This window comes from Aythya ferina (genome assembly GCF_964211825.1).
Source record: "Aythya ferina genome assembly, chromosome: 1".
Classification (NCBI taxonomy): Eukaryota; Metazoa; Chordata; class Aves; order Anseriformes; family Anatidae; genus Aythya; species Aythya ferina.
In genome coordinates this window covers 137706128-137908483 of record NC_140296.1, presented here as the reverse complement: position 1 = coordinate 137908483, position 202356 = coordinate 137706128, and the positions used below count along the sequence as shown (strand labels likewise).

At 39.7% G+C, this 202356-nt stretch overlaps 1 protein-coding gene and 1 long non-coding RNA gene across 7 annotated transcripts; one reads left to right on the top strand and one right to left on the bottom strand.

Annotated features, from left to right (window-relative positions):
• Positions 1-1162: 1162 nt before the first annotated feature.
• Positions 1163-158493, bottom strand: FAR2 (fatty acyl-CoA reductase 2). 6 transcript variants are annotated; one of them, XM_084510652.1, is made up of 13 exons: positions 157954-158114; positions 157695-157834; positions 87038-87272; positions 39623-39798; positions 36723-36902; positions 30989-31166; positions 29563-29607; positions 25258-25376; positions 23342-23409; positions 16236-16407; positions 12190-12319; positions 8501-8628; positions 1163-6434 (listed from the first exon to the last, which is right to left on the bottom strand). In XM_084510652.1, exons 3-13 carry the CDS (start codon positions 87224-87226, stop codon positions 6272-6274), a joined length of 1548 nt encoding a protein of 515 aa, XP_084366778.1. In that variant the 5' UTR covers positions 87227-87272; positions 157695-157834; positions 157954-158114; the 3' UTR covers positions 1163-6271. The 6 variants fall into 6 exon arrangements, with proteins under 6 accessions (XP_084366778.1, XP_084366773.1, XP_084366775.1 ...); XM_084510647.1 differs by lacking the exons at positions 157695-157834; positions 157954-158114 and adding an exon at positions 158404-158493; XM_084510649.1 differs by lacking the exons at positions 157695-157834; positions 157954-158114 and adding an exon at positions 158400-158473.
• A 266-nt stretch (positions 158494-158759) lies between these two features.
• On the top strand, positions 158760-160404 carry LOC311429862. Its single transcript, XR_014688423.1, has 3 exons — positions 158760-158829; positions 159452-159505; positions 159647-160404. It is a non-coding gene; the product is annotated as an uncharacterized lncRNA (long non-coding RNA).
• Positions 160405-202356: the final 41952 nt, after the last annotated feature.

The following is a 202356-nucleotide window of genomic DNA, read 5'->3' as shown; positions in this document are numbered from 1 at the left end:
ATCCCATTGGCCTCTGCCCATTGATCCATTCTGTTCAGGTCCCTCTGCAGGGCCTTCCTACCCTCTGGCAGATCAACACTTCACCCAACTTGGTGTCATCTGAACACTTACTGAGGGTGCAGTCAATTTTCTCACCCAAATCATCAATAAAGATGTTAAAGAGAATTGTCTCCAGCAACCACCCCTGGGAAAACGCCACTCATGACCAGTGGCCAGCTGGATTTAACTTCATAAACTACCATTTCCTTTGGTAGCTGGAGAATTTTGACTATTGAAGTTGCCAACCATGAAGATTTTTTTCAGAAAGAAATACTTTTTTTTTTTTTTTTTTTTCCAGAACAGGAAAGAGTAAGAACTTTTTTCAAACAGTTCTGAACATACATGTACAGCTAAATAGCTCTAAACAGCTCTAAATAAACAAAACAACTTTCTAGCTACTCCTGCTAGAAATCACCTTGTCAAGGTGGTTTCCTTATCTATCTTACTGTGCCATTGCTTCTAAAACAGCCTTGAAGACATTTTGAAGTACACTCAAGTATTTGTCTGAGTGTATGAATGGTTTTGGCAATCCCAAGAACTGGTAGATTAAGAGTTTGCTCAACAGCCTGAAGTAGTATTATGTACACTTTTTGGAAATGCCTATAAAGTAATATTAAAGAAAAAGCATACTGTATTTCTATAGACTTTTAAACCTTACAAATGATGTTAACACCAAATGTAAAATAAAGCCCTTACCTTGTAAAGCTAAGAATTTGGGGAATATTCTCAGATGGAAATAGTAAATTGTTCCAGATATTGTTTGGGTTGTTACCAATTTTTCCTTGCTGAAGACCTGTCCCTACCACCTTCTGTAGGGCACGTAGCTGAGATGCTCCTGTCCTGGTTATGAGTGTCTGAATTAAAGTCTCACCATCATTACTTTTAAAAGCTGGGATTTTTCCTTTGCTTATTTCCTATCCTGGCCTGTGCAGGAGGTTCTCATGCTGGCAGCTTCTTGTAGGTGTAGGTGGCGATGTGATTCCACAGAGGATGGGACCCAGGCAGCAGCATGGTATAAATCTGGTACAGATCTGGCTCAGATGCAGCCTGTGCTTAACTGCGATGGCCAGCAAGTAACCAGCTCCTTTAGCAACTAACATAAACTGATGCAAAATAACCACAGTTTTAAAATATTTTGTTTTATTAAATGTTTAAAATAACATAAACATCATAGTAACAATTTTATGGCTGAGGTTCTCACAATTTTTGAATTTAACATTTTATCTGAGAGCTCAAAAGATTACACCTTTACATTAGAAACTGTAAGTAAGATTCATAACAGTAAGTTGTCTCATAGCTAACAAGAGAATAGAAATATTAGATAGAACCATATAAACTTTGGACAGAGTGAGAATATTTTACTATAAACTAGGGTTTGCCAAGATTATTTAAGAACAAGTAACCTTTTATAGGCAGTTTCATGTTAATCTGAACAAAACTCAATTCACAGTTGACTTTTTAGCAACAGAGAAGAGCCAGATAGCACTTAAAAATAGAAAGAAGTGTATTTGGGGAATAATTAAGTTGACTCAAGTAAGTCTATATCACCTTCATACCAATAGTTAGCACCATATAATGGGATATTCACCATTTTAACTTATGGGGAATGTACAGTATATTACTTACTCTGAACTAGAATAAAGGGTCCAATTGTAACAAAAATTCACCCTTGCTTTCTGCAGTAGAATATCAATGCTGGAAGAGCAACAGCATGCTTTCAACCATGAAGCTGTAGCTTATTTACAAACAAAAAGATTGCCCCCCCTCCCTCTTTTCCCAGTTGCTTATTCATGATAATGATTTGATTATTTAATAGTACTACAGGTTTGGTTTCCTTTACATTGGAAACTAGGATAGGTTTTATCACTTCATCTTAAACTGAATTAGAAAAGGGCATACCAAATGAGCACAGCCGGCATTTCAATATGAGCTCCACTATTTTACACTCTCTGTATGTTGAATGAGAAGAGTAGTGCAGGAAGATGTAAATACATGTACACCCACAGACAACTATGTTTTCTTGTAAAAAAATGTAAAATAAGGAATCTCTTGAGGAGGTGGGTAATGTGCCAAGAACCAGTATAATACTGGCATGTCTGTTACTCAAGAATTCTTTTTACCAAGAAAGAATTGTGTTTTTCTTAACAAAGTTACTGAAGTGTCGGGAGGGGGTGAGAAATTTTATTTTTTATAACAGACATGCTGGAAATAAGCAGCCTTGGTTGTCAGTCAAATAGCTGTTTAAACTCCGATTAATTTTAGGGATTTTTTTTTGTTGTTACAACGATTTAATAAAAAAAAAAAAAGCAACACTTCTTAATTGCAAGCTTATGCTCATTGCTCTTTGACAATGGAATGCTATTCAGTGTTTCATTGCTTTCACACAGCACTTCATAGCTATAGCCTACAGACTAGCATGTGTGTGCATGGTATTAACAAAACATTAATACACTGGATTCAGCAGTAGTCCTTGTTATTTTTGTAGCAGCACTGCAGGCTTCCAACACTATGAGCACGTAACTACAATGCAAGTTCATAGGGTACAAAAACGATAGACGATAATCTCATTATACAGTCTTGTGGCAGATATTTTCTTTTATGGCTCTGCAGAATGACTGTCAATACTGTTCTTTATGCTGCCTATTGCTTGTTGGGGGAAGGACAGGGGAGCCTTTTAATTCATCCATCTTAATAGAAGAAACCAAACTGATGACAAAATGCTGATGGAGCTCTTCCCCTGCCCCTTGGGAGGCAACCGTGGGCTATCTATAATATCTCTAGCCTTCAACCATGAATAGTATTCACTCCTGAATTTTTCATGTTAATTTGTCAGTACCTCTGATCTAACTTAATAAATCTATTTTGCTTTTCTATTGCAAAAAGGTTGTGAGTATAAATGAGAGAGATGGAATATGAGAAAAAAAAAAAAAAAAAGTATCTGCAACTCGGCATTTTCTTTTAGATATCTTCCCCAAGATTTGGATTTCTTCAGAGCACATACAAATACACTGAGAAACACAAATTAAAAATGTCAAAGGTAAGTTACAACTTGAGGTGAGAACCAGTTGTTATGCCAGGTCCAACTTTCCATTATTACTGTCAGAACTGGCAGCCAAATGCCATTGCCATGTGTCAGTTTCTGCATTGTCTTTTTTTCCTTTTTTTTTTTTTTTTGTGTCTGCTTTGCTTCAGACAATCACCTGAAAATATATCAAGCCACAAGAGAAAAGATTCAAACTTCACTGCATGTTATGTCTGTGTTGAAACAAGCTGAAAGCTTAATCTCCCCCATAGGCAAGGCTAGAGCTCTGCAGCCAGCTGCTGGCAATGGTGTGTGGCTACAAAAGATCTCCAGAACAGCATACACCATCTGCAGTATCTATGTTTCTGCAACATTCCAAGCAGTGCCTGCTGTTTTTCAGGGATGAGTAGTAGCTTTGCTGTGGCTGTTACCTTCAGCAAAATGCTGAACTGCTTTAGAACGTGATACCACTACTGTCTAAGTGAATCCCAAAGTGTCTTTCTGCACATACAGAAGACAGGTCCGGATATGTTCAGAATAAGATACTTCAGACTTGCTGGGACAATACAGCCTGTGCAAATAACTGTGAATGCCTGCAAGCATATTTGAGGGATGCATGGAGTGACTAGCATTGGTGAAGGGAAGGCAGAAAACTTCACTCATAGCCCAACAATAGTAGGTCTGCTCTACATCAGTCAAGTGTTGTAGGTAGGTGTAGCAGGCCTGCAGTATTTGACTTTTCTGTGACACTGAGCGGTTTTGTCTTATCATGTGGACAGCTTAAGACATATGATCCCCTTAGCTGTTGTTTCTCTTTGCACATAAGTCTGGCACTTAAAAGACTTCTTGGATATGAGATAGCTTTTTTTTTTTTTTTTTTTTTTAATGAAGCTTTTTCAAAATAGTCTGCAGCTTTCTTTTGTTTTTAAGCCTTTCACATAAGAAGTCTGGAAGCCGGCAGATGACCTGATTATTTATTTGAGGGAATGCAGTCTTTTTAGAGGCATCCCTATGATGACCTGCTTTGTGCTGTTAAGGTAGCCACAGTCTCTGCATAGCCCAGTTAGTCAAGGATAATGCAGCTGACCTTCACCATACGCACTGCTAAAGTCAGTGTAAAAGAAATATCTGAGCACCAGCACTGAAACCTGTACCTCCTAGTTTCCCAGGCAGTGACACCTCACATTAGTGCAATGCACAGCATGCACTGCTCACTTTCTGGCATTGGAAAGCATATAGCTAACAACCAGTACAGTTTAATTTTGAAAATATGTTTTCAAGTCAAGAGCTTACAAAAATTGCATCTTTATAAAATGGGTGCTTGACTTAATTGAACACAGATCGGAAGTAATGTGTGACATAGGGGCCTTTGCTAGGGATCCTGCCATTTTGGACACCGTGCTTCTGGTCAAGGTCTGCTACAGGCATCATTTAGTAATGGTTTAAAACTAGACCTCTGGGGCATACAAGGGAAGATTAATTCCTTGAAACTTTAGAAAGACTTCTGAATCAGCTTGGATGCACAAGTAAATATATACATTGTCATCACAACTTGCTCTTGCCTTCACTGCCAAAACCAAGTACAACTTTTAAAGAATGCCAGCTTTGTAGATGCTATTCTCAGTTCTCAAGACAGCACTGTCTTTTTTTTTTTTTTTTTTTGTGATAAAGCGTTCAGACAGCTAGTATGACACAAGACTAGACAAACTGGATGTTGCAATTGTTTCAAAAACTAGCTGTTTTAAAGTCTCATAATCTTAAAGTGCTTATTCAGTGTAATCTGAATAAAATATATTCCAGTATTACATTTTACTTTGAAAATCTGATAGCATGAAAAAAATTGTTGCACTAAGTGTAATTGCACCAGCTACTTTGAAGAAACTTCTTTCTCTTTCTCCCTCCTCTTCCAGAGGAATCTATATTTTACTAGGTAAAACAAGTATCTCCAATAGCCTTGAGCTTTAGGAAGATCCCTGGATTCCTTTCTAAAATGTAAAGTAGGACAAAATATTACCTTCATATTGCATAACTGTTTTTATTCAAAAGTCAATAAAACCTCTCTTAACTTCAAAAAAAAAACCAAAAACACAAGTTTTAGACTCTAGTTCCTCATGACAAGTGGTAGCAGAATTGGCCTGATAGGATTCCCTCAATACATACCTGTATACTTTCTTTTGCCTGTGCAAGTGCTCAACTGCAAAGTTATTTTGCTGTAATGAAATCTTGAAGGACAGTATCAGGCTGTTTTTGAACTACAAGCAGATAAATGGAAGGGGGAAAAGGACTCACTCAAAAATAGTAACAAGTTTATGATTTTTTTTTTCTTCAATCTCGTAGGAAGTCTTCTTTTCATCCTTTGAGTAAATAGAGCATTTTACAAGACAAAGAAATGTTCCAAGCAAAAGTGATAAATGCAAGATCAGGGCTGTTTGGTAGAAGATGATCTGTAATCTTAACCAAAGAGAGAAAAAAATGCCTTTCTGTAAGAAAACAGTTTGTGAGTGAGAACAGTTAACACAGGTATATGAATGCTATGTGTGTCTTCAGTTATGGCTTGAAAGTATCAGTCCTCAGTAGCAATATAATTCAAGATCTGAAAGCTGTTCATTGTGTTCACTGGCCTAATGTAACTGATTTTTCCCCCTTTATGTTTTGAAAAATTGAAAATGTAAAATCATGATTTTCAATAAAATACAATTTCACTGAATGAGAATGAAGAAATAAATAGCTTCTTTATGAAGACCTCTCACAGGTTAATTTCCTTTAGCCTCTTTATGAAGACCTCTCACAGGTTAATTTCCTTGACTGGTTCTTCTCTGATGGCATCCCTTTCTTCTAAGGTTCTAAGCTTTAAATTTGCTTCCTTTAAAAAGGAAGATTGAATTAAGATAGCCTAGATAGTACATGGGAAGACTGTAACTTTGGTTAATCCTTACTCTTGCACATTGGGCTCTGGATGAAAGGTTCCAGCTTGATCTGTTCCTAAAGCTTTATGGCTTTAAAAATTGGTAAGGTCCTATGGAAGAAAGACCACCATGTATTAAAGCATTAGTTAAAATTAAAAAGGTGAACACGTAACTGTGCACAATAAATGCAGGCTGCAATTAGAAGAAGTGGATTTTTCTGCTACTTTCAGACCCCGATGCCCATAGTTGCTGATTAGAAGGGATGGAGGTCCTTCTGGAAGAGGCTGGTTGCTGATGTATGGCTTCAGTGCCTGAGGGTGCTGGATGCCCTGAAGTAGGAAAGGAACTTGTAGCAGAGGCTCACCACAAAGTACCAGATGTTTCGAGCCATCTGTGACCTTGCAATGAAAATGCGCCAGATGATCACAAGGAGGGTGGTGTTGAATGCATATCGGATATTCCTCAGTCTGAGAAAAGAGAGAGACATATTACGGAGGAAGAGAAAAGCAACAAAAACTTTAACAGCTTACTTCATTTGCTACAGATAATTTTCTAAGAAATCTTGTTTATAAGTGGCTCTTGGGCTTTTTACCTCTACTATTTTAGTAAAAATACTGTGTCTAAGATGTCTCTACCAACCACCAAGACTGTGTTGAAGTTACGATGTAGTGCCTAGTTAATATAATAGATGGAATATCTGTACTGTTAAGACTCTCTTGCTCCATGAACTCTACTTTCAGACCAGAATAGATACTGAAGTCATGCTGAGAGTTTTTTTGTTTTGTTTTGTTTTTTCATGATAGTGTAGTCCAATACCTTCTGCTTTGATTTGGTGTATCAGTTATTTTTGACTATGTAGGATTGGTGACAAACTGGAGGAATTTTACAGCTGATAAATGAGATTCTCTTATTTGTATGAAACCTTGCATTTAATGCTGGGAAATTATTCAGTAATCATAAAGGTCTTCACTTTTGCAGTACTGCAGCACTGTTGATTAGTTGTATTTTTGTTTGTTTTCATGTGTTGTTTTTTTTTACACCATATATTTAAACTGAATTACTGGCTCTTTAAGATGCTAGTTATATTGTCCTCTGTGTCAGTCCAAAGGGACCTAGACAGACTTGTGAGAGGGCCTATGCAAACATCATGAATTTCAACAAGGCCTAGTGCAAGGTCCTACACCTAGGTCAGGGTAATTCCAACCACAAATGCAGGCTGGGTGGTGAATGGAGCCCTGAGGTGAAGGACTTAGGGATATTTGTTGATGAAAAACGCAACATGAGTTGGAAATGTATACTTGCAGCCCAAAAAGCCAACCATATCCTGGGCTGCATCAAAACAAGTGTAGCTAGCAGGTCAAGGGAGGTGATTCTCCCCTCGTACTCTGCTGTATCCTGTGAAGTCAGGGTGAGAGTTGGGTTTGTTTAGCCTGGAGAAGAAAAGGCTCCAGGGAGACCATATAGTGGTCTTCCAGTACACAAAGGGAGCCTACAAGAAAGGTGGAGAGAGACTGTTTATCAGGGTAGTGATAGGACAAAGGGGAAATTTTAAACCAAAGAAAAGTTTTGATTAGATATTAGGAGGAAATTTTTACTATGAGGGTGGTGAGGCACTGGCACAGGTTTCCCAGAGAAGCTGTGGATGCCCCATCCCTGGAATTATTCAAGGTTGGATGGGGCTTTGAGCAACCTGGTCTAGTAGGAGGTGTCCCTGTCCATGGTGGGGGGGGTGGAAATAGGTGGTCTTTAAGGTCCCTTCCAACCCAAGCCATTCTATGATTCCTTGCTCTGGCAACAAGACGTTTTCTACTTCTAGTATTTTCAGTGCACAAGAATGGTTTTCTCAAAGGAAAAAACAAAACTCCAAGAGAGCTGTGCTCATTTTGCCTACATTCCTCAGTAAAAGGACTGGAGAAGATAGGAAGAGCTTTAACTGAAAAGGAGGAGGACAATCTCATTTAGAAGCTCATAAAACTTTCACCAGGGCCTCAAATACATAAGTTCTGAATAAGTTTTGGAGTTTTTTCCATTTTGCATCTTCTCTCCTCCTAAGAAATCAGAAACTTCAACTTTAAATGAAATTCAAAATTGCACTAGCACTTAAAGTTTTTATGCAATCCCTCTCTGTTGGAAAAAAAACAAGAAACCAAAACAAAAAAACTATCTAGGAGTTTCATAAAATCTAAATTTGACCGTTAGTTTTCTATAATAATTGTGAATGACCAGGAACTTCTACATTCATAAATTCCTCTTATGTATTGCAACTTCAGTATTTGGTCACCTGCTGTGAAAGCATAATGTTTAGCCCCTGACTGTTAGTGTCATCAAGAGTCCTTTTTTCTCACAGGATGAAAACATGAAGTACCAACAATGGTCTATCATTAAAAAAAAAAAAAAAAAAAAAAAAAAGCTATGCTATATTTATCTCCATATTATTCGACAATAACATATTTCAATGCAAATAAGATAATTTTCCTCACAATACATTCAAGATAGCCAGGAGCTCTGGTCCTTGTCACTGGGTATGACTTACTTTCGTAAGTGCTGCTTTGCTGCTGGGATGCCAGACATGTCTTCATTTAGCAAATACTTCTTAGCACCTAGGCAGTAGCTTTCAATGTATTCTGACCAGTGCAGCTGACGAACATCAAAGTTGTATAACTGGGAGATAAAGACAAAGAGCAGCAGTTTTATGCCAGAGTTCAAAACAAGTTCACTTTAAGCCTCATTCTTCACTGACCTGCTCCTGACAAGGCCCTCTCTATTAAGTTCTTAAAGCCACTAAGTTTCAAAGAAGACATGGACACTTAAAAAACTATAGTTCACAGCTGTCAATCAGTGAGCTAAACAGCTGAGAATTTGGGCAAAGAAATTAGAAATTTAATGCTACCTGGCAGAAAACAAAGGTAAGTTTGTCTTTCAGGTCGCCACTTGTACATTAACACATGTATGGTACACGTATGGTACACGTATGGTACACATTTTTCTTGGAAGAAACATGGCATTCCACTCAAGCAAACATACAACTGAAAGCCTCCCTGCAGGTTTTTTGCATGTCACTAGAATTAGGTGTAAGTAAATGAACTGGACATTGAATCAACAGGAACCTCTGCAGTGGTTACTACTCTGTGCTGTGCTCCATTTTCTCTCATCATCTAGATTGATAGAAATCCAAGGAATGGGTTATTCTGTTGTTTGGCATCAAGAAATCTCATTGCAGAGCTAAGTACCCCAATTAATTTCAAAAGCTGATATTGGAAAAATTGATAGCAAGCCCTCAGGTTGTTGTCTGTCTACTAGAGCAAAGAAATGATTTGTAAAGAGGAAGTGGTTTTGCTGTGGAGTGTTTTTTTTTTGTTGTTGTTTGTTTTTTTTTTTTTTTCTTTCTTTTTTAATGAAGCAGTGAAGTGAACGGTGCTTCTTACTTACAAGGTCCTAAAAGGACGGATACTCAGAAAAATACCTTCTTTTCACTCTCAAGACAAGCCAGGCTGGTTGGTTTGGTATGAGAACTTTGGTATCAGGACAGCAACAACTTGAGCGAAGAGGGGTTACCTAACTATGTCAAATGCAAAACGTTAGCTACTGTCCAGATCACCATGGGCATTAGATATGTTTAGAGAACTGTGCTGCCCATACCATACCTAGCTTGTCTACTTACTTGCAATGTACCTGTGGCAACATAGGATGCAGTGCATACCAATAGTTTTCATAACCAGCTTGGTAAGCATGAAAAACTGTCTAGCTTGCACTGAAGTCCTTGCTGCTGTGACTTTTTGTTTATCTGCATCAGTACAAGCTCCTATATTACCACTTATGTTCCCTCTACATCTGCTATAGTCACAGCAGTACCAGTGCCCTTAACCATTCAAATTTGTTGCAAACAATACCAGTACAGACTAGGGAAGAAACCTCTAGACTTTTGTGCTGGGAATCTGTGTGAGAATTTTATGATGGGAGACCAATTTGATGTGAATGTCCAAGTATCTCTTTGCAAGGAGATACTGACCAAAAGTGCATTCAAGCTTTTCAGACCTTCTGCCTGTATTCCTTCAGTCTTTCAGTTACAACCCCATTCTTAAGGAGTTGTATTTCAAGCCTGTAAGGACTACAACAGAACTTGACACCGTGCAAATAAATTGCTGCCTGGGAATTTAAATCAAACATAATTCTTTTTCATATTGTTCAGGCTAAGACAGCATGTATTAACTAAACATGCCCATGCAGTACCCATTAAAACTAATGTGGAAGAAAATGCCAAAATCATTCAAGTGGTTTCCTTCCAGATCACCCAGCAAATTTCATACTGCCAGAGGAGATGAGGGAAAAGGTGACACAAAGGAGCCTTCTAGCTTTCTAAAAGTGAGACACTAAGAAAATTAGGATGAGAAGCTATTGAGAATGCTACACAGTTATCCAGTGATTAGTTAGTTGCAATGAAACTAACCTGAGCACATAACTTTATGTTACCATTGATATTGTCTTTCAGAAGTAACTGTACAGCACAATTAGTTTACATGGGCATATCTCCCCATGACAGGTGATGCCTGAAATTCTTGAGAACCAGAGCTGTAATATGAAAACTGGAACTGACCATTTATTCTAGAAATATAATGTCTGTACAAAAAGGAGTGCTGTTATCCGTCCTACTCCATTGGGTATTTCAGTCTATGTAGACAACCATATGGGAGGTAATAAACTTGCCACCATTACATATGATACCATTAACTCCTTCAACTCAACAGGCTGAGTACAGCTGGTTCACTGAGGATATAAATTTATGTTCCTATATTGGGTTGATGTGGCAAGGGTTTGGTAGCAGGGGAGCTGCAGGAGTGGCCTCTGTGAGGGGCTCTAGAAGCTGCTTCAAGTTAGATCAGAGCCAGTTACACACAACTCCGAAAGGAATCCACTACTGGCCAGAGCACAGCCAGTGAGCAATGTTGGTTGTGCCTCAGTGAGAGATTTAAGAAAGGAAAACAAAACAAAACAAACAACCTGCTGGGCAACAGCAGCTGGGAGAGAGGAGTGAGAACCAGCCCTGCAGACCCCAAGGTCAGTGCAGAAGGAGGGCAGGAGGTGCTCCAGGCAGGCAGCTAAAATTCCCCTGCGGCCTGTGGAGAGGCCCCTGGTGGAGCAGGCTCTCCCCCTGCAGCCCATGGGTCCCACATGGAGCAGATCTCCATGCTGCAGCCCATGGAGGAGCCTCCAGTGGAGCAGGTGGATGTGGCCTGGAGGAGGCTGCAGCACATGGAGAGCCCCCACAGGAGCAGGCCCCAGGCCGGAGCTGCAGCCCGTGGAGAGGAGCCCACGCAGGAGCAAGGGGTCTGGGGCAGCTGCCGCCCATGCGTGGGGGACCCATGCTGGAGCAGTTTGCTCCTGGAGGATGGACCCTGTGGTACGGAGCCGTGTGGGAACAGTTCCTGAAGAGCTGCTGCCTGTGGGCAGTCCCCGCAGGCGCAGTTTGGGAAGGACGGCATCCCGTGGGAGGGACCCCACGGGGAGCAGGGGCAGAGAGTGACCGTGAAGAAATGGCAGGGATAAAGCGTTAGGGACAGACCACAGTCCCCATTCCCCATTCCTCTGCACCACTTGGAGGGAGGAGGTAGAAGAGGGTGGCTGTAGGGAAGGTTTTTTTTGTTGTTGTTTTTGTTTTAGTTTCTTTTGTCTGCTAGTGATAGGAAATAAATTATATTAATCTCCCTGTACTGAGTCTGTTTTGCCTGTGACAGTGAGTGATCTCCCTGTTCTTATCTCAGCCCCTGAGTCTTTTTCATTGTATTTTCTCCCCCTTTTCCTTTGAGGAGGGAGAGTGAGAAAGCGGTTGTGGTAGGGTTTAGTTGTCCAGCCAGGTAAAACCACTATAGCTCCCTTTGTGCAGGCCATTTTGTCTGTGAAAGCAAATCTAGGTTATTTATATGCCAAACAGGAACTTGAAAACAAAAGGCAGAGAGCTGCCTTGTTAAATGGAAAGACTTCACTGACTGAACTCTCAGAGAAGAAAGAGTAATACATCTCAGGAGAAACCATCCTCCAAAATCTTCCAAATGGAAGGTTCCTGATAAGTTCTTTAATAAAACAAGGAGGAATATATCTTTTCAGATCAAAGTCAGTACCAGTCATCTAGGCAGATGCCATTCGAAGGCTGAACACAGCACAAAAAATAATTGCTGCAGATGAACAGAGGTGGAGTTCAACAATCCACACGCAGGGCATACTTACCTTTCTGTCCTCTGTGTTAAGCTGACACATTAACATATTCATATTATCTGAAGACCAATCCCAGGACTGGGTGGAGAAATACTGCAGGAGCATCATAGATTTGTGCAGTCGATTGATAATCTTCATCATTCTAAAATAGAGGAGGAGAGTCAGAGATGAACTTGAAGTTTGTCCTTACACAAAAACTGGATTTTTGATGTGTAGATGTTTTCACAGGTGAATAGGACTTGCAAAGCCTGATGAGCCCTCCACTGAAAACTAGCTCAGCAAGAGTCTAACAACTGCTCCAGCTGAGGTCCTGAGCCTACAGCTGCTCAGCCTTTATTTTTGTTCTGAACATGAGTGCAAACAAGCACTCTCCAGGGCAGGACTGAGGCTTAACTTACTGTCCTGAACTGCAAAAGGGTAAGAGGCTACACTACCCATGGTAGTGTGCGGTGAAGAGCCCATCTTAACCAGTACAAAGTCTGCACAGCAGATTACAAAACCACAAAGGTGTGTTGTTTGCCTCACAAGGCAGATAATTCTCTTTCTACCACACAAATGTTTGTCTGTTCTCAAGCTAGAGTTGACTCCTGAACTGAGGCTCTGATTTTGGAGTTAGCCCATACTGAGCCAGCTCTAATTCAGAGGTGACTGCCTCTGCAGCATGGACAAGATCTTAAGTCTATTGCTCAACTTCACTTTTCAGATAATGGCATCTTTTTCATGTTTCATGAAAAATCATGAGGTTTCTCTGATCTCTCCATTTGACTTAAAGGCCACCCTTCTCCCTGTGCAATATACAGTGGCAGTTGGGAGTGATTTTTATGTCCTTCCTTACACAGGAAGAGCCTAATAGCATTGCAGTCCTGGTGGATGACCTTGGAAATCATCGTACACATTATTTTGGTGTGGGAGGAATGGGAGGGCACAGTGAAACTATCTGAATATCTTCCTGAAGCATCCTCATAAAGATGAAAGCTGATTCAGGGCTGCTAAACAGGAACTTTGGAAATGTGGGTTGAGGTCTTTCATGTGTCTTGGCCTTTCTTTATGACTCATGTTTACATAAAAGGGGATGACAATAATGCTGTCCTACCTCAGGATTATTTTACAGATATTCCAATGGTCATGAGTATGAAAGGCCTGTGGGAGGCAATTGTTTTAAAGTGGGATGTGCAGTGCTCAGTCCATTTTGAGAGAATGCCATGTTCTCTCAGACTGGATAAGGACAAGGGAAAGGATTAAAAGGCTGATTTCTGGGGAAAACAGAGCTGTTTTCACTAGGAATTCTGAGCTGCCTAGAGGGTAACAAAGTCAGTGTGACAAATAAAAGGCGGCAGTCTGTGGAAGAATGGTGCCAGGCTGGCCTCTCTCTGTGCAGATGTGACTGCCACTTCGATAAGAACCAAGCACAGCAGAAAAAGACACAATGAGTACATCAGTTCAGAGGAGAGCTGTGCAGCTTACTAAAAGTGATTTTAAAGCACTCAGAAACCTTACATAGACACTCCTACTCAGAATTAAAGTGGCTCTCATTTTAGAAGCAATACAACAGATTTAGGAAACTTTCATTCTGAATAGTTACGTGCATATTGATTAAATACAGTTTATCAAAACTACTTTAAAATTGCTTCAAATTAATCTTCCTGGTTGTGCACGTGTAGGCAAGTATGACAGGAAGAACTTTGTGAGTATTTTAATACCTTTTAGAAACTTGGAAAACAACGTATTAGATTGCATTGCAAAGATCGAGTTGCCTCTTAAACTGGCTCTTAAAAAGCCATCAGTATCTTTAAAGTGCTTAGGGTTAATGGAATCTGTCAGAAAAAAAAATAAAGAAAAAGAAAGGAAGAAAAAACATAAAGGAATTAAAAGCGTATCCCTGCTTTTGTTTTGAAAATAGGCTGTCACACTTGAAAACGAATATCCTATTGACATGGCCTCCTGTCAACGTGGGCAGAATGAGCTCTGCCTGTAGATCTACCCAAAGCAACTTATCTCAGTAGCTGGAAGTATTCATCAAGGAGATAAATGAAGGCATCTAAACAGAAATGCACAAGAACTGCATTTTTCACTGTAACGGGTTCAGCTCAAATGTTGTTACCATATTTAAAATATTTACTAATTTAGATTAAGGATTGCCATGTTAAAAAATATCAACCAAGGAGATAAATGCATTTTTGCACTCTGTGCAGCTATAGGAAAAATTTTGTTTAGAATATCTGTTTTCTCCACTGTGGATGAATTGAGAGGCCAGGATTACCTGTCACCAATAGCCTTATTAGTTACACTTCAGAAAGCCATCTTGTCTTCTAGAAAGCTGTTTACAGAAATTATTTATTTATTTTCTCCCATACTGAGCCTAGCATAAGCAGATTCTCAGGTGTGACAGGTTGCCTCAAGAGACTAGTATATAAACCACATTATTTTTCTAAGACGTGGATGGATGTATAGCAATAAAGATAATCCATTTAGGGCAGTTTTGCTAGACACCTAGCAATTTATGTGAAGTGAACTAACAGTGAAAGTAAGATTCTCAGGAGTGGCAGAAATAAAAGTCTAAAGCTGATGGAGATGGATTTTGTCGCAGCCATGAAGATGGCTCATTCTTTGATAGGTGGGAGTGACAAGTGGGAAGAAAGTTAAGTCCAGGAGCTTTCTCAAAGCAGAGGAAAAAATATGAAGGGTAACATTAAAGCAGGTTCATTGACACATTTTATTTTTGTTTTTTAATAATATTTGAATATGGTTTACTGCTCTTAAGGCATAAAGACCTGATATTTAGGTAGGTGAAAAAAAGAAAGAATGAGCTGTTACCATTCTCTCTCTCACATTATTGCAGTACCTGGATAAGCTTAAGTAGCCCTGTAAAAAGAAATGTGAATTATAAAGAAAAAAAAAAAAAAACAAGACTTAGTGAGGTAACAAGTTCATTCCTGAGCCATGTTTGCTTAGGTCACAGATCTGAAAGTGCACAAGAAAAGATTCTTCTCTGCATGAGTTCATGCTGAACTCTACTTGAAATTCAAGTATGGTTTTATGGCCAATAACCACTGGCTACCTGCAATCAACTTTATCAAAAATGTCAGTTGTAATATCAATAGCAAGATCTTACTGCTGCCTGTTTTAACAGAGCACTGAGATTCCAGCCTGTTCTTCCTCATCCTCAGTTTACCTCTATTTTTATGGAAATTCTTGCCTACTAAATAAGTGGAAGTCATTTTATAGACCAGTTTCCTTCTGTAGCAGACAATCAGAGAAATCAGAGCAGTGCATCAGCCAGGGATTTCCCTGCAAACAGCCAAAGCCAGCTTTCTAACTAGCAGTTAGTGTACAGAGGCTGACATGGAGCAGAGCACCAGCACACTGCTCTGTTCTTTCACAATAAATTTTCCTCCATAATGGCAAGGAGTAAAGAAGGAAGCTGGCTGAGTTGTGTTATTTACATTAGGATTCCTTCCACACAGGACACAGATAGCTATGTTCCTCCTAGCCGTGACACTGCCAAGGCTCAAATACCAATTGCAATGGTAACCTGTCCTTGTAAATACAATTTGGAATTTATTCATACTCAGAAACAATTGTTATGCATCCTAGATTTCCAGTTGTTTGGCCAGTGCTGTTAACTGCTAATTATGAATCTGATTCATGAGAGAAAAAAAAAGTTACCTAGAACTGTTCTAAACCTTGCCAGTCTCAAGTCCTTACACAAGCTTGATTCCTTACTCATAGCAGCAATCACATCACAAAGCTGCAACAATGAGAATCTTGGAGGACAGAACAACTAACAGTCTTTCTTCTGCTGGCTTGGGAACCTCTGAAGTGTGCAAAGCTGAGTTTAAAACCTATGGTGTGCCCTGAGCACTGGAAATGTTGGGAATGCTAGGCTATCCTTAACTATGGCCATTCGGTTCCTCTTCTTTTTGAGTAATCTCAAGACAAGGCCTGGAGTTGGGAGGAAGACCAGGAACTCCATGCTGGGGCAGCCAGTTCTCAGGAGTTGCTAGACTCTCTATAACAGCAGCTGATGCGCAGATAATTGAGGGTATGCAGTTTCTTACCTGGGCTTTCTTCCTGTCAGCCTCATGTACAGGTCATAGAGTATGGCTGGAGCCTTGTGACTGACAGTTATCCAGTACTGGTTTATCAAGTAGTTTGATGTCAAGTGAGCATTGGGTGTTCGGAAGGCCTGCTCCAGTGGGTTTCTTTTGAATGTGGACATGACATACTGTTCTGTAAGAGAGCAGGAATTTAAAATCAAGCACTTGGCTGAGTTGGGAAGAGCCATACCAACATGGTATGATAAAATCTCCGCCTTCTTGGCATCTCCCGTTACCCTCCTCGTTCAGCAAGGACCCACATTATCCCTAGTCTTCCCTTTACTGCTTACATACTTAAAAAAACCCTTCTTATTATCTTTTATCTCTTTTGCAAGCCTCATCTCTAGGTGGGCTTTAGCCTTCCTTGTCACGTCCCTGCAGGCCCTGACAACACTTCTATACGCCTCCAAAGAGGACAGGCCCTTTTTCCACATTTCATAAACCTTCCTCTTCCTTTTGATCTCATCGATGAGCTCCTTGGTCATCCATGCGGGTTTCCTGCCCTCCTTCCCCGATTTCCTACTCTTTGGGATGCACTGATCCTGAGCTTGGAAGAAGTGCTGTTTAAATGTTGCCCAGCTCTCACATGCACCCTTGCTTTCTAGCAACCTAGGCCATGAGGCTCTGTGATTGCAATGAGATCGTGGCCCCGCAACCGAACACAGATCTTGAGCTCATCCTGTTTATTTCCCGTGCTCCGTGCATTGGTATACAGGCACTTTAGGGAAGCAGTAGGCATAGTTACCCCTGGAGGGATGCAAGAAGAAAATTCCGGATGGGTATCGGGATCATTACCTTCTCTGAGGAGCCCTCAGCCAAACCTAAGGGACAACTCAGAGGTTTTTCCCTATCTTCAACAGTGACAGCAGTGACAACTTCCCCCAGCCCTTCTCTGTCTCTTTTAGCTCCCCTCCCTTCCCCCATCAAACCTAGTTTAAAGCCCTGGTAGTAAGTTCGGAGAGCTTGCTCCCCAACACAGTTGTGCCCCCACTTGCTGATTTGAAGTCAGTCAGCAGCCCACATACCTGGCTTCTCAAAGGGCTGCCCAAGATCAAAATACCCAAATCCTTGGCCCAGACGCTACCCCCTCAGCCAGTCGTTCACCTGTCCCATTCTCCTCCTTCTTCCTGGGTCTCAGTCACCCAGAGGGAGGACAGAGGAGAACACTACCTGCACCCCTGATCCCTTCAACAACCTTCCCAGGGATGCAAAGTCCTTTTTAATATTCCTCATTTTTCTAGTTGCAGCTTCCCAGGATCCAACCTGAATGACAACATGAGGATAGTAATCCTCCAGTTTAATGAGCTGTGGCAGATCCTTCCTAACGTCTCTGACACATGCCCCAGGAAGACAGCACACCTCTCTGGGTAGGTTATCTGGGCGCCAAATGGGAGCCTCAGTGCCCCTCAGCAAGAACTCTCTGATCACTTAGACTCTCCATTCTTTTTTTGTGGCACTGGTTGTGATGCACTGCTCTGCTCAGCCCCGATCCCTATGCTCAGTATTTCCCCCAATCTTGACACGCTTCACAGGGTTGCTTCCCAGCTTCAGACTACTGCCCAGACCCTCAACCTCATCCTTTTCCTATCTGAGAAGGGAGTCACCTACAATTACCCTTCTGTCTTTCTTGGTGGAGGCAGTCTTGAGGCATGGAGTTGACTTCATCACCCTAGGCATCCTCCTGAGTGTACTTTCTACCTCAAGCTCACCCACCGGTCTCTCAAGCTCCAGGGCCTCAAATCTGCTGTGTAAGGGCACCTGGGAAGGTGGGGCCACGGGTGGGGGGGGGGGGGGGGGGGTGCCTGCAAGGTCAAGCAGGGACCTGTCTCCATTCCTCCTCAACTCCCAGGTCCCCTCCCTCAGCCCAACTGCAACAGGGCAGGGGGTCCACCCCCATCTGGGGTCTCTCACCCCAGTATCTCTCCTTCAGGCCCTGCAGGGAGTCACTCCACCAGTCTATCTCCCGCTCACACTCCCTGATGGCCCTCAACCTCTCCACCTCCTCCTTGAGCCCTGCCACCAGGCGGACCAGGTCATCCACCTGCTCACACCTCACACGCACGGTGTCTCTGCTTCCCTCAGAGGGCAGCAACAGGCTCAGGCACTCCCTGGATCCAGAGACCTGAACTGCCGCACTGTTGAGCGGGCAGTCAGTCTGGGTAGTTACAAACTTCCTATAGAGAAGCTCTCTGCCTAATGTAGACCATTGTGGCCTAGCTAGTGGTATACAGCCATTAGATGAGTTGTTCTTACGGTAGGGGGGGATCGCTCTGTCCCAGCTAAGCGCACCCTGATCGTGCAAACTGCCGACCCCGCCCTGTTTGCCCGTCCAGGTCGCCGCGCTCCCCAGGGGCGGCTTTTGAACGGCCGGGGAGGGGGCGCTGCCGGCTCCGCCTACGCCTCGTCAGCCTCCCTCGCGAGGGCTGCCGGGCCCTGGCGGCTCCCACGGCTGCCTCGAGTGGCCTCGGTGCCGGGAAAGAAGCCCTGCTTGTCCCGGTACCCCGCTCCGCTGCAGAACGCGTCTGCCCCGGAGCCGATCGCCTCAGTTCCCTTGCTGGGGACCGCTGATATTTTTGAATTGTGATAGTTCTGATATTGCCTGCATGGCTCAGTCTCAATTCAAATCTTGACGTTACTTTACCACAAATCTAGTTTTCAACTGTAAACTGGTTGTGGAGGTGACCTTTTGTAAGACGTTAAAGATATTGCTGTCTTTGTTTTCTCTTTGCATTTTTGGCAGAAAAAGCAGAAAGTACATCCCGTGTCATGTCAGACCATCAACCATGCACAGAATTCACTCAGATCAGCAACACCTTTCTCATTTTAGTTACTTAAGGCTTGTACTGAGAAATGCAGCTGTAGTACAGCAACAATATTATGCTCTTCTCTTGGTGTGAGAAGAACCTATATCAAGAACAGATGAGATACTGCTGAAAACTCAAGAAAAATTCTGGAAGTCAGGAATGAAAGCAATGTTGTTTTAGAAAGCAAATAAGACGGAAGTGAGACCAGTCTGAAAGACTTTCTGAAAGAGTTAGGAAAATGCTAGTTTTACGTAACTTGGAACAGTTAATCCTACAGATGTTTTCTCTACAAATCTTCCCTATACTGGCTTGCACCAACTCAGCGCAATGATGCTATCTCCTAGTTTTTGGAAAAGATTCAAACTTCACAAGACTAATAATAGCCTTTTATACTATGACAGTTTGTTTTTGGAGAGAGAGTCCAACAGACAGACCAGGCAAGCAAAGAATCCTGATCCAGAAACACACCACCTCTAGGAGCTACTGAAATGACAGTGGGTGGTCTTTCCTCTCCTACCACTGCATGAAAACGCAACAGAAAATTCTACAACTCAAGGGCATATTTAGCAGGGGGAGAATCAGACATGGGTCTCTCCTAGACAGACCACAAAAAATTGAATTATTTTTTTTCCACACACTGAACACTATTTTAAAGTATACTTTAAGAATTTGTCTTGAGCAGAAATAACAAAATGCGCTTTACACAGTCAGACTAGTAAGACTTACACTGCAGCAAAGTAGAATACACTTCTTCAGTTTAATACTCAGTTGTCTGACCACATTTTTGTAATAGTGGGGAGAATAACTTCAGTAACAGAAGACAAAAAAAAAACCTGAAGGCATAGCATTCTTTATAGAAGAAATAAACCAGCTAAAGATCCTTTTAGCAACAGAGGTTTGTTTTTATCTGGAGATCTACTGAATAAGCTGTTCTGCAATGTGTGTTTCAGCCTAAGTTCTTACTTAGACTTACATATTTTTCAAATAATTTTCTTTTAGATCTTTCTCTTCCTTCTTTCCAAGTGCATCACTCATGTTCTCATGCCAGTCTTTTCTGTTCCCTACCCAGGGCATCCTCAGCCCACTTCAGTCTCAATTTCTCTGTTTTGTCTTTCTCTCCTTTCCTCCTCACCAAAGAACCATAACTGTGTTGTGCTTCCTGTTATTCCTGCAGTTCGTCCTGGTGTAAGTCTCAGTAACCGGGTGCTCCAGCTCATTCCCTCTGCAAACTCCAATTTAGATTTGCACTAAAATGCTCAGTCCTACACTAGATGACCCCCAGTCCCCAGTCTTGTTTCTTCCAAGTTCACTCTCACAATCTTCCATCTCTACGATCAGTTGCCTGCCTCCATGACCTGATCTGGAGGTAGACACCCAGCTATAACATTTTCAACCTGCAAAGTGAAGTATTTGCAGATCTAAACACAATTGGAAATGTGCTTTCAGAAGGGGTAACAACTTGAGTAGCAGCAGATGCTGCCCTGTGTGTGCAAAGGAAGGAACTGACAGGTGAAGTTTGGTTGGTCTCTGCAGGGCCTGGACTATATGGTGGAAGCCCATAGTTCAGAGAGAGCACAGGTCTAAAAAGCCAGATGTGAGTTCATGCCAAAAGAGTGGGTGCCCAGAAGCCAAACAGTGAGTATATAGAGAAATATACCCCTCATACCCTTCCGCAGCCTGCTGATCACAGTGTCACACAAGGAGAAAAGATTGCCTTCAGTCCAATCACAATGCTGAACTGCTTTTGCAAGCCTCTGCTGTGCTCAGATGATTTAATTGTTAAATTCACAGTTACAAGCAAAGTAACTTAATAAGATCAATCACAATGCATTAATACACCACCGTTTTCATCAGCAAAATTATATTGAAAATAGATTAGAAAAGCAAATCTCAGGTGGCAATATTATGGTGGCTGTTGCCTAAAGTAACAGCCTGTAAGCAGCTTTCCATTTACTCTTGTGAAAAAGACACAGAAGATCTGAATTTACAAGTTACGAGGCTGCATTTTCAAAAAATTAATTTGTGATGCTTCACCTCTCTTAGACTGTCAAACCACAACATTAGATATCTTATTAAAAAAATGTCAGGAACCTGGTTTGATTTTTTCACAGCTCTACCAATTGGTGAAGCCTCTTCCTTGCTAGATCAAATTGCATGGTAGGACATTAGTAGTTTTTTTTCAGATAAGTCTTGTTCTGAAAATGCACTTATGGTCTGATTCTCTGCTGACTTAACAGTTTGCCGGTTAAATAATGCAAAGCAAAGGTTGAACTGTGAAATATCACTGTAGTGATTTGCCAGCATCCTGCATTTTAATTGCAAATGTGAATGATTGTATAACAGAAAGCATATCAGGCTATATACATCTGTCCGTGAGTGTAGTGAGTCTACTTGGTATTTCACAGTATGCAGCTGGGCAAATTCTGCTACTTAGCCTCAGTGTCAGTTTTCAACTGAAATGGTGTCAGGATTTGTTTCCCTTTGTTTCACCCCTGCCTCAGAAGCAGAGACATTTGAAAAAGACAACCATGCAAATCACTTGAATTCTTCCACTGACAACATTCATCACAGAATGGCTTGGGTTGGAAGGGACCTTAAAGATCACCTAGTTCCAATGCCCGTGTCATATGCAAGGATGCCACCCACTACAGCAGGCTGCTCAGGGCCTTGTCCAACCTGGCCTTGAACACCTCCAGGGATGGGACAACCACAATCTCTCAGGGCAACCTGTTTCAGTGCCTCACCATCCTCTGAGTGAAGAATTTCCTCCTAATTTCTAATAAAAATCTCCCTCTTTTTGTTTATAACCATTCCCCCTTGTCCTGTCATTATCTGATTGAGCAAAGAGTCACTCTCCATTGTTTTTATAAGTCCCCTTTAAGTACGGAAGAGCCGCAATGAGGTTACAACCCCAGAGCCTTCTCTTTTCCAGGCTGAACATCCCCAGCTCTCTTAGCCTTTCTTTGTAGGAGAGATGCTCCAGTCCTCTGATCAGCTTTGTGGCCCTCCTCTGGACCCATTCTAACAGGTCCACATCCTTCTCGTGATGGAGGCTTCAGACATGGATGCAGGACTCCCAAGTGGGGCCTCAGAAGGCAGAGCAGAGGGGGATAATACCCTACCTCAACCTGCTGCTGGCCACCCCTCTGTTGATGCAGCCCAGGATGCAGTTGGCCTTCTGGGCTGTGTAAGCACGCACTGCTGGCTCATGCCGAGCTTTTGGTCCACCAGAACCCCCCCAAGTCCTTCTCCACAGCTGCTCTCAACAGGTTCTTCTCCCAGTCTGTCCTCATGCCTGGGATTGCCCTGGCCCAGGTGCAGCACCTTGTGCTTGGCCTTGCTGAACCACATTAGGTTCATGTTGGCCCACTTCTCAAGCTTGTCCAGGTCCCTTTGGATGGCATCCCTTCCTTCTCTTGTATCGACTACACCTCTCAGTTTGGCGTCACCTGCAAACTTGCTGAAGGTGCACCCAATCCCACTGTCTGTGTCATTGATAAAGATATTGAAAAACACCAGTCCTAAGACAGATCCCTGAGGGACACCAGTTGTCACCAGCCTCCACATGGACATAGAGCCATTGTCCACCACTCCCTGTGTGCAACCTTCAAGCAAATTCCTGATCCACCAATTAATCATTTGATTCACAATCAAAAGTCAAACTGTTCTTGAAGCATATCTGTCATTTTAAACTTTGCCTTCTCTGGTCTACACAAACTATTTCTGTTTAAAAGGTTTTGCACAGAAGGAGGAAGAAAGGCTATCCTACTGCCTTAATATACTAGTTTTCTGAAAGTTAGAGCTTTCTTCATATTGATGCAAGATTCACTATTGAGGTTCTCCAAGAGATTTCAGAGCACACACACAAAAAAAAAAAAAAAAAAAAAGAAACACAAAACCCAGTAACCAGGAAAGGAAAATATCTAGTTACAGCTATGTAGAACACCTTCTTCTACAATTTAGTGACTGGTTCTCTATTCCCTTTTCCACCACATTAATACCTTAGTTTAGCAAAGCATGTACTTTGCTTGGTTGTTACATGATAATGCCTACAGTGAAAACTGAATAAATGCTTTCGTGAGCTGAATGCCCAGCACCAGGAGGTTTTGCTTACAGGACCTCACTAACTACAATTGTGCCTCCCACACATGGTTTGAATGACAGATGCAGAATGCCATCTAACTACAGGAAGCCGCCTTTCCAAACCCTGGCCAAGGAATGCTATTGATGGTTGACATGTTCTAGTTTTAAATTATACCTTACCCATTTCTCCCCAAAAGAAAGGGTTGATTCCACCCGTTGTACAGTTGTACACCAACATATTTTTTGGCCTGGGAAAGAGAAAGAAGTATTATTTTAATGAGTGAAGAAAAGCACACAAAGATTTACTAATGGAGCATAAAAACTAACAGCCCAAGTAACAATAACAACAGCTCATTAAAAAAATTGCAGAGGAGGTAATTTTTCATAACTATGAAAACAATGTAAAACACGAAGTTTTAATCAGATTCACTCAGATTCTGAAGAGCATTATTTAGTTAATAAAGACAGATGGGACTTAAGATAAATTATCCATATATCACTTATCTAAAATTATAAAAAGCATACATGCTAACAAGTTTGTGATTGTTTTTAATAGTTTCTCTTAGTGTACTGTAAATAATTTGCCCAAACCAACCACAGGGAAACAATGTGCATTTTACAATCATTTACTTAATGATTATGATCTGCAATACTTTTGAAGTCCATTCGTCAAGGTGGTGACTATAAATCAATCATTTTCAACAAAATTCTCAAAAAAGTTAAACATTTTTTTTCCATTCTCCACCCTCCAGCTGAGTTAGTGGTCTTGGTAGAGCATAGAGCTTCTACAGTATGTAGTGCAGACTGCAGTTCTCTAAGTTTTAGAATTCCCCCCAGCAATATCACTTGCCCTGAAGGATTTTGACTTTCTAACTAGACAATTACAAATAAATAAATAACCCATACACACTATCATTCGAGACAACACCTAAATGTGAAACTCACTCAGATAAATCAAATTTACAGAAGGCTCAGGCTTTTTTTTTTTTTTTTTTTTTTACATGATTTATTAACCTTGGGGTCTTGCTCAGCTAGCCAAAGCTTTAAATCAAGTTCTGCACTTGCTCCTTTAGCCTAACAATTACTTGTGTGGGATCAAAATAAAAAACATGCATCTTTTGCCAACAAAGAGTCAGAAAAAATGGCACTTCTACTATGGCTGAAGACAAGACTTCTAGATATTTTTCATTAGCACATGCTTTTTTTCTTTCCCAGCTTTTTGGGCAGGCTGTAGCCCTCTTAACCTGGAGGTTCTAAAGGGTTTGTGTATAGGAAGATATATTTTCCCTACTGTGATACTTTGTCTGTTGCACGTGAAAAAGGAAGAAGCTACAAAAGAAATAAATCTGAAAAGCTGGTGAGCTGCCTTTTAAGATCCTTTTAGGATCTCTGTATTGAGGTTAATGTATGATAATTTTCTCCACTCTCAGTTCAGTGGAGAGCTCTGTCCTTCAAAGTAAAATACTTCTGCACTTATTTGCTTAGTATTTCTCAGTTGCATAAATGTCTAGAATAATTCATGTGCTTTACTCTGTAGCACTTCCTACATAATGATCGAAGGTCAGAGATGGAGGCTCACAGAAAAGAACTTAAAACCTTAATGTCACTTATACATACCCTTCTCAACAAAGCAAAGAATAGGAGGTTTTAGTTCATCTCTCCTATCATACAAGTCTATAATATATATATATTTTGCACTATTTTCCAAGGAAAACATTCAAAGTATTTTCACCAAGAAAACTCCAGAAGCCAGTTGAAAAGTAACTCAATGTAGCTGCATGAGAATGGAGGCATTTAGAACAAAACAAACAAAACAAAACAAACACTTCAGAAAGGTAACTTATGAGAGAGACTTGTCAAGTGAGCTTACGTTTTACTGAGAAACAGGTATTCCCTGTAGCTTTAGAGATTTCCTGACTCTAAAGTCTACCTTCATCACTTCTGTATGCTCTTAATCCTTGCCAAAGCTGGGGGAGAAAATGTGAACCAGAAAATGAATCAACAAAGCTTCATTTAGCTTCTTTCTAGGTTCTTCCTGAAGTCCTGGTGCAATCAGTAAATGCTTAAGCCTAGAAGAAACAGAAGTGCCTTCCCACCTGTGCACAGCAGTGTACCACCCAGCTGCAAGGGTGAGGTTGATGACAACATCTACTGGAATCATATCGGCTACTGCTTCATTGTTGGCAATGACAGTCCTCAGAATCCCTTTACCTGCCTGTGGGACAAGGGAAAACAGTCACTGATAGTACCACCACACAAACATTTGATTAGCTTAGAGCATGGGTAGACCTTCACTTTAGCACTTTTCAACACTGTCACCTGCTGCAGAAGATTGCTTGGTTTCTGTGAAAACAAACATGGATCTCATGTGATCCCACTGTTCTGCATTTTCAGAGGAAGTCTAAAGCATGATGACATGTGCTGCATATAACAAGAAAATCAGTCACTTTTAGTTAACTCAATATGAAAGAAATACTTTAAGAAATAAATGTATTTGAATTAACTGCAATAAAATTCCCAGTGAAGTTCCATTTTCCTAAATAACCCAGGCAGATTAAGGTCTGAGTATCCCTCAAAGACAACAGTTGCTTTGGAAAAGCCTGATAGGCTTTTTGAAAAGTTTTCTTCCTTTCCTTTGGATGTACTCATTGCACTTGCTACTTAAGGGAGTACCACTTACAACACTGATTTAATTTTCATGAGCTAAGGCTTCTGAACTGTTACATCTTATCCTTGGAGCAGCTGGTAGGGGGATCACAGACAGAAAGACTCAGATACAAGCAACCATGTAATCTTCTCCAAATGACTCCAAACATCCTCCTCAAACCCATGGCATGCACAGTTAATTTCTGCTGTCTTAACCTGAACCAACCACAGTTATGTTTAGACATGAAAACCTTTGCTTGCAACATCACTACTTGCTGTTTTTGTAGTTCTTATTGTTCTTACGGCTACTTTCAATGGAATAAAAAGCAATTAAAAAGACCCAAAGCAGACAACGAAACTCAGCTGAAAATTTTCAGCTGTTGTGAATGCATGCCCAATAGAGACCACTGTGTGATCCACTATCCCATTTTAATAGGTAGAAAAAAGGTTTGACTTTTTTGGGGTCAGGTTTCTAAACCAGGTATTTTGATGGATGTAATGCAAACATCTCTACTCAGAGCAGCATGTGATGGTTATACACACAAGAATGAATTGGACATTTAGTATATTCTATATTTAGTACAGACTGCAGGTTTAAATGTTGTAAAGTACTTTTAATATTTGAAATGGTTATTGGTTGTGACTTGATTTCTACTTGTGGTTACTTTTTTTTTTTTTTTTTCTATTTAGTGAAATAGAAACTACTTCAGCTGAAGCCTTTGAAACCATTTGCCAACTTGAGTCTGACGTTTTTTGACAGCCTCCCAGCTGAAGTGCTTTGGGGCCAATTGCTATTCAGAACATAATTTAAGCCATGGTTCTGCCCTACAGCTTCATTACCTTGCACGGAAGAAAGTCTTTACATGTAATATGGAACAGTGAGACAAAATGCCTTAATTATAGGCCACCAGAAATGTAATTAACTTAATTTTGTTTTTCCATCAACAAACAAAGCTTCTCTCTACAGCAGCTGAACAAACTGTAGGTGAAGGAAACTAATTGCACTATTATTTTGGGTAGACCTGTGCGGTGTCAAGAGTTGGACTTGATGATCCTTAAGGGTCCCTTCCAACTCAGGATATTCTATGATTCTATGATCATGGACATCTTGAAATCCCATATTTCATTAATATTTAAAAGAAACACTTTATTTGTGGAATTAAATGATGAATAAGTCAGACTCAAATATCATAGTGACAGAAGAAAACGTATTCCAAAGTTTGAAGTTCAGATTATATCCAAGTGAACCTAAAGATCATCTGAACAAATCTAAACCTGTTTTTTTTTTCCTCCATGTAGGATGAGCTTGGGTTAGAATTTGGAAGTGAATATTTTCATATGGGAGGACATTTAAAAAAATCAAACACCAGAGCTTCTCTGCTTTTTCTATCCTTAATTATCACCAATAAAGGTGATAATTAAGGATATTTCAAATTTCAATTTGAAATAATTTCCAAATTTCCAATAAAGGTGATAATTAACCTACTTGACTAATAAATACACTTTGAAATACAGTCAACCCAGAGAGTTGTTTTTAATCAAACATTTCTGAGATAATTAAACTAATGCATAACACAGATATTCATGGGCTAATTTTTTGAACTACCACAAAGGAATTAAATACACCACATCCAAGCACATTAATTCAAACACGAATGTTCCCTCACCGCAAAATACAAAAAGTCTCTTGGATTCAGTAATAATAAATGCCTTTCACTTCTAGATAAGTAGTACCAGTTCAACTAAAATCAGTAGCACCTGGAGATGGTGCAAGACAAACACTGTCTATCAGCACTGGCAATCCCCTCTCCCTTTACATTACAGTATCTTTGCCCCAATTCTTTCCAGCTAACACTGCTGCTCATGGGGCCAGAAAACCACCAAACACCCTCGTCACTACACCCAGGATGTACTGCCTTTGCTTTTTCTTTGTTTCTTGGCTAATCTTGATATAACTATATTTCACATCTTTGACTTTGAAGAATGGAAAATAATCACTACTTGTATGAGTGGTAAAGGATAAACATATAAAATATATGCAAGCTTTGGCTTATGTTCAAAAAGTAGCCACTATTATTTAAAACAAAACAAAAACCTACAGTGATGTATGATCAAAATTTTCAAATACTTAACCATTAGGCGTTATTTACTTGTTGATTATAACAATAAAAAGCAGGATTTATTTTTTTAACTTAACAAAAGATCTGATTGGAATGTTTTTATTCGACTGAAATCATATAAACTTTAGCCTATGTTTCATAATGTATTGGCATATGATACATGTATGACAACTAGCTGCTATAATTTGTCACTTAGGTAACCCACTTGTGAGGATAAAAAGTAATGCAATTTTTTTTTTTGTATAACATCTTCTTTGTAAACCGTAATTATAGACAAATTCTTGTGGCAGATTTTTAATGCTCAAAATTAATCATAAAAATTCAAAGCTCACAGATATTGTTACAGAAGTTAGAACCTGTCACACAAAAAGTAGTGGATCTGCAAAATTAAGGAACTGCATAACTTTATTGTGGTGAAGACATGGGAACACTGAAAACAGCACAAGATTCTAGGAGTAAAGCAAAGAGAGGCGATACAAGATTTTGAGCAGTCAGCAATGAATAAAAGACTGATAGATAATTATTTGAAAGAAACTATCATATGAATAGGAACTAGTAACACTTTGTGAACATAATTTGAGGGCTTTTGAGAAGTGTCTGAAATGTGTAACTGGGGTTTCAGATGAAAGCATTAGCTAGGATAAACCCACTATTTAACTAGTCCTGCGGATTCCAGAAGTAACTGTAATAGTTTCTATTTATATTGTACTTAACATACAAATGAGGTTTTAAAATGAGATACATATATTTTATTCTACTCTCCTATGACCGTAGACTACTCATCCTTTTATACACTGCAGAGGGTTGATTAAAACATAGTTTTACAAAGTAATCAAGTTGGACAAAACATATATGAAAAATATCTGTGCATAGCTACACAACATAATGCATTGTTAAGGCAGTGATTTTAATTCAGAAAAAATAATAATATATCTAAGCCAGAAGAAAAGACATGCAACATTACTGTTATCATGAGATAAACTGTAATTATAGTTTTCATATTGAGGGAATATTTTTCTCAAGTTATTCATTATTTATTTATTCTATTATTTATTATATAGATTTGCTCATCACCATTATGCACCAGTGACTATTGAACTCCTGCACAAAGCAATGTCAAGCAAGACACAGAATCTTCGTTACTGTAGAGTGGTCATAAACTGTAGCAGTGGACTTAGCAATAATATATATGAAGATAAATCAAAGTATAAGTAATGCTGCCTCAAATTTGTGGCATGGTATTCCAGCCAGAAAGTTAAACTCTGTTAAAAGATTCAATCTCTGACATCTGTGAATTACACCTCGTTTCAGGGATGCGTTCTATGCCATTTCTTTGAAAATTTGGCCAAATTTCTCCAAATCCCTGAAAACTGAAATTAATGTTTAGTGAACAACATGCAACATGCATACTCTTCCAATGGCCTTTTTCAAGAGCAGCATAAATAGTATGCTGTGTGCCATGTGCACATAGGTGCACGGCAGGCATGTGACATCTTCCTACAAGATTCAGGAAGTTGCTATGACAGTTTTTTTTTCCCCACACAGTTTCTAAGCAGGACTTCAGAGTATTATTTAGAGTTGCTATTTTAGTAACTAATTCCACTTTAAGGGAACTTTAAATAGTACTAGACATACCGCAACAAATATTCCACTTGTCCCATTGAAGCTGTCAATCCAACCCTGCAAAAAAGAAGGATGATTATTCTTTATTGCTATGATAGGTTGCTTACACAGTCTTCAAAATGGTTATAATGCTGTGGTGTAGATAACTGTTGCCTCATTGCTTCTTTAAGACAGATACCAGCCTATCTAGGACAGTTGCCAGGAAGCTAACTGGAATGAAAGTATCTAATTGATTTTAAATATGGGATGCTTTGCATGATACCTCATACTGTCTGCAATTTACCCATCAACAACACAGACTTTGTTTTTTAGAAACCACTTCTTTCCTCCAGCAACTTGGCTACATGAATAAACTCTGGCTTTAAAACACCATAGTGTCTTATTGCTGTCAGACTTGCTGAACTGTCAGCATGTTATATATCCACCAACATAAAACATTCAGATGCCATTAAGACTGATTTGATTACTTCAACTAATTTCTAAGGCAAAGAAGAAAAACAAAACAAAACAAAACAAAACCAGCCAATGAACCAAAACAAACAAACAAAAATTTTGAATCCCATCCTATTCCAGCCCCTTGGGGGAGCTGGAGTTAGAGCAGTGATGAGCTGTATGACCTGAAGTGGTTTATAACACCTAGCAGAGTTCAGTCTGTCTTTATGAGATGAGGAATTTGGCCCAGAGCCTTGACTGTATCTCAGCCATCTTTGGCACAGTTCAAGCTTTATGACAGGCAAAGGTGACTTTATGCTGCCTTTCCAATTTGGCCGCAGTATTAGTGCACATTATTCCTACTGGTATATTTAGCCTGGTGAATTGTTTCAGTCCAGAAGTACAGCTGCATTTAATTACTGTGCCTGACACATTTGTATCTGCAACAGGCCCATACAAGAGTGAATCCACTGAGTTCAACAACTACCAAAGTAAGACAAAGATATTAGTAATGGCACATGTCATGTGCCATTATCAAATGTTTTCAAGGACCATGTGAAGTCTAGGGTGCTCATCAGGGCCTCATTAACAGGCTGTCTGGAACATGGGAAAAATTGAACCATAATGCAGCATGACTGTGACTAACTTTCAGATTTCCTAAGTGTTTCCCCAAACCAGTACAGAAACTCTCCCATGTGTCTGCCTGGGCATAATATTCTGCGTATGACTGTCAATTGCAAGTCCAGCATCTTACACAAATACTATTCTATCTCTTCTTAGTATTGCTTAAATGCATTCTTTCCACACACAGACAAAAATCTGTCAAGATGTTGAAGAATTACTGTTCTAATTCAGCACGGATCCTCCACTTCTCCCATATGCTTTCCTATGAACTGGGGTACCTGTTTCTCAAGTGGACACTACCAGAAGTAGGAACAGTTTCCATGCAGAACTGCAGCTGCATCAAACGACTCTCAGCAGGTAATTGCTATGGATTAATGCTTACTGGGAAAGGCTCATGCCAGCTAGCTCCCACAATGGATGGCCTGATGATAGCAATGTTCAGATTTCCTTTCTCTTGCTGAATCAGGTATTCTGACAAGGCTTTGGTGTAGGTGTAAGTGTTGGGCCAGTCCCCAAGCAGCTTGGGTGTGATGTCTTGAATGATAGATTCATCCAACCACCTACAGAAAACAAGAAGGATAACATCATTATCTGTCACACAGAGAGTATACAGAGGCAAAAAAGACCAATTAAGACAGGAATCCTCACCTGAAACAAAGTCAAAGACATTTAAGACAAAGCAAGGAGTGACTGAATTTGGAGTTTGCTTAATAGCTCTGTGGGAAAAGGTTACTTTTGTCTTGGAAGTACAAGATAACTCTGAGCTTCATGTTGTGATGTCCAGCTGAACTACACATCTACACTATCTCATTGTAAAGCAATCTCACGTGTTTTATGTTTCAGTACAATCTGTTGAGTACCTGTGGTTTACAGTTCCTTTGATGGAATGTTCCAACCTCGCATTCTAGCTAGGTAGCGCTCTTCTTTAGCCAATACAGTCCCTATAAGCCTCAAAGTACATTTCAGGGGATTCTTGGTAACCTTGAGTTACTGAGCAGAGTACCATTGCAAAGGTTACAAAAGCTAAAACTAGGTACTACAGCAACAGTACTCCACTTGCACTATTTAAAAACGTTAGATGCTCCTTTCTCCTGGTTTTCCACTGATTTATTCACACAGAAAATTTCAAAATTGTCAGTGTTAGCTTCTTTAAAAAGAAAAAAAAAAAAATCAACCAGATCACCTTATTAAGGTATTCAGTTATTTAGTCCATCAGAAACAGTTCCATATATACCTTTAAAAATGTGGTCCTTGCTACCACAGTGCTGTGGTGAGAACCTAGGGCTCTTCCCTGGCCCATCAGCAATACTTTACCAGTTCTGCCAGCATTTAGGTCTAAAGGACAGGAACTGGCTGTACCTCCACAGCTCTCACATGCTGCTGCCAATCCAGGACAGGTTTTCAGTAGGCTGATGCTGCACCACAAAATCAAAGATTAACTCCTATAATCCAATTTGTAATTAAGTCAATGGACTTACAACTCAGACTGACTGGTTGTACTCTTCCTAGGGGCACTGCAAGGATACTGTTTCCTGCAGATCCTCAGTTCACCCCTCCTTATCTTGAATTTCCAAAACAGGTGTAGGTCATGAGGAGAGGAATAAGGTGGAGATCGTCATGCCTGGAGAATTACTTGATCACATCAACTTAATTGTGGAAACACCTCTGTTGGCACGGTGCTTTTCAGATGACTCTGACTGGAGTCCTACCACAGCCGAATATATTACAGTAAAACTTGTATTAGAAAACAATGACTGTTTGAAACAGCCAGTTTACAGAGAAGAGCGAACTTCAGTGAATCTCTCAGTTGCAGAACTAGCTGAAAAGAATCTGACATTTTTAGTATATAGAAATTAAATCTTTTAAAGAAAAATCAAAGCCATATGTAGACACAAATATTTTCCTTTGCAACCTTAATCCCATGTTCTAGAAATAAGGCAGAAAAATTGTTTAATTGTTTAATTTTTATTTGTTAAAATGTTTAACTAAGAAGAGGCTATAAGTAGCACACAATATTGACTTAATTTACAAAGGCTGTTTAGACAGTCATGGAACTTGGCCTCTTCAGGGTTGCAGCTAAATTGTCATTGTCTGAATCTTTCAAGTAATTAATTAACAGTCTACCAAAAGAAGACATCTATTTCTTCAGATTCTGGAGGAAGTCTAGGTTGATTCATGAGCTCAGATTGAGCTGCATACAAAGATTTTTTCTGCCCCTCTTCCTATTTAAATTTAAGTTGATTAATTAATTTATTTAAATAGAGACTTACAGGTTAGCAGATGTCACAAAGCAGACAGGTGTAGAACTACAAGCAGAAGCAATTTCCCCTTTCCCTCATCCTTCCAGACAAGCCTTCACATTACTTTAAGTGGTCATCAGTAGGACCACACCAGGTGATTTGATCTACTAGCATTACCATCACAAAAGTGCTGTGCTGACTGTTCAGAAAGGCAAATTGTTCCTACTCCTTTCTGTCTTTGGTGACCTACTTTGAAGAGCCTGAAAAGCTAAATCATAAAGCTACTGCTTTCACTCACAGTTAAAAATGCTCCATAGAAGCAAGAGATGCAAACAATATGTAGCCCCTTCTTCCACCACATACAAGCACTAAATTACCATAGGAAAACATATCTTACTGTGTTAATTGTTTTGCAAAGACTCTCTTTCTTGTAAGTGATGACAGATCTACATTTTCTGCAATAATAGTAAAAACAGTTTTGCTTCAGCCCACACTTCATTGTGTACTGTGCTTCTTACCTCAGCATACTCTTCAAAGCTGATTTCCCTCAGCTTTAGATTAAGGCAAACCTTTCTTGATGTGGCAGATTATATGTTTCCCTATCAGTCTGGCAGCACTTAGAAGAATGATTTCTGGTTTACACAGATAAAATCTAAGGTTTTCAATGCAGAAAAAGTATGAAAATACTGGAAAGGAAGGATATACCAGGAGAAAAAGAAGAGAAAAAGAAACAGCTGGGAATTGTGTATGGGATTTCACCTGAATACAGAATCATAAGCACATACCAATTGCATGGCCAAAGCATCATTGAACAGATCTGTTATTTAGTCCAGTTGTGGGGTCACAGCTTTTGATGCTTTTGCAGTTCTTTTCTACTTGTAGTTTCATGATGTAATTAACCCCTAAAAAAATGACACTGGCCAGCACCTGTTCTATTCTGCATGTCTTTTCATTACATTACTGTCCTAACATCCCAGAGGCCTTCTGCTTCCTGCTCCTCCATGCATCTCCCTAATATATTGATTTGATCTGCAGAACACTTTCTGAACCAATGGCCCTTAAAACAGTGATTTTCAATGGGGACTACCTGATTTTAATGCCTTTGAAAGCAATGGTTGTCTTTGCTGTGAGTAATTATACCTCTATCTCCAAACACTATAAATGAACAGATGCCATCCTAGTTGAGGGCATGCTGTGACTTCTATCTCAGTAGAATTATCAGAGGGTGGCGAACTTCTGAAGTAAGGACACAAGAAAAACTGTAAATCACAAAAGCTAAACAAAAAAAGGCAAGAAAAAAGTATCTCTAATTACGTGACTAAGAAACAATAACCAAATGTACTGCCAAGAGAAACACGTTGAAGGACACATTTGAAAGTGCATCCTCTGTCACTCAGCCTGTCTTTTAGATGTCATTCTGTCTGCAGCATATACGAACTATGATAAATGAATTTTTACTGTCTTATGTCAAGCAGATGAAGTAGCAACCTCTGGAGTAGCAAGGAACTTCTGCATGTTTCTGAATAGCATAATTATATCTGAGCCATCAATACTAATTGTTTCCAAAGTTGCAAGTGGTGATAAGCTTTTTGGGGCAGTGAAAGGTAATATTGATGGTGATGAACTCCATATGACCTTGTAAAACTGAGTCAAAGGGCAAAAAGTTGGCAGCTGTGTTTCACTGTAGATAAATGGGAGGTGATATGTTTAGTGAAGAGCAGGCAAAACGGGTCTTAGAGGTTGCTGAACCCAGGACTGGCAGTTAGAACTCAGCAAGAGCTATTGGGAGCACAGCTGATGTCTCTATGAAATCTCCATGTCAACAAGTAGTAGCCAACAAAAAATTCACTGAAGTACTGGATATTATCACATAGAGAACTAGACAAAGGGTGCCATTTTGAAGCTATTTAAATAAAACCTTAGGTGCCCAAACCTTCAGTACTGCACACAGTTCTCTATGGCCCTCACCTTCATGGAGAGAGAGGAGTTAAAAAAGGCAAAGAGAAAGGGACAGGTAAAATCAAGGAGACAGATCAGCTGGCGTATGAGGAGACAGCAAAAACACTGGAACTCTACAGTCTGCCAAAGAGAGGATACAGAGTGAATGCAATACAGTTTTACCAAACTGCAGAGGGATTGAATAGGGTAAATACTGCAGATATTGCAATGCTACAACTACAGGACAAGCAATGAAACCATTATTATGACAGTTTGAAACATAAAACAAAGCTCATCTTCTCAGAACAGTTAGTACACTTCTAGAACTTGCTGTCATAGGCAAGCTGCAGAGCCAAGGTACCAAAAATTTCAAAATGGGATTAAACAAATTCAGGGCTTCAAAAATGGATATAAAAAGAATAGAATATAAAAACCCTCATACAATGGTTCTAGTTTCTGGGAGGCTACAAGGGGAAAGGATCACAAAGAATATCCAGGCTCGTGCAATTACCATTGCCACTGTTGAGGGCAATATACTGGGCCAAGCAGTCCATCACTCTAATGAAACAGGGCATTTCTTACGTCTTTATCATGCTCCACTTGCTGAATAAATGACAAATGATAGACAACTCTAGCTGAAAGCAAAAATATTCAAGACTATAGGCTACAGGAAAAATTTTAAAAGAAAACAAAGATTCATACTACATTTTCTGGAGTAGTACTTTGTGAAGTAATTTCTTTTGACAAGAATCAAGGAGAAGAAAGAATAAGTACCAGTTCTTTGGGTTACTAGTTCACAGGTTAGTTGCTTATATCACACAAGTGGAATAGCACTAGAACACAAAACAAACAAAGTTATATGTGAGGGAAAATTGTAAGGGGAAGGCTTACTGGGATGTTAAACATCAGATTTTGCTATTCTTTGTAATTATTCTTCATTTTGGTAAAGTCAATTAAACATGCATTTTTGTTATTCTGTTAAATTCCTAAATTTTCACACTGAGCTGTAGTTTTCAACAGGGAACCACAGAATGAGAATTTCCGTGGATGAACAAGTAAGCCATGTGAAGACAGTTATCCTGTGGAAAGCAGTCATTAGGTGGTGAACTCGGCAGTCTTAGCTGCAGACCTTGGAGCGTTAGCATCTCTTGGCAACATTTTCAAACTGCTTCTAAAACAGCCTGTTTCTTACTCATCAACACACAATTCCAGCTTAGCATTACAGAATTCTTGAAATAAGTAGAATTGATGTTGAGAAGCTGGAGAGAGAAAGAAGTGAATATAAGGTATAAGAAATCTCAGATCTTACTAAGGTAACAACAGAACTGACAACTTCAGAAAGAAGCACAACTCCATTCCTGGTAGCAAATGCACTGTGCATAACTTAGTGCTGGACTCTCATGAAATCACAAAGTCTTTTTTAAAATGGTATGTGGAAAAATGTGTAGGAGTAATTGAAATCACAGTCATCAAGTATGGCTTATGTTATTTTGTAATTCTTTTGTATTTGGAACTGCATTTGAACTGCATTTTGTATTTGGAACTGTTAAGCTCAATGAAATGATTATCAAGTGTAACTTCAGCAGCTCTCTGGATAAAAGTGCTTCAACCCAGAATCTCTATTTCTTTTTATTATTTTCAGAAAACTTCAGTAAAGCTAGTTTCAAGAGAAAATACAGAAAGCACAGAGTTACAAGATGAGTTTCTGTGGAATGCACATCTCAAAACAACACGGAATAAAAGCTTTCTCTTCCTTTGGTCTCCCTCTCATTATGGACAGCATTTCTTGCTGGCATGAGTGTGTGCAGGCAAGGCAATACAACAATAACAGCAATAATGAACAAAAAATCTACAGTACCAGTAATGTGAACAATACAGAAGTCTTCTGCGGAGTGATATAAAACTAACACCAGAAGAGGTGATGCTGTTCCTACTTACTCCACTAAATCGAAGAGCTTCTTGGGTTCAGCTGGGGGTGGGTAGATGATTTCATCTATGCATTTCCGGACACAGTTTGCATAGGCGGTGGAGATGTGTATGAAAGCCTCCAGCTTCTGCATCTGCTGGGCCAGCTCTAGAAGTCTCTGAGTGCCCATTGCATTCAGTTGCAGGGCATGTCTGAAGAGATCAAGGGAAAGAAATAAAATGCATTTCATTGGAAAGAATATATCAAAGCTAAGCAGTACCCAAAACCACTTTCCTGGCAAATAAGGAAAAGGCAAGTAAAGGAAAAGAAGGGATCACAGCAGAACAGAAAGCTTCAGAGAAATGCAATGGTTAAGTCAAGTTTCAGTGCAGTGCTATTGGATCCACTGTTCTGTCCACAGAATGCAACTCAAATACTTTTCCAGTTCAAAGGATCAGAGGTAACTGTTGTGGTTTAACCCAGCTGACAGCTAAGCACCATACAGCCATTCGCTCACCCTCCACCCTCTCTCTCTGGGACTGGGTAGAGAAACAGGAAAATGATGCCTGTGGGTTGAGATAGAGACAGTTTATTAGGAGAGAAAAGAAAAGAAAAAAAAATGATAATAGTACTACTAATAATAATGTGTACAAAACAAGTGATGCACAATGCAATTGCTCACCACCTGCTGACTGATGCCCAGCCTATCCCCGAGCAGCTGGTCCCAACTCCCCGGCCAGCTACCCCTATATATTGCTAAGCATGATGTCAGATGGTATGGAATACCCCTTTGGCCAGTTTGGGTCAGCTGTCCTGGGTCTGTACCCTCCCAGCTCCTGCTGCAACCCCAGCCTGCCCACTGGCAGAATAGAGTGAGAAGCTGAAACGTCCTTGGCTTAGTGTAAGCATTGCTTTGCAACAATTAAAACATCAGCATGTTATCAACATTACTCTCATCCTAAATCCAAAACATAGCACCCTACCAACTACTAGGAGGAAAAATAACTCTATCCTAGCTGAAACCAGGACAGTAACATTTCACTAAAATCTCTAAATCTGACATACTTTGCCATCCTCTCCTGGAACAAACAATTCCAACACACATGGCCACTTAGGCATTATGGCTCCTGTAGGCCCCATTCAACTTTTTCCTTATGGGACCACTGCTAAACCAGATAAACACAAGGTTTCAGCAAAGGGTTTTTGGGCCCAGAAAAACAGATTAATACTGAAAGGAGCCACAACAAGAGATAATAACTTAAATTACCAAGGAACAAAAAAAAAGGATTGATAAGAAGAGGAGAAAAAGACTCCTGGTTAGCAAGGTTGATCATGAAGAAGAGGAGAAAAAGACTCCTGGTTAGCAAGGTTGATCATGAAGCACCCACAATAGCTAGAAGTTATCCTAGAGATTATCTGCAGTGGATCTCAGTGAACAGATGCTCAACTTTGTCACACACTTTGTACTGGAATAAAGACACTTTCAAATAGAGAAGAATTCCATCTGGAGAATTCCCTTAATGTATTGCCTGTTGATGCCAACAATTCATTTAGTTTATTTGCTACTGCTTTTTTAGTATCCTCATAGCACTGCTTTTGTACTCATTTACCTAACATCTCTATGTATTCTGTGGTAGGCTTTGATTTCTCATGTGTTTAAAATATATATAGATTTTTTTGTGTTAGAAAGTTGCGGCTCAAAACTTTTTTGAGCTGCAGTAATATTCTTTCATATTTAACTTTCTAGAAATATTTTTTCTCATTCAGACAAGAATCATTTAATTCTAACAAGTTCACATATTTTGTCATTTAATCATAGTGGATTTTCCTTGTTCTCATAGAGAGATTTTGACGGATCATATGCAATCAGCATTTAGACAGCTTCTACACTGCCCACAAGCAAAGGACCATTTAAACTTTTTCTTTTAATTTCCTTCTAGCTATCTCTCTTACTAAAAAATGTACTTACCCCTTGATGTTATACATATATGTCACTGTGGTGTATTTTTATAGGACATTCATTACTGTATCAATTTAAGAACATTTATGGATATTAATGCAGTGCAGTGCTTTGCTAGTTATAACTCGAGCCAGGTTCTATTAATGGAGCTGCTTACTTTCTGGTGGGTTCTCTAGTAACTTATTGCAAAAAGTAATTATGATGGACACCGTGGATATCTGTTTACATGTAGCCTGCAAAGGAGCCAATGAAGAGCAAACATCAATAACTGTACTTTCTATTCTCACAGCTCTAGTGTTTTTCATAAAACTGGGAAGATTTGGTCATTCGGATCATCCACCTCAGCCTGTTGACCTTTATATTTTGCACAGAAACATGCACATCTCATCTTGATTTAGTTGCTTAATTCTGTTACTCTGTTTTAATGGAAAGCCTGCCTTGACAGGGTCTCCCAAAGGAGTTCCTTCAGAAATTGAAGCATTTATTTTAAACAGTTAATTACACTGAATATTGGATATCTTAAAGCTTGTGAAAGGCTGTTTTGTTAAACAACATCTCATTTCCCCCTTCAGTTGCTCATTGACAAAGAAAGGCCATTAACACTAACTTTAGAGATAGACTTAACGTAATCTCACTTCAAGCTGTCTCCAGATAGTTCTGCCAAAACATGTCCCACTTGATCTAAAATACTATCCCAATTCTAAGTCATACTTTTCTCTCTTACTATTTTACAACCTAAGCATGCAGTATTTCCTTATGTTTCCATGGAAATTTGCCAAGTTCACTTTTGATATGCATACACACATGACATTTTCAGAGCATTTACATTGCACATTCAGAGAAGAGCTACAATTCATGAAAATGTAAATGGAGAATTATTACTGCAGGTACGCAAGAGATGCACTGAATACTGTAATATGGAACATTATGCATTCTGAATCATGTTTAGCAAATACAGAAAGCAGAACATACTTCAAGGGTTCATCAAAGCGTACTGTTGCTGCACAGTGGAAGACAATATTGACTCGAGTCAGAAGCTCCTCCTCATCTTCAGCACTGATGGCCAGCTTGGGCTGAGTGAGTTCAGCATTAATAGGCTTAATCTTCTCGTGGAAATTAGGGCAATCTTCTCGAACCCTGTCAAAGACCTTGAAGCACAAAGAAACATACATAAAGAACAGAATTAGGCTACTGAAATCACTTTGATTAGTAGCTGGTCCGATTACATCGATCAATGAAATTAGCACAAAAGTGAATCCTTGTTTCTTTCAGAGATGACATAAAGGTGAGATTTAACTTGTTTCCTTCCAAGAAAAAAACTTTCAGTGGAAACAGAACAAAAATACAGAAGGTATTGTATTGCCTCCAAAAGATCAATGAATCTTCTCTAGACCGCTCATTTCCTAGGGCATCTGCTAAAATTGCTGTATCTCCACATCTCCTGCAACCAGTTTTTATTTGACCTCAGGGGCTGCTTACAGGACCATAAAGGAAATTAAAGAGGAGGAAAGCAGAGTACAGATTGGGAAAGCCCATGAACCATTAGCTCTAGTAATTTTCTTGATTGTTCTACAAAGAACTTGAGGAGAGAAGATGAGTTAATGTTCATTCTGGCTCCTGCTCTTTCTTTACTGCCACTTTCTGCCTTTCATTCTTCGTTCATGTAAGATAAGTCTTATTTATGGGAAACTGCCTTCTGAATGGAAAGACGAGGAACTTCAAGAATGTATACTGCTGAAGTAACATGATTGGACAAACATGCAGCTGGTTGACCTCTTAAGCTATCTTGCAGACTTTTTTTTTCTATGACTATGTTTTGTAGCCCTTTTAAATGCATGTTTTCTTCCCAGTCTTCTGCAGAATGACAATAGTGTGCATCTAGTGACTAAAAAGATCCCTATATTTCCATATACTGTCTGTTGGATGACTTGTTCAAAAACATTTGACATCTTGGTTTGACTAAGACCCAAGAGAGCAGGTACCCTGAACAGCAAGACAGCTATGTGCAACCCTTCCGAAAGGAAAAGAAAATCAAAATTGTCATAATCTGAAAAAAAAATCTGTATAAAAACAACACTTTCCTCAGGTCCCATTCCTAATTTGTAAAGTAATTACATTTTACTCATTACCTCATATTCAATGATAACAGGTCATATACCAGGTCTGGGTGCAGTTGTGCTTGTGACCTGAAAAAAGGCAGTTACTGCATGGTCCATCTAGAGACTTTTTATTTGGTAAATTACACAAGCAAAGGTGTGGAAGCCTGAATGTCAAAACACTATCATTGAATCACAGAATCCAAGGTTGGAAGGGACCTCTGAAGATTATCTAGTCCAACCCCGTGCAGAGCAGGATCGCTCAGAGCACATGGCACAGGATGGCATCCAGAAGGATTCTGAACGTCTCCAGAGAAGGAGACTCCACAACTTCTCTGGGCAACCTATTCCCATGCTCTGTCACCCTCACAGTAAAGAAGTGCCCCCTCATATTCAGGTGTAACTTCCTGTGCTTCAGTCTGTGCCCATTGCCTCTCATCTTGTCACTGGGCACAACTGAAAAGAGACTGGCTCCGTCCTCTTGACACGTTCCCTTCAGATATCCATATACCCTGATGAGCTCTCTCCTCAGTCTTCTCTTTTCTAGGCTAAACAGGCCCAGTTCTCTCAGCCTATCCTCATACAACAGGTGCTTCAGTCCTCTAAACATCTTTGTAGCCCTCCTTTGGACTTGCTCCAGTACTTCTATGTCCCTCTTGTACCGCGGAGCCCAAAACTGGACACAATAGTCCAGGTGTGAATTTGTTGCAGTAGGATATGATAAAATTATATTGGGTATAATAGGGCAAAACTAAAAGTGTCTATTCTAAGGGTTTTGTATAGCCAGCCAATATCATTGTATCTGGGCAACTTCAACTGAAATAATAGTTTTCCTTTCCCTTGGGAGGCGGTTCTGAAGGGCAGAGGGGTCCAGGAAGGCTGGGCGCTCTTCAAGAGGGAAGTCTTAATGGCGCAGGAACGGTCTGTTCCCACGTGCCCAAAGACGAGCTGGCGGGGAAGAAGACCGGCCTGGCTCAACAGAGAATTGTGGCTTGATCTTAGGAGGAAAAAGAGGGTTTATAAGCTTTGGAAAAGTGGGCAGGCCACTAAGGTGGACTTTAAAGAAGTAGCGAGGCTGTGCAGGGACAAAATTAGGAAGGCCAAAGCTCATCTGGAGCTCAATCTGGCTACTGCCGTTAAAGATAACAAAAAACGTTTCTATAAATACATCAACACAAAAAGGAGGACTAAGGAGAATCTCCATCCTTTACTGGATGCGGGGGGAAACTTAGTTACAAGAGATGAGGAAAAGGCGGAGGTGCTCAATGCCTTCTTTGCCTCAGTCTTTAGCGGCAATACCGGATGTTCTCTGGATACCCAGTACCCTGAGCTGGTGGAAGGGGATGGGGAGCAGGATGTGGCCCTCATTATCCATGAAGAACTGGTTGGTGACCTACTACGGCACTTAGATGTGCACAAGTCGATGGGGCCAGATGGGATCCACCCAAGGGTACTGAGGGAACTGGCAGAGGAGCTGGCCAAGCCACTGTCCATCATTTATCAACAGTCCTGGCTATCGGGGGAGGTCCCAATCGACTGGCGGCTAGCAAACGTGACGCCCATCTACAAGAAGGGCCGGAGGGCAGACCCGGGAAACTACAGGCCTGTCAGTTTGACCTCAGTGCCAGGAAAGCTCATGGAGCAGATCCTCCTGAGAGTCATCATGCAGCACTTGAAGGGGAAGCAGGCGATCAGGCCCAGTCAGCATGGCTTTATGAAAGGCAGGTCATGCCTGACGAACCTGATCTCCTTCTATGACAGAGTGACGCGCTGGGTGGATGAGGGAAAGGCTGTGGATGTGGTCTACCTTGACTTCAGCAAGGCTTTTGACACCGTCTCCCACAGCATTCTCCTCAAGAAACTGGCTGCTCTTGGCTTGGACTGGCGCACGCTTCGTTGGGTTAGAAACTGGCTGGATAGCCGGGCCCAAAGAGTCGTGGTGAATGGAGCCAAGTCCAGTTGGAGGCCAGTCACTAGTGGCGTCCCCCAGGGCTCGGTGCTGGGGCCGGTCCTCTTTAATATCTTCATCGATGATCTGGACGAGGGCATCGAGTGCACCCTCAGTAAGTTCGCAGATGACACCAAGTTAGGTGCGTGTGTCGATCTGCTTGAGGGTAGGAAAGCTCTGCAGGAGGATCTGGATAGGCTGGACCGATGGGCTGAGGTCAACTGCATGAAGTTTAACAAGGCCAAGTGCCGGGTCCTGCACCTGGGGCGCAATAACCCCAAGCAGAGCTACAGGCTGGGAGAGGAATGGTTGGAAAGCTGCCAGGCAGAGAAGGACCTGGGAGTGATGGTGGACAGTCGGCTGAATATGAGCCAGCAGTGTGCTCAGGTGGCCAAGAAGGCCAACGGCATCCTGGCTTGTATTAGGAACAGCGTGACCAGCAGGGCTAGGGAGGTGATCGTCCCCCTGTACTCAGCTCTGGTGAGGCCGCACCTCGAGTACTGTGTTCAGTTTTGGGCCCCTCGCTACAAGAAGGACATGGAGGTGCTTGAGCGGGTGCAGAGAAGGGCGACGAAGCTGGTGAGGGGCCTGGAGAACAAGTCCTACGAGGAGCGGCTGAGGGAGCTGGGCTTGTTCAGCCTGGAGAAGAGGAGGCTCAGGGGCGACCTTATCGCTCTTTTTAGGTACCTCAAGGGAGGCTGTAGCGAGGTGGGGGTTGGCCTGTTCTCCCACGTGCCTGGTGACAGGACGAGGGGGAATGGGTTTAAGTTGAGCCAGGGGAGTTTTAGGCTAGATGTTAGGAAGAACTTCTTCACTGAAAGGGTTGTGAGGCACTGGAACAGGCTGCCCAGGGAAGTGGTGGAGTCACCATCCTTGGAAGTCTTCAAAAGACGCTTAGATGTAGAGCTTAGGGATATGGTTTAGTGGAGGGCTGTTAGCGTTAGGTTGGAGGTTGGACTCGATGACCTTGAGGTCTCTTCCAACCTAGAAAATTCTGTGATTCTGTGATTCTGTAATAGTAACAGGTACTTCATTTTGAGGGCAGAGTGGCAACAGCAAGGACAGAAAGAATAATTAGAATAGAGAGTCCGTGGGATCTCAAGTGGTATAAACTATATTTCAAAGGATAATCACATTTCAAAGTTAACTAGCCCACTGATGGGAATGACTAAGTACTGAGACATATCACTGGAATAAGCTGTGGGGCACTGCCTTTGGATGCATTTGAGAACTGTCTAGATTAACATTGTCAGGAAAAGCAGGGAATAGCTAAGCCTGCCTGAGGGCAGAAGGACTGACCGCCTGACTTCTCGGTAGCTCTAATTTTTTGGTTGTTTCCTCTGCTTTGTAGCCTACTCACCGGTAATGTTGAGCCTGTACATCTCTTTACTATTATGATCATGTTTTCCTGAAGATTGCTTTATCTTTGATTTGCCTGGTGTTTATGTAAAAATGGGAAATTGAGCGTCACAGATTAAACATATTAGAAGAAAAAAAAATATATAAAAGATTAAATTTTTACTAATAGCAACATTTTATTGTTTGACTACAGGAATATGATCTTTCTGCTTAGCTGAGAACCAAATTTAGATAAACCTTTATGTTCTTAGTGATAAAGAAAAACATCAGTCTTCCCCACTAGGCAGCATATACTGTGCACTTTGCCACATATTTTTCTTTAACACGCGTATGAATGTCCTTCATTAACCTGAAACCTTAGCAAGTTAATGGAAGGTAGGACATGATAATGTCATTTAATTTCTCTGAGTTGCATCCAACTAAATACATACTCCAGAAATGTAGTCTAGGCCAGACTACAGATTTCTAGACAGGGGATGCTATCTACGGACAAAGATGTTGGTATGAGCCAGATAGACTGTAGTAACTCAATTTCCAATGACTTATGTTCAGAACCAGGTCCTAGAAATATTTATGTCCTTAAAAACTTGTCTTCTAACAGAAGGATGCTAGAGTGGCTTTCCAAATACAAGTCATTGTTTGAGAGGTTACACATGAGCAAACTCTGACACAAAATGTAAAGGATTCTCAGAGGACAATCTGAGAGTTACTTAAATGATAGTTATCATTTAAGAATTTTAAGAACAATTTCTCATTTGTTTGTTCTATTGCAAAGAGAGTGTAAAACTGCACTAAGAAAGAGTTAGGATTATACTTGTTTTACTTTGGCATAAATAATGCAAAAGCAGAGAAAAAAATAAATCAGCTCTTTCTCCATTTCAGCTATGCTATATATAAATAGAAGAGTAGCATTTCTGCAGTGCCAACCTGCCTTGAATTCAGACAAATATATTCTGCCTACACCCCATCTCCTCCTGAATTTCCCACTGCAGATAATATCCCCTCTAGTTTCTGTGCCTACTGCTAAGTATTGCTTATTACTATGCATCCCTCCACAGCTGTAGTTTCTCACTCCCTCCCAATGATTCACTGTATTCCTCTGATGGAGTAGGGCAATTTTAAAATGCAAGCTCACAAAGCAACATGCTGCTTTGGAAAACTTCTGGATCACTAGAACATTCAGTTCATCATCACTATTAATTCAGATAACAGGAGCAGCTGTTAAATCAAGTCTGCTGCCTCTTTTATGGAATCTGACGATTTAAGTTTTGTCAGTGCTTTATGGGAACGTGCAAGAAGATTTAAAGACAAAACAAATACAGCTTATTCTATGCTGCTTCCTGTACCTGAATGAATGCCTAACATAAAGATGATGCTGAGTCTATAATAACACAATAACGACAACTCTAAATTCTAATTAACTAATGGACATCATCTATGATAAATCCCCAATAACTTAAATCCCCAACAACTGCATGAGGACTTAGGATTGCTCCGTCTTTTCATTTTAGAAGCTGTCTGCCCATACAAAATAGATATGATGGATAGAAGTGGGCTGGTATGTTGTATTGTTGGAACTGCATGAAAACACTGACCCAATCAGCAATACTGCAGAAGTGATATATTAATTATCAAAAATTATACTGAGGAGAAAGGAAAATATGTTTGAATTTAAGTTGATCAACCATGTCCAGTGTTATGTAAATGGAGGTAAATCAATAATAATGTATCCTGTTTTCAGTGTCTTCCATAGTATCCTAATGCATTCCAGTGGCAACACTGCTGCCTTGGCTAAATGGAAATAAATGAACCCAGCAGAATCTATTCTCATTTTAATCCTTATGAAAGGACTCAGCTTCTGCAGAATTTGTGCTGCCCTCAACAGAGATGAGAATTTCACTCTGAAATTTGCTGATTTCTTCCTACTTTATAATTAGGTATTCCCACTTATAAAATTAATCTGTGACTTCAGTTTACATTATCAACTCCTTATTATGGAAACAGGACTTCTAGAATTTATCCCAACATAATATTTCAACATGTTTGAGGGGCATCTCTTTCCTGTTCCTTCCCACTTAAGGTTTCACATCTGTAACTCTCTGTTCTCTGTTTTTGCCTTAAAGCATGTAATAGTTCAGAGAGATTTCTCTCCATCAATCTTTCAATCAGATTTATTTTTTTTTTATATATCTCAAAGATGTAAAAACCTCCAAGAAAGAGCAAATTGCACATCTGTGGAATGGCACGGATGAAAGATACAGGAATCACTGAACAATGTAAAATGCCAAAGGCTTCATTTCTTGCTCAGGAGACATTTTCAGTGAAGCAATGACAAAATAATTAAAAGCTGAGTGCCTAAACCATGATCTACTTCAAAAAAGAACTTACATGAGTTTGGTAAAACCAGTGTATTATTACTGCTTTTTAAAGAAGCCTGCATAGTCCTTCCTTTTTGGGGCATACCAGTCTTCAGCACTGAAAGACCAACGTAGCAGGCACTATGCAGGATGGCACTTCACCGTGTAACTCTGAGAGAAAGCAGTATTCCTATTTGCTTGGTCATGCAATTATTATTAATATATTATTATTAATATAATTATTTCTTGCCCTCTCCCGTGATATGAAGGATGCATCTTCCAAAGCGCTGTATAAACATCTTATGCCCCAGCAATGCAAACTGTGGTGAAGGTCAGCTACTATTCTATGTCCAGCTGCTGTAATAGCAGGCACAGCTTTTCCTCTGCAAGAGACTCCTTACCCTGAACGCTCCTGTTGACATTAACAGCTCTTTCAGGGAGCATATTTAAAACCAAGTTTCTGCTTGCTCCCTTTGCTGGATCAGGACCAGTCTGGTGACCAACCCAGAAAGCATAAAGTTTTTTGTATGGCCTAGAAAGGTAACTTTTTCTTTTCTCCTGTGGTACAAAAATAATGATTAGTTGAGGCATGCAAATTATACTATTTTAACTATTTACCAGATGTTGCACCAACTTTTTATTCTTATTTTTATTTTTTTAGTTTTTGGACAAGACCAATGCAAAATGGTGCACAGTGGAATCAGGTGTGTTTAATATTAATTAATATTAATTAATAATATTAATTATATTAGGCTGGAATATTAGGCTTCTCTAAGAGAATTAGCATTAAGATGGTAATTTACATTATAATATGCACATTTTAAGTTATTACTTTAAGACAACACTTAAAAAATCAGAGAATTCCTACAAACTGCGTCTCCTGTTTGAGGGATTACTGGGAGGATTAAAGTGGAGAGAGTTCAATTAAAAAACATAACAAAAGAATAACAAAAACAAACAAACAAAAACTTCCATCTTTCCAGACAAAGAAATGGAAGGGGTTGCTTTTACACAATTCAGGAGAATATAACCATGTATTACTTCTGTAAAGAAAATATAAATAATTTATTCCAGGCAAAACATAGGCCAAGTGGTAAAAAGTTGTGGTAACAATTCCTTTGAAGAACAAGGTGTCCATCAGTGCATGGAGCAATTTTCAAAAGGAAGCAATTGAAGTACCCTCTTCAGAAAAGAGCATCAGTGCATAAATGCTAGGGAATGTTCTCTATATAGACATACATAGATTAACGCCCTGGTGCATACACTCCTCTGTGATTTCAATGGCAGTGTCATAAGTGGACACAAATAACTAGCAAGAGAGCAAACTCCTGATGGTACCTGAGAAATGAAAATAGCTCTGTAAAAACCTCCTGATCTCTGCAGTTTTCATCTGACAAAAGAACTTATCAAATACATTCTGGTCATGTTTGGCACTGATAAAAACTATCGGCTACAAGCTTGAAGAAAGGTACATGACCGCTTTTAGAATTGCCATTGTAGTAAATCTGAGAAATAACCAGCCAGCTTCATGACATAAAGTAATTAGCCAGCAATTAATTTTTATCCTGGAACATTTTCAGCAGAAAGCACCAGGATTTTTCAGTCAAGAAATGTGTGAATATGAATGTCAAGCAGCAGTAATCAGGATAGTCTCTTTTTTCCCTTGTGTACTCTCCGTTTCATTTCCTTTTCAGAAAGTTGCATTTAAGTATGGTTCTTCTCAAGGCAAATAAAGCATAATTCACATAATCAGTTAGAAAGCATACAGCAGAGTGTTCTTCATTAAAGGAAAACAAATGGCTTATGCTTCAATCTAGAGTTATTACTTTCCCCTGAGTAGAGCTAATGTAGTGGAAATACAGTACCCATGACCAACATCTAGTACACAAAACAGCTGATTATTTAAAGATAAAAACAACAGAAACAAAGAGATGACAGTAAATTTCGATATAGGTCAGCTAAGGCTAATGTGTATAGCCAGCTACTTAGGATGTGGTTTTAAATGGCCAATTTCCTCGAAAATTGGCTGCTGACAAAGCCTTCTGTTTTCTAGCAAGACTACTCATGTTACATGTCAGTTAATCTGGAACAGTAAAAAGAGCTCCTTCGAAGACTGGCATTGCAGACAGGAGTATTAAAGACTTGGCAGACATTTCTGTGGTCTATAGTACCATCCTATAAGTGGGTGGACAAGTCACAGAAAATATGGACATTTTTTACATTCATCACAGATATTTCTTTTGCCTCTGTTGTATTTAGACAGGTATCACTATCAGAATTTGATGGCACGTTTGACATTTTACATAAGGGCAGAATTTAAGCACAGGGAAGGAGAATGGTAACACTTCAAGCTTTTCCTACAGGAACTAATTAACATAGTTCTTTACATGCATTTTCCAGAACTGTCTACCTTCTCATCCCTCCACCATAGCTACACTCAAATGTATCAGGAGAAAGGTGCAAGGGGAGTCAGTTACCAAAGACTGACCAGCCAGAGACCCATCCATCTCCTCTTCCTCAATTTCTGCCATGTAGGATTCACTATCAGTTATTTAAGATGGATGTACTTGGAAGTGTTAAAAAGTACAGAGCTGTCAGGACATAGGATTTGAATCTGCGTTTTCATACCTATAGATCTTTGAAGTTTCAGTGTCAGATTTGCGTGGGTACTAGGGAACTTTAGGAGCATTTGTTAAGTCTCCAAAGGCTAAACAGCCAGGACTAAAGGCTGTGATAAACAGCCTACTTCTTGGAGCCATTAAAAGAGATGACTAAGTGTCTTCCCAGTTTAAAGTACCTAAGATCAGGTCGATTTTTAGGAATTTATAGAGATTGGAGTACCTACGAGCTAGACAGAGTGATCTCTAGTACAGTCTCATTTATAATTACATTAGATCTTGCTATATATTAGAGATGTAGAACTCTGAGGTTCCTCCCCTCTGAAAATATAAGATTCATGCTTATAGTCATGCAATTGGCATAGGGTAGGGTTTTGGAGAATTGGGAGATCAGATGTAGCCAGCAACTGCAAAGTGTACTTTCAGGTATTACTACTCCCTTTCATGAGAACAATAGTGGGGAGAGACAAGTCAGACGCAGCTACCCACAAACACACATCTGGTTGACCAGGTATGCCTGGCTCGTTAGATCACAGAGAATGAAATAAGATGCACTGCAACCCTGCAAATGAGTGAGATGTCCTGGATACAGAGAAGTCACTCGCAGTTGTGATGCTTCAGAGAACTGAATGATGTGAAGCAGAGGTGTCCATCACAGACCAAATGTATCATGATGGCATCCTCAGCCAGCTGTGAAAGAGATGACCCAGCACAATGTAATCAGCTGCCAGGGTATGCTTTGCACAGCAGACCTTGTTTATACAAATGACCATATCATCTAATGACTGAAACTGGCTGAGTCCCACAGAAGTCTTAGGGTCTGCCTTCTGGTATTTTTGTGTGTTAGACCAGACACAGTAACTCACACTGTCACTTTTCAGTGACAACAGACCTCTGCCAAAAACGTAACTGAGGGATCCCCACATTCAGGCAACCTTATTTCAGACAGAGCCTTAGGGTACTTCTCCATCTGCTACAACACTGCTCCTAAAAAGGACAACCAGTCATATTAGTTGTCACACAGATATTGCTCAGGCAGCTAGTGCATAACCTGTACTAACACACAATGTCGGCATGCAATTCAGAATCTTGTTGCAAGGACAACTCTATGGATGCACCTGGGCCCTACCAGAGATGGTTCTCAAACCTAGAGAGATGAAAATCTGGGAAATGTGTATGTTAACCATGAAGCACGCTTTCTGGGACACAAGGAATGTGCAGTCAGCAAATGGTAAGAGTCTTGTGCTGAACTACTGATATCCAAGACAGCCAATGATTTCTGTGGAAATATCTATACCTGTAAATTAAACTGTGGCAGGTTATTCCTTGGGCTGAGGAGTTAGCACAGTTGAGGAGTTATCCTAGGCCATAGGGTTTTCTCACATGATAGCACATATGTGACCATGATGTTTTAGAAGGTAAGAAATCTTAATGAAATGAGCACAAGCCATTTCATGTCAGCTGGTCTCAGTCCCTGAAATTCATCTCAAGAACATTTGATTTTCACCTGGGACGGAGCAACCCTAAATATATTCATAGACTGGGGGACAAGAGGCTGGAGAGCAGCCACGCAGAAAGTGATCTGGGGGTTTTGGTTGACAGCAAGTTGAATATGAGTCAACAGTGTGCCCTGGCAGCCAAAAGGGCCAACCATATCCTGACGTGCATTACGCACGGCATTGCTAGCTGGTTGAGGGCTGTGATTGTCCTGCTCCGCTCTGTGCTGGTGCCACCTCACCTTGAGTACTGCGTGCATTTTTGGGCACTACAATATAAAAAGAACATAAAACTATTAGAGAGTGTCCAAAGGAGGCTATGCAGATGGTGAAGGATCTAGAGGGCAGGAAGTATGAGGAGCAGCGGAAGTCATTTGGTCTGTTCAGCCCGAAGAAGAGGAGACTGAGGGGAGACCTCACCATGGCCTACAGCTTCCTCATGAAGGGAGTGGAGGGGCAGGTGCTGAGCTTGGTTCTCTGAGGACAGCGACAGGACCTGAGGAAATGGCATGGATCTGGGACAGGGGAGGATCAGGCTGGGTGTTAGGAAAAGGTTCTGCACCCAGAGGGTGGTCAGGCACTGGGACAGGCTCCCCAGGACAGTGGTCACAGCACTGTGCCTGCTGGAGTTCAAGAAGCGTTAGGACAATACTTTCAGACATAGGGTTTGATTTTGGTGTGGTCCCATGCATACCGAGGAGCTGGATTCAATGATCCTTGTGTGTCCCTTCTAAATCAGGTTATTCTATAATTCTGTGTTTCTGTGATTATAACTTATGGACCTTACCAAACAGTATGATCATTTAAACATGAAACCTTTGCGTTTATCAATGCACCATTTCATCATTTTTCTTTGGTGTCCAGTGTGTGCTGGTATCTATTCCCACCAGCCAAAAATATAAATAATTTAGTCTTCTATGCTATTTGACATACATTTTCATTATGTTCATCATGGCAATAATTTCAACCAATACAATTTTTTGAGCAGTGCTTAAAAGCACTATGTCCAGGTACCTCAGGCCCATCAAATATCTTCTTTCTTGCTGTCACTTTACTGTAATCATATTTCATATTCATAGGTAAGGTTACGTGCAGCACATACAGTAAGTAAATAACCTGGAACATTTCTGGGAGTTGATCAGAAGGCAATACAATTTATGAGACTGGGAGGATAGCAGGAATACTACGGGAAATGAATGCACTTGTGAAAAAGAGACTGAGAAGAGACTGAGTCTAGTGAAGAAGAAAACAGTCATTATTCTAAGAAACATCTAAGAAAAGATGACCTAACCATTACAAATTGATTTTATGTAGTGTCATTATTCCAAGTAAGCAAGGAAGTATAGAGTTACAAGTAATCCTTGATTTCCATCCAAGGAGCCTTCAGCTTAGGGAATTAAAAACTTCCTTAAGAAGATAGAACCATCTGTCAAAATACTGTCTGGCTACTTACAACACCAACTGGCTCTGCAAGTACCACTTTTAGCAGAGACCCATTGTAATTAATGTCTCTGATTATGGCTAGTTCTTAGAAGAATCCATGGAGACACTTCAGAAATGGCTGCAGAATCACACATGTAAGTCTGACAGCTGGATTCACAGCTCACACCTTTGTTCTGAATTCAACCTCTTTGCATGTTACACAAAACATGGACTGTTCTATTTGAGCAGAGTATTTGAGACCTCTTCTGACAGTGTTTAGATTGGTTCTGCCCATAGTAAATGCTCTTAAAATTTACTTCTTCCTAGCAGGGGTAGAAATAAAACATAATTAGTCTCACTGAATTCTATCAAATTATCCCAATGTAAAGAAAAGGCAAATCTGGGCCATGAATTCCATGCTAGATTTCTGGTATGCATACTCCCTTTTCCAGTAGCTTGGTCTGATAATGTAGGAGGTGTAGTCTTATTTCACAATAAAGGTACCTGTTGTTAGGAGGGCAAGCTACCGTCAGTATGTGATAGTAACACTTTTCTGAGGAGCAGATGTCACTCACTTCCCACTGCAAAGATCAGAGTGTTGCCACAGATGGCTCAGTTACACGATGTGAAAGTTTTCTCCCTCACCTGCCATCGCAGTTGTACCTGACTAGAATGCTTTGACAGCACTGATGGCAAGAGACAAGCCAGCTGATGTTTCACATGATCTGCAAGGCTTTTCATGTTTAAGCAAAAGATAAGAATTGTATTTGCAGCCAGATAGGAACAATAGGATTCTCTCTTTCTCCCTCTCTCTTCTTTGGTAGAAACATCCAGGTATTTCAGTAAAGAAGAAAATGCATTTAAAGAGGATCAGGAAAGCCTTATCAAGTGTTCTTAAGCCATGTTGAGGTTCTAGCCCACTCTGGTGTCTCTCAGAGGCTGTCGGAGGGTAATCACCCATTATAACCCTCACTTACCATCTCTGGCACTCTTATTAGTTGTTCAAGCTAAAACCATACTGTTAAAAATTTCTGATCTGTGACTCAAGACATCTTCCATATTGACATGTTCATCTCACTCATAAAACACATGTATAAATAGAAAAGTTAGTTTTCTCTGCAAGTGCATTTTCAGCTCTTACTCCTTGCAATGGAGACCAAAAGGGATAACTCATGTGAGCTGAAATGGCATTGATGTTTTCTACATTCATTGCCCTTAACTTCTAGAGCTAGTTTTCAACAACTAATTTTATGCTCACACAAGTCAGGAAAGTGAGCAGTTGGACCAATTATGTTTCTGGTGTTCACACTTGCCCATGTGTTTCCAGAACAAGCCACATTTTCAACTAGTGGTTGAACAAAAAGTTGTTTGTACACAAAAGTCTCCCTTTGTGTCTGAGGAGGGATTACCATTAATGAGCCTGTGTCCTTGGCCCTCTAGGCCTATCAAGTTCTATATTACTTTAATGCTTTAATCTACTGGTGGAAAACTCTGGCTTAACAAGTGGAGAGGAAAAAAGAACATACCATAACCAACTACCTGTAATGAAAGGCATCTCTCATCCCACATAATGGTTTCACAAATAAGAAAAGGACTTATAATTTGGATATACAGCCTCACGCAAAGGACTACTTGCATTTTTAACTGAGGGAAGAAGGGCACATCCCTACATTAAGTTGCCATGTGCTCTACCATTTTCTGTAAAGGCAACCCATCATTTTCCCAGATTCCCTTGGTGAAATAGACAAACAAACAAACAAAAATTACTCCAGTGCTTAAAGATCTAACCCAAACTATAAGGTCTGTGAATTTAGCAACTTTGGGGCATACAGCTATCTATAGATGTTACTACAGTGATAAGGTGTAAGCAGGAAGTCCTGCTGTAGCACCAGGCCTCATAATGAGCTAAAGTCTCTGCTGGGAACCAGGAAAATGATGAAGACAACTCAAAGACAACAACACTGCATAAGCACAAAACTGAAGTGGCAAACACGTTACTCTGGTTCTCTGGTATGTACACTGTGCAGAAGATAAAAAGTTGCTTAACTGGTACTAGGTAGAAGAGTCTTATATTAGGTATACTAGGTATACCTATACTAGGTATACCTATACTAGGTATACCTAGGTATACCTAGTATACCTAATATAAGTATACCTAATATACTATATATACTATATACCTAATATAGTATACCTAATATACCTAAAACTCTTCTACCTAGTATACCTATACTAGGTATACCTATACTAGGTATACCTATAGGTATACCTAGTATAGGTATACTAGGTATACCTAGGTATACCTATACTAGGTATACCTAGGTATACCTAGTATACCTAGTATAGGTATACTAGGTAGAAGAGTTTTATATTATAAAATAAACTGTTTTGTCTTATTGAATGTATATGGTAAACAGTAGGATGCCAGTATGAATTGGGTAATTGCAGAGGTGTGTTGGGGTGCAAAGTCTTGCAAAGTCACCTGTACCCAAGCAACCATATAAGTAATACCATGCAAAGTCAGGATTGCCCCAGTAACAGCACTGGAAACACCAAACTTGAGCATGGATGCAGCAGAAGCAGGAACAAATAGGAAAAAAAAAAAAGTAATGTGGGCCCATGTTTATTTGAGGGCAGTTTGGATGGAAAAAGAGAGAAACAAGAGTGGTGAAAAGGTGGGTTTAGTAATAGAAAAATGGGAGATAAGGTACAGAAAAAAGGGCAAGCTTTTTTGACAATAGGAGTGTGGACGCCTACCAAAGGTGATGAAACTGAGCTTTGCATCCAAGTCCACAAGAATGCCAGAGGGATCACAATTAGATAACCCACTGGAGACTCCATCAGGCCTTTGTCTGAAAGACTTGGATTTGGTGTCCAAGAGTGGAAAAAGGATAGATGGACTTGCATCTTGGTACTAAATAGTGGGAAGGAAAAGGAGATAGTGTTGTAATTCAGTAATAATTGGGTGTGATTCTTAAGACTTAAAAGTGATGATTAGTAGCTTCATTGTTGTGAGTTTATTTAGATTAATTATCTTTTAATTGCTCTATTAGTTTTTAAGTAGTGTATAGCTTAATTTAAAAACATACTCTCAATTCAGTTATGTCTCAAGCCTACAACCTGAAGGAGAGAATCAGACACTTTAAGCAACATACAGCTACCAGCTTTGGCTCACCAGCCTGAAAAAACAGCTATATCCATTAATCAACAGGGGCAGCCTTCATCCCCTCTCTAGATAGATGCTCAGCCTCCCATCCAATTTCTCTCTGCCTCCATCCTCCCACTGAATGATACCTGCAACCCAAAAGATCCAAAGTATTTTTAAAGGAATAAGAAAACATTGATGTTTCTGTTCTCTGGCTTGCTGTACTCAGCTCAGGATGGTTAGCTTTTGTATAGGAAAATGGCAGACCTACTGGTGATTGTGATCTTAAGAGTTTAGCAAATGGCTTCATGGTGTCATCCCTGTGAACCTAAGGAAACCATGACAGCATGAATAGATCTTCTCTCCTGCATGCATAACTGTGATAGAGGTAATCTCATGTTCTCTTGGTTCCCTGCTCTCCCTCTTACCTTCCTTTTGCAGCATCTTTTTTTCTGGTGCTGCAACATCACTTCCTCTCCACCTCTTTGGGACCCACGTATCACATGCAGCTGGCTGGCAGATCTGTGATCCACTGATCAATTACATTGGATGCCAAAGCAGGAAAGTAGAATCATTGCTGTGCTAAAGCTGTGAGAAATGGTCTTTGAGGTGGTGCATGCCTTAATGGTAAATTTGTGTCTTGGATTCTCCAATAGTATGTGAAGTTAAGACCAAATATCTCACATGCGTATCCCTCTATCTTCAGAGGTATGTTTTTGACACATTTTTTCAGCAAAAGTGTTTTTAAATCATGAGGTTCGTGGGGTTCTGAGGAATATTCAAGTTAATTCAATTTTCCTTACATTGAACACTTTATTGTAGCTCATGCATTCCAAGTGAAAAACATTCAGTTTTGGCATCTTCTCTCCAGGCATAATAGTACAGCTATCATCTCCCCTTCATTTACTCGGTTCATCACTCAGAGCATTGCAATTTTGTTTAATTCAGAGAGAGTAAAAATGTACTAAAATGAGAATATCTGCCTTTTTACACTGGAAGAGGCAGCTCTCCAAAGCACCATGTTTCCTTCCTTCCCACATACCAAAAAGCATCTCCTGAAAAGGTCAAATCACATAATAGTATTTGATCATTAGTCTCTGAACTAAGAAAAATAACAGCTCATGAACAAAAACACTAACAATGTTGAATGCACCTCTGCCCTATGAGGTATGGAGAGCAGCTCAATGCCATTACAGAAGAAGAAACTCATGAGATCATTTCTAAGATTAGAGTCCACTTTTAAAGGGATGCTAATCTAACTTTGGGGTTGCCGCTTTTCATAGATACATGCATTTTCTTGTACGTTGCTCAAAAGTCCTTGCCAGTTTAGGGTATAATTTTACAAAGCCAGATGCCAATTCTGAAGCATTAGTGCAGGCTGTTTTGTTTGAGTAGCCTTTTGCTCTGTAGTTAAATACCTGTCATTGTAGCTAAGAATGGTTCAGGGAACATACAGTCATTTATTCAAAAAACTGACATTTGTACTGCTACTGTGACTAAGAAAATAGCCCACAGTTCACCCATTCAGACACCCAGTGACAGAAATTGCTCTGTGTTGGTCATGGAAGTTATTACCAGCACTGGTAATGAAACTATATCCTTCACAGAGTAAGTACATTTTTGATAACACTAGAGAACTGAAATGAACTTAAGAATTTGCCCATTTTTAGTGTGAATATTGGTGGGGCTACAGGATGCATTCTGAAATCTTTATGCAAATGATGGGATGCTCCATCCTGGGCAGCTGCAGAGAGGGGCAATTTTAGGCCTGGTTCCCAGGCAGTAAATGTCCCTCTCTCTTTAATGGTTTCCACCACTCTGTAGCAGAATGCATCTGAGACAGTCATACAGCACAGTCTCCAGTTGTCTCTATTCCACACACATTTGGGGATCCACACAACAGGGCAGTCATCTAGTGAACAGATCAGTGCTGCTGGTGGTAGAAAGCTGTGCAGGCAAGACAATCACATCTGAATCCTTGCCAATGGCTCAAAAGTACCTACTGGTCATCCTAGATGTGATTTTATTTTTTTTTTTCTCTCAAGTTATCTGGAAATCATAAATACAAAGCATTTTTATATTGACCTCCATCAGAAATTCTCTCTGGTTTCCTATACCACTTTCAAACAGATAGAAGCATATCTATAGAGGAAATTTTTCTGTTTGGGCATGGTATTTCATTTTAATTTAATGTTTCAAGGTTTTATTTGTTTGTTTTCTGCCCTGCTGTGCTCAATAATAAATAGATCAGTATTTTCAAAAAAAAAAAATATATATATATATGCCAGAGAATCCTCTTCATAAGACAGCTATTAAAGAGACTTTCTTTACCAGAGAGAAATATCACTATTAAGTATTTAATAGACAGCATTACTTCACAATTCACTTTCATGTTTATATTATGGTTATCTTTCATATTTTTATCCTTCAGTAAATCAGCTTGATACATTCATTCCTTTTTGCGAGTTGGTCTTAGTCACCAGAGTCTGTTCACCAAGAACCATCTGTTCCCCAAGATTTCCCTCCTACACACCAAAGTAGAATTACACCTACAACGAGTTTCTTCTATTAGAAAAGAAATTACTATAAAAACTAGGTGACATGAGTCCCTAGGGAGACAACACAAGTACTCACATCTTTGCTCATAATCATTTTAAAGCCTGCAATACCTGCTTCTCAAGGACCAACTCTGGAGGGTAAGTAAACCTGTTGGCCTTACTCTCCCAGAGTCATAATTTAATCTTAATCATAATTTAACGATGCTTTAAACAACGGCGGTATCATCACAAGCAATGGATGAGGAAATCTGTCCAACTTCTGTTTGCCAGTCACCTGAAAAATATTTTAGAGAGGAAACACCATTGTTTTTATTATCTTTCCTTCTCTGCATCATGGAGACAGTATGATCTCACAGTCTGTGTCAATGTTCAGTCAGTGCAAATGGGAATAGCTCTGCTGATGCCATGCATTTCATCTGAGGACATAGCTCCTTATTTCTTTATATGATAAAGTTCATACCGAAGGATCCCTACTGTACAATACACAGACTTCAATACAGAGAGGGCAGCAAGCCCAGAGTTTAATCCACTGACCTGGGATTTGGACATGGATTTCCCAGCTTCAGCTCCCTACTCTGTACTGTCTGCTGATTCTCACTTCCTCGCTACACTACTGAAAGCTCCAGACATGTGCAAGAACTTGGAATAGGGAAGGCATGGATGGTGTTGTGCTACTCCTCCTTCCCCAATAACCCCCACCACAATTTCATTGACTGTGCTAGTTTAGAGGTGATCCTCCTCAGATTCCTTCCCTCTGCCTTTTTGTGATCTTATAGAAATCATCTAATCTTTCCAACTCAGACTCATCTTGTCTACCTTAACTAAGTAAGTTTCTGGGAGAGCTTAATCGGATTAAGTTGAAAGAGCTAATAGATCTGCTATGAATGTATCATCTTCCATCAAATCCTTTACAGCTGCCAAATAATATTGAAGTATGGGGCCTCAACCAAAGCACAGGATGTAGACGACAGACTAGAAGCCAGGATACAGCCTGTGCTATGCCTTCATGCTTCACCAATTGCCAGGCCAAGTACACCATGGGTAGCTGTCACCTTCATTTATGTTACTCAACAGAGAAAACAAATTGCAGGGGAAAAGAGAATGTAAAAGTGCATGACATGCCTTTAGCTGAAAACAACCCATGGAAGAATGAGAAAACCAGTAGCAGTTTTCAGATCAAAAGGGATCCTATAGAAGAAACATTTCTCTTGCACTGTACTATGCAGTATTTCCACTCGGTCCCTAAATGACCTGTTGAACCAGCCCCCTGGAACTGTGCTGTTGGCCTTAGAGAAAATCTAATCTCCTTTAATAAATTATTAAGGTTTTCAGAAGAGAAATGGCATTTATTGATACTTCTTTTTGATATTATAAGCTTAGGAGCCCTAGTATCTTACCAGTGTAGGAGGCTCAGCTATGCTTTTGGAGCTGAAATTGATCTAGCATTGCTGCTAGAATGAAAACTAATATAAAGAAAAGGTGTTCTGGGGAAATTAAATGCTGAAGGATAATTCCTGCTGAAGGACAGGAACACCAAGCAGGGTGTAGCTAGAGAAATTATACAGGAATGCAAGAAATACTATGTAGCAACAGATGTAAGGTGCGTTTGTTCTTAGCCCACACCTGACGCAGATGCAAGGGGTGTTTCAAAGCAAGATAAACTTGGCACTGGGAAGCTGGGAAGCTGGGGAATCACGTTTTAACAGTTAGACCTCATCCTATTTTCTTAGGAGGAAGGGACTGCTTTAAGTGTTTAAATCTGTGATACAAGCCCAACATTCTATACATACATGTATTTTACTCATACTATTTTTTATTCATTGGAATGCTTAGTACAGCTTGAAACCTCATTTCATTGTCTCAGTAACAATATATACAACTAATTTCAAAATCCAATTGTTCTTCAGTAACATAGTCTTTCCTTTTTCAGTGTTAAATCTACTTTTACTTTCACTGAATATCCCCTTATCTGGGCATTGACTTTATCTTATTTTGGTTTTATTTATTTTTAGCATAGATGTCTTTGGCCACTCTAGTTTCATTTTCTGCTGATTCTCCTGATACCAGGGATTAAAACATCTATTAGTGCATGATCAATTTGTCAAGTATACAAAGCTGATTGCTTTCCTAGAGAGTATCAGCATTGAAGGAACTCAGTGTTTCAGTAGGTCCACAGCCCATGACAAGGCAGGTTTTATTTTGTTGTTTTGTGTGTGTGTGTGTTTTGTTTGTTTGTTTGTTTTTGTTTGTTTTGTTTTTTAAAGAGGATGCTTTCAGAGTTATAATATGAGTGGCCAGGGAATAATATTGCTTGATGTTCCTGAACCTTCCAGATTGCATTTGACACAGAAGGATAACTAAAGATCTCTAGATATGTCTTTTGGACTGCAAATAGGTTTTGGTTAACTATTCCATTAATACGTAAGTATTATGTAACCTTCTTTTTCAGTAAGTTCTTTATAAAGAAAACCCATATAATTTTTCAGAGAAGGAAACAGACACCTACCTTTGACATGACTTAGCCAAGGTCACATCATTAAGAAGTAGAGGAACTGGGAAGAGAACCCAGCTATTCTAAATACCTTTTGGAGGTCCCACTCTTTCCTTAACTGTTACCTTCACAAGAACTGGCATTTGAGAGCTATGTTAACATTAAAATTATGGCACAGACTCAAAATCAGACCATGTTCACAAAAAAAAATAAATACCCACACTGTGCACACATTTTAGGATTAGGAAAATTATTTCTTTGTAACTGGAGCATACGAAATCATGTTTAATAAAGGCAGGATACATTGTACTGAAGAGTAACAAACACAGATGACAGACCTGTGAAAGAACCTGTTCTTTTCATAAATGTGACAAGCTCTCTACTTCAGATGTGCATTGTTATTTTGCTGATTGTGAGGAGACCACATGCCTCCAGGGAGAATAAAGAGGAAAGCAAATGGGTGAAGCTGAGCAATGCAAGCCTGAGAGAGTACTAGCACTCTGGGGAATACTTAAAGGTGGTGTTAGCTGGAGAACGCCTCCACAGCCCTTTAAGCAGGCTGGGAAGATAGCTCATCCCCAATCCAAGTTCATAAAGAAAGAAGATACAAATCACTGCCCTACTGGATGACAGGAAGAAGAAATGGGGGAAAGGGATAGAGTAAGCTACAAAGAACCTGCTGCATGGTGTTGAGTATGCTGACAAGTATGTAAAGAGAAACAGGAAGGTACAAACAAGTTTAATGTGCAACTTTCCTATCTGCCAATTAAGCTCTAGGCAGAAAGAAAGTTAAAAGTTTGCAAATACAGTTCATGGAAGATGCATGTAACCTCTCCTACATTTATACCTTGCTCTTTAGGCCTTTTAACCCAGTAAATGAGTTTCAACCTATTCTAATAATGAGCTAACATTTATTTGGAGGAAAATTGCCTAAAGGCAGAAATTCTAATGTGTCCTGCAGAGGTAACATAGCTAGAAAATGTGAAAATTGACACTAGGTGATCCAGCGGTTTAATTTAAAAACAGGTGAGAATGGTGAAAACTGTTGTCAAAGGATGACATGGGAGAGAAACTGAGGAGAGACCAATGTGTGACTGAAGCATACACTGGCAAATTAAATAAATATATGTATACCAACTTAGGCACAAAATCAGAAGAATCCTCCCTGTAATTCACATATCAACACTGAGGCTGCTACGTCAACTCTTATTTCATACAGTATGGATCGCAAATCAGCACTGAAGTAGACGTGCAATGGTACTTGAAAAACAATCTCAGATTTCAAAAGCATCCCTTCAAGAATGTTTCATATTGCTGATTTTGTCTAAATGAGCTGGTAGCATGCAATTGGATTAGGCTAAATGTGTGCCACTTCTATAAACAGCAGCAGGGAACCAACGTCTTAGGACTCACAGAGCTTGTTCTTTCATGTCTCTTTCAGCAGGAGGTTTACCTTTGCACTTTATTACAGGCATAAGCAAAGCTTCAGTTTAGCCACACCTTTGGGCCTCTAGCACCAAAAATGTTTGCTCGCTTTTGCAATAGTTGCTCAGCCTCCACATTCTCATGCCAAATAACAAATCAGGTACGTTCTCTCAAAGATCTTTCTGGAACCTCCCCAGGAATCTTGCCATAAATTTTATTTTGAAAAATTACTTATGAATGCATATCTTTTGCTATTGATCGCATCCTGCACAAAAAGTCATTTAACTTCATGTATTTCCATGTAAAAGCTGTGACTTCTACTTAAATAATTTGCTTTCTCCTATTGTCAGCTGGGAAATGTTCATCTTTGAATCAAAGATAAACAATGTACAGGGTCAACAAACAAACATAACCACATTTATGTGCACCTACTTCAGGTTACATATTGCTATTTAAAATACAAAATGGCAGACGTGGAGAGGTAAACCACGTACAATTTGTCTTTTCTGTTTGTCTTTTCTGTTAAATTTAAAATTAAATATGATCAGTTTTGGATTTCAGCTTGGTTTCCAAGGCAACATTTCCAACTACTGGTGTTGGTGGTTAAAGGATGAATGTCAAACCCACGATTTTCTTTGCTCCTGGTTCCCCAGTTTGATTTCTTGTATCATCCAGTCTTCCCTAATGAAATACATGCTTATACAGGGGGAAGGACTTCTTTATACATTCAAAATAATATATATTTTTCTCCAAACAACCTCCCTAAATGAAAGGCACTCAAAGAGGTGTAGAAGTAATTAAAGGAGAATAAATGAAGTTAACATGTTTAAATTATTTTCAAATATGATATCCAGATTTGTATATGTACAAGTCTGCACAATGTTGATAAATATCTACTGGAAATAATCTACAATTTTACTATTTATCGCTAACAAGCAGATGGGCTCCCACATTGCCATTTTCAGGAGCAGAAACACATTTCAAAACCAAAATAAAACGAGGAAGAGATCAAGAATAAGTGTGCAGGTTTTTAACCAAACATGCTGTCACTAAGATGAGATTTTACAACCCATTCAGATAGCTGCATTTTCTACAATTGCAGCATTATGGGATGACAAGGACTGCAAAAGAGCAAGAAGCAGTGCCACTGCTTTCTGAAGACAAGGGGCAAAACACACCAGAGAGCATATAGGACAGGAAGCATGTCCCAGCTCCATAGGTAGGGTCTGATCCAGGTTGGAGGCCTGGTCCCTTTGTGATTTTATTTCTTACTAAAAAAAACATGGTTGGTAAAGAGAGAGAGAGGACAGATATACATTTGCATGCATGTAGAAAGAAAGCCTTAGTTGCGTTGTTTAATGGAACTACACAGATTCAAAGGTATATCACTGCTGTTGCTTCTACTTTTGTCTTTACTCTTTCTTGTTGCCTTTGCAAGCAAAATATGGGGAATCATGGTTGTTCCCCTTCTCTTTCCAGGGATAAGGGGGTTGGATCTCTTCTTCTTCCGGGACATTCACATGAGTCTGGTCACTGTATTTTTGTTCCTCTTTTATCTTTTCCAAAACCTCTGTAGTGGCAGAAGGCTGGCTATAGCTCTTTTAAAAGACACTATTAATAGTATCCTTTGGACACTAGAGAAGATTTCTAGGAGTTATTTCCTCTTTGCCTAAGTAATACCCAGCCTCCCTCTTAAATGATGTCAGTCATAAAACAAGAACGTACAGGAGCTGCTTTTTATTAGTTACAGTTCATCTTCCCCTGGGCTGCAATATGCTCCCTTCAGAAGTGCCTTGCACTGGAATTGCCCCAGCTCATTCTTTCTACCAAATCTAACCTACTCCCACCTAAGTTGCATACCAGTAAACATTTTCATTTGCTGTGTATAGATGCCTTTTGCATACACTTGATCAAAAACCTCAAGATTTCTCTTCCTGAGCTATATGCAATGCGTTAGTTACTTTAATGTCACAGAGGCTGCCCTACAACTGTTTTTGCATTTCCTGGATGGGGTGGGAAGAGAAGGTACCTATGAATGTTCCATCTTGTCCTTCCATTGCACTCTCCAGAATACTCCAGAATACCTTCAGCTCACACATCCTGGAATGATTCAGTGACAAACTGTGCCTAACAGTTTCAAAATTAGAGACAACCCTTGGCTGTGTAAAAGCACAGACAGCAACGCTACTATGAATTGAACCTGACCTTGTGAAATGACTGACTTGATTCTTACAGAGCACCATGTACACTCTGAATTTTGCCTTTAGACATTCATAATTCAAAAAAGAAAGCTGCTGTGGCCATTCCCCTCAAATTTGTGCTCTTATTTTTTATTGCTGATATTCTCAGCTAATGCTCTTTTCTACCTCTTTCCTCATATGATATGTAAACAAATTTAATTTCTGGAGTCTCTACTAAAATGAAGAAAATAATGGAAAGGGAGAAAGGGTAATATTCATTTTTTTAAACAGCTTTCTAGAGAAATAAAAGTCTTCCTTTGAAGCATGGTTCTAGATACCAAAGGAAATGCAAACAGAAATGATCTGTGCTCTCAGAAGGATGGCTGAGAATGAATGCAGGCTGGTGGAGCTGGGGGTGTATCTGATGTCACAGGATAATGACAGAACTAGCATATCACTATAGTGTAGACAGCAGAGAGGCCACATCTGGAAGCAGCACTTAAGGCTGCTTGTGACCTGAATGGGGATAATTTCATGGCACTACCTCTTCTCAACTTTTCTTGTCCTGACTGGAGAACTCCATGGGCCAGGGAGACTGTGATCTTACCAGTAATCCCTGCAAGCCCCCAGTGCTGCCTATCAGGTTACACAATCCTACAGATCCTAAAACCCAGAATGCTGAGGTCTGCTCCTAGCACCCTCACTTGCAGGCAACTGTTATATTTTTTTCTATTCCAGGATGCTCCTCCCTTACTGTCCTTGATACTTCTTTGTTTTGGAGGTAATAAATGCTATTTTATTACCCATTTCCTTTGCAGCAGGTGTGTAATGGTGCTGGAAAGGCACAGATGCAGGAGGGCTGGACATGAACAATATGAAGTGAGGCATTGCTCCTGTGGTTTAAAGGCAAAGGAAAATGCCTTACAGACAGGTTGGTTTACTCCCCCCTTTATACCACTTAACCCTCACCTTTAACCCAGATGAAGTCTTTTTTAGAAAATGGAAAAATCTCACAGTTTATGTAGGCTTCTGGAGTTTTCCTTTCTGAACAGACCAAGAGATTCAGAAGAAGCTGAAATATAAGACTGTTCCCCAGTCTGCTCACAGGAAAAGACTGAAAGCATTCCCTTCACTACCAAGAACATAATAGAAGAGTTAACAGTGCACTGATTGATACAGGCACAGCAACTGTACAGGTAAAACCAGATACTGCCACGTTAGTAATGTCATATTGTCAGGGTTTCTTTTTCTTTCTTTTGTTCCCACTGAGATGTTGATTAGAAACCTCTTCTCTTTTAACTGGCATCCTTACGTTATCACTAGCAGCACTTACAGCTTGATTTGTCCCTGGTCACACAATCCATTTTAAACAATCTAAATGGGTCTGGGGACTAATCTATCAAATTTTGATACAGCAGCATGGTAGCATAATTAAAAATAGAGATCCTGATAAATGTTAACATTTAACATTGCTCTAATTTTATTACAGTATGAATCCATTTAGAATGATCCAATTTAGATCACCTGGGATAACAGCAAACTTTTCCAGTCGTGTCATACAAACGTGAACATTAGAACATCATGAGGGTTCACCTAAACTAAAAATTAACTAAACTTGATGCAGATATTTCAATGGTATGGATAAAGTAGTGATAGGATATGAAGAGTATAATCAATTAATACTAGTCAGTACTGGAAATGCTATAGAAATAAGCTCTCATTTTGCTTAAACCATGCGAAATTTGCATGGTTGATAGTGAAGCGAATATTACAAAGGCTCATTTGTTTCATACATCTTGGTTCTTAGTGTGATGTACCTTTTACTTACAAACATGAGCGCATTTGCAGTGTACATCAGAAGATGGGAACATGTCCATCAACAAATTCCTTTGTAGTTTACTTATGGTTAATATTTTACAGCAAATTAACATTAAATACACTCCTGTCCGATAAGGTAACGACCTGAAGGCAACACATTCTCTTTCAAGGCTCTTAAGGAAATGATAACCTTTGAAATGTGTCAGCTGTCTAATGTAAAAACTGAAAACTGTCTACATCAGGCAGTTTAACAACCGATCTATATCTTTATTACTATAACTTCTCATTGCAGATATATATAACACCTAAGCCACTCCCTGAAAAACAAAAGAAAAGTTGTTCTAGGCCATGAAGTAGAGTGAGCTCAGCATATCAAGTTATTGATGTAGTCCTACTGGAAAGTCTTCTCAATTGGACAAAACTCAAAACACAGAATTATTATATTATATATAATAATATAATCTATATTGTAGAATATGTATTATAGATATATATTATATATAGTATAGAATTATTAATTATTATATAGCTACTCTACCTGCAGCACATCTGAGTTGTATATTTGACCTACTATTTTGCTACTTTCTTTTCTATGTGTCAGTAAATTTTACAAGTGCTAGTCACCCCCTTACACCTCCCCTCCCAACTGCTAAGGACTCTCAGACTATGGCATTCAGATTAAGTGCCAAAGTAACTCAAATGGGGTAGACAGTAGCCCCAGTGTACATGTGTCCTTTTTAGGAAAAAAAAATAAAAAAATTCACACATAGAAATAAAAAAAATCAGAGTAGGAGGAAGGAACCTTATAAGATCATGCTCTGTCCCTGGTGAGGTATCAAATTCTGACACTGTTGAATATGGCGTTCATCTTGTGGCTGCAGTTGGAAAATGCAAATGTACTTAAATTGGTTATTTTGTTGAGATTATGATGCTAGCACAGAATTACATTGTCCTGAAATATCAGTATGCATGCTTGTACTATTTTGTGAGATATGTAAACGCAGGAAACGACCAGTTCAGGGAAGTAAGATAGCCCATAACCAAAGCAATCAAAATATGAACTAAAATAGAAGAACAAAAAGGAAGGTGAGAAATGAGAAATAAGTTTCTAGCATGGCTGTCCAAGCACTAGGAAGAAGGGCACATAGAAAACCCCTTACTTGAAGGAAGGGGAAAAAGGGAGAGCAAATATCTAATCCCATTTAAGAAAAAAAGAAAAAAAAAAAAAAAGGTAAAGGATATGTATTATACTGAGAGGGAGACAAAGCAAACAAAAGGGTATGGAAAAAAGAACTTTGCTTCTTAAAGACAGATGGCCATTAAGGTCAGCTAGCCAGGTCCTCCTGGACATTAGTTCTTTGGGTATGAATTTGATTAATATCTATGAGAGTAAGCATGAGATGAGTTAGCACTGCCTTACAGAAAGAACATACCTGAGATAGCACTAAAAATACAAATTTTAGACTTTTTTCTTTAAGAGACTGCTGCTGAACAATTGAAGTATTCCACACCCACTCCCCCCTGTGAATATATTGCTTTATTCGAACCTCAAAAGATATCAGTAAAGGTAATGGCTGCCTCTTTCTTTGCAAGCTAGGCTATTTAAAGCATTATTCAACACTTGCCAGAGCACAGGAGCATAGCCAAAGGAAACAGAAGATAGGTGTCTTAGCAAGGTGGACAGTGCAACATGTACAGACAAGGGAACAGCACACTGCTCAGCAGCACATTTAGTGCCATTGCTCTGTTGCCTCATTTCAGACGTGGCATATGTCCAGCCATACATGCACAGCACATCAGCTTAGACAACTGCCAAGATATAATTGAGCGCTCTACGTGTGAACATCCTTGTTCAGTAGCTCCAAAGACACTGAATAGTCAGAATAGCTCTTTGGGAAACACTCTGGGGCAGATGCACTCAGACTGGCTATCCCTAAACTAATCAGTAGAGGCTGTGAAAGCTCCCTAGCCATAAGCACTTAATGAAAGCTGCTTTACTTGCATGGTCTGGAGAATGGGAAATAAGTGAACAAGCAGGTACAAACCATCACCTGCTGTTCATTACATGCATTTTCTAGTTTAAACCCAAGATACAAGACATATACTCATTTCTTCTGAGTTTCACAAAGACTGTATGCAACACCACAGGCTGCTGGTAGGAAACAGCAACTCTACCACCGTGTTTAAACTGAAACCTCCAAAAGTACCTGTGTTGTTAGTGAGAAAAACAAGCTGCAAAAGCCCAGGCTGATGAGGAAAGGGAAACAGGAAGCACTGTTGGCTATCACCCAAATGTGTTGATGGCTCAATGTGCACAGAAACACAGAGATAGCATGCCCCAAACTTCAGCAAATTCACCTTTATTTTTTTCCCCCATCTGCAATGATACACTGAAATGGCAAATAATTTACTTACTGTTGACTGCAGTTGCTGGAATATGTGGGAGGAATGGGTGACCTGGCAACACTGGCAGCTGAAGGAGACATGGAAAAGGAACTGAGCAGATGATGGCTGTAACACTCTACAGATCATTACATGGAAAATAGAAGTAGAACTGGGCACAGACTTCGCGTCAGTGTTGACTTGGAAATGTAATGGTGCAGCCAGAATGTTAGAGTGATGTAACCAAAACTTTCCCTGAAAATTTCTGGGGCTAGGGGAAAGTTCTAGGAAAATATGTTTCTGGACCCTAAAGCAGCAAACCCTGCTTGTCAGAAAGAAACAGAAGAAGTAATAGGGGAAGGATGCATACTCTTCCAAGATTCAAAATGAAGGGCTGAAAGGAAAATTCTTGGAAGGCTGACAAAATGATTTAGTGGTTCCATGCGCCTTGAAGTTCAAGGCCTCTGCAGTGTTAAGAATGGTTACAGTCCTCTCACTCAATGTACTGTGCACATGGAAAAAAACTGACAGAGAAGAATCTAATTACCATGCCCTAAGGCTCAGAGAATTTCCATTGATAAAACTTCAAAATCATAAAGCTGTTAAAAATTCTGAACTGCAGTAAACTTCATTTATTCTTTGTTTCTTTGGTATTCAGGCTACAATTGCCATGCCCTGATGCCCTTTTGGACATCAAAGTCAACATTTTGGTAGTGATCACAGTTTGTATTTCTGCTCATGCTAGAACAGAGACAATCAGATTCAGTATTCAGAATTTCTAGCAGAAATCAATCTTTTAAAGGATCAGATAGATTGGGTTAAAATATTAGAATGAGAGAACATGCCACAGTATTTTTTGCATGTGCATTTAAAACAAAAGATTTATTTTTCCTTTGAACTTCCATGCTTTGACCTCTCGCACATCCTTTCTTAGTGTAAATCTGTCAAATGTTCTTTATGATAAATAACTACTATTTGATGCTTGAAAGAGATGCTAAATCAATATTTTGCCATACATTTATGAAGTGATTAAAACATTATATTAATGCCCCAGAAAAAAAAAAAAAAAGTAATTTTGATATTTCATATGGAATGCTAAGGACTAACACTTTAAATCACCGTAAAAATCAGAAATCAAAACCTGGCTGTACTTTAATAAATAAGAGCATAAGCCCTGCACAGGGACAATGCCTTTCTTTAAGATCTTACATGATGACAAGCTGGAGCAGATGAATGAAACAAAAGAATGGACACGAAGAAGACAGTCTTGTCTCTCAGTCCTTTCAGCAAGTCTGTATTTGTTCTGCATCTCTTTCTGGATATGCCTAGACATGTTCAACATCCCTGTCAAAATTCTTATCTACAGTACAGATTATCACTGTAGGCAATTTCTAATCTTTCCCACTTTTTGTGACACAGAACACAAGTATGGTTCTGTGCCCTTTTTGCCACCGCAAAACAAAACAAACAAACAAAACCAACACAAAACCAAAACCCCACAAAACAAGAAAACACCCTCAATTTTTCTACTACCTTGAAAATAATATAAAAGTAAACACAGTTTTCACAGAGGAGTATTTGCATATCTCAGAGATGACATGGTGTGGATCTAAGCCTAAAAACTAAATCTAAGTCTAATCAAACTAAATCTAAGCCATTCTGACTAAACTGTACGTAGTTGCTTAGGTTAAAATCTCATGCGTCATTATTGTCTCTGTATAATTTCCATAACACCACATGGCTTTGAAGGACAGATCATCCCAGCCTTCCTAGAAGTCAAAATGAAAAAGGATACATATTTACGTATTGTAAAGATGCAAGCCTGGAAATTCTTAATGCTTCTCTCTTTCCCTAGCAAAACACAAATCCCTGAATTTATATTCTGGTCTCCTAGGATCATGCATATAGAGATTGTTCAACATAGTAGGTAGTCAGGAAAAATGGTGATAATATTTTACAAGAAGTTAGTAGTTACCATCTCTATGTTCTTAGAAACTTGGTTAATATCCTTTGAATAGAGTACCTAAAAAGCTGAGCTGCACCTTGTATATGAAGTATTAGAGAGAAAGCAGATAGCAAGAGAATATTTGAATTAGCAGTCACACAAATGAGCTCTAAAACCACATTCTGGTTATCCTGGGACTGTGCAATGTGGAAATCTGGTGGGTTAAAAACTTCTACCCCTAGAATATGAAAAGACATTCACAAAAGACATACTCTTCATGGGTGTACTCTTCTCCAAGACTCATATACTTGCAACATCTTTTCTAACTTTAGATGTCTAAAGGCTCAGCATTCAGTCTAAAATGCTTCCCAGATTGGGCTAAAGACTTTGAACTAAGTGCATGTGCACTTAAGCTACTTTAATTTCATGTGAGAGCCTGAATCACAGTCCAAATTACCACTGAAAGTCCAGCCCCTCTCCCATAGCAGCTTCCTGTCTGCTAGCACCAGCCTTTGAAAGCCGCATCAGGAGATGGACCAGTACAAGGAGTTAAATTTTCAGCCAAAAATGGTTTTCTTGCTATTGGTGTCAGGTTTGGGGGTTCTTTGTCATCTCTCCCCCCTTCCCTCCCCCCCCTAGTGGTTAGAAAGAGTTGCCTGTGGATTTTCAAGCAGACCAACTACTTATCTGATTTGTTATAATATACTCATGTATAAGGGCTAACAGCAGCATATGAAAAGTAGACGGATTATGTGGCACATGGTGAAACCCATGCTTTTTGTTGGAGCCACCAGGAACTTTGTTTGGCTCAGGTCAACCACAAAACTGCACCCTTTAAGTAAATGCCTCTTTTAGAAGCTAAAGCTAGGGAAGATTAACCTTGCTATTAAAGGTCTTTGGGTTAAAGCCATAGATCAGGCCTCATGAGATACGAGTTCCAGTTCTTGCTTTGCCACTGATGGGCTCTGGTACTTGGCACTTGCCTCAGTAAAAGGCCTAAGCAGGTATTTTATTTAAAACTAATTCACTATAATGGAAACTCACATCAAGTTTTGTATTAGGTCTGCTTTTGACACATAAGGTCTGTAAGTTACACCCCTATCTCCTCCCTCATTAAAAAAAAAAAAAAAAAAAAAAAAAAGAAAAAGAAAAAGAAAAAAAGAGAATAATATTAATTTATCAGACAAAGAAGTGAGAGAATGAGATTATGATTCAGCCAGTTACTTCAGTAGATGTCCTAAAATCCTAACAGTACAAAGTTCTGGTATGTAGCTTTCACATTTCTAAATTAAAGCAGGTGCATAACCCTTCACTGAATTAGACCTTCAATTACAACAGGCTTCCAAGCATGTCTTTGACACCTTTGGCTGGAAGCTGTATGTTAGTATTTTTAACTGCACTGCATCTATTTTAATCCTTTTGCTGTCCACTTCCTTCACTATCACCAATTGCAGTAATTCCTTTGACTTAGAACACACTGAAAGGATATGCCTGATGCTCTCAGGAGTGCCTGTCCAACTACAGCTTGTTTAGGAAGTAGCCTCTTGCACACAGAAACTTCTTTGTACTAAACACTGCACATAAATTGCAAGAGAGAAAAAGCAAAGATATATATGAAAAGACTAAGGGAAGCTACCAGACCTCAGGATGGTAGACAAGCAGAATAGTGTTATTTCCCCATTTCTCATTTCCATCTTCTTAAGTCAGATGTTATTTATAAAGGCACTGCTGGTTATATGTAGTCTAACAGAGAGAATGCAGTATTGCCTGGAGACTTTTTTTAAAAAAAAAAAATAAATAAATAAATAAAAAAGTATTAAACAGGGCAGGTCCCAAGACAAACTCCAAGGCAATTCTACTTATAACTGGATTCCAGGATTCCATGATGATTAATCACTACTTTTGCAGTATGACTTGGCCAGCCAGAATTATTCCCCCACATCTTGTCTGTAACATCCCAGTCTGGATATTGGCATACTGTTGGGGACTATGTTGAAAACTTTGCTAACAAGGTTACCCTCCCTTCATCTACAAATTCAGTCGTTTTATCACACTACACAACAAGGTTGGTCACCATTCCCAACTGTCACTTTCTCCTTCACATAGTCAGAAATGGGTTCCAAGAAAACACACTCTGTGATTTTTTTCCAGGGACAGAAATGAAACTGCCTGGTTTACAGCTTCCTGAATTGTCCTTCCTGACCTTCCTGTTGACGGGTGCAACACTGTCCCTTCTCCACCCACAAGTGTCCTCTAGAATCTAGAATATCTAGAGGCTTCTCACATAACTGAAATACATAAATTTTCATACTCCTTGCTCCTGTAGAAAATATATTTGCTATAAAAAAATACTTAATTAAAACAAAACAATAACACTAAAATGCATTACTAAAATACAGATTTCCAGAGGTCATGGTAAGGACACTAGCTTGCAAACAGTTCACATACAATTGGGAATCAAACATTAAGGAGACAGTGTGCCTTAAAGCATGAATACAACATACTAAAAGTTCAGATTTTTAAAAGGTTAATTCCTTTATGCAAACAGCCTCTCCAAACAGAAATCAGAAACATTAAAATGTTTTTCCTGCTCCTCTGTTGAAAATTCTCATACCTTGTATTAAAATGCCCTTTCTGATCAGCTCTTGAATTATTTCCAGATGGATAATTTAGGTGGCTTGTTACTTGGGTGTGGGTTCACATACAATACCAGAGCAAATGCAGTAGTTGTACAGTTGCATCCTCCTGGTATTGTGAAATGTGACCTTACCACTAGGTACAGAGGTGGTCACCACAGAAATCAGTATGAGAAAACCTTTTATTACCATGCCGCACCCCTGCTGTATTTTCTTACAGCCTATTTCCTTATTATTTTTTTTCCTTCCCTACTTGGAAGACACTGACTGTTTATCATAAACACTACATTATATATATCATACATATATGTGTGTGTGTGTAATACTCCCAGTATTATAAACAATTGTAACGCCCAATAAAGTTCTACTTGGAGCCAGACACAGGCTCTTGTTTTGTTGAGCTCTTTTGTATCATGAAGGCATGAAAACAGAATATAGGGTTTTGCAGATAGGAAAACAAAGTAAGAGACTATGCCCTAAACTAAGCTCTGAAACCACTTTTTAAAAAACATGATGGCAACAAAAGAAGACAACTAGCAGAATAGACAAGAGAGATGTGACTAAATACATGAAAATGCAGACTAAATGTACACACGCAGCTAGCTAGCATCAAAAGTTTTTTATTTTTTTAAAGCAACATGTAGATGTTATTATTTGTTATTTATATTTCAGCACTGTCCCATCTAGAAATCAGTACACCATGCTGAGTACCTACCTTTAAACCTTACATCTTGGTACAATCAGACACAGACAAATGAAAACTATTGGAATCAGTAATTTCTGCTCTCAAATGCACACCTCTAATCCAACAAGCTATGGTAGAAAAATGATGACCACAACTGTTTGGTAAATTTTGCTCTTCTAGCGACAGACCCAGTATCTTGCTGTTATCACAGATACAACATGCTACGCATTGCAGGTATACTGAAACACAGAATGGTTGAGGTTGGAAGGGACCTGCACAGATCATCTAGTCCAACTCCCCTGCTCAGGCAGGGTCAAACCTCTACCTTTGTCTGTCTGGTGTCTTCATCCTTTACTAATTCGTCTTGGTGCATCCTCTGTTCATGTGCTCTTGTCCTGTTCTATATTTTTGTAATCCTGTGCTCTCTTAAGTATTTCAAAGTGTTACCACTATGGGAGCAGATTAGCACTGGCATCAGTGGGTTTCCCAACTTTGACTTTTTCTTACCGCCTCTAATGCTAAACAAGTTACTGATTCTCCAGCCTCAATCTTTTGACCCTACCAGTTCATCTTCTGAAAAATCTGAACTCTTCCATCATCATTGCTCACCAACAGCCTGCTGGGGGATATTTTAGGAATATATCATTTATATTTCATAAATCCTATCCTAAAGTAATGAGCCACATATTTGGCAAAACTCACCCAATTCAGTCTGTATCTACACAAAACAAGATTACGTTAATGCTTCAGCAACATCCAGTTCAACATGACCTTCCTGAATTTAGGATAATATTGACCCAAACTACAGAACAAGAATGACGTGCCAGTGAGAAACACACCAAATCCCTCCAAAGAAAAAAAATATCACAAGGCTCATAAAATATTTATCATCACAATACCCAGACTCTTATTCAGGTACCTGAGTATCACAGCCTCCACCACCATAAAGCCCTAGATCAAATCAGACTTCCTTAGAAGCCACTACCACATTATTTGCTGCAGATTCCCAGCAGATTTGCTGCTATTTTAGCTTTTTACTGGTTAGGTGAAATGAACTCACAGGACACAAGAAAAGAATGGAAATCACATAATTCTATCTCAAGAGAGATACAGACACAAGCAGTGACAGCCAAGTAGGGACAGAGAACATGAAACCCTGCCAATTAATCAAAGTGCTACCTGACATGGCATGGTGGTGCTAGGGGCCGTGATGTAGGAAAACATTCAAACCCAAAAGTAACACTTGGAATCAGGTGTCTTATCATTAGGATTTTAAAAGTGGAGGTCTATAGTAACTAAACAAATGTGTCTGCTGTTAGGATCAAAATCAGTCTGATAATTTTTTAACAAAGTGCATGAGGCATGTGTAGACTTTAAAAAACAAATAAAAACTCACCACCAACTAGCTAGAAGAGCAATCCTTTCCCTTTACCGACTCCAGAACAAACACAAGTTTGGCCACAAATGAGCTCTGGACAGCTACCTCCACAATCCAGAGTGTGGGAGTGAATGACACATTTTCACAGAGTTAGCAAGGTTCCCTTTCACAAAATCAGACCAGCTTACTCTGAATTTTGGTTGCCACCAATCACTTGGTGTTTGTAATCATGTCATCATTCACATTTAAGTACAAATGGAAGAGCTGCTTTGCTGCAGCAGTTTTTCTTTCAAGAAGCCAAATTAATTTACAAACAGCTAACACTGATAATACCCTTCCCCCTCTCCTTCCATTTCCCTTAATGGAAAATAAAAAACATAATGCAATCCCCAGAAAATTACCAAGAAATGATTTTCCCACTTGGGCTCCCTGGCACAACTCAGACATTTTGATTTGCATCTGCAATGATGTCAATCAGAACTTCACAGTTTTTAAATAAATCATTCTCCCTAATACATTTGGCAGTCCTAACGGGTCTGGTAAATGAAATGAAAAGAATAGGCTAGATTTTGTAGGCTAAACTGCAGTGGAGGGTGACCTTCAGACAACTTTTAAGATCTCTGGTCTTGTAGGGGATCAATTCTGGGTCAGCTTTTTGGTACTTCTTTCAGCCATCAGTACCTGTCAGAAGGTGACCTTATGATCACCTTCTTAGCAGCCACAGAATTCTGCTGTACAGGACTACCCTATGACTGCTTTCACTATTTCAGTCATAGTGCCAGGGAGTGGGAGAAGGGTGATGAATATGCAAGTATGGTGGCTCTGCATGAGCCAGCCACTTTGCTCTGCAGGCAGGAAGCCTGGAAGATCAAATACTCTGGACTGTGCATTTCAAGATGTATCAGTGTCACAAGCAGGAGCTCTTTCTAAACCTTACTTACGTTGAATATTCTCAGCTTTAAGGACTCTTATCTCCCCTCTGTTTTAACAACCTTATTTGTAGAAAGCATTATCCAGTGACCATATGAGAGAGCTTTGACTGGAAAGGCAAAATAGAACACAGAATATTCTGTGCCACTGTATCTAGGGTTTGTTCTTAAACTGTACATTTTTTTTCACAATAAGCTTTATTTCTTTTTAAGGCATTCTGGCATAGAACTGACTTTAGCATCCATCATTCAGTGAGCTGGCAGATAATAAAAAAATAAGTAGAAAAGCCTATGGTTAAATTTAGGAAAATGGAAAAGCTTTCTTTGAGAAAATCTGGAAGGAGCAGCTTGGGTCAGAATGTAATAAATTGGACATGAAGGATGAAACATGATAATTCTACATTTTGTTGAATGACCAAATAGCAAATTTTATTCCTTGGGTGCTGACTGATAGGTGCATTACTGACCCATTTAAGAAAAAACATAAGCCTTTATTCTTAATTATGATTTGCAGGCCAAGATGTTCCCAACAGAGGTTGCCCCAGGTTAGGTGTCCTTATTCAACCTCAGTTCAATGCAGAACACCCAAGCCTGCATATGAGCTTTAGTACACGAGCAGCTCCATGGGTGTCCAGAATAGTTCTGAAGTGCAACAGCCCAAAAAGGAATTGTGCCAATTCGCACACGTTGAGAGCCAAGTCACAGGCTCCGGCAAAATGACAAACATTGTTTAAAAACATGTTAGCTGAAGGCCTAATTGGTGAACAGGTCACTTGGCAAAATTCTGAACACAAAACATGCTGTGCAGCTGCCTAACAGCTCAGCTTTCCTATGTGCCTGAGCAAAACACGAACATGGGAGAAATCTGAAGGTTACAAAGGATGCCTGACAGGACTTCTCTAATGATGTTGCTCCACGGCCTTGAGGCCAGCACAAGTTGCTGGGAAATAGTCCTTCTTCTGTTACTGATGTAATCACTCAAGCCTATAAAGCGGAGCTTTTCTCTTCAATGCTCTTTGTGCTTTTCCTGTCCTCTTGAAAACTTCACACTGAACACTTTACACTCACCTTCAACTGTGCCTCTTTCATATCTCTCATGCACACTCTCCCACTTCCTCAACTTTCACTGCTTAGGACATGCAGACAACAGTACTGGTGATACTGAAAGCTTTCTACTGGCAAGGAAAGCGACATCCAAAAACGGATGAATTTCTGGATGGAGAGATCTCTGACTAGCAGAGGAGTTCATTTATTGGATTACAGAATCTAAATCTTCCCTTTACTCTCCTGAAATAAGTTAAACATTAGGATTGGATTTCCATTTTCACCACTCTGTTCTCTTCCAGAAAAATTACACTGAAGGGAAGCCAATTTTGTGCCTGTATGCATTTATCGGGACACCCTGAGAAAAGAGACCCTTCATCCCAGGCCCTGGTACACACACTACGGAAAAACAGATTAAGAAATATTTGAAAATGCCCTGGGTCATGTTCAGATGCAACTGTGAGGGCAAAAGAAGTGGATGAGAGTACCGATAAAAATGTTGCATCTTGCTTTTGGTTCCTTCCCAACTCAGACACTGCCTATCTTGCCAATGCTCCAAATGTTTCAAGGCTTTTGGGCTGGAGTCAGGCAATGTTGTTTTCTCAGGTATAGGAGAATGATTAAATGCATTTGCATTCCTGTATTAAGCACTTCTTGTTACGTTTAAATCAAACTCAATTGAAGTTTTAATACTGGCAATAAAATCAAATGCTTTTTTTTTTTTTTTTTTTTTTTTTTTCAGAAAGCAAAAAAAAAACACATCCAGAACAAAAAGAAAATCCACCACCACTACACATAATTTAAAAGACAACTGTAAGTTACTTCTCTCCAAGGTTTCCTCTGAAATCCACCCTTCACAAAACACTTAATCCTTGGTATTTTTTCATTTAGCTTTGGAAGTTCCACTGATTTCAGGAGCTAGGCCTGGGATGCAAACCAAAAAGCATGCAGGCATAAATGCAAACTCAAGCAATGTTATGAAGATCCTCTAAAGTTGTAATTCAACTGAAATCTTAGTTTGCTACATCTTTGGTGAGATTTGGTGATGAAGAAAGAGTGCCGTGACTCTTTGGCCTGGAAAACAAAAGACTCAGACTCAGGGGGATCACATGAATGTGCATAAATACCTGATGATGAGAGCAAAGAAGAAGGTGGAGCCAAACTCTTCCTTGGGATACCAAATGACAGGATAAGAGACAATACACAAAGAAACAATGAACATCAGAAAGTTTTGTGATTTGTTTGTTTTTTGTTTTTTTTTTTTCTCCAACCTTGGAGATATTCAAAATTCAACTGGACATGGTCCTGGGCAAAGTGGCTCTATCTGACCTGCTCTGAGAGTGGGGGGTCTTTCCAGAGGTCCCTGGCAACCTTGATGATTTTCTATGCACCTTTGCACAGATTGATAAAGGGAGAAAGGAGTGTGAAAACAAGTTAGGAAGGAAGAAGTTTTGCATTTTCATGTTCATAAAAAACTAGCTGAAACTGCAGCAAATAGACTTGTTTTTAAAATAATATCATCTCTGTAGTGTTCTTTGTCAGATTCCCTACTAACTAAATTAGGAGATGAAGTTTTCTGGGAATGGCTACTATATTGTGACTGTATCAGAGAATGATCTTAATTAGAAGACAAGAAAGAGACTTCATTTTCCTCTCAAACTGGAGAACAGTACCTCTTTCAAACTCTTGATATTAGTGACTGGGAGGAACAGAGAATTACTCAGACCACATGAATGTCTTCATGATATCATGACAGGTAGAGAGCAAAGGGAATAGAAAAGTTAACTGGCTAAAGGAAAAGGTAATAGTTTAGAGCTTGTTCTGCAAAATAACATATCTGAATAACTTTCTAGAACTGCAGAGAAGATAACTACTGTAGAGAAGAACTGGATGGGTAGTACTCATATGTAATCTCTTCTGTTCAGCAACATAATTAAGACCAAGGGGTAAAGAATAACTTACGGTTAGTTTAGTAGATATTCATCAACAACTTATTTTTTTTTTCCCAATAAATGACCACAAAAATTTAAAAGTAACATTTAAGTGGAAGACAGAAGCCTTCTTTCTGGAATACTTCTTGAAAAGTTCTTTAAGCTTCTTGAAAACTCCTCTCCCATACTCCTAAAAGCTCAGTGAAGATGAATGTATTTGGCATAAACTGAAATAAGGCTGAAAACATTGTCTTGTCTTCTTGAGATAAGAGAACTGATGAATTCAACAGAGCTATATGACAGGCATAAGGGTTCCGGTTTTAAATCAGGTATAATCCTTTTTGTAATCCAGAAATTGTGATATTGATTCACTCTGACTGGCTCTCTCATTATCTTAAGCTACTTCTCCCATCACCCTAAACTACTGCTCTCCTTTCTACTTATGACCAGACTTTTCACCAAAGATTTTTAGTGCAAAGACCTGTGTTTGCATACCTATAGATCTTGAATGTCAAAATAAGGTAAATAAAACATATTACATTGATTTCAGAAAAGAACGATGATTCCTCTTCTCCCTCATCCCTATCAACATCTTTTCTTGTTTTTTTTTTTTTTTGTTTTTTTGTTTGTTTGTTTGTTTTTGTTTTTATTATTATTATTATTTTGTTTTGTTTTTGTTTTTCTCATTTTGTTACTTTTTTCCCTCTTCTAGATCCTCAATCCCATTCTCTTCCAGATCCTTATGCTCTCACTAACAGTAAAGACTCTTCATAATTTTTCTGATGCTTTTTACATTTTTTTCCCCATTTTCTGATAGCCCGTGCAGACCTGCTCTCTTTTTTTTTTTTTTTTCCCCTTCTTGTTATTTCTTCAGGATCTCTAAGGTTTCAATTCTATTGCAGCCTTTTTAATTCCGCATCTGTACTGCTTTTTCCTCATTCTTAATATTTCCATTGCTGTCACCATTATGTCATAAACTTCTTTACTCTTTTGATCATGACCCATTTCTCCCTCTCTCTCTCCTGTCTTTGAACTTAGCTTGCATCTCTTCTTTTGTATGTCTTGATGTTCACTGTAACTTCTTAAAAAAAAAAAAACGTAAGTTCTTTCTTTAGCAATAGCACCAACTCATTATTTAACTGCTTCCTCTTTGTCCCTGAACACTTAATTTGCATCACAATCCTGTCACCTATATTTTCTCTCCAGCTTCATTAGAAAGAAAAAAAAAAAAAAAAGAGGGTATAGATACCTCACCAGATTTTTTCTTCTTTACCAGCTGTTGTATGTTTGAAAAAAGAGAATGGACATGAAAAACATTTTCAAATATGTAAGCTGACCAGTGTTTTCAGAGTCATTGTTGATACTGAGGGACTCCATTTTCAAGATTAAGCTAAAGTATTCCAAAGGGAATTAGTCTACAAAAGGGCACCAAGATGAGTCAGACTCACCAGAAACAGTTTTTAGCAAAGAAATACATTATATACAGAAAATTATAGTTATTAGTTACAAAACTGTCACTAATCACTTGCAGAGTTTTGTTCTAAATCTGTAATTCTAATGCATCTGATCAACTTACAGTGTGTGGAGAAGTTGTAAATTACTGTGCAGCATCCATGTACACTTGGAAGCAGCAAACTGCACTCTGACTATGGAAGTGTGAGATAAACCTGTTTTCTCTGGGAATTTTCTCAGTCTCACACACACATTCATTCTTCCTCAGCTGATCACAGCTTGAATTTACCTGACTGATGCAATGGATGACAATTTCAAACATCACATTTCTTTCCCTTTTTCTCTTTTCACGGTTTCTCCTCTGATGTTTGAGCATGCATTAACAATGTCTTTTCATTTCCACGTAGCTGCTCTTCCAGCACTTCCAGACTACAATCTGTGCTGACAGCCTTGCAAATGCAACAGAGCAAGGAGCTGTAGGAAGCCAAGTTCTGCTGAAGCTAATTGATAATAAGATGGGCCTTTATGATTCTCAGTTACCCTCCTGGTACACATGGATTTTACAACAGAGAACAGATGAAACAGCAGGTAGGGTTGCCAGATCTCCCAATTTAGCTGAAAGCTGCTGGGTGAGATTCCACATCCTGAGTCACAATATGGGTTGAATGTGCATCAGGTGAGGAGGAACTGTCACCATACAAGACTGCAGCTTAGCACTCACTTTATCACAATAACCAGAAAAATCAGTGCTACTGCACCTGGCTTGTTCCAGATGCCCAGGGTCATGCAGAGCCTGGAGCTAAGGAGCAGCAGAAGCAGCAGGGCTGCAAACATTCAACAGCAGAAAGCGACACTGCGATCACACCAGTGAGCTGTGTTTTTTGTTGTTGTTGAGTGTGAAAGGTTATCTTGCTGGAATCATCAGCTGTTTTTTCCTTTTCTTGTGCTGCATGAAACAGTCTATTAGCTGATTACATACAAAGACCTGATTATATACAAAGAAAAACCTCACCAGCCTTCTTCTTCACAAACTGGAAAAATGAGAAAAGAGAAAATGAGAAAAAGAAATGAAATAGAACAAGGTGGCAGATAGTGTTAGCTTAGGAAAGAGGCACAGAATGATTCAAGACCCTGGTCTACATTCATGTCTGTTACGTTAGCATCCCTAAGATTTAGCTCCTCTTTACCATATGTTTTACAAGTCATGGAGTCAGCAAAATAAATAAATAAAAACAATTTTTTGTTCAAGTCCCCTCAGTATACAAATATCAAAGTTATGTCGGATAATCTACTGACCAAAATGAAGAAAAGCTAAATAAATAATAAAACAGAAAACATCTTCACCTCTGTTGCACACATTAGCAGTTTCCACACTTCTTACTGAGTGAGCGGAATCCTGCTCCATCAACCAAAAATCTCATTACTCTCTTCCAGGTACTGATGCATACCCCATTGCAGTGGCCACAGCAAATCTAGGGGACACTATTCCAGAGGGAGTGCCACTGCAGTGGTTTTACATGGAGAACTTCAACAGCTTATGGTGATGATCAAGATGCATGAGCCCAGGAGTGAAAGTAGGGACACTCATGGGAAGTGGAAGAAGAGACATCTGCCATGATTTGGCTTAATTTATAGGACCGGAGTTCTACTGTGTATTTGCTGATAAATATAACATACTTGATCAGGAAGAATGGAAAGGTGTCTGATAATGCTGGACTTGTGTTCAGTTTTCAGACTTGAATCATAACATGGGCTTCCAAACAAATCTTTGTAAGAAAGAGGCACAGGATAGAAACTCTCTCTGCAACTGTTGGCAGTGCGAGGGTAAACTGTAGTTAGACAGTATTAAAAAGCAGTAGCATTTTATAGTATTTCTGGATATATGGATATATAGTATATATCCATTTACTATACTATATATATAACTATACATACTATATATATATATATATATAAAATACTATATAACCATATACTATACATATCCAGTATATACTATAGTATATAGTATTTCTGGATATAGCAGATATCCTGCAATATCTGCTTCCCCTTTTCAACAGCTTCTGAGCCTCTCCTTCTTCCCTTTGAACTATCAGGCATGTTAGCAAGAGTCTTTTCCACTCCCTGCTTTAACTGACCGTTCCAACTAGGAGCGCTGGATGAAGAGACCTGAGAAACAGCCCAGCAACTGCAAGTGACAGAAGTCTGATGCATGCAGGGCATGCTCTGCTCTCCCTTGCTGAAAGGTACAAGTGACTCAGCATTAGCTCAGTAATTGTTCTCCATGGAATTTGAGACATCCCACTTCCATGCATTCCTGCCTATTTCAGCATGAGGAGGAATCAGAGACAAAGAACACTCAAACATTGCCCTACCTCTGATAAATATACACCTCCCATCAGCTAATGAATAAGACATCTGTCAAGCTTTGCCTTGTGATCCTCATCTATGGACACAATCATTGTTGTTGTTGTTTGTTTTTTATTTTATTTTTTATTTATTTTATTTTATTTTGTTTTTTGTGTGTGTGTGTGTTTAATAGCTGTTGCCTGTGCCACAAAGACATGGCATTTCATTAAGCACGGGGTAATAGCCTGATTCCCTTGGAGACTTACTACTGGAAAACAGAACATTTCCATTCATAAACAGGCAAGGTCACCGTGCACCATACATTCCTCAATGCACACATTCATTTTGGAATTAATGCTGAGGTAATTAAGGATCTGCTCATTATACATTTCATATTAATGCAATAACACAACTTCATATAGAACTAATTTTACAAGATCTGAGAAAAATCAGTATTCTGTTACATTTTAATGCCATCTGTTCATCTACTCCAGAATACATTGCAAAAAAAAAAATCTGATTTCTAATCATTTTAATATATAATTTTATTCTTCATGTTTGATTTAGAATTTGAAAAATTCCAGACAATAAATATTTTTAAAAGAACACACTAAGGTATTTGGTTCCTTCACATTGCATCACACTTTCATTACTTATGATTGTTTTTTTATTCAGCAGGAGTTATCTTCCACCATATGCACATTTACGTACTATGAAAAAGGCAGTTTCACAGGTGTAATGCCTCAAAGCTTAAACCCCTATAGATATAATAGATATATTTATTTTTTCACAGATTGTGCTAAGAGATACATGAAGAGAAATAAAAAATTAAACAGTGTTTTTGAAATAAATTGCGTAACGTACTACCAGAAATCAAGAATCCCCAGAGGACATTACCTGAAGAACCTTGGCATTAGGCAGTGCAACTCATTTGTAACAATCTAATTCTCTACTTTCATCTTATTTCATCCTAAATAATATTTTTATCTGCTTGTCCAGAATATTTAGAAGCTGGCAACCTGGTTTTCTCTGGTTTGTCTTTCCTGAAAAATTTATTTTCTGGATGTAAAAATTAGAAATTCCAGAGGATAATATGGGTCAAGGCATAACGTAGAAGAAGAGTTAACTTTTAAAGTGGATGTGTGATTGGTCAGTAAATAAGATTACATATAAAAGTAGAAAAAGTATTTTCTCCTAAGAACATATACAAGAAATGTATTGCATTAAATCCAACATAATGTGGAGCAAAAGAATAATGATGCAGAAGAGATCAGAAATTATACATACATAAGGAAGGGAAGGATCTTAATTCTAAATTTTCTGTGCATACTCTAATACACGCATTCTTCATCAGTGATTATAATCAAGAACATCAAATGCAAATGTTGCATACAGACTTGGAATAAGCTTTCTTGCATTTTTATTTGATATGTAGCTCAGAGGTTTGCCGAACTGGAGAATGCAAACCAAAACTGTAAATGGCAAGTGTACTCTTTAGACTGTGAATAACTCATTATGTGGTTTATAGACATGCAGATGACTTAACTGGAAACAATCTGCAAAAATGTAAAGTTAATGCTTCTTGCACTCTTCACCTACCAAGAATGAATTTCTGTAACTAACAATATAATCTCTAGAAAAGAAAAAAACAAACGCTGTCAACGTTTCCATATGGAAATTGTCATTGACAAGTCAGGTTTCTGCTTTGGAGAAGCATTCTTCCTCTAAATCCTGGTTTCTACAAAGCCCGTAGCTGGGATCAGCACCAAAAGCAGTTCTTACAGGTGGAGTCAAGGGGACTTGCAGAACTGGGAGACCAGCCATAGTGCTTTGTGGCCTTCCTCCTGTCATGATGGACTTTTCTGGAACCATTTCCTGATTGGTCCCTTCTGGACAAGACCACTGAGGGAAAATACACTGCACAAACGTGCAGTAAACTTCACCTCAGGCCTGACTAAATGGGATCTTTAGAAGCAGTGTGACCCTTACTGCAAGAGACTGTTGAGACGGTTTAATTGTTCAGTTCTAAACGGACCTAAACTTTGTTATTATTATTAGTTTTAAATGAACATTTTAAAGTGCCTGAGCCTATATGTTTTCTCAGCCTGTTATTTTGGTAAGGGCCATCCGTGTGTACACATATACATTTCTGCATACTTTCCCCAAGGAGGACTGTTGTACTTTCCTATCCCATGCATGGAGGAAAACTATTCTTGAGGTTATTCCATAGTGTTTTGAGCCCCACCACTGTTCCTTGGACCACAGCATAGCACACCTGACCAATTCACAACAGGAGTTCAAATTTTTGGTTGCGTGAGATACAGACCCTGTAAACTGAACCAGTCTGCTAAACAGAATCTGCTGTTCCTTGAACTTACAATACCATATTCACACCCTGCTGATTAGCTGAGGTCTACTTATACATTAACCATGTATAACAGTGCCTTAGCACTGGGGAGCTCACTTCTATATCAGTAACAAAAAATGCAATTATACTAATCAAAGTAAAGATGCTCTCTTCTTTTAGAGACTATTCAGGACCTAATCCTTAACAAGAATCTTTCTTGGTTTTGGACAAAGCCCTCATGTAACATGCTATATCTCTACAAAAGACATAATATCTAGGTACGTAAAAGAAATGTAGAAGAAATATGAAACCTTAACTCTTTGGCCCTCTCAGTCTTCCTTGAATGGAAGACAGCTGTGTTCTCACAGGAGCCAGTTATCTTATTGCTTTATTTTTAAAAGAATAGCATCAAAGATACATCCTTCTTCCTCAGGGGTCCTGGATGAGTTGTGATCATACCCACTGAGGTTTGTTTTTTTGTTTTTTTTTTTCTTCCTTTTGAAGGCCTACACACTTTCCTCTTCCTTTTACTTGTTTGAAAACAAGTAAACTTGAAGGCTCACTGAAGCTGTCTGACAAAGGTTCATGGAGAGGTTATCAAGTCCTGTTTGCTGTTGGCATGCCTAAAACTGCTGACACATGCTAGGAAAAAAAAGGGTACATCTAGTATAGCTGCATCAATAAAACAGCTACAAGGGAACCTCACCTAGAGCTAACAACAACACTAAGATGTACCGACAAACTGAAGAAAAAACAGTAATACTTATATAGAAAATGCAAACAAAGCATGTAGAAGTCCTGGAAAATAGCTTGGTTCCTCCTCATTTTCTAAGTTATTTGAAAGAAAGAAAACCACCACCACAACAAAACAGAAAAAAAAATATCAAAATGCAAAAAACCATGCAAGCATGACATATTTGGGACTTTGCTGTTTGATGATGAAAACCATTACCCACAGTTGTCAGTGATGAAAGCTGAAAATGTTCATTGAAAGGAAAAGTACTGAAAAACTGCACTTGACAGACTTGCAAAAAAGCAACTAGCATGATGGTTTCCTTTTATAGCACTTATGAATGCAAAAGTTCTCTTAAACAGGAAAATAATCTATCATCTGCTGAAAATACAAAAAAATCAAACTGTTGTTGGGCATATTAAAGATTTTTCTAGTTCATTGTTTGGATGCCTAAATACAATAGAGAAAAAAGCCTTCTCCAAACTCTACTTGTTTTTTGTTGTTGTTGTTTGTTTGTTTGTTTTAATTATTATTATTATTATTATTTATTATTATTATTATTATTATTATCTATAAGACCTGTTTTGCCTCCAACTCCAGTAGAATTGTTTTTCCAGTCAAGTTGTACTCAGAATTTTAAAGCAATGCTCTAAGGATATGTTGACAAGTCTTGGATTAATTTCAAGTGATTTCTTGTCTCCTAGGGTCCGATCTGTTCCGTCCTCTCATTCCACATTGTCTACATACAAATTCACGCTAGCAGGAAGCATTAGCATGAACTCTGCCACTTATCACAGCTGGAGGAGTCTGAGCAAGTTCATGACCTAACCACTGGCTTAAGCTCCTGAGGACCCGGAGTCCACTCTAGATAACTGGTCTACCAGTGTCTTCTTACACATTTCTACATTTAATGCAACAGAGGCTTTTGACATCCTTCTAATACTAGAGATGTGGTTCTCACTGGAGAGGGAAGCCACGTGGGTGGAAGTCATAAAAGTCTGTACTTCAGTTCGCAAGGCAGATTAACTTATGCTGTCTGCAGCAAAAGACCAAAAGTTTGGAAAACTCCCCCCTGCTCCCCAAAACATGACGGTATTTTGTCATTTCCAAAGTGAGGTGAAACTATAGCTGACTTTAGAAGATAGCAGATGCCCTACTGTACTGCAGCAAAGCACAGACACTATTTGTTGCCCCTAGGCTTCTTCTGAAGCAAGTTTAACACCTTAAGTGCAAGGAAAAGGGTGTAATGGGCTCACTCGGTTTCAATATTGGAATATTATCATTCAATTATCATTCAAACATAAGTTTTGAAAGTGAGGAAGGAAAAGAGCTAGATAATGAAAACAAAATGCCACTTTTTTTTTTGCCAAAAAGGACACTTCCTAACATGGCGTGTTTTCAGAAAAAAAAAAATCTCAGAGAGCAATACAGAAAAAGGAAGAAAAAAGGTATATCAGTACAACGTAAAATCCTGTATCACACATCTAAATGAGACAGATTCAGATTCATGCATGCTTTTCATTTTATAGATAAAACAAAAATTATGCAAAGATTACAGTAGATTGTATTTTGTTCTTATGAATTGAGTAAAACAGAACTCCTATAAGCATACCAGATTAAATGGATTTCAGACTAGATTTAAGAATAAAATATAGAAACTTACCTTGCATTTCAACATGTTGGCCACTCTCTCTTGCATTGATTGTCCAGCCTTTGGCCTTACAAGAATATAAACTGCTTTCACTTCAGGGCTGGAGCGCAGAAGCTTTTCCACCAGCACTTTGCCCATGAAACCTGTGGCTCCTGTGATAAGTACGGTCTTTCCATTGTAATAAGCGGAGACCGAAGACATGGTGCTTTCTTTTGTTGTCCTTCCTTTAACTGCCTGCAGGAGGTACCTGAGAAGATACAAAAAGCAGGCTTTTGAGATAAGACAGATCAGTTATTAGGGAATTGTAGTCAGAGATAGGTTTTCCCAGTCTGTCAGCTATAACAGCTCATATTAGGTCAGTTAATAGTAATTTTAAAGATGAGTTTTTTCCAAGCCTTTGTTATGAAGAGAAACACATTTATCTCATTCATTGTTAAGTGCTGGCCATGAAGATATGCAGTTATCCCTATGAGACAAAGTAGGAATCTCCTCACAAACACTGCAGGCTCAAATGCTGTGTTTTCCTGTGGAATTCCACTGTGCCAAGGTACTGAGTTTGGTACATGGCAAGGCTTTAGTAGCATCAGGGCTGCGGGAGTGGCCTCTGTGAGAAGAGCCTAGAAGCTGCTTCATTAGATCAGAGCCAGTTCCACACAGCTCCAAGAGGACCCAAATGCTGGCCAGAGCTGAGCCAATGAGTGACATTGGTTGAGACTCTGTGATAGCAGATTCAAGAAAAAAAAAAAAAAAAAAAAAAAAAAAAGAACAAAACACACACACTGCTGGGCAACAGCAGCTGGAAGAGTGAGGAGTGAGAACCAGCACCGAGGACCCCAAGGTCAGTGCAGAAGGAGGACAGGAGGTGCTCCAGGCAGGCAGCAGCAGTTGCCCTGTAGCCTGTGGAGAGGCCCCCTGGTGTAGCAGGCTGTCCCCCTGCAGCCCATGGGTCCCACATGGAGCAGATCTCCATGCTGCAGCCCGCGGAGGAGCCCCTGGTGGAGCAGGTGGATGTGGCCTGGAGGAGGCTGCAGCCCAAAGAGAGCCCCCACAGGAGCAGGCCCTGGGCCGGAGCTGTAGCCCATGGAAAGGAGTCCATGCAGGAGCAGGGGGTCTGGGGGGAGCTGTTGCCCGTGGGGGACCCATGCTGGAGCCATCTGGGGGATGGACCCAGTGGTACAGACCCATATCTGGAGCAGTTCTTGAAGAGCTGCTGCCTATGGGAAGCCCACGCAGGACCAATTTGGGAAGGATGACATCCCATGGGAGGGACACCACGTGGAGCAGGGGCAGAGAGTGACCGTGAAGGAGTGGCGGAGACAAAGTTTTAGGGACTGACCACAGCCCCCACTCCCCATTTCCCTGCACCAGCAGGGAGGCGGGAAGAGGAGTGGGGATGACACAGACACAACACATACTTATTATTAACAAGTAATAAACATTACTTGTTAATTACTTGTTAATAATAGGTAACAAATTACATCAGTCTCCCTATGCTGTGTCTGTTTTGCCCGTGATGATAATTGTTGAGTGATGTCCCTGTCCTTTTCGTCATATTTCCTCCATTTTCCTTTAGAGGAGAGGGAGTGAGAGAATGGTTCTGGTAGAGTTCAGCTGCCCAGCTGAGTAAAATCACCACAGCCAAGCAGCCTCATTTCTTGTCAGCTATCGCTTTGCAATGTGCTCAGTCTTTCCCTATTGTCATTGCTTGCAATGAATTCATGAAGAACACGCTTTTTCATGGAAGACACAGTACAATGACATTGCTCTGCAAGACTGCAGTATAGACCTTGGGCATAGGTCATCACCTATTTGATTGTCTGTTAAAGCCAAAACTCATTCCACTAAACTCTAAGGAACATAAAAGTCATATGTTTTCTTAACAATCCATGAACAGTTTAGGTTTGAAATGCTTGCTAGAGATCTTTGACCCCTTCCACTGACTATACAAGGGGGCTGACATGACTAGGCTCCCACACGAAGTGTCCCGGTTAAGTATTTTTTTAATTAGATACAATTGTCTTAGGCCTGCATGTCACCAGCTATGCTGATTCAAACAAGGCTGAAATCTGAAATGAATCCTGATGGAATAGCCATTCTCTTTAATAGGCTAACTCATGAAACCCCCACCTATCTTTGACGTGCTACAGAATTCACAACATGTTCAAAACACTTCCATTGCAAGTGAAAGGATCGCATAAAATAGAAAAATGCTTTGAAACAAACCTACTAAATTCAAAACAGAAACAAGAGGAGTCACTCAAGTGCCTGAGAACCATGACAGCCAGCAATATGCCCTTGTGGCCAAGAAAGCCAACGGTATTCTGGGTTGCACTGGGAAGAGTGTTGCCAGCAGGTTGAGGGAGGTGATCTCCCTCTTCTCAGCCCTGTTGAGACCCCATCTGGAGTACCATACACAGTTATAGGCTTGCCAGTACAAGAGAGATGTGGAATGACTAGAAAGGTCCATTTTAACCTCAACCACCATCTGACAATTTCCAGGTCTCCCCTTCTGTAGGGGAGACCTGGACAACTGTACACTAATTCCTCAGCTGCAAAAGCACAAATACATAGAATCTGCAATGTAGCATTTGTTGCACTTTTGCAGTCTGCCAAGATTCCATTTTCTCACCCACTGTTCTGCATTTCTGAGACCTAGTAAGCCATTCAGATACAGTTAAATAACTGAACTTAGAGCACAAACTGCGAGTCTTCATGCAGAAACACCTTATGTGATGTATGGACCAACATAGCTGAACAAGAGCAAAGAGTTTAAAGCACTCTAAGAAGTTTGAGAACATGTGACGGTAGGTTAAATTCCCTTTATCACATGGGATTGTGATAGAAATGTGTCTTGTCCACTGGCCCACACCTTCTGACATCTTCCTAAGGAACAAGTGAGGTATCTCACCTGGAAAATTCACCACCATTTATGCGAACCACGAAGGACAATGCAGATCATCCTTACAAGGTATACATTGTTCACTGCAACAACTCAGGAATGCCTTTAGCTGGATTGTTTTCCCAAAGACGTAAGCACTCTCAACAACAAAAAACAATCCACAATCTGTGTTAGTGTGCTGTCATTATCCACATCTACACTTGGTGCATCTACCCATATCTGACTTTTCATTCTGCCAGTTTTCACAGTAACTGTATAGCTACATGTAAAACACTAAAAACATATTTCTAGTAGGCTATACTAGAGACCTAGCGTCTAATGAAAATACCCAAATTTCTATTGAAAGAAATCTAACAAATCATCAGGTGTACCCCCAAGTTTAGAAAGTGGGTCAAGAAGAAAAACTTCTGAAGGACAGTATTTTACATATTATTAGCTGTGGGTATTCTGGCTCAGTGAATTCAGGTATTAGCCTACTTTCAGATATGACCTAGATCACAGCTTAAATGAATGTAACAGGCTTGTACAGGCCTATTAAAAACCTGTTTCTATCAAAGACCTGGCCACTTGGGAAGAAGGATAAACAGGTTAAACTATTAGATAATTATTTATAATAAAAAGTCATCTCATTCAGGTTGGGAAAGACTGAGTGATATTGGAAGACAAATTTAAAGAACCTGAAAGCATGTGGAAGGGTGTGCAATCCAAAAGTATGTGCTAGTTCAGGCAAATAAAGATGGAGGTGACAAAACACTTAAGAGTATGACATGTCCTGCAAAGTAAACAAATTAAGGAGAAAAGTCCTTAATCTCTACAGGCCATAAAAATTCTACTGAGCATAAGGAAACAAAAAGAGGAAATGTAAGACCATTTTCAGTCTGAGGATACTTACTTTGAACTCACTTTCTGAAGATAAGATCTAACCTAACCTCAACCTAATAATCTGCTGGAAAAGAAGGCAAATTTTTGAAGTACTTTCCATGACAGACTTGGAGATTACTACAATATTTAACAATAATTGGTCTCCTTCCCACACTTTAGTAGCACAGAACATTTCCAAAATGCATCATTACGTGTTAATTCTTTGTATTACATTTACAGACTACTGCAAAAATAGCTGTTGAAGTTTCCAACCGTGGACATAAATTTATTATGTTGTTTCATGGGGGTTCTCTGTTTGAGTTATCCAAATTGGCTTTATTTGTTTTGGACAGATGTTTGCTGCCTTCTAGAAGAATAACGAAAGAAGAAATAAGTCATACTACTACAAAGCATTACTTAAAATTAGCCCTGCACCCAGAATTCTTTAATGATTTCTGGAAAGACATCTGACAGGTATTCCCATACAGTATAAGACCATCTAAAATGTCTGTCTCCAAAAAAAAAGTCAAAAAAATAGGAAAACACACACAAGTATGAGCATCTTCAAAACAATTTTGATATTATGGCAATGGAAACAGCAAACAAATCTAAAAGTGAACTTCTAGAGCAGATTGCACTTAGTTATTTGCTTAACCTTGTAGGGTTAGAAGAAAAGGTAAGAAAAAATAAACTTTGTTTTCCATAATAATGCAGTCCAAGTCAGGCAGCATATAGTTACCAGAGCCAACTTCAGAGCTGAATCAGGGTGCTCAAGACATCATCCACAATAAAAATCCATGAGGAATGCAATCATATTTGCTTATTACAGGATCAGGTTTATGTCTCCCCTACTACTTTTTCCCCTTCCTAATTTAGATTTAGAAAAAAAAAAAAAAAAAAAAAAAACAAAACAATTATCTTGCACCCAGTTGATGCCACAGTAATCAAAGAGAGTCTTGTATTTGCTTAATCTGCTTGAACAAATTGATGTTTTGAGATCATGACACAAATAAAAACTACAATTCTGCAATCCACTGCATTCAGGCAGATCCCTGAATCTCCGCAGTTCTAACAAATTTAATGAGGCTTTTTTAAAGAGGCTTTTATTAGGTTCCAAATTCAAATGCAGATTCCAGTTTCTATTCAGGATATGCCCTTAAAAAAATAAGTTAATTGTCTTTCAATGTCAGGGAATATTGATTTATTTTTTTAAGAGTTTTATTTTTAATGTATTTTTAAGAGTGTGATTTCATAGCAATATGTATTCTTCTCTGATTTAATGGATATTGTCTGTTCTTTATAAAGAAAATGCTAACAAAGTTTTAGAAATTTTAAGAAACAAGGGTATTTCTAGTGTCAAAAGGTGTGATTTAAGCACTGCCTGCTGAACCTTTGGATGCCTATTTCAAAGTACAAAGAACTGCTTACATTCCTTTCAGATTTTTCTATTTATTTGAATGTAATAATAATTATATATATACACACACACACATTTCCTGCAGAAACTTATACTTTCTTCTTCATTTTAAGGAATAAGCAATCAACACTGGGTATTAACTATTTCCCAACCAATTAAACATGTGGTAAGAGAAAACTATTTGAAGTCTGAACCATAGTCAGGAGTTCCAGTGAGCTGACCCCATGGAGCTGAAGAAGGAGAGCCTGGGGTTCCTGTTGCTTCCAGAACTGACTGGCATTAAGAAAGCCACTAAATTGTGGCAAATAGCCCACACACAGACTTCCTGAAGTCCAATTCAGGTGATTAATTGCAGGCAACTCATACAGTTTAGGCACTAATCAAAGTAGGACAGTAATCACTGGTGCCATGCCATTTGAATTACTGAACACAGCATCTTTGCAGCAGTAGACATCTCACGGATGCTGACTCATTTCAAACTATAATGTGGAAAAAAAAAACACACCTTTTAGACACACAGCTAAGAATCACACAAGATCTCCTGTAGACACAAGTACAAAAGCTGCTCTAAAGGTAAAGCTCTGTTACTGATACCTGTACCAGTCTCCTGTACATGAGACATAAAGGTTGATCTGCAGCACTATATTACAAAGCAGTCTTATGCCAAGGGCATATGCCAAAGGGTGAGACAAGCAACAGAAAAGATGGGACTCCTATTGACCTGATACTTTGCTCCTGCAAAAGAAAAACCCACACAAACTCAACAGAAGCATAAAGTAAAGCTTCGCCCGCCCCCAAGAGCGGATACAATTGAGCTGATATTTAACAAAACAACTTATATCCCGTGCTTCCTGTACTTTAACGATGCCAAATCTTAGGATGGTGCAATGCCAGAAGTTAGGCTGTTATCAAAGCGACAGCAATACGAAGGGAAATATATATCTGAATCTCGTTCACCGTTGCTACTCCTGCTGCCCAGAGTAGGTCCATGGCTACAGAATATTAAGAAGAAATGGCAAGATGGAGCACAAACAGCAAGAGTTAGTTATACCAGGTCAGGCTAATATATTTCTCTATGGTTTTCAACACTAAGATTTCCATGCCCTACTCAACTTGGACAGGGGCTATCGCACAAGCAAATCTGTTAAGATATTTACCTTTTCAACTCAGCAACACAAAATGAAAATCAAAAAAGAAAAAGGAGAGAGCTCAGAGCAAGAGCAAAGACAGTATGCAAATCTATGTATGTCTAGACCCAAAAGTGGTCTCTCTGCATCTCTTTCTATTTAGTCTGGTTTAGAGGAGTTTTCTCATGTCTGATGCACTTTCACAACTTTACCTAGGGATGTAATTTCTATAAACAAGAGGGTCAGAATATCAATATTAAATTTTTAGACATATAAAGTGTGATGAGCCATCTTTAAAAAATGTAATAAGAAGCATTTTTAAAACAAAAATACAGACAGCATGATTCCTTCAAGACAAAATATTTTTGGTCACTTCTGAATATAATTTTTTAATCCTGAAAATATCCCATCATACATAAGACAGTTTTCTTTAATCAGGATTCTGGAGGATTCATAATTAACCTGGGACATTCAGAGAAAGTAAAATTCCAGTATTGCTTCAGATAACTTATACAGCTGAGGTCAGAAGCAGCAATACAAAGTGGACACAGACTTTTTCAATCTCATCAGTTTGCTTCCTTAGTCTATTAACCGTTTTATGAGTTTAAAATGGACCTAATACTGGGAATGCCTGAATAATGTATCTTCATACAATTGCCATCATCGCCCTCCACTCCCCCCCCCCCCCCGCAATGTGTGACAAAGACTCCACAAAATCTACACGTAATTACAATACATAAAACCAATTATTTCTAATGTGCATGCTGTCTAATGTGCCCAAAAACATCTGTGTATAATTTATTGCTAGTTAATCACCAGCAAATAAAGAATCCCATGATTATGACTCGAGCAGTTAGGAACAGCTTGACCTTTTCACTTTGGTGGTCAGTAGATGCTGTACTTGAACAACAAGCAGTTTTCCTCCAACATTAATACATAAACAGAAATTGCATGGTCTGAAGCAAATCAGTATAATCCAAGAAGAACATGTATATGGATGAAGAAGCAGAAATAGCTGAAAGTTAGACACCTGCACACCAAGTCCTATGGAGCAAAAGACTGAAAAGACTGAAAGAAAGCAACTTTCTAACCGATCGATTCCTTCAGAAACACAATTGTCTGTTCTGTGCTTAAAGAACAAACATTAAAAAGACAAAGGAAAAATGTAATAAGCATCTACATATTTTATTTACACACTTGTTCTAGAAACCATAGGATGTAACAATGGCTGTCAATTCACAATGAAATCTTGAGTGTATGCAAGAGCCTCTGTTGCGCATGCTCTGTCATTTGATATGTTTTATATGGATTTCAAGGTTTTTTGATTACCAGGCTCTACTTCAGAGATTTCACAGATTATTTTTAGCTCCAAGACATCTGGAAATAATAGAGCATGCTATGGTCTTAGAGTCACACAGCATGGTCCCATACTGTGCACGCTAGCAATATCTGAAGTAATGACTTGCTTTTCATCATAGTGTCTTATCTCCTGGCTTCTTGGTAACACAAGGAGTTAGTTCAGCCACTCAGCTCCAATGACTTGATTTATTTGGCCAAATTCACAACCAGTGTAGTACCACATCAATGATGAATGTTTCAGCTGGGATTAATGAAAAATAGTTCTGATTTAAGCCTTTACATTAAGAAGATTTTCTGCATTTTCAGTAACAAATAACAGTATCTCAGAATATGATAGGATGTTAGTTCAATGTTGCACTCCATTTGTGACAACAAATGATGTTACATAGTAACAACAATGATGCGCTGAAGTTATGTAATATATTGTTGAAGGTCTTTAGATACATTAAAGTTTGTGACACTTGATGTCTGCAAAGAGATAGAGGAGATTTTAGAAAATGAGGCAAAGATGATGTTAAAATGGTGTAGGAACAAGTTAAAGAATACTTATGGGTTGCTGAATCTCCATAGTTAATAACATTATTAACCAAGAAACAATAAACAGGCAAAGATAAACCTTCTCCCATACAGCTACAGAATTAAAAGGAAGGGCATAATCCATCTTGTGTATAGGTGCTAATGATGCTACTAGAGCTCAAAGAAATAAAACCCTACAATTCAAAGATAGGCACATTCACAGCCAGACTGAACTCCTGATGATAATCCTCTTTACAAAAGAGATTTTGCTTCAAGCAATTTACACCAAATATGAAGTGTTGTTGCTAGCAGCCTGAAGGTTAAATCACTTTTCTCCAGCTAATATATTTCAAATCATTTTTTGTTTGCCATTAGTACTGACTCAATTCCATAACACTGTAACCATGTAGCAACAAACAATAAGAAGCTCCCATTGCTCCTGGGAACCCTTCCCAACTTGAAAACTGACAGCAGGTTTGCCATCCATTTCAATTTATAAGTTAAATCTAAAGAGACAGGGCAGTGTAACAGCATAGTAAAGAGCTGCAGACAATAAGCAACACACACAGTTTGCAAACTCCCGAATGTGACATGGCACACGGACACACTTTCAATCCTTTTGAAAGCACTGAGTTGGGACTTGTGGGCTAGAAATCTGTAGTAATACCCAGATATAGGACTAAAGCTTGAACCTCCAGATTTTGTCCTTGCTTAAGCACTACCTGCACAGTTTCACAGATTATCCGACTCTCCCAAGAAGTCCTAACTCTTTTTGACTGCTGTTAGGAACTAGAGCAGAACAAATGAAACACAAGGATCACTGATGTGTTAAAACCCAGGAACAGACTCTTGACTTTTCGGAGAAACCTATTCATCTCTCTCAGCATTGCAACACCCTCTCTAAAATTAGTGAAAACTGAATACAACTTACTAGGAGCAAAATGATAAAATGATCATCAAAATGCTGACCATCAAAATGGTGACAATGTTTTTTTTTTTTTTTTGTTTGTTTTTTTTACAGCTATATGCAGTAGAAGCTGTAAATAAAAAAGATTAGTATCTTTGTACTCCTATGCAGACTTACAATACATTCCTGTTAATGTTAAGCTTCAAAACAATGCAAAACAGTGAAATGACTGAATGACACTAGCTACAAAACAACCAAACAAAAAAGCCTGTAGGAATTCAAACACACAGGTTTACCTCCTCTAAGGTCATCAGACACTAGAATCCCCTATTCAATCTGTTTGGATTTCCAAAGCCTTTTTAAAGGCTTTTATGATAAATACTAAAGAAAAATCTTCTTTAGTATCTCCTTTAGTAATATGCATGAAAATGTGCACGCAATGTAAACACATACTTTTGTTTAAATATGCACACATGCACAGAAAACCACTTTTAGGTTGTAGACACAACAATCTTGTTAACTACATTTCTCCTTTAGTCACAGCCATTTAGGGGTTATCAAAACCACAACTATCTTTTACATGCTAGTAGATCTACAATACCTATTACAGTAAATTTTCAAACTGTAACTGAATACTCCTTTTGCTCCACCCCCCATCATAATGTCCAAACTCACCAACTACTCCCCTATAAGACATAGGAAGTTACTCATCAGCTGAGAAGCTCTTGATACGTTGTCAGCAGAACCTCTTGATGAGCTTAGATATTATAGTAGCATAGCATATACTGCTTAACAGAAAAACAATGTGAACATACGAGGAACTCTAGCAGTCCTGTGACAGCAAGATAAAATGAAATTTCACACTTTAGATCTCAGATCTATCAGCATGTAAAAATTACGTGCTGTGTTTGGCCTCAGACTTAGGTTAATTAAATATTTGTAATTTTTTTCTCTTTCTGAAAGCTAAGCTCAGTATTCTGAGCATTTTGATATTCAGATTTTATTGAAAAGGACAGCTAGAACCCTACTCCTGCCTCCATGGAAGCTGAATGATGAAAATGCTTGGAATATTTCACACACACACACACACACAAAAGTTTTCTTAAAAGAATGATCAGAGGAACATGAGAGCCTACACTATCAATTTCATGACACAGCACATATACACATTTTCAAAACCAAAGATATAAGATACCATCTTCAAATAATCTTTTCAAAATAAAACCAAAACTGTGATATTTACCTTTTAATCTGTATGTCTTTTACGTCATTTGTTCATCAAAATTCATATAGGCTAAACAGAAATGAGTAGTTTATTTTCTCCTTTCTCCTACTTTTCTCTATTGCTCACACTTAGGGCATTTGATGGCACCTGGCTGAGAGAGGGAGTTAGGAGAATCTTATCAAGTAGAGATAGAGTGCTGACAGCATTAAAATAGGATGCTACTTAGTGTCTTTACTAACTATGGTGCATTGTGAAAATTAACTAAAGCAAGAAGCCTTCAGCCCCTTACCAAGGTCAGTCTCCTAATAAGAGTGTGAGCCTATCTTTACCTTAAGAAACTATTAGGAACTGGTCCTGTGGATGGACAAGAGCCAAGGAGCAACTGAGTTTGCACAAAAGCAAGAGGTCAACTAGCGGTGACGAGGAAGATTCAATCTTCATCCCCACAACCCCTGATGACCACCACCAGGATACACTGAGCAAGTGCAGATGGGAGGGGTTTATGGAAATGACTTATTGGGACTAATTTTAATATGAAGTGGGGACCGGTTGTGAATATTTATAGATGCATTGTGAAACTTCATGCATATGTAACTCTGCTGCATATACCCACAGCAAATTGCTGTGTCAAGTGCACACGATGTTGGTGGGACTACCCCCTGTGCTGCCCAGCACTGAATAAACATACCTACTTTACAATCTTATTGATCGTGGATTCCATTTTCTGCAAGTCGCAGCCATCCCACAGACAACAGTATTGGTCTCATTTGTTCCATCCAGCTATCGAAACAGGACAGAAAGTCTCTAGGTTTGTGCTATATATCACTCTCCTGTGAAGTGAAAGTTCTCAGTAGACAGAGGAGGATAAAGCCCTTCAGGAACAGGCAAGAAACACAACCAGAGAAGCCCATGTGGGTGTTTACACTCTTTTAGTGCACACTGTTAAGCCACCTTACTCTGCAGCAAGATAGAAAACTGGAGTTCAGCAACAAGCTCTGCAACAGGTTGCTGTGCCCCCTGTTTTGTTGAAGATAATTCTGCCACTATCCATATTTCAACTGTAGTGCATTATTGATGCATTTTCTGCCACAGTCCTGAACACTAAAACAATGATCTTGCAGCATACACACCTATACTAAGGCAGCTACAGCAGCTAACTCACAGCTGTGTCACCGCATGGCAGGACACTGACACATTGTTATTCTCGTTGAACAAATGCCACAAATTAATATCTCATTCTCCCAATGGAAATGCATAGAAACCAAAGCAAGGGAAAACTAGCAAGCCTCCTACAAGGACCCACATGTACAGTATTGAGAAGGACAGAGGAAACACCAGTATGGGCCCTGCATACTTCTGGAGAGAGGGTGAGGAAAAAAGAGCAAAAAAATACAGAATGCAAAACACATACAAATATAAAGCATCTTATTTCTTGTGACAGAAAACAGGGAGACAGAAAAGAGACTGAGTCTCTTTCAAAGAGACTCAGGGATGTTTTTGCCTCCCATCATACCATTCGGGTACTCTTCCCCTGCTTTATCTGACTGCCCCTATGGCAATGCAAGCACACTCCTGACCTCATTAATCCTGGAAGCTATTGCTTCTAACAAGACAAGGGAAGCATGAAGTGATGATGCATAGTTGATTGCCTCTACTGCCCCCAAGGCTATAGGATGGCTTGTAGCCAGGGGCTGAAATCCTTGGAGGCTGGAAGTGCACAGGGGGACTACTTGACTTGTCTTTGCTTCATCTGACAGCAAACATCAACCCAAAAGATAGGAAATTTTTGGGTTTTTTTATTTGTTTTTCCTGGGATCAACAAATGCAGCATGAAGGCAGCATGAGCTAAAAAGGTCTTGTTTTCTCAAAACAGGGAATGTAGAAAAGCCCAGCTTAGCCTAAACTCAGAAGCTTCACTAACCATGTGAAAACAAGCAGTGTATATAAATAGATAGCTCTATTAACTTGGGTGAACGTATCTTGGATGTTAGTTTGCTGCTACCAATAGAAACAGGAAGAAGACACTACAAAATATACCTTCTTTCCAGAAAATGTGAAAATGGCTTCAAATCAAGCCGGCAGCAAAGAGAAATGTTGGTAGGTCTCTCCATGATTATTATCTCCAAGTCACTCTCTTTAAGTAGAACTTCCCATTCAGCTTTTATCAGCAGGCCTTCAGCTCTCAACAAAGGAAGTGTGCAAATCCAGGAGACCTCCTTGGTGTGCTATGTCCCAGAATACTCACAGCAGCTTACAATTACTGTATTTCTGTGATCTCTAAATGTGCTAAGCCAAAATTCTCTTGGGTGATAGTCTACCCATCTTCATCATTGATGGAATAAAAACTGAACTCTTCTTTAAAAAAAAAAAAAAAAAACTTTCCCTATGACCAACAGGAGACCAATAGCCGAAAGAAATATAAAACAACTTAAAGGGTCTCCTAATGTGCCTTTGAAAACTAGTCACTTCTTGTGGTGTTTACCAATTGGCTTGCTGGTAACAGAGTCTACTAACATGGAACATGAGTAGAGCTCACAGAGAAGGTAGGCTTTTGTCGAGTGAATGCTAGTTCAAGAAAGGAATTGGACTGAGACCCCATCATTTCTTGACATCTGACAACATAAACACTGCCAGTCCTTAGAGTAAGCCAATGAAATATTTTAAGATTTAAATTTAAAAGTGCATGCAGTGCCATTCGTAAGGTGTCAACAACATACATGGTCATATTTACTGTTAGAAATACATAAAAATATGTTCTCCCATCCACCACTCTTCCCTTACATGAAACCCAGCTATGAGCAAGCAGAACTAATACTGCTAAAATAGTGTGTCTCAATGAGAACATTTTCACAAAATCTTCCATAATTCAATGGGCTGCACTCCTTATGCTAAAGGAAACTTTTACTTCTTTTCTGAAGGTTTGGGTACTCCTTAGCTGTTGTACGCTATCCTTCAGCAATGCTAAAGAGACTGAAGTGAAAGGTCAAATACAATGCAAATAATTCTGTCCAGGGTGGGGAAAGTGGAAAGCTTGTATTGCCATTTTGAAATCTTTTTTTTTTTTTTTTGATATTAATCTCAGCTAACGTATTGACAACTCCTTTGCAGGGAAATTCAGAGAGATGAATATTATTCACTGCTTTATGCAGAGACAGTATTTTCAGTGCTTTATTAAGAAAAGTAAGATTAGTTAGAATATTGTTCTGGCCACATTCCCTCAGCAGAGAGCATCACTGTGTGGAATTACCTGGATCCTTTATGTCTTGCTACCTCTTGATCCTTAGAGGCTTTTTAGAAGATGTTAAGGATTTCTGACTCTAATTATTAGATCTCTCCCTCTTCTACCACAAAGATAACATTTTCTTTTTAGTTTTGTTTCTGTTAAGTGAGCTTGAGTATACTTTTAAAAATAGGGATAGAAGTAATATTCTGAAGCAGAGATATACCCCCAGCAGAGACTAAAGATTTGCTGCATCTCAAGCTCTATGGGATGGGAACTATGCAAGCATAATGGTACCAGTCAGAATAAGTCTCTGATCACAGCAGTCACCTAAAAGTTACTGGAATGGAAATATTTTTCTAGATTTGCATATGTAAATCAGTAATACAACAGTCATAGCAAACACAGCATAGCCACATTAATCCATTGCTTATGTTCTTATGCAGTGGTTTTACTCGAGTGGGCAGCCAAGCTCCACCACAACAGCTCTCTCACTCTCCTTCCTCAAAGAGGAACAGGGAGAAAATAAGATGAAAAGGGCTCAGGGGTTGAGATAAGGACAAGGAGATCACACAGTAATTATTGCAATGGGCAAAACAGACTCAGCATAGGGAGAAAGTAAGATTTATTACGTATTAGTAACAAGCTAGAGAAGTGAGAAACGAGAAACAAAGGAAAGAAATCAAAAGCACCTTCTCCCCACATCAACCCTCTTCCACCTCCTCCCCCCGAGCAGCGCAGGGGAACGGGGGAATGGGGGTTATGGTCAGTCTACAGCACTTCTCTGCCGCTCCTTCTCGGTCACTCTCATCCCCTGTGCTGTGGGGTCCTGCTGTGGGGTCCCTCCCACAGGATTCAGTCCTTGATGAACTAATCTGACATGGGCTTCCCACAGGCAGCAGCTCTTCAAGAACTGCTCCAGATATGGGTCTGTAGCACAGGGTCCATTTTTCAGGAGCAAACTGCTCCAACCTGGGTCCCCCACAGGCAGCAGCTCCTGCCAGGGCTCCTCTCCACAGGCTAAAGGTCCACCCTGGAAAGGTCTGGCCTGGAATCTGCTCCAGCAGGGGTCTTCCACAGGCCGCAGCCTCCATCAGTGCAGGGCCACCTGCTCCACTGTGGTCTCCTCCACAGGCTGCAGCATGGAACCCTGCTCCACCGTGGTACTCCATGAGCTGCAGGGGGACAGCCTGCTTCACCATGGTCCTCACCACAGGCCACAGGGGACTTCTGCTCCGGTGCCTGGAGCACCTCTCCCCCTCCTTCTTCACTGACCTTGGTGCCTGCAAGGCTGTTCCTCACTCCTCTCTCTCTCCCAGCTGCTGTGTATCGCAGCGTTTTTTTTTGTTTTGTTTTGTTTTTGTTTTTTTTTCCCCTCACTTAAATATGCTCTCACAGAGGCGCAAAGCAACATCGCTTATTGGCTCAGCTCTGGTCAGCAGTGGGGTCCTTACCAAACATGGGGTAGCTTCTATATCCTTCTCACAGAAGCCACCCCTATGGCCCCCCACTACCAAAACCTTGCCGCTTAAGGTTGCGTATGACATCTTAAAAATTCCTTCTTTTGTTATTAATGCATTCACTCATATACTGTTTTATACATATTAACTAATGATCTGAAATACCCTAGAGAAGCTAAGTAGATGTGTATTCTGTTATTGCCATGATTAGAAGTGAGGGGATTCACAGTGGCTGTTAATGAATTTGAGTTAATGAAGCATTGCCAAGCATCCACTTTTTTTGCTTTTTGTAAGTTGTATTCAGTTATTTGAGACTGTTTAGGTCAAAGGGGGGGGGGGAAAATAACTTCTGTTTCACAAACCGAAGAACAAAACAGCAAGAAAAAAAAAAACATGGATATTGTAAAAATATATTGCTTTCATCAAAATAATTGCTTCTGTACTATAATTTCATCACTATTGGCCATATCTAAATATGAAAGCCTTAAAAAAAAAAAATAAAAGATTAAGAAGTGACTAATTTCTATCCTAAAGCCTACTTGCACTTTTTTTGGGTACTTTTTCTTTCTCATACAGCTACTCCTCTTGTGTGCAGTCCAGACTGTGGATTCCAGGAGGGCATTGACAATGCTATGTAGAAGCAGCCAAGCTAGAATATCATAACAATACTTTACAAGTTAGATCTTCTCAAACCACAAGTGAAATGCACTCCTTAAATCTCATCACTTAGTTTCTGTAGAAGATAGGCAGTACAGCCTGTAGATTTCTCTCCCCACAGTTCTCGAAAACAAACAAACAAACATTTACTCTTCAGATAAAGGGAAAACAGCAGGAAGAGTAAACTGAAGAAAATTCCTTGGAGTTACTGAAAGCTGTGTTAAAGGAACTCTGGTCAGCACGTCAGCGGCTCTGAATAATCAGGCAGCAGAGAGCTCTGGAGCACTGGGAGTCTTTCAAACGTGCTTCTCTAAGAAGACAACAATAAAATGTAAACAGAAAATGCCTCTTGGCTGGCACATACTGGCACAGAGAAAAAAAAAATCTCCATTTCCACATACAGAGACTGATTCCATCCCCCCCCCCGCCCTGTTTTCCTGTATTTAAATGATTAAAAGATGACAAGGCACATTTATAAAAGTTCAAAAATCCGATATTGCATATAACATAAGTGCAACAACAAAAAAGGATAGTCAGATTGTACTAATGTTATCTAATACAACCCGTGTCTTGAAACAGAAGGTAGATATGGGAAAGAACTAATTCCATGAAAATACAGTTTCAGATCTTCTAAATGTTCAAGAAAATTGAGCTTAAAGCACTTGAATGATCCTGTTGAAATCAATACCAAATTCAAATTAATGCATGTTTTTCTGCATCACAGAATACCTTCTACTCCTTAAGCTCTCCATTCAAAACTTACATGCTCCTGCTCTGAATAGAATGCATTTTTTTTCTATTTTTTACTTCCAATGATCAGTAGTTAAAATATTATTTATTTGATAAAAATATGTCCTAAAAACTAGATGCATGTGCTGACTTTCCATAGCTCATGAGATTCATATCCCTGTGGAGCAACACCCAGCCAGCCTCCTGCCACCAGGAGGATCCTTGCCCCTCGAGCAGGAAAATGTAACACTATACAACCTGCGTACTGGCAAACATTATAGGTTGATTAACATCCATCCATCCTCAATATGCACAAGACTGTCCAAAGCCGTGAAGGTTATACTATTAAAGCTTGATGTGGCAAAATAGAGCTACAGGAATACGTGTACAAAGGCATATGACATGTTTCAGACGATGGATGTCTGGTATGCCCAGATATTTCTGCTGCAGCATCTGATCTACACACATGCTGAGCCTTACAGTTAACCGTCTGTTCAAAATGAGCGGCTTTCTCTCAGCACTCTTCTGCTAACATAGATGTATGTAGCTACTGATGTTTCAGAAAGTTAGTAACAAAACATACCAGAGAAGCAATATCTCAAAATAGTTGGAATTAACTAACTCTTTATGTTATGTGCACCAGTGGTCTCGAGCTTTGGTACAGGTACAGAGTGACTGTGACTTTAAACTAAAACCTTTTTTAATTTCTTATTTTGAGAAGCCTTTTCCCCCTCTGTAGCAACTGTTGTGCTCCAAGGTAAATTAGCCCTATTGTGACTATTAGCATTAGCATTTGATCAAATATCTCAGTAGAAATAAAGGGCCACTGAGGACCTTCCTAGATAGACGAATTTATCTATATCATTGAAGAAAAAATAACTTACTACTCACTTCCTATTTATAATTTCTTATCATATTTTCCAGGAAATTATGCGCTTTTTGACTTTTGTATGACCTCATGATTTTGGAGACAAAGCTGGCAGATTATAAATTTCAAGTAAATATTACTAGTTCTGAAACTCTATTAATGTATTGCTTGGTTTTTAATGTAGTTGCACTGGAACATCCAGAACAGGCTCACCTGTTCTCTACCTTACATGTCTCTACTTTATGTACTTTAGTTTTGACATTCAGAATAAGCCCAAGAGCCCTCTGTTAATTAATTTGTGCCAATCAGAACACAAAAGATTTACATCTCAAGTCAGATCTGTTAGGCCCCAGGTCTTCGCAATGCACTGAAAGTCAGTCCCACGTGGTTTCTGTCCTCAGCCCAAACCCCATAGATGCTGTGAAAACATTAAGTGACTGTGTAACAACATGTGCAAAGCAGGCTACCTCTCAATAAACAAACTATTATGAGTCTCTTCTACTCTAAACTGGAACTTAAGTGTATCACAAATTACGTAATTGTCACAATTCTTCAGACACAAGCTGGACTGTACAATCTCCAGAGTTCCCTTCCAACCTCAACCATTCTGCAATTAAAGTTTCCTAGTTATTCATACAATGAATGGCCTGGAGATGTATAGAAAATCATATTATTACTTAATCTAAAAGTATTGCCATATTTGCTGGAAACCACCCAGTCTAGAATTTTTACTGCCTAACTTTGGTCTAGATAAGAGTCCTATTAAAAAGGGCTGAAGTGAGCAGATTTGTAGATTGCCAGGCTTGAAAATTTAAACCAATATACACCTTAATAAAGCAGGGAATGTGTTGCATGTATTCACTCTGGTCTTGGTACAAGAAAGAAAGAAAGTTGTCTTATTTAACAGCCAAGACACACACACTGACCTGCCAAAAAGTAAGTAGGACACTTCCTGCAATACAGAGATAGTTACCAAAACAATCACACAGAGTAAGGCTCCAGCTCAATTACACATTTTAGGAATATTTAGGAATAAGGTTAAAATATTCCCTTTTTTTTTTTCTTTCCAGTTTAATAGCTTAAATGTGGTACCACTCTTGGCTGTGAAAATGATGCAAAACAGAACAGGAGAGGTGTTTCACTCTTTTCAATAGTTTATTTCTTAAAAATCTCTGTAGCATAGAATCTTATTATAGGAACAACTTCCCCCCCTTCCCCCCCCCCGGTCAAAACAGCCCCAAACTCAGCATATTCGGTTTCCTGTGATTTTTTTTCTGGCTGAGTACTCACAGTCTAAGAGGGTCTCCATTATAATTTTTGCCAATTCCTGTTCCTGACCCCTTTACAATAGGATGACTAGGGTGAAAAAACACATGGCAGTAAGAGATATAACGTGACCTGTGAATCCTCAATTCATCAGAAGAGTGCTTGAAGTCACAGGAAAAAAAAAAAAGAAGACTGAGGCTGCCTTAGTTTGTACTGGAAACCAATACATAATTTTTGCAGGTTTTAGGAGATGTAATGATTTTGCCACCACATCCACCCCCTTTGATCTTATATCAAACACACACTGAAAAAACATGGATCTTAACAACCAAATGGTAGAGACTGCCTGGACTAGGTATAGCCCTAAGCAAGCAGAAGAGAAAAAAAAAAAAATCATGCCTGTGTATGTAGCACCATTCTTTCAACAGGAGGAAAATTAATAAAATTATCAACAGATACAGTTGGGACGTGGTAGGTGATTCATGACTGGAGAAAAAATAAATTTTAATGTTATTTGAAGATTATTTGATTTAGTTTAACTCTTTAAAAATATATGATAAAAAGGCTGCCATCATGACAGACATTTCACATATAAATAGAGGGACTGAAGACTGTGCCATATAGTGACGTTGTGTGCCCAAAACTGAAGTAGCATTTTAATAGTTCAGTAGTAGTTAAATTGAGTATTTCATAGAACAAATAGGTCATCATCAGAAATTGACTGAAAATGAAAAATAGGAAGAATATCCATGATCTAAAAGAAAGGGGATGAAATAGAAAAGAAAGCAAAATAAAAGCACCTTTTCAGAGGCAGGCTTACCAGTTGGCTGTGGGATAGACATAAGACAAGTTCAGCTAGCCAGGTGTCAAAATCTCCACAAAAACCATTTGAGCCACTAACCCCTCTATATATACACCACAGAGATGCCCATAAGCATCAGACCTCTTAGATCTTTATGCTACAGGAAAATTTTTTTTTTTTTTTTTTTAGCAGATTGATCATGCCAAATTCACACCTGAAGCTTAACTGCAAGGCAGAGGCTGAGCCAATCATAAGCCTTAATTGCAACATTTTTTCAGTTCTGACAGCAACACCAAATCAACCAACACAGTACATTTTAGAGGGGAAAGACATTATTAATCCTCAATTGCTCTCTTTCACAAATTCCTGGAGTTGCACTGTGGCTAAATGCAGAGGTTTTGGCAGCAGCTTCAGGATTTATGTATTTAAATTATTTTTATTTTTAGAAATTCTTACCTTTAGCAACTCATTCCATATTTTCCTTAAAGGGCATTCAACTTGTGGAGCTTAGAATCTCATGGCATCAAGTTGTGAGTTAAACTGATTTGCAGTGCACCTTACAGAAGAGTTGTGTCAGCACCACTGAAGGTGGTGTGAAACAATGGTGGGATGATAGGCAGAATTTGTTTATCCTGTATTGGTGCCAAATCCTTCACATTGAATCTCTAGCCTCCTGGCAGAAACATTTCATCAACTTTTTTTTCTTTTTTTTTTTTTTTTTTTTTTTTAGGGGGGGTGTTACTGGGGGCAGACTTCAATTTTAGACTTCAGCAATTTTAACAGTTATAAGCAACTTTCCCCATTATTTGTATGAGGTCTCAGCTGAATTATTTCAGGCAATCTTTCGCTTCTAACAGGTGTTTTGCCAATACTTTGCAATTTCTTTTCAAAGCCTTCCTTTCCCCTTTCTATCTTTCCTTTCTATTTGCCATAAGGATAGCAGGAAGCAGAGAAGCCATTGCTTATTATGAAATAAAAATGCTCCAAGGTACAGACACATGCAATCATGACATAGCATATAAAATGGGAGAGCTGGAACAGTTACAGACAAGTTGACACAATAGCTAAGATGAGGCAACAGCTGTTTTTTTATTTTGACAGTCCTTTCTCGAAGGTATAGCCTGCTCTTTACACAACAGATGCATCATTTTGGTTAATTTGCAGTTGAATGGAAAGATGAGTCACTTATCAGAAAATAGCAGCATATTTCAAATTTCTGTCCATGTGAGCAGAACTGCTACGCACCATGACACAATCTATAAATACAATTTAGTTCTCCTTTCCTAACACCTAGGAAAAAAGGTGCCCCTTTATTCCAGAGTTCATTATACATACATTTTCACTGAAATAACTTAATATGATGCTTTCATGTTCATCTTCATGAAGAATTTCCATATCAAAAGGAAGAGATTACAGGCTGTAGTACCTTCTCATGTCATAGCCTAATGACAAATTGATGCGTCTAGTAAAAAAACACAAAAAAAACAGAATATGGGAAAAGTACATGAATAACCTCAAAGGAGTAAAAAGGTCAATGTTCTCTGCTGTGGATCTCCTGCTTGTTCTGCTCACTGGTGCGGAGCAGAACTTCCTTGCTCAGAGGCCCCAGGAAGGGGCCTTGTTTCCTATGGGACTCCCTTTACCTGGCTGAACACTGGTCTACTGTATGTTGAGGGACAAGTTTTAACCAGTTCATTGTTCTGCATCCACTATAACATCAAATTCTGATGTCAGGAATCAGTTTAGCCCACAGGCTAAAAAATAATCAAATGCTAATTTGATATCATTACAATATGACACCCGGGGTAAGCTAATTGTTTTCTTTTCTGTTATTGTGACTCATAGAGCAGGTGTTTTATAGACAGCAAATGAAGAGAAAAAAAATCACACAAGCTACTTTGGAAGTTTTTTTTTCCATCAAAATAATATAAATATCGTCCTGATTAAATACCATCTAACATGATTAAATATGCCTTTCACAGATGCATTCATTGCAAGGTAACAGCCATGCTGATTTGGAGATCTTCATGATTGAGGTGAATTAAACCTGAACTTTATGAAGTGTTGCCTAAAGACCCTGCTTCTCTCTCTATAAATCATATTTTTCATCCCGTTAAGCTTCAGTAAGCCATATCACTTTTGTTTTTCTACCTAGACAACCTCTCGTGATGAGGTTTTCCTATGAAAACACAGAGCTTCCTAAACTTTTTATAGCCCAAAAGCAAATGTTATAATACAGTTGAAACAGTGACTTTTCTGAAGCTACATGTACATGGGAAATCATGTTTGGGAATTTATGGGTAATTTCTCATCTTTCCTTTATTTTACCAGCATGTTTCCATCATTTTTATTGATGTATTTAATTTTTCCCCCACCAAAACTATTGAAACACAATGTTTCTCTTGGAGTCAAGGTCATTCAGAATCAACTGAGAATAAGTCATTTGTTCAAGTCTTTTAATCATTTTGACATTGTTCTGCATCCACCTTTATTACCATTATGCCAAAGGGTAACTATAGCTTAAGTAGTTCACACTTTCATTACCACTATCAGCAGGTTCTCTTGATACACCATATCTCCCAAGAGACCCACATATGCTAATCCTGGCATATGCTGGGACCACCACTCTGCTAGATTTCCCTGGATGCAGAGCAAGAGACTTTAACATGATTCACTAGGTCAGAAGTGATAAGTCAGTGACCCCAGCTGATAATGAGGACACCTCTGAATTGCCCTCTGTAGGACTAAAAGCAGTGGAGGAAGTTATAACAATGTGAACATGGTCTTAAAAAACAATGCCCTTGCCCTTTTGAAAGTCAACATTTTTCATAACCCTCCATTCTGCAACAAAACTGAGATTTTTAAAAATCCTATCCTCTATAAAGATAAATGCTGAAGCTAACAGAATTCCTCAAGGGTAGGAAACACCCTTAAACACCTTTAAATCAGCTCTAGTTATTACTCTTCCTCCTTTCATCTCATATCAGCACTTGAGGTGTTCCACTATTAAATTTTTCCCTCCATATCTTTCCCAGCCAAATATTTTACTTAAGCTGTTCTTTAAAAACTGTTACCAGAGATAGATGAGATAGAGCATCATGACTCTCCCTCGTGGGACAGTCATAACATCTTTGCCAAAATATATAAAACTGCCTCATGTTCATTTTGCTTCTTGCTGTCAGTTGCTTAGGCACTTCTGTTCAGTGGTTATTGAGTACATTTATGATAAATCTGAACTTCATTTATTATCCACCCTCAATCATTAACTTGGAGTGCATAGAAAATAAAACTGTTTTAGGTTGCTCATAAAACCTACTGTTCATTCTCCTGAAGAACTGCCTCCACTCTTGTGGCAGGTAATGTTGCAGAGCCTGGAGAATCCTAGAATAAGAGGTACTCTGAGCACCACATTCTCCTGATACAGTGTAATCACAAAGGTAATCTCCCTTTGCAGTTCTGGATTTTAAGAAAATATCGCTTTAGAAATAAAAAATAAATAAATAAATAAAAAACTTCAGGAGGATTTTAAAAATCAAGGCAGGTTTCCTGCAACTTAAAGGTTAAATAAAATGCACCGTTTTGCAAGATTTTTTAGAATAACTTCATACCTACAGAAGTGTTTATATTTAAAATATATTGTATAGAAATGCACAATAAACAATTTATCAAAGTCTTCCTTTCTAATTACCTCTTGTTTCTTTGTTTCCCATTGTTGTTCTGCTTTTTGCTTATGCACAGTGACAGCTTACACGTTGCATTCTAGTATAATGGCAACCTTTAAAAAAACTGAAGAGGTAACAAAATTTGTTCAGTTTCAGGAGAATATCTAAAGTTATTTGCACGAAATATAAAACTCTAATCAAGGGGAGCTGAGAAACAGAAATTCCATCAATTTATTATTTAGTTTCTTGATTAATTACTGAAGTCTTGATGAGGGTACATAGATATTTGGATAGCAGATAGTAACTTCAGTAGAGAAAATATTCAAAGTTAGACTATGTAGAAAATAAATTTAGTCTTTACTTGCAAATTCTGCTCTCAGACCTCACAGGTGTCTGTGTTTCATGACAGAGTATGAGGGAGAAGATTAACATCCCTGCTAGAGGAAGCTGATGCAATAGATCCAGGCATAGCAGATCTATACAACTCCGTGGGACTGGATGGGTTACCTCCAAGAGGGTTGAACAAGCTCAGTGATGCTATCAGGAGAAAACAATATATTATTTTGGGAAGGTCATGGGCATTGACAATCCATTATTTTTGGAATGTCATAGATACTGACAGTGTAGTCATGGCCAGTAAAAAGGCAAATTTCAAGAATATCTTCAGGAAGGGCAATAAGAAGGATCCCAGAGAAGCTCAGTCCAGTCAGTTTTACCTCAGTGGCCCAGAACACTTTTGGAAGCTGTTTGCTGGCACATGAAGTGCAGGAACGTGACTTGGAAGAGCCAGCTATAAACAAATCATACCTGATCAACCTGACCACCTTCCGTACTTAGATAGCTAGCTCCATGAATGAAGGCAAAGCCACAAGTGTCTTCTACTTTGACTGTAGTAAGGTTTTCAACACAATTTCCCTTAATGCTGTAGATAAGTTAAGAGATATATAGTAGGGGTGAGTGGACTACAGGCCAAAAGAGACCTAGTCTCTTTTAGCTAAGTTATTCAATGTCTCTGTAATTATTGATTACTATGGTTATAACTACATTTCATATCAAGTTTCCTTCAAAGAAGACAAGGAAGAAGAGATCAAACATATCAAAGGGGGAAGGAGACCTGAAGATTACCCTGTCTTTGCTGTACTGGTGTTTTACCTGCTATAAATGGTATGCTAGCCTCCTTCAATAAGTATTCCCACAAGTGCGGGCCTTGGAAACAGTCTTCATTACTTGTGGAAAGAAATAATAACTCAGTATAAATTATCTTGCAGTTCAGGCAAAGATATCAGATATAGATAGATGTAAATGCAGTAATTTTTCCAAGTTGTATAAAGAATTCTTTATGTAAATTAACAATTCATTTAAAATAATGGAGTTTTATGGAGTTATGCAACTTCTCTATATATTTTTTTCTTAGTGCGCTAACCAAACTAATTTTCTTAGTACAACAAATCCTGATTTTGGACAATAGAATTGTATAGAGCCTAATAACTATTTTGGCCAGAGAGGCTTTCCTGAGATGTTTCTGTCTCCTTCCTCAGCCTGCTCCCCAGTAAACACTTCCTTCTCATCAAAGGAGCACTGACTGCTTAATGACAGGCTTATGAAAACCCAGATGAAATATTCTTATCTTTTCAGCACTGGGAAAGCTTCTGAATAACTACTGAATGACTAAGATCAGGGAGTATTCAAGCATGAAGATTGATTCAGAAAGAAAAAGCCTTTGCTTTCACTCTCCAAAAGACATAACCTGTGACTTGTCTTGTTCTGTCTCTTTCACTCTGGGTAACTATTTACACCCTTCTGATATTCCATTTTATCAGAATGATAACCCAAAATGTACTGACTACTCCAGCCACGTTTTTATACAAGATTGCATGGGAAGCTAGAGAAGAGCATTGGCTCCTTCGCATATACAACCAATGCTCTTCCTTATCCTGGCCACCTGTCTATGACTGCTTGCTCCCTCAAAGTCAGTGACAGGACATTCCCCAGAACAAAAGCAACAAAAACTGATGGATAAACAACTTCCCATCTCCTTGTTGGATATTCCTCTCTCCCCTAATTGAATATACCGGGAACTAGAAGTGTTGGCCCCTAACTTTTAAAATGCATGGGTAGAATGTCTATATTTTACTACTTTACTGACACTTGTCCCAGAAGAGCCAAGTGAGAATGGAAGAGTGCAAAACATAAGAAAGGACCTCTGGGCAAAAAATCCCAGGGTTCAGCTGTGAAAGACAGTTTCAGCCTCAGAACATTTGCAATAGTCTCCCCTGTTCTGCCTGAGCTTCTCACTGAGAGATGGGAAAGAGACTACACTTGTTCCTCGTTCAACACACATTCAAAAGGAAAGATTTTTACTGAAATGGAAAAAAGAACAAATAGGATTTGGCAATAAGGAAGTCTTTTCTGTAAAGGTAATGCTATCAACAAAACAGCTGAGGAAGTCTGGCCTCTAAATGTAGCAGACAGAATAAATTAATTTTCACCTCACCCAAAGAAGTGAGATAAGTGAATTTTCCTGTGGAAAGTTTGAGATAGACAATATAAGAGATTTAACTGAAGATATTCTTTCATAATAAAAATTTTTAAAAAATCAACAACAAAGAAGGAAATGTTCAGCAAATATTTTACTAAGTAGTCCTGAGATTTTATTTTTTAAAATGGGAAAATAATTTTCCTGAATAGTAAAACATAAGTGTATTTTTTGTTTGGCTTGTAAAATTTTTACGGGTTTTCCTGGTCATTTTCCATCAGCTGTTATACTTCTGGTGCGCTGGGCATTTCCACAGATCTCTATCTCCCCAGTGTTCTCTCTCCCTTAGCTCTGTAAGCTATGTAAGATTCCACATTTAAAATAAACAGAGAAACTACTGCTTTTTTGAGCACTATCAGTGGCAGCTGTATAGGAGTTTCAATGAAATGCTGCTTCCTGGATCATCAGCCTGACTAGTGGACTTTTTCTTTCTTAAAAAGCCAGAAAAGATGCAACATTTAAAAGTCCTGCAAAGTGGAAACCTGTATGGTTGAAAGCGAGAACTCCTCAATTCTCAGTGAAAGATTACTGTCAAGAAATGGTACTAGGATAAGTTATAAAAAGTGAATTTCTTGATAGGCTGAATAGTTTTGGTAGACCTTAATTGAATTAAACTACAGAAAATGCAACTTTGTTGTTAAGTGCAAAATATGTACTAGAATGAGACTTATATAGAAATTTCCAGACATTCCATAGCTTCAAGTTTTTAGCATCTGACTTTTCCACATATTCTTGGGAATTTCATAGTTAAGGAAGATATGCTTATCTACTTTCAGAACTGCCCAAAGCTAAAGGTGCAAGAAAGTTGACTGTATTTATCACAGCACATACTGTAACAATAAATTCAACCTCATGATACAGGCTTCTACTTCAAGTACAAGAACAGTTTCTGGTAGACTAGACCCCCTACAATGACTGGACTTTAACTCTATTCATCACGTGCTTTCTAGACAACTTTACATAAAACCTAATATACAAACCCGTGTGATTTTTACCAAGTTTTCCTCTTTGTTCTTTCCTAACCCAAGGAAACACAAACCAGTTTGCAGCATTCCACATTACTGTAAACTAGAGAAGTATTTATGTACTTAATTTTGATTTAGGCACTGGGAAATTAAGAGATTTAGTCAAAGACGCAAAGACGTATTTGAGGAGATGGCTGGAAATTGAGTGGGAGAATATGGAGCAGGGAAAATCTGCTCCTGTTTTACTCTTCCATAGGATCCATTCAGCGCCCAGAGATAGATGAGATAGAGCATCATGACTCTCCCTCGTGGGAGAGTCATAACATCTTTGCCAAAATATATAGAACTGCCTCATGTTCATTTTGCTTCTTGCTGTCAGTTGCTTAGGCACTTCTGCTCAGTGGTTGAGTACATTTATGATAAATCTGAACTTCAGGTTGGAATGTAGATGTACCTGCTTTGGTATGTATTCCCTTTGATATGTTAGGAACATTGTAAAGCAAGAAAAATCTGCAAAACATATGCAAGAATTCTTGGTTGTTATCCCAGCTACAAATAAATCCTCTTTCTTAGCTGCTCAGAGAAAATAAAGAAACAGAAAACAGCTGCTGGAGTAGCCAAAGACTCAGAGATTGTTGGGTAACATCCTGACAGCAGTTAAGATCAGGATGTATTCTACGTGCAACAGAAAAAAAGCTGGAGAATGAAGTGCATGAAGAACTCAAAATATGGTCCTCTGTGTCTCTATTACCAAATTTCAGCTAAAAATGGGTCCAGAGAAGATACCTGACATTAAAAAAAATAATAATAAAATAAAAATTTCCCCAAACTGGCTATAGAATCAGCTCCACACTAATTCAGAAATAGCAACCCATCACATCTCTGAATTTAAGAAGTATTTTAATTTTAATTTGTGATATTAATAAAGGAAGGAGCTCATTGTTTCTTCCCATAGATCTTCCAAATGCCCAATGTCTTTTTTTTTTTCTCTCCCCCTCCCCCCCCCCCCAATCACAGAATCATCTAGGTTGGAAGAGACCTTCAAGATCAGTTAGTCCAACCTCTGACCTAACACTAACAAGTCCTCCACTAAACCACATCACTAAGCTCTACATCTAAACATCTTTTAAAGATCTCCAGGGGTGGTGACTCAACCACTTCCCTGGGCAGCCCATTTAATTAAAATTATTATTTTTTTTAATTTTCCATTTTATATGATTGAAGGAGGTCATCTTAAGCCATACGGGTTTTGATTTCCTTACAGATTCTACAAGAGGAAGGAACTTGCCCTATTAAGAATAATTTTAACTTATGTTGTCCAGTTACTGTGAATCCAGGCTTCCTGTTATCTGTTCACAGTCCAGCCAGTAGACAGAGAGAGGATCTGTGAATGTACAGCAGTAGTGAATGATACTGCAGAAAACAAAGATTTCTGGAGAGAGACTGAGGTTAACAACCTATGGGGAGGATGTGGTACAAAAGAGGGATCCTTTGAACAAAAAAGGGGCTGGAGATCAAGAAATACATTTTTAAAGAGGAATTCCAGTAACCTGGAGAAGGAACGAATCTAAGTGAGAAACAAAAGACAAGGAAGAGTTAAAAAGGCAGATAGTTTAACATACCAGCTGTGTACTTTGGGAATCTGTGAATAGAGAGAATAGAAGGCTGTGGAATGAAAGAAGATAAAGAGGGTGAATGTGAGTGCTGCAAGAGGTTTCTGGGGACTAAATAAAGCTCTGCAGCTAAGGAAAAGTAAAGCCAAGTCATTGACCTCTGAGAAGGCTTTAGAAAAGTAGCATTTTTCTATGCACTTGAAATGCTGATTTTTCTAATTAGACCACTTTTTCAAAGACCAGTTAAAGAGCCTACCCTACAAAGTTAATATGCATCATTAAGCTTGTAGGCTTTTATCATTTTGGATCTCTTTGGAGGGTGGAAAATAGAAGCAGGATGATACTGTGACTCATGATATTCCAATATTAGTTACAACAACTCTGTAGCTGTAGAGGCTGAAGCTTGTGTAGCCTACTTTTAACTCTGAAGATGAAATAGCCCAAATTACCAGTACAGCTGGACAGGCTACTTACTTGTTTCTTTGTTCTTTTCCTAATGCCACACTTAGTTTAGAAAGGTAACAGATATTGGCATTCAGTTTCAACCTACACTGAGTTATTATAACCCAAGACAGAATTTCCTCAACTGTCCTTCTGACTAAGATGTCACAGTTGGCAAACATTACATACACTTAAACCCAGACACCTAAAATAACATTGCATCTGCAGCTTACTCCTCCAGCAGGCTGTTTGTACTCCCAGATACTTGGTATACAAACGCATTTCAGTCTTAACCATGGCAGAAGAAAAAGTTGTAGATATTCAAAAAACAGCACTAAGGAGCAGTAACGTCAGAGAGAGATTTCTTTCAGACCACTTGTGGCATCAGACATGCTGCTTGGCTGCAGGCAGGCCCACTGCTTCAGTGGGGAACAAAAGCTTAGCTGAGCAGAGGATAACAAACGCAGACTGCATGGTGAAGAAATGCATAACAGAAAACACAAGTGGCTCAGCTGCATTATCCTGGAAACACGGTAAGGCTCAAAAGCCTGATGTCACTGCACAGAGGAGCTGATCCCGAACTCTCCCACGTGGTATATCCTCCATCCAGAACTGAGACCTGGGTAGGCCTAGGAATGCTCCCAAACATTCAGAACTTCTCATATATAGGAGTAAGAATTTGTTGGACAACCATCTGGTAGATTCTGGGAATAGCTTCAAACTACCTTCACGTGTGTACTGAAGGTAGGACTGGAGACATAAGGCTTTTTCTATTACCTCATATATTATTAAAAATGTTGGTTTTATATTTTTTTGGCAGTATTAACAGAACAGTTCTTAACAACCAGATTAATTTAAGGCTTTATATAGGAAGGGTTAGTTAGGGAGCTCCTTGAAAAATCTGATACAATGTAAATACTAGATTTTAAAGCAAAATTATTTGGACCTTGTTCCACTATTCTCAAGCTTAGCAACTACCCTATAAGCTTGCAGAAACACAAGAGCTATAAAGTTTTATCCCATTTCCTAAGATATCCAAGAAACTCCTACACAGGACAGGTATTTAGCAAGCATTTGACACACAGCAATACATGCAACAGATTTTGTGTTCTAGACTTTCCATGCACACCAGCAAAGGTTACTTCCACTCATGGATGTCAGTAGGATGCAGGAGGTGAGATCTGACAGCTGGAATTCACAACAAATGTTCATTCTATGTCAACACATTTAAGCCAGCCATATGTCATTTTACTACAGTGAAGGAAAGATGAAGTGGTAAATATTATACCGTTAAGAAGTAGATCATTTTCTTAAGCTTTCCAATATTTAAAGCATTTCTTTAAAAGCAGTCATATGCTGTCTATTTCTGAGAGTACTGGTCCTTTCCTTCACTGTAGTAAAATCCTTAAATTCCTCTGATCCAGTTATCTGAATGAAGTATATTTATGACACTTTCGCTGCAAAATAAAATACTCATTGCCTCACCAATACAATCTTCTTGGTGGTCTAGAAATGGATAAAAATAGGATAAGATCACGAGAGGCCTGCCACTCTTACTTATTCTTTACTCTTACTTATTACTTATAATTAGGCACTTACTATATTTCATGTTGATTAAATTAGAATAACGGTAATGGAACTTTAGTTCCTATCCTCAAAACTGTTGAGTCCTCTGACATGAAAGTTAAAGTCATTAAGTGTGGTGATTCAGTCATTATCTACTCAAAGAGGCCTTCCGAATTTGTGCAAAGAACATCTCTTCATGCAAGACAGCTTTCCAAACGTGTTTGTCTGGCTACCCTAACATATACGTTTTCATCCCCCACCCGCCATCAAAGCTGCATATGTCCAGGAAGTTCATGAGAGAAAAATAGTCTTGCCTTGGAGGTGCACAAGGACAATAGTCAACTGTAACTGCAAATATTAGTAATACTTTCTCCCAGTCCCTTTCTGAAACTAACAGAGTGGCAGTGATACAAACATTGTAGCTCCAATGGAGCCAATGGTGAAAGGACTACTTCTTTCAACAGAAGACCAGAATCCAACAGAATTTGTACCATGCCTCACAGCAATGTGACGTTTTTCACCACCGTGAACTCTTCTCCAGTCTTTTGCAACTGCTTAGAAAAATAAAAGGTGTGGATTTGTATGCTTTTAGTTGCAGCAGTCACCTAACTGGGAGGCAATTCAAAATCTTTGTTGCCCAAGACATTTCATGTGGCATTTGAAGGTATTACTTCCTTCTCTTTGCTAAGGCCCTCCTTAATCCACTGTGAAGTGGAATTAACTGCACTTTCAGCAGAAGCACTTTCTAGCTGAAATAGTTTTCTGTCACAGTGTTCCTTTGCCTCATCTCACACAGAACACGTTCATTTTGCTAAGCACCAACTGCACTCTTCAGAAATTTGCTGTCACCTAAGGAGGCTGAATTGCTACAGTTCTCCACAGTGAACCAGCTGCTGTTCCCCACATTGTGAGAGATGGAAAGTCCTGCGGAACTGTCTGTGACCATATTGATTTAAATAACACTGGCCAGTTTAAATCATTCATATAAATAGAAATGCAACCATTTCATCTGTCCTCTTTCTGCTGGCAACTCTGCCCCCTCCTATATCATACTTAAAATCTTCCTCCTACTTTCCCAATTATTACACTTTGTCTGCCACAGCTCAAAATGCAGCGGGGTATGAAGCAGAAGTAGCAGGAAGCACTCAGGAACCCTGTGTGATTGCAGAGCCCAGCCCACCAGGCAGCAAGGAGGGCATGAAATCCTCCAGCATCAAACAAGGAATATTCTATAGTATTTCTAGAATACAGACCGAGGAATGGAGAAGACTGGTGAAAGCTGACCTTGCCTTTTCAACTAAATCAGCAGATAAACAGGGAGGAGTGATGTGTTTGCTTTCAAAATAGTAAGATACAACCAGCATGTATAATTCCACATCCACCATCCTTGACAGCTTTCCCGCACACAATGCTCTTCTGTTGTTATGCACAAAAACAAACAAATCATTTGCTGTTCTTTTTAATCAAAAACAAAATACCAGTGCAAGAAAACAAACCACCCCACCAAAACAATCCCTCCTCCTCCCAAAACAAGAGTCTCCAAAGGCTATCCATTTTCTTGTCCTATAACACCGGTACTCACCAAAACTAAACAGCTGGCTTTCTTTAGAGCTGTGTTTACCAAACCAAATTATAGCACCAGAACCAGCAGCCAAGATAAGGAAGAAGGCTATACCCTGCTGTAATAGGCACAGACCACACCTGCACCTTGCAGCTGAGGACTGTGGTGATGCCCAATCTAGCTGTGACCCAGCAGTCCAAGAACTGGGAGTGATAAAATCAACTCTAGGCAGCTCTGCATCTCACCTCATTAGTTTTCTCCTGTAAGTCACATGCAGTGCTGCCAGCTGACAACCTGAATGTAATTTTGAAAACATAAGCTCATAATATCCCACAGCACTACTGATCCAGACACAAGTACCAGCTCAATAACTGCTCTTTACACTGCCTTCCATCATGCAGCAGAAACGTACTTTAGATGCCTTTTTTCCTCTTGATCTTGCAGTCATCTCCACGTAAGGAACAGAATACATCTCAGCCAGTAAACACCACCACCATAACAAGACTTACAGAAAATTATTCTGCTTTGCCTGAAGTCAAGCACAGCAGGGAAGATTCCAGTGGATTTGGAAGCAAGCACCATCATTTTGGATGTGTGAAAAATACCATGGCAGGAAAACAAGTAGATGCCATTTGAGAGAGAGAACATAAGTGTGAATACGTGCAACTTTTGGGGCTGCAAAAGACTGAGCTGATGTCAGTAGCTGACTATTTTACATTCAGGGAAATGTTTCTTTGCAACAGAGAATTTCTCATACAGACAAGGAAAACTCTGCAGATCCTTAATTTTTCATTTTTATTTTATTAAAGCCATACACAAAGCTATGCTACCCTATGAAGGTATTAATATTGACTCCATGGCTCTGCCACCTGCAGGGACTACTTGTTGAATATCAGTATGCCCTGTTCAGCAGCAATATCAAAGTTTCATAAAGATAGTTTAAAAAAAGTGCATACATTAAGATCTTTCCAGATTCTACTAAAAGTGGTATGTAAATTACTAGGCTGTTTCTTCCTCCCTCTTCTCATTGTTTTGAGATGTTTTGCCGTCAATTCAAAGCGTTCAAATAATAAAGCTTCATTTAGTTTAGTTTTGGTTTTATTTAAATCAGGGAAGTGTTCTGATGAGTTAAAGTACATAACTACATGGGTAAATTCTGCCCACTAAGAGAAGTCTTTCCATATGTTTACAGGTGTTTGCAATAGCAATGGCACAGGTACTAAAGACACTCACAAGGAAAACAAATGTAGATCAAACAAGAAGAGAATAGTTGGGAGAATGGATTCAAATAAAAACATTAATACTAGAAGGGTTTTCAAACAACCTAGTCAATGCTCTTACATTGTTTTTGTTTAAGGGATGTTGGAAAACCTACCCAATGCCTTTTCATATTTATTTTTAAGATAAAATTATTTGAATTTTGGTGATTTTCCCATAACCAAATGAAAGGTAGAAATTATTTAATTTATGTAATATAGATCTAGAGAGAGCTTTCCCATCTGAAAGGCTGCAGTCCTCTTAGTAGCAGTGGGAATGGTGTCATTGTATTAAGACTAAGATAATGTATATTTGCAATGATAGAGGTCAATGACAGCTCATCACTACAGGTGGGCTGTCTTAATGAGGGCTCTCCCTAACTTTATTCATCTGCAGAAAAGTATATCCACTGGTGAGAAACCTAAATAGATATAAAGCTGATTCTGATGATAGAAATCAGTTTTTCAACCACTGCACACTAATACTTACCAAAACTGAACTAAAAGTTTAGGGAAAACTAAACTTTTCCCTAAATTTGCTCTAAGGAACCAGTGCCCTTCTCAACAAGCAGGAATTCCATAGCAAAAGGGTGTGAGAGATGAAGATATAATGAAGTTTTGCAAGAAAAACGGTGTAGGAGCAGGAAGATGACTATGAAGAACACCATAATAAATCATTCAGGTTCAGGGAATGAGCCATATAGTCCAATACTCCATTTGCAGACAAACATGGTTCCAGCCCCGAGGCTAAGACTGTTTCAAAAACAGCTAGCTAGCTATATAGGAAGTTTTCCCAAGCTGAGGAGAATTTTCCCTGGGCTGACCCAAAGGCCTCAAGGAATTGCTTGAAGGATAGAATTGGTGATGCTTATCTGCTGGGTTAAATCAGGTCTCCAAGCTTGATGTAATGCAAGACCTTCACGATGAATTTACTAGAGCAGGTATGGCACTGATATAGTGTGGAAGGAACACAGACCAACTCGTGATGCTCCCACATATCTGCCTCTCAAGCAGAAGTTAAGAAACAAATCAGAATATAGAACAAATTTCAGAGAGTTATAATTTTGCTTGCAAAGCCAATGAAAACAAGGGTCTAAGGTGTTAGAATCATAGAATCATTTAGGTTGGAGGTTGGAGAAGACCACCAAGTTCATCAGAGCACTTCCAAAGCCCACCACTAAACTATGTCTTTTACATATCTTCATCAATGGTGACTCAACCACTTCCCCAGACAGCCTGTTCCAAGGCTTCACAACACTTTCAGCGAAGAAATTTTTCCTAATACTCGAAATAAATCTCCACTGGCACAACTTGAGGCTATTTCCTCTTATCCTATTGCTTGTTGCTTGCAAAAAGAGACCAACTCTCACCCTTTGAGGTAGTTGGAGAGAGCAACAAGGTCTCCCATGAGCCTCCTTTTATCCAAGCTAAATAACCCCAGCTCCCTCAGACTCTCCTCATACAAGACTTGTTCTCTAGACCCTTCACCAGCTTCTTTGGCCTTCTCTGGACATGCTCCAATACCTTGATGTCCTTCCTGTAGTGAGGGGCCCCAAACTGAGCAAAGTATTTGAGTTTCAGCCTCATCAGAGGCACATACAGAGGGACAGTCACTTCCCTAGTCCTCCTGACAATGCTTTTTCTGATACAAGAAGGCTGTTGGCCTTCTTGGCCACCTGAGCACACTGATGGCTCTTATTCAGCCAGCTATTGACCAATACCCCCAGGCCCCTTTCCTGATGGGCAGCTTTCCAGCCACTCTTCCACTAGCCTATAGAGCTACATGGGGTTGTTGTGCCCCAAGTGCAGGACCCAGCACTCAGCCTTGTTGAACTTCATACAGTTGCCCTCAGCCCTTCAGTCCAGCCTATCCAGATCCCTTTGTACAGCCTTTCTACCCTCAAGCAGATCAACATTCCCGCCTAACTTGATGTCATCTGCAAAGTTTGAGGGTGCACTCGATCCCCTCATCCAGATCATCGATAAAGATATTAAAAAACTGGACCCAGTACTGAGTTCTGGGGGACACCACATTCAACACAACTGTTTGGACCCAGCCACCAAGCTAGTTTCCCCCCCCAAAGTATACACCTGTCCAAGCCATGCGCAGCCTTTTTTCTCCAAGGGAATGCTGTAGGAAACTAAACTAAATGAGTCAGAGAGAGATCAGGTTACTCAAGCAGGACCTACTTTCACAAACCCATGTAGCAATCTCTGTAAAAGAAATGGAGTCCACACAGTCTTAATTACATACCATAGATTAAATATTCTGGAGTGATGAAACAACTCAAAGGCTAGGGAGAAGGAAGATTTTACTAAGCATGTGATCCTAGAACACTGCAATGGAAGAGGTCCCAGTTCAATTACTATAGACAAGTGGATATGGTGGATGATGGTCTGCAACATGGAGCTACATTCACAGCCTTTAGACTCTTTACCCCAATTTAGTCTCTTGATGTGCTCAAAATACACTTAACTGTGGGAAACAGGCTGCTCATACAGTTATTATACCATAAACACACAACACTAAGTTTCAGATGTGTTGCAGAGAACAAAATATATACACACTTTGAAATAGCATCATTTGACCTGAGCTCAGGCATCTTAAATGTAGGAGTAGACAGATACACCCAATGACTTCTATCTTTTCTTATGAAAGTTACAGGGAAGTGTTATTAGAGGCAACCAAAAACATTTGGCTGAAATTTTCTCAATGAAAAATGAAGATTTTGGCAATGTCAACATTTTTGGAGTGGCAATTTGTGTTAGTTTCATTAAGTTACTAGGAGGATGACAACATACACAACCTAAACTGTTTAGTTTATCTAGAAAAGTTTTATTCCTTATATTCACATGCCTGTGTTTTTCCCCCTCTGATTTTTCAGAGTTAGCACTGATCCAGATACTAGTCTGATTTCTTCAGAAAGAAAGCACCAAACAATCCTTATTCGATGACTGTACCTTCACCTGTGTAAAATACCAGCCCAGAGATAAGCCATTTTCTTTCATGTTAAAAAAAATAATATAAAACACCCTGCATAATATTTGCTTAGGAAAGGAAAAGGAGGGCTTGAAGGAGCTCCTCCTTTTCACTTTTTCCAGCTCCCACAGACATTGGCAGGAGCAGAACTGGGGGGTGCTGGAGTGGAAACATATCCATCCCGTGCCATAGCCATCAGCATAAGGAGATGAAGCATGGATACAACATGGTGCTCAGCCCTACTGGTTTCAGATCCACACTGCTGTTTTTTCTTGCCTGCAGAAGCTTGTGCTCTGTCACATAGGTTATATCATGCAAAACATGAGATCAAGTTACATACTACAATATGTTCTCTCCTCCTTTCTGTATAGGTGTGAAAATCAAAACATGGGAGAACTGCTTGGGCTATGGCTTCTCCCAGCTCATCTGCATAGGAATGCAGACTCTTCATTTATCTCCAGGCTTATATTATCTGGTAGTGCAAGTAGCTTAGTGGAGCAAGGTCAAGGACATCTAACAAACAATCCATAATAAACCTCAATCTTTAAAAAAAAAAAAGATGTTATGAGAAGAGACTTTTCCCTTGCTGTATGTACTAACTAAACTTTAATTTTCCTAATATGAAATTTACATACTGTATGCTATTTCTTCTGTTATTTTAGCTTCTTGGAATAATAGGCATATATGTACCTTGAACTCTAGTGTAAGGCTGTAGACCCTCCAAAGATCCAATTTTAATAACAATAAAAATTAAAAAAGTAAAGCTCTGCTAATCATGACTTCTAGGATGTTATCCTTAAGTATTATTAACATTGCATTTGTGGTATCTCTTGTTGCACAGGTGGCTCTGGGTACTTTTTGGCTCCTGCACATCTGGCTGCATGCTTTTGTCTGATGTGAAAGCCATAACAGCACAACTCACCTGAACCCTCCTTGCCTATTATGTATGTACTCATCATCCAGAAGAAAAAAATATTTCCTTCTTAACATTTCTGAATGTTCTGTTAATCAATGAAGTGACTGACACAGAAAGTGAGCACTGACCACACACATATACCATTTTAAGAGTCCCCAATCCCTTCCTAGTATTTACATAGTGACTGAACTGCCATCATAGCACCTCACTTTTGTAACATCATTGTTACACCCCCACCCAACAACCTATCTGTCCAAAAACATGCCATGAGAGACTAGTTACTTTACAGTCATTGTATGAGAACCATTGCTCAGACTAGATGGTCTCCGCTACTAAAGAGAGCCTCATGAGGATACTCCCAGTATGCAGCAGACTCCCAGCCAAGTGAACCTGTGCAGACCTTGTGCAAACCTGCTTTCTGGAGTGCACTGCAGAGATGCAGGGAAGCCCAGTACATAACCATGTGAGAGGCTTCAGCTGGTTTTGGACATATTTGCCAGGCTTCACTCAAGAAGACAGTAGTCTCAAAGACTTCAACAAAGAAATGTCAGTGATGGCAAATGCCAGGTAGATGGCAAAAGGATACAGGGAAGAGGAGACAAAAAAAAAAAAAAAAAAAAAAAAACACAAAAAAAAAACCACACACACACAGAGGGATAGAAATCAAAGTAATTAAGTACAAAAACAGTTTTCTCAAGTAATAATCTGATAATAGAAGAATAGGACTCACCGCTCCACTGAAGCAAGATAAAGTTTAATACATACCCATACACAGGCACTTGTTTTGGCTTATATGTTGATTCCAATGGCTTAACACACCACAAGAGAAACTCTTTTTCAGCATACATACTGACAAGATTATTGCAAGATAAAGTATCTTCTCACAACTATTCTATCCAATACCTGGGAAACATCTGCTGAGCAAAGTGTCCAGCTGGCTACAGACCATCAGAATATAGGTCTCCTAGCAATTTTTCCTCACCTGGCACAGGTCTCCACAAGCTGGACATTGTAACAAGAGGGACATTGCCATAGGTGGCTGCTGGAAAAAGAAAATGCTGGAAGTAGGTTCCTTAGCTTTATTGCTGCACTGTCATGATGCTGAAACATAGCTGGTGAACAAATACCAGACCAGGTTGAATCATTCACAGGGCATGTGGAAATATGGAGCAAGAAAGTGATTGTGGAACTGCCTTGAAAAGTACCAGTAAGGTACAGACACTGCTCCAGAGTTCATATACAGCATACATTACTTGTTTGGTCTGCATATATTTTACAGTATTTGTTACTTCCTCAAGATTTTCACAAGTGCCCCAAATTACGTTAGGAACTGGGCCCTATCATGGCTGTGTATTGCTGCACCCACAGGAAATGGATGGACAGAATTTTAGTTTTTAAGTGATCCCAAGATCAGTGGACTAAATCCATACAACGTCACTAATGTTTACAGCACACATTCCAATGACAATAGCCTTGTCTTGCCAGGCAGCAATGATAAGCAGCTGCTTCCTGACAGATCTATTTTCTCCCCTCATAGAGGAGGGATAACAAACCACTGCATCTTGTGTAGGTGGTAGTTGTTGTTACAAGAGCTACTTTGAGGCTACTGCCTCAAGGCACAGCGGTTACCTTCCTCTAAGTTTGCTTGTCTCTGTACTGTAGCATGACCCCATGTCATACACTTTACAAGGAAAGCACTATGCCATGTGTAGCATAATTAGCCTGAAAGATGTAACCAAATAGAATGATAACAGCTATGCTGCAAATTAACATTTTGAGGCTTATAAATGGATGTGATTATAATGGCTGATAAAAGGATAAAAGTAGTAAGTCTGTGTGTAACAAATGGTAGTGCATACAGATAGGCAGAAGATGACAAGATGAAGTGTTTATCACTTTGTTGTTGCTGTTGTCTGACATCAGGAGGAAAAAGGTGGAATAATGTATTATAGATACCTGATACAATGCATGGCCTCTCCCACTTTACACCCCCTGCAACTTTCATTCTTATTTACTAGTAGATTTATCAGGTAGGAAAGAAAAGAATAGTTCACAAGCAAAGTTTGTTAAAGTTTTGTTAAAGCAAAGACTTTAACATGTAGTCTTTACTTGAAGGGAGGAGAAACACATTTAACTCCAACTTCTGTGCTTTTTTTTTTTTTTCCCAGTGATTTAAGGATCTTCCCTTTTAATAGTTTGGTATTTTGTGCACATCAGCACCTAATGTAGGGAGATAACTATGAACCCAGAAGTGTCATATGTGTGATTTAAGACTGTGATTTCTTATAGGTACACTTACAGGATTGAAAGTACCCCTTCCAGTGGTGAAAGGCACAGACCTCACCTAAGAATACACACAAACAAAAAGGAAGGAGATGGCATTATGGCAGGCAGAACTGTTCCCCCCCCTCCCCCCCAAAGTTTATGCACTTGGTGCAGAAAACCAACAAAAATCTCCCATTTCCCAATTCACATTGCAAAGCTGCAACCATGTGCCCAGAACCCCATCACTTAAGTTTGTATCAACCAAAAAACACAACAGTTCTTGATAAGAAAAACTTGACTGTTTAAAACAGCAGCCAGAAGGATGCTTTGACTACAGAAGTATACATATCTGGAAGGAAATCTGTCCTAATTAGCTTTTAACACCTTATAGCAGGAACAATGCTGGCCTGTTAGTTTTTGGAGTTTTGACACACTCACTGTGACACAGTATCAAATTGTCCTGGTTTCAGTTAGAACAGAATTAATTTTCTTCCTAGTAGCTGGTGGAATGCTGTGTTTTGGCTTAGGATGAGAAGAGTGCTGATAACACCCTGATGTTTTAATTGTTGCAGAGCAGTGCTTATACCAAGCCAAGGACATCTCAGCCTTTTGCTCTGTCCTGCCAACAGGCAGGCTGGGGGTGCAGTAAGAGCTGGGAGGGGACAGACCCAGGACAGGTGACCCAAACTAACCAAAGGGGTATTCCATACCATCTGACGTCATGCTAAACAATACATAGGGGTGGCTAGCTGGGGGGAGGGGGCCGGACTGCTCGGGGTTAGGCTGGGCATCGGTCAGCGGGTGGTGAGCAATTGCATTGTGCATCACTTGTTTGTACATATTATTATTACTTTCCTATTATCACCATTGTAACATTATTGTTATTATTATTATTGTTATTTTGTTATTATTATTTTCCTGTCTTATTCAACTGTCTTTATCTCAACTCAGGGGCTTCACTTTCCATTTCTCTCCCCCGTCCCAGAGAGGGAGGGGGGAGGGTGAGCGAACGGCTGCGTGGTGTTTAGCTGCCAGCCTGGTTAAACCACAACACAAATGCACTTTTTATAATAGTTACATGGAAAAAAAAAATAATATTTGTAAGTACTATGTATTTACAATCTTCTCTTGCTAACAGGAAAATGCATAGAAATGAAAGATGTATTTAATACATACCACATAATATAAAGAGCCACAAGCTACTAATCTACAATACATAGGCTTCCACTTAGGATGTTGGGGGGGGGAACAAGGGAAAAGCTTTCTGAAAATCACTTTTATGCAAAATATGGCATTACCAAAACAAAAAGTCACAGCAGGATTCTTTCCATTTCTCAGATACCGTGAAATGCCTCTACCCTTTGTACCTGGACATAATTAGGAGTCACATAAACAGTAATTTTAAAGACAGATTTATGCCTTGTTACAGCTTCTAATTAAGCACCCCACACTTCTACTGTATTGTTATAAAAAAAAAAATCTTAAAACAACATTCAACAAATACCTCCAGCTGTCCCTGTCTGGCTGCTATTTTGGCTTCATCTTTCACAGATGTAGTCTATCTACCATGGACAGGAACTTCTTGAAGTTTAGCTCTCAAGGTTAAGAAAGTAATCTCTCATTTTCACTGTCAGCTGCTGGGCAGACATGACAGGTGACAAACCGTTTTCTTCTTACCATCTACAAGAAACAGATTAGTTGCATGAACATCCTGAACATTAATGACAAAACTCAATGTAGGAGTCTGATATGACAAAAGAAGAGGCTCTGAGCAGCTGTCTCACCCTTCAATCTGCTCTGTTAGAAATGACTTTACATATACCTTACAATAAATAGGTTCTCCACCTATCAAATCAGCAGACAATAACACACCTTTCTTGTATGACATCTCCCCCTTGGGTTTCCACCACTGCTCCAAATCCTCTAAATCCTCTAGTCTGCAGCCAAAGACTATTCCTAGGAAGGTATATGAATGACTGCCAAACCTAGGGGCCTTTACCCTTCAGAAATAATATACAGAAATGAATATATTTTAATTTTCACATATTTAAATAAGATTGAGAAACACTGCTTATGCTAATTTGATCAATTATCTGCCTGAGAAAAGAGTGAGCTCATACTCCATGCCATACGAAGCATCAAGACTACAAGAAAGGGAGCATAGTATCAGGTACCAACATGAAGACATTACATGTACAGGTGCCTTCTGCTCTTTTCCATATCATTCTAGTTTGGGGTGTCAGGAAACATAAAATAGCCAACAAATTCATTAAAGAAAAAAATCCTTGTTCTTATTCAGACTTCCCATGTCTTTACCTTTAAGTTTGATATTACAATTCAAGGTTGCTTTCATATTTGCTTACAGAATTTCATTTTTTTTTCCTCAGTGTCCTGAGACCTAGTCAGGATACAGAAGTGAAGTACAGAATGAAAGCACAATGGGAACACTTACTATTACCTACTGCTTTCTCTCTGAACTCCCAGTCTCTGATCACCAGCACAAACATAAGCCCTCACGTCTAACAGTGAAACCAAAACAAGAAGAATTATGGAGAGCAGAGAAGGGTAGAACCACCAAAATTCCCAACAGCATGGGGATGCCCTCTCAGTTTCTCCATTGCTTCAGACAGGGCAGAAGTGACAGAAGCAGCCTTCTTACTTTCTAGAAAGTAACTCAGATGTTACACTCCACAGCCTGTAAAGGTGGAAAGGTCATTTTATATTTCTCCAGTCTGTCCAATATTCATGTATTGATGAAAGACACTGGCAAGAACAGCCATGGCTGTAAGATTAGAAGTTCAGCACATGGAACAGGGGGTATTTAAAGACAGAAAAATTACTTTGAATCTGTGGTGGTACAGCCCCCCAGTATCGTTAAGCACATACTTATGTGCTGTATCCATTCTTTGCTTTTCAACAGGAAAGCAGCAAGAACTTTCCAGACCCCGGGTATAGTTTCAAAAAATGAAAGTGGTAGAAACCCAGGCTCACCACTACAACAACCCACCTCTTTCAAAGTCCAAGGGCACCTTGTCCACATTAAATCATTCCCAAGGCCCAGAATGGACAGGAAAGCAACACCTTTCAATGAAAGCGTTCTAACAAATACATCATTCCACCAATTAACTGTATTATGAAAATTATGCTATACTGAATAGCAGCAAAGTTGTTCTAATTTTCAGGAGTAACAAAGCAATGAGGATAAAACTAGACATGCATCATTAAGGTCGTGCCAGTATTTATTTTCTCATAGTACCTGGGTACCTTCTATTTTATTCAGTAATACAGAAAACTATATTGCAAACATGGAATTCTTACTGAGTATAGAGAACAACTGGAGTGTTTCTGATGGTTTAATACTTGCTAACGGGAACTTTCTCCTTCTGTTACCATAAAAAAAAGTCTCACAAGCCCTATAATATGGAACCTTTCATTCTGTGCACATCTGAACAAATGTTGAGTAACATGGAGCTGTATCTAGGATCACAGCATAAAGTGTAATAATACTTTGAGATGTGAAGGGAAGCCCTTTAGTGCTCATAGAGAAATTCTTGATCATGACTCTCCAGAAAATAACCAGGTACTGAACAGCCTTCTGTGAAGATGAGATCATGTAACTGTATCATGAAGAAAATAAAAATCTGAACAAGAAGAGTCCAGCTAAAATCCTCACATGAAATTCTGAAAAACTGAAGATGAAATTTAAGGAAAACAATGCATTTGTTGTTCAGTGCTGAAGGTCTGAATTTGAAATCTTTAGGTTCCTTTAACCAAAAGGTTTTATTCCTATTGAGATTAGACATGTTAATAAACAAAAGTAATCCAGATAAGTGTATTGGAATTTGTACGTAACTGTGTTAAGAAGCTGTGGCTATCTCATCTTTTCCTCTTCATCTTAACTGTGAATAACTATACCTATTGATTTTTATTTTTTTATTTATTTTTTTTTTAGTATTTAATGCTAGCCATACTATTTCACATGCATCTGTCACTCCTACATACTCCATCTAAACATGATCCTCCTGAAATTTTCATACCAGGATTAACAAACACCAATTAAAATATTTTTCTTCATATTTTGATACATACGGAGTTTTGGTACATACAGAGTATGTGTGAGAAACATACACCAGAAACAAGAGGTTAAATCGGAACCCAATGTGGAAAAAAAAAAAACACCAGAAACCAAAAAAACAACCCTGCTACCATTAAATATAAACAGTGATCTTTTCAGACTCTCTAGCAGGGATCTTATAATGACTTTAGTATATTATCACCACTGATGAAATTCTGATGGTGTTTCTATTGTCACATGCAGTTTGCTTCGGCTGAGTCTTTAATGCTGAGAAACTGCATACACATTAAGAACTGCTACTTTTCACCGGAAAGGTAAGTTACCATTTTTGTAAATTACCCTTTTTGGCAGCAATTAAAATACTTACTGCATAATGCTTAGAACAAAAAACAAACAAACAAAAAGTGAAATATTCCCTCTCTTCTTTCTTTCCTCTTTCTATGGTGAAAATTCTAAAAATACCAGTTAAATAGGGCAAAAATTGTTGATCGTCACTTATGACAAAAGACTATTGTACTGATAAGCATAAGTCAAATATCATATGACATTCTCAAATAAAAAAAATTGCATACACCTTGCCTAGTCTATTCATCCCTTTTGACTTTCATAGCAAGTACATTTCCACACCTGAGACCTGCTAAAGTGAACCATGTGGGAGGATAAAGGGGCAATTAAAGTTTTATGAGGATTAAGAAAAAGACAGGGTATACCCCTTACTGCACAATCATTACTAAAGAATAGACAGAAGTAGTACAAAAGCCTGAATATAGTTATGCTTGTGCTAAGGAAAGAGGTATATTTCTTATTTCCAATAACCATTAACACTAAAAACCGTTCAGCTGAACCCCAAACCTTTATAGTTAAAAAAAACAGGGGTTACAACACTAAGCAGAGCTGTATGGGGGGGGGGGGGAGGGAACAAAAAAAAAAAAACCACCACATGTTTAAGCCTTTATTCTCTGGTGTGTGTATACATTGTCTACTCTGCTCAGTGCTGAATTGCAGTATACTCCTGTAGCTGGATAAATAGTACTTGTAATTCATAGGCAAAGACTTCTTTTAAAATTATAAATAGCTACAAATTGTTGTAGTATTTTTTTTTTTTTTTTTGAAAAAAGTACTAAGCCCTGTTCCTTAATGCTACTGTATATTCACAATAAGATCTAGGAAGCAGAGCAGTTCTAAGAAGACACAGTGTCCTTCCAGGGAAACTAACACACGGTGCAAGTAATAGCAAAGAGTAAACAGTAGTGTATCTTGAGACTGAAGTCTGGGATTGTGACTTCACTAGCACTGTTGCATTTGCCTTGCAAATTTATCAGTAGTTCTGACTTTTTTAATTTTTAGTCACAATTCCTGTCCCAGAGAATCACTTAGAGACAAATAGCACTCTGTACATTTACTACAACTTTTCCACAAAGCAATGCAACCACCACAACACATTAAGATTAAAAAAAAAAATCACCAATAAAAGTCTTTTAAAATTATTCCAAACATTGGGATTACCTGCAAATTCAGTTTCTGACTCAGTGCACTCCTCCCAAGAAAAACCTACAGACACCACCATACAAATGTCAAAGGTCCTCAGCAAGGACCCTTAAAGCTCTCTGCAACTGAAGGTTGGGGAATTTTTGCAGACTTGAAGACTGAGGCCAGAGCCCCACCATGAGCTGTGGCACCCACATTTCATCTCTTTCTATGACAAGAAGCCTAGCATCTTTGGGTGCAGGTTCCATCAGTGCTGACACAGCAATAACGTTCAGTAGCTGCGGCTGCTGCAGAGACACTTACATGAAAGTGTAAGAGATTGGAATAAAAGTTCCCCTTGCCATTAAAGTATTAAAGCAAAACAAAAGAAAAGCCTAGTTTTTTATGTAGTTGGCTTTATTTACAAAAGAACAGTTCAGGGGTAATTAGTACTGCCACAATTCAAGGTAGGTGAATCAATAGTATATTCACCCAAGATACATAACATTTATTGCTTTATTTACGTAATGAATTTTAGGGTACAGTGTGCAGCAGTCTTCCTGGAGTGAAATACAGACTTTATTTTGTGCTTTTATTTAGCTACATTGTTGACCATGATCAAAGAACAAGAAATTATACAAATTATGTATGTTTCTTCTAAAATAGTTGAGACATTTTCCAAGCTTCACAACTGCTAGATTAGCAAATCAAGTAATTACTCCAAGCATGCAGTAGATTATATTCCACAGCCTACCAATTAGAGGAAAAACCTAAAACCACTACACAAAGCAAAAACTTCACCATCAAGATAACTGGTTCCACAGCAGAAGTGAGCAAAATATTGAACAGCAACAGGTTTACCTCAGGAAGTTTGATGAAAACCTTGTGGCATAAAGCAGAAAGCTGTTTCCAAGAGCATCTTGAACATTTAAGCTTAGCATTAATAAGTCTAAAACTCTCACAAGCAAGGCATGTAAAAGCCTATCCCACAATTCATATGGGAATAAAGCGACTGGTCTGTCAAAATGGGTACCAGTGGATATAATTGGGAGTAGTACTGCCAAAGTGTTCACAGAGTACTTTGCGAATATTTTTTTCAGTTACTGCACCAAAATCATAGGTTTTACTAACCTGGCTAAAGGAAGATTTCTCCTAGAAATAGATATGCTTTAATTATAACCAGAGAGACTGTTAATCATGTTTAAGACAGATGGCATTATACACAGCTGCTGTAAATGCTCCATAACTAACTGTTAGAATGGCTTTATTTTCTTCACTGATTTCTTTTAAAGGAAATGATGCACCTGGATTTATTATTAACATCTGCAGTCCACATTAAAGGAGATTGGTTTTGAGCTTTCTATGAGCAAGGAGTTTAAATGAGTTAAGGAGTTTAAGAATTCCTTACAGAAAGGACTTATTAGGAAACCTCTTCAAAGCAATGATTGAGAGATTTAATAACATCTTTTGGACACATACTTCCTCTTTACTCGACCATCCCTCAAACTACACATTAACTTAACTTTATTAGCTTTGTATCTGAAAAGTCATTTCTAGACTTTCAGAATGAATGAGTTGGTAAGGGGATTACAAGGACATAAGATACCATAACATAGCAAGTAAGTCAGGATGACCTCATTAAATCCATGATTTTGTAAAATTCTCCTATTCAGGACAGTATCTAAAACACATGCTTCTAGCGGAAGCAAGTTATAAAGTTTTAAAAACGTTACCACTTCAAAGAGATTTAGAATTAGATGTACCCTGTTTAGACATTAGGACTTCACTTTAATAGGTGTATAAATCACAGTTGTAGACAGAAGACATTCAAGAGCCCAAAACGCTTACATAAATATTTATAAATGTCATGCTGTCATCAACTCTTGTGAACATTCACATTTTAAGAATTATTTGCAAATACAAACGAACATCAGCATCTTTGTACTTAGCAGTTAGAGTACCACAAGTACTTGCACAAGTCTGTGTGAAAAGAACAATGTTGACATTCCAAAGTGGAGAGTGCACAGCAATGACCAGTTAGACCTTTCTTTTTTCTGCTGATGAATGCATGCCTGCTCTCTTAGTTACCAAGGTTCATCAAAGAGAGAGCAGGTGTGCTCATCATGTTCCAAAACATTCACTGGGGTTGTGGCAAATAGCCAAAACAAAGATTATATCTCTACATTACAATACAAATTCATAGCTAAAAAAAATTAGTTTTTTTAAATGAAAAAAATGTAAATTAATTATTTTGTAAATCAAAACACTATCTTAGATGTGTTAGTACTTGTAACAGAGAAGAATCATTCCTTTCTCAGAGAAAAAAAATCCCCTCAGGAGGTACTTGTACCTAAGACTGACAGATTTTAAACTTTAAAATTCACCATGCCTAGGTTGACACCTATGACAAGGCACTATAAGATTAGTTAAGATATAATCAGCAGCAGTTAACCGGTGTTTATTAGAAAATAAATTTACACAATTACTACACCCTCACACCTGAGGCCAAATCAAGTTAACGTGCTTTGAACTGTTAACTACCCAGACCAAGTTTGCTAATATGTGTTCAGACCTATATAGTTTCTAACTCTGAAGTTTACAGATGATTGTCACATGAAGCTGAGTTTAATTTGTTAAATTTCCCTTTCCGTCTTAGTCAAGATTCAAAAGACAAGCTCAAAATGAAAGCTGAGGAAAACAAAGAATTGCAAGAAGATATATTAAGGTTCTTGGTTGTCATACATAAACTAGTTGGCAACAACTACCTTATCTCCTTTCTTCTACTGCTGACATAAAATGAACCAAAGTCTATGATGCAAAAGAGCAGTTGACTGCATGCCATCAAATAAATACATAAAATTTGAAGGGCAGAAGAAAGTTATTTATAGTATTACCTTTAAGCTTTCATTGATGATGCAAAGAAATGTTTATACTGTGCTCAGAAGAAACACAATGTTTACTTTTCCCTAAACCAAAGGAACCAGAATGAACAAAATGAAAAGTATACAGGGAATAGTTCAACCGTCCCATGTTGTGATTTCCTTGGGTTAGTATTTTGCACCAAGCAGTTACCCAGGAGATGAAATAAGCTACATTTTCAGGCACCTTTTGTACCCACAGCATAACAGTTCTTGCAATAAATGTATTTTTGAGACTTCAGGGACTGCTTGCTAAATAAAAATATTTTTCCTATTAGCAAAATGAATTGAGAGCTCATGCATGAAGAAAGGTGCACAATAACAACCAGAAGATATTTTCCAAGACAACATTCACTGTAACAGACACTTAGCTGTAGCCACAGTCTATGCCCATAATGTAACATTCCTGTCCTTTGCAATGCTACAACAATCCTTGGAGTAGCGTTTTTGTTGAGTAGCCAGTTACTGGATTCACTGATTACTTATTACATGTGAATTTCTACTTTTGCAGCCTTGATAACTGCAGAGAGATGATTAAGTATAACAAATTCAAATATTTGTATGTTTGTCCTACTGTTTGCTTATTCAATAGCTTTTTTTATTTGGGGGGGGGGGGGGGGGGAGGGGCGGGGGGAGGACATGATTAATGTTTCCCAAATAGCTGAGCTCGACAAAACTGGTACCACTTGGGGATAACAGCATCCAAGGACAATCACCCTTGAAGCTAAATCTAAGTATCTGTGAGTCAAGACAGAGAGGAAGGGTTCCAAGGATGTGTGTTCCCAACTCATCTACTCAGTTTATATGCTTCATGAAACAAAATTTACAGTACAGAACTTTAAAAAGAAAGGGACTGTTTATTGCCCAGTTCCATGGCATTTTAAACTCTTTTTTGAAAATGTTTCATTTTCTACATCAAAGATGTTAAGAAACCCTAATCAGCTACAAGTGACATGTTTAATACCTTAATGAAAGCTATTGCTTGAATCACTTAATCTCATCCAGCAATTAAGTATATTTTCCTTCTAGATTGCAAAATAGTGGAACTATTACCTACTAGTATTTGAAGGAGGTACAAGGTGTTTTTGACACATTGACTCTATTTAATTAACAGGCAGGACAGTACACACCCTTTCCTGAACAGTTTAAATTACTCAGATATACAAAACAAGCCAGCTTCCTTCTCAATTATGAGATTTAAGATGACTGCAGACTAAGAAATACAAGGAAAGTTTTGCCTTCAAACTGCCCAGCTGCACTTTTGCAGACTGTTACACAAGTGTGTTACACAAGAGTGATTCCATTTCATCATAGGATGTTAATGAAATACAGATTGCTGGTCTAGGTGGTTGGAGACCATTTTTAGGTGTGTTTTGCACATAAGTTTTTGCCTGCAAATACTGGGTTATACCTCGTAATCCCATGTTAGTGTTTTTATAACACTTCTATTATGATCAGTGTTCCACATATGGAGTTGACTATTGTGCATATGTGCAAAGTCCACACTGACTCCTGTGATAACTTGCAACCAGATTAACTACAGGATTCAGAGAAACTGGTGTTTCTGATGTCCTCAAATACCCACACAGAGCTGCCACTACTCACAGCAGTCAGCTTTATTTTAAACAAGTTCGGGTTTCAAAAACATCTGTGCAATGTGATGCTCTTTGATGATAAAGCATCTGTCATACGTTGCACACATTCTCCTTCTCTCCAGAGATGCAAGCAGTTTTACTTCTCTACATGTTTTTATGACCTAACAATGTAGTCTCATTCTTCCTTATAGTCCAGGATGCCAGACAGAGAGAGAGGTATCACTGGAGCTATTCTGCACAGGCAATTTCAGGAGAGGAGCAAGTGAGGCTTGCACAACTGTTCTCAACAGCACTTCAAAAAAAGAAAGGAGGAGTGGGATCATATCAGAGTCACTTTGATACAAGGGACCCAGAAGCACTACTAAACTATGCTACCCCTTCAGGAAACTGTATCCATGTTACATCTTGGAAACCTTTTATCTTTCCAATAAAAATCAGTCCAAAGTGGAATTTAAAATAATCCAAATCAACAGGCCGTGTATTACAAGACAAACAGAAGCAATAAATCCGGACAATGTTACAGTTCATATTGAAGCTACATGCACATTGTTTGTTACCACAAACCCTGCTGGGGTTTGCAGGACAGACCACTTCAAGGTGTGATGAGACAGATCACATCCAAGGAATTCACAAGAGAACTACCAAGCCCATAACGGGTTTCTGCAGCTGTTTTCATAATAAAAACCTTTCATCTTGTGGGTCAAATCATGATTTAATGTTATACTCCTACCTTAGGTGCCATCCCTCCATGATTTAAAATCATTTCATAAATGCTCTTGCATAACATATTGTGTTGTAATCAGAATCAGATTTATATAATTCTACTTTCTAGGAGTCTGGGTGTTTATGGGTAGTCTAACCACCAGATTCTGATGCTCTGGCAAAATATAGATACATTTCAAGCAGTGTATCCAAGGTAATACATAACAGGCATGCTGTAGGCAACAGTCCAGTCACCCAAACAGCAGGAGGGGCAACACTTGATGAGCTAGCAAACCCAGCCCAACAGTCTGGTGCTGGCTGAGGTGACAGCTGCTCAAAACTCTGACCTGCTGAAAGACACTTACCAGATACAGCTCCCCAAGCCACAGCATGGCCGAGATAACATTGTCCCCAGAAACTGTAGCACACCACAGAAGATCCTGAATTTTGCAGGTTGGATTTGCTAGTCCCACTGAAGGCTGACTGCATTGGTTTGCCTGGATCTATACAAAACAGCTAGAGATCTGTACTTTGCCTTCCCATGCCTCAATGTGGAGACTCTCCAGCTGGTAGAAAGCTCCTGGCTCAGACTTCAGGGGAAAGCTGCAAACCTGCTTTTGGGCTAGAGCTAGCACTGAAGGTTGAGCAGATGCATCAGCATGGCACTGCACAGAGACCAGCAAGCCTCTGTGGCACAGTTAATCTGAAACTGAAAGTCAAGTAAGAAATTCTTTGTTGTGCTATTTATATTGCCACGGCATTATTGAAGCACGCAAGAAAACAGGCATTTCTCAGCAAAGTTATCACTGTCTGGGCCTCAAAAATATATCTCAGAGCCCTGGTGAAGACCACAAGAAAAAGAAGTCCAGTCTCTCAGCGCTGATTTGTTTCCCATGCTCACTATTTACACAGGTCTATGCATACACTTTGCACTCGCTTCTTCTATTTCTGAATTGAAAACAAATATGAACATACACACAGACAGAATGACATACAAGTGTACATAAATATTTTTCAGGAACATATTTAATGGAGAATATATTTTCATTATATCCAATATGTAAATTTTTTTTTTCCCCCCCAAATTTGTCTTCTCAGATATCCAGACTAGGTAGCCTCTTGTGAAAATTTATCCAGCAGAGGCATAGACACTGTTACCAAGAATCTTACCAGCAAAACAGCTACAAGCAAGTCATGATGCTTAAGCTAAAATGCTATAAGCATATTAAATGCTGACAGTGAAAAAATTCTGGTCACACCTAGCAACAACTTTACCAAATTGATAAATTTCCTAAAAGTAAAATGGTTTTGTTGAAACAAACAAATTTGAGGTTTGTGTGGGGAATTAATATAAAATTGAGTATTTACTTTATTTGACATTAGGGCATTCTATTTCTTGATAAATACAGATAAAATTTACCACATAAACTGTTAGTGGCAACTTTTGTAATTACAGTCATGGTTTGGAGGGAAGTGTTGCTATAGCAATACCAACCATAGGAAGGAAATCCACATCTACTCAGGGTGTTATTTCTACATATCATCTCTTTTTATGGCATAGATCTCTAGCAGAAAAGGGTGTACTAAATCAATAGCAATACCTATTTTAATCAAACAGGCACAGCTTGGAAAAAAAGTATTTCACAGAAACACACTGAACAAGGAAATGAAAGAGCATGACCACGTGTTTAGCAAGGTTTTGTTTTAGTTACTTCAGTGTTGTTCCCTGGATCCACTTACATCATCTGAAGTCAAGAGGTCAAATCCATGCTTTCCTAAACTGTCTCCTCCTGGATTCAGAGTATTTATTTCTTTTAATCCTATTCTCTATGCAATCATAACAACCTACGCAAGATCTCAAACTGGTTTATCTCCTAGCAATTTCAGGGCTGCAGAATTTCTTGGTTCAGGCATTAAGTGAAAGAAATAAAACTGGTTTGGGACTAGAATCAGGCCTGAAGTAATATAGCCACATTTGCATATCACCAATGCAACTGGCATTGATAATGCAACTGGGTTAATCTGGAACTCAGAAAGGGATCCACAAAGGACAACCAACGTATGAGTGCAAAATCTTTCCCAAACAGTCCCATGGGAGGGCTGGTACCCAGGGTATACTCTCTGTCATTGCCACCTACAGCATTCTTGAACTGGGACTTCAGCTGTGGGTTTGGGAACTGAAACTTTGGGTGTTCCTTTCTTTCTTGTGAAAGGATTGACCCCATTCTGTCTGTCTCCACTCCTACCTCAGATTACTGATAATATCTTACTCCCATTTATCCTGGCTTTTAGTTATTTTTTCCTTTATCCCTTTCCACAAGTTGGGTTCTTCAGGTAAATGTTACAGCTCTCACAGTCAGATTTAAAATGAAACAATTAAATTGAAAAGAAAACAGATATCATGAACACTGTTTTTTGAAAACAAGTCTATTGTACTCCTGAGAGCTGATTTTATCTTGTCTCTCTACCTGCATCTTATTTTTGACAAGTTCAGACAACAAATTTCTATACATTTCTACAGCTCACAGCTCCTAGCACACTTAGGAAGAGGGAAGAAATAGTTAAAGTAGATGTAATTCTCAATAAGTAACCTTAACTCAACTGAAATAAAAGTTTCTTAGATTCCTATGGTCTTTTTTTTTTTTTTTCCAAAGTCGAAAGAGCATAAAATTTGAAAATGGTTAAGGAAAATAAAAACACATTATATGGAGTTAAGGAAGTCTTGAGCACAGATGAAATTCAAGCTGATAATAGGAAGGAAGTCTTTTTTAGAAGAGGAGCTTCCATTGTTCATCATTCCATGCCTACCACTGCAGACAGATAAATGTCACAAACTTACATAATTCCTCTTCCACATTGCACGGTCCTGCTGCTCTGGACAGACTAGCTTGATCAGACCTCTTTGAAGTTTGAAACACAGAAGCTAGCTGGAAGGGACCTCTGGAGATCACCTAGCCCAACTTTTTTCTTGAAGAGGGACTGTCCCCAATGCTAGATCAGGTAATCCACAGCTTAGGCCAGCCAAGTCTTGAAAACCTCCAAGAAGAGATTCCACAACTTTCCTAGGAGATATGCTAAAACTCCTACACTACTCCCTGGTTAGAAACTTTTACCTAACTGCCAGCCTGAACTTCTTGACTGTAACTTGTAGCTGTTTCCCCCTTATTATTACTACTTGCCACTACTGAGTTTGGCTCCACAGACATTGCAGCTTGTTCGTGTGGGTCCAACAGCTCCCATCACCTCAGTAGTCCTTTGTTGTACCCTCTCTCTACTTTTTAGACATCCCCCTTCTTATTTGAGAAGCCTGAAAACTGACTGCAGAATCACAGTAAGCAGCAATGCTGAGGGGGGTGATAATTTCCCTTAATCTGTTGACCATACTTCCAATGTAGACTACTTTGCTGTTTGCCTTACTTACAATGAAAGCACATCATCAGTTCATTTTCACCTTGGTAGCTGCCATAATATCCTATTACTTTCCCTATATTACTTAAAAAAGTAATATACTATTACTTTCCCTATAGATGTTCTATTTAGACAGCTATTCCCCAGCCAGTACTGTTGCATGGGTTAATCTGCACAAGCACAGAATTTCACAGTTGCTATTCAAAGAATTACAGAATGTTTAGGATTAGAAGGGACCCTGAAAGATCTAGTCTAATCCCCCTGCCAGAGCAGGAACACTTAAATCACATCACACAGGGACGCATTCAGGAGGGTTTTGAAAGTCTCCAGAGAAGGAGACTCCACAACCCCCCTGGCAGCCTGTTCCAGTGTTCTGTCACCCTTACTTTAGAGAAGTTTTGCTTCATATTTAAGTGGAACCTCCTATGTTCCAGCTTGCACCCATTGCCCCTTGTCCTATCATTGGATGTTACCAAGAAGAGCCTGGCTCCATCTGTCTGACACTTGCCCTTCGTGGGATTTCAGTCAGCTCAGGTCTCTCACAGTCTAGCTGAATTAAATTTCTACCACTTGGTGTATTAAACGCTCTCTCCTGCCAGTGTAATTGGAACTAAAAATTTTCTCAGGGTATATTCTTTTTCACCATCTAGGTAATTGCGAGAGATAACGCTACTGGTCCAGTCTCTCACAGGCCACTTCTTATTGATCTCTAATGAGACACTGAGCTAGTGATGGCTTGGAATGCAGATATCCAGCCATTTTTCAGTACATTTAACAATCTATACCCTCCAACCCACGCTTCCAAAACTTCTTAAGTGAGAGACCATAGAATCATTAAGGTTGGAAAAGACATCCAAGATCATCTGGTCCAACTATCACCCTACACCAATATCAATTTGCTGAGGCGATCGGCTCCGGGGCAGACGTGTTCTGCAGCGGAGCAGGGGACCGAGGCGGGCAGGGCTTTTTGTCCGGCATCGAGGCCACTCGGGGGAGCCGCCGGGACCCGGCTGTCCTCGCGAGGGAGGCTGACGAGGCGAGGGCGGAGCCAGCAGCGCCCCCTCCCAGGCTGTTTAAAAGCTGCCCCTAGGGAGCGCGAGCGACCAGGAGCGCGGCGAACAGGATGGGCAAACAGGGCGTGGCACGTCGAAGGGCGTGGCAGTTTGCGCGGGCAGGGCGAGCGGGGGGCTCATCGTCGCTCTTTTGCAGCTGCCTCTCCCTTCGGTGCTTGTAACCTGCTTGCCTAGAACCTGACCATGGTATCGACCAGGCAGAAAACCGTGGCCTCCGCATCTCGTGAGGCATCTCCAGCCACGGTCGCCAGTGTGGCTACTCAGACGGAGGGCTCGGGGAAACACGCAGCCGTCCAGGTCCTGGGCTGCAGAGTGTGCCCCAGCCTTCTGTCGGTCTCCGACAGCAGTGGTGGGTATGCCTGTGGGAGGTGTGCCCAGGTTGAAGAACTGCTCAGCCAGGTAGCGGAGCTCCGGGAGGAGGTGAACAGGCTCAGGAGCATCAGGGAATCAGAGAGGGAAATTGACTGGTGGAGGTGCGCTCTACCCTCTCTGAGGCAGGCTCACGAGACTGCCACGGCACAGGCGTCTCCTGTTATGCAGAAGACGGAGGTTCCCTCCTCCTGCCAGGCAGCGGGAGGAGACCTAGATCAAGGGGGGGAATGGAGGCAGGTGCCTATTCGGGGTGGTAGGCGAGCCCTCTCTCTGCCCACCTCACCTTCTCATCTACCCTTAAATAATCGATATGAAGGACTAGAGCAAGACAATCTAAATGACAAAGTAGACAAACACCCGTCCCAGTTGGAGGGGGCGCCTAAGACAAGGCGACCTACACGTCGCATTGCCACATCATCCTTCAAAAAAGAAAGAAGGGCTATTGTTATGGGGGGCTCCCTCCTGAAAGGGACAGAGGGACCGATATGCCGACCGGACCCAACCCGCAGAGAAGTCTGTTGCCTCCCTGGGGCTCGGGTGAGAGACTTTGCCAAGAAAGTCAAGCGCCTGGTACGGCCCACTGACTACTACCCGCTACTGGTCTTTCAGGCTGGTAGCGATGAAGTAGCAACGAGAAGTCCGAAGGCGATCAAAAGAGACTTTAGGGATTTGGGGCGACTACTTAGAGGATCAGGGGCGCAGGTGGTGTTTGCCTCTGTCCTTCCGATAGGGGGGATCGAAGCTGAAAGACGTACTGTTCACATAAACTCGTGGCTTCGAGACTGGTGTGACCGGCAGAATTTTGGTTTCTTTGATCATGGGAAGGTCTATGCTACACCGGGCCTGATGGCACCGGATGGGATGCGCCTCTCTCGGAGAGGGGTAAGGATCTTAGGTCAGGAGTTGGCAGGGCTGATAGATAGGGCTTTAAACTAGAGTCGAAGGGGGAAGGGGCTAAAACCAGGCGCGCCGGTGAAGACCTAAGGGATGGTACGCTAGAATCAGAGGGGCTGTGTGCCAGTGGGGTCCTTTGGTCAGATCCACAAGGTGCTGAGTGTAAGGAGACGCACCTGAAGTGCTTTTACACAAACGCACGCAGTATGAGGAATAAAATAGATGAGCTAGAAGTCCTGGCCCAGTCCCGCAACTACGACATCATCGGCATAAGCGAAACCTGGTGGGATGAGTCCTGTGACTGGGGTGTTGCGATAGATGGTTACAGGCTCTTCAGGAGGGACAGGCAGGGTAGGCGAGGTGGTGGGGTGGCGATGTATGTGAAGCAGGGGCTGGACTGTGTGGAACTTCAGGTCGGCAATGGCAAAGTTGAGAGCCTCTGGGTAAGGATCAAGGGACGAACGAATAAAGGGGATGTAGTTGTGGGAGTCTATTACAGACCGCCTGGCCAGGATGATAGCACCGATAAATTATTCTTTACAGAACTAAGAGAGGCCTCGAGATTAACTCCCCTTGTCCTTATGGGGGACTTAAACTTGCCAGACGTTAACTGGGAGTGCCACACGGCTGACACGAGCAAGTCCAGGAGGTTCATGAAGCACCTAGATGATAACTTCTTGGTACAGGTGCTAACGGAGCCAACTAGGAAAGGTGCCCTCCTAGACCTGTTGCTAGAAAACAGAGAGGGTCTGGTGGGAGATGTGGTGATTGGTGGCCGCCTTGGTCATAGCGACCATGAAGTGGTTGAGTTCAAAATTTACGGTGACAGAAGGAAAAGTGCCACCAAAACCTCATCCCTAGATATGGGGAAAGCGGACTTCAGGCTGCTCAGGGAACTAGTCAGTAAGGTCCCCTGGGAAACTGCTCTTGAAGGCCTCGATGTCCACCAATGCTGGTCACTCTTTAAGCGATGCCTCCTAGAAGCACAAGATAAGGCAATTCCAAAATATCGCAAGTCAGGCAGGCGGGGCAGGAGGCCGGCGTGGCTGAACAGGAACGTTCTAATGGAGATTAGGCGGAAACAGAGAGTGTTTCGCTACTGGAAGGAGGGCCAGGTGTCATGGAAAGAATACAGGGATGCTGTTCGTGTTTGTAGGGAGAAAGTTCGAGTGGCCAAAGCACAGCTAGAGTTGAAGCTGGCTGTGTCTGTGAGAGAAAATAAAAAGGGTTTTTTTAGATATGTGAATGGAAAAAGGAGAACTAAAGAATACATAGGGCCGCTCCTTGATAGGGAAGGTCTCCTCACAGACGATGACGTAGGCAAAGCAGAGACGCTTAACGCCTTCTTTGCCTCTGTCTTCAATGCCGATGATGGGCTTCGGGACCCAGGGTGCCCTGAGCTGGAGGACCGGGACGGTAGGCATGACAAACTCCCAACTGACCCTGAACGTGTGCGGGATTTGCTACTCCACCTGGATCCCTACAAGTCCATGGGTCCGGATGGGATTCATCCCCGGGTGCTGAAAGAGCTGGCGGATGTCATCGCGGAACCTCTCTCAATTATTTTTCAACAATCCTGGGAATTTGGAGAGGTCCCGGTAGACTGGAAGCTGGCAAATGTTGTGCCGATTTTCAAGAAGGGTCAGAAAGAAGACCCTAGCAATTACAGGCCTGTCAGTCTCACGTCAGTGCCTGGTAAAATCATGGAGAAGTTGGTTCTCGGACTTATTGAGGCGCACCTGGGGGACAAAGCAGTCATTGGTCCCAGCCAGCATGGGTTTGTGAAGGGTAGGTCCTGCCTAACTAACCTGATTTCCTTTTATGATAAGATCACCTGTATGGTGGACCAAGGGAAACCAGCTGATGTGATTTTTTTGGACTCCAGCAAGGCTTTTGACACGGTTTCCCATAGGATCCTACTGGACAAAATGTCCACCATACAGCTAAATAAAAACATCATACGATGGGTGAGCAATTGGCTAACGGGCAGGGCCCAAAGGGTTATGGTAAATGGGGCTGCGTCAGGCTGGCGGGCGGTCACCAGTGGGGTCCCTCAAGGCTCCATTTTAGGGCCAGTACTTTTCAATATTTTTATAAATGATCTGGATGTAGGAATAGAAGGTATTTTGAGCAAGTTTGCTGATGACACCAAACTTGGAGGAGTTGTGGACTCAAATGAGGGCGTAAAGGCCTTGCAAAGGGATCTGGACAGGTTGGAGAGCTGGGCGATCACCAACCGCATGAAGTTCAATAAGAGCAAGTGCCGGGTCCTGCACCTGGGACGGGGAAACCCTGGCTGCATGTACAGACTGGGCGATGAGACGCTGGAGAGCAGCCTAGAAGAGAGGGATCTGGGGGTCATGGTAGACAGCAAGTTGAATATGAGCCAGCAGTGTGCCCTGGCAGCCAGGAGGGCCAATCGTATCCTGGGGTGCATCAAGAACGGCATCGCTAGTAGGTCAAGGGAGGTGATTGTCCTGCTCTACTCTGCGCTGGTGCGGCCTCACCTCAAGTACTGTGTGCAGTTCTGGGCACCACAGTATAAAAAAGGACATGAAACTGTTGGAAAGTGTCCAGAGGAGGGCTACGAAGATGGTGAAAGGCCTGGAGGGGAAGACGTACGAGGAACGGCTGAGGTCACTGGGCCTGTTCAGCCTGGAGAAGAGGAGGCTGAGGGGAGACCTCATCACAGTCTACAACTTCCTTGTAAGGGGTTGTCAAGAGGCAGGAGACCTTTTCTCCATTAACACTAGTGACAGGACCCGCGGGAACGGGGTTAAGCTGAGGCAGGGGAAATTTAGGCTGGACGTCAGGAGGGGGTTCTTCACAGAGAGGGTGGTTGCACACTGGAACAGGCTCCCCAGGGAAGTGGTCACTGCACCGAGCCTGTCTGAATTTAAGAAGAGATTGGACTGTGAACTTAGGCACATGGTCTGAACTTTTGGGTAGACCTGTGCGGTGTCAAGAGTTGGACTTGATGATCCTTAAGGGTCCCTTCCAACTCAGGATATTCTATGATTCTATGATTCTATGATCACCCACTAAACCACATCTCTAAGCACCATGTCCAACCTTTCCCTAAACACCCTCAGGAACAGCGACTCCACCATCTCTCTGGGCAACTCATTCCAATGCCTAACTCCTCTTTCTGAGAAGAAATTTCTCATTTTCCAACCTGAACCTCCCCTGGAGCAATATGAGGGCATTCCTTCTTGTCCTATCAAGAGGAAAATTATAATAAACACCTTGCTTAAGTCAGTCAGGAAATGCTATATCCACTGACATCCACTCAAGTTGGTCAAACATGACTTGCCCTCGGTGACTGGGAACAGCTAACCCAGATGTACATTCTCATTCTCCACATATTTGGAAGAAAATTCCCTGCAGATACAATTCATTATATTTCCATGGATTTTGATAAGGCTGACTGTCCTATAGCTGCCTGGATTCTCCTTCTTACTCTTCTTAAATAAGGGTTACATTTCACTCAATTTATAATCTTCAGAGAACTCTCTGCCATCTTTTTTCATTAGGAACTGCATTGCAATTACATCACACATGTCTTTCAGCACCCTAGCTTAAATCCTATCCATTCAGATGGATTTGAATGCAGTTGGTTTTTCTAAGTAGTTCTGAAGAATAAAAAGTATTTTCACTTCCTGAGTGGCAGTGCTAGATAAGGTTCTTTTAGGCAAATGTTTTTTTTTTTTTTCTACAAAACCATATTTGGAATTGGAATTTATCATGCCTCTCACTCGGTGGGCCACATTACCTTTCTAGCAATCTCTTGCCTATACACTCAATTCCACACCACTTGGGTGCTGAGAACGTGGTATTTATCCTCATCTCATCTTTTTAAAATATGAAAGTGCTCTTGTCCCTAGTCCTAACGGGCAACCATCTAGCAATAAGTACTTCTCACAAGCAGACAGTGATATTAGAAAGAGAAGGACCCAAATCTGCAGATCACTAGAGCTCCAAATACTGATTAAGGGAGAACAGAGACCTGTGAAACACCACTGTACAAAGAAAACTTCTGATCATACCCTTAACAGTATCTCTAAAGTAACTGGAGGAATGAAGAATAGCTCACAGTTCTGACATGAGCTTATACTTACTTAACAGGACTAAAATTATCAAGTTTCATTTGGATTCTTCTAGTATGTTGTTCCCTTCAGGGAAGGAGGGAAACTGACTAAGTTTCCTTTCACTGACATTAGAACAGTTAGCACTGTTGTCTTGATAAACCTGCAAGATAAACTTCTTGAATGTTCAGTGCAAGACTTCTACATATCCTTACAAACCTAGTTCACCAGGGACTCACCAGGGACTTATGATCTGCTGCTGCAGACTCTTCCCTGCTTGCTTCTGACTCAAGAGGATTCACTATAACACTGTCTTCCAGACATCTTCCAACAAAACCCAGTTATGCTGTTCCAACAATCAGTACTAACTGGGAACAAGAGAAGGCAAGCCCTTTCCACCACACGTTAATACAATACATTTATACTTAGTTAAAGATAATACTTATTGCTCACAGTAAAGTGGGATACACAAGTGCAAAACACTCTCTCTTCTTCATTCAGCATGTGGCACACTGGCAGACCTCTATATCTGTGACTTGAAACCTATCATATTGCCTGATTTCCACTTTCTCTTTGCACTGGAGATTATTACTTGGGTCCTTTGCTTTCAAGTACTAATACCACACTACTAAATGGGAAAAGCACATCTCCAATGAGCATATGAGCAAACACAAAGCACAGATGAAGTAAACTTAGAAGTCAATAAAACCAATGTGTTCTTGCAGAAAACTGTCTCAAGATGATATAGACAGTTCAGCTGTGGCCCAGTATATCCTGTTCTCATATCACAAAATTCTGGTGGACATATTAGACTAAACATTAAAATTACACCAAGACACCAGCACTTGTACCCTTGTTAACACTGTATCAAGGTGGTGGTTTTTTTGCAATATTTTGAAGAGCTGATTTAAACAGGGAAGAAATGCTCAACACAGAGAAGTGGCTTTTATAGTTGTCAGTTTACAACTCATGCATCAGAGGACAAATGAAGCAGAAAGCTGATATATTTTAGCTTTTTTTTTTTTTTTAAAGTCAGATTCTTTCAGAAGTTGCTTTTTTAAAGAAAAGATGAAATTTTTTTTAAAACCGGACATAGTAATGAACTTGATTGGAGACATAACTCTTAGTGAAAGGGCTGCAAAAATTAAGTATGGAAAATATGGCACTTCAAAAAAATAAGGCAATGAAGTATGACCCTTACATCACAATTACAGTTATTCTTAATGTACTTTCCTCTTCCTAATCTTTCTGATCCTTCTCACTTCAAAAGTGTCAAATACATGCAATTGATATAAGCACATGTGGTTGATATAAATAGGAAGTTCTGATATGATAAGATTTTGGCACCACATTGTAGAGAAAACAGAACAGCTACCTATGGGATATGTCAGTGAACATTTATGCTTTTTATGTAATAAATTTAAAGGAAAGTACTTCCAGCAATTAGGAGCACTTTAGATTGAAATTTTCTCAAACCAAAACTTTTACACACTGTTTTACATGGACAATACACAAGGTTGCACATAGCAGATAAGAATTTCAAAGACAAAAAGAAAAGGAATGCAAGGAAGTGCCAGTTAGACTTATAAATGAACCAGGAATATAGAGTAATATTTGTACAAATTTCTAAAGAGAAAAGCATCTAACAGTGCTGATGCAACTGTAGGGTAACAATGTAGAGGACGCATTGAAAACATATTTAGAGCAGACACAAGGACTTGCATGCATACTATGAAAGAAATCTGATTAGCTTCATCATATCCATCCATCAGACACAATAAATTTAGCTTACTCTCTTACCCATGATTTTGCTGCTATAAATCTAGGAGTTACATGAGACTAACTTCTGTGATTCTACTTTTGTTTGTATAGCAGTTTAAGGGCTCACAGTCTCAATCACATTAGGTGTAGGTGGAAAATAAGAGAACTACTCTCTTTGAAGGCACCCTGTCATTTAACAAGAGATAGCTTTACTTCTACAGTATTGTGACTGTATTGTCACGTTTTGAACACATGAACCTTGTATCAGAATCAAGTTCTTACAAAGGGCTCCTGATCACCTCACTTCATCTTCCAGAGGAAGAGCTACATAGGTTGCCATGGAAATTAAACATCAGTGAGAATTAGAGTACATGGTTTGATAAACATGGATTATGTTGTTTCAGAAGGCAAGAACTTGTCTGTCTTCTAGGAGTCAATCTAGTGATGGAAACTCTGGCATTGCATATTACTTTTCAACATGACTATCCAATTTTTAACATAAACAGTTATACATGCCAGCCTATTACCAGAAAAACTGAGAATTTAAAGTTGTGTTTAACTTCAGAAGCAAGGCAGAGGCAGTCATAAAACAATCTATCCTCCTACACGTCAGGTCTGAAGAAAACCTAGCCTTTTAGAACAGATGACAGAAACGTATTCAGAATTAAATATCAGCTTGATTATGATTGATCAGCAAAAAGGTGATTATTGAAATATACAGTCATGTATTACTTGAAAACTAAAGCTACAGTAAATATAACAATAGCAGTCATCAGTTTTCTGAGAGGAACCTGAGAAGGAAGACCTTCCCCCCATGCCTAGGTGTGGTGATATGAGCAGCTAATGCAGCTATATAACATTGCCTTGCTGCCAGATCAGAGTCTAGTTTTGCATGTCATTGGCTTACCAGTATCACTGTGTTGGTAGAGCTCAGAAACCTCATATTTAAATACATTTTATCTCATCATCTTGAAAGCATATAGTTTCATCTGATCCCTGAAGTTGCCTGCTGAAAATTGTGTGGAGGGTTCATCAGCTGTAAACAATGTCTAATCAGTTCTTGAAAACCCTTGAGCTAGCAAAAGCAGTGGTAGAGGATTCAGTGTTACCCTTTGCAAATAAAGAAATGGTTGCACATCAGTTGTATTTGACTCACTACAAAAAATTCATCAGAAAAAATGCTGGACCAAAACACTCTCTTCTATATATTGGGCACTGAGGAAGCAGGAACTGAACATTTCTTCTCATATCAGCTAGTTCGGACCCTGTAGCAAAGAGCAATGCACAGGATTTGAGCCAGGTGCCTGTAAAGCATTGGTTTTAGCTTAAATACAAGATACTGCAGAACTTGGTGGACATGGGTTAAATTCTTTTCTGGGTGACAGGGATTAATATATAGCTAGCAGTTTGCCAGATATCACATAGCAGTGGTGGGTCAGCAATAGGCCAAAATGAAGGCAAAGCCATACATCTCTGACAAAAACCAGTCTTTAAGAACAATTAGCCTTCTCATCTCCTCTGTCAGCTTATTGATGGCAGAACTAGGTAAAGGAGCAAAACAAACCAAATGGGAGATAGAGTTATTAGAAAATAAGGGAGATGAAAAAATGAAAAAAAAAATGAAAGAAAAAAGATGAAGAAAAGACAGACATCAGGATCCAATATCTCCCACCAAATCAATACATTTAGAAGATTCAACCTGCCCTGAATTCAAGCATGTAGCAGCACATAGGCTGCTCTGAGGAGATGTGGGGCAAGGCAATAACCACTAAACAGAAATGTAAGAATGAAGAAAAATCAGAACTACAGCTAGACATGGCTTTATGGCCAAAGTCACTGGTTATCAGAAGAACCTGAAGCTTGTAAACTCAGTGGAAAACCTTTAACTACTTTATATATATACAAGATTTAATGATTGTTTTGAAACATACAACAGTGCATGGCACAAACACCCCGGCTTATTAATGGTCTGGGGACCAACAGACTCAGTCTTTTCATTTTTTTTTTTTTGTCCAACAGAGGACTTGGATGCTTTACAGCAATGACATTCAATTCAGCAGCCAAAGACAAAATAGAACCAGACCCTGAACCGTCATGCTCCCCCAACATAAAGCTAGAAGCAGCAAAGAAGCAGATGTCAGTGCATTCAATGGAGATTTTGCCAAGGACTGTTTCTGTAACAAAAGTTCTTTCACCCTGGAAATTGTCCTTTAAATTATCTTTAAATAAAATCATACATCCACTTCAGACCAGCTGATAACAAAAATAAGTCCCATTCATGGTACTGTGAGTTTGAACAACATCAGAAGGAGTTTTAAGCTGAGCACACAAGTTCTCTCTCTCCCCCTTCCCTTTCCTCCCACCCACTACCTCAAGAGAGCACAATTCTAAAGCCCCCTACTAGAGCTATGGACATATGATTAGGGAATTTCAGAAGAATTGTACTTTATTTTATACTTAAAGATTTTTAATACTAATTCAGAATAATAACATTGTGAATAAGCAATGACAGGTGGTAAAAGCAGATGGTTTTGAAAAGATTTGCGGCAGCCCCTGGCTCCACTGTTCTACTGTCTCAGCAGGATGCTGGCAGAGAAAGCAATTCCCCACCTCACTCAAGAAAACCAGCAGCAGCTGACCTCACCGGCTGCCACAGAGCCAGGATAGGACCAGCAAAGTATACTTGTTCACATTCTTCATCCCACCTCCAAACCTCTGCCTCGCTACAGAAGCCCTCCCCATTGCAAGCCACTAATGCAAGCAGACCGGTTGGGTGATGATCTGACAGGAGCCACAAAAGCCCACAGTGTTTGCTGGACCAGGCACAGATTGGGCATATCTGCTCATTTAGCCAGTACAGCACTGTAGATATTCACTGCAGATCATGACCACTTTGCTTCTGGAAGACGTGTCTGGATGTGTTACTTGTGACCATGCTGAAGGAATACATCTAAGAATGATTGATCATCCATTAACACTCCAGTGCTGAACCTAGACCCAAACACCCAACTTCCCTCAGACCTGTGCTGAAAAATCATGTGCTCTACCTTCTGAATGCCTTGGCAATGGGTGAGACCATACCTTACCTCAATGTTTCTGCAGCATGAAGAAAAAAATCCTGCACAACCTAACAAGCTTTCCACAATAGGTGGATAAACTTGTGTCATTACTTAGAATGATACTGCAATTGAGAAGAAAACAAAGATACACAATTACATCAAATCTCAAAACTGCAAGATATGGAAAAAAAATCATTCACATTACAATGGGAACAGTAAAAGAAAAGGAAGTTTCCAAATCAGTGTTGTGTACTTGACCAAAACTGCCAACAAGTGCAGCTACAACCTTCTTCATTACTTGAGCTTTGCGAGACTCACTATGAGTGAGTAAACAGTGCTGGCTTGAGGCTGTCATTTTCTGCACATCACATCAGTTGTAGCACACCAACAGTTAAGTCAGTTGTAATGAGATGCCTCTTATTTGAGGCATCACAGTTACCTATAAAGATAACTCAGGCAAATTCATATACAACTGATGAACCATTAAATTGTACCAGGTTTGGCTACTATCAAACCAATTTGTATAACCCATTGTTAACTCCATGGTACAAAGAATCTTTTAGAAAACTGCTGTGCTTTGTTAATATCCACACATTTTATGAATAAATTAAGAATCTCTTCCAGGATTTACTAAGGTGTATTGTAGGAACTATGTTCTTTTAAAGGGATGGCACCTTTTCTACATAGTGTCTCTGCTCTTCAGATTTTCCTCAGAACCAGATCTGTTTGATATAATTTCAGCACAGCTCTTATTTTTGTTTTCTGTTTCTTTAAACAGTATAATTGTATACTTTGATGAGAATCTTTCCCCTCTTTTTTATCTATAGCATTGTTTACAAAGTTCCAACCAATTTACACTTCCATAATTTCATTCACAGTATCAAGATAGTTTGAGGGAATATTCTAGAGACAGTAGTGACACTAAAGTGTATTTATGTTCAGTGTCCCCTATATAAGAAAAATCCCTCCTGAACCATCTACTGCAAAATAAATCGACATCCTTTACAGGATCAGCAATGAAACTGGGGAACCTTTCTTTCCTGCAGTCAACAGGTTTGTAGTTAATTTCAGGTTGTTGTCCCATGTCCCGTCCCAACCCCTCTCTTCCCCCCCCCCCTTTTTTTTTTTTTTTTAAAAACCTTCCTATTTCTTCCCAACTTTATATTGCATAATAGAAACAGTTGTGAAAACAGTTTTCTATAAAGGTAGACACAAATATTTCAAGCCTGAAGTCATAAACATATATATTTTGAAGTACACACCAGTAAAATTGCCACTCACCTTTGGGCACAATAAACTATGTTTCTGAGCTTGAATAAAGGAAGGCTAGAAAGCAGCATTAGAAATTAGATGGTAAGCATTCAGATTTGTGACCAGTCCCACCCCTCTTACATGCATTAACAACCAGACATTAGGCTTTGTGTTTGTTCTGCTAACCCCTATAGAACAACTCACTGCTTCTGAAAGAAGCATCTATAAGTGGCAGATAATGGCATAATGGATTAAAAAATGAAATTAAGTATTAGGAAAACCTATAATATGCATCTCTTATGGGTACAGCTGCTCCACAGTTACTCTCAGTAAACAGAAAATGGCGTTATACACAATAGCTAATTTCTGTGGCAGAAGGTATCTTTTTCTGTTAGCATAGATATAAAAGCAGAGCTCTATGTAATTTCCAGTCTCTAGTAACTGCCTAAGCATAGGTACACACCAAGAAAAACACATATACAAGCAACTCCTGCAAAAGGCCACTAATATAAGCTTAGAACTGAATGCAATTATAGTCATATTACAGGTATTTTTGCTAAACATTTAATATGTGTCACGCTTTAACAAAAAAAATATTTATCCAAAGATTTGAGGGAGAGGGGATTTCCAACTCCAATAATTAGCAATAGAGCATTAATTATATGCCTACACACAAGATCCTACTATTGACTATTTCATTGTGCAAAGACCTAATTAGCTGTAATTTTGACACTGGGTGATATACAGATCACAAAGATAACTATATTTTCTAAAGGAAGCCTAAAAACACTCTTTAGATATGAGCTTAAGAATAAATAATATGCACCAAAATGTGTTAAAAACTTGAGATATAGGCTTCAATGCAATATAAACTTCACTGTGAAAGCAAATGAAAATGAAGTTTTGCCAGCTGTAGCTGTGTATCAAGGAGGGCTGTGATGCTGATGGGTGCAAAGTGACCTATGGTGGCAGTACACAACTGCCCATGGGAACTGATTTGCAGAAATCCAGGATACCTCACAAGAGAGCAAACTAGGAACATGCTTCCCCGTGACTGCTTCTATGGCTCTGATCATCACTGATAAGTGACCATCATAGACCACAAACATGAACCTTGTTAGTACCAGCCATGTACAAACACAAAACAAGAAAACTAGACTGTCACTAGTTTGCGATTTCAATTTAACATGGGCAGATTTGGAAGCAACAGTGGCAGAACTGACCCAAAACCAAAATTCAGAGATTGAAATCCTTTGCAGAGGGAGGCAATGTTTATTTAGCAAGCCAGAGTAAGGCCTCACCTCCTTCAAAGATGCAGGTATTTAAAAGAACCTTTTGTCTTTCAGATGTCCTCTTTCTTTAGTTTCATCAGTCCCTCCCAGAGTATGTCTACATAGGTGACCAGAGGAACACAGGTACTTCTCCTCACTCTCCTAATTGGCTGGATATAAACCAAACCTAATCTGGAAGGCATGCAAAAGTGTTAACATGTCACTGGGTGAGCTCATTATACTGTAGTGCCACCGTCTTTTTAACCTGGCACAAATGGGATTACTACTGAGTACCATGAGGATTGGCCTGTTCTTCCCCCAGCTGCATGTCTCCTCAGTGCTGCTGACTCCTTGGTGCATTTCAGTCACACATTGAGTCAGACCCAGGAATTCATCCAACTGAAAACCAAGCCAATAACAACAAGAACGGATTTGCATTTGGCCACAAATTATAGTATCAGCACAAGTGAGAGATCAGGAATTTGTAGCCAGAGGTGAGGCAGGCAGGCTAACCCTCTGGCAGCAGCCCACATTTGTGGTCATTTAAAATGACCACTGAACCTCACCCTATGCCTTGTTGAGAGACAAATATTGGTGACCTCCAGCAACAGTCTCACATTAATGCAGGTGAACTGCTCCCAGGCAAGAACTGCCTTTGCATAATAACATTCTGTGTGCCAGGGAAGTGAACATGCTTCAATCAACAGTTATTTCTAGGTATGTCTGTAGATGCCTGACTCTTTTCATGATCTACTGCTAATAACTTAGATAGTGTTAACTTCACTGGACAGCTTTGCTACATTAAAATTCATTTCTTAAGCCTCCTTTGTGGACCTGGGAGCCTTAGGGAATAAGAATGCTATAGTTTTTAATAGTAATAATTGGATAATATTGCAGTTATAGAGCAACACTATGATTATCCCCAACGTCTCCTTACAAAGGCAAGAAAGCCAAACAATAAAATAAGCAACAATTCCCAGGTTAGATAATCACTCATCAGCAGAGTTTCCCCTGGACCCGTGTTACTTCCTACAACCCTTCAGCTTCTATAAACTATTCAGCTTCTTTAAACTATTCACACCTGTGGTAACATCAAGGAAGTTGGGTCTTTCCTCCCTTTCCCATTTCAAAACATGTATTTTTTCCCTCCTTCACTATACTGTCATTTACATGATCCATCCATTGGAGATAGCAAAGTTATCTGCCATTGGGGAAAAACAAACAAACTGCTAAGTGATAAGGATTTGTAACTTCCTATGTGGAATGTAAAAGAGAAAAATGAAAAGTTTCTTACAATGACAGTCTAACATTGCAGACTGCCCTACTGGAGAAAGGATCTACACTCTGCTACAGGAACTGAAAACAGCAGCAGTAAGATTAGCAGCAGAGAGATTACTGAAGAAACCAACTGCTCATTAATTTTCCCCCACTGTACCATACAGGCCAAATGCCAGTTTCACTGCTTTTGGTGATATTATCCATATTCCCTGCTATGTGCCTTCCACCCTGCCATCACTTACATTCATACCAACAAGCCCACAGCTCACCAGCCACCCACTCTGCCCTGCTAATGATCCAGATCTGAACTGACTTAGAGTAAAACATGGGAAGTTTATCTAAGCTGCCAAGACAGAGCTGTTAATTTTGTGCCTCTGTTAGCAAGCCATTCCCTACCACCTTTCTGGCAGTCTTTTTTTTTTTTTTTTGTCAAGATTACATGTTACAAGTTTTATTTACTCTTAGGCTCTTCTTACATGATCTTCAAGATGTTAAGCACTCTTAGAACTCCATTTCCTCACCACTAATCTAAACAAACCTTAATAGGGATTAGAACTGAAATCCAAATTGGCAGAAATGAAAATGTTGCAGCTTTGTTACAATATCAGATGCATCCATCAATATCCTCTAAATATAGTGAAAGGTTAGCCTAACTCTGCTATTGCTTCATGTTTAATTCAGATACCTTTGAATGAGTGCATATCCTTCCCTCACCCAAGTCTTCTATTCTCATCACCTATGTAATTCTGAAGAACTTAATCTAGAAAAACACCCCAAAACATAGAGGAAATGTTTTTAAAATGTAATTTCTACAAAACTGTATTTTATCAAATGAAAGATTAAAGAAATGGAGATGAAAACACTAAATCATAATAGGGATTCTACAACTCTTCTAAAGCAATCATCTGTAATTTTTCAACTATGTAATTGCTTTAAAAAGATGAGTACGTTATACAGTCAAGAACAAAACTTGCATTTCTCTATTTAAGAACATTACAGGTAAGCAGAAAATTATGATTTTGTTGAAACAGTAGATGCAAATGAAAACAAACTCCAGTAGCATATCTCTGAACTGCCATCAGCTCCCTATCAAACAGGTGAAGATTTCTGGAATGCCAGTTCACACAGAAAGTTATTCTGTAAAGAGATGTGGGCTTTTGGATTAAAAGTTTCTGAAAGGCCATGCTTTTTTTTTTTTTTTATATACCTTTGGGATCACATCATGTTTCAATTTTATTCTTACTTTAATACACATTCAAATAAATCAGACTCAGAGAAGATATGAATTTTGGACTAGATTTCACCAACCTAATAATAACCTTTACTGGCATCTTAAATAAGGCCAAAAAAAAAAACCAACAGCAACAAACACTAATCATTTGACTGAACCTATGGCATAATATTTCTGGGTGAATCAACTCCCATTTAGTTTCATTGCTTCCCACTGCAAGATAATGGTCTGTCATTAGTTATTTGTGTCTCTAGTTATGCCCTTAAAAGGCTCCAAGGCAAACATATAATGCAAAATTGTTCTGAATAACAACATTATTATAAAGGACTGTATGAGACCAGGTCACATGTCTAGCTTCTAGAAAACCGAGGATATCCTCACAGGATCCTGCAACAAAAATTGGGGTAAATCTTTGCGGTGCCATGCAGGTGGATGTCATGAGTTATCCAGTAATTTCCCAATCAAGAGATGGGAAACAGCACCGAGGCTTGGAATAACCAGACCTCTTCATACAACCGCTGTCTAATACTAAGCCCATTTGTATTTATTTATTTTAATAAAAGGCCTAATAACAGGGAAAACAAGACAACCCTCCCCTCAAAGCGCATTAATTTTTCCCCCTTTTTTGGGCGGTGTGCATGGGGGGAGCTGTAGCACCGCCCTACCCAAGGCAAAGCAGCGCAAGGACCTCTCACCGCGCTCCTCATTCATAGGGCTGCACTCCACCTTTAACTTTCCCAGGAAGAAGCGGGGGCATCAGCTGGACAGGGTCGGGCCAGTGCCGCCGTTTCTCCCCCAGGGCATCGCCCGTCGCTGGGGGCCTCGCTCCCAGCCCGGCCCGGCCCCCCCCAGAGCCGCAGGCAGCCCGGCCCCGCCGCCCTCCCCGCTTCCTGAGCAACACCATCCATCCGCAGCGTGGCCTCCTCGTCCTCTCCCCCATCTCATTTATTTTTCTTATTTTTGTTATTATTATTTTTGTTTCTTCCCCATGCCCCGCGGCGGGTCGTTACCTTCAATTACCGCCCTTCCCACCGATTCGCGCCTCCAGACCGCTGCCCCCACCTCCCTTAGCACGCAAGCAACTCCCGGTGAAGGAAGAGGAGAGAGGAGAAAAGAAAAAAAAAAAAAAAAAAACGGAAAAGAAAAAATACAAACCTCTCCTCCCCTTCTGGGTTTGATACTATATATCCGGCCGGGGGAGGGAGGAGCAGCGCCTCTGCTTTGCCTTTCCTTTCGGAGCCCACTGGGGATGCGGAGCGGCTCAGCCCACAGGGGCCCCACTGCAGCGGGAACCGCTGGGAGGAAGCAGCGACTGGAGCCACGTTTTGTAGTGCCGTAGGGCACCCGAGCAAACCGCAACAGTCCTCAAAGGGCAGGCGAAAAAAGGCTCCCACCCACAGCCCCCTCTCCTTACCAGGATCCCGGGGCTCCACTGCCGGCTCCGCCGCCTCCGCGCAAACCCGGGACGCTGCAGGGCGAGCGAGCTGCAGCGGCTCCTCAGCGCCTCCCCGAGTCCCTGCCCTGCCCTCGTCGTCCTCCCTACCCGCCTGGCACCAGCAGGGAGCGGGCGGTCGTGATTTGCGGAAGGCAGAGCTGGGCTGCGGCCCCCGCACGGGAGGGGAAGGGGAGGAAGCCGAAGGCTTCACAGATCCATGGCGAAGGGGCAGGGCAAGTGGTCCCCAGGCTTTCCTTCGAGGGTATAGCACCTCCTTCCCTCGTCGCTTTAAAGTCAGTACGTTCGGCTGTGTTTTTAAAATGATGAGGAAGAATGTTGCATAGAAGAATAGCTATAAAATCAGCACATTAACTACACAATTCGCGTTATAGGCTTTTAAAAACAAAGACCAAAACACAATATACCTACTCAGCCATGAATCCTGTTCTCGCTTCAACTACTGAAGATACACCTCCAGAAAGATCTTTTCAACCCAAGGGATAAACTAGCGAGAAGTGATGCTTTTATATCACTTATCACACAGTATGTAAAAGCATTAATTATTTTTACAAGATTGATTTCATCTGATTACTATCTTCAACTTATTAGCAGTGAAAAAAAAAAAACCAGAGAGGTTAGGCAAGATGCTTATTGATGAGTAAATTAGTATCACAGCAGATCTCCAAACACAAAGGAATTAGGTGCTACGCCTGCAGCTGCAGTTCATTGGTACCAACCTTCATCCTTTAGATGATTAAAGGCTGCAGGTGGCTGACATTTCCATGAGAGCTTCCCAAGCATGTGTTTGTGTACCTTAGCACTAGTAATTAAGCTCTAGGACTAGCTCCAAAGCAGGTAGGCTTTCATGCTTTCACCTTATTCTCCTCCATGTTCTTACGATACACATCCCTCTACTCCAAATGCAATATTGTGCTGTAACCTGTGCATAGGGCTAAATATCCTGGTAGTCCAAAACAAAAGATCTGCATCAACAGCTCTCCACACCACACTTGCAGAGCTGCTGCAGGGTTATCTGTGTGGGGTCAGATAGAGCTGTTCAGGGAATTAATTTTATGAAAAAGCACATGATGCAGGGTACATTGACAGCATCGCTTATATAGATGGAAGATAGACTGCTGCTAGCATAAATAACTAGGTGCTATCTCAGTAGCTTCCACAGAAGAGTGGAAGCTCTGTTTTGCTTTTTTTTTTTTTTTTTTTTTTTTTTTTTCCTCTCTCCTTGAAAGGAAAAAGAACCTACAAACTACATCAAAGAATTTCAGGATTAATTTATCAGAAATGTAGTGGGAGGGAACTTCCAAGGAAAGAAACTACCAGAAGTGGTTCTTACCCAAGGAAGTCACAGCTCTTTGCAGAAAGTGACTGATGGTATCTCAGATAACTCTGGGTAAATAGAGTTTTGGTTGCCTACCTACTTCTCTGGCATATTCTTTAACATAAACATCTGCTTCAACAGACTGGACAGACCTCTGCCTAATTGAAAAATATGTGGCACCAAAATGAGGAACAGGTAGGCAAATGTGAATTAATATATAGGCAATCAGAAGTGGCTTTGTTGAAAGAGTTATCTAGGAGTCTGGAAAAATAACCATAAGGAAAGTTTCTGAGAAGCACAGAATTAGAGACAACTGTCATTTGTTTTGTCTTTCAGATTACTGAACAGAGAGCTTGATAAGCATCATTTTTGCAGAAACCGTATCAAGAGGCGTTACATGGGAGACAAAGTACTTTCAAATCTACAAACTTAGAAGATCCTTTGTGAACTTGGGAAAAATTGAGCAGGCTTGATGAACTGTTCACAACTAAAAGCCAGTTATAATATTGAATAGGTACCATGTTAGGGACAGTTCATGACAGATTCCAAGAAGTCTCTAGGAAAAATAAAATAAAAATGAGGGGGTAATGTAATTGAGGAGATGAAGAAACAATAAAGAATCATTAATGCAGTGCTAACCTGAGACAGCCACCCTTTGAACCAGTGAACTGAAGGTTGCAATGCAGCTCTCAAATTTGTAAAGGGGTGGGGGAACACTAGAGGCTTGGCTGAAAAAAAATGCTTTTAAAGGTTAGTTGAAGTAGTGCATCACAAATGCTTAAAAGCAGTAAAGAATGTAAACTCTCCAGAGCACATTGCCCTCAGGGACAAATGGGAGAGATTAGCCTGCATTGTTCTTTCTTGAGTAACCATCTTAATTCCATCATTAATTAAAGTGACTGAGTTGGAGAAAGCTTTTGCAAGCCTGGGTCTTCAGCCCATACCACAAGAAGGAGACATGAACAGAAGAGTAAATATTTTCCAGAACTCCTGAGTCCATAACTGCTCTCACACTCTGCTCTCCTCCTCTCCCACTTTGTTTTCCCTTGTTGTTCTTTAACTGACACTGACAATTAATATGTTCTTGTTTGCAAGTGACAAAAAGTTCTCCTAAGCCTGAATTTGAAACTGAGCTTGCAAAAGTTTGCACAAACCTGAACTTCCATCTTAAGCTGTATAAGGAAGACATAAAAGTAGGAAAGATGATTTTTTACATTGAAAATTGTTAACCTATGCAATACAAAACTGCTTAAGGAGAGTTGCCTGACAAGGGCCCACAAAGCCAGCACCAGAAGAATCAGAATAGCACTTCCCTCACTTCCTTTAGCAGTGTTCCCTAACTGTAATGGATGACTTAGGGGCAGGAAAGCGATGTGAAAGAGTTGACCATATATAGAAAATACTATGAAAAGGGCTCAAGGGTTGAGACAAGGACAGAGAGATCACGCAGTAATTATTGTGATGGGCAAAACAGACTCAATATAGGGAGAAAGTAAGATTTATTACCTATTACTAACAAGCTAGAGAAGTGAGAAACAAAGGAAAGAAACCAAAAGCATACTCCCCCCCATCCGCCCTCTTCCACCTCCTCCCCCGGAGCGGTGCATGGGAATGGGGGTCATGGTCAGTTTATAGCACTTCTTCTCCGCCGCTCCTTGTTGGTCACTCTCGTCCCCTGTGCTGTGAGGTCTCTCCCACAGGATGCAGTCCTTGATGAACTGATCCGGAGTGGGCTTCCCACAGACAGCAGCTCTTCAAGAACTGCTCCAGATATGGGTCCATACCACAGGGTCCATTTCTCAGGAGCAAACTGCTCCCACTTGGGTCCCCCACAGGCAGCAGCTCCTGCCAGGTCACCTGCTCCTGCGTGGTCTCCTCTCCACAGGCTAAAGGTCTGACCTGGAATCTGCTCCAGCAGGGGTCTTCCACAGGCCGCAGCCTCCATTGGTGCAGGTCCACCTGCTCCACCGTGGTCTCCTCCACGGGCTGCAGTGTGGAATCCTGCTCCACCGTGGTACTCCATGAGCTGCAGGGGGACAGCCTGCTTCACCATGGTCCTCACCACAGGGGACTTCTGCTCTGGTGCTTGGAGCACCTCTCCCCATCCTTCTTCACTGACCTTGGTGCCTGCAAAGCTGTTCCTCACTCCTTTCTCTCTCCCAGTTACTGTGTGGTGCAATGTTTGTTTGTTTTCCGTGTCTTAAATATGCTCTCACAGAAGTGCAAACAACATCGCTTTTTGGCTCAGCTCTGGTCAGCAGTGGGGTCCTTACCTAACATGGGGCAGCTTCTAGATCCTTCTCACAGAAGCCACCCTATGGCCCCCTGCTACTAAAACCTTGCCATGTAAATCCACTATACCATCTGAAATTGAGGATTGTTGGGACTGCTGGGCCTCAGTATAACCCCCCCCATCTTTTAATGGATGATGAATTAAGGAATTTTACAAATGTTTGAAAAGTTTGAGCAGCTTAATTCCTACAATGTCTGTTAGTACTCTTTTCATTACTATTGCAGACAGACCTTTACCAGACACAATGAGGGCTTACTGTAACCTATGGACGTAGTCTTACCCAGTGTCTTCTTTCAACACAGCATAAACATCACATGTTGAGGATTTTTCATTTTATTTTATTTTTTTACCCCCCTTCCTATGCTGAATTCAGGTGTATGATTTAGTCATAAAAATTTTGTTTAGAATAGCCTAAAATTCAATATAAAGTGTATCCTTTTTTTATACTTAACAGTACAAACTATCTCATTAAAAAAAAAAAAAAAAAAAAAAAAAGACTCTTTTTCCTTAAGCTTTGTTTACACACCTTTACATCATTAAAAATTTGGAGACTCAAAAAAGCCTTAGGAACGTGAAAACAAGGAAGCTCTTAAATACAGTAACAATTCAAATACCTGACAACAAACCTTGTGTCATTACAAACCCCAAGTGAAAAAATCCTCACTTAGCTAGGATCTAGTTTTGTCTCAATCTAAGTGAAGTGGCTAATATGCTCATTTAAACAAGTAAGAGTTGAACACAATTTCTTAAAAATTACAGTAGTTTGTAGTCAAGTATCTAGCATAATTGCATTTTATCTGTGGTATACTTTAGTCTCCTATACAATAATCAGTATAAAAGCCATGCTATGACACAATATATACTCTGATGCCTCTTAATAGGTGAAGCACTAAAAAGAACCTCACTACTGTTAAAATAAACATCAGTGACAGTAACTCTCTATGGTGCCCACACTTGGCTGAACATCTGAAACCAATTTAGTATTCATCCTGAGTCTTAAAAGATGAGGTAGAACACTAGTGATCAGCTCTTGAAAAAATATTATTGCTTATTTTGATGTTAGCTATTACACTGAATGTGGAATTCAGAAAAATATTTTCAACAATGTTGAAAATAATGAACACGACTAGATCATTTTTTTGGTTGATATTTTTGTTTGTTTGTTTTAAATTCAATCGAAGTAGCTTAACCTGAAGAAAAAGCACAAGATCGCAAAAGATCTATAAACAGGAAAAAAGTCCAGATTCTTCATATCAGAAATCATTGCAATGAAATATCAAAATGCATCAAGGAAATCCAAAGGAAAAAGTTTGACAGACATTTTAATGTTAATGTTTATTTTTCTAATAGAACTGCTGCTGAAGTTGTCTGGCTGCTGAAAATTATTATATTCCTGATGTTTAGTTGTATTCAATCATTCTTAAAAAACTTCTGTCCTAAGCTTGTCATTTTCATGTCTTATTTCAACAGAGAGTAATGTTTTTATTTTACTGATGGCTTAAGAAAATGCAGCTGGGTTGCTCTTTTACTTCACAGGCTTAATGAAGTGTTCCACACAGCAACGTGGATCTCAAAAACAAAACAAAACAAAATCAAACAACAATAACAAAAGAGCAGAATTTGGGATCTTCACCTCTTAGTTTGTCAGGACGATCTGATGCCCTTCACACCGTCAAAATGTATTAACATTTGCATTTCCACTCATTAATATCTATGTGAATACTCTTTGTTACATCTGAATTTTTCTTGCTTACCCTAACTGAGACAAGACCGAAACAGAAGGGACCTCAACGGTAACAAGAACATAATCAATGAAAGAAATGTAAACTATTTTCCTTTCAAGTTCAGCTACATGAGAGTATGAAGGCAGGTCAGTTCAGACAAAGCCTTCAAATTGTGGCTTAAGCTGCAGTGTTGACCATGATGACCTGCATTACCATAAGTACAAGGGTAACCACTCTGGCTTTTGATCTGAAAACAAAACAATGATTTGCTTTATCTGGGCAAACCCCCACTCAAGAGAAAGTTTACAGGTAGATGCTGTCTTGGATTAGATTATGTTGTCACCTCTCTAAACATATACTACTTGTACCATGAAAGAGCATTCAGTTTAACATGTTGCATACTTGCAGATTAAGGAACTATCCCAGTGAAAGGTTCATTGACTACTAATAAATAGATGGGGAAATCTTGGGTTCACATGTCCAGCAGCCCAAACAACTTTCCATTCTCATGGAACACACTATTAGAAAAGGCACTCACATCCAAGATCAAGAGATAGCCAAAGAACATCTCAAGCAGCATGTGAGACATTGTGAGACAGGAAGGATTAGGCCATGCCATAAAACTCCTCCTGTTTATTGAATATGCACAGCTCATACCATTCCAACTCCTCATGGTTTTCATGAGTTGTTACCCTCTAGGCAAGAGAGAGACCCACACAACTCTCAGAGCCTGTGCAAAACAACCTTCCCTCTTACTCTAAGCCAATGGGGAAAGAAAAAAAAAATACATTGTTATTTTTTATTTTTATTTTTTAATATTTGCTTAGGTAAGCATGGTTTATCAGAATAATGACTACACTGAAATTCAAAAGGAATGATTGATAAAACTGGTAAGAGATTTTCTTCCTAAGGATATCTGACGCTTAATTTTGTGGTCCCTCTTTTAGTTAAAAAGACTCATTTAATACTATCAAATATATGCTGTGAGTACCATTTTGAAAACACCCTTTAAGAAAATTCTGTGAGTCTGTTTTCACCTTGTGCTTCCATCAAGAAAAGTTTTAATGCCTTCCTCTCATCAAAATGATTCTTCTCAAAGTCTCAAGTAAAACAGAACATGGAGAAAGACTCGGAGGTCAGGACAGTTCCAGTCAGAGCTTGTAACAGAAGTTTCTCCACCTGTGGCAGGGGGTCTGGAAAGGCACGTTTTTCCTTTTAAGGAAAAAATGACTTTTAAGTTCAAAACCTTACCTGAGACTAATCAATATAGTTCTGTCTGTTAACTTTTACTACTGTAATATAAAAAGAAGGAAGCAAGGCAGCCATCAAGATGACTGCAGCATAAAAACACAAGTTACGGGGACTGGTGTTGCCATTGTAGTGACACTTACTGAAGCAAGACCACCTTATTTAGAAACATACAGGAGATACTGAGCACAATGCACACATGCAGTGCCTGTGTTGTGCAGACCCTCATGCACAGCATTCATTATGGGCTTGTTAGGATTACCACTGAGCTTTCCCAGCTGATGAAGAAAGTCTTTTTAACCAAATGCTTAAACAGCTGTGCCTGAACATATTATTTCTTAGTGTTCACATTATTTAGTTTTGTCTATTTGTCATTAAAATATTATCTCACTGTTCAATTGTCTCATCTTGTGTCATGTGGTTTGGCAATAACTATGGTGGACTATTAATTTTCTGCTCTTTCTTTCCTGATATGTCTCATTAATAATGCCAACTTAGTGCATTTTTTTTTTTCCTAAGAATAACCTAACTACAGCCATGCTTGAAAAATTTGCATTTAGCTGACCTGAAGACAGAAGATTTTGATGAGCAAGCAACAGCTGTCTGGGAATCTTAAGAAATTGTTAGATGGCAATAGAAAAGATAGGTGAGGAGGCTGAAAATTAGACATTTTCATGAAGCTTTTGTTACTAGCTGGAAAAGAGTTAGATTCAGTTGTAAATTTTCAAAACAAACAAACACACCAAAACTCTCTCAAAGGTGTCAGATAAATGTTTTTCTCCATTGTCATTGTGACCTTCTCTGATCACATAGTTGTATGGCAACAGATTCAGCTGTTTTAGAGTTTTGCACATGCTGAGTAGCCAGCTGGCTGATACCTCTCCAAATAGATAAAGGACTAAGTAGAGGTCCATATTTGGGATTCTCACCTTCACTTAGCTGCTGTTGGTTGTTGTATTTTTGTTATTGTTGTTGTTTGCTTGTTTTTAAACTTATAGAAACTTCAGAACTTTGCAGTCTCTCCTACACATAAGAAAACTTAGTCAGTGGTTTGCAAGACAAGAAATGATCAAATGATTGCATAAGTTCTTTTATGTTATTTATTTATTTATTTATTTTCTGGAGGAACTGAAAAAATAAACCAAATTTGATAAATATGAAACAACTCAAAAGTATGATGGTCAGTGTCAATCAGAAAGATGTTCATAATTTATACATGTATATTCAGGAAATATTTGAATCGGTCCAACCATAAATTTGATACAATTTTAAAGGTATATATATTTACAAAATATGTGTTGTTCTATCCCAACCACCAAATCCTTTGGTAATTTTAAGATGGTCTAAAGCTGACATAATTCTTGAATATTTTAAACATCCATCAAACCCCCAATATTGTACTACACTAATCTACATTCATAAACGTTTCATTTACATTCATAAATACATTTCTACATGAATCAATTTGATTTCTTAAAGCCTGCATATGCAATCCCTATCTTTATTTATAAAACAAAATTACAAACAGTTATATACATTAATGCTTTGCTTGAACTCACAGAAACTGCTTGTCATAGATCGCTTTGTTAATTTTATTGGGGCAACACCACTTTTTAGTATTTAAACCATAAAGCTATATTTACCATATTATACTACTAAATTAGCATTATACTACCAAGTTAACCATATTTAAACCATATTACACAAGAGGTAGCCGAGCTGTGCATGAGCTGAGGAGCAGTGAGAACAGGGCTATCGTAACATGGTTAAAACCACAATACTCTCCAATAAGATGATTTTCAAAAAGCCTGAGGAAAAATCACTAGCATAGTGTTAATAGTTCATAATGAATATGCTCATTTCATTACAGAAGTTCTTTTAAGTAGTTCTGTAATCCATCATGTGCAAGAGAAAATGGATTTTGGAAGCCAGGAAAAGAGGACAAACCTAAAATGGAAGAGATTTCAGAAAAGGAGGTACATGTTTGCTCTAAAGAAACAGCATTTAGTACATCTTACTGCAAATGACAAATAAAACATCCATTCAATTTCACAGAAAAATCATCAAGGATTTATTTCAACTAAATTTTCATGGTCCTGGTTTATATCAATTATAAAATATATTGCTTGCTTAGAAAACTACAACATCTATAATAGAAGTGCTTTACTTTGAGATTATAGTTCTGGCTCAAGTAAAAATCCCCAAGAAAGTATAACAAGGTCTCAGATATGGCTGTTCCATGTGTACTTTCCAGATGCTGATTGGCTTAAGAGATAATCCATCTGAAGTCTTGTGGAAGTGTTATATGCTTTTTTAAGTTAAGATGGACAAGGATGAAGAGACTGAGAACAATATGGACTCCAACATCTTCAGTTTCCTCTAAAGAGGTCTGCAAGTACTTTAAAACACTGTGAAACTCCTCCTACAGGTTCTCAAAACCCTCTCAGATATCAATGTGGTTTTTGCTGTTGTTGTTTTGTTTGGTTTGGTTCTGGTGTTTGGTTTTTGGTTTCATTTTATTAAAAGACAAACTTTCTTTGGCTCCTTTCCAGATATCAGTATTTCTCTGATTTTTTTGCCAATGAGACCAATTAAAACTTTGTGAGGTACTCTGAGAAAAGCAATTGTTTTCTATTAACTATACAGAGGAGAAAATAAATATGTTATGAAAGAAAGCATACAGAATTAATTAACTTTGTTTCTTCCTCAGAAATTTCTACCTGTGGCTTTAAAATTTGCAGCTTGACCTATGATATTCATATTGCCATGAGATTAGAGTTGTCCCATTACCACTGCAATACAGAAAGGGAACTTCCAAGAACAGCTGTTTTTAAGTAATATATAACACTAAAGTTATCTTTCACTTGCATTTAATATCATTCTGCTTATTTAGATGGAGGTTCTGGAACATAGCTAGCAGGATCACCAACTCCAAGAGTACAAGTATAAAACAGTCTGCAGAGTAACACAGAGATACTTTGGCTTTCCTGAAAAGCCCAGCTGTGAGCGGAGGCCTATGGAATAAACAAACGTATTTAAAAAAAAAAAAAAAATAATCAAATCCTATAACTATTAAGTTTATTGTAAACCTTCAGTGATGATGGCAGAAAATCATGTCTTTAGTAATTTTAACCAGCCACTGACTCCTACTTACAGCTCGCTAACTTTGTTGACTCAAGGAACTGGATTGAAATTTCTTTTACCTAATGGTTATTTAGCAGCCAATGTTAAATGAATGCCTGTTTTCTTTATGGTTTACAACATGCAATTCTGATATTAGTGAAAGGTTGATTACAGAGTATGATCCAGATTAGTCCACATGCCCTTGTTATTTCATATCAACTGACAGCCATGGAGCTTCACAAACAGCTAACTAACCAATTTTGCAAGTCAGGTTACTCTCTGATCTTTTCTTGCATACAGCTGGATTTTGAAAAGCCACATTATCTGCTGCTTTTATAAAGCTCGGGTTACAATATTGCCGGTGTGCACACACATTACAGAAAATACCATTCAATCAGTTTTTACAATGCCCTTAATACCTTTTTTGTTGTTGTTGTTGTTGTTGTTTTTGTTTCTAAAGGTTAGAGCCATGATCAGCATTGTTGAATGATAGCACAAATTAAGCAAAATTAAGACAATAAAATTTGTCTTAGGATCTTCTGTGTTCACCTGAATTTCTGTTCAAAGTGCCCTAAACTGGAAGCACATTACAGAGTTTCCTGTGCCAGGCCAGATAAGTTCTAGCATGAATTTATTTCAAGACTATGAGGACTTCAGTCAGCCTTCCCTAACACGAAAACTCTCTAGATTGTGGCTATGCTCCAGTTCTGCGGATTTTATAGCAGTCACACAGATGCAGAGCCCCTTTCTCCTATCAATGCTAAGCCAGGGTATATCAGCTAATCCTCAAAGTTCATATATCCACTTCAATCACTTCTATATTCCACCTAATATACACCAGGTGAATGAAGCAAACTGAAAGGACATGGAAGATCAGGTATTTTTCAATCATCTTTTAGAGAAACACTAAAATTCCAATTAATGGAGTAACAAACACTTGAAAAGTAAATAGTCAAACACTGAACAGAAGATTTATTGCTATATATTAAAAAATAAGATTCAAAACATCATTCTGCTACCAATATGCATTGAGATTTTTTATTTGTTTATTTTGTGTGTGGAAGAAGGGAGGGAATTAAGGAATTTAGGTAACGTTGCCTTTTTTTTTTTTTTTTAATGAAAAAATCCACGTTTTGTAGTTTCTCTCTCTTTTTCCCCTACTAATTTATTATTCTTCTCTCAAGACATAGTTACATAGTTGAAGATTAGAGACTCTGAGAAGAAATTAAAAAAAAATAATTTTACAATTAAATGTTTAAAAGTAAGAGGAAGATAATAAGAGATCTTATCATCTGTCAGTCTGACTGAATTTATTTTGAACTTCCTGATGAGAGAATCATAGCAGTGTAATGTTACCAAGAGAATCTGGACAGATTTATTTCTTAACAGTAATCTATCCTACTTTCAACTTCCTCATGTGGTTATAATACATGGACAGATAGAGAAGATGGAAAGCTGTGAGTGCAAATAATAATTAAAAAAAAAAAAAAAAAAAAAGAGTTTTGAATAATCCTGCTAGCACAAGAATTGCAGTGCACAAAAATATAATGGTCAAAAAATTTCAAGAAAAGCAGACATCTGAGAATGTCAGATTAACATACTGTGGTGCACTTGAAATTAGCTGCTGTTTTTCACCAGCTCAGTGTCAGCACTGAGTAACTATACTGAATAACCTGCAGTAAAATGTCACAGCACTGCAAGGACTTAATGAAATACCTCATATTTTCAGGTCAAATTATGAGTAAGCAAATAATGCTACTATGCATGTCTGAAGTGACTTATATCACAAAATGTCAACCTATTTTGCATAACGTGATTGATTCCAGCCAGAAATAGGCTCCTTGTCACGAGTCTTAATCCTGTTTTTTAAACCATAGACCTTACAATGTTTGTATTGTAATCTTTTGACTAATACCTTTCTCTTTGGGGTCCAAAGGTGGAGTGGGTTATTTCCTGGTTGGTTGATCTATAAATACAACTTCCATGTGACAGATGCATGTGAACAATTTTCTGCTTTCATATATTTTTGATTATATACACATATTACTTTGGTCTTTACAAAACAAACAAACAAACAAAACCAGTATGATCTGGAAATCTTATTAATATTATTACTATTTCACAGAAATATGAGCTGAAAACATCCCAATGTTTCCTGTGTTTCAGAAAAGACACTGAGCTTCAGAGGCCCTACAGAATCCAAAAATCAGTTCTGGGGTATGCATCTACCAGGCTTTTATTTATTTATTTATTTATTTATTTATTTATTTATTTATTTATTTATTTATTTCCATCCCTGAATACAGTGCTATACATGTTACAGAAGTAAAGTTACTACAAGAGGACACCTAGTGGTATTTTGTAGAAGGTCACGGACATGCACAAGCTTTTTTGTACATATTAGGCACTCTTTATATGTGAGGTCACATTATTCACTATTTCCTATTCCAATCTAGGCTACAGTAGGGGATACTATTCCTTGGTAATACTACAGAAAGTGTCAGATACCCTGGATAATAATCCAAAGAAAGCACAAACACAACTTATTTATACAATTAGTACAGAATATTGTACCATACATTCCTCTGGGCTTGATGAAACACCTATAGAGATAAAGCATTATTCCATCACAAAAGGGCTCAGTGTACAAAGCCTCTATGCACTGGTGAGCAAAACTGAGCCCAGTTGTGAAAAAGCCACAGCTGCAAAGCCACAGGAGCAAGGGCAAGACCATATAACCTGTGGTGAGCTACTGTGTACACTTCATAGTTGCAGGTTTGGAAGAGAAACAGTGATGAAACTAAAGATGACTCTGCATAGTTAGGCAAGGAGGTCTTTGGCAGAGATGGAGCCATCAACTGTTTCAGCACAGCAGAATGTACAGAAGGTAGATATTTGATCAAGTCAGAGAATCAAATAAAGGAAGCCAATGGCAAGATAGAACAACACAAACAAGTGTATCATAGTACGATAAGCATTCTGGTATCAAATCCATGAGGCCTGGGAGGCCATGCAAAATAGTTTGAATGCACCTTCTCAGTTATTTGTACTACTTATAACACAGTTGTAAAAGGCAGGATGAACTGGAGTAAATATTAGCACAAAAGACAGTTGAATTTAACTGCAAAAACAGAACATATCAGAACAGACATCTTGCTTGGAGCTTGGCAGAAGAACAAGCCTGGAAAAACTACCAGAAACTTACATTCAGTAAGAACATGATTCAAAGACTAATTGCTTTTGCACATTTGAAGTACATCCACTAGCATAGATTTGAATTAGTACTAAAAAATCCAGATCCATATCAGAAATGTGGAGCTATACAACAATTTAAATATAAAAAAGAAAAAGCGTTAAACATGCTCATTAATTTGATTTGTTTTTGGTTTTGTTTTTGTATTTATTTTGGTAGCATTTATTTCTTACATGTGCATATGTTGTTTCTTCGTGCAATTTGCTGGAACAGATTTCTCCTTCAATTTTTTTTTTTTTTTTGTACCTTATTGACATTTCTTCCTGATAGAATATTGCTGACTTGGCATGAGTAGGGAGTTTCAGAATTTCAGCAAAACACTTCAGAATGTGACAAACTTATTAAGCCATTAAAAGCAGGGTTAAAACCCAATTACGATTTACTTATTGATATCCAAAACAACTATAAATTTCCAGATCAGAAAACTGTTGAGTGAACTACAGCATAGGGGCTACCCTAACCCTGACCATTAGCTCTCTTCAGAGAAGCACAGGTTGTACCACCTTGGTTAGCTTCACTGAAAATAATAATAATAATTAATTTGTTGACCTGTAGAATAATGTGCTATGCAAGATTAGAAAAGTGAAAATAAAAATGTAAGTGAAAGTGAGACAACAATAGTGACTTAAAAGAAAATAACATGGAAAAAAGTCAAATCTCGGGCTAAAACATCATAAAGACAGAAGGAAACTCAGAAAAACTTAGGATAATCTTCTTTCAATAGCACAGGCCAGCATTTTTCCACCTGCACATCAACTGCCCAGCCAGCAGAGTCAAGAAATACCTTCATGGGAGTGATAGGCATACTAGTGCTCAGGCCATTATCACAGTTCTAGCTATCTACCATAAGAATTAACTCATAAATGATTGCTTTTCACCTGAAAGTATAATATTACTTGTGGGGACTCTGAATATACTAAAAGAGGTCCAAGTAAAAGTGAGCAGGCAGTAAAGGTTACAGCAGGGAGATCCTGATCGTGGAACAGTCAAAACTATTAATAGTAAAGAGTAACTGTTACTGAAGTATGACAGTCAGTGGCTTCAAAATTTACTTTGAGATATAAACAACCATGACAAGGTGATGTTATTCATTTCCATCTCAGGCCACCATGTGCACATGAAGTAATGGAGCACTGAGCCCAAAACAACACAGAACTGGATGTGTGCATGTGTGCTGAGGACTTTCAGCATTTCGTTTGCCTACTAAATTCTACAACCTCTTCAACTTCCTGTTTAGTGCTGGTCAGATTTGTGATAAGCTTTGTTACTCAAACTCCCATTTTGACTACATTGTTGTTACAGTGTTCTGCTCTAACACTGAAGTTGATTGGATGGCACATCAAGTCACAATGAGTCAAAACTTGACTAAGATAACACAAGTGAGTTGTTAGTGAGCAACCTAGCAAGGTGTTAAGTAGCCATTCTCATGAAGTAAGGGGAGAGAAACATACATCTCTATTCATAAATACTTTCTCACCAAGCACTTCCTGGTTTAATTTGCAACTTGTGCTACTGCTTTGTTTAAAGTACATGAGCATCCATTATTTAAGACAATATGGTACTCCAAAACCAAACCAAACTAAACCAAAACAAGGTAAATATAGATTTTAGAGAAAAGATTCTAGCTTTATCTAGTTAAAAATAGCATACTGAAACATTAATCTAGCATTTTAAGTTTGAAATATTAATATGGAGTAGAGAGTATCGTTATGTTGACAGCGCAAGACAGATGAGTAATGGTGAGAAGGTTTATTGAAATGTTTAAAATTAAGCTTTCTTCACACATGCTATTTTAAAGATTGAGTCCATGCGCATGAAATGATACCACTGCTAAACACTTATCACTACTACTTCAATAAAACTGTGAGGGTTCAGAGCACATCTGTGATGTTGCAGTCCAAGGAGGAAAAAAAAAAGAAAATGCTAATGATCCTGATGCTCCTGATACTTTTGAGGGAAGAAAAAAGAGCATTCCTACCATGACTTTAAAGTACAGTGAAAATACATGCCCTGTCTATTCACCACCAAAGAATTTCAAAACTACATTAAAAAGAAATCTAAAACCTTTTGCATGTCATCTTCAAAGAAAAAAAAAAAAAGTATTTCACATCATAATGCAGAATAATAAAAATGCATATACGCAATGATTGTAAGTATACATCAGGCGATGCAACATTAAATATGTGTAGCAAGGATTCATTCTGTTGGTGTCAGTTCATTAGGAGAGATGAACTTGGCAACCCTTCTACTGTTTCCATATCAGCATTTCTTTCATTTCTCTAAGGGAGTGCTGTCAGGTTCGTTTAAGGTTCAAAAGTAATACTATCTTGATGCTGTGGTGAAAATATGCCCTTGGGGTTCACATGCTTACATAAGAATTGCTTCTAATGTGCCTTGTCTGCCAATTAGGCAGACCTTTGATCACTCTAGAGCAAAGAGAAAGAACCTTTAATATGATGAGTATGCATGCAAAGTATCTTGTTATTTTTGACTGTTATACATTTAGAGTCATAGAACAGAATCATAGAATAGCCTGAGTTGGAAGGGAACTACAAGGATTATCGAGTCCAACTCCTGGCTCCACTCAAGTCTACCCAAAAATTCAGACCATACGACTGAGAGCACAGTCCAAATGCTTCTTAAACTCCAACAGGCTTGGTGCCTTGACTACATCCCTGTTCCAGTGCATGACTACCCTCTCGGTGAAGAAACCTTTCCTGATATCCAATCTGAACCTCCTCTACTTGACTCCTTTCCCTCGGGTTCTGTCGCTGCTTACCAGAGAGAAGAGATTGGCACTTGCACCTCTGCTCCCCCTCGTGAGGAAGCTGTAGACCACAGTGAGGTCTACCCTCAGTCTCCTCTTTTCCAGGCTGAAAAGGCCTAGTGATCTCAGCCATTCCTCGTACATCTTCCCCTCTAGGCCCTTCACCATCTTTGTAAACATAAAACCATTTATTATGGTCTCATAACTTTGTTTCATTTAAACCTCAGTTTATCCTCTGAAAAACTGATATGTTAAAATATATTAGTCTCATAAATGTGACAGGAAGATTAATCAATCTGCCTTTGCAAATATCCTCACCTGGAACACGACAGAGTAAGAATTCTTGAATTTTTTTTTCTTCCATAAATATTTTTCTTCTTCAGCCATTCATCTGTCTACCATTTTCAACTGCATTGCTCCTGCTTTTAAGAAACATTTTATTTTATTTTATTTTATTTTATTTTATTTTATTTTATTTTATTTTATTTTATTTTATTTTATTTTATTTTATTTTATTTTATTTTGTTTTGTTTTGTTTTGTTTTGTTTTGTTTTAAGCTGCAGATAATTTAAAGCAGAGGAAAACACTAAAAATATTCTCAATGTATAAATATAGCCCCTCAAAGTTTATTTTCTTAGCTGTATTTACTAAAACCAGAGCACTTTGGGAATGACATAAAAATTTACATGAAGACTTTCAGACATTTTCTAACATATATTCTTCCTGGCAAACAGAAACTGTGAGCCTTTACAAGTGCATTACCTCTACAGTTAGCTCTAACTTCATGTAGATTCAGAAGTCTGTTGGATGAACATCTGAGTTGTTTTTTTTTTTTTTTTTTAATAAATTTGCTATAAATAGACAAGATTATCTCTGTTTTCCAAGAATAAGATCTATGTTTAGACACAAACACATAGATTTTCAACATTTTGCAAAAAAGTATGAAAAATCTCATTTCCCTTATTCTTTCTAAAACTCAGTGGAATTTCCACATAAAATATAGTTTATGTACAAAATACAGTAAACATATGGACATGCATGTCACAGCTGGGCTCTAAAGAAAGCTAGGTAAAATTGATCTTATGATTTTAGTAGAAATATTAACAGAAGGTAAAACTTAAACATTTTTTCTAGAATTGGTACTTTAAAATCTTGGTAGCTTTGGCAGCTTAAAAATGAAAGATTTTTGATACAGAACTGAAAAAAGAAAAATATTGCCCCCCACACCTTATCTAGTGGATTAAGACAAAATAAATAAATAAATGAATAAAATATGTACATCAAGGAGAAAATGTGGTTTGCTAAAGACACTTTTTTGCACAATATCTAATAAAATATTTAAGTGACTAGCAGAAATTAGACAGAACTGTTGTGTAGAAATTGGAATTATCCTGTATGCTTTGTACATGTATGCAGAAGCAATATGGAGAAGCAGGACTTGGTATTTGGAAGCAAGCCAGGAAGCTGTGTTATTTGACGGTAAAAACATGCCAGTTAGAATATTAAAGCACACCTTTTTGCATGTTAGTTTCTAGGCTTTGCATTCATCTAGTTATTTATTTATTTTACTCCTCAGAGAAAATGGCCATAGCCTCCCAAAATTTTATCCGTTGAAGAAAAGATCAGTAGCTTCAATGAAATTGTGTTGTTTCTTCTCCAAGGCAGCCTTTCTAGACTGGCAACTTTCTGGAGTTCATGTAGCCCTCAACCTGTCTCCACTAAGCAAGTTTTGGATTCTACGGCTAGCCTATAGAGAAGACCTTGTTTCAAGGAGGTTTTGGAGTAAATTAGAAAATCCAGCATGGAAATCTAATGACCAGAGAATCTAACTACTACTATCTAGCTACTACTGCTGTGTACAGTTAGGTGACATAATGGTTATGTTAAAATGCTGGTCACTGAGCTGTACCTTAGCAGACCTGCATGGGTGAAGAAGTGAGCACACAACTGTTATTAACATAGGTATTTCCAGCAAAGCTGGAGTTACGTGGCATTCAGCATCTGGTGTTGCATGAGGAGCACTTAAAGATCTTGGGATGCTGCATCTTCTTAGGCACTGCCAAACACTGACCTGGGCCTCCGCAGTAAGAGTTGTTCCCTCTTCCTTTGCACCTTCTGATAGCATTGGGGGATTGCTAGGCTACCCTTCCTGTCAACTCAAGAGCTGAACTGTGCTGCTGCAAAGACCCACCTCCTGGTTACCATGACTTCTTCACCCATCAGAAATCAGCTAGCAAGAGCAGAGCATGGGGAGACTATTGCCTGGCTAGGTGAACACAAAAGGTGAGTGGATATAGACAGACAAAAAAGTCATGGTATAAGCAAGAGATCTTCACTGGTGAAGATTACCAGTCCATGCATTCGCACACCCAAATGACATGCCAGCAGGCCCTAAAAGGAAATACGAGATAAAGATGTTGTTTCAAGTCTTGCTGTAAGTTTAAGGGAACAGAAACAAAGTGAGTTAAATATTCCACTGTCAACAAAGGTGTTTAATCATATGTTTTGGTGACCTTCATTACCACAAGCTGCATCACATTCTCGGAGTCAAATTTAGTATCTTGGTCTGGAGCTGTATCTTCTGCCTTCTGAGCCCAGTTTTTCTGGAATCTGTAGGGAAGATACTTTGCTCCTCTAGATTGGTTTGGTTGGTCTTTAAATTGTTCTGTCTCAAAGTTAGATTACCTCAAAGCAAAGCTTTTGTGACTCACTCATTTGTATATTTTAAGTAGAGATGGGGGGGAGGAGGGGAAGGTAGGTTCATGAATAAGAGGCATATATAAAATGTGTTGCTTTATTTGACCTTGAAATACCAGATTAATATGTGCTTGATCTAGTTCTTTTATTTGTCTATCTATTAAATACTTTCATAGCATTGTGTTGAACACTGTTAGTTAGTTTGTTTGTTTTTACCACTGAAGACATGCATCCCAGTGTAGGTTATTAGTACTGTGATGGGAGTTTTAAAAGATCAATACTATGAATACAAACTTTTTGAAAGAGAAAAGATTTCTTGTGCATCACTCCTGAATATATTTAACTTCTATAAAGCACCTGCCCTAATTTGGAATATATTTCTGATTCATTTCTTGAGCTATCGTGTTTGAATAAAAACTCTCTCAGTACATGTAGTCTTACTACTTAGCTGTACTGTAACCTCTAGACCAATAAACACAAAGACCTAGAAATCATGATGCTGCTTTCTGTTCCCAGCTCTGCCATCATCCCAGCAATCTCTGCTGTTTCAATTTCCTCAGCAGAGAAGGGAAGGGGTGACAATATTTCAAATATTTAAAGCAATTTTTACCAAGCCTGTGGTTGTTATCAAACTGAAAAAGGTCAGCTTCTATTTTATATCTTATCATACCACATTCCAATTTATCTCAGAACATCACAGAACATTTTATAAGTTATAACTTTACTCTAACTCTTCTGTGAGATAAAAGTCAAAAGGGATCCCATAAGCTAGCTCTACAATGGAGAGCTCTGCAGAGATTCATAGAATGATAGAATGTCTTGGGTTGGAAGGGACATTAAAGATCATGTAGAGCTCACCGAATTTTGCATTGCTAGTTTATCATTAAATTTTGAAATTTCTCTTTGTTCAAATTGGGAATGAGAAACAATTTGTGGAACTGGTTTTCCTTTGTTTTATTTCTGCAGAGCTCAGATAACATCATTAAAGAAAATTGCTGTATGCTATCTGCTATTTTTAAAAATGCAGTTTGAAATATGACTTGTCAAACAGATTATAGTCTTCTAATTATTATTTTATATTTTTAATTAGTGACAGTTACAACAATAGTTGACAAGAGAGGACTGACCGATGTCATCTACCTGGACTTCTGTAAAGCCTTTAACATCGTCCCACAGGACATGCTAGTCTCCAAATTGGAGAGATATGGATGTGAAGGGTGGACCATTCAGTGGATAAGGAGTTGGCTTGAAGATCACACCCAGAGAGTGGTGGTCAGTGGCTCTGTATCCAAGTGGAGGCTGATGATGGGTGATGTACCACAAGAATCTGTCCTGGAACCGGTTCTGCTGAATATCTTTATCAGTGACACAGACAGTGGGATTGGGTGCACCCTCAGCAAGTTTGCAGGTGACACCAAGCTGAGGGGTGCAGTCAATACAAGAAAAGGAAGGAATGCAGTCCAAAGGAACCTGGACAAGCTTGAGAATTGGGCCCATGTGAACCTAATGAGGTTCGACAAGGCCAAGTGCAAGGTGCTGCACCTGGGCTGGGGCCATCTCAGGCATGAGGACAGACTGGGTGAAGAATTCACTGGGAGCAGCCCTGCAGAGAAGGACTTGGGGGTTCTGGTGGATGAAAAGCTTGGCATGAGCCTGCAGTACGTGCTTGCAGCCCAGAAGGCCAAGTGCACCCTGGGCTGCATCAACACAGGGGTACCTGTGGGAGTATCACCATGGGGGTCTACAAGGCCCATGGTTGGTGATAACATCGGACTCTTAACAATGAGTCCATGAGGAATGTAAAGATTCTAGAAGGAACAAAGAAGGGTGATTCAGGAGGTACCTTGCTTTCTCAAATTACTTGTACTCTAGCCGTTAAAACATAGAAGTTGCTGGGTGTTTGCTGTTTCCAGGCAAAGTTGTTGACCAATGAATTGTTAGTGGAAAAGTACTTCTGTAGATCTAATGGTATAAGGGAGGCTGTCCTCAGTAAAGTTAGTTGAAGTCATGTTATCAACAATGAGTTGAAGTTATGTCCTCAATAAAGAAGATGAAGTTATGATCCTTAAAGGAACCTTGGCCTCTCTGTGGTCATAATGACACAGGTGGCCAGCAGCAGGTCGAGGGAGATGATTGTCCCCCTCTACTCTGCCCTTGTGAGGCCCCACTTGTAGTTCTGTGTCCAGGTCTGGAGCCCCCAGAACCAGAAGGATGTGGACCTGTTCGAATGGGTCCAGAGGAGGGCCGTGAAGTTGATCAGAGGGACGGAGCACCTCTCTGATGAAGAAAGGCTGAGAGAGCTGGGGATGTTTATCCTGGAGAAGAGAAGGCTGCAGGGTGACCTTATTGTGGCTTTTCAGTACTTAAAGGGACCTTATAAAAAAGATGGAGAGTGACTCTTTGCTCGATCAGAAAATGATGAAAGAAAGGGGGATGGTTTTAAACTAAAAGAGGGGAGATTTAGGTTAGAGATTAGGAGGAAATTCTTTGCTTAGAAGGTGGTGAGACACTGGTATAGGTTGCCCTGAGAGGTTGTGAATGCCTCATCACTGGCGGTGTTCAAGACCAGGTTAGATGAGGCCCTAGGCAACCTGATCTACTGGGTGGTGTCATTGGCATAGGCTGGGGTGTTGGAAACTAGATGATCTTTAAGGTTTTTTCCAACCCAAGCCATTCTATGATTCTATGATTCTATGATTCTATGATTCTATGATTCTATGATTCTATGATTCTATGATTCTATGATTATATGACTAGACTAAAAACATTATTGATGACCTAACAATATGACATAAAATAGAAGTTTTGTTGTTTTTGCTGTTCTTTGTTTTTAAGATTTGGGTATTGTTATCCCTTAAAAGTGGTGGAGAGATCTTCTTCCCTGAATCAAAGATATTTTGTTAGCCCTGTCGTTACTAGTATTAATACAATGTGAAGGTACAAGTGCTTGAGTGAAAAAAAAAAAGAACCAAAACCCAAACAAACAGACAAACACACACACATAAAAATAATAATAATAATAATAAAAAAATAATAATCTTTAGTATTAATTTGCTACAGTGTTTAAGTATTTTGTGAAAAGGAATATTTCAGTATTACAAAAGATATTCAAATGACTCGATACATTATTAAGATAGAAATCGTGCAAAAATAAAGCCACATCAATGAACAACAAAGCTATTTCTGAAGTGAATATGACTTGCATTAGACAATTCTGTTGAAATTTCCTCTTTATCTTTCTTCCTCAGTACTCTCTAATAACTCATTGAAAAAAAATGAATAATTTTTTCTTCCATTCCATTCCTTGCTCAAAAAGTCTTTCCTCAGCATGGCATTCTCACCCAGATTCTCACAGGTAATTGTCAAATATATTTTTTCAAGTAGGAAAACTCATGATGATATCCAAGCCTGTCTGCAGCCACCTAATCTCATCTCTGACTCTACTTTCAGCCTCTCTTTATATCTTTTACCACAGTAACTTAGTATGTAAGTAAAACTATTACATTACAGAGCACTAAGAAAATAGCAAAGTCAACTTTAACTATATGTAGTTCAGAAAGAGTTCATATATGTTTAATGTTTGTAATCACTTGGATAAGATGTTCTCTTGACTGAACATGTCTTACAACAATGTCTTTTGTGTGATTTGCATAAGGCCAAAACAAACAGAAAACAAACAAATGAGGAAAACAAAGTAGGGCAACAGTAACAGTGTTTTCCTCCAATGGTTATTCATTAAGTAAATAAAAGTTTGCATTTAGATAATCTGTGAATAAATTGTTCCTCTTCAGGAAAGGATGTGTGTGTGTGAAATTTCTTTGAAGTGCAATGAATTATTTGGATAGCAAATAATATATTCTTTTTTTATTTATTTTTTTTTTTTTTCAAAAAGGGAAGCTTCAGAGAAAATAAACCTGTGTTCACATAGTCTTTCTATAGCTAATGAAAGGAGTTACTCCAGGGGCTGATACTCAGTGCATCAATTCAGTCCCAACTTACATACTAAATAAACTTCCCTCTGTTTCCTCAACCATAAAGCAATAATCTCATCCTGTGATCCACAGATAATTCCAAGGGTGATGCAAAGTGTAACTAAGAGCAGCAAATGTTTACATAATATGCTTGAATTCAGTTTACCTGAAGTAAAAATTTGTTAAGGACTGCATCTAAAAGAAATTTAAAGTCACTGCACTAGATGGAACCTAATAGGATTGTCCTTGCAGATCTAAAGTTAGCTACTGTGAGAAAGCCCTAAGTACTATTTTCCACTTTCAGGCTGTGCAAATGTATCAAGCTTAATCTACTGGATTAACTGTTAGGTGAAAATTTAGATCATTCTGCATCATTGCACTACATGGTCTGGTGCACTTACATAAGCAGTTCTAGGATGCTCCCAGTTATCAATGTTGTCTTCCTTTTTTATTATTTTTATTTTTTACCATTTTCAGTTTATTCCCCTTTGTTAGACTCTTTTATTTCCTCCTCTTAAAAAGATTCTTTGCTGCCATCTACTTGGCACAGACATTACAGCAGCATAAAATTCTGCCACAACACAACGTTTTGGCATCTAACCTCCAATTGGAGGAGGTGCAAAGTGGTGGTACAGAATGTTTTCATCTTTTCTTTTGCTTTTATTGAATCCCTTTTAATTATAATTAAATTCACTCAGCACAAAACTGAGGTAACAATGCTGCTTTCTGTAGCTCATAAAAAGAAGTGTTTGAGTTTGAGAGCTAGGCACACCTCCTTTGCAACCTATGATAATTTAAGTTGCTTCATGCATTTTGATTTAGGGTGTTTTTGGTTTAGATTTATTTTTCGTTAAACTCATTTAATGAAATTTAAATGAGTTTCATTTAAACTCATTTCATTTAAACTGCAATGCTACTTGTATGCTTAGATTGTATAGCAATCAAAAGCTCAGTACTTATACCTCCCAAACAGCTCACGGTAAGGCTACACTTCTGAGATACAGTCCATGTTCCTTTGCACATGCAAGAAAGCAGCCAAGCAGTTTTGCAAATGCAGGATGAAGAGGCAAATGCATGTATGAAGAGCAACTTCTTTTTGATGCTAAGGAGGACACGCATCAGAGGGGTGTCTTCTCTTCTTACCTCTTAACATATGCCATGTGAAGTACCATGTGCTCTCTTATGTGATCAGGAATTATGATATCAAAACACATATATGGAATTATGCTACATGCATGCCTACATTTATATGAATAGTTACAGTCTTCCAAGGTCACAAGAGGCTGAAAAAACTGTACCAAGATGCAGCTGTCCAAAGAGATTTTCTTCCAGTGAGGCATTAACAGAAGAAAAAGCACCATGGAACCTCTCCCTGTTCAGGATGCCACATATCAAGAACAGCCCAAAGTCTGAAAGAAGTCTTTGCAGAGGTACAAATATGGGGTGGGGGAAGCAGAAAGGCATGGGCTCCTGCCAAGGGGATCTTAGTGCTCAGGGCCTTCAAAGCTAGGTAGACTAAGAGAAACAACCAAGTCTTGAAGAAAGCCAGCTTGCATTGCAGATGAATACACAATTCCTCTGCACAGCCGCAGTGCAATGGGTGAAATAGAACTATACTTTCAGCAGTCAACGTTCTCACCTGCAAGGCTGATGGATGCTAGGTCTGCTCAGTTGGCACTAGCATTAAGGTTTATATCACACGACTTCTATATCTGTGTGGGTATGTATGGAACCTTGCTCTTAGAGAAACTGATAAGATCTCCTTTGGAGCCATGATAAAGCCAAGATATGCTTTTTTTAAAGAAATTCATAGCTTCATTTACTATACTAGCTTCTCTTGCTAAGCTTATAGGGAAAAAAAATAAAGTCTTATGCAACTGAATAACATTGTAAAATAATAATTAATATATAAATAATATATATAAGATTATATATGATAAATAATATTTTATTGTATATCATATTTTAGGATAAAATTGAGTTTTGAACAAATCAAATCAATTATATAATTTTAAGGTTTTATACTTTAACTGGTATTTTGGTATATTAAAAATACAACATAAATTCGTACAACAGAGATAAACACTTTAACTCTGGGATTTGTGCACAGCAAAAAGATGTATATTAAGCAAAGACGTAGTTTTTACCATAAGAGAAAAGCCAAGTCTTAGTAAGCATTTATCAAAAGAAACTGGATAAAATAATGAAGCTTCAAAGACATATTTTTTAAATTATTTTTTATTTATTTATTTTTTAACAAACAGAAACAACCCACAAATAACAAGGGATGAACAAGATTAATAAAAGGCACTGTACCTTTCACTAACCATTTGTAAAGCACCCTGAAAGTGAAACCAACATAATTACAGCAAGCTCAAAGAAGTCCCAGTCAGACAGGCAAGGAAGTAAATGAATGAGGAGGTGGGGTGAATAAAATGCCTCCAAGTAAACATAACATGATGTAAAGCCACTTTTCTATTTGAGTTATATTTGTCTCTAAAATCATCTCAGTGTTTCCCAGCAACTGGCAATCAGAGTCAGTTTATTCAAATACTAATCCTATAAGTGGAAATGGAACATTGCATCCCTTAAGATTATAAATACCTAGAGTGCTTCATCCTGAAACATATGAAGTATTAAACAACACACTGCCATTTCCTGAAAAAAAAAAAAAAAAAAATCATGGAAATTTTAATTTAAGTATTAAGTTTTTCTTTTTAGAATTGCTTAAAACATAATCACTGGGTGAGATACCAGTCTTTAAATGTATTTATAAGTGGAAGAAGAGTCCTGTCTCTTATAAAGGCCACGGGGAACTGCAGAAATAGTAAATGTTAAATACTAACTGGAATCTGCATAAAGGAATGATTAATTAATGGCCCAGCAATACTGTTTGGAAAATAAATGAAAAAAAATAAAATACTGAAACAAGAATAAAGAAAGCAAGATGACACACACACGCAAAAAAAAAAAAAATAAAAAAAATAAATTAACCAACCAAACAAAAAACACAAACAGTAAAAGCCATATATTCAACTAATTGAATCTGGCTGTGTCTGTGAGAGAAAATAAAAAGGTTTTTTTTAGATATGTGAATGGAAAAAGGAGAACTAAAGAATACATAGGGCCGCTCCTTGATAGGGAAGGTCTCCTCACAGACAATGACATAGGCAAAGCAGAGACGCTTAACGCCTTCTTTGCCTCTGTCTTCAATGCCGATGATGGGCTTCGGGACCCAGGGTGCCCTGAGCTGGAGGACCGGGACGGTGGGCATGACAAACTCCCAACTGACCCTGAACGTGTGCGGGATTTGCTACTCCACCTGGATCCCTACAAGTCCATGGGTCCGGATGGGATTCATCCCCGGGTGCTGAAAGAGCTGGCGGACGTCATCGCGGAACCTCTCTCAATTATTTTTCAAAGATCCTGGGAATTTGGAGAGGTCCCGGTAGACTGGAAGCTGGCAAATGTTGTGCCGATTTTCAAGAAGGGTCAGAAAGAAGACCCTAGCAATTACAGGCCTGTCAGTCTCACGTCAGTGCCTGGTAAAATCATGGAGAAGATGGTTCTCGAACTTATTGAGGCGCACCTGGGCGACAAAGCAGTCATTGGTCCCAGCCAGCATGGGTTTGTGAAGGGTAGGTCCTGCCTAACTAACCTGATTTCCTTTTATGATAAGATCACCCGTATGGTGGACCAAGGGAAACCAGCCGATGTGATTTTTTTGGACTTCAGCAAGGCTTTTGACACGGTTTCCCATAGGATCCTACTGGACAAAATGTCCACCATACAGCTAAATAAAAACATCATACGATGGGTGAGCAATTGGCTAACGGGCAGGGCCCAAAGGGTTATGGTAAATGGGGCTGCGTCAGGCTGGCGGGCGGTCACCAGTGGGGTCCCTCAAGGCTCCATTTTAGGGCCGGTACTTTTCAATATTTTTATAAACGATCTGGATGTAGGAATAGAAGGTATTTTGAGCAAGTTTGCTGATGACACCAAACTTGGAGGAGTTGTGGACTCGAATGAGGGTGGAAAGGCCTTGCAGAGGGATCTGGATAGGTTGGAGAGCTGGGCGATCACCAACCGCATGAAGTTCAATAAGAGCAAGTGCTGGGTCCTGCACCTGGGATGCGGAAACCCTGGCTGCACGTACAGACTGGGCGATGAGACGCTGGAGAGCAGCCTAGAAGAGAGGGATCTGGGGGTCGTGGTAGACAGCAAGTTGAATATGAGCCAGCAGTGTGCCCTGGCAGCCAGGAGGGCCAACCGTGTCCTGGGGTGCATCAAGCACGGCATCGCTAGTAGGTCAAGGGAGGTGACTGTCCCGCTCTACTCTGCGCTGGTGCGGCCTCACCTTGAGTACCGTGTGCAGTTCTGGGCACCACAGTATAAAAAGGACATTACACTGTTGGAGAGTGTCCAGAGGAGGGCTACGAAGATGGTGAAAGGCCTGGAGGGGAAGACGTATGAAGAACGGCTGAGGTCACTGGGCCTGTTCAGCCTGGAGAAGAGGAGGCTGAGGGGAGACCTCATCACAGTCTACAACTTCCTCGTAAGGGGGTGTCGAGAGGCAGGAGACCTTTTCTCCATTAACACCAGTGACAGGACCTGCGGGAATGGGGTTAAGCTGAGGCAGGGGAAATTTAGGCTTGACATCAGGAGGGGGTTCTTCACAGAGAGGGTGGTTGCACACTGGAACATGCTCCCCAGGGAAGTGGTCACTGCACCGAGCCTGTCTGAATTTAAGAAGAGATTGGACTGTGCACTTAGTCACATGGTCTGAACTTTTGGGTAGACCTGTGCGGTGTCAAGAGTTGGACTTGATGATCCTTAAGGGTCCCTTCCAACTCAGGATATTCTATGATTCTATGATTCTATGATAAATATTTTAATAGTTTTTTTTTTTTTTTTTTTTTTTTTCACATCACAAACACTGTGTAGTGTAATCCAACACAATAGCAGTACTCTCAGCAACGCACACAAGAATAAATGCATAAAAGAGAATAGGTTCCTGTGTCTGTATTTATTTTGCATGTTTAAGTGTCTGCTCCTCAGATGTCATTTTGTTCTGCAGTTCTTTTCACTTTGAGAAGCAGCGGGGTAGAGGCTCACACACAACTCAGTGAAGACATGCTCCTTGGACAGCATGAACAGAAACTCAACTCTGACTTTCTAGCACTTACAGGAAGCACCCAATTTGCCAATAACACCTGACCCTAGATTTTTTTTTGGTCATAAATGCACACCAATCAGCTGATCTTTCCCACAGCCTTTACAAGAAGTGATCTCAATGAATATGGGCCTGGCGAAGAGCAAAGTCAGGACCCTGAACTTTGAAGAGTAAAATTCCAGCTGTTTAAAGAATTAGTGGATGAGATCCCTTGGGGAACTGTCCTTAAGGACAGAGTAACTGATCAGAGCTGGCAACTCTTTAAGACACTCATCTTAAGAGTGCAACAGCTCTCCATTCCCATGTATAAGAAACCAAACAGTGAAGGCAGGTAACTGGCAAGGCTGAGCAAGGACCTGCTGTTTAAACAGGTGTAAGAGGGAAACGTACAGGCAGTGGAAGCAGGGACATGTGTCCTGGGAAGGATACGGGTATGCTGTCCAGATATATAGGCATGGGATCAGGAGCTTTCCAAAGGATGCAAAGAATAGCATGAAGGGATTCTGTAGGTACATTTGTCAGAAAATAAGGGGTAAGGAGAATGTATCCTTCTAATAAATGAGAAGGGAGAACTGGTAATGACAGACGTGGAGAAGGCTCAGATACTCAACAAGCACTTTGCCTCAGTCTTCACTGGCTGTCAGGTTTCCCATCTCTCTCAAGTCCCTGAGCCTCTAGGCAGGGGCTGGGGGAGAAAAGTCCCTCCCACTGTAAGTGAAGGGCAGATTCAAGACCATCTATGAAACCAAACAGATACAAGTCTATGGGGCCCAATGACATGCATCCCAGGGTCCAGAGGGAACTGGCTGATGGAGTTGCCAAGCCTCTCTCAATCATATTTGAAAAGTCCTGGCAGTCAGTTGAAGTCCCTTGTGACTGGAAAAAGGGAAACAAACATCACTCCTAATTTTAAAAAGGGTGGAAAGGAAGACCTGGGAAACCTCAGACTGGTAAACCCCACCTCTGTGCCTGGGAAGATCTTGGAACAAATCCTCCTGGAAGCAATGTCAAGTCACAAGCATGACAAGGAGGTGATCTGAGCCAGACATCACTGCTTCACCAAAGTCAAATTTTGCTTGACCTATATGGTGACCTTACATGATGGAGTGACTGCATCAGTCAACAAGGGAAGACCAACTTATGTAATCTACTTGGACTTCTGTAAGGCCTTTGGCATGGTCCCACATGACATCCTTATCTCTAAATTGGAGAGAGATGGATTTAAATGGGGGATTATTCAGTGGATAAAGAATTGGATGGATGGATAGATGCCAGAGAGTTGCAATCAATGTCTCCATGTCCAGCTGGAGGCCAGTGATGACTGGTGTCCCTCAGGGATCCATCTTCATACCAGTGCTCTTTAATATCTTTATAAATGATATTGACATTGTGATTGAGTGCACCCTCAGCAAGTTTGCAGATGACACCAAGCTGAGTGATGCAGTCAATACAACAGATTTACAAAAATAAATAAAGAATCATGCCTGTCCAAATTGGTAGCCTTCCATGATGAAATGACTACTTTGGTGGACCAAGGGAACTCAGCTGTTGCTATTTATCTTGACTTTAGCAAGATGTTTTTTCAAGATATTTATCTTGACTTTCACCACTATTTCCTATAATATCCTCATAAAACAACTGATGAAGTACACACTAGAAGTGAAGAGAATTAAAAAACAGATGAGATATTGGGTTCAGAGGGTTGTGGTCAGTGGCACAAAGTCTAGACAGAGGCCAATGACTGGTGGCATACCCTGGGAGCTGATAGTGGGTCTGATATTGTTCGTCATCATAAATGGCCTAGGCAATGGCCAGCAAGCCTGAAAATGATGCAAAACTGTCAGGAGTGACTGATACACCAGACGATTGTGCCTTCATCCAGAGGGGCCTTGACAGGCTATGGAAATGGGCTGAAAATAATCTGATGAAGATCAACAAAAGGATATGCAAAGACCTGCCAGTGAGGAATCACAGAATTGTCTAGGTTGGAAGAGACCTCCAAGACCACATAGTCCAACCTCTGACCTAACACTAACAAGTCCTTCACTAAACCATATCACTAAGCTCAACATCTAAACATCTTTTAAAGACCTCCAAGGATGGTGACTCAACCACTTCCCTGGGCAGCCCATTCCAATGCCTAACAACCCTTTTGGTAAGTAAGTTTTCCCTAATATCCAACCTAAACCTCCCCTGGAGCAACTTTAGCCTATTCCCCCTCATCCTGTCACCAGGCATGTTGGAGAATAGACCAATCCCCACCTCGCTACAGCCTCCTATAGGATAAGGTCGCCCCTGAGCCTCCTCTTCTGCAGGCTGAACAAGCCCAGCTACCTCAGCCGCTCCTTGTAAGACTTGTTCTCCAGACCCCTCACCAGCTTCGTTGCCTTCTCTGGACCCGCTCAAGCACCTCCATGTCCTTCGTGTATCGAGGGGCCCAAAACTGAACACAGTACTCGAGGTGTGGCCTCACCAGAGCTGAGTACAGGAGGACAATCACTTCCCTAGCTCTGCTGGCCACACTGCTTCTTATACAAGCCAGGATGCTGTTGGCCTTCTTGGCCACCTGAGCACACTGCTGGCTCATATTCAGCCAACTATCAACCAATACTCCCAGGTCCTTCTCTGCCAGGCAGCTTTCCATCCACTCATCTCCCAGCCTGTAGCGTTGCTTGGGGTTATTGCGCCCCAGGTGCAGGACCCGGCACTTGGCCTTGTTGAACTTCCTACAGTTGGCCTCAGCCCATCGGTGCAGCCTATCCAGATCCTCCTGCAGAGCCTTCCTACCCTTGAGCAGATTGACACATACACCTAACTTGGTGTCATCTGAAAACTTACTGAGGGTGCACTCGATCCCCTAATCCAGATCACCGATAAAGATATTAAAGAGGACTGGCCCCAGTACTGAGCCCTGGGGAACGCCACTAGTGACTGGCCTCCAGCTGGATTTGACTCCATTCACCACGACTCTTTGGGCCCAGCTATCCAGCCAGTTTTTAACCCAATAAAGTGTACGCCAGTCCAAGCCACGAGCAGCCAGTTTCTTCAGGAGAATGTTGTGGGGAACGGTGTCAAAGGCCTTACTGAAGTCAAGGTAGACCACATCCACAGCCCTTCCCTCATCCAACCAGCGTGTCACTTTATCATAGAAGGAGATCAGGTTCGTCAAGCAGGACCTGCCTTTCATAAACCCATGCTGACTGGGCCTGATCGTTTGGTTGCCCTACAACTGCCACGTGATGACACTTAAGATAATCTGCTCCATGAGCTTCCCTGGCACTGAGGTCAAACTAACAGGTCTATGGTTCCCCAGGCCTACCCTCCGGCCCTTCTTGTAGGTGGGCATCATGTTTGCTAGCTGCCAGTCAACTGGGACCTCCTCTGATAGCCAGGACTGCCAATAAATGATGGAAAGTGGCTTGGCCAGCTCCTCCACCTGTTCTCTCAGTGCCCTCAGGTGGATCCCATCCAGCTCCATGGACTTGCGTACATCCAAGTGCTGTAGCAGGTCACCAACCATTTCCTGGTGGATTATGAGGGCCACATTCTGCTCCCCATCCCCTTCTACCAGCTCAGGGTACTGGGTATCCAGAGAACAACTGCTCTTGACACTAAAGACTGAGGCAAAGAAGGCATTAAGCACCTCAACCTTTTCCTCGTCTCTTGTAACTGAGTTTCCCCCCGCATCCATTAAAGGATGGAGATTCTCCTTAGTCCTCCTTTTTGTGTTGATGTATTTATAAAAACATTTTTTGTTATCTTTAATGGCAGTAGCCAGTTTGAGCTCCAGATTAGCTTTGGCCTTTCTAATTTGGTCCTAGCACAGCCTCGCAACATCCTTATAGGCCTCGTGAGTGGCCCGCTCTCTTTTCCAAAGATTATAAACCCTCTTTTTTTCTCCTAAGTTCAAGCCACAACTCTCTGTTCAGCCGTTTTTTTTTTTTTTTTTTTTTTTTTTTTTTTTTTTTTTTTTTTTCGCGCCTGCTCATCTTTGGGCACGTGGGGACGGACTGCTCCTGTGCTATTAAGATTTCCTTCCTGAAGAGTGCCCAGCCTTCCTGGACTCCTCTGCCCTTCAGAACCGCCTCCCAAGGGACTCTGCCAACCAGTGTCCTGAACAGCTCAAAGTCAGCCCTCTGGAAGTCCAAGAGTGTGGTTTTACTGATCCCCCTCCTGACTTCACCAAGAATAGAGAACTCTACCATTTGGTGGTCATTCTGCCCAAGACAGTTCCCGACCACCACATCTCCCATCAGTCCTTCTCTGTTTGTGAACAGAAAGTCTAGTGGGGCACCTCCCCTAGTGGGCTCACTAGCCAGCTGCGTCAGGAAACTATCTTCCACGTTCTCCAGAAACCTAGACTGCCTTCTCTGGGCTGTGTTGTGCTTCCAGGATATATCTGGGAAGTTGAAGTCCCCCACGAGGACAAGCACTGATGATTTCACAACTTCTGCCAGCTGCCTGTAGAATTTCTCATCCATCTCCTCATCCTGATTTGGTGGTCTATTAACAGACCCCCACCAGGATGCTTGCCTTGTTGGCCTTCGCACTGATCCTAACCCACAGGGACTCAACCTTTCATTCGTGGCCTCAAGTTCCATGACATTAAAACACTCTCTGATACAGAGAGGCACTCCACCACCCCTTCTGTGCTGCCTGTCCCTTCTGAAGAGCCTATAGCCAGACATTGGGGCGCTCCAGTCATGGGAGTGGTCCTATCACGTTTCAGTGATGGCAACCAAGTCATAGCCTGCCTGCTGCACAATGGCTTCCAGCTCCTCGTTTGTTACCCATGCTGCATGCATTAGAGTAGATGCACTTCAGTTGGGCCATTGTTCCCCCTGGCACACCTCCAACAAGCCTTATTTCAGCCCCGTCCCCTTTCTTACCTAGTTTAAAGCCCTCTCAATGAGCCCTGCAAGCTCCTGGGCTAGGATCCGTTTTCCCCTTAGAGATAGGTGGGACCCATCTGCGGCCAGATTAACAGGCGGGCTTTCTGTGTCCTCTCTGTACCACTCCCTGCTATTGTAGGGATGGATGAAAACACTACCTGTACTCCCACTCCATCCACTAACCTTCCCAGTCCCCCTAAAGTCCGGTTTGATAGCCTTCAGGCTTCTCTCTTCAGTATTATCACTGCCAGCCTGAACTATCAAAAGAGGATGGTAATCAGAGGGGCAAACCAGGTTGGGAAGCTTTCTGGCAACATCCCCAACCCTGACCCCAGGGAGGCAGCAGACTTCCTACGGGTAGGGTCAGGCCAACAAATAGGGCCCTCTTTTCCGCTGAGAAGAGAGTTGCCTACAACGATTACCCTTCTATCTTTCTTGGTGGAGGCAGTCTTGAGGCGTGGAGTCGACTTCATCACCCTAGGCATCCTTCTGGGTAGACTTTCTACCTCAAGCTCACCCACCAGTCTCTCAAGCTCCAGGGCCCCAAATCTGTTGTGTAAGGGCACCTGGGAAGGTGGGGCCGCGGGGGGGGGGGGGAGAGGGTGCCTGCGAGGTCAAGCAGGGACTTGTCTCCATTCCTCCTCAACTCCCAGGTCCCCTCCCTCAGCCCAACTGCAACAGGGCAGGGGGTCCACCCCCATTTGGGGTCTCTCACCCCAGTATCTCTCCTTCAGGCCCTGCAGGGAGTCACTCCACCAGTCTATCTCCCGCTCACACTCCCTGATGGCCCTCAACCTCTCCACCTCCTCCTTGAGCCCTGCCACCAGGTGGACCAGGTCATCCACCTGCTCACACCTCACACACACGGTGTCTCTGCCTCCCTCAGACGGCAGCAACTCCCTGCACTCCTCAGGCACTCCCTGCATCCAGAGACCTGAACTGCCGCACTGTTGAGCGGGCAGTCAGTCTGGGTAGTTACAGACTTTCTAGAGAGAGCTCTCTGCCTAACGTAGACCATTGCAGCCCAGCTAGTGGTAGACAGCCATTAGAGGAGCTGTTCTTATGGGCGGGGGGATCGCTCTGCCCTCCCTGCTCGCCCTGCCTGCGCTAACTACCACGCCCCGCCCTGTTTGCCTGTCCCGGTCGCCGCGCTCCCCAGGGGCGGCTTTTAAACGGCGGGGGAGGGGGCGCTGCCGGCCTTTGCGAGGGCTGCCGGGCCCCGGCGGCTCCCTCGGCTGCCTCGAGTGGCCTCGGTGCTGGAAAAGAGCCCTGCCTGTCCCGATCCCCCGCTCTGCTGCAGAACGCGCCTGCCCTGTAGCCAGTCGCCTCGGCAAGTGGTGCAGAATGGTGGAAAAATGACACCCATACACCAGTACACAATGGGGGGCACCCAGCTGGAAAGCAGCTTTTCAGAACAGGATCTAAGGTCCTGGGGACACCAAATTGAACGTGAGCCAGCATTGTGCCCTTGCTGTAAAGAAGGTCAATGGTATCCTGCATTAGGCAAAGTATTGCTCAGCGCCACACTTGGAGTAGTGTACAGTTCTGTGCTCCTCAGTGTAAGAGAGACATGGGTGTAATGGAGCAAATCTTGTGGAGGGCCCCAAAATGATCTAGACACAAGTGCATCTGCCATACAAATGAAGACTGAGAGAGCTAGGACTGTTTTGCGTATGGAAGAGAAGACTCAGGGAAGATCTTACTGCTGTGTAAAAACACCTGATGGAGAGAGAAAAGAAGATGAAGACATGCTTTTCTTAGGAGTATCCAGTGATGGGTCAAGTGGCAATGGGCACAAACTGAAATAAAAAGAAGACGTAATTAAAGTAAGGCAAAACATTTTTATTGTGAGGGTTGTTGAACACCAACTCAGGTTGCCCAGAGGGGTTGTGGAGTCTTCTTCCTTGGGGACATTCAAGACAAGGCTGGATGTGTTCCTGGTCAACCTGCTCCAGCTGCTCCCTGTACCACCACCCCACACACCCTTCCCCTCTCCACCCCCACCCCCCAATAACATTTTAAAAATATAATTTTAAAGTCTCTTTCTCTCTGATTTGTTGGTGGAAAAATCATGTTAATTATGTTGGCATCTGTCTACCACCTTCTGTGATAACAATTATACTCCTCAAAGATTATTGATATCAATTTCTGAAGTTCTATTATCTACCCAAAAGTGTCTGCTCAGGGAAGATCTTTGCAAACTACTGCTCCTCCTGGATTTCTGTGGTGGTTTTACTCGGGTGGGTGTCCAAGCTCCATCACAACCGCTCTCTCACTCCCCCTCCTCAAAGAGGAACGGGGAGAAAATACTATGAAAAGGGTTCAAGGGTTGAGACAAGGACAGGGAGATCACGCAGTAATAATTGTGACGGGCAAAACAGACTCAACATAGGGAGAAAGTAAGATTTATTACCTATTACTAACAAGCTAAAGAAGTGAGAAACAAAGGAAAGAAACCAAAAGCACATTCCCCCCCCATCCGCCCTCTTTCACCTCCTCCCCCGGAGCGGCGCAGGGGAATGGGGGTCATGGTCAGTTTATAGCGCTTCTTCTCTGCCGCTCCTTGTTGGTCACTCTCGTCCCCTGTGCTGTGGGGTCCCTTCCAAGAGATGCAGTCACAGAATCACAGAATCACAGAATTTCTAGGTTGGAAGAGACCTCAAGATCATCGAGTCCAACCTCTGACCTAACGCTAACAGTCCCCACTAAACCATATCCCTAAGCTCTACATCTAAACATCTTTTAAAGACTTCCAGGGATGGTGACTCCACCACTTCCCTGGGCAGCCTGTTCCAGTGTCTAACAACCCTTTCGGTAAAGAAGTTCTTCCTAAGATCCAACCTAAAACTCCCCTGGCGCAACTTAAGCCCATTCCCCCTCGTCCTGTCACCAGGCACGTGGGAGAATAGACCAACCCCCACCTCACTACAGCCTCCTTTAAGGTATCTGTAAAGAGCAATAAGGTCACCCCTGAGCCTCCTTTTCTCCAGGCTGAACAAGCCCAGCTCCCTCAGCCGCTCCTCGTAGCACTTGTTCTCCAGGCCCCTCACCAGCTTCGTCGCCCTTCTCTGCACCCGCTCAAGCACCTCGATGTCCTTCTTGTATCGAGGGGCCCAAAACTGAACACAGTACTCGCGGTGCGGCCTCACCAGAGCCGAGTATAGGGGGACGATCACCTCCCTAGCCCTGCTGGTCACACTGTTAAGTCCTTGCTGAGCTGATCCGGAGTGGGCTTCCCACAGGCAGCAGCTCTTCAAGAACTGCTCCATATATGGATCCATACCACGGGGTCCATTTCTCAGGAGCAAACTGCTCCAACCTGGGTCCCCCACGGGCAGCAGCTCCTGCCAGGTCACCTGCTCCTGCGTGGTCTCCTCTCCACAGGCTAAAGGTCCACCCTGGAAAGGTCTGGCCTGGAATCTGCTCCAGCAGGGGTCTTCCACAGGCCGCAGCCTCCATTGGTGCAGGTCCACCTGCTCCACCGTGGTCTTCTTCATGAGCTGCAGTGTGGAACCCTGCCCCACCATGGTACTTCATGGGCTGCAGGGGGACATCCTACTTCACCATGGTCCTTACCACAGGCCACAGGGGACTTCTGCTCCGGTGCCTGGAGCGCCTCTTCCCCTCCTTCTTCACTGACCTTGGTGCCTGCAAGGCTGTTCCTCACTCCTCTCACTCTCCCAGCTGCTGTGTGGTGCAATGTTTTTTTCCCCTCACTTAAATATGCTCTTACAGAGACGCAAAGCAACATCGCTTATTGGCTCAGCTCTGGTCAGCAGTGGGGCCCTTACCAAACATGGGGCAGCTTCTAGATCCTTCTCACAGAAGCCACCCCTATGGCCCCCTGCTACCAAAACCTTGCCACGTAAACCCACTACAATTGCAAAACTCCAAACTTCAGCTTACTTCTGAAAGGAGAATTGTCTGCTCTTCCTCCTTACAGACTTCCGTGGCTTTCTGCTCTTCATTAGGAGAATCATCACATACTAGATCGCTCACAGTCATTACTGCTCCCAAGAAGGTTAAACAAATTTACATCTTTTCTCATGTCAATGTTCTTGCTGCTGTCATTGCAACAGATGAGTGTAACCATTCACCAAGGTACCTTTAGGTCTGGCTGCCTTGTTTAAGACTGCAACTATATAGCTACCTGAGCTTTATGACCTCATTAATTCTGGAAGTACCTCTGATGTATCATAAAATGAAGAAAGGCAGACAGGTATTTTAGGCCTGCCTGTTGATCCTGCTTGCTCTGTTCTATGAGATGCCAGCAGCATTCTTCCTCTCCTGGAGTTTTCTGAGCTTCCTCATGTCCTTCTGGGACACATTTTGCATCATCAATTCCATCAGCTAGGAGGTATGCTCTCTGGAAAAAATACTGGTGAAAATACTGAGAGAAAATACTGGCCCAATTCATCTCATCATAATTAACACTTACTAAACACTACTTTAGGATAAACAGTGAGCTTTGGGAGGATTTTATCTATCTATCTATCTATCTCTCTATCTATCTATTTATCTGAGGTGAAAGAAATAGTATTGTCCATATTGCAAACATTAGATGTTAAGTGCTGTTTTGCCAATATCATGCAGAAAATCCAAAGCATAACATGAATTAAACTCTGCAACAATCACAGAAACATCTGTTGTAACACAAGATATTAGGCTCCTAGGGGAAAGGCATGATAGAGATGCAGAGGGACTGCTATTATATAAATTCTCTTGTAGCTTCTTCCTGCATACCAGGCAGCAAATTGAGTTATTCAGCTCTTTCAAGTGAAAGTTATTGGTTTAAGTGCGCCTGCACATTTAAATTGCATAAATCTTATCTTTGTTTTGCACATCAGAACAAAAAATAGATGAGTGAAAATATTGATCAGAATCATCATTATATCTTATTTTCACTTTTGCTTATCGAAGTCCTCCATTGTGGAATTCCTGCTGCATTAAATGAATGAGAAGGTTGTGAATAAGTGAAAAAAATCTAGCTACAGTGAAGTGTGGAAGAACATCTGCTTGAGGCATCTGTATGTTTGGATCCTTCTTTTAAAAAATGGAGAAAATGTCTGCTTGGTTATAAATGGAAAACTAACAAAAAATAAAATAAAAATAAAAATAAAAATAAAAATAATAGAATCTTTTTATTTTTCTTTCCCTTACTACACAATTGTATAAAAACATTCAAGATGGTTAAAGAAACTCAAATAATAAACATCAGAACGCAGATATGGTTCTATACTATTTAGTCAATTAATTATTTCATTTTAAAGTCACTGTAAATTGGGTGTGTCCTTTATACTTGGGGAGCTGGATCCAAGGTCTGGTTTTCCTGCCACACCACTGCCAACCTTTCACTCTAGAAGACTCCACAGCACCAGGCCAGCAGTGATGCTGGAAATGCTTCACAGAGGGTGTTCTGACCTGAAAATGCAGACCCAGGGTTCTCTAATGAATCACCACATGGCCAGTCCTGTACAAATACCTCTAGCTCTCCTCTCCAGCCACAACTTACTGTGCCTTCAAGAACACTAAAACCAAGGGTCCAGCCAGTCCACTCTTCTTTTTCTAACAGTGCTGCAAAGCATAGACCAAAGCAAGGATGGAGATAACACTCTACCAAATTTTTGCAGCCTACAAGAGGTATTTTAAGGGCTTCCTCAGCAGAAGGTTAAAACTGGAAAATACAGATTTAATTACTCTTTTGAGGTCTATTCTTCATGAACTTATCTAGTTTCCTTTTTAACTGAAGTATAATTTTGGCCTTCACAATGTCCTGTGTCAATAAGTTCCACATTTTATGCTCTTTGTAAAGGAGCATTTCCTTCTGTTTACTTTGGCCCATGTACCTGCTAATTTCCTGGGGTGTTCCCTACTTCTTGTACTCTGAGAAGTAGCAAACAATTATTTCTGAATTATCCCCTTCTCTGTCACCATTAGACAGGTATTTGTCATGTAGTATCTTTACTTCTTTTCCTCTCATTGCCATTCCAGAATGAAAAATCCTAGCATGTATAGTTTTTATACATCTAGCCTATGTTCTAGGTTGATCTCTCATGGCAACTGGAAGTATATGATGGCCAGGTATCAAAAATATTCCTTCTTATGGTATATGTGGAGCTTTTCCATTAAAATTCAGCCACTGCAAGCATTCATAGATAGGTGTGCAGAATGTCTAAAGGAGAAAAGATACACAAGAGTCCAAATGGAGATCAGATCCAGGTTTTGGGGTATCCTTTCTGTCACAGGCCAAACTCTCCTAGCAGCTTACTCTGTCTTCCCTCCATACAACCATGATCTTATGCCCATCTCTTTCCACTACATTGCCACATCCTGCTCCTCTGCCTCACTCCACATGTCCTGTGCTTCCCAGATGGTGGTATCATGAGTGTGGACTGAGAAACATGGACAGAATAGCCATGATGACTTAACTGAGATGAAAAAGAAATAAGGCTGTGCTGGAAAGCATGAGAGTGTGTACTGAACGCGAATGTAGCCATTATTATTACTAAGATTCCTAGTGATAACCTTTGCCCTACACCTTTATGTTTCTTTGCTGCAAAAAGACAAGATTTAGCTATGAATAAGTTTATCAGTTTGAGAACCAACTGGTGCTTGGATGGGACAGCTCTTAGGCCATGGTGGGCAACATATCTCTCAGCTGTACACCATTAAAAGGTATGCATTTGCCCTGAAGAACTGTAACAGGGATAATTGCCTAGCAATGAAACACAGCAGAAAGCAAGCAAGAGCTCCTGGAATGGCTGCACTGCAAGACAGTAGGGATAAAAATTGTGTATATTGTGAGGATGCAGCTGTTAAGGGAGCACAAATGCTTCTTTAAGGAGGAAGTTCTTTTTCTTCTCCGACAGCTGAAGACAAATATAAGCTTTATTCTATTATTATTATTATTATTTTAATCCCTCTGTGTCCCTGTATACAGAAATTGCTCCTTCATGGCTGTGAAAGCAGTGTTTTAGGAGCTTTGGTCCAGCCACAGTTCTGTTTGTGATTCAAAGTTACTTAAATCTTAGCACAGTCTAATGGTTTATCTTAAGATGTTCAACAGTTGCTATTGAAGTTTTTTCTCAGCAAGAAACAGAGTGACCTCCCGTTCTGCTGGGCTCTGAACACCTCTCGTCAGCTGTTGACTCTACCTGTGCACCATATTTTCTCCTTAATTAAAAGAGGAATATTATCAGAAGTAGATCTCCCACAAGTATTAGGGATATATCTGATTTATAAATCCTTCATAGGGTCTTTACCACATTTACTTGTGGTCTGGACCTAGACAACTGCCATTTGCATAATGCTACCCTACAGCCTGACTCGGTTTTCAGATGAACTATCTGTCAGTGCTGTATAAATAAAGCACCATGGATTCTTGTATTTAAGTGGCCTACACAATTCTTTGAGTGATGTCCACCCAGTATTATTAAATGTATTTTTCTCTCTCTGGACACAGATGCTAACGTTTATGTTAGTTGGTCTAAATTTTCTACTACCATTTATCAGGAAGTGAGCACTAAGTTGAACGTGGGAGCAGTTCCAACTTCAGCCAAGGCAGTTTATTTTCCAAAGAAAATACTGTTGACAATAGAACTGGAGTTTAGAGACTGGATCTTCTAAATGCATATCCAGATTCAGAAGTTGTTCCCTGAAATATGGAGCAAGTACACTAACTGGCTTCTGCATACTATCCTAACATAGTCTCTGTGTATTTGTGTACATTAGACTGTACTTTTTTTTTTTTTTTTTTTTTTTTTTTTTTTTTTTCTGGCGCTTTTCAAAAAGGCTTGAGGTGAGGGATTTCAGCAGTTCACAAGGTTTAATGTTGCATGGCACAGTCTGATGTTCACAGGTTTATATTGGCCAATATTTATTGAATTTTATTGAAGAACTGTATTTTGTTTACATTCTGGCTGGAATTTTGAGATCCCTTAGCCAGACACCCACAAATACCTTACTACTTCTAAAAGTACAGGTTGTACAAAGAGAAGCAATATGCAGGCTGTCAAAACCACGTTAAAGGAACAGGCTGTTTCTGAAACTCAAAAAGATCCAAGGAACTCCCTGATCTTGTGATTCTGGCAGCACTGAGGGGCTTTGCAGCATCTACTCGACCTTGGTCATTTAGCACAGTCTGTAGGAGAAAAACCATTCAGCTTTCAGAAGTCTCTAGGAACACACAAAGGACAAAATAGAGCAAGACTATAGTCGAGAAAAGACATCTACTTGATATTTACACACTTTATATTTAACCCATAAAGAATGGCAAAAAGCCACTTGTATTTGTGAATTTCTCAAGGAGAAAAAGTATGGTAAAACAACAATAGGAAAAGAGCCTGAAAACGTTTTTATTTCTTAAAATAGCTCTTTCCCATGTGCCTGCTCCCTTGCCCTGCTCCTCATTTTTGGCAGAGAAATGGCTGTAGCAAGTAATTAAAGAGAGACTTTCATGCTTGGACAAACAAGCAGAAATGAAAACATTTTACGTTTTTCTTTGCCAGTATGTACATTTCTCAGTAAATATTATTAAAGATACTTGCATTAGCAACAGAACTTCTCTTGGAAGCCAAATGTCTTTTTCTGTTTTTCTTCTGCAGCTAACAAGGTCATGAACAACCTCCATCTGATCAGAGTTTTACTGATGGAGTAATCATTCTCTGATAAAATTCAAAGGCAAGGCTTCATTTTACAGTCATCCATGAAAGGTGGGAAGGGGTTATGCAGTATATATCAGCAAGAGCTTTTGTTAAATGTCAGTCATTGCAACATATCACAAGGAAGGGAAAACTGTCTTCTTTTTTTTTTTTTTTTTTTTCTTTTAAGACTTGACCTTGGCATATTCATTTTTGATTCTTATTTCACTTTTATTTTGAAACAATAAAAAACTTGGCACAAAAAATAAGGTTTCAGAAGGCTTTTGAAAGCAGCATACAAGCTAAAAATCCTTTTCAGAAAGAACTTTGCCTGGATAGGGGAATCAGGACCAATCCTGGTGAGACTTATGCCAGAACTCTTCAGAATGATTAGTCTTCTCAAAGGATTTCCTTTATTTCCTTTATTTTCATAATGTTACAGCACATCCCAACCTTCCAGTTTAGCTTACTGCTTTTTTTTTTTTTTTAAATGATGGGAAATGGTCCTTGCAAACAACATCACCAGCTCTAATTTTGTAAATATAAATCTGCATAATCAAGATTAATATTTATAAAAATATTTATATTTCTTCCTCTGTGTTAGGAGAGGAAAATTATATTTTATAATTAGGCAGCGGCAACAAACAAGGTGTGTAATTGCATTATTAGCATGTGTGAATTCAGAATAGGAAGCCCTGTGAAACTTTGCTTGGGAAAAAATGTCCTGGGTTTGCACAGTAGGTGACTGTTAACTTGCCAGCTGTTTGTCAGCCCAAATACCAAGATTTACCATATTAGTTCACTATGGGTCATGTTCAATCCTCAACAGTGGGCGTTTAGACATTAGTTAAATTTCACAGAAGCCTCTGACAATGAAGCATCAGTGATCACTAAACTCTTTCCATGTGATCTTCTAAGAGACATGAAAAAAGGAAAATATAATTATAGAAAAAAAGTATATAGGAAAAGACTTATTTCTTCCCATTTCTAAAACCTTCCAAAATCAATTAAAAAGATTTCTACTTACATATAACATATAGATATATATGTATATGTTCACCTACAATTACACACAAAATATTCACTGATTTTCACAATTAGCTTTACTGAAGATACAAATTAATTCACCCAGAGGGAATAAAACACCTACCAAAATTTCCTGTCACAAACACTGAGAGAACCAACTACGAAGGATGCCCTCCCTGTTCTGTTGTTTGAGAATAGGGAAGACCTTGTGGGAGAGGTGATGGTAAGTGGCTGCCTTGGCCACAGTAATAATGAAATAGTGGAGTTCAAAACTTTTGCTACAACAAGAAAAAATCTCTGCAGAATTACCAGACTGGACTTTAAGGGAACAAACTTCAAGATACTCAGAAGCTAGTCAGCAATATCCCCTGTGAATCTGCTTTGATGAGTTTAGGGGTCCATGAGAGACAGTCGCTTTTGAAGAACAACCTTTTAAAAGCCTGGAAGCAGGCAATGCCATTGTGCTGCAAGTCAATCTAATGGGGCAGAGGACTTGCCCGACTGAACAGGCAATGATGACCTCTGGCTTCACAGGGAGAATACAGAGCTGCAGTTTACATCTGCAAGGAGAAAACAAAAACAAAACAAAAAAAAAAAAGCCAAGGCTCAACTAGAGATGACACTGTCCAGTGTGGTGTCAGACAACAAAAAAAGTTTCTTTCAAGTACATCAACAGCAAGAGGAAGTCAAAGGAAAACATTGGAGTGATACTTGTTAAGTGACCACCTGCACCAGGTAAGGATGAGAAAAGGTTAAGGCATTTAATGCTTTTTTTTTTTTTTTTCCATCTGTGGTCACTAAAACTGTAAGGCAACATCTGTATCAGCTGGATATTCACAAGTCCATGGGGCCTGATGAGATTCACCCTACAGTGGGAGTTAGTGGATGTTATAGCTGGGCCCCTCTCAACAATATACCAAAGGTCATGGAAGGTCCCTCCTGACCGGAGGCTAGGCAATGTTATACCCATCTACAGAAAGGGCACTAGAGTAAACCCAGGAAACTACAGACCCTTTAGTCTAACCTCAGACCCACAAAATGCTATGGAGAAGATCATACTGGGTGATACTGAAAAGTAGTTAAAGAACAAAAAAGTTATCCAGTATAGTCAACAGAACAGGAGATTGGACTTGGTGATCTTTGTAGTTGCCTTCCAAGTGAACTGTTGTATGTTCTATTTCTTTATGGCTGAATTATATTTTATATCCTTTAACACAGCAACTAGGATTAGAGAAAAAGTTCTAATTAATTGTCATTATTTTGTGCTGCACATCAAAAATATGGTTTCTATCCATTTCTCAGAGGGGGTCAGGTGTCCAAGGCATGAGAAAGGGAAGAAGACAAAGACAAGCTATGCTAGACTGCCTTTAATTTCTAACTCTGCAACTTGCAGATCATTTTGTCTCACAAAACCACAGAGGTATGGACAAAATCTCAATTTATCACGGTAGGGGGCTATGGTTTGACAAAGTAAGAAGAACATTACATTATCATATTTAAAAAAGTGTTAAAATTTGAGATCATGTGACCCTCTGTCAGTCAAAATTTTTAAGTCCTCATTTTAAGTTTTATTTCTATTCCCATCAGGCAATACACTTTGCACATGGACAGAATTAGACTGATATTTAATTGGTTTGCCACAGCCTCCTTAGACAATTAGTCCCAACATAGATCTGATCACCATATGCTAGCATATTGCTGTATAATAGGGACTTGACTGGGTATATACTGATTTAACTAGAACCAGCTGGTCTGCTTGCTTTCCTTAGGCACCCTGCCTTGCTAGCCATCTGACTGGCCCAAGTCAGTCAACCAGTCAGAAAGCCTGTTAGCTCCAGCAGGGATGCTTAGGCTTGCCAAAGAAAATGTTCAAGAATTTTCATCATTTCAAAAAGAATTAGAATTTTGACTTTTTGTCCAAGCATGAAAAATATTTTATATAACCTGGAAACTTCTTTATATCTGTGTCTTCAGAGATGGCCTTGATTTAAGGAGGGGAAACAGCATGATTTCCCATTGTTTCAGCACTTTAGAGAGAGAGAGTTTTCTACAAATTCTTTTCTTGGCGTTAGTACAAATGTCCAGAGGCTTTCCTTCCAGTCTTCCTAAGTACTCATAAAATAGTGGCTTTTATCTGTAAAATATTTATTTTAACAAATGTAGCAAATAGTAGGATATAGCAGCATATGTTAATAAAAACTACTAGACATAAATAGGTCATATTGAACCTCATTATCAAG

Coding starts and splice junctions, on each gene's coding strand:
- FAR2 (XM_084510647.1), bottom strand. Junction 16,408..23,341: donor TTTCTTTTGGGGAGAAATGG/GTAAGGTATAAT, acceptor GCTCTCTTACAG/AACAGTATGTCATGTCCACA. Junction 6,435..8,500: donor GCAAAGCAGCACTTACGAAA/GTAAGTCATACC, acceptor CTCTTTTCTCAG/ACTGAGGAATATCCGATATG.